The sequence below is a fragment of the Podarcis filfolensis genome, assembly GCF_964270895.1.
Source record: "Podarcis filfolensis genome assembly, chromosome: 1".
Lineage (NCBI taxonomy): Eukaryota > Metazoa > Chordata > Lepidosauria > Squamata > Lacertidae > Podarcis > Podarcis filfolensis.
In genome coordinates this window covers 108898206-109141998 of record NC_139604.1, presented here as the reverse complement: position 1 = coordinate 109141998, position 243793 = coordinate 108898206, and the positions used below count along the sequence as shown (strand labels likewise).

At 42.1% G+C, this 243793-nt stretch overlaps 1 protein-coding gene across 8 annotated transcripts; it reads left to right on the top strand.

Annotated features, from left to right (window-relative positions):
* The first annotated feature begins 697 nt into the window (after positions 1-697).
* On the top strand, positions 698-222477 carry CEP128 (centrosomal protein 128). 8 transcript variants are annotated; one of them, XM_083611522.1, is made up of 24 exons: positions 698-950; positions 6140-6286; positions 7309-7395; positions 10008-10131; positions 10631-10749; positions 10967-11058; positions 12229-12301; positions 24510-24626; positions 32679-32765; positions 34508-34582; positions 36772-36904; positions 38988-39148; positions 64927-65277; positions 68740-69390; positions 71994-72158; positions 80596-80772; positions 82463-82522; positions 84972-85164; positions 143538-143587; positions 169486-169509; positions 180665-180742; positions 184140-184253; positions 186500-186602; positions 197495-198703. In XM_083611522.1, exons 2-24 carry the CDS (start codon positions 6146-6148, stop codon positions 197599-197601), a joined length of 3282 nt encoding a protein of 1093 aa, XP_083467648.1. In that variant the 5' UTR covers positions 698-950; positions 6140-6145; the 3' UTR covers positions 197602-198703. The 8 variants fall into 8 exon arrangements, 7 of the variants coding, with proteins under 7 accessions (XP_083467648.1, XP_083467650.1, XP_083467649.1 ...); XM_083611524.1 differs by lacking the exon at positions 197495-198703 and adding an exon at positions 189602-190449 and having other exon boundaries at positions 743-950; positions 12226-12301; XM_083611523.1 differs by having other exon boundaries at positions 744-950; positions 12226-12301; positions 197522-198703.
* Positions 222478-243793: the final 21316 nt, after the last annotated feature.

The following is a 243793-nucleotide window of genomic DNA, read 5'->3' as shown; positions in this document are numbered from 1 at the left end:
GTTGCTGCACTACAGTCTTTATAGTGTTGTGAGTTTGGGGGAGAGAGATTAGGCTATATGATTCCCAAGTCCCTTCTAATTCCTGGATGCAGCAAGGCTTAAAATCTAATGGCGGATCTCACTGTTGAATTAGCCAGGCAAGAGCTATAATTCATGGGTGGTTAGTGTAAGAAAGGAAGTTGCTTTGTGCCAGAGGGCAAATGGGTGGGCCCCCTCCCCTGGCTGGTAGTGAGAAAGTCAAAGGCCAGGGCAAGTGTGTGGTGGGGCTAGAAGCAGGCAGAGAAGCCTAAGAGTGAGAGCCATTCTAGATTTTTGCTTGAACCCAAAGCTGTGGCAATGGGAGAAGAAAGCCCTTCTGGGGTATTCCTCCATCATAGGCTCAGGTCGTGTATACGTGCCAATAAACCATATATCCTAAAGTCACCACAGTCTCTGCTGTCCCTCATTCCACGAAACCAACACCCCTGGAATCTTTAACTGCTCCAGAGCTTAGGGTGGCGAGCAACAATAAAATGCTTGTTCGGAATTTGAGCGCCTGCTCCTTTAAGAAGTGGGCGCGGCCTGCCCTCGCACCGCCGCCGCCGCCGCGCGGCTACGCTGGTTTCCCTGGTCGCGGGCGTGGAGCGCTACGGGCCGTTCCCAGGAGAAACTCCGGCGCGGGGCACCATGGGAAGCGTAGTCCCTTCTTCCCTCCACTGCCGAGGCGGCCGGCGGCGCTGCGAACTACGACCCCCATGATGCCGAGCGCCGCGGGGGCCCTGGCGCCCTGAGAGGCCGCTCTTCGCCCGGTGGCAGGGCGGCTAGTTCAAGTTGCCATAGCGGCGGGGTGGGTGGAGGAGCCGGCCGGGTGCCGGGCGGTTGGAGCTGGAGGCGTCCGAGAGCCATGCCTCGGCCCTGAGACGGGACGCAGGGCGGGAGGGCTGATCCCAGGACCGAAGAACGGGAGCCCGGTGAGAGAGATCGGTCTGGGCGGGTGTGGGGTGCTGGGAAACCGGGGGTGGGATCTCCTTGGGCCGATGCGGGGTGGGATCCAGTGCCTGGCTGCCCATGGTGACAGTGGGGTGCAGGTCGAGGGGTGGCTGAAAAGTTCCAGGGGGGCCTCTCCTGTTAACGACTATTGTGCCACTTTCGAAAAGTGCATGAAAAATAAGCATTGCCTGCCATTTGAGGTGGCTCAAAAGTCAACTGAAAGTGACAGCTGCGGTTAAGTTTCTAGTCCTCTGTGTCTTCCAAGCTCGGCAAGATCCTATTCTGGGCAAAAGAAAGAAAGGGATCCCTTTTCTTAGGGCAGCTGTCTACCAGCTGCATCTGGTGCACAGGCTGAGACTCTCCCTTCCCACAGACTGTCTCACCAGAGTGGTGCATGCTCTGGTTATCTCCCGCTTGGACTACTGCAATGTGCTCTACGTGGGGCTACCTTTGAAGGTGACCTGGAAACTACAACTAATCCAGAATGCGGCAGCTAGACTTGTGACTGGGAGCGGCCGCCGAGACCACATGACATCAGTCTTGAAAGACCTACATTGGCTCCCAGTACGTTTCCGAGCACAATTCAAAGTGTTGGTGCTGACCTTTAAAGCCCTAAACGGCCTTGGTCCAGTATATCTGAAGGAGCATCTCCACCCCCATCATTCTACCCGGACACTGAGGTCCAGCACCGAGGGCCTTCTGGCGGTTCCCCTTACTGCGAGAAGCCAAGTTACAGGGAATCAGGCAGAGGGCCTTCTCGGTAGTGGCACCCTCCCTGTGGAACACCCTCCCACCACATGTCAAAGAGAACAACAACTACCAGACTTGTAGAAGACATCTGAAGGCAGCCCTGTTTAGGGAAGCTTTTAATGTTTGATGTATTACAGTATTTTAACATTTTTTTGGAAGCCGCCCAGAGTGGCTGGGGAGGCCCAGCCAGATGGGCAGGATATAAATAAATAATAATAATAATACCTGAAGAAGCGTCTCCACCTCCATCGTTCAGCCTGGACACTAAAGTCCAGCTCCGAGGGGCTGCTGGGGGTTCCCTCACTTCAAGAAGTGAGATTACAGGGAACCAGGCAGAGGGCATTTTCGGTGGTGGCATCCGCCGTGAGGAATGCCCTCCCATCAGACGTCCAGGAAATAAACAAGTATCTGACTTTTAGAAGATATCTGAAGGCAACCCTGTTTAGGGAAGTTTTTAGTGTTTGATGTTTTGTCACATTTTTAATATTATGTTGGGAGCCACCCAGAGTATCTGGGGAACCCCAGCCAGGTGGGTGGGGTATAAATAATAAATCATTGTTATTATTATATTATTAGTCATTGCAGCACAGCAGTGTGGTGCTGTTTTAACATTTTTTGCTTCTTTTGGCATGAAGTCTGTTTTCTCCCTCACCCCAGGCCTTATAGCCTTGACCCATAGGCCTGATGGAATGTGGGAACACGCCGATCTTAACTAAGTACTTTTGGGGGGGCGGCGCTGACCAGTCATCTAGTTCAGTATTTTCTGCTCTGTGGTGGCTCTCTGGGATTTCATTTTCTCCCAGCCCTGTTCAGAGATGTCAGGAATTGAACCTGGGACCTTCTGCGTGCAAAGGGGATGCCCTACTACCACTTTCACCTACAGTACTAGTAAGCCCAGTTAAGGTCTGTTTCCAGGGAGGGCTGCAATTCTGTGTGCTCATAGTTAGGAATATGCCCAACTGAAGGCAGTGGGACTTGCAGCTTGGTGCTGTGCATCTGAGGTTTAGCAACTTGAGATGACAATGGCCAATTATTTTTCTCTGGCTTGTGTTTCAAGGAGGCATAGGGATTGGGAAATAGGGATTTCAAACCTGAAGAGCAATTTAAGCGGTTTGTACAATGCACTTTTATTCAAATACACACACACACACACATTCAGCTGGTGTGAAATGTACTTTTGCAATATGATGTTGGGGTGATGCTGGGGTGGGATTGTGTAGTAGCTCTCTGTGGTGGTTGCTGTGCTTCCCTGTCACCTGTCTGTAGCACATCCTCTCCCCATATGGAAGTCTGTAATGTTTGTGAGGAACAGGTCTCTGCCCTTACAAGAAAGTTAAAAACATGAAGTGTGTAGCTAATTGCCCTTGAATTGGGGCAAGCTTTACAGCTATGGTAAGAAGGGAAAACCCTATATTTCACATGAAGTAGAATAAAATAAGGCTTGATCAACGAAATGGCAGATTTCTGATACTGGACAATCTTCCCTGTCTGTTTGAAAGGCTAAGAATAGTATTCAAGTTGTTTCATCACATCCCTTTTCAGCGGTTCCTCTGTGGCTGCATAGAAAGTTTCTACGTTGTGCTTAACATTTTTGAGCTGCTTGTAATTTAATCGCAACGTAGTGCAATATGGACTACAAACGGGTTGCCATGCTGTGGTGTTGTCAAAAACTCTGATCTCTTTTTCCTTTCTCCCTATTTTTTCAATGGTTCTGTTCTGTTCAACTACATTGACTTAATTCAGAGTGGGTTAAGCAAAAGCTAAAATGTCACAATTGTCACCAAGATCTCTTTTTGACTCAGCTTCCTTTTCCTGTTAATTTCAGGGTAGAGAAGTTGTGGCTTGTTCAACTATTTCATCACTGTTCCTCAGGCAACAGGCTAAAAAATATGTGCCGTGTTTCTGATATATGCCCTGCTTTCTTTATTCTGATATGTATGTAGCTCAGTATAGCTTGATCAGGGCAGATACTGTGTCTGCAGAATTGTGGAGCTCCTTGGAAGCTTTACCAGAGGTCCCTCAGTGAGAAGTTCAGTAATGGTTTTCCCAAAACTATAGCTTTCCTGCTTCAGTACTGATCTTCCCCTGAATTTACAAGTGTGAGGATGGTTGGGTGTGTTTTAGATGTTCACATGACAGCTTAAGATTGAAACAGCTAACCAAGGAAGCAACAGCATGTGAGCAGAGTATGCCTACAGTTCTAAGGTCTTCAGCTGATCTAAGAGCCTGATCTAAGGTGGGTCACAACAGCAGCACTACCACTATACAAACATATGTTTAACATTAAGAAAAAGGTTTCCAAGTGCATGGTTGTGCTAAAGATGGGTTCTGGAATTGAAAGGGTTCGGTGTGCAGAGGTTCTGTGATCGATTTTCATAGCTGTGTCAATCTGAAAAGTGTTTCTTAATGAGATAAGTTAGAAAACGGCTGATCAGAGCAACCAGTGTTCTTTTGCCTGGGAGGAACTTGTTCCTGTTTTTATGATGCTGTTTTACTTTTTTATTATACTGTTTTTTTTTAATGTTAGTTTTGTATACCACTCAGGGATTTAAAAAATATTAAGCAACCTAGAAATTCCTTTAAATAATTACTGCATATGTGTGCGTGTTTGGGGAATGAGGCAAGCACTGCTTTAAAAAAGACTTTCCCCCAAACTGTTCAAAACACTGTTTTTCTTAAAACAGTAGGAGCAGTAAAAAAACAACTTTAAAGTGGTTGGGTTTTTACCACCACAAGTGTGTGTTTTAAGTACAACTAATGTAGAAGACTCCTAACTCCTTGCGTACAATTTCTATCACTGTGTTGTTTTATCACTTTTTAGCAGATCTCTGAAAGATGTTGCCTTAGGTCATTCATCTTTCAACGATCTGCTAACTAAAATCAGCTTGTGAGCTTTTGAGGGCTTTTGCAAATAGTCTATGCTAAGAATGCTAAGGATCCATGGATCTATTAGGATGCAAGAGTTGCTTTTTGCAAATATTAAGCCATAAAAATGGTTTCCACTTAGTAACTTACTGAGGTATGTATAAGATTCATATAAATACATAGTAGAAAATTGACTTAATTTTGGGATGAATGTATCCCATTCAGCCAACTACTTTGTCCTTCTCTTTTCAGTGCTGCCCTTGGCAGTGACTATTAAACGAGCCTTTCTTTTCGCTCTGTAAGAAAGTGGATTCTCTTTAGAACTGAGCTTTTGCTGTTGGGATTGCTGTACTAAAAATAGCAGTTTATAGAAGCTTGAATATATGGCACAGCTGCAAGGTTGGTTGCACCAGTGAGAAAATACTCGGGACTGGCTGTGCGTCTGGCTGCACCATAATAATGTCACAGTACATGATCTTAAGGATGTGGCACAGACTGATTACATGTCAGGGCAATGGTTTTAAGTTCATCATTCATGCCAGGGCAGTTGTTTAAGTTCTGAATTTGGCAAAGCTAAAATCAAAGAAGAAGAAGCAGAAAACTGTCCCGGAGGAAAGTCTGGAAGCCGTAAGTGAGAGCTTTCCTCCTTTGCCATAAAAAATACACAATGGATAGAGTTGAATCCTACATGCTACCAGAGATTTTCAGGAACAGAGCAAAGCAATCTGATTGAGTTCATATCATGACAGATCAGAGCAGAAAATAGGATAGTACCAGAGTTCCTAACACAAATGTGTAGGGATTGATTGTTCTCTTGCTATCACCCATATGGTTACATCATTTTTATAGAGATCTACACACCTGCAGGGCGAGATAAGGAGGGGAAGTTGCTCCTTCAGATGCTCTTACCTTCAGGGCTTTGGAGAATGGTAACTGGGAAGAGATCCTTATTAGTGATGGCACAATGTCTATGGAATCTTCTTCCCAGAAAGCGTAAGCGAGGTGCCAGGGTGAAACATTTTTATCCAAAAGGGTTTTAGTGAATACTGTACAGGGTAGATGTTGACTGCTTCTTTACTGTTCTGTAAAAAGTATTCCTTTTTTACAGATGCTTATTGGTTGGGTGGATTTCATTGTCTTATGCTGTCAATTGCTTTGAAAATTGTGAAAGTAGAAAAGTGGCATGTAAACTTAAAACATAGGAACAAAGATATTGTAGGGGCCTCAGTGTGTGTGTATTATGTTTGATAGAAGGTCATACCTTGCTCCTTCTCAACTCTTTTCTTGGGTTAAAGTTTACTGTTTACTTTGTTCCATAGAATTTATTGGGAGCCAATGGAAGTCAAGCCACCCCCAATCTGCTTATCCTCATCTAGGCTTTTGTTTTTTTTTTGGTATAATGCCAGAGTATGATATTTTGGGACATTTCATATGCCTGTTATTTGTTCAGTCCTCCATACTCTACAAATGGTTCTTCTGTTTTATTTCTTACTAGGTTCTGAAAAGTACCTAATAAGTAATTGAAATAAATTCCTTTGTTGCTTTGTTTCTGAAGATACCAATGGCCGATTCATCCAGCGAATCTGACAACTTCCATCGTAGAATTGGGAGGCGTGGTCCTATAAGGGCAACCAGAGTCCGAAATCACGGTGGTGCTGAAGATGTTACAGAGAAGATCCATACTTTAGCAAGCACATTACAGGTTGCTAACAGCACTACATTTTTCAAAGCATGTTTTTATGTTTCTTGTGCAAAGAAAAGAAAGGGCTTCAGGTCCATCCACTGTGTCACATGTCTTGCGGTGCTGTATCTGTGAGAAATATTGCTAGACACTTTAAAAAGTTTGGAGCATGTTTTGGAATAAACCAGAGAAATTACTGCAGTTATTTCTGTTAGCTGTTTTAATGCCATGTTGCATTGGCACAAAATCATCTGGGCTACAGCCCAGAAGCATTGTTACCTGCTAGTAAGTTCCATTGACATCAGAAAAATATCTGAGAAAAAATATATATGCATAGAATCAGCGAGTAAGGTTATTGATACTATAGCATATTTCTGCACCAGTCCTTAGCTGACCTCTGTATATTAATAATTTTGAGATGAAGTGATGCTGTACCTAATATTCTACACATAGTGCCTTGTGAGCACTGTGACTTTCTCCCCCACTTTTTTAAAAATATGGGTGATTGTCAACGAAATCTTGTGCTAGTGTGACAGGCTTCCCCCGCTCCCCCTGCATGTTCCCTGCACCACCCCTAAGTCTGCTGTGGTGGGAACCCTAGAACAGATTTATGGGGCATGTGAAGGGAAGAAGAGGGGGAAGACTCTGCTATGCTAGGTAGCAAGGAGAAATCCTTGTGCTGATGGAATGTTCACTTTTGTTCAGTTTTGAATACACACAAACACACACATATACCATATGTATATGTGGTATCATAATGCGAACTTGTCCTTAGCCATGATTGTTGGATCAGAAACCTGCTTCAGGAATTGCATGTGCTCTTTCATCTGGAGTGCACATTATCCACATCCATCCTCAATAAGAGCTGTCTTCACGCTGTCGCCTGTGTGCATGTTTGGATATGAAGCCTCTGTTCAGCATTTTCAAACACTGAGGTGCCTGATTTGGCATTAAGCAGAGTAGGAGAAGGTTTACAGGGTGTTTGTGTTTGTGGTTGAGGTTTTTCTTTTAATGATGTTTTCTTTTCCCATGTTTATCTTAAGGATACCAATCGGAACCTGAAACATGTGGACCAGATGCTGGGCCAGTATCGAGAATACAACAATGAACAGGCAGAAGCAATTGCAAATGTGAGCTGCTGTTGGTAAAATCTAAACTCACCAGCTTATGCCCCTAAACATTTTGCTGGATGTATTTTCCTAATCACTCCCCAGTATCTTGTGATGGTGGACTGGAACTGTAGCCAACTTTGCTCTGCTTCACTCTTAGGTGTGGGTGGTGGAGAAAGGCTGTGGTCTGCCAGGCCGCGTGGCAGACTTGTTTTCTTTTTGCCGTCTTCCGTTCCAAGCCGAGAAATGCTGTTCTTTACAATGTTTCTGACAGCACATGACCTTTTCTTTCCACCTGAACCCTGCTATGCTGCAGCTAGAGCATTTCTTTCATCCCCACCTTGTGTTCAGCAAGGTTCCATCAGACTGCACAGAAAGTGTGGGAAACCTCAGGCCTTGTGAGTTTCTCCAGCTAGTCAGTGAGAGAGCCAGTGTGGTGTAGTGGTTAAGAGCGGTAGTCTCATAATCTGGTGAACCGGGTTCGCGTCTCCGCTCCTCCACATACAGCTGCTGGGTGACCTTGGGCTAGTCACACTTCTTTGAAGTCTCTCAGCCCCACTCACCTCGCAGAGTGTTTGTTGTGTGGGAGGAAGGGAAAGGAGATTGTTAGCCGTTTTGAGACTCCTTAGGGCAGTGATAAAGCGGGATATCAAATCCAAACTCCTCTTCTTCTTCTAGTCATTGGAGCTCTCCTCAGGCCGAACTGCTCACTTCCCCTGCTTCAGACCTCCAGGTGTTTTTGCCTGGCTGGAATGTATTGTTGAACTCTGAGAATGCCTCTTGCTTGTCTGCTTGGAGGAGAAAAAGGAGTGCCTGAGTGTGTGTAGAAACTAACCTTCTTTTCCCAGGGAAATTTTGAATACCGTATTTTTCGCCCCATAGGACGCACCGGCCCATAGGACGCATCAAGGTTTTTTTTGGGGGGGGGGAATAAAGGAAAAAAAAATTATTTCCCCCCCAGGCGCTTGTGGTGCCGGCAGCGGGGAGAAGCGCTCTTCTCCCCGCCGCCCGCCTTCAGACCAGGTCCGGGGACAGCGGGGAGACGCGCCGTGCCTCCCAGCTGTCCCCGGAGCTTGCGGGGCAGGCAGCGGGGAGAAGCGCTCTTCTCCCCGCCGCCCGCCTTCAGATCAGGTCCGGGGACAGCGGGGAGACGCGCTGCGCTTCCCAGCTGTCCCCGGAGCTTGCGGGGCAGGCAGCGGGGAGAAGCGCTCTTCTCCCCGCCGCCCGCCTTCAGATCAGGTCCGGGGACAGCGGGGAGACACGCTGCGCTTCCCAGCTGTCCCCGGAGCTTGCGGGGCAGGCAGCGGGGAGAAGCGCTCTTCTCCCCGCCGCCCGCCTTCAGATCAGGTCTGGGGACAGCGGGGAGACGCGCTGCGCCTCCCCACTTTCCCCGGAGCTTGCGGGGCTGGCGCCGGGCTCTCCCCGCCGTCAGCCTCCAAACCACTTCGGGAGACAGCAGGATGGCGGTGTTCCACCTCCCTCTGTCCCCTGACCTTGTGGGGCTGGCGCTGGGGCTCTCCCCTCTCACTCTCCAGGCTTCAGCGAAAGCCTGCATTCGCCCCATAGGACGCACACACATTTCCCCTTCATTTTTGGAGGGGAAAAAGTGCGTCCTATAGGGCGAAAAATACGGTATGTTGCTCTGCCTGCTTTTTCCTCTGGACCTGCCTACTGCTGGCATGTGGCCCTCAGAAGTTTGCCAAGAAGGGAATGTGGCCCTTGGGAGGAAACAGCTTCCCTATCCCTGCCATACAGGGATCCTTCCTGCCCTAATGTAATTAATTAACAATTCAATTTTTTTACCTGTCCTTCACTGTAAGGTCCCAGGGCAGGTTGCAACAATTTAAAATATATCATTAAAGTATTTTTGCCTTGTTTGCTTGTACAATGGTAACTCGGGTTAAGTACTTAATTCGTTCCAGAGGTCCGTTCTTAACCTGAAACTGTTTTTAACCTGAAGCACCACTTTAGCTAATGGCGCCTCCTGCTGCCGCTGTGCCTCTGCTGCACGATTTCTGTTCTTATCCTAAAGCAAAGTTCTTAACCTGAAGCACTATTTCTGGGTTAGCAGAGTCTGTAACCTGAAGCGTATGTAACCCGAGGTACCACTGTATTTTGTTTCTTAGAAAGAAACTCATCTCAAAAAAATGGCCTTGGTACACCAAATCACAAACCTACCTTTGTGTCTAGAACATTCCCTCCTAGCTACTGTAGATCTAATAAACATAACAACTCAACATCTTGTTGCAACCGAGTTAAAAACTAACAGTGCTGCTAATGTGAGCTCATGAAAGCAGATGAAAAGTATATGAATTACATGTCTCATTCAGCATTTGGAGCAAATTCAAATGTTCATGGGGCATATCCTTCTCTGCACAGGGGACAACTCTTCCAGATAGGACTTGAACATTTCAGAAACACCTCTCCCACGGTGATACTCTGTTATGCTAAGAATTTCAGCCAATGTGTGTTTGTTGTCATGTGTGGCCACAACTGCATGCTTTTCTTAGAAGTCATATCTATTCCTCCCCCCAACCCCACAGGTGTCAGATAGCTATCCAGCTAGTTATTGTATCGGTTCGCATACAAAGTCTCTTGCTGTCCCCACCTAATAAGTCGTCATTTTAATGCAGCTTAAAGAAACACTGGAGCAGTCCATAGGTCAACTAAGGAGCCAACGGTTATTGAGAAATTCTGGAGTAAGAAGTGCATCTCTTTCAAGCTTATATCCAAGTGACCTGGATGGTGGTGCCCCAGGTATGTTTCATTTAGCTCTGGTGTATCCAAACACTTGATTTTTAAAAATGCTGTTCAGTAACTTAATAAGCTAGTAGGCTGAACGGTCTGATCCTGAAGCAGAGGCTCCAGTACTTTGGCCACCTCATGAGAAGAGAAGACTCCCTGGAAAAGACCCTGTTGTTGGGAAAGATTGAGGGCATAAGGAGAAGGGGACGACAGTAGACGAGATGGTTGGACAGTGTTCTCGAAGCTACCAACATGAGTTTGACTAAGCTGCGGGAGGCAGTGGAAGACAGGAGTGCCTGGTGTGCTCCATGGGGTCACGAAGAGTTGGACATGACTAAACGACTAAACAAGAACAGGCTGAAAGGTGTCATGTATGCATGAGTGTGGGGAGGTGGACTGCTTCAGTTCACTTAAAATATAGTTATGTGAATCTTCTATCACAATGTAAACTGTGTTTATGCATATTTCTTAAGAAGGTTATGCTAATTTGCCTTTCTTTTATCTTGTGAAGAAGGTCGTCATTTCCAGCCTACCTCTCCCCTCAGAGATTATAGCGACACCCTGGGTACGCGGCGGCGGCGGTCTAGGTCTGCTGTCCGATTTGTTGACCGTGGAGATAATCCAGATCAGGTAGGTAGTCATCCTTAACAGAAGGTAATAAGCACCAAGCACATTTGTGCAATCCCAGTAAACCATAGTTTGGCTTACCATGACGTGTGAACCAGACCGCTGTAAAAGTAGTTTGCACATATGTCTCATGTCTATGTGTGTGTGTGTGTGCAATGGTTTTGAGGCAAAGAAACCTATCTAAATCCATGGTTTTAAACTCTGTTCTTTCCTACTGCAGCTGCACTCTTTACACCAGTCACTCAGAGATCTTAGCAGTGAACAAGTTCGTTTGGGAGATGACCTCAACAGAGAGCTTTCAAGAAGAAATCGGTATGGACAGAGTGTGACTTTGCTTGACAAAATAATGTAGAAAATAGACTTTCCACTCAGAGTACTGGCTCTCCTCCAGACTACAGATTCCTAGTAGATTTTCACTGCTTGGTGAATTCACTGAGTGGTGCTTGTTGGGTAATAACTAGTTGATTTGAGAATCCAGTTCTAGGACTCCTTTGCATGAAACATTTTTATCATGTAGGAAAAAGTGTGAACACTTATCATGTAGGAATTGCAGTTTAAGAACTCACTTTGCCATGATTACAAGGGGTTGTCAGCTTCGGCACGCAAAGAATGACAGGTACCCTATGCAGACATTGTCCTTGTGGGGAGAGCCTATACAGAGTGGGTTTGTGCCCACCTTATTAACTGAAATTCACTTTTGAATAGGGGCTTACTTTCTAATTTGGAGAAATAAAAAAAATAATAGGGGATTACTTCACTCTGTGTTGCCAGCTGTGAGTTTCTCCTTTCTCTTTACACAAAAAGTGGTAATCTAAGAAAACTCAGCAGGCAACAAAATAGAACAGAACTCTGTTTGTTTAGGGGGGTGCATATGCTATAGTGACAGGTGTTACGCAGATGTTACGTTTTATAGGCACAGTGTGGGGAGTGGGATTTGCCAACATGCCTCATGTTCCCATGTTGGATGTCACATTCAAACTGGGCTTAGTCTAGATGGCAGGAAACCTCGGAACTGCAGATCAGATTTTGCAGATCAGAATTATGCACACTTGGCTCTATGTTCATCGGCTTCTATTCAAGCAAGATGTCTGACAGGAGCACATCAGGCTTGTTGGCTCACCTGTGTGCCCCGCCCTGCTCCCCCCTAGCAAATAGACTCTCCCTATTAAGGGTAATGGTGTCTGCATAACATTAATAAATTTAGTTCTGCAATGTTTTGTTGACTTAAAAAAAAGGCAACTGTCTTTTGTTTGCTGGAAAATAAGTTCATGGCTAGTAGTACTGAATAAAGCAGTGTCCCGTTTCTTTGTTTATAACTTAGTTGTGTTGCTCTACTGGAAATTTGCTATGCGAGAGTTTCATCTAGCCAGAAGGGCTGTGTCCTGAAGTAACGACACTTTAACAGTAATGTTAAAAGAATCATTCGCACGATATATTTAGAAATGGTTTTCGTTTTGTTTTCATGCTTCCTTTTGCAAGAAGAACTGATGCAGAAACAAAAAGGATGTTGGAAGACTTGTCTGACAAACTGAACGAATCCCAAAGACAGGATACGGTGAGTGCCTTGAAAAATTGGCATTTTGTTGTGGGGTGGGATGGAGGTGGCTTCTTGTAGGGCTGCTTTGCCATACTCTGTGCAGTTTGTAAACCGTATTGCAAACGATGGCATGTTAAAGCACCCCTAGAGCCAGGCAAAGTCTGAGCTTGTTAACTTGCTTGCCCTCTTCTCTTCTGTATATAATATTAAGACTGTCAAGTTTGGATTGTCTAAACTGGGTCAGTCAAAACATTAATCTCCTGCGCAACTGGTGCTTGGCTCATGGACTGTTGAAGAAAGTGGATAATAGTAGCAGCCCTTCACGTTGGGATAACCCTTTCCAGTGTTTCAAGTTCTTCTTGTGCATTGCAAACCTTACCTTACGGTGTTGTTGTAAGTCAAGTCAGTATCATTACCCCCCATATTGCGTATTGCAGGGGGTGTGTGTTGAGCCTGAGAGGGAATTGGCTTGCCTAAAGCCAGCTAGTGGGTTTATGGCAAAAAAGAGATTCAAGCCAGGGGCTTCCTGATTCACAGCTCATCCTCTTATCCATTGGACTGCACCAGCTCTCCGTAAGACAAGAATGGGAAAACAGCATATAGATGTACTTAAGGACACGAGAGACTTTGCCTTCACTGCTAAATACTAGTACCAGAGATGACGTGTGATAAATGCACCCCTACAATAAAAACCCCACAATAAGAGGCTCTTGCAGTTTACAAGCTGGTGTGGAGGAGGTAGAAAATGCTGGGTGTTCCTTGGTCTTGAGGAAAGAAGGAAAAAAACAGAATCATAGAATTGCAGAGTTGGAAGGGACCCAAGGGTCATCTAGTCCAACCCCCCTGCAATGGTGGGAGCAGGGCTGGGGGTGGGTGGGTTGGAGTCTGGGCAGAGAAATACAGCAAGTAGCAGGCATTGGAAAAGAAGGAGCAATGGCAAATAGCCCACCAAAAGGACCACCCAGCCCTACAGCTATAAACTCATGAGAGGATACAGTGGTACCTCAGGTTACATACGCTTCAGGTTACATACGCTTCAGGTTACAGACTCCACTAACCCAGAAATAGTGCTTCAGGTTAAGAACTTCGCTTCAGGATGAGAACAGAAATTGTGCAACGGCGGCGCAGCGGCAGCCGGAGGCCCCATTAGCTAAAGTGGTGCTTCAGGTTAAGAACAGTTTCAGGTTAAGTACGGACCTCTGGCACGAATTAAGTACTTAACCTGAGGTACCACTGTATTAGTATATTTGGGAGGACCGTAGCTCACTAGCAGGGCATCTGCAGAAGGTTCCGGGTTCAGTCCCCGGCACCCACAGGGAATGTCCCCTTGTCTGAAACTCCTGAGAGCTGCTGCCAGGCCGTGTAGATAACATTGAGCTAGGTGTACATAATGGTTTGACTCCATGTAAAGCAGCTTCCTATGTTTTGAATGATGGACTCCTCCTCTCCTGTTTATTTTGTTGCTTTCTTTCTTGATGTGATGCCCTCTTGCTCAGAGGCCCATGTTTTCAGCAATAGTACTGGCGCTATTAGCACGAGAGCGGGAGCGCTTTCTAATGTCCCTGACGGCCTTAAGTTTTTCAGCTTCTCCTGGTCAGCCGCTCAAATTCAACAGAATGGACTTTCCCCCCTGAGGGACAAATGACATGTTTTACTGTAGCAGTATTAAACAATGCCCCGATGGATGCTCCTTGCTTGCAAAGGGCTCATAGGAGGAGAGACAGCGGATGAGTGGGGATTAAATTCTGCTGCCTTGGCTGCGCGATCCTGTTCCCTCCTGAGAGGAGAGCATGCAGCCAATGGAGGCTTAAACCCCAGCCTCCTACCCAACAATAAGTCTTGGATATATTTATTTGTGGTGACCCACTATACAACTCTCCTGCTGGTTATAAGCAATCTTACGCAGTGCTCAGATGTACCTCAGAAAAGAATGGTTTGACATGGGCAGCAATATGTAACATGCAACATTGCGACAACCAAACTAACAAGGACGGCTGTGGATTTGTCCTTGAAGAAGATAGCGATGACAACTTTTATCCTTAGTTAAAATATTTGGGAAAACATACTTCAGCTTTCCCTATTCTTGAGGATTTGTGGAGGACGTTTTGACAACAACATACCAACTTAATAAAAAGTGTTGTCATGGAATCAAAGCACTCTTTCATTTTCATCCCCTTGGCTTTTTATTGCACATAGAATCCGTTGCATCTGTCAAATTGTTTTACTCAGTTTGTTGCTCACACTTGAGTATTACATGTTTTTGCCTGTTTATCTTTAAATGCTGAAGGTGTTTTTTTTTCCAGAGGAAATGACTTATTACTGACAACAATCATGTCTAGAAATTTTACCACAGTCATAGGCTGTAAACAAAGACAGTGCCTAATTTAATCCTTCAAGGTGATACCTCCCTTTTGTAAAGATCTGGAAGGATATATGTTGACAGATTAAGTGGGGTGAGGTAAGAGAGTATTTTATACAGTGGTACCTCAGTTTACGAACTTAATCCGTTCCTGAAGTCCATTCTTAAACCAAATCTGTTCTTAAACCGAGGTGCGCATTCCCTAATGATGCCTCCCACCGCTGGTGCCCTTCCACCGTCTGGCTTCCGTTCGTAGACCGAAGTAAAGTTTGCAAACCGGAACACGACTTCTGGTTTTGCGGAGTTCGTAAACCGAATAGTTCGTAAACGGGACTTTTTGTAAACCGAGGTATGGAATGTTACCTCAATTGCTGCTCAGTGTCAGATAGGGGGCTATATGATGAAAAATTTACTGTGTTAAACAGAAGACAGGCTTTATTTTGGCTTCTCTGGACTATTGTCCAAAAATAAAATCTCAAAATTAATTTTTTCCAGCTCATGTGACCTACTCCTGACATCAGATGGACCGAAAGGCTATAAAAACAACCCATAACTACAACCCTAATTCATTTATTTAACCCAAATAGTAATGGCCACCCATTCTGGCCCATAGAACATTTGCGCTGTGATATCAGTATGCGCTTTTTAAAATTATGTGGATCTATGGAATAAAGATAATCAAAATGCAATCTAAAAAAAAGAAGACATTTAAAAGCTTGCTTTTCATTGTTCAGAAGCCCTAAAATCAAAACAAATCTCAGTCGGAAAGGCTGAGTTTTTGAGAGTTGCATTGAAAGACAACCCATGGAAAGCCTCAGGGTTAAACTCAACCCCCTGCATTGCAGCACAATCTGCAAATGAGAAAACATCATGGAGTGACATGTCTTCAGATTATTACTTGTGTAATGGGGGAACCGCTGTGTGTAAAATTAAATACTGACATCAAAACCTCACAACGTTATCATTCCCTGTTGGCTTTGCAAATAATAATAAAAGAGTTACATAAGTCAAAGGGAGCTGTGAAAATGTGTGTTTGCGTGTGATACAGGTGAGGCAGTAGTTGTTGGTTTGTTTGTTTTTAACAAAAAAAAGTCTTTAACTGAGCAGGCCTCAGCCTTATGGATGTCTGCTATTGGAGGTAGTAGGCCTCTGAATGCTGCTTGGTGGGGATCAGAAGTGGGTGAGTGCTGTGCTCATGTCTATCTTATGAGTTTCCTACTGAGGCATCCGGCTGGCCCTCTTACTGGTAGAGCACGTCCTTTGCATACAAAATTTCCTAAGCTTCAGTCCCTGGCATCTTCAGTTAGTGATGGGAGAGGCCTCTGTAGATAAGAGACAGAGATGGATGGACCAAATGGTCTCATTCTGTGTCAGGCAACTTCTGTGTCCCTAAATGTATCTTTTAAAAATAATCGTCTCTGCCCCCAAACCCAGCCTCTTGCCTTCCACAGATTTTTTTTTTTTATAAAAAAAATATCATTTGCAATAATTTCTAGCAGAAGGCTTATTCCATTTCCGAAGAAGATATTCAGGAAGTTTCGGAAAGTGCTGAGATGAGGGACACTTGTGCCAACTGGGAGTCTTCATTATTTCTACAAATTTACAGTACAATGCAGTATGATGTTAGCATGCAGGCAAGTACTGTCAACATAGTAATTAAAACTGATCTGGAGCTGCCAAGGCAAAAAGAACAAAGAACAATTTTGTGGCACACAGCTCTGTTTGTTTGTTTGTACTTGTTACGTTACAGTGATTAATTATTCTTGATGAAGTTGGCCGATTTTGTCTACGCATGCCAGAGGATCCATGCAGAGTGGGGGAATCACTGGCAAGCTTGTGCAGGGCGGGGGCGGGGGGCAGCCCTCAGGCTTTGCAGAAGTGCATAAAAACCTTTATTTTTGTGGAAAGAAACTAAGCAGAGGGAGGACTGAAAAGAGCCCAATGAGGATGAAACATGCTTAGCGACTACAGGATGCTGAGTGTTTGTTGGGAAGCTGGGGTGGGGAGAGCAAAAAACAGTGGAGGGGAGAATGGACTGTCCAGAAAGAGGGCCTAGGTGGCTGAAACCCCAAACACGGTCAGTCTGCGTGCCAACATTTTCTTGCAGGTCCCATTACATAGAATCATAGAAATGTAGAGTTGGAAGGGATCCTGAGGGTCATCTAGTCCAACCCCCTGCAATGTAGGAATCTCAACTAACAAAACAACAACAAATAAACCTATGGTCATGTAAAGCATCATTAATAAACACACGAGACGTAACCGGCTGTGTTCTTAAATAAATAAGGTATACTATTCATTGTATCAAATTGTAAAGTTCAACAGAAGTAACTCATAAAGCTCAACAAACGAACAAAGCAGAAGACGCAGTGGATCAGATCATTCTCTAGTCAGTTCTAGTCAAATCCTTTCACAGTAGTAGCTGCTATTATGCCATAAGATCCACTGTCTTGTAATATCACACATGTGCTTTAACTACTGATGAAGCCCAGGATGGCGAAACAAGCCCAATATTCCGGAAATCCTTGTCTAGACTCTGTGAAAGGATTTTGTGGAACTAACAACCTTTCATGTGGATTGTTTGGACTTTATGAACAGACAGGTGGAATAGACACCATTACATGGATGGACCTTATGCATGAACTGACTAGAGAATGATCTGATCCACTGGGTCTTCTGCTTTGTTCGTTTGTTGAACTTTATGAGTTACTTCTGTTGAAATTTACAATTTGATACAATGAATAGTATACCTTTTTTATTTAAGAACACAGCCGGTTACGTCTCGTGTGTTTATTGATGGAATCTCAACTAAAGCATCCATGACAGATGGCCATCCAACCTCTCCTTAAAAAGCTTCAATGCAGGAGAGGCCACCACCTCCTGAGGGAGTCCGTTCCACTGCTGAACAGCTCTTACTGTCACAAAGTTCTTCTTAGTTGGAATCTTCTTTCTTGTAACCTGATGCCATTGCCTCGAGTCCTACCCTCCAGAGCAGGAATAAACAAGCTCGCTCCCTCTTCCCTTGAGATATTCAAAGATGACTGTCATATCTCCTCTCAGTCTCCTCTTTTCCAGGCTAAACATCCCCAACTCCTTCAACCGTTCTTCATACGGCTTGCTTTTCTTTTTTCTTTACCGTTTACGGTTTGTGTGCTGTTAGAGATAAATGCAATTTATTATTATAATTAGGAAAATAGGAAGCTGTTTTATAGTGAGTCTATGACCGCTTGTCCATGTATCTCTGTATTGTCTGCAATGACTAACAGTGTTTCTCTAGGGTTTTGGGTAGGGAACATTCTTAGCCTTAGCTGGGGATTGAACCTGGGACCTTCTGCAAGCCAAGCAGATGTCCTGCAGTGGATTTCTGTATCTTTTGTTGCCATGTCTATTAAAATGGCTGCTCTCCAGGGGCGTGTGGGCTTGTTGATTATGCTGCTAAGAGCCTGTGACACTTACACATTTCTTTATCAGATGCATGAAAAGGACAGTAAGGATGTTGGATATATATAGAATGTGTGATTTGTTAAGATTACTTTGTAAACCTAAAGGGGGGGAGAACAGCTGTTAGGGCTGCTTCAAACTGTGTTGATACAAATCCTGAAAACTCATTTGAATTTTATCATGCATATATATCACCCTGAAACATGGGTGGCTTTGAAGGGTTTGCGAGAAGAAATATATGTTTCCCTGTACAAAAGCTGAGCATTTTGTTTGGAAAACTCTGGCATCTGAGGATTTGCAGTTATTAGCCCTATTTTAGTTCTTTGATCTCTGCTCCCTGCGCTCCCCACATATGAGATATCTGCATTGAATTAAAGTGCCTTAAATTAAATTGCATTGAATTAAAACAGTAGTAGATTAGTATTATCTGTTGTAATAAAAGAGCAACATTATTTGCACTTGAATTTCAAATCCATTTATTTGTCTAAGGAAACTAGGAAGGATGCCCATTCTCAGCCTTGAATTTTGCAATAATTAATAAAACTGCAATCAACTTACACAAACACTGTAACTATTTTGTTTTAGCAGAGAGCAGGTATGGGTTTTTTTTTTTTTTTTGCAGATGACGTAGTGCTGTATTTAACAAATGCTCGCAGTAACAAAGATGAAATTGATAAAGTTGTTTGGTGACATACATAAGCTTAGACAAAGCAGCAGTTATTGGATCATATGTTAAGAAAGAATTTTGCATCAACAATAACTTGTTCTAAGTGAGTCCAGTCACACAACTAGGGGTATTATTTAAGCAAAATTACGTTTTACAAGAATACCTTTCCAACTTGGATGTTGAAAAAAAAAAAGGAATTATATTATGGGATAGAATTTTAAAATAGCCTTTTTGAGGCAGACTTAATGCAGCCATAATATTTTTCCAGTTTAACTTCTAGTGCTGAGGAATTTTCATGTTTCGTTAGGTTTTAAAGGAGCAGCAAGGAGTGCAGAAAAAAGGTCTCAGTTTATTTTTCATTACAAACAAGCAAGTTGTGAAGGGACAGATGAGGAGTTTGGTGCGGTGTAAAGGGAAGGGGGTTTGGCTAGGTGTGGGGGAAGGGCAGTTGGCAAAGGGGTTGGTGGATGAGCTGACAAGTGGAATGAGCAATGGGGCATCTGCCAGTTAATAAAATTTATGAAACCAGCTTAGTAGAAAGTGGTAGTTTGAACAATTAATGAAATTATAAATCGAAGGCTTGTGCATGATCCAGCAACGTGCCCCCATATTATGAATTGAGCTTTCCCAGAAAATATGCATGTATTCCCTTTTGTGCAGGTGCGCTGATGGGATCTTTGCTTGCACATAGCAGCTTTGGAAACTTCTACAGCATTAGCTGGAGAATTGGCATCTCCACACCCTGTCCTGCTGCCAGGGATGGTTCCCACAGGTGCTTAAATGCACATGAGCAGCACCAGTTTAATAGTTGTCATTGAAACAGTGCTGATGGGTTGGGGAAGGGGGTGGAGGCGAGCTCCCTTCCCCAGACAGTCACAAGTATTGATTGTTTGGGTTGGGGATGAAGGCATCTCAGAGAGTTGACTCTCACCAGCGCTTTGCGGAACATGGCATGCCTTTGCCTTTTGGCTTCTCTCTGGGAATCTGCTTTTGCTGCTGTGGCTGAATAGTTTAACGGTGAGAATTTGGGAATGGCCATGAGGACTGTTTTGGCCTCAGCAGCTAGTCTTGGCTTCTGCTGTGTCTTTGTATAGTCCTTTGTCCAAGTGTCCTTATACTCTACCCAGATGACCTTTGGACTGTGAAGTCTAGGTACTCTGCCTGAGATTTAGGCTCTAGGCCCCTCTTGAGCTTTAAAGAGAGACTGGGACTCTGGAGCGAAGCATCAAGAAGCAGTGTGAAGACCCCTTTCGCTGTGAGCGAAACTCATAGGTGTGCAGCGTAGGCAACCAACAAAGGTGCCACCATCTTCTGATCTTGTGCTGGTCTCAGTGAAGCGTGGAATTTCAGAGATTTATAGACCTGATCCTCTATTGACAAAGGGCAGGCCATGGAGCAGGGGTGGCTAACCTGTGTCTTTCCCTCTCTGGTTGGGCTCCCCCTCCCTTCAGCCCTTTCATGTGTGTGCAGCAGGACTCTTGACACTCTCCTCACCTCCGGCAGCATCCACTTGTGCTGCTCAACAAGCTGTTCTTGAAACTCGAGGGAGCTTTGTGAACAGAGCTGGACAAACTGTAAGGACCTGTGACCTAAATACAAATGAGGAACCCTTGGCTTGCAAATGGATGCAGTGGCGCATTCTCAAGTGGGTTTTCTGATTCTACTGCCGTGTGTTTTGCAGAAGCAAAATTCCGTCTATTGTTGGATTGCATTTGCTAGAGGAGCACAAGCCCGAAAACACCTGTCTCATGTCCGACGTGTGTAGTTGTGCTTTAGCCTTGTATGCTGCCATTGCCTGCATAAGGGGCTGGTTGTGAGTTGGGGCAACTGTCTCCCCGACACTTCTAGAATACAGCCTCTGCCCCCTCCTTATTTGGTGTTTCATCCTTGGAATTCCTGTGTTGGAAGTTTACGTATTTTTATTCTTTTGACTGAAGTTCCTGTTGATTGCATACTGTGGATTGCAATTTCAGTTCTCTCAAGTTCTGTTCCATGGCTACAGCTGCTTAGACTTTTAACTGCCCTTGACTCTAGCGTGCTGTTTTTTAAGTACTTGTAATGATTGGTTTCTTTTGGAGCGTTGCTTGAAAACCTTCCATCTAATGTTGTTTGAAAAGTAATTTGGCTCCAATAAATCGGGAATTAACCTTCAGTAATCATGGATTAATCATCCATTCTTGATACTTTTTAAATGTCTTTCCCTAAAAGAGAAAGCAAGGAGTGTAGCTCAGATTGCTTTTGCAAAGAACACAGAATGCCAATGAAATAAAGGATTATATATATATAACAATGTTAGTTGTTTTTAAAAACATGGGTTCGGTTCCGAAGAACCGTGAGCAGAAGGGGGAAAAGCATTGCTGCTGTTTCGTCAGCTCTGTGATGCTGCACTGTAAAAAAAAAGTCTCCCATTTGCATGCGTTTAAACTAGGAATTGCATTATAACGTGATTAGCAAGGTGAACAAGGAAGATACAGGGTGTTCAGCATATAAACTCTAGTTGCTCATTGAAAAAGGCCTTGTGCAAAGTCTTGCATAAGAGTCTGAGCATTGGCAAGGACTTTGCTGAATTTGGGGGTCATTCCTTCCACATCCTCCTTCTTCCAGGTTGTAAACTGTTCTTCCATGAGTAGGTGGTGTTTTTGGCGAGCGAAAGGGCACTTTGAGACTCAAGCCAAGGAGATGACATTGGTGTGTTCGGTTAAATTATGAATTTAGTGCTGACCTTTTTGTTGCGGCAATTCCAACCAAGTGTAAATGGTAAAGAAGCAGTTTAAAGACGGTGGAAACTATAGTATATTTTCAGTAAGTACAGACATTTTGGAAGGAAAAACACAACCTATACTACATCTAACCTTCATAATTGTGGACGTTGGTTATGATTGTAGTGCCAACTCCAAATATGACTTAACATTTATTGTTTGCAAATCATATGGATAAATGTTGCTGCAAAATGTACTATGACGCCATGAATACAGTTCTGCAGCATGGAAACTGCAATAAAAAGCAATAACTACCATAAAGCTATAATAAGTCCCATGTTTGCATAGAATGTTCAACTCCCTGCTCACTGCTAGAGGGCAGTGTCTGCAAATAGATGAGGAAAGGAAAGAATGAAAACCGCAATCTAGGGAAGTATTATTTTCCTGTTTTCTTTCCCTGTAAAGCAAAGAAATAATTACAGCAAATAATTCTTCTGATCATATTACTGCAGTTACTGATTCATTCAGTCATATTTTTTATTATTTTAAGGCCAGAGGCTAGTCTAATTCAGTTCTTGATTTGTCATTTAGCAAAGTTACAACAACAAAAATCCTGGCAGTGGCATATGGAATTTCAGTGTGGTTTCACAAAAATCTAATTTTCACATTATGGTAAGTTGTCTCTGATCCAGTTCCACATGTGTACAACCAGTGACCCTAGATGGGGTTGCACATTTCCATCCATATCAAAAGACTCATCCTGCCATTCTAATGTGGTCCAAATGTGAGTCTTGTCATCCAGATGCACATTTGCACCTGGAATACCTGCAGGCTTGTGAAACCTGCTTCTTCCTATGAATCTCTCTTTGCTCTGTTAGGGTGGCAGTGTGATCATACTTGACCAAGGATTTGTCAACACACACACACACAATCACACACATTTTGTTTGAAGGCACATGGCGCTGCAACCTTGTTGTAAATAAGCAGGTCAGGATCTGAATGGGAGACCACCTGGGGACGCATTAAGCTTCACAAGAGAAAAATTTGTAAGAAGTATATTGCTGGATTCTAAGACTAATACAAGTTCTGCATATTTTATTTGTCATAATTATATTTGCTTTTTTGAGTTGTGAGAAATAGCTATGCAGGGCAGTGGAGCCTCACTGGTGACCAGATTTCCAGCTCATTCCAATTCTGGCTTCTGAGGCTTCTCCGGGTTATATGCTCAAGGCTGTGATCAAATGTTCCTCCTCCTTTTTTCTTTCCTTTTAAGAAGATGAAAGTTGAGATTCTCCTCACCCAAATGCTGCACATGTGCCGTGTGGGCGCAGACATGCCACACGCAGACATGATAAAGGCCTGTTCCTCTGAAGCTTTCATTTCCTGCCTTTTGTGTTCAAATATTTTGGAGGTCCCAAGTCGGAAGGTGGTTAGATTGGTCTCAACTAGGGCCAGGGCCTTTTCAGTACTGGCCCCGACTTGGTGGAACGCTCTGTCACAAGAGACTAGGGCCCTGCGGGACTTGACATCTTTCCGCAGGGCCTGCAAGACAGAGCTGTTCCGCCTCGCCTTTGGTTTGGACTCAGTCTGACCCTTATGTTTCCCTCCCCTTATGGTTTTGATCTATGGGCTACTTTTAAAATGAGGCTGCATTTTAAATTGCATTTAAACCTGTATTTTAAATTGGTCCTCCCCCCCCCATTATGTTTTCACTGTAATTTTACTGGTGTTAGCCGCCCTGAGCCCGTCTCTGGCTGGGGAGGGCAGGGTATAAATAAAATTAATTATTATTAACCTTGTACTCGCATACAAAGCACTACATGGTAACATGCCTCATGTGTGGCAGTGGTCAACTGGTCAAAAGAACCCAGTCTGTTACCGAAGAGATTTTGGGTTTTAGCAGATGCAGATTGATTGCAATGCTTTTTAAGTTCTTCGTGGCTCAGGTTACACCCCCAAGTGAATTAAGCAGCACTCTCTGTCTCAGCTCCACCCAAATGCCCTGGTCAAGGCCCTGAAATTAGGCAAGGGAGAGAAAGACTTACAGAATCATAGAAATATAGAATTGGAAGGGACCGTGAGGGGTCATCTAGCCCAACCCCTTGAAATGCATGAATCCTGCCCATAACCATCTCTGGGTGGGCTTGAACCACAAACCTTCTGGTTAACAGCCAGACGCACTGACCCACTGTGCCACAGACTCCGAAGAAAATGCTGCCTTCGGCCGGGGTCCCATGTGAATCAAACCGCACAATGAGGCTCAGTCTCCAAACTTCCCAAGGCAGCCCAAATTTGTTTGCTGCATTTATATACCGTATATACTCGAGTATAAGCCGATTTTTTCAGCACATTTTTGATGCTGAAAAAGCCCCCCTCGGCTTATACTCGAGTGAGGGTCCTTTCTGGCTGCTCCTTCCTCCTCCGCCTTAGCCGCTGTCTGTGGCGGCGGAGGAGGAATGAGTAGCCCGAAAGTAGCCTTTCGGGCTGCTTGTTCTTCCTCCGCCACTGCTGCCACCACCAGGTTTGTGGTGTGGTGAACCGGTTTATACTTGAGTCAATAAGTTTTCCCAGTTTTTTGTGGTAAAATTAGGTGCCTCGGCTTATATTTGGGTCGGCTTATATTCGAGTATATACGGTACCATCTTTCTGCCAAGGTACCTGAGGCAGTTTACATTTTAAAAAGACTAAGACAAATAAATGGCATGGAGTGCAAGGCTTGGGGAGGTGGGGACAGTCCAACTGGAGCCGGTCCTGTAGTTGTCTTTGCTTACTTGCTTTGCTTTCTTTGTCCTTCCCATGGGGCAGGTGTTTCTCTTGGCCCTGTGAAGGGAGGTGGTGTTGGAGGGCACAGACGACCTGAGTGGAGCTCCCCGCTCTCATTTTTCCTCTTCTTTACCACAGGCAGATAGGCATTTCATTGCTAACAAACGGAGGACTTCACAATTGTACTTAGGCCTTTGCATTTACTTTGCTAGAAAAACGAGCGGTATTTTTTTTAACTTTCAATACCGTGCTAACAGAAGAATTTCCCTTCTCCCCAACCCGCCTTTTTCATTGAAGGTGTCGGAACAGGTGGAGAGGAGGCTTCAGGAGATAGAACGAGAAATCCGCTCGGAAAGGCAGCTTGTTGAAAGACGTCAGGATCAGCTGGGACACATGTCTCTGCATCTGCAGGAGGTATGCAAAGCAGTCGAGTTTTTTTAAAATACGTACAGAACTGCATATCTATCTGGTCCTTGCTCCCTGTCTAGTCTGAGCTAATTATTTCAAGGAATGACTGCCATTTTTGCAGATGCATTTTGTTGTGCATCAAGCGAACTGTCAGACAGCCATACATGAAAGGGGTTCTCTTCCCTGAGGCAGCGAGTATTTAAAGCGTTTTTTGGTTCTGAGCAGGCTTTGGGGGGTTTTTTTGTGTTTCTTTTTAAACATCTTCAGTTACACCTAAGATTTAAACTGTTAAAAATGCTGTTAACAACCACCTTGTGAATACTGCTCTCTTGAAGCCTAAATATGATGTAATGAATAGCCGGTTTCCTCGTGCTGTATAATCAGCTTTGCTTGAAGCAAAATGCATCTGGCAGAGTACAAGAGTTTGTGCTGTGGAGACAAACTGAGCTATTGTTCGCTTTTTGAAAAGGCAAATTAAGGCCCTTTTGGCCCTCTCTTAGAAAAGAGTGTGTGAAATGCCTGCAAGAGTGGTAGAGAAATTACTCCACCCTAACACTTGAAAACCTCGGGGAGATAAAATGCGTACTTTGTAATTTTAGATTTAATTTAAGTGCTTGGGCGATTATTTGGATAGTCATCTCTGACTGACTTTACTCTGGTGTCTCACAGAGTCTATGAAAAGTTTAATTTCATATTTGGTTGCCTTAATACATGTGGTGACCTATGTGCTTTTTTTAAAAAAAAGGCAATTGCAGATTATACAGTGCAGTATAAGCCGGTGAGGATTAATTTAGATTGACACTTTCTGTTCTGAAAGAGTGACTCTCCTTTCGGAGGTCACATTAAAGAAGAAAAAGAGAGAAAGTAGCATACATTTTAATTTGGGTAAAGATTCATGTGCTCTTCTTGGGTCAAAGAGTTTTGAATTCTCTCTCTGTCTTTAAATTTCACGGAATGGTGGTAAAAGGTTGTGATCCATTAGAGTGGAGAGGAAATGAAGGTGTTTGAGTTCTGCACAGTAAATTCTCAAATGGGCTAGCAATTTTTTATTTTTTCCAGATGTTTGTCACTTTTTCAGGAGCTATGTGCATCTTTTGGTACCGGCAATAGCCAATTGATTTGCAACCGCGCAAGTGCGCATTGCACTGAACCCCAAAGTGACTTTAAAAATGGCAGGTGTGGCCCTAAAAGAACCCAGGGAGGGCAAAAAAGAAAATGTGAAAACAGTGTCTGGCTATCCCATGAGCCTTTGTAAATGCAATTTACAATTTGCACCGACTTCTGAGGCATGTGGAGAGTTATTGAGTTTGAGCAAGGAGGTTTGGAGGGAGCGATTCTGGTGTTTTCAGGCTTTGCCAATTGTGTTTCAATTATATGCAATTTCACTGATGAACGCGATGCCTTGGAATGTAACCTCCGTGTAAATTGGGAGTTGCCTATACAGTGGTACCTTGGGTTAAGAACTTAATTCGTTCTGGAGGTCTGTTCTTAACCTGAAACTGTTCTTAACCTGAAGCACCACTTTAGCTAATGGGGCCTCCCGCTGGTGCTGCACAATTTCTGTTCTCATTCTGAAGCAAAGTTCTTAACCTGAGGTACTATTTCTGGGTTAGCGGAGTCTGTAACCTGAAGCGTATGTAACCTGAGGTAGCACTGTACTGTTGTTTCCAAACCTCTGTATGCATTTTTTAAAAAGAACAATAGCAGGGGTCCACTGCCAACCACTGCAGCCCCCTGGCCCAGCTTCCTACTCCTGGCTGTCATTTGCCTCTGTTGGAAGGTTGCAGAGCTGATGAACCAGGGGTTGTGTTATGTTCTTACCACTTTCCCTTAACTGTGCTTATCATGAGGCTTTGGTCGAATAAAAGAAATTTGACCAACACTCAAAGCCAAGGGATGCCACTGTATAATAAAGAGTGGTTTGCCTGGCTTGCACCCCAGGGAGGTAACTTTGGTTATACTAACACAGCGGTTTGACTTCACCCTCAGAGGCGCACTCCATTGTCTCTTGCGACAGACAGAAGCCAACTAACTAACTAACTAACTAACTAACTAACTAACAGCTAGTCAACACAACTATGTATTTAGGGTAAGAATTGATTTCCTGCCATTTGAATTGATTTACATGGGATTAAATTTGCTTCTCAGAGTTTATTTATCTTTTCAGTTGCTTTCAAATCTTTACGACGCCAATGCATTTTGAGAAAAAAAAAGCCTGCAGAATCTTTGTGGCCACTAGGAGCCAGTGTTTTGCCATCCGTGAAGAGCAAGGGGGCTGAGCAAATCCCATTTCACAGTTTCAAACCTTGTTGAAATGTGCTGAATTTCTTTTCTCTTTTTAGTAGTGATGGCATAGAGGTGCACATTTTATTTATACCCCCTACGGTCCGGCCTGCAGTTAAACGTGTGATTTCTTTATGCATGTTGCATTCTGGAGTGCTAATTGTTGTAAGGGCACTCTAAAATCCTTTCCAGTTTCTCTTCCCACTCCCCAATTTTGTGATTTGGACTTTTGACATTTTTATGTTTTTCTTGAACTAATGCCTAAAGAGAGGCATTAGGGGAGGTGTGTGGAGGGGGGGGCAACTGAGCTCCTGGGTGTTGGGGTCATTTCTTGAGGAAGTGAACATAATGCGGAACTGTGTATTCTGTGCTCAGGCAAAGGGTCTAACTAGTCCAGCATTTTGTCCCCAACTGGTTCCCTGATTGGCCAACAGTAGCTATGGTGAAAATAAAGAGTGAGCTGAAGATCACCTTCCCACAACACACTGTCTGCATCCCCTAAGACAGTAGTGGGGAATCTGTTGCCCTCCAAATTTTGATGGACTTCAGCATCAGCCAGCATGTCCCAATGGTCAGCAACGATGCAAATTGCAGTTTGGCAACAGCTGAAGGGACCCCTATTCACCACCCCTAATCTAAGAGGCATTCCCCAGTTCAGGACTGTAACTGGCTTCTCCCCCTGTCCATTCTTCAGATCTTCTTGCATTGCTCTTCTAGTCTCATTGGAGAGAAGTCCTCAGTCCCCTACAGCTGGTCCTAAGGGCCAAAATGGGCTATTTATTTATTCATTCCTTTAATTTGTCAGTCACTTCATCTTGCCTAGGGCAACCCAAAGCGACTTCCAACCAAACAAATAGACAATAAGCCCCACATAGACACGTTAAAACCAAGAGGAAGGAGAAATGCATTAAAAAGATCCCACCCACAAAGGGATGCACTGCACAAATATAATCCAGAGATGGATTAAAGTGTGATAATGTAGTGCTAGACAGACAAATGGATGATGGATATGTTCAGTGCCCAGAGCCATCATTTCTGGCCCTGCCTAGCCCTGGACGTGGCACAACCCTTCTTAATGCAGCAGGAGCCTTGACCTCCTCCAGTGGTGGAGGAGAAGAGGATGCTTCTGGTGCTGTGCTGCATAGCATCTGTTCCCTCTCAGTGTCTCCTGGGCCATGGAAGTACCCTCTTGCTTCCATGAACTTGTCAGGTGGTAAGCAGTGGGGCCTGTAGACACCTGGCTTTTTGCCTCTTGTCAGTGCTGAGTGATTTTTATCAAGGAGAAGAGTTGTGCTGGCTGGGCGGATCATTGAAAATACTTGCCAGCCGGGCCCAGGGATGGTGGTGTTTCTGAGGATGCTCCTAACCGGCCTGCACAACTTAAATGTTTTAAGTAAGGCCCCCCCCCCGCAGGAACTTACATAAGATCAATGGAAACAAGACAGTCCCTGCCCACAAGTTTACAATCTAAGGGTTGCTTCCTGAAGTCACACATGTCAGTTCTTATATTGATCAGCTGGAATGGAGGGAAGGAGGAGTCAAGCAGAGCTGATCTCAGCAGGGCTGATGGAGTGGTCCTGCTTTCCCCCTCTCCCTCTGCCAGGTGGCAGTTGATGGAGGAAGGAGCTAAATGGGGCTGGTCCTCCAGGCAAGCTGATGGAATGGTCCTGCAGCCCCACCTTTCCTTCTGCTATAGCTTGACAGAATGCTGCTGCTTGGTCCTCTGTAAAAGGATCTTCCTTCTCATGGACCTTTGATGCTGTCAGAAGTGTTTTTGAGAGTCAACGTGTTGAATAACAGCTAAATTGCACTCCCGAAAATTGTTGGTGAGGCGAGTCTTCCTGCTGCAGAAATGATGCTTATTCTTCCTTGGGAAGGATTCTTTTTCACCTTCTTCTGTATATTTGGCATCCCTGGTTTTAATAGCACCATCCATCAATTTACTTGTGATTCATGTTTGGCTGATGGGTCTGCAATTTCCCAGGCTTAGGAGAAGAAAAGCTTCTTATTACATGCATGTCTTGAGGATAACCCTATTTAACAATTACTGTGCCTGTAGTACGCACCTTCTTATTTATTCTTCCATAACTTTTAATTAGAGAAATATAGCAGCAAACACAATTGCTCTTGACACCGTATGACACTGACTTTGTAATTGCTGTAGCTCTTATCTGAACTCGATTTGTCACTCCACAGCATTATCGTAGTTTACTTAGATAGTTGGCTCTTTGGGGGAAAGTGTCTGTCATTAACATTGGGGGTGTGTTTTTTTTTAATAAATAAGTTTTAAGTGTTATGCTCTTTACAACACTTAGGGTAATCATAAAGGACTGTTTTCCTCTATCCAGATGATCACTTTGAAGAAATTAAATAGAAGCCTGAACAATGGGCTGATTCCCCTCCTTGGTAAATGTGGGCTGGGATCCAAAGCGCCGCTTGAGGCATTCCCACAAGCTTGAGCACGCGTGGTAGGGTTTTCTATCACAGACTGCTTTTGAAAGTCTCCTTGGTTTCAAAAGCAGCTTGCTGTGTATGGCGGGTGTCTGCTGTTTTGAGAAACACAAATCCAAAGCCCCTCCTTCTGATCATGCAGAACCAGATGTGTGGGTCTTTGGAACACCCCCTTGGTCCAGTAGGAGGCTGGCAGTATGCTCCCTTGGTTGTTCAGCTTTGGGAACTTCTGAATAGGCAAGGCTAGGCAGTGGCCCCTAGCCGGAATTAAGATTGCCGGAAGAAATATCAACAACCTCAGATATGCAGATGACACAACATTGATGGCAGAAAGTGAGGAGGAATTAAAGAACCTTTTAATGAGGGTGAAAGAGGAGAGCGCAAAATATGGTTTGAAGCTCAACATCAAAAAAACGAAGATCATGGCCACTGGTCCCATCACCTCCTGGCAAATAGAAGGGGAAGAAATGGAGGCAGTGAGAGATTTTACTTTCTGGGGCTCCATTATCACTGCAGATGGTGACAGCAGCCACGAAATTAAAAGACGCCTGCTTCTTGGGAGAAAAGCAATGATAAACCTAGACAGCATCTTAAAAAGCAGAGACATCACCTTGCCAACAAAGGTCCGTATAGTTAAAGCTATGGTTTTCCCAGTAGTGATGTATGGAAGTGAGAGCTGGACCATAAAGAAGGCTGATCGCCGAAGAATTGATGCTTTTGAATTATGGTGCTGGAGGAGACTCTTGAGAGTCCCATGGACTGCAAGAAGATCAAACCTATCAATTCTGAAGGAAATCAGCCCTGAGTGCTCACTGGAAGGACAGATCGTGAAGCTGAGGCTCCAATATTTTGGCCACCTCATGAGAAGAGAAGACTCCCTGGAAAAGACCCTGATGTTGGGAAAGATGGAGGGCACAAGGAGAAGGGGACGACAGAGGACAAGATGGTTGGATAGTGTTCTCGAAGCTACCAGCATGAATTTGACCAAACTGCAGGAGGCAGTGGAAGACAGAAGTGCCTGACATGCTCTGGTCCATGGGGTCACGAAGAGTCGGACACAACTAAACGGCTAAACAACAACAAAGGCAGTGGCCTGGTTTGGATGTACAGATCTTGGGTTAGATCTCTGGGACCTGTGCCAGCTTTGTGCCTGCAGACTCCGACATATGCTACTGCCAGCTCTCATAGTTCAGTGGTGGAGAATCTGCTTTGCAGGCAAAAAGTCTTTGGTTCAATCCCCAATATCTCCAGGCAGGATTGGGAATGGTTTCCCGTGTGAAACCTTGGAGAGAGCTAGATGGACCAGGGGTCTGACTCGATATAAGGCGGTTTCCATTGTTTTCCTCCCTTCTCCGCACACTGCAATTAACCCAGGAAATCCACTCAATGATTGTTTCCTGTTAAATCCAAACTCAAAACCTTTGATTATTAAGTTGGGAACGAGCTAGGATCTTCAACCATAGTCTGAAGTCAGTTCTTTATTTCTGTTAGGTCACAAGTGACTGATGCGAGTATGCTATTGGCAGAGCAGTCTAGGCAAAATAGGTTTGATTTACTTGCAGGTGTGGTATGTGAGAGACTCTGCATTTTCCTTGGTTCTGAAAATTTCCTTTTGTGTGTATGTATGTGCTGTTTAGTCATATTCCTGCTTTTCGTAAAACCAATACAGTTATGGACTATTTATTTTTACTGTACCTGGAAAATAAAATGGAATGGCTTATTTGAAATACCAGTGGGGTGAGAGATTGCTTTTTTATTTCATGTTATTGCTGCTTAATGGCCTAAATATCCTTCAGTGCTGCTTTGATAAGCTGAGGTTGGCATATTGATTTCCAAGACTGAGTTAAGATGTCTTAATGATAAGATGCCTAATTCCTATTCTGTGTTAGCAAAATCTTCTGCGGTTACTTATTGCTTCTAGTTTTTCTTCGCTAGTATAGCTGACATTGTGGAGCCAGTATGCAAGGCATCTCCAAGCTGCATACATTCCTCTGTGATGTAAATTCACCAGGAAACTGCCTTAGACCAAGTAAAGATTATTTGCCTACATTGCCAGAATTGTCTTCTCTACCTAGCAATAGTACTTGGAGGGCTTAAACTTCCCCATAACTGCTACTTTCCTGTTTTAAACTGTTTAAATCTAGTTAAACCTGGGTTACTTTGAACCCTTTATTCTACTACATTTTGGTTTTCACCTGTGCTGCTTAAGAATCATGCAAGGAGCTCAGTTATTGGTTTACTATTCTGAAATGTCCTTCTGATAGGCTTAAGTTGGGCTTCTTGGGCTGGAGCCAATGAGATTGCCCTACCCTGTTGTACACATAGCCATGCTGGCAAGGGGACTTCCTAGATTTGTCTGCAATTATACAGCCTGCCTTCTGCCTGATGGCCCCATTACTTATCACTTCCAGCAATGCTGGGTAGACATATCAAGTGGAAGTGCAATGCTTTTGTCAGATAAGGTAACGGTAAAAGTAAAGAACCCCTGGACAGTTAAGTCCAGTTAAAGGCGGCTATGGGGTGTGGCACTCATCTCGCTTCAGGCCAAGGGAGCCGGCGTTTGTCCACAGACAGATTTCTGGGTTATGTGGCCAGCATGACTAAACCACTTCTGGCGCAACGGGACACCATGACAAGTGCTAGAGCGCACGGAAATGCCGTTTACCTTCCCGCTGCAGCAGTACCTATTTATCTACTTGCACTGGTGTGCTTTCGAACTGCTTGGTTAGCAGGAGCTGGAACAGAGCAATGGGAGCTCAACCCACCGGAAGGATTTAAACCACACGCGGCCGACCTTCTGATCGGCAAGCCAAAGAGGCTCATTGGTTTAGGCCACAGTGCCACCTGATGGGTGACTTCCAACTGAGTGGCAGAAGAGGGCTGTTTAACCCTTTCCATCCTAGCTATCTGTATACTGAAAATTTCTCCACACACCCCACTGTTTTTCTCCCCAAGAGGTAAAAGATAGGGGATCTTATATATCTTTTGAGAGTTAAAATAGGTGTGGGAGTTTATGATTTTGAACATACATCCAGCTTGGGAAAGGGTTAAACATTCTGTGTCTTGAAGGGAGAGTTGAGGCAGGCTGAGGCTCAGTTTGCTTATTGGGGTATGGAAGCTAATGGATTGCAAGGTATCAAGCTTAGTTGTGGACACTATGCATTCGATACATCTATTTATAGCTTTGCACGATATAATCTCACACACCAGTGTGTTCTGCTGTGTTTGTGCATGTGTAAATAATACAAATGTCAGCATATTTTATAAATTAAGGCTTTGATGGTTTTGCAAAAAAGAAACAAATTCCCATTTTCTTCCTTCAAGGCTTTAAAACAACAAGATGCTAAAGCTAATGAAGTGGAAACTGTCTTGAAGAATAAAGTACTGAAAATGGAGGGTGAAAAAAACAAAGTAAGTTGTGTTTTTTTTTTAATGTTCATGGTGTAGTATCTTCATGTTGCAATTGATGCAGTGACTTTTGCACCCATGCTTTAAAAATATGAAGCATGTTTGCTTTAACATATAATAGCAGGTATCAGCATCAAACTCTGTGCCTTTCATAGTAAGATGTCCAGCTTCTTTTCAGCAGCACATGCCCAGATTGTACTGCTCCTTCCAAGGTGACCTACATCAAGAATACTTAAGCCTGTAAAAACAGGAAGGCGTCATATTTGTTGAGGCCCACGCAGATAAATTTGGCCCTTGACAACAGTTAAAACACTCACTGCTATTAAAACTAGGGGGTAGGAGAAGAAACCAATAAAACAAATGCAATAGAAAAGCGAGAATTAAAATGCGGCAAAAGCTTGGTGAAATAAAAATGCCTTCCCCACCTGCTGAACTAACCTCCCTTCAGAGGGATTTTCACAACTGGGGAGCCACCACTCAAAAGATCCTCTATTGGGTCCTTGCCAAACATACCTTTCTTCTGAATTATTATTCTTTGAATTATTATTAGGCAGCAGTAGCTGGTGGTGCAGTGGTGCACGCTGGGTGGCATTGTTCATCTGGCTTGCCGGTTCCGAACTTGTGTGGAACTTGGTGGGGTCACTGGCTCATAATTTCCAGAGGCCTTGCATTCAGCATTGGGGACCCAGTCCTGTGGCCCTCCCTTTTGGCTGAGAATAATCAGGTCCCCTCCCTGCTTAATTTCAGGCACTTGACTAAGACGTCTCTATTTTAGCAGGCCTTATAAGGTAGTTTTCTGTTTGTATGATTCTTAATTCTGTGTTCGTGTGTGTGCATAAAACACATTTGATTCACACTGCTTAGGAATTCAAAATATTAAGCATTATAGAAATACCTTAGATAAATAAATAGGAGCCAGATTTGTTGCATCACGCCTGCACTGCACCAAGCTCCCCACCCCTTTCCCCTCTCGGTAGAAGGCAACCCCACTCAGCATTGGGAAGCAGGACCACACTGCCCCTGTTATGCTGCCAACTGCTACTGTCATGCAAGTTAACACAGGAGGAGAAGGTCCTTGAAATATCCTGGTCCTAGGATGTTTGGAGCTTTATATGTAATAACCAGGATTTTGAGTTAGGCCTGGACTCAAACCGAGTGGTGTGGTCAGGAAAGCCAAGTACCAGAAATTATTCTGGCTGCTGCATTTCGCAGCAGCTTCACTTTCCAAACCCTTTCAAGGGCTAATATAACTATAACTAAGAGGGTATTTGTTGTTCTTTCAAGAACTTGCGTTCAGTTTTGAGTTAATCACAGACATCTGCAATACCCATTCTTCATTCTGGCTTGAAATTCTGGGTGTTTCTTTTTTTTTAATGTGCCTTTGGGTTTTTGCTTTTTTTCCTTCTCAATCTGGGATTTCTGGTTATTATGAGTCAAACAACCTTTCAAAGTGCTCTGTTTTGCTACCTTGAAAGGGGAGCCCATCTAGAGTATGAGGGAGATAACACGTGCAACTCAGTTACATAACGTAGTTTTTAGGAGAGGAAGAAATGCATGTATTTGTAAACAGATCGTTTGATCTAAGGAACCATTGGGATAATAGGCATTTGACGAGCTTAGCAAAGTGTTGCATAGGAAATGAGCGTTTAGCAGACTTCTGGGTATATTAAATATTGTAGCTAAATAATTCATGACATTACTAGCAGTGGAATGATTTTTTTCTCACTCTTTCTAATCCGAATAAGCTTGAACAAGATTTGGAGCAGTCCCGGAGGAAACTGGATCAGTCGGAAAACAGCAGAGAGGTTCTTCTCCACCAGGTAACCACTTTCCTGTGTAAAAACCTGTCTCCGTTCACAGTAGGCAGTGCTCTTAAAACTTTCTATCAAATAGTGCGGTAGGAAGTTAGAAATAAGTATGATAAGAAACCAGTCACAAAAGTGCATACCAAGCTCTATTACAGAATGATAGTTTATTAATCTGGTTCTCACATGGCGCTAAGCTTAGTGCAGATGTGTAGGCCTCCGGAGAGGAGATGGTGCTTTGCTCCAGTCCAGTCATTGTGCTGCTGTGGTAAACTGTGGTTTGCCTTAGCATGTTGTCCAGACTCAAGCTCCTGGTCTAGCCCTCCCTGGAGAAACTATGAGCCGTAAACCAAAGGCAAGTCTTGGTTTCAGCTCATGATTTGTCTGCATAGAGCAGAACTGCTACTCTGGGTTAAAACGACGTGCTAAGCCAAGCTGTGGTTTTGCTTAGTGCAGCAGCAAAGGAGTCCAGCATTTGCTTATTTGTGCTAAACCATGGTTTGACTTAGCGTAACACGCAAATGAGAGCAACATGAAGCTGTTTTGCCATAGTCAGCTTAAGAAATGTAGCTGAAGCTGATTGGCTGGCTTATCTTGTGGCATGGCAGATTAACATAACGTTTTGCCTTTTGTATCCTGCTCACTCTAGTGAAAGAACACTTAGAATGTGTGTTTGTTTGGCTTTATAGCTATTTGGGGGATCTGAACCAGGTCTGCTGGGCCCAAGTTTAGCATTCTGTCTGCTGCACCACACTGGGTGGGTAGGGGAAGCTAGCACTTGAATATGTTGTATGAAAGCAGGAGGGGACAACAAGCTACATGATAGCATCAGCAGCTTGAAGGACTTACTTTATACTGTAGTTTGCCACAGCTGGAATGTGCCTAGTGTTTGCTTTCAGGGATCGCTCTGCATTTGGATCTTACTCTGTTCTAATTGACACTCTAGAAAATTAGTTCTGCAGACCGTCACGCCAAATAAGACGCTCCATAGCTGTTTTTTTTTTTTTTTTAGTTTGGTTAAAAATAAATTCTCACTTACGCATTCACAGCTGCATACCTATGGATATGATGAAATAGATTACACATTATATTTATAGTTTACTTTCTTTGCTTTTAAAGGTTGTTTAATGTTGTGATAGTATAAATTATTGGGCATATTTCAATATATTTTGAAAGAGCAGAGAAAGTAATTTACTAAAGACAGTGAAAAGAGCGATTGGATTCCTCCACCAGCAGCACCCCACCCTCCCTCCTGGAACTGCTTTACCTTCTTTTACTTTTGCACAAGCAAATTATAACTTTGCGAAAACAAATTGCCTTGAAGTGGCTAATCTCTCTGCTGGCCTCTAGCTGTATAATTTATTCAGAAGCAAAACCAGCTAGTCACATAAACCTCTTTGTGTTTCATTGAGGCTCGGTTGGTGTCCTTGGTTTTGTAACAGCCCAGTTTTGCCCCATCTTGGTGTTGCAGTGCACAAAATTACGCAAAATGCCCTCAGAGGGCAATTTGAGATTGTTACCCCCATTCCATACATGGATACCCCCATTCCATACATGGATAACCTGTGAAGGAACCTGTGTGTGCTTGGGAACCTTTTGAGTAGGCAGGGTTTCTGATTGCATGTGGAGAGGTCCCTTGCCTTATTTTTCCTATTATTAATTCAGTTAGATAACAACGTTTCTTTAAGAATGGCAAAGCAGTTTACAAAAGACGAAATAAAATGTAAAACAATTAACATTTATAAAAGAACCAAGGCTGCTTAAATCCTCCAAAACAGCACATCAGTGTAGCAGCAGTGAGATAATACTCACTGGCAAAGCAGTATAGTGACTGATAAGATCAGCTATCCCAGCAGCCTCCTTTCAACAACAGCATGAGGACCCAGGGGCCTGTGTGAAGAGGCATAACTTAAACAACCCCCCAAACTGAAAAAGCCGAAGACCAAGGCAGTTTGATAAGGAGGGAGCCAGGTGGAGATATCCTTTTGAATCTGAAGCTTCCATTTAAAACAGAGAAATCTCATGCTTGGCTCATTGCTAAGTATAGTGTATGGGTAATGGGTTATGATCACATTTTGCTTTAGGATCTTTTAAAGAATTGATAATGTCAGTGAAAATATGCCTCCACATTTTATTGAAATTGGTTTCTGGTTTGTTAAAAAAGCTGGCACTTGTCTGTGTATATGTGTGTGTGTGTGTGTTAGATTGAGGATCTTCGTTCCCAACTCCTTAGAGCAGAAGAGGAACGACTGAATCTTCACCATCAAATATCTCAGGTTGCCATGCATCGCCAGAGCCATCCAGCTGAGCAAAAGGATGACGGGAGGAGGCAAAGAGGTAACACTCTCTTTCCCATTACTATTCAGGACAGAAAAATAAGACCTTATAGTAACTACACCTTGAGGAAGACTCAGCGCTTGAAATGGCAAGTCTTGGTTTACTGAAAGCTGGAAATAATGGAGAACTGTGGGCAAAATCAAGTTGTGAACAAAAGCATATGTCTCAATGTCTGTTGCTCACAATCTCAGCACATTGAACTTCCTCCTCATCATGACCGAAATAGACAAAAGTTAATTCAGAGATTTATGTGAAAGCAGTTGTGTAAATTAAATGTGAGCCATTATCGAAGCTGCAATTTAGCAAACGCTAGGCAGTTCGTATTTCATATCTTAAATTCTTGATTTAGCAAAAGTCTTGCTAATACATTTTTTTTTGTTAGGTAGACTGGCAACCAGCTAGGATCTGATTTCTTACAGGCTGCTGAAGGATTATGAATTGGAATTTGGGCTTGTCTTGTCCGAGCTGTAGGTCCCTGCTATCGTAACGAGCATGGTAGAAGTTGCACAGAGATAGCAGAGGCAGGCAGTAGTGTGTGAAAAATATTAGGAGCTAGATCTGGAGCATTCACTAGAAGTAATTGCATCAGTAGGGTCTGGAAGCAATCCACCGAAACCTACTGTTGTGTGCTAGCCATTCATTTTCAAAGGGCTAGTAGGGGAGCACTGTGTGGCAGTAAATGGAGGTTGCAAATCAGCTGTGCTCAGTAGAGCTCAGCTTTGGTCCCATGTGATGCAGAACAAATCAATATAGGTTGATCTCTAAATGTGCCCTGCTGGTATGCTTAAAACGGCTACAAATAGCAGTTGCATCCTCAAGCCTCAATATCCCTCGTATATCCTTTCCACTGTATGAATGGAGATGCTTCTAGCCAAGGTCCAGTGTCAGGCTTTCCTTCTTGAAACGTGGATATTTCTGTTACTTGACACTGCTCTCACTCTGTCAGAGGAAACATGAGCATGGCTTACCTTCCTGACATGACAATGAATCTAATTTACCCAAGAATAATTAATAGGAAAGCCAAAGTATATATATTTTTAAAAAATATTCTTCATAGGCATTCAGAAAATGTCATAGAAAACACATACACAATACTGTATTGTTTGAATACAGAATAAGTGAAATGGACCCTTTTTCAGGTAATAGAATTTGGGAAGGGCATTTCATTTGAATATTCTTGAAGGAAAGCAGGAGGGTGAAGAAGATGCAGTTATCTTACAGAATGGGATGCATGAAAATTCTCACGACTATCAAATTGAGGCTGTTCCACATAATATTTTCTGCAGGGAAGTTCAGAAGGTGTTCAGACAAATAAAGAACAGAAAATACTTTTTTGATCATTTTTAACCCAACTCCTTTTTTTAAAGCAAAATTTGAGGGCACCCTTCCATCTTCGTCAGATGACACATTTTTGTGTTTTATCTTTGTGGTCTGCTGCCAGTGTCTATAAGCAATGCCTGCCTAGAACCCGATGGAATCCCACTTCTTTTTTGGTCAAGGTGTGAACTGCCTTAATCTTCATCCCATCCAAGAGTAATCCACAAGGCACTGGAGGCAGTAAGATAATTTATGGAGGCCTGTGCTTGCCATGTCAGTCTCCTCATAGAATTGAAAAGAAATTTAAAGTAATTTGGTATTTACTGTAACCGAGCTATCTATCTTTCTGTTTATCTAACTATCATCTTATCCTATAGTCAAAGCCACCAACACTGCTGGTCGATAAACTTTGTTTTATGGGCTGATTTGACTTGCAAGAACAAGCATAGCTTCCTCTGAGCTCGAAGTCTTTCATCCTCATTTTGACATGGCCACAGTGAGGAGTTTTGAAGTCTTTGCTTCTATTTTTGCTTAGCTTCAGTTTGGTGTGTCATCTGAACCATACAAGCTGTGGTTTACTTGTTTCCACTAAACATCGTTAAGATTAACCACGGTTCAGGGTCTGGACAATATGTGAAACTATGGTTAATCGAAACTGGAATTGGCTGTTTCTGATTTTCCTGCAGCCATGTGTGTTTTATGTATGAGTGCATTTTTTTGTTTGTTGTAATTTTTCTTATGCTAAATCATGCCACGTTTGTTCCAGTGGTTGAGAGGTCTGATCCAGAGAAACAAGAGATGGAAAAGCAGATCTGGGAATTGAGAGCACAGCTGAATCACAGTGCTGTTATGTCAGAGATAGAAGAGTTGAAGCGATGTATAGAGCGCAAGGACAAAGAGAAAGCACAGCTTGGAATACAAATAGAGGTAAACATCTCTTTAAATGATAAGCTTAGGTTCTACTACTTTTTGAGTTGCAATTTGTGGCTGAAGTGTGGCCACACAAATAGCATGTAAGCCTGTGTATGAACTGCAGGTGAAAGTTTACATAATGGAATTTCACCCCATGGCTTAACAAAGGAAAGGATTTCTATGCATGAAAACTAAAATGTCTGGGTGAAGGATAGGCTTGATCTCTTCTCCATCACATCTTATTTCTCCAGGAACATCTCACATGTCATCTGGAGGGTTGCAGTGTGTTTTTCAACTTCATCTGCCCTTTGTGAGAACTAATCTGAAGTTCTGATTTTCCTAAAGAGCTAGCAGTTGACAGCACCCCCTTCTGACTTCTCCCCCCACATGTTGGTGTGCGACGTAAATTGCCTTGCGTTGCATCAACACAAACGAAGTTGAAGCTCTTATATACTGCACTTTCCAATTCTGTAGTCAAACTAGTAGCCCATAATAATGCCAAATAAGAATGATTCTGTTTGTGAAAGGAACAGACGTATCGCAGTAGTCAGCAGATTTAGCTCATCTCTTCCTGTGCATGGAAACGGCCTAGATTTACCACACCATCAATCACATGGACATCATTCTCCCATTTTGTAGTTGCTGTAAAAGAAAGTGAATCTTTGTTGGTTGGAACCATTTGGATACATGCTGGTCCAGCCACACAGTCTAACTAAGCTTTGCTGGATACCCGATTCCGAATTAAATTGATGTTTCGTTTGGCATCAACCTTGTACCCATCAACCAAGCGAAATGGAGGAGAGGCGGCCACCAGCTGATAGCTGATATCAATGACTTGTGCATTTACTGAATCTTTTTTCCAGTTTTCTTCTAAACCTGCCATGTGCTAGTTTCATAATGTTAGCACCAGTTGTTGTAGTAATGCTGCTAAATAGGCATTGTTGTTGTTCATACAGTAAAGCGAGCAAGCAAACAAACAAACAAATAAGGGGCGGGTGTTCTGGCTCAGGCATCCAACCAGGAAAAAAGACTTTGGCAATCCCCAGTGTGTTTTGATTATGCATGATTTTGACTTTAGACATGATCCACGGAACATCTAAAATCAGCAGGAGGAATTCAAAATAGCATAGCTGTCAACTTTTACCTCTTCTTGCGAGGAATCCTATTCGGAATAAGGGAATTTCTCTTTAAAAAAAAGAAACGTTAACAGCTATGAAATAGCAATTATTATTATTATTATTATTATTGTTTATACCTTGTCCATCTGGCTAGGTTTTCCCAGCCACTCTGGATGGCTTCCAGGAAAATATAAAACAATAATAGAACGTCAAACATAAAAAATTCCCAAGATTGCTCTGTCACTGCAAGCATTTCTTTCTTTCTTTCTTTCTTTCTTTCTTTCTTTCTTTCTTTCTTTCTTTCAAGTTTTCCATGCTTTATTAAGTTTCATATATAACAAAAACAAACTTATATAAACCAAAAATGATCTTCTATAAGTAATCTTATGTAAATATACAAATCAAAATTGATACAATCTTATACAGTCTCTTTTGGTCAACGTTCTTACTAAGGTGTGATAGACTTCCCATCAATTCCTGGTGCATTAAAAATTTCTAATACCGAATGTACATATGATTATTACCTTCATCTTTTCATATTTTTGAATACATTCTTACAACGTATCGTACCAGTTTTCCTTATTTCTCTGTTATTATTTTATACAGAGGTCATTCAAATCACTTCAAGCATTTCTGCTTGCCTGGTGAATGCTTTCACCTCCTCCTCCTGCTTTGCGGTCTGGCGGCTCTTCTGACCACCCTGAGCCAATTTGGGGGAGTTGGGGTGCATGAAGGGAGCCCAGGGGTAAGAGGGGGAGAAGCCCCATTGGTTTTGACCCGGCTGCTCCTAGCGGGACAAGTTAGTTGAATTCAACCATCCGTTTCAAATTCCAAAGTGTGGGCCTCAGAAGGAGACATTTTCTTTGTTCTTATTATTTGCCCCTGGTAGCTTATTTTACAAGTATATGAGTCAAGATGAAGTACCGTGCATTGATGCTATGATATTTTCTGTGATCATAAACTTGGTAAAATACTGCTGGTGATGTGGACCTTCTCTAAAGCTAGTTAAGTTTTCTTTTTTTCTTTTTACATTGTGATTTTAAAAATACCCTTGAGCACAGCTGTTACTCTTTGAAGATCAGAATGCATTTTAATCAACTCTGAATAGCAGAAATGGGCAGCCATTAGAGCAGCACTATTTAATTTGGCATAGCAGCACGTCTGAAAGTAATCTTTAATTTCTTGTAATAATTATGTAATCAGGATTGTATTGGAAGCTGCCAGCTTGCTCCGAGGAATGTTAAGGACAAACCAGAGTTCAGCATTCCCTTTGTCAACTTTAACTCGAACAAGAACTTACGAAATAGATGGAAAAATAAGGAGGAATCCATTCTGGATGCAAAGTGCTATTTGTTGTAAATCTGGTTGATAGGTCTTTAATATTTTTTCAGAGTCATACTTTTCCTGCTTCCCCTCGTAACTCAGTGGGAGAGACACTTGTTTGCGTGCAGCAGGTCGCAGGTTCAGCCATTGGGATTGCCAGGGGTAGCTGGGAATGTCTCCTGCCTGAAATCCTGGAGAGGTCCTGCCGTTCATTGTGTAGATAATACTGAGTTAGATGGACCCAGCAGTCCAGATCTGCATAAGGCAACTTTCTGTGGGTGGAATGCAGTGTCACGTTTTCCCAACGCTGCTTCTGTTTGTGCAAGCATTGCAGATTTCCGGATGGATTGATGCCTCATCCGCTCCACTTCCCAGTGGGGGAGGAGTTGCGGTGGATCGTGTGGCCACCCACTCCCCACCGTGCCTGGGGGATCCCGGCCACATCAGAGCCCGGCCAGCCAATCGGGCTGGGGCCGTTTAAACGGAGGAGCGAGCCAGAGGACTTCCTCTTTGGCTCGCTTCCTCAATCACCCTCCCTCCCTATTTTGCAGGTTAGGCAATGGCCTTGCTATGGACTTCGGTTGGTTGCCTTGGTTGTCCGAGGGGCCTGGTAGGAATTTTTCCACTTGGCAAATTGGCACTGGCCACTTGGTTTTCGCCTACCTCGTAGCAATCGTCACAACTTTGTTAGGGTTGCGGTTGGGCATTGTTTGACCTTGTGTGGGGGAGGGGAGGTGTGGCCATCACCTGCCTCTCCACGCTTAAGGGTATTCCGTTAAAGGAACCCGGGTGTGTTGATCTAGTCTGAAGCCCGGCTGGGGGGCTAAGGCCTTGACACGACCCCGACGGGAACACCAGGGGGAGCTTGAGTTGGTTTGCATCGACAGGGCTCCCCCTACCGGTGGCTTATCCTTACTGGACTTCCTGCACAATGGGCAGGAGTCAGGTCCAAGCAATGCCTAAGCCAATACCGCTCACATTGTGTAATTTCAATAAAGTTGTGGCCAAAATTTGCCCAATAACTTAAACCTAATATCCGTGTCCTTGTGTGAGTTATTTCCAATGAGGGAGTGGCTGCGGGGTCTCGACACGCAACTTTCCTCCCTCTGTGTGTTGTTTTTGGGGTTCTCCTGAACACCCCAAGCCAATTTGGGGAGGAGAAGGAGGGAAAGCTGAATTGCACAACCCGAAGTCATTGCACATGACTTCTGCTGACAGAGCTGGTCAGGTGAACCTGTCCTATGTTTCTATGCTTAAAATGGAGTATAATATCATACTAATACTTTGTAGAGACATCACCTTGCCAACAAAGGTCTGTATAGTTAAAGCTATACTTTTCCCAGTAGTGATGTATGGAAGTGAGAGCTGGACCATAAAGAAGGCTGATCGCCGAAGAATTGATGCTTTTGAATTATGGTGCTGGAGGCGACTCTTGAGAGTCCCATGGACTGCAAGAAGATCAAACCTATCCATTCTTAAAGAAATCAGCCCTGAGTGCTCACTGGAAGGACAGATCGTGAAGCTGAGGCTCCAATACTTTGGCCACCTCATGAGAAGAGAAGACTCCCTGGAAAAGACCCTGATGTTGGGAAAGATGGAGGGCACAAGGAGAAGGGGATGACAGAGGACAAGATGGTTGGATAGTGTTCTCGAAGCTACCAGCATGAGTTTGACCAAACTGCGGGAGGCAGTGGAAGACAGGAGTGCCTGGCGTGCTCTGGTCCAGGGGGTCACGAAGAGTCGGACGCAACTAAACGACTAAACAACAACAATACTTTGTTCTCCATTTAAAAAATATATAATATCCCTTATTTTACCATAGTGACCTTTGGATATAACAAGAGTGCCAAATAAAGTAGTATGTGCAAGGGAAGCAAACTTTGCTTTTTAAGAATTTAATTCTGCAGCAGATCACTTCCTAGATGCCGAACAGTTTCCAGGAATCCAACTGTTCTGCTTAATAAAAAATATACATATTGATAGAACAAGGTTAAAAGAGCCTGCTTTTTGTATGTTTAAAATCCAGAGGCTTAGAGGTCTGTCTCACAAGAACAAATCGTATAATACACATTTTACTTCCTGCTGTTACCCTCTAAGGGAGGTGGCAGCAGCTGCAGGAGGTGAAAAGGAAATGGATTATTTCCCTCTTGATGCGACATTAAGCCGCAAAAGGCTGTGAACTTGAAAACTACAGTAGTAAAACAGCATTCCATCAGATCTGTTCTTTATAGTACTACTTCCAGCTGCAAATCTAATACGGGTCTGTGCTTTTTCCAGATGGTTTTGGACAGGCTTGTTTCAGAAGAGCAAAGTTGCCTTATGGTGATAGGGGAGGGAAGTAGCATCTATCTGCCTCTGAAGTGCATGAGCGATGCGCTTCCTTTGATTATTGTTTTGTCATTACACAGGATGTGTAATAGATTTAAAACCGAGATTCTCTGGATTCTGTGGGCTGAATCTTACACACACACCCCCACCCTTCATCCGACATGCATTCAACCACAGCCCATCATCTGCATGGAGCTTCCTGGCAGCTGCTAATGATGATTGACAGTACTCTATCATTTACATGTGAGCAGCATAACCTGCCTCCGGAGGACAAGTTTATACAGAGTGTGACCCATGTGTTCAATGTCCTGTGCAGGTGCCATTAACAAAGACTTCCTTGATAGCAATGGTTGAAAAAAACTGCGCATTGCAGGTTACAAAGGTATATTCAATAAAGTTGTGCATTTTTCGCAGACACTGGGAATACCGTATTTTTCGCCCTATAGGACGCACTTTTTCCCCTCCAAAAATGAAGGGGAAATGTGTGTGCGTCCTATGGGGCGAATACAGGCTTTCGCTGAAGCCTGGAGAGCGAGAGGGGTCGGTGGGCACCGACCCCTCTCGCTCTCCAGGCTTCAGGAGAGCCGCAGCGCCAGCCCCACAAGGTCGGGGGACAGCGGGGAGGCGGAACGCCGCCATCCCGCTGTCTCCCGATGTGGTTTGGAGGTTGAGGGCGGGGAGACGCGTGCTTCTCCCCGCCGCCAGCTCCGCAAGCTCCGGGGACAGCTGGGAGGCGCAGCACGTCTTCCCGCTGTCCCCGGACCTGGTCTGCAGGCGGGCGGCGGGGAGAAGAGCGCTTCTCCCCGCTGCCTGCCCCGCAAGCTCTGGGGACAGCCGGCCCCACAAGCGCCTGGGGGGGAAATAACTTTTTTTTCCTTTATTTCCCCCCCAAAAAACTTGGTGCGTCCTATGGGCCGGTGCGTCCTATGGGGCGAAAAATACGGTAGCTGCTGGGGTCAGTCATTTTGGCATTTTCGTGTGTATATGCCTGCCTGCATGCAAAAGGTGTGTTTGTGTGTGGGGGGGAATCTCCACTTCTGAGAGGAGGTGTGCAGGCAACGGTGCTAATAGATTTAAAGGACTCTTGCACTGTTTCCATCACTGCCCTTTTAGGGTTTCCAAATAATTTCTCCCTTCCAACAACCTTCCTTTGTTTTCTAGAATCATAGAATTGTGGAGTTGAAGGGACCCTGAGGATCATCTAGTCCAACCCCCTGTAATGCAGGAACATACAGCTGTCCCATACGGGGAGCGAACTTGCAACTTTGGTGTTATTACAGCACCACGCTCTAACCAACTGAGCTATCCAGTTTGCTTTGCTCCCACAAATTTTGCCCCTCACTTATTCTGAGCCGAAATCTTTCCTATGTTTCAGTCAGCAAATGGGGTGGATTTCTGTTCATTTTCTCATGCTGTGGAGAAAGAAATCAGAAATTATTTTCAAGAGTGGTATGATAATTTTGAAAACTCAACTGCACACCAGTGTTCATAATCGTACATTGCTTTACGAATGCAAACGTTTAATATTTTAAAATGGATGTTAGCATGGGAAATCTCATTATGTTCTGTAAATGATGGAACTGTTGACAAGATGGCTTCAGATCCCCCTTTCTCTTGTGGGAACACCTTCATAATCTTAGAATAGTTTATTCTGTACAGGTTGGGTGGGGGAGACTTTCCTATTTAAGACGAGCTGGAAAAATACTGCAGTATGGAAAAGTACATATTTCATAAAGTGGTGGGCTCCCCCGCCCCCTTGCCAGTGAAAAGCTAGGATTGGCTTGAGCTGAGCTTCCAGCGTAGAACAAAGGATTGTCTTCTGGCACTCTGATGTTCCATTATGTCATCTATGGACCATATAGGGCATGGCAGAATTACTTTATTAAGTATAATACCATAAATATTTCCGAAGGGAGTTAGGTTTCTGGAAATACCTTTTCCTAAGCAAAGTTCATGGGTTGTTCCGCCACACCCACTTCCTATGATAGAGCTAACGTTTATTTTTTGAATTCTTCAAGAATGAAAGTTAGAAGGCGAATGCTTCAAAAATGTGTGCACAGCAGAGGCATCAGGTTGAAATTCTTCACAGCTGAAAACTTCCCACCCCTCTTTCAAGCTGTGTATTTGAATTCCCTTCTACTCCAGCAGAATTATAAACGTTCAGGTGCTACAGACTTTAGCCATGATTCTCTTGTCAAGTAAATAACTGCTCCTATCAGCTTTAACACTAACAATTACTTGTTTGGGGATCACTGCCAATTCTAAAACGTCAGTTAAAATTAACCGCAGCAAGTGCAGTGTTGTGGATAGACGTTTGAAGTCAGACCAGGGGGACACTATTCAAATACCTGCTCAGCCATAAAGCATGTTGGCCCAAGGTCACCCCTTATCTCTTAAGCCTTCTACCTCACAAGGTTGTTGTGAGATAGGCTTCCCTCAGCCCCTAGATGGGAAGGCGGAATAAAAATGTAATAATATTAAATAATGATAACCAACAGGATGAATTCCCAGACCATATGGATTCAAAATAACCGGAATAAAATCCCTGTGCAGCAATTATACAGAAAGGGCAGGTATGGGGGAACCATGCACTTAATTAAGTGTTGTATTCTTTCTCTTCAAATACAACTATTGATGCCTTTTTGAGAGCTTCTAATTTTGCTTTATTCTATGAACTTCTATTGAACTATACAAAGCAACTTTGTGATACTTGTTGGCGGGAGGGGGAAGAATAGAGAGATATTTTACAATTGGCAATAAAAAAGGTAATTTAGCTTGCACTAATGTACCTTTCAAAAGTTACCTAGACCTTAAATTGGAGGACTCACTGTACATACAAAATACACTCATTCTCTTATTTTAAGCCCACGATGAACCTCATTAACCTTCATAAGCTATTTGTATTCATAAGAATTCCTAGTATTCTCTCATCAGTGGTTGTTACTGATTTAATCTGTTTCTTTTCCATCATCTTGGATTCATCTGAACAGGAAATAAGCCCGTAGTTGACTTTTGCCTAATTTGAAGAAGCTTTAGGAGTGAAATAACAAAGTGTTTAAATTAACTGAAAGAGGTAGTAATTGAAGGAGGTTGTATGACTGCATATTACTAAAAAATGGTAGATAGCCAAACCTTATGGGAGGTCAGAAAGTGGGGCCTGAGCACAACAGCCTTCTCCCCATCTGTGATTCCTAGCAACTGATATTCAGACACATACTGCTTCTAATAGCAGAGATAGAACCTAGCCATTGTGACTAGCAGCCACTGATAGCCTTATCCCACATGAATTTGTCTAATCGTCCTTTGGCGTCCTGTAGCCCATGCTGAAAAATTAATGTGGCTTGTATTGGGGGATTTTTAAATGATTTTTGTAACGTGTTCCAAAAATCCAAGAGAAGCAGAGGCAGGATTTTCCCATTTGGGCTTTTAAATTCAATCTTATGTTTTCCTGTGAATTCTTTCAAACAGAGCCGGTCGGTTGAGCCATCTGTTCATGGTCTTGGTTCATTTTGTTGTCCCGGTAATGATAGTAGGAGAAGGGAGCAAAGTGCTCCTTTCTTCCCGAGAGCCAAGATGAGCTTGAAATCTCAATGCATTCTACTATAGCATGAGAAATATAGAACCAGAAGAGAGATTTCTTCTTTGCTGATGAATATTGGTGCCTCCAACATTCCATCTTGAGGAGAACATTCTGCCCACCTCTCTCCCCTGGTGCTGAAGACAAGGTTGCAATTATACATTCTCCTAATCTGTGCGCAGGCCTGCATAGTGGGATGAAGAATCTTCCAGCTGCACTCATGGCTTTTATGCCGGACTCTCAACATGTTTTTGCCAGCCAGCACAGCTGTGTCATATTCAGCCTTTCTCTGTCTTGCAGACACCTGGTATTAAGAACATAATTTGAAAGCAGTCAAAGAGATCGTTGAATGCTGTGTGTTCACCTTTATTTTTATTTTTTTTAAATAATATTTATTAAAGTTTTAAAGGTTACAAAAAGAAAAAATAGAAAACACCATATTAAACAAAAAACAAGACAACACATCACAATAAGGAAAAAGAGGGGGAAAAAGAAAAAGAAAGAAAAAAAACAGAAAAATAAAAACAATTAAAAAACACAGTGAACCTTCCCATAACTTATCTTTCATTTGCTTGTTTCCTTGACCTCCTCACACCTCCCTTTTTTGTATTCTAGTTCAGTTAGCTATTTCAGCAAATCCTTTCCATCTTTTCCAGTTTTTGTCCTATAATTTATCTTAATATAATGTAACTTTACTTTCCCTCCTTTCACCAATTAACAGTCTGTTTTTTCTTAATCCTTTATAACATTTCTGCTAAAACCACATAACTTCAATCCAACATCCTTCTAACATTCCTTAATTTTACAATGTTCCTGTAAATAAACTTTAAATTTCTTCCAATCTTCTTCCACCGACTCTTCTCCCTGGTCTCGGATTCTACCAGTCATTTCCGCCAGTTCCATATAGTCCATCACCTTCATCTGCCATTCTTCCCGGGTGGGTAAATCTTGTGTCTTCCAGTACTTTGCAATAAGTATTCTTGCTGCTGTTGTGGCATACATAAAGAAAGTTCTATCCTTCTTTGGCACGAATTGGCCGACCATGCCCAGGAGAAAGGCCTCTGGTTTCTTCAGGAAGGTATATTTAAATACCTTTTTCATTTCATTATAAATCATCTCCCAGAATGTCTTAATCCTTGGGCACGTCCACCAAAGGTGAAAAAATGTACCTTCAGTCTCTTTACATTTCCAACATTTATTATCGGGCAAGTGATAAATTTTTGCAAGCTTGACTGGTGTCATGTACCATCTGTAGATCATTTTCATTATATTCTCTCTTAAGGCATTACATGCCGTGAACTTCATACCTGTGGTCCATAACTGTTCCCAGTCAGCCATCATAATATTATGTCCTACATCTTGTGCCCATTTAATCATAGTTGATTTCACCGTTTCATCCTGAGTGTTCCATTTCAACAGCAAGTTATACATTCTTGACAAGTTCTTAGTTTTGGGATCTAACAGTTCTGTTTCCAACTTTGATTTTTCCACTTGGAAGCCAATTTTTTTGTCCAAATTATACGCCTCCATTATTTGGTAATAATGGAGCCAGTCTCGCACTCTATTTTTTAGTTTTTCAAAACTCTGCAGTTTTAATCTATCTCCCTCTTGTTCCAAAATTTCCCAATATTTCGGCCATTTGGCCTCCATATTGAGCTTTTTCTGAGCCTTCGCTTCCATTGGTGACAACCACCTTGGGGTTTTATTTTCAAGCAAGTCCTTATATCTTATCCAGACATTAAACAGTGCTTTTCTGACATTATGGTTTTTAAACGCTTTATGTGCTTTGACCTTATCATATCACAAATATGCATGCCACCCAAATACATTGCTAAAACCTTCTAGATCCAGCACATCAGTGTTTTCAAGAAGCAGCCATTCTCTCAGCCAGCAAAAAGCGGCTGATTCATAATAAAGTTTAAAGTCTGGCAGGGCAAATCCACCTCTTTCTTTAGCATCAGTTAATATCTTAAATTTTATTCGAGGCTTCTTGCCCTGCCAGACAAATCTAGAGATATCTCTCTGCCACTTCTTGAAACAATCCATTTTATCCAAAATTTGCAATGTTTGAAACAAAAACAGCATCCTTGGCAATACATTCATTTTTATCACAGCAATTCGGCCTAGCAGTGATAGCTTCAGATTTGACCATATTTCTAAATCCTTTTTCACTTCCATCCAACATTTTTCATAGTTATCCTTAAATAAATTCACATTCTTGGCAGTCATATTAACCCCTAGGTATTTCACTTTCTTAACCAGTGTTAATCCTGTCTCCTTCTGAAACCTCTCTCTCTCAATCACTGTTAGATTTTTCTCTAAAACCTTAGTTTTCATCTTGTTCAACTTAAAACCCGCTACCTGACCAAATTCTTGAATCAGTTCCAGTACTCTTTTGGTACTAGATTCTGGCTCCTGTAATGTCAATACCAAATCATCGGCAAATGCTTTCAATTTGTACTGTTTAGCTCCGACTTGTATACCTTTGACCATTTGGTCCCTTCTAATCAGGTTTAAGAGAACCTCCAGGACCGATATAAAAAGCAATGGAGAGATTGAGCAACCTTGTCGTGTTCCTTTCTCTATCTTAAATTCTTCCATCACTACATTATTCACAATTAATTTAGCCTTTTGTTCTGAGTAAATTGCACCTATACCATTTCCAAAACCTTGACCAACCCCCATCCCCTGTAAATTCTTCTTCATAAAACTCCAAGAAATGTTGTCAAAGGCTTTCTCCGCGTCCACAAATATCAAAACTGCTTTGGTATTAATATTCACTTGTAGTTTTGCTAGAATGTTAATTATGTTCCTCGTATTGTCAGACAAGTGTCTGCCCGGGAGAAAGCCCGCTTGATCTTTATGAATTTCTTCTACTAGTACCTTTTTTAGTCTTTTAGCCAAAATATCTGCAAAAATTTTATAATCCACATTAAGCAAAGATATGGGGCGGTAGTTCTTAAGCTGTGTCTTCTCAGACTCTGTTTTCGGTATAAGTGTAATATAAGCTTCCTTCCACGACTCTGGTGCCCTTTTCCCTTCCAATATTTCATTACAGACTTCCTTTAATGGCTGTACTAACCATTCTTTCAGGGATCTATAATATCTTGAAGTCAAACCATCCGGTCCTGGAGATTTGCCTAATTGCGTGTTCTGAATGGCCCCTTCTACCTCCTGCTCCGTTATTTTGTAATTCAACATTAGCTTATTTTCTTGAGAGATTTTTTGTAGTCCATTTGTTTTCAAAAATCGGTCAATGTCCATTTCTTTCTGCGTCTCCTGTGTATATAATTTTTTAAAGTACCTCTGGAAGCACTTTCTGATCTCCACTGGATTCTGTATATTCTTTCCTTCCACTTCCAAATTCGTAATGGTATTAAGTTTTTGTCTTTTTTTCATTTGCCAAGCCAGCAGTTTCCCGCATTTATTTGCCGATTCAAATGTCTTTTGTCTCATCTGTTTAATTTTCCATTCTATTTCCTGGTTCATCATTTTCATATATTGTACTTGATATAACTTTATCTCTTTCAGGATCTCCTGCGACTTTGGTTTCACTCTCAGTTTCTTCTCTCCTTCCTTTATTTTCTCCAGAATCTTATCTTTTTTCTCATTCTGAGCTCTCTTCTTAATTGCATTCTGTTGTATCAGAAATCCTCTCATAACTGCTTTACTTGCGTCCCAGATTATTCTTTTTTCAATAGTGGTGTTCATATTTATCTCAAAATAGTCTCTCAAGGTTTTTTGGGCCTTCTTAGTCACTTCTTCATTCCTAAACAAAGTGTCATTCATCCTCCATCTAAAGGAACCAATTGGTGTTAGTTTCATTTCCATCTTCACAGCATTGTGGTCAGAGCAAGTTTTAGGGCAAATTTCCACTTTTCTAATCTTCGGAGCCAACCCTCTAGTTACCCAAATTTGGTCAATTCTTGTCCATGTCATTTTGGCCTCAGAGAAGAAAGTTCCCTCTCTTCCCAGAGGGTTCTTCATTCTCCAGATGTCAACTAAATCCATATTGTCAGTCATATCGAAAAAAGTTTTTGGTAGTCTACCATCCTTGGTGACTACCTGTCTCAGTGCCTTGTCCATATTTGTAGACACCACTCCATTCATGTCCCCCATCAAAATCATATTGTAATCCATATAGTCCATCAGAGTCTCATGTAACTTCTTGTAAAATTCCGATTTTCCCTCATTTGGTGCATAAATGCCTACTATCAAAAATTTCTCTCCTTGTGATTGAATTTCAATTGTGACAAATCTTCCTTGGTCATCTTTAAATATAAATTTCGGTGATAGGCTCTCCTTTGCATAAAGGACTACTCCTCTTTTTTTGACTTTATCTGATGAAATAAATTCTTGGCCCAATCTTTTGTTACTCAAAATCTTCCTGTGTAGCCTTATCACATGTGTTTCTTGCAGACAAATCAAGTCCAATTGTTCTTTTTTCAATAAATGAAAGACACTCCGCCTTTTTTCCGGGGAGTTCAGTCCATTAACATTCCAGCTTAGTACTTGCAGTGCCATGATGTAATTACTCTGATTTTCCTCCAACTGCATCCAATGCCTGCTCTTCTTCTGTTAGTAGTGTCGGTGTCACATTCACTAGGCGGTCCAGTCCAAAAGGTAATGTTGCAATGTCCACTATTCCTCTTTTTGGTGATCTTCTGTCCAATGCTCTTTGCTCTAATCCTCTGTCTGGTGATCTTCTGTCCGATGCTCTTGACTCTTTTCCAAGTTCCTTCTGCAGATCTTCTTCGTAGTTATTCAAAAACTTTACTTTATCTTCTACTGATCTTATTTTTATTTTCCTTCCTTTGAAACTGAAAGATAGGCCTTGGGGAAATTCCCACCTGAAGATGATTTTGTTCCTTCTCAGCAGGGCAACCAAATCTCCGTAATTGGACCTAAGGTCCAAAAGATGTTTCAGGATATCTTTAAATATTTCCACTCTTGACTGTTGTATTACCAAAGTCTTCTGGTAATGCCAACCCAAAATTCTGTCTCTCTCTTCTTTAGATCGGAGGGTAATCAAACAGTCTCTTATTCTGTTCTTCTCTTTCTTCCCTCCTCTTCCCAATCTAAAGGCCCTCACAATTTTAAATTCCTCTTGTTCCAAATCCAGCTCCCAAAATTCTGCAAGTTCCTGCGTAAGAAAGTCTATCAAACTGTCCTTCTCCAGTTCAGGTACAGCTCTGATCCTCAAATTTGTCTGTTTTTCCTTAAGCTCAATCATAGAAAGCGTCAGCTTATGGTCCTGAAGTTGCCTCTGTAGGTCTGAGACTCTCTCTGTTTCCAATTGTGTTACCTTAAATTCCACAGCAGCAACTTTTTCCTTGGCTTCCTCTGCGGTCTGTCGTGTCAAATTAGATTCCTGTATCAGTTTCTCAATGGTTTCTGTGTTAGTATTCACCTTTTGTCCCAAACTATTTATGCTTTCTGTATTTACATCAATTTTAGTAACTGCAGCATCCACTTTTGCATTTGTGGCGTCTGCTTTCTTGTTAAGTTGTTCCAATGATTCATTTATCTTACTTAATGCAAGCGCTAAAGCTTCTTCTGATGACATTCCTCTTGATTTAGATTGTGTTGGTACAGCCGCAGATAAGGCAGAAGGGCCGGATGCTGACGCTCTTCGCTGCCAAGACTTCCCAGACCTTGTTGTTTTGTCTGGGAGTGACAGATCTACTTTTTCTTTCCCATCTGCCATAACACTTAAAAAAATCCAAGGTCAGTCCCACAGTCACACAGTTTTATCTTACAAGTGGAAAATTCCCCTGATCCAGCTCTTGTAACAGTTTCAGAAACTTCCTCTAGGGGGAAACAGTTGCTATCTGTACTTGTATTAATCCAAAATAACAACTTTTAAAACACAACTCAAGCAAGAAAGTTAGTTTCAATTTTCTTTTTTTTTTATAGACTATTTATTGAAGTTTTCAAAAAATTTAAAGAAAAACAAAACACAAAAAAGAACCAAAAACAAACATATAACTTTCAGTGACATTTTTCCTTGACTTCCCCACATCTCCCCTTCTTGTATTCCAATTCAATTTTTAATTCAACAAGTTCCTATCCCCAAATTTTACCTTATTATATTTTAATCATTTTGCTTAACCAATTTTAACATAAATCTCAATCTTTATACATCAAAACTTATTCTTAATACCTTTTTCTAAAGTCAACCCCAATTCCATTTCACGATTTCCCCATTTTAATCTAGAGTAGCAAAACAAATTATTTACAAGAAAAAACAGAATATATTTGTACCGCCTTTGGATACCCAAGACCCCACTCCCCGCTTTTCCCGGTTTCAATCTCCAACCAATGTCCATCAATCCATCTGGTATCAGCCTGGTGACCTCACATCCGAGGCCCTTAAGTCTCTCTCCTTTCCTCTCTGCCGGTTTTTTTGATAGTCCTTTATGATAAACGCCAAATCTCGGAGAAGCTCTGTCCCCATAAGAGCCATACTTCTTCCTGCCAGGCCTCCATATTTAAAATTATAATCCAAATCTTGTTTTTTACTTCTTTTAAGTCCAAATGTCCCAAAAACTCCTGCTTCCACTTTAATCAGATTTGTCTTTTCCTTTATATCCATCTTTACAGGCCTTTGGCCTGCCAGGTCTCCATATTTAAAATTGTAATCCAAATCTTGTTTTTTGCTTCTTTCTTTAATCCTCTGCTGCATTATAGCTCCTCCTTCCTTTCCCTCTAAATTGTCATGTGGATCTTCTTCAAGTTTCTCAAATTTCTTTTCTTGTTCAGCTGCAGGAGTTTTTAGTTCAAAAGCACAGTCTTTTTGTTCTGGTACAAAGACTTGAGTCAAGTCCCTTCCAGTTTCCGCAGGTTTGTTTGCTTTTTCATTCAATATTGTAACATTTATAGCCAAAACAATGCTTTGTTCTTGAAGTTTTCCCAGGCTACGAAAGATCTTCTCAAGTGCAGTCTGTATTTTTCCACTTACAGCCATTCTGTAATGTCCCAGAGCCCCCTCTAGGGGAGTACTGGTTACTTAGTGTTCCTTCCAGTTATAAATCCAAAAGTCCTTTATTTTCCTTAATTTTCGACAATTTGTTACCTAAATGTAACAAATATGACCAGCCGAGGCAATAGAAACAAAGTTCTCTCTCTTTTTTTCCCTCTCAGCTTTGACAGCTAGTTTGACAGCTGTCAAAGTCTTTTAAATCTCTCCAACAGGCTCCCTCGCGGATCGCTCCCGGGTCCTGGGGGGGGGGGGTAGCAATTCCACTCTCAAAATTAACTCTTATCCTCCAGCACATTCACTTATACTGCCAAAACGTGAAATTAGTTACTTTTAACTTCTCACGAAGAAGATGTTCTTTTCAACCTTAGTTATCTAGTCCTTGCTTTAAAATGTTTACAAGAGGGGGAGACGGACTTCCTCTTTGCGCCTTCCCCGCTCGTGCCGAATCAAAAAAGGAAATTTTTAATATCCAATTTCCGTAATACTCACGGGTTGTTACTTTAAGAAAGTTAGTTTCAATTTTCGGTTACTTTTCCTCCTTTTTAAGATCAAAAGGGGACAGCTGAAAACAATGTATCTCTCTTACTCAACTAGCTGTCAGCGGATGGTCTATTCACAGTCAATGCACATTTCAAAGTACGGCAGTCTTATTGTCCTATTGGCAGCCCGTTCCCAGGTTCTGAGCGGTGAAATTTTAGCTTCCTTCCCTCTCTCTTGCAGGTATATATGGTCCAAACTTCCCCCCCTCTTCTCCTGCTTCCAAGGGGGGAGGGGTTTCACTATTTTTTAGTGTTGGAAAATTAGTCCTTTCCGATCCACTTTCCAAGACTTTAGCTTGCAGGCTCTTTGCTTTGATCTATTTACAAAAGCGGAAGGCGGACTTCCTGTTTGAGCCTCCCCGCTTCAGTACCAAATTAGGTCTTTTTTTTCCTTTAAAAACTTCCAATTTATTCTACTCACGGGTAGTTGCTTTTAGAATCAAATTGTCCACAGTATTTCATCAGTAGTTAATATTTTCGGCTGTGCGGCTTCGCTCCGTGGAAAAAGCAGTCGATTCACAGCATCGCGCCACTCACCCCACTTCGCTCCGGAGCCCCGAAATCGGGTTTCCCCGCGAGTAGGGGAGGCGCAGAAGGTGCCCGCCGAATCCCACGTTCACAGGCTTCACCCGCCTGTGATTTTTGAGGGGTCTCCGCCTTCGCCGTGACGGCCAGACCCAGTTCCCACAGAGCAAATTCCTCCTAGTCAGAGGAATTCCACCATTACCGATGGCGCTAACCCAGAAGTGCTGTGTGTTCACCTTTAAACCATGTTGTTGTTGTTGTTTAGTCGTTTAGTCGTGTCCGACTCTTCGTGACCCCATGGACCAGAGCACGCCAGGCACTCCTGTCTTCCACTGCCTCCCGCAGTTGGGTCAAACGCATGCTGGTAGCTTCTATAGTTGAGTTTAACTGTGGTTTAGAGTGACACGCGAACCAGGCCATTAAGTTTCAGCCATTGGGAGGCCAGCTCTGTCATGCCTAGCCAGTTGTTGCAGCAGTAGTGATGGTAGTTGCTTCATTGAATCATGTCACAATAGTAGTACCGCCGTGATTGTATGACTGTGGTTTTACCACAGTATTCCTATCTGCGTCTCCTACACACAGATCTTGTTAATGATAATATTTAGTAAGAGGGTGATTTTGAGGATGCGTCCTCCTTTTCTTAACCAGTGACTAAGATGTGGGTGATAGCAGTCACGAAGTTAAAAGATGCCTGCTTCTTGGGAGAAAAGCGATGACAAACTTAGACAGCATCTTAAAAAGGAGAGACATCACCTTGCCGACAAAGGTCCATATAGTTAAAGCTATGGTTTTCCCAGTAGTGATGTATGGAAGTGAGAGCTGGACCATAAAGAAGGCTGATTGCCAAAGAATTGATGCTTTTGAATTATGGTGCTGGAGGAGACTCTTGAGAGTCCCATGGACTGCAAGAAGATCAGACCTCTCCATTCTGAAGGAAATCAGCCCTGAGTGCTCACTGGAAGGACAGATCCTGAAGCTGAGGCTCCAGTACTTTGGCCACCTCATGAGAAGAGAAGACTCCCTGGAAAAGACCTTGATGTTGGGAAAGATTGAGGGCACAAGGAGAACGGGACGACAGCGGACGAGATGGTTGGACAGTGTTCTCAAAGCTACTAACATGACTTTGCCCAAACTGTGGGATGCAGTGGAAGACAGGAGTGCCTGGCGTGCTCTGGTCCATGGGGTCACGAAGAGTCGGACACGACTGAACGACTAAACAACAACAAGATGTAGATGGAGTCAGAGAAGAAAGCCCTGGAGGAGTCCTATAAATTTGCCTTTGTTCAAAACACTGATAGTTATGCCTTGAATGTTGAAACTATGACCGGGGAGACCCAAGTTCAGATTCCTCCTCAACCATGAATCTCAGTAGGTGACCACTCAGTTTAACCAGCCTCTGCAGTGTTGTGAGAATAAAATTGTATGACATAAATTTGTACATTGGGATCTGTGGTGAAAGCTGCTATTTGTGCAGGCACGTAGGAATGCCCGGAGGTGAGATTTTCATTCCATAATGTACTGTGCCTCATGGATTTTACTTCAGATTGGGTATATTTTTAGCTGCAGTCTGACAAACAGCATAATAGGGAACTATATATATTTTTAATTCGGTAATGAAAGAGTAACCGTCAAAGTTCTAGTCTCTTTTCATAATTTGAAAAGCAGTTCACAGTGCAGCAACAGTCAAATATTGTAATAAAAGTTAAAATTTCATTAGGGAAATGAGGACACAATGTAACACATTTAAATTTATTGGCTGAGTAAATCTGAAATTAGAATGTCCCAAGACAGGTTAACCACTTACTGTGTGAAATACCTACAGTATAATTTAGAATGGACTTAATAGACTTCAAATGAAGTTATAGAAGATGCTGGGGTTAATTTTAGTAACTGCATCCTCTGTACATACACTAGTCACTTGTCAGATGTAAAGGCTTATCTGGTATGTGTTTTAACTTGATTTTTGATTACTTGAATGGATATTTAGGGAAAGTACAGTAAATACATTTGGTTAGATCCAGAGAAATGGGATTGTCACTTCCTATATCATCTTGCCCATACTTTGGGATCTTTGGAGGAGACTCTTATTTGCAGTCCTGGACTGCCAGTCCATCATTGGGTGATATGTGTTATGGACTGACGTGAGACAGTGCCTTATTGAACGCCCCCTGTTTAGAAGTGTGGCTGCTGAACGAGGAAGGTCTTTGGTAGGTGCTGAAAAGACAACAGAGGCAGCGCCTAATGTTAAAGGCTAGGTGCAACCACACAAAGGCCCGTTTCCTGTATTGTAAGGAATGGACCTTCTGATAAGATGGCATCCATATGAGACCTCTTCTGCAGAGTGCAGTGATCGATTGGGTGTATAAGGGGTGAGGCAATCTTTTCAGTATCCTGGTCCCAAGCTGTATAGCACTCCAGTACCACCATCTTGAACTTAGCGTGGTAGTTCAAGACTGCATCCTTAAGTGCTAAATTATTAGTAGGCTCTCCCATGAAGGGAAAAGTTGCTGCACTCTTGCCCTGCCAGGAGGAAATAGGATGGCTGCATCTTTATTGGGGAAGCATCATATCACAGTGGTAGGGCATATGCAGCCTATCCTCTTTAGCTAAAATAGACCCTTGCCTGAGACCTTAAAGAGCCCAATCAGTTGTAGAGCAGTACCAAACCAGGTGGGCAAAGGTCTGATTTAAGACCAGGTGTTCCTATGTATTACAATATCTTTCCTTCAAAGCGGTTGCACTGTTTTGTTTCATGTCAGCTGCATTGAGCTATTAGATAAAGCGGGAGTATAAAAAGAGAGCCCTGCTGAGTCTGCCTAAAGGCCTATTTAGTCCAACATCCTGCTTCCCACAGGGGCCAACCAGATGCTTATTGGAAGCCCACAAGCAAGACATGGAGGCAACTGTCCTTTCCTGCACTGTTGTTTTCCCAGCAAATGATATTCAGGGGTATAAATGGGATAAAAATACATTTTTAAAAACTGCTATTCAGAAAATGATTACTTTTGCCTATAAAATCTATTCCAGTTATGTCAGGCTTAAGATTGTGTTGACAGTTTTGCTGTGAAAACTGCCATACATGTGTGTGGCAGCGTTGGGTTGGCATGTAAGAATCTGTTTTTCAGCCTTAAAACCTTTTAGTTTTGGAATAGAATATGAATTTTCTTAACCTTAAAATACTTTTTAACAATTTAAAACCTTTTTTGGAGTTGGAATACAAACAGCAGTAATTAGTGGATTGTGTTGCTTTTGGGGGTAACTGCAGGCACCAGATATATTTCCAACAACATTGCTGAATATTCCAGCCCTGTGGTTTGTATATTGTATGATAAGTTGTACAGAAACACAAAACCGGACTGAATTCATTTGGAAAAAAACATCCCAGGGAAGAAAAACAAAGTATTCTAAATTTTACAGCTGGAGTTATTGGATTCTAAATATGCATTTTATTGGTTAGTTGCCATCAAACACTTAAAATGATATTGAATAAATCAGAGATGGTGAAGTTGGCAGCAAACATGAGCATGCCAGTTACAGCAATAGAAGTCAATTTTAAGTATAACAGGCCCTTTGGGATGCATAAAACCTAACATAGGACAGATTTCAGCACCTATAATTATTTCTACACTGGGCTCTATGGAGCAGCACACAGAGGGCTGAAAATGAATCATGGTAGGGCTGGATTTGGTTGGGGTGAAGCACCAGGGTTGATTCCATAGGCATGCCTTGACAGATTTAGGAAGCAAGATTTAGGAAGCAAGACGTACAGGAGAGTCGGGGTCCAAGGCTAGGATAAGGCAAGGCAAAGGAGGCTGGCTGGAATGGGGCAAGGGCTGTCATGCGGTCCAGGATGATAGAAGGTTGAAAGGAAGCTGTTGAGCAGGAAGACCAAAGCGTAGGTAGGCTGGTTGACCATCAGATAATTAGAAAGCCATACAGCTAAGGCCAAAGGCTGGTTGTTGCCCTGGCAAAGATCCAGCATTTGTAGCTTTGTCAGGTCTGGAGGAGCCAATGGACTACCAGGAAGGTGGAAACCTGTTGGGACCTGTGAAGACAATTCTGCTCCTTGTTCTTCATCTACAGTCTTCAGGGTGTCACCACAGAGGGCACCACTGCACAAACCAGGAAACACCAGTCCCAGCTGATGCTGACATGCATGTTTCTTGTTATCCAGTGTGGTTTGTAAGGTATTCTATTTGTAACCCAATAGCCGCACCACACTGCGTATGTGTGTTTCCGCAGTTCCCGCACTGCCTCGAAAGCTGCCCCAGAGCCTTCCTCCAAGGCCTTCACTCCAAGCTGATATCCCTGCAACAGGAGTACTACCCTGAGGGAAGACGTGCAAGCCACAACTATGCATTCAAGCCTTGTGAGATCTATGGGCTTGAGCACATTTGGTATTCTACTATGGCCCATAGCTACCAATGCATCTGCATAGTGCCAGAAATTAATACTGAAGAAAGGTAGTTCTTCCATGATGATAAATTGCTCTGAGTATAAAGAGGAGTATAAAGAGGGGAAGTTCTACTACTGTGCTAAAAGCCCCCAAGTATAAACTTCTTACTTAATAATAAGCAAAGCAAGGAAGATTTATTTCTCCTTATTAGCTATGTTTAGTTTCAGAATTGCAAAATATATGAGTACATGTTTTGCATATATATTTTAGAGTGTAGATCAGGTCTGTCCTGCTACCAATCAGTTGTATAGTTGGTGACTAGGAAATAATTATGTACCTGTGTATTTTAAAGCAAATATTCTAATTAAAAGTTTGATCAGGGGTGGGGAGTAGAAAATATTAACTGCTGATGAAATACTGCTCAGTGTTTTTTAACATGATAATTTATCTCAATTATTTTCTCTGCTTTGCCTAAGCTTAGAATCTTGCTTCATTAACTACTACATGGAAACTACAGTGGTAGGTACAAGATCTTTTCTCATAGGCTTTGTGGAGAAATAATTACTTTTAATGACCCAGAAAGGCCGAAGATGCCATTATTTAGGATAGGGATTTTATCATCGGAAGGGAAACAATTACAGCTGTTGTAAGGAAAATAATCTAGCACTGAAGTTTGAAGGTGAGACATTTTAACAAAATTTATGGAAGGCTAAATGTAATGATTTCAGATGGTTTTTGTCTGTATCCTCTCACACTTGTCAGGTTCAGAATTTGAATCTATAGCCCTTGGAGATTATGTTTAATTAATACAAATCTTCCATTGGAATTGAACTCATCAGAGCATATAAAACATCACTTATTAGGTAGCTGAGCAAGAAAGGTTATCTATAACGCCTGAAGGTCTAAAAGAAAGAATATGATGCCTCCAACACATTAGAAAATGTCTATTTTTTTATAAAAAAACCAGTTTAAACTAACGACCGTAGTGCCAATACTCTTGTTTCCATTTGTGTATAACGTTGTTCTTTAATGGCTAGGGCTGAAATTGTTCAAGTCTCTTGCCAGCTGAAAAGCTTGAATATATTTTGCGAGAAAAGGCAAAGAACAAAACTTAGCTTAAAAAATTGTTAACTATGAATAATTTGTTGGGAAGATTCGGCAGTGGTCCTGTAGTGGTGGTGTTCCAAACCGTGTTGAACCTGACAAGGGTCTTTTCGGTGGGGAGATAAATAATGGCAGAACAATCCCCAGTGATAACTCAATATTTTGTGAGTTGGTCCTAATGAAAGGTGTTACCTGACAGTGGATTTTGAGTTTTCCCCCCTTTATGAATCAACATGGCTTGTTTTTGCTTTTTGAGTGCTTTGAGTGTTTGCCTGCCACTGCCATGCTCTGCTTTGGAGAGTGATTGGTGTGGTCTTGGCCATGCTTTCCATTAGCATGGCCCGAGAAGCTTAGCCAGCAGGCCACATGAACTCTGTGTGCCTCCTAGAGCAGAGGTTCCCAAACTGTGGTCCGTGGACCACCCATAATCTGCACACTTAATTCAGGTGGCCAGCAGCATGCCCATATTAAATATTCATGCTGATACTTAATTGAATTTTTATTGATTCTTTTTATTTCTTATATTGCATTTTATTGTATTGCAATTTGAATTTTATAGAATGCGGTTTGTAGTGCAGTAAAATGCAATAGAAGAAGAAGAAGAAACAAGCAATAAAACACAATGGAAAAATCATACAACATCTAGCAGATCGCATTGCCATTGCTGCAACAGAAAGAAAAGTCATGAAGTGGTCTGCCAAGACCGTCAGCAATTTTCAAGGGGTCCGTGGGGTGGGGTGGGGTGGAGTTTGCAAACCACTGTCCTAGTACCTTTACAGAATGGTCTGCAATATGCAGAGGGTTCTTTGGCATGTCAGACTAACCTGATCTCATTTTTTGACAGAATTACAAGCCTGGTAGATGAAGGGAACGCAGTGGATGTAGCCTACCTTGATTTCAGCAAGGCATTTGACAAGGTGCCCCATGATATTCTTGTAAAGAAACTGGTAAAATGTGGTCTTGACTATGCTACCACTCAGTGGATTTGTAACTGGCTGACTGACCGAACCCAAAGGGTGCTCATCAATGGTTCCTCTTCATCCTGGAGAAGAGTGACTAGTGGGGTGCCACAGGGTTCTGTCTTGGGCCCGGTCTTATTCAACATCTTTATCAACGACTTGGATGATGGACTCAAGGGCATCCTGATCAAATTTGCAGATGACACCAAACTGGGAGGGGTGGCTAACACCCCAGAGGACAGGACCACACTTCAAAACGACCTTGACAGATTAGAGAACTGGGCCAAAACAAACAAGATGAATTTTAACAGGGAGAAATGTAAAGTATTGCACTTGGGCAAAAAAAATGAGAGGCACAAATACAAGATGGGTGACACCTGGCTTGAGAGCAGTACATGTGAAAAGGATCTAGGAGCCTTGGTTGACCACAAACTTGACATGAGCCAACAGTGTGACGCGGCAGCTAAAAAAGCCAATGCAATTCTGGGCTGCATCAATAGGAGTATAGCATCTAGATCAAGGGAAGTAATAGTGCCACTGTATTCTGCTCTGGTCAGACCTCACCTGGAGTACTGTGTCCAATTCTGGGCACCACAGTTCAAGAAGGACACTGACAAACTGGAACGTGTCCAGAGGAGGGCAACCAAAATGGTCAAAGGCCTGGAAACGATGCCTTATGAGGAACGGCTAAGGGAGCTGGGCATGTTTAGCCTGGAGAAGAGGAGGTTAAGGGGTGATATGATAGCCATGTTCAAATATATAAAAGGATGTCACATAGAGGAGGGAGAAAGGTTGTTTTCTGCTGCTCCAGAGAAGCGGACACGGAGCAATGGTTCCAAACTACAAGAAAGAAGATTCCACCTAAACATTAGGAAGAACTTCCTGACAGTAAGAGCTTTTTGACAGTGGAATTTGCTGCCAAGGAGTGTGGTGGAGTCTCCTTCTTTGGAGGTCTTTAAGCAGAGGCTTGACAACCATATGTCAGGAGTGCTCTGATGGTGTTTCCTGCTTGGCAGGGGGTTGGACTCGATGGCCCTTGTGGTCTCTTCCAACTCTATGATTCTATGATTCTATGTGTGTGTTCCCTGACAGTAAAATAAAAATGGATGTGGAAAGAGTGGTGATATAAAAGGATTTAAAATCTACTGTTCCATAGAACAAGGACATATCATTTGGCAGGACATAATTTTTCACATTGGGTATATGTGTGCCTTCTGCTCTTCTTGTGTGTGTGTGTGTGTGTGTGTGTGTGTGTGTGCGTGTGTGCTTACTGGTCTTGTGGGACAGTGGGGACGTCTGTTTTCAAAGTTGGCTGTAAAGCTTGCTGCCATCGTTTCATGGGTGAGAACATAGGGCAGTTCAAATCCATTATTTCATTGGCAGTAGCAAGGACGTGTCTCTTGAACAGGCACATCTGTGGGGAGCTGGAAAATGGTTGCTGTTGCTCTGCTTGCATTTGAAGGCTTTTGATTCTGGAGTAACGACTCCCTCGTGAAATTACCAAACTACAGTCCAACAGAATTTTTATTTCTGTCTCCTGTGGTTTGAATTGAGGTTAAAGGGGTTTTTTTTTGTACTACATATATTAATTAGCTTACCAGTGTTGGCATGTCGTCGTCAAATTAAATTTCTGTCTTCTCTTCCTCCCAAAGGAGCCCAGGGGCCCAAAAGTTAAAACAATACATTTTGTATAATTTACCAACACTGTCTTGTCAATTGTCAGTATTTTTAGGATATTAAGACCGTTGTATTGTGTTTGTGTATTGTTTTTGGTGATTGCTGCATTTTGTACTTTGTACCTTCTTTGTGAGGCATCTTCTCCCAAAAAGTGGGATACAAATTTATTAACTGATAATTAGTCACTGTACCTGTTTTGTTTTACAAAATTATCACCGTCTGCTCCTCTCTCTCTCTCTCTCTCTCTCTCTCTCTCTCTCTCTCCCTCTCTCTCTGCAATTCGTGTCCTTGTAACTTCATTCCTCTCTCTGTCCCACCCCCCAACACATACTCTATATGTGATTCTATATGCTTGCCAACGTAGTATGACACTTTGTTCTTCTCATGATAATTGAACTCTAGTCTGCAAAAACTTAATCTGGGAATGGGGAACCTGTGACCTTCCCAGATGTTCCTGAACTCCAACTCCCTTCAGCCTAACCTGGCGTGAGCAATGGTCAGGGTTGGTATAAGGTTGTAGTCCAGCAACATCTTGAAGGCATAGATTCCCCCAGAATCTAATCCAGAATGCGTCAGCTAGACTGGTGACTGGGGGCGGCCGCCGAGACCATATAACACCGGTCTTGAAAGACCTACATTGGCTCCCAGTACGTTTCCGAACACAATTCAAAGTGTTGGTGCTGACCTTTAAAGCCCTAAACGGCCTCGGTCCAGTATACCTGAAGGAGCGTCTCCACCCCCATCATTCTGCCCAGACGCTGAGGTCCAGCGCCGAGGGCCTTCTGGCGGTTCCCTCATTGCGAGAAGCAAAGCTACAGGGAACCAGGCAGAGGGCCTTCTCGGTAGTGGCGCCTGCCCTGTGGAACGCCCTTCCAGCAGATGTCAAAGCGATAAACAACTACCTGACATTCAGAAGACATCTTAAGGCAGCCCTGTTCAGGGAAGTTTTTAACGTGTGATATTTTACTGTATTTTTTGTTTCTATGGAAGCCGCCCAGAGTGGCTGGGGAGGCCCAGCCAGATGGGCGGGGTATAAATAAATTATTATTATTATTATTATTATTATTATTATTATTATTATTATTATTATTATTATTATTATTATTATTCCCCCACCTCTGGCTTGCGCCATAAAAAAATTGCTAGTACCTCAAGTCTTGCTGCCACAGGCAAACATGGCTGCCCCTCTGGAAATTGTTAAATGTGCATGTATGTCTCTGTTCCCCAAGAAAAAAAATGTGTTAATATATTGTGATGATTTCTAGGTTTTAACCTCCGACTTGGAAAAGAGGGAGACCCAGCAGCAAAGGATGCTGAGCCAGCTGAAGGAGATACAGAGCAGCTACAAGATCTGTGAAAATGAGTGCAGAGCTGCAGAACTCCAAGTTAGTGAGCTGGCTCAGCAACTGGAAGAGTCGACTAAGGAGGCAGAGAGGTACCTAGCTGAATTCAGACAATCTGAAGTACTCAGGCTAGAGAATGAGAAGAAGAGGGAGGAGTTAAAACTGAAAGCTCAGGAAACTATTAGACATTGGAAGCTAAAGTGTAAGAAACTGGAACATGAAAGAGAGAAGCAGACTCAACTTCACAACCAGCTGATGGAGAAGAACAATCTGGTATGGGATTTTTTTCCTTTCAGTTATTTCATTTTTTCTTGAAGCCAACCGTTCTGGGAACTACTTTCCCCCAGTGAATTTTAAGACTCTTGAAAATAAGTAGGTATAATATATCACACTGTAAGAAAAAACATATTCTGTTAGTGGTGGGCTTTATGGAGGAGGAGGGAGAAGAGATGACGTTCAGTAGGCAGATATATGTAGCTTGTAATTAATACAATGGACCTTTTGATCTGATCCATCTTACTGGAACATCTTCACAAGTGAGATGGAAATAGTGTCATCCTGTTGTGGTTGGCATGACATCAACATTTTTAATAGAAAATTTGGTGCCTGATCAAATTTTTGATCTGTGTAATGTAAGCTTACAAATGATCAAATCTGGCTTTGATATGGTGACTTCTAGAAATGTAAGGCATAACAGAAATTCTAGAAATGTAAGGCAAAAAATCACCACCTGATTTTTTAGAAGAAATTTGCCCAGTTTTAGTCGTCCAAATAAATGTATTCAGTCTTTGGTCTTGGTTGCTTTAAAGCAGGGGAGGGAGGATGTTACCAGCCTTTGGGCTACATTTCATTGTGGACAGATTTTGAGGACTTGCGTCCCAGTGTTAAGTGGCACCAGAGGCAACAGTAGGCATGCCCAGAGGGACATGACCAAAGTATGTGGAGAAACAGATGTGACTTTTCCCTTTTGTACAGCAGGCTATATTCCAGCCATGTAAAAGTCAGAGGTTTCTACAACCCACCATCCAGGTTACTACAATTCAGGATATATTCCAGCCAGGCAAAAGCAACCAAAGAGGGTGTGGAGTAGAGCTGGTAAGAGGTGCAGTCTTTGGAGGAATGCATTCGCTCCCTGGGTCTGAAGATCCTCCCCCCTGCTCTACGACCATGCATGGCAGATAGCCAGCATGCTGCTGCAAGGTGTGGACAGATATGTGTACAGTACTCAAACCATTCACACTCTCTGCTCATGTAACTTGGAAACCAACTTGGTCCCTAGTCGCAGGTATATGGATGTTTGGAGATGTGTATACTCAGTTGTATCTCTGCTACACTTTGGTCCCTTCCAGAATCCAGCAGGGCTCTTCTTAAAGGTCTAATAATACCATGTTTTCAACAGTGGCAAGCCCAATGCTTCCAGGAATCCCGCAAGCCCCTTTGTGTATTTGCTTCAGGAAATGGTGATGTATGCACTGCAAGCATTTTGCCAGATAAAGTGTGGAACTTTGCTAATAGAAGTTATTTGAACTGACAGATAAGGGTTTGCTCACTCATCTGACTAATAAGGTTTTAGAGAATAAGTTGACAGTTCTCAAAGGCTTTGATTTGCTTCTTCAAAACAGTAAGAGCAAGCTTTCACAGTGGCAAAACAGCATTTCCAGGTCTTTTTCTCCTTCTCAGAACAGTGAATTCAAATGTTATAACTGGGATTGTTTGGGAATCCCCTTTTCTTGTTTCACTGTGTTTGATTAACAGTCCAAGGTGGCTGTGCTTACAGGCTAAGAGCTCTGCGATAATACTTTTCTCTTTTGTACAGCAGGCTATATTTTTTTTGAAATTTTTTTAATTTTTTTTTTTGGGGGGGGGGTGGGTAATCTGCTGAAAAGCTAGCATTTAAAATAGCAATGAACATTTCAATTAAATGTTCTTGAATGATGTCCAGAGGCAGTAGTAACGTCCGAAGGCTGAAAGAGGAAGCACAATTTTTGATGCGATAATACACGTGGGAGGAAAATTAGCAGTGTGAAAAATAGTAGATTAGTCCTTCCACCCTCAAGGTAAAAACATAAAAGGAGGATAGTTGCGGCAGATGGCCATTGGGAGACTGGAGATTCTAAGCAATAATTAAACATTTCACTGCAATTTGAAAATAAGCAACCAACATACGAGACACAGTTTTGACAGGGAAAGGCTGTTTTGTGTCCCCAAGAGGCTCAGGCCAAGTGTGACAAGTAGGTGGACTTCATTGCATCTCTGCTTTATAATTACTCAGTCACTTCTTTTGTACCCAGTCAAAGCACATTCCCTTTGCTGGGATTTAAAAGCTGCCTGTCTAAGGTACAGAGAAAGCCTGTAACCTGAAATAACTGAGAGTTCTGAGAGGGAAGGGTCTATCTAGAATAACGACAGTGATTGTAACCACAGTGGGGGGAGTCAGTTGAATTGCAGGAATGTTAAGGATTGGAGAGAAAGGCAGTGGCAGGAAAGAAGGTTGGAGAGACAGAAGTGAGCCTTTGACTTCAACCCAAGTTTAAGCAGCGGCCTGTAATGCAAGGTGTTGTGAAGGAGTGGGTTCAAGGGAGGGATAAAATATTTATGCATTTAAATGTAATATTGCTTTATCTGTTTGTCATAATATTAAAAGTGGTAAACAATAGTTAAAGGAATAAAATCAACTTTAAAAACCATCAGAACAGGTTGTATTTTGTTCTGCTATTACTCTTCCTAATGGATATTATGATCATTTACTGTTCTTTACTTTGGGTGACTTCTGACAGCAAGGCACCACATAACTCTCTCAAAATCAGTAAAGTAAGCAGTAATAAACAAGTAAATACAATTACACAAGCAAAACACCTTTTTTTTAAAAAAAAAGAAACCACACCAGATATGGGTGGTTAAAAATCTGGGCAGTTGCACTGTGTTATATGTATATATTTGCATATGTTTGTATACAAATAGGTTATCTTGAACCATAATATGAATAATGGGGAGTGGATAACTGTACAGCTTTATGTACGGTGCTTATTTTAGGGGTTTATGCCTGCCCTTCAAGTTCCAAGCATGACTTGTAAATGATATCATATAAAAGGGGAGCCATACCCCTCTTTTCATTACCAGCATACCTCTTGGATTCCATACCACTTTATAGTGTTTCTTCTCCTTTTCATAGTTTGGTTGTGACATGCTTCCATTAGTAAAGAGGTTTTCAGACAGTGGCAAAATTCAGCTGCTGCTTAAATTTATGGGAAAGGACACTGGTGTTCTTCTCTTTGTTGTGGTGGTCTTCTTTCTCCACAGTGCTGGTCTGGGCCACTTCCCCCCTATGGTATAGGGGTGGGGAGCCTCAGGCTCCAGGGCCAAATGTGGCTCCGTAGGACACTGTTCAGCCCCTGTAACTCTTTCCAGGCCACACCCCCTCTTCCAGGCCACACCCCTCATCAGCTCTATTCTGCCCTATAATGCCATTGATGGAGAAATGTGTGGGTGTGTAGAAACCTCAGACTTGTCCATGGCTGGAATATACTTGTTGTAGAAAGGTAAGAATCCCCTTTGTTACTCTACCTACTTTTACATCTGGCCCTAGTCTCCACTTACATGTGGCCCCTGCAAGGTTGCCTGTGAAGGGAATGCAGCTTTTGGGCTGATAAAAAATTGTGTCCCTCATGCTGTAGTAGAAGTCCACGTGTCTCTTGATACTTTTTTCCAGTTCTCTACTGCTCTTTTGAATTGCAGGTCCATAAGGAAAGGGATGACTTAAAAAGTCAGCTGCTTTCAGCTATGCATCAGGTGGAAAACCTTCAGAAGGAGCTGAGTGATGTTCTTGAGAAGAGGGCCAAGCAAGAAGAGGAACTTCACTGCAAAGAAGTGAAGCTCAGAGAAACCAGATCGGTTCAGATGGCTCTTGAACAAGAAATCAGGGATGTCAGAGAAACTGCAGAGAGACTAGAGGGTGAGCTGCGACAGCAGGGCCTAACGCTGAACCAGCTAAGAACTGAAAAGCAGCATTTAGAGGAAGAGCTTGCCACCATTAACACGATCCATGAAAAGGACCAGGGAAAACTGTTGGAGATGCAGGCTGTTATAAAAAACCTGAGTGCAATTCGGGCTGAACTGACCAGCCGCATGGCAGACGACGAGAAATCCAAGAAGGAGATGCGCAAGACCCTGATGGATCTCAAGAAACAGCAGGAGTCTAGCCAGGAAGAAATGGCTACAGTCAGTCAGCAGCTGAAGTTGGAGCGAGATGTCCACCAGCAGGAGCTAGCAGAGCTTCAGTCAGAGTTGCAGCGGGTGAAAACCAAACATGACCAACGTGTCCAAGAGATTATGAAGCTGTTCAGCCAAGAAAAGGAAGAAGCAGCTGGTCACATTGAAAAATTCAAGGTACCTGTAGGCTAGTCAGCTTTGCATATCTCTCCCCACCTTTTGGATAATGTACCTGGGTTTGTGTGGAGGGTAGTGGAAGTGTGAACTGTCCAATTTAAAATTGGCCATTTGCTCCTTGAACATATTCTGCATTCTTGTGAAATATGTAGTCTTGAGCTTTAAAATAAAACAAAAAAGGGGGGGGGGGGGAGAAAAGAGAGATAACCCATTCCAAATAGATGTGGTATGTTGGCCAGTATCAAAGGTTGACTTTGTTTATCCCTGGCCTTCAATGGTCTTCCTACATGCACATCTTCCTTCCTACAAGGTTTTTGTGCTCAAGGGATATAAGAGTTCCTATTTGCATCATTTATTATGCATTTTTAACTACTTTGCATCATTTGTTCTGGTTTGGCTAATCATAGAAAGAGACCAAGATCATTAAAGCCCTGCCCTTGACTTCTGGAAATTTTATCCAGCCACCCCTATTGTTTTTTATATTTCACTAGGTACTGTCTCCCCTTCCTAGAAGCTTGTTTTTTAAAAAATAAAAACAACAACCCACCAACCCCAAAAACACAGATTGAAGCTGATATTCACAGCCAAACCACATTCAATACCACATTCTCTTCTCTTGCAAAACTGTGGAATACAGACGTAGAATAGACCAGAACATACCAGTTGCAGAACAATTTAATTTTTCCAGTAGTGGTTATACTACTGGGCATAGAATGACAAACTTAAGTGACAGCCCATCCCAAATATATCTTCTACACCACCATAGCTACTTTTTCCATTTTCAATAACAACCAAAGTTATAATAGTCTCTTCAGCCTGCATCTCCTTGTTCTCTGATACTTGCTTTGTTAGTTTTCTCCATTTCACTAAAATATTTCTTCTCTGTAAAATAATATTGAGTGCACTTGTTAATGGCCAGAGGATGTTGACACCATACGTGCCGCCACATGAAACACTTTCTCTTACAGGCATTTACTTGACGTCCTTAAGACTCTGGTGCATGTAATAAAATGGTAGATTGGGTGCATAAATAAGTGAATGTGGCACTTGCTTACTCAGCGACCAGTGTGATTTTTAGGGGAACCGGAAGGGAGGTTATACATCATGGGGGAGGATAAAGACAATTCCCCTTTTCCACTGTATGGACTCCTGGATCTACCCTCTCTCTTACTTTGTAATGTAACCAAAGATCACAGTTACCTGGTTCAGGATACAGATTTGCCTTGGTGATGATGCTGGGATGCACTGAATGAATTGAATGCTGTTTCTCCTAGAGGTCCTCCTAACCACTCGAAATGCAAAATGAGGTTCTGCGTCTGCAGAATGTGCTTTAGTTTATGTCCACCTTTTGTCCAACTCCTGGATTCTAATCACAGCTCCAGGTAACCACCCACAAAGAGTGATTGTTTTAAGGTTCCAGAGAATCATGGACAAGCCCAGAGAAGCTGAAGGACATTGTTGCTTTTTCTTTGGCAGTCTAGTCCTTTGGTCCCAGAGCTATTCATGCCGGGTGCACCCTGTCCACATGGTTCCCCTGCTCCCACCCGGTATAATGCATGATCTCTTGATTTGTTTAAAGCTTTACAGGAAAAGGTAACCATGAGGAGGGGGCAGCGCATGAGTCTGGGGTTTGTGGCAACTGTTTTCTGCTCATGCTTTTAGCGCCGAACTGTAGTTTAGCATTTTGCCCAGACCTGGCCAATAGCTTGTGTGATCTCATTCTAGACATTTTTTTAAAGCAATGGCTGAGAGTGGGCATGGAGTAGGTGGCAAATACAAAGTGACATTTTTGTGCAACACAAGAACTATACTGAGGAGCAGCATGTGGTCAAATCTGTTAATGCCGTGCAAAACAATCTGGATCGCTTGCAGAGACTGGGAAGGATATATCTATTGCTAGAAGTCTCTGTTATGTAGTTTGATCCTGTAAGTTGATATTTTAGAGAACAGCATGAACAGAATTAAAACACCAGTTGTCCTGGATTATGTAAACTAACTATTGGATTAATAAATATGTGATTACTAATAGAAAACGTAATTGCCTGCCATTTTATTTATCAATAATAGAATATTAGGTTATTCCAACCCTGTTTTCCAACCTGCTAGTAAGCAAGAACTTTATTTCTTATTTACCTCTTGTTTCCGTCTGACATTTCTGCATAGCTCCATCCCTTCTCCTTCATGAGAATGGACATCCTTTGGGGTCTTATCTGCTTTCTTGTCAGTCGTATGTTAGTGTACAGAGTTACTATCAGGTTACTGTAAAGAAAAACTCTTTGGGGCTAATGTGGCAGGGGAAAATGTTGGAGAGACATGGACAGCCATATTTTCAGCAGAAGGAGAAAGACAGAAGTGTCAAAGACAGAACTTAACAGATAGAACAGTCAATACACACGTATATTATATAGCAATAAAGCTACCTGATGATAAACAGTTATGGTGCCATTTGATATGTGATGTGGATTTCAAGTAAGAGGCTTCCTTCAGATAAATCTGTATGAAACCCTCCCTCATTAAAATTGTTTCATAAAAGTTTGGCCAAGAAGTTGGGAACTTAAATAAGCATGGTCAACTTTGTTCTTTGTTTTGCTTATTCCCAACAGGCAGAGCTTGTAGAAGAAAGAAATTTGGTAAAAGCTCATCGCCGACAGGTAGAAAAGATGAAAATTGAGTGTGATAAGCTGGTGGAGGAGCTAAGCCAGAAGGAAGAAGAAAATTCAAAATTTAGGCGAAAATACCAGCTGATGAAACAAGAACTGGATGAAAAGGTAGAGTTCAGCTTCTTTAGGCTAGGCTAGGACCCACCTTTTAGCACCCAGTTCTCTGCTTTTTTGCTATATATGTCATCTCTCTCATTTTCCATCTTTTCCTTCTCTCTGTCTCTCTATGCCTGATTGTTCTGATTTAGTATTTCTTTTCCCATCTTTATTTTATTTTATTTAAAAAAAATTGTGTAAAAATGATGTGCAACAAAATGGTGGCTGTGCCCCTGGCATGATACAGTTTTGGGTCCTGATATGTTAGATGATGTCAATTTGCTGATGAGGAAAACAGCAAATATATATATAAGTAATTTTATGCATATTTTATGCATATATATAAGTAATTTTATGCATAAGTAATTTTAGCATGCCATGCAGACATTTCTCAAACATCTAGCAGCCCATGCACTTTGAGAAACAGTCTGGAGGAACCAGATTATATGATTTCATTGGCAAAGCTAAGCAGGTTAAGAGGGCCCCTGAATTTAAACTAGTCCAAGTGTCGGTACTAAGATCAATTCCCTTATAACCAATTGCTATTTGCAGGTTAGCCCTTATCATCCAGATGATGACATGCTGCATGTCACAGGCAAGGAATTTAAGCTACAAATGCAAACCTCGCCAAAGCAACTTGGAAAGCAAGAATAAATAAATGAAATCTACTCCTACCGCTTTAGAACCCAATCTAGAACACAGATGATCTGCTGTAGAACTGGAGATGCCTCAGTAATGAACTGGATGAGATCCATTAAACTGAAGCTCAATCTGGATAATACTGAGGCACTGTCAGTAGGCGATTCTCTAGACTGGATGGATGGGAGGTTGCCTGCTCTGGATGGGGTTTCACTGCCTCTTAAGGAGCTAGTACATAACTTGGGGGTGTTTATGGATTTGTTGCTGTTGCTTAAAGCTCAGGTGCCCCTGGTAGCGCAGATTGCCTTCCACCATCTTTGGCTGGTGGCCCAACTCTGCCACTATTTGGATATGTGAATGATCAAATTTAATAAATGTATATTGTTTTCTGTCCCATCACCTCACCCCACCCTGAATGTGTATGTTAGAATTTTGTTGGGAACTCTGGAGTATTTTAATATTTTCTCCTTTAATGAATTAATTTTGGGCACAGATTGTTTGTGAACTTCTGTCATTCTTGGTGGTGATCATGCTGATTTGTGGTGTCACATACAGTAATGACACTTTTGGGAGCATGCAATAGCAACACTCCCCCCCTTAAAATTATTTATACTTTTCTGATTTATACATTTCACTGATTTTACAATCATTTTGACATTTCAAAACTTGATTTCCTTCCCCCACTTTCTGTGGTTCCTTAAATTTATTTTTAATATCTTCTGCATATCCAAATTAACTTAATTTGTTCATTTATTCATCTTCTTTAAATATGCATTCTTACAAAACTGCAGGTTATTACAATAGTCCTGCCAATGTTTTTCTCTGTTTACAATTGATCTGTAAATATTCAATAAACCATTTCCATTCTTTTATAAAAAGTTTGTGATCTTGATTTCTTATTCACCATTTCTGCATATTCCACAAGTTTTTGTATCCATTCTTCCTTTGCTGAGACTTCTTCTTTCCATTTTTGGGCAAGTAACATTCTTACTGCTGCAGTCGCATACATGAATAAATTTCTATACATTTTAGGTAGTTCTATCCCTATAGTTCCCAAGAGAATAGCATCTGGGTTTTTTTACGAATGTTATTTTAAACATCCTTTTCATTTCATTATATATCATTTCCCAGTAAGCCTTAACCTTACAAGAAGACCAGCGCATATGATAAAAAATACCTTCTTTCTCTTTGCATTTCCAACACTTATTTGATTGAGATTTATACATTTTTGATAGTTTACTCAGTGCTAGATACCATCAATATATCATTTTCATATCATTTTCTCTTAAACCATAACATGCTGTAAATTTTATATCCATATTCCACAGTCGTTCCCATGCTTCCATGTCTATATAACGACCAATATCTATTGACCAATGTATCATTGAAGATTTTACTTGCTCATCCTTTGTCTCCCATTGCAATAATATTTTATACATTTTAGACAGCACTTTTACATTACATTCCAACAGGTCTCTTTGGGGCAACACTAACACTTTCTGAGCAATTATTTCCCTCTTGCTACAATGATAGCTTCAACCTCATTTGGATGTGGGGGGATAACTGGAGTTCCCCAAGTTAACCTTGAAGTGAACAAAACCTTTGCAATCCCAATTGAATCTGATCCCATGGAGGGGGAGCATATCTAAAGTTTTGCAGGAAGTACTGGAGTGATCAGAACGCCTTGAACTCTGCACACCAAACAAGCATTTAAAGAAGTCTTTCTGGCTTGCCTTTCTTTGACTTCTCTGTGCATATCAACCTTTTTCTCTAAAAGACTTCAGTTTGCTCCCTATTAAATCTGTTGTGCACTAAAAGCTTTGCCACCTTCTCTGCTGTTCATTTGTTTAGTCACCAGTTTTTCGCCTGTTCTTTGTTTTCTTCCAAGCATGTTATTCCTTGTTTTTTTGGTGTTTTCCAAGAAAGCTGTGCATTGCAGAAGATGTGCTTTGTCTGCTTGTAACACCAAACCTCTTTACTCTGCACCAGCACATTCTACTTTAAAACTTCTGGTAATGCTTTTGAACATGATTCCTTATTAAACATTCTGCAGGAGGTGGCAGGAATAGGCGACAGAATTTAACGGGCTCCAAGTATATTAGCAGGACGTGACAAATGAATAATGTGATGTTCCAGTTGAAAGCTTTGAACAAAAACATTCTGCCCTCTTTTAATAAAATGTAGGTTCATCCTGTAATTTGAAAGACTCAGAGATAGCACCCCAATAGAAGATGCTTATGGTTTTCTGTGTTCTCCAGGCCATTATACAACCAAAAGGTTGCTTAAAGCTTTGGCTTGGAAATAAAGTTGTGCCGGTGCATACCAACCATTTCCGTTCCCAAAGACTGACACGGCCAAGCTGTGTTTGGATTTGCACTTTCTGATGACAGGCATTCTGATGACTCTTCTTGCTGCATGGACATAATTAAAGAGAGAACATGAGAGCACAGATTCCATTTTTACCAAATCAAAATATTTATTTGGGTAAAAAACAAAAAGGGAAAAGAGAGAGAGCAAGAGATGATTGGATCCTTACGGTTGTATTCTTTGGATCTGATCTGAGCAGCTGCTCAGGACTAGCTCTTTTATAATGTCAAAGAAAAATCTATTAAATGAGAAAATGTCAAACGAGTGTTCACATTCTGTTTTTCATTTTGTTTGAGAGCTGTTTAACTTTACTTATTAAATGTTGTAGGGGAAAAAGTCCCTCACAAGCAATTGGGAGAAACTGAACCATTGACCCCATCCAAAATATGCAAGCGAAAGCCTTTGGGGTTTCTCCCCACATGCATAACAGGGCTGTACTTTTCTAAAACAAACAAGTCAGTCTATAAGAGCAATTGGCAAATACGATTATATGACGTACATGAAATCCCTTTGAGGTCTTCTCTTTTTCCATCCTGCAGCAACATCCGCTTCCATTATAACATTGGGCAGATTTTAGTGTTACATCAGTGTCTAAAATGCAGGAGACGATCAATTGTCACAATCCCCATTGCATCCAGTGAATATTAAAAGTGACCATCATGATGATGATCCATCGTCAATGATTTTATTTCTGTATTTGTGTGTGGAATTGAGCTATTCTCCTGTTTGGGAGAACCCAAAGGCATTGGGTTGGTCAGTATGGAAAACATGGACTGACTAGGCCTTCATTCGAATCCAGCAGGGCTCTTCTTATGCTACAATGATAAGTAATCACTTATTGTCTACTATCACTGAAGTTTTGGCTTTTACTGGGACTTCTATTGGATCACAGAAAACGTTGTAGGTTCTTTGGTGCTATTATTCTTTCTGCTGAAAAATCAAATTAAAGTAGACTTTGTGTGTGTGTGAGCACACAAAGGCCAGATGAGTTTCAACATGAAGTATTCATTAGTGGCCAAAAATATGACCAGATAATATCTTAGGCTTCAGAAGGAAAAGAATTCTAGAATTGGGAGAAACCTCATCCGTAGACAGGATGTTTGATTCCTTTCAACTTCTCTTTCTAGCTTATATTGTTACCATAAATATTATTTCAAGAACATCAAAAAGCCTTAGTAGGGTATACAGCTGTTGTTGTTGTTGTTGTTTCTTTTACCTTAACTCTATCTTTCAGCAACTTATATTCTATTAAGGAGATGCTTTAATGTTAAGTTTTGTGCTATTCCCCTTCCCCCAGTAACATAGCGACGCATACATGATTCTTCTTCTCCCGCCCCACCTTGTGTGAGGGATCTGATACCAGCTGCTGGGCAGGCCTATTGTTTGGGTCAAAGCACTTTCAAAGTCGGCAACGTGCCCTGGTTGGTGCTGGTATAGACAAACCTTTCTTTCATTTAAATAGCTGAAGATATATGTGGAATCATCTTTTCCCAGACAGTGTGAGCTGCTCTGGTCTATAGTCAAATGGCTTCCCTGATCTAGAGTGCCTAATAACAATTCCTTCAATGCACCTGTTTGTAGACTTTCTTGCTGTACCTGCCAATTACTTCCCTGCTTTCAAAATTGAAGCATTATTGGTGGTGATAGTGCTCTGTTTATTTAAAATGTATGGCCAGAATTGAGGCTTTTTTAATTTAATTACATCGAGTGTGCATTTTGCTGCAGACTTTATACAGCACAGTGCTTCAGTGCTAGGATATTGTCACTGATTTAGGAACTGAATGGACTTTATCTCCTGACCATCCATTGGACTTTAATTTCTCTTGATATGTTCTGTTTGCATGATGTGTTGGTCTATGGAATTACACTTCATGAGAATTGTATGTTGAATTGTGTTTGAAATAGAAATTACATAGTCAAAAACAGCCTGTTACTTTGTGTGTGTTGTTACCAGGGTATTGTCACCTGCACAGGAAACTGTCTTTCCATATTTTAGCTTCACACCATTTACAGTTTTCCTCTTGTAAACTAAAAGTGTCTGGGACGTAAAATATCCCAAGAAATCACTTGATTCCTGTACTTGCTTCCCCATCCCTCACATCCAATATAACCTGTTATTCCCCGCCCAAAAAAAAGTGATCAGGAAAGCAGGTTGAAATAATCATACAAAGTTTTTTTTTTGAAAGAAAGAAAAAAAAAGCGCCTGGGCAACAAAATACCCCAAGAACTCTATTAATCTTTGCCATGGGGTGCTTTGTTGTTGTTGTCCCAGCTAGTGGAAAATACTGGAGTAAAAATGGACCATGGTGTTTTTCACATGAAAAAGTGATCCAAGGAAACAGACTTAAGTGCTCATTTTCAGTCACCATACACATGACTTTGTTTTGGGACACTTACTAACCCAAGATAAGTAGCAATTTGACTTAGGATAGCAAAATGTGTAACCGAAGTGTTGTGCAACTTGATTTGTTTAGATTCATTATTACTGGGGACTTGGGGTGGGGGTGGACCTGCTCTGCAGCAGGCCAGTCTTCTTGGTTCACTGACAGATCCTTTTGCCCTTTTCTACACCCAAAAAAGGTCCCCGGGGTGGATTAGAAAGCACTACCGTCTCTGCTCTCAGGCCTACAATCTAAAAAGGCAATGTAAAAGAGAAAACCATTTAGGAGGGAGTCAGAAATAAGCAAACTCTGGTACTAATTCTTAGTTACAAGTTCTTCTAATGACCAACTAAGGTGGAAAAATTGAAGGAGAGGAGGATTCTTGCTGTTCCAGTGGGTGGCCCCGAATCCCTTGTTTTCTTTCTCTTTGTTTCTCCTTCATTGTTGACCTTGGCTATTAATTGTTTGTGCAAAATGCTTCTTTTCTTCAAGGTTCCCTATCACTGTCCCTGATCATATATTCCTGGTTCTGCGGATATGGCCGCAGGGTGGTGTTGTCCGTGTTCTTAGCTGAGGCTTATATGTTGCTGATAATGTGCTGTGACTGACTGCTGAATTACTTGGAATTGTGTCGTCCTGTGTAACTTTTGAGGGCAGAGCTTTGAGCCAATAATTTGGTTCTCCCCCCCCCCCCTTCGTCGGCAAAATTTATTATGCAGGTGCAGAAAATGCCACTGAAGAGAGACCAAAGGACAGGATTCTGAATGAGCTCCATTCCTTCCCCCATCATGTCCCAAATGGCCCTGATTATTCCCCCTTGCACTGGTGCTGCTGCTGCAGTTCTATATTTCAGGGATAGGGTTGCTTTGTTAATATTTTGCTGACGCTTTAAACTAAGCCGTCGTGTGGTTCGGGCAGTTGTCATCTCAGATGAAAGATGTCAGTTGAGAGCAAACCTCAGCAATGAAGTGTAAAATTAAATCATTTTGCTTTTGGATAAATCTTCAGATGTTAGGCAGGATTTGCTCTCTAGGTTCTGCTTATTTGCTAGATGGAAGAATTTACAAAGAAGACCAACAACTGCGACTCTCCTTGCCAACTCTGAAAGAAATAAAGGCAAACCAAGCTGCTACAATAAAGGCTCCCATCCTGTTCTCCCTGCGTGCTACTGCTTCTGACTGAGGCTGCCTAAGTGATGCTGGCTCTTTTCCAACTCATTTATTCCCTGATGTTGTGTTTTCCACTTTGGCTCAACTTTCCTTAGCACTCAAATGCCAGCTTAACTCTGATCCACTAACATAATAAATACTGTACAGTGGTTGAAGTGGAAAGGTCCTGACCTCCTGGAGGAATACACCCCTCTGCCTTTGTTGTGTATGTATGTTGGTGAGTGTGGGGTCTTTAATTAACTAGGCTGGTGTTTGCCGGTAGCATACTTGGCCTAAAATTATAGGGTTCTAGGAATCTGTTTGGCTGTAGTTGCTCACAAATAATGGATTAAGGCCTTTAGCAGAGAACATGTTGATAGCAGTGAAACCCTTGTTTTCATGTTTTCATCCATTTTCAGCAACCCAGATATTATTATTATTATTATTATTATTATTATTATTATTATTATTATTACTTCTACTGCTAGTCAAAAGGTCAGCAGTTTGAATCCACGCGATGGGGTGAGCTCCTGTTGCTCTGTCCCATCTTCTGTCAACCAGTGAACCAGTGTACCAGTGCAAGTAGATAAATAGGTACCGCTGTGGCGGGAAGGTAAACAGCATTTCTGTGCACTCTGGCACTCATCACTGTCCTCTGTGCGCCAGTAGCAGTTTAGTCATGCTGGTCACATGACCTGGAAAGTTGTCTGTGGACAAAGGCCGGCTCCCTTTGCCTGAAGCGAGATAAGCGCCACACCCCATAGTTGCCTTTGACTGGACTTAACTGCTCAGGGGTCCTTCACCTTTTTACCTTACCTTACTAGTGTAGTGTTTATAATCCGCCCTTTTCGACCAAAGGTCCAAGGGAAGAAATATACAGAGTCAAACAAAAAATTAGACAGTAAGATTAAAACTGCAGGGAGGGAATTAACAAATTCAGTGAGAAATAAATGCAATAGCAGTAATAGAAATACAGATGCCCAATTCACCTTCCTATTCTCTGAAAGCCTGGGCAAAAATGTTGAAATCTGAATCAATGTGTCTAAGTCTCATCCATCTCTCAATGCCTCCAGGTATCTTCTGTTTAGTTTATAGGTCTTAACCTTTAGCCTCTGTTAATGATGGGAGAGATCCCCCAGACTTGAGTTGACTTTCTTCTGCTTAGGCCAAGCTGTTTACTAAACAATTTAGGAAACAGGCTGACTTGATTCAGGCCAGTCTGAACCAGATCAGATCCCATTGGCTCCTTGATCTAGGGATGCAGTAGGGTCTGATCTCAAATTCTAAAATGCGGGGGGGGGGGGGAGTGTCAATAAGTGTTGAAAATCCAATGTAATATATGGGCATAAGGCTTGCTTTTCATTTTGAAATGCCATTTTCTCAGATCCATGCATACAAGGAAAGTTGTACGTATTTTCCAATGGGAATCATCACACAAGTTATTCCTACTTCTGTTTCTACGTGTCTCTGACTTGCAGTCAGGAAAGTTGCAGAAGGAGTTTGGATGCTTGAACTGTTCTTTTGGTATGCAGTTTTAAATGAAATCAATCTGACAGCTCCTTGGGGTTTGACTGTAGTGTGGACAGAGCAACTCTGCTGAACGTTTGACTTTGACTTGCTAATGTGGCAACTTAAAAATTATTCTCCCCTGCACTTTTCTCTCATACCCCTTCTTGGTCAAGTTTTTCACTACCAAATGCAATTCTAGCAAAAGGACACATCCCATCAATTGTAGGCTATTTTGGGCACAGCATGTTCAGTTATTCCTTATGACAAGTGCACAGCATTGATTTCTCTCCACCCTCCCCAGAAGCATAGATGTGCTTGTGCGTTATGGTTTCTCACTGTTTTGGAAGTTCAGATATTAACTGACAGAAGAACTTTTAGTTCATATGATGTTATTTTTTGCTTTAGAATAAAAGGACATTGGGAGAAGATGATCACTTAAGAAGGATAGAAGAAGACAGATTACATCTTCATGATCAACTGAGAAGCCTGCAAAATGAACAGGAATCCATCCTCTCTATGATAGGAAGTGAAATTGATGCAGCTTGTGAAGTCCTCGCAAGGGATTCAGTGGAGAAATTCACAGTAACTATGAGTTTTCAGTTGGCCTTAGATTTTAATCTTGTTAATTACATGGACATAACATTTTATTCATGGCTGCTTGCTAAACTTACTCTTGATGTAGATGTTTTATGAAACAGAAGATTAGGAGTTGCACTTGATAATCTTCTGCCTTAAAAAAAATGCAATTGCTATTTTAGAAATATGTCTCAATAATTCATTTGTATCTAACTTGTTGGCTGATACCATCAGCTTTATTCAGCCTAGCTCATGCAAACAGTAGAGGAGGTAGTAAAATTTAAGACTGCAGGTCAAGGATTGCATGGTTGGATGAAAAAACCCTTTACATATAAAGCTGGTACATCAAAGAAAAGCTTAGGCTGACAAGAATTCTTCCTGACATCTAATTTTCTGTATACAGGAAGCTTAATGTGTAGTTGAGCATTTGCTCATGTGATCTTCCCATCTATACTATAAACCAATACAGCCCTGGAACAGTTTTACTATCTTATCTGCTGTGTGTGTAAGCCGTGCCATTAAGAGAAGTGCATGTTTTAGGTTAGTAGTGGGTCCCTGTGACAAATGGAGCCTATTGCTCCTGACCAGTGTTGCATAACCTCTCTGACAGACTGTGGCTGTTATTATTGCTATTGTTTCTACAAGGTCCCAGGGCATGTTACAGCAATTCAGAACACAAAATGTTTCAAAAGAATAGGGTGGGACGAAATGCACATAGAAAAACATAGTTTGCTGCTCTTACAACAGTCACCTCACTGTTTTCCTTTCTAAATGATATTTGTATATTGAAATAGGATCCAATAGCCCTAGCCCATTCGTGCTGTGAGTGATTTCCTTTTTGTGTCAAGCAGTTTGTGCTCTTAAGAAAGATGATGCTTACCAACGCTAGACACACATAATGTAGCCATGCTGCTTTAGCGGATCATGAAGCGAATGCTAGTCATACTTCAGAGTAGGCTCATTTAAATTAATTGATGTGAAAAATAGGTTCAATAATTTCAGTGGGCTACTTTGAGTGGAACTTAATTGAGTGCAAATCATCAAATTTTATATTTAATGACTATTAAAAAACCAAAATAAGCATGCACACAAGCCAAAAGTATACCAGGTTTTTTATTCTTATTACACATGCACTGGGTACAACCCCCCCCCTTTCTGAAGCATGTCAGGGAAACCTCATAAAAACCTATTTATAGCAGCATGTGATTAACTTTTTCTTAACCCTTTCAGAGGTAGTTTAAAAGCTGCCCTTTCTATTTTATTTTTTTACATAATTTGAAATATTATCCATCAGGGGAACAAAAGTGACAAATCTAATCAACAACAACAAGATGGTATCACCACCATCACAATGACAATAATAAATTGCTACAAAGTCATGCACAAACAATTATATTATTATATATATAAAATAATTAAATTGTTACAAATGGTTAAATTGAGGTTTCTGTTGTTACACTTTTTGTGTAAAATAAATAAATAAGCTCTCTCTCTCCTCCTGCCTTTCCTCAGGTTACAAAAAAAGTCTCTCTTTCTGGGAGATGTCCTACTATACCCAACAATTAGGCTTGCTACAGAAATAAGTTGCTCAGATCTATTGAAAAATTACTTAGACTAAAATTGGCATTTTAATTGGCATTTTTACCTAGCCTTGTGTATTAATGTACCATTTTGTTCATTTTCAAATATGATTTAGGCAATATCACTTACACCTGGGGTACAGAATGACCCTCATCGATGGCTGGCAGAAACAAAGGTAAATACTGCTTTTTAACAATTAGGCTAAGATTTAGCTACATTTCTTAATCCCTAATGTGTTTAGGGCACATTGCACAGAATGCATCTTTCTTACATGTACACTGTGTTGGCATAAAAGACCAAACCAGTGATTGGTAACTTCTGCTATTTCTTTTCCCTTTGGTAACTTTGTAAGCAACTTTTATCATGTATCTTTTAATCGTCTTAAATTTCTCATGCACTGAAAGACGTTTTTTGCTGCTTCATGAGACAAGACCTATCCCCATAGTATATTAGGGTCACAATGAGGGGAGGAAGGTTGACCGTCTGACTTGGGCGAAATTGCATTTGTTTGCTAGCAAGATTGCCTGAATTTATTGATGGGCTAGTTTGTAATGCACATGGGCCAGGAGTGAATATTGCCATAAATACTGGAGATAAGAGTTTGAATTGGAGGACAATGGCTATAGAGGAAACCGAGTCACTATTCAGATTGTTGATGCTGAAACTCTAGGTGCAAGTATCAAGAAGACCTTTCAGAGTACATGTAGTAATTGATTCATAAATCTGCCAGTTGAGTTCTTTTTAGTTATTAGTAGGTGAGTCTTGAAATGAAGGGGCCTTTGGAAATACCGTTTGCACCCCAAAACCAAACAGCCTTAATAATTGGTTTGCAAGAAATATGGCTTTACTCACTTGCTCTTTCATCGCCTGAGTTCCTTGCATTTACAGATGAACACTCTAAAGAGCTCAAAGGCATTGACTACTGTGGGGTGAGGCCCACATGCACAGTAAAGCTTCTGAGGCCCCCTTTACTGAAGCAACTCCCTGTAGCCTCTTAGAAACTGCTCCTAAATCTCAAGGAAATTGGGGTGCTACCTCCCATTAAGCATGAGGAACTGCATCTGGTTGGGGATGGGGGTTGAGCAAAACCAGCGAATTTGAGGAAGCACTTTCATAGTCTTCAAAGTGTTCTTTAGATCCTGGACTTTGACATGCTCGCGGCATTTTAATATCGGGAGTACCTAAATGACAAATGGAAGATTAATGAAATGGCATGGCAAACAAGTGCTAGCCCTTACTGAGGTATTTACTCTCATAAACAGACTGAAGAAATTAAGGATTCAGGGTAATTTTCATGGAATTATGATCTGTACCATCTGTATTTGTGCCATTAGTGATCTACTTGCATAGATATCCACCCAGGAAACATTTATCAGTATATTGTTCATTTTTTATGCTCAGTATAGCATTGTGGTCCTTGTTCACATGCCGCAATAAGCCACAGTCTCTTTTAAACCATTGCTTAATTGTTTAAATATAAATATAAATTAGAATTATTGTTCAGTTTTTGTTTTAGTTTTAAAAAACCTGCGCATTAGGGGAGAAACGGGACAAAAGGACTTATGAATGAATATATATGAAACTTGGGTGCAACATAAATAGAATCAAATAGCATATTTTCTTCTAAATGTATTTTATCATGAAATACACATTTTGAGCTGATAACTGAATCATAAAAATCAGAGAAGTTCAAAGACTAACTACATTCCAGTCCACATATGTCTGGAAGGTGCAGATCATGTTAGTTTGTACAGTGGTACCTCGGGTTAAGAACTTAATTCGTTCTGGAGGTCCGTTCTTAACCTGAAACTGTTCTTAACCTGAGGTGCCACTTTAGCTAATGGGGCCTACTGCTGCTGCCGCGCAATTTCTGTTCTCATCCTGAAGCAAAGTTCTTAAGCCGAGGTACTATTTCTGGGTTAGCAGAGTCTGTAACCTGAAGCATCTGTAACCTGAAGCGCCTGTAACCCGAGGTACCACTGTACTGGAATTTTCAGTAATTGGTTTGGTCAGAGCTGAATGTAGTGGTCACCTTTTGATGCAGTAGTGCCAAGAGCATCGCCAAATGCAGGATGTATCCATTTACAGCATACTTCTACATACAGGAAAGAATCAAGGAAGCTGAATCTGTGTACAGATTCGCCTTGATGGATTATGGAATCTGTCAGCTTTCAGCCATTTTATTACTTTTTGAAATCTGTCCTTAGCCTCAGGACTTGACAGGAAATAGAATTTGCCAGACTTGGATAAAGCCTGTATTGGGGTTTGTAAACTGCCCTGGCAAACCTGCAGAAGGGCTGTGAATCCCACCCGGCCAATGAATACATCTCACTTGAGAAGACATGAACCAAAACTGATGAAAATTTTAATGAAGCGTGAGGGGAGGGGTGAGAGAAAAATGATGGGGTGGGAATCAGAATTGTAAAGTTGGAAGGGACGAGTTGCAACAGAGGAATCACAACTAAAGAACCCCTGACAGGGCTGGCAGGACTTTAAACTGGAAAAGCTTCTTTTAGCCTATTGCATTTTGAGTTTGGCAAAGCTTTGCCGTAGAAGCGCGGTTGAGGAAGACTGCAGTAAAGGCCCTTTCTTGTTAAGTATTATGCAAATGCATTTTCTTCTAGACAAAACTTCAGTGGTTGTGTGGAGAAGTGAAGGAGAGAGAGACCAAGGAGAAGAAACTTCGGCGTCAGCTGCTGCAGAACCGAGAGCAGTTGAAACACCTGACCCTGAGCAAAGAGTCTGAGCACCAAAACCTCCTAGGCCAATTAGAAAAGCGGGAGCAGCTCCTGGATGAAGTTTACCAAGAGAGGAAAGGTGAGCTTGACAGGCCGTATTCATTAAAAACAAAATCCTTCTTAATTTCCCAGGTCAGTTCAACCCTGATTTATCTAACAGGCAGTAAACATTCCAGTTCTGCAGTGCAGAGATACAAGTTATCAGGAACATGGAGCTGAAAATGGCAGCCCCATGTCAACTTCCTCCCTTACCGTCCATGACATATAGCACAATTTCTTTCATGTTCTGATGTCCATTACTCTGCACATTTCCTCCAAACACACATACAAACAAGCACACACTTTGACAGCCTCAGCCAATGATGTGGAGCAAGGGTGGGGGAATCAACAATGCAGTGATGTTAGAGCACAAGATATTGTTGAACTGCATGTTATGGATAGGAAGGGCTGAACTGGGTTCATGGTAATATTTATTTCCTCATACTTATATCCTCCCCTTCCTCCCTGTGGCGGCACAGAGCAGCTGCTCATATAACACAACAACAATAAAAAAAACTTACAAAACTTTAACAACAAACAAAAGGTAGCAGTGTCAGTAAGAAGGTTCGTTAAACAAAAGGTTTTTTAGTTTGTTCCTAAATGAGGCCAACCAAATATTCATTAGGGAGGGGACCACCTCCAAAAATGCTTTTCTTCATGCTGTCGCCCACCTAGCAGAAGCTTGAGTTAACAAACAGGGCATTCCTAGCAGGTCTTAATAAGGAGCTCCTGGAGATGGAGTTCTGCCTAGTACTTTGGTCCTAAGTTGTTTGGGGCTCAGAAATTCACAGACCACCACTGCAGAGATTTGAGGATTAGGGTAATTTGATCTTCCCTCACTACCCATTTTTTAAAAAATGGCATTCCATACCAGCTGCTGTTTCCAGCTCATTTTCAAGGGCGGGCCCATGTAGAGTGCATTGCAGTAATCTATGTTGGAGGCTATTAGTTCATGGGTAACTGAAGCCAAGCTGTCCTGGTCCAGGAATAGCTGATGGATGAGCTGGAGCTGGCCATTGCTGTGCTTCAACACTGAAGACATCTGAGTCTTCAGCGATAATTTACGATCAAGAGTCACCCCCAAGTTGTGAACCTGGGTTTTATGGGAGGCACTACACAATCAAGAACATGGTGTCAATTCCCAGATGTGGGAACTGCAGATCCACAGAACCTCTGTCTTGCTGGGATTCATTTTAAGATTTTTGGGCCTCTTTCTGCCCCAAACTGACACTAGATGCTGGTCCAGCACTTCAGCAGTCACTTGAAGTTGGGTGGTTCTGCTGTTGGAGAGCATTCTGGTTGATAATGCAATTTTTTCATTTTTGCTTTGTGATCTCTTAGCAAGTTGCAATTACTGCTTTGCAAAGAGCTGTGTCTCAGAATATTAAAATACCTGGGCGACATGGGGTTTTATAAAATAGACAAGAAGTGAAATAGCTACTTTTCCAGCTGCAATGTTGGAGGCATACTGTGACCTGGATTGAGGCAGATATTAGATGAGAGTAGAGGACGGCATTTTCAGAAGTTTGTTCCTTTTGAGTTCAGAACATGCTTATCACTTTTCCTTACTTTAAGAAGTTCTTCTCCCACTTGAATGACACACAAAGAGTTGTTTATCTCATTTAACCCAAAGGATATGCAGAAAACACACACATATATATGTAAATATGGTAAATGTCAGGAGATGGCCTGAAATCTCTTTATGATTCCTAATGATGTCTAATGAAGAAATTTATCTGTGAATGATATCCGTTCTCCAAAGCAAGTTAATTCCCCCTGCCCCCACCCCGAAAGCAAGCTTCGTGCTAATTAAAATGAGTTGTGATCAGCTATATATAGGGTGAAGAAGGGAGCCCCAAAATTTATTTTTCAGCTACTGTTTTGCTTTTGGGGAAATGGGCATTTAGTACAGTCAGTTCTTAGAACTGAAACAAAGCTAGGGATCTTGTTATCTAAATGCCCGATTACCCAGCATAATCTATTAACACCACCATTTTGCCTTGTTTTTCTGCACGCTTTTAAAATATAGATATGGCTTCTCATATTCTCAGTGTTGCGCTTTCTGTATTTGCATACACATTCAACAGAAATGTCCCCATGGGATCTTGTTACTTTTCTCATTGCTAACTCTTTTGTAGTTCTGCTTATTCCACCACTTTCCCTTTTATCTTCCATAACCATATGTTTCACAAGCATACTGCTTTTCCCTGGTTTTGAAGAAGAGTGAAGTCGGGTTCTTGAACAGATTGTGCATTTTTGATGTGTCTGAAGGGTGCTTCACTCTATTGCATCTTGTCAGATGTATACCAAAGAGGTTTTAAGTGAAGACACATCTTCCTTACTCATTGCATCCGCAGGTGAATAAGCAAATGTGCACATACACTTGGTAAATGGCCAAACTAGATGTTATGGTAAATGTGTAGCAGCTGCCCCAGACACCATGCATCTAGTATCTCCCATTCCTGGAAAGGTTTTATATTTGGGAGGGGGGGATGAGACAAACTAGAACTGATAAGAAAAAATAGGTTGGTCACTAACCATGACTGTCATGATTTTCGCCCATACTAGAGCAGTAAACTTGAGTTTGCTACTGTATGTACACTCAATTGTGATCTTTAGGACCATATACGCTGTGACAGTAAACATGCAGTTGCTTCAGAAACTGGCTACTGAATCTTACTTTCTCCCTCCCCTTGCCTAAAGACTAGAATAATTTATATTGTGGTAGGTGTGACATCAATATACAGGTGTCCCCCCACTTATGCACGATCAACTCATGTCTGACCGTGTACGTCCCTGGCTCTTTAGAGCCTGTCAACTTCCTTCCCTCTCGCCTCATGGTTTTAAAATTAACTTTTATATCATTGCATTTTGTACGTTTTCCATTTCTAATTACACACATTACAAAGTAACTCAAGATTTAAATAAATATAGAAAGATAGAGAATTTCTCGTTACAAATCTTCAGACAACCCTGCTATTGATGTTAATTGCTTACAGTAATCTTTCAGATATCGTATAAATTTACTCCAGTCTTTTTGGAGTTCTTGATCTTGCTGGTTTCAGATTTTTCCTGTCAGCTTCGCCAGTTCTGCAAAGTCCATCATCTTCATCTGCCACTCTTCTTTCGTTGGTACTTCTTGTTGTTTCCATTTTTGGGCTAAGAGAATTCTTGCCGCCGCTGTTGCATACATAAACAGTCTTTTATCTTCCAGCGGTTCAGTGGGGCTTTGATTAGGCTGCTCAGCCTCCCCGCCTAACAACTGATGTGTGGGGTGGTGCAGCCGCCGCTTTTCCACATGCCCTCCATCCTCCTGGCAGCCCCAAAGCTTCAATCCTAGTTGCAGATATCTTTGTATGCAGTCCTTTTGGTATGCATTAAAGAGGGAGCAGCGGAAATAGCGTTAAGAGGGTGCTCCACACTTTACGTGATTTCACTTTGGCACGCGGGAGCCCGGAACGTAACCCCCACGTAAGTGGGAGGATGCCTGTATTCATGTTTTCCAACTCCTACCACTTCCATTAAGTGATGTGGAGCAAATTCTGACTAGGGAATCTATCAGGCCTGGAGAACCTATAAGCCTCCTGCTGCTATTGGATTCCAGCTCCCAACATCCTTAACCATTGACTACACTGGCTGGGGCTGATGGGAGTTCGAGTCCAACAACATTTGGAGGGCCAAACGTTCCCCACCTCTAATTTAAGGAATTCATGTATCGCCTTCCATCAAAACAACAATGGAAAAGTTATAATTCTCATCTAGAGAGGCAGTGTTTATGCTCAGCTAAGAAGAAAAGCAATTGGGAGTGTAACTCAGAAACATGAAAAGCATTTTGGAATTGGAAACAGTCACACCCACTATCATTTAAACTCCCAGAAGAATCGCAGTTCATTTTGCAACTATGCATATCAATACAGTATTGAAAAAAATACTGGGGGGAAAATAAAATCCATTGAGGATGAGATGGTGCCAAGAACAATGAGTAGATTTGTGTGCTAGCATTTTTGGATGTTTTAATTTTATTTCTCCCTTCTGAGTCACCCAAATGTATCATTTAGCTGTCTCATTCTCACAGTGGCATCAAGATGCTTGGGTGGTTGTAATTTTTTCCCTGTTAACATTTTGTTACTAGAAAGAAATGGTAATCCAATCAGCAGTATTTGCACACATCTTTGCAAGTCTTTTAAGACTTTATGAGATCCAAATGTCACTGATTTTCTTACGCGGGAGACTGATAGTTTTCAGAGAGAGATGAAAAAAGACATGAAAGTGGAAAATAGGAACATGATTTTTAGTGAGCAACTAACTAGATCTGGAGACAGGCCTAATTTCAAAGGTTAGAATTCATGTAGTTTTGCTTAAGTGGTTGTTTTATGATTGATTTAAATCATTTATTAAATCATTGATTTAAAACATTTAAATGACTTCAACCACTGAGTCAAATAAACAGTCTTCAACATTTTCAGATTCAGACATACCTTTAAGTAGGATGCAGGAGAATGTTAGTGAAAATGGTGGTGTAAATTGCCGGTGTTTGCTTATTCCCCCATATCTGGTACGGAAATCAGTCCAGTGAATATGATTGGTATTCAGAATATGATTGTTGCTTTCAGTCTGCAAGTGATACAAAGCTGACTATGTACCTCCCGACTTTGCATTGTGTTTCCATTGCACTGGATCATAGTGCATGTGGTCTATAGAAGGGCGTGGGAACCTTCTTTCTCTTGAGGGCCACATTCCCTCAGGGTAATCTGCCAGAGGCCGTATGCTGGCAGTGGATGGGCTGAAGCCAGTGGTAGTCACTGCCAGAATCAAAATGGGGAGGGTCCGCCCATTTCCTCTCCTCTCTTTTTGCCACCTTCTCCCCTCTTTAGCCCCCTGCTTACTTGGTTGCCAAGGTTGGGGCAAACTGCTATTGGCTGAGGTTTGTACTGCTCACTTGGAGAGGGATTCCCCCCTACTCTTCTTTCCATTGCCCCATCTGTTTTGGATCCCTGGGCCCCGTTTCCCCCCTCTAGCCCCTCTCCCATCAGCACTGACTTAGTCTGAAGGAGGTTCCTCACTCCTGGTCCAGAGACGCTGGAGGTCCAACTCAGATCAAGCTTTGCAAATGATTTGATGTGTGTGGAGTGATGCAATGTTGTTGTTGTTGTGTTAAGTGTCTTCCCTGAGTCCATTCTGACTTAAGCCAGAGAGGAGGGCTTGTCCACCACTGTGTAGAATTGTTTCCTCCTAATTTAAATGCAAAAAAATAGTTTTTAAAACACATGAAATTTCAGATCCATATACCAGTACTGTTTTGACCTGCTAATTTTGCAGTCTTTATTAGTTGCCAGATTCTGTAGATAAGGCCTTCCACAATGTCACATTATGAATACTTAGTCCTAATCTTGTACATGGGAAGTTCTGTTATTTTCCTTCTATTATAAAAGTGATTGCTACTGTTCATTATTGTAGTTCTTAGCTTCTGCTAATGTATGCAGCTGCCTCATTTAAACTTCATAATTATGGAGTATCCGAAGCATTAGATGTTATATTTTTCTATACAGCATAAGCTGATGTTCATTAAAGACCATTATTTTTGCATGGATTTTGTTCTTAGTTTTTCTAAATTGCGTAAGGGAGGAGAAATATTTGTATCATCCGAGCACACTCTTTGAATCGTTAAATCTTTCATAACTGGACTGAGCATCCTTGAAGTGTAATTGACAATTAGTTTTATATTAAACTAAAACTTTTGTTTTTTAAAGAAACCTCAAGATTAAAAGAAAGCTAATCTTCTAAATTAACCAGTGTTTAAAACCAATTCTATAAAAGCAAACATCAACGAAATGTAATAAAAACAGTAAATATTCATTTGATAAGAGCAATGAAAATCCCTTGCCCTTTGATCTCCGCTAATACATTAATTGGATTACTGTAGACAGCCTTGCATACAAAAAGATTTATGTGGCATAATTTTGCTCTGTTTACCTTCTCTCTCATAAATTAAAGGAGGGAACATCTTATAGATCCTTTTTATCTGTATTGCAGATAATTTGCTTTATTGTACATATATGAATTATGCCAGTTAAAAGTTCTGTGCATCAAAATTCTCTAAAGAGGATTCTGGATGGATTAGAGAGGGGCAATTTTTGTCTGTCAGCCTCATCCCTGTGCAGATGTAACGTTCTAGATCTCTTTAACCGTGAGCAAGAATTTGCAAAGACCCACCCACAAGCTTCCTTCTTCCTGCTTTCTCGCCAGAAAACTTCCTCTTCTCTTTATAGTTTGCTTTAAACATTCTGTAGTGTTACGTTGCCATTGGTGCTAAATGTGGTTAACACTATTGGGATTCCTCATAATCAAGGCTATAATTATAGAGCACAAATCTGGTAAGCATGCATGCATCATGACTTTGCTGATGCATATGAAATGCCATAGAATACAACACCAATCCTGGCCCAACTGCACTGGCTGCCAATTAGTTTCTGGGCCCAATTCAAAGCGCTGGTTTTGACCTATAAAGCCTTAAACGGCTAAGGACTGCAACACCTCAATGACTGCCTTCCTCTGTATGAACTGACCTGGACCCAGTGATCATCATCGGAAGCCCTTTGTGTGCCCCCTCCATGAGAGGTCTGAAGTGTGGCAACACAAGAACGAGCCTTTTCTGTGGTGGCTCCCCACTTGTGGAATGCTCTCCCCAGGGAGACTTGCCTGGCGCCCTTGTTACATATCTTTGGGTACTGGGCAAAATATATTCTCTTCTCACAGACCTTTGGCTAATTAAACAATCTATGGTCTTCTTAACTGTGTTTGTGGGGGTTATTGTTTGTTACTATGTTATGTGTTTTGTGTTTTCGTATTGCAAACTGTCCTGTGGTCCTCGGATGAAGGGCAGAATAGAAGTTCAATAAATGAAAATAAGTACATAAACAGGATACAGTAAATTGTAGATAGCAGAATTGGTGTGAGAGGAGGGAAGGAAAGAAGCCGATAGCATGCCTCAGATCCTCTCGTTTTGGGCAGCAGATCAAGAGCATCACTTCTGCACCAATTCAGATCTCACACATGCATCTTCTCTCTCTCTCTCTCTCTCTCTCTCTCTCTCTCTCTCTCTCACACACACACACACACACACACACACAGAGAGAGAGAGAGAGAGAGAGAGAGAGAGAGAGAGAGAGAGAGAGACTTTCTGGATTGAAAAATACTGATTTATAAGTCAGTTTGTTATTCTTGAAGAAATTAATGCGAAACATTCAGATAATCAGAAGAATTTGCCTATGCCTGGTTTAAAACACCTGTCAGCTGCACCCATCATGGCTAGTGGTTGGGGTGATGGGAGAAATGGCCAGAGTGTTCCCTGACCTTCCAGAAGAATTTCACTCTTTTGCAAAGTCACAACCTCCCTTAGGAAAATAATTGCCATAGGTATATATGTGTGTTATTGGAATCTCTTGCAGTGGTGACTATCATGAAAAGCAATTATTGCCAAAGCATTCACCAGGAAGTGGGGAATCTTAAACTCCCCTCTGTTGCTTTTTTGTGCTTTGGGCCTGTAGCAGTATGGAAGGGAGTATCTAAGAAAGTTGCTGTTCTTTAAATTTGCAGTCAACGTAAGAAAAGGAAGAGTTTTATTTGGAGTACAATTTGCATCAGTTTTGACAAGAATATTAAGTAGTTTAAGGTTAAATCCAGAGCATATCTAATTGGGGTTGCACTCATTATTCACATATAACTTACCCAACAACACAACTCTGAGCTCTGATGAATGGTGTTCACTTAAATAGCAAATAGCGAGGAATTATTCCTGCTTCTGTAACAAATGCTATATCACACACCCATTTGCAGGATAATGCTAAGTCACTTGTGTATACTATATGTTGCAGTATGGTACACAATTAGCAGGAATAGCTGCAGACCTACTTGAATTGTTTTTTCAGAAGAATAAAAAAATGAGAAATTAAAGAATAGAAGAGAGAATGAAATGTGTATGGAAATTAACACAAGGTCACTTATCTGAAACATCCGGATATCTATGGGGAATGCAGCTTTGTTTTGTTTTTATAGTTGACATTAAAGTTATGGGTGGCTGTCTTTTAAGTAGCCTTTTCCAATCTGGTATTGCCTCATTGGTTCTTGATTGGTGAACTGTGGAGCCCAGGGGGTCTGCATAACCCACCCAGGAAGTCCGTGGCACCATTCACATAACAAAAACTACCATAGAAATATCAACGTTTTCAAAAGCAGGGAGTCCATGGCTTGGCTTTTGAAAAATGGGGTCTGCAGTACTTGGCTAATTGGGAACCATGGCTTTAGATGTTTTAGTTTAAAACAGGCATAGGCAAACTCGTCTCTCCAGATGTTTTGGGACTACAATTCCCATCATCCCCAACCACTGGCCCTGTTAGCTAGAGATCATGGGAGTTGTAGTCCCAAAACTTCTGGAGGGCGGAGTTTGCCTATGCATCTATGCCTGGTTTAAAACATCTATCAGCTGCACCCATCATGGCTAGTGGTCAGGGGTGATGGGAGCAATGGGCAGAGTGTTCCCTGACCTTCCAGATAAAAATGAATGGATAAAAGACAATTCTGTGCATGCTCAGAGTGTTCAATTCACTTGCTCTATGGCTCAGTTTCCTAAGGGCTCTGTGGTGCTTAGTTAATGGGAGCCAGCGTGCACTTCAATTAAGAGATTTGCGCTGTGTTTTGGTGTATTCTTCAGCGCCCTGCTGAGGCAGCCTCCTGCCTCACGCGGAGTACAAAATTCTCTGCCACAGGGTGTGTTGATAGCCTGCAACATGGTTTAATTTAAAAGGGAGTAGACAAATTAATGAAAGGATGAGGCTATCAGTGGCTACTGATCATGGTAACTCTATGCTACCTCCAGGATCTTACGCAGCATGCCTCTGAATACCAGTTACTGAAGAACTACAATGGACGAGGGCCATTGCCTTCATGTCTGGTTTGTGGGCTTCCTAGAGGCCAATGGTGACTCCTAACTGGTCACTGTGGGGACTTGATAGCATTTGATTTCACCCAGCAGGGCTCTTCTTAAGCTCTTAAATGCTGCTGTGTATGCATAGCGGAGAACTGAGTTGGACTTTCTGACATACCTAGACCACGCCTGCTAACTGGGCAATAGTCAATAGTTTGGGATTCGACCTCAGATTGCCTGAGCCAGCCATTGCTTCAGCCCCCCCCCCCTTTCCCCCTACCAACTCTACAAGATCACAAGTCTGGGATGTCATTGTTTTGATGACTTTTTGGTGTACTTTCCCTTGCTTCAGAGAGATTTCCAAGGTGGAAGATTTCTTTACCTTTTACTCCGGTTATCTCAAACATCTTGCCTCCCCCTTTTTTTTTACAGATAGCGTACAATGTGTTTCTGTTATCTTATTTTTAATTGAGGGAAGTTAATTTCCAACAGTAAATGAAGGTTTGAAATTCTTACATGATTCTGATAGTTTTCCAGTGCTTATCCCTTTTCCATTCTCCTCCCCCATTGCAGTTGCTTCAGTGGATACCATTATTCCTTCAAACTGTTTTTTGTTTTTCTAGAACAGAGAAATTCTGTAATCAAAGAACAAGCTGTTAGACAACATTTTTTTTTGGGGGGGGGGGTTGTGTGTGTAACTCATAGATTTATCTTTTGACACCCCCCGGGTGTGGATTAAGTATCTTTGCATATTTTTAGAGATAGAAGGATTTTCCCCCCACTGAGAATACTTAAATTATGTGTATTCTGGCAAACAATCAGCTGTGATTTGCTTCATACAAACATATGTGTGTACCTTTGATGTCTGACATAACCAGAATTGGATATCTCTATCCTCAGGCTGAAGCAGCTGCACACAAAACTTATTTTTCAAAAGCTTTTGTATAAATTGACCATTCTTCCCTCGTCTTAAACACCGTGTGGTGTTTTTGCTTTCACAAATATCTGCTGGGGATTTTGAGATAAATCAGAACCTCTCGTCTTTAGTCAGTTTTGAGAACACTATCGTAGGCTAATGGTAGACAGGCCATAAATACCGCTTGACTCATGCTCCTTTATTAAATTGATCTTGACTCTGTCGCTGGACCCCCCATTCTCCATCCCTCCATAAAAATGTCCACCTGACTTAGCCTCTTATTTCCTGCCTTTATTGCCTTTTAAGTGAAATAAGTCTGCTTTTGAGTACCTTGCTTAATGCCGTGTCCCCACCCCCCTTATATTAAACTCTTTCTCATGTGGCCCTCTATTCCTCCCCCTCCGCACTCTAGTAGCCTATTTGGGGAAGGGCCATAGCTCAAGAATAGAGCACATGACTGATGTCCTGCAAAATTGTAACCTGGAGTTGCATAGAAGTTGAGAGAATAGAAGAATCTTGCAGATTTTTTGGGAGAACAAGAGTTCCTACAGAATATAGAAAAATAAAACATGGAAACAATGTGGCACAAGGTGTTATGTCTTAAGCTCTTTCATCACGGCATCTATTCCAAACACCATTAATTGTGCTGTGCTTGTTAGTACTTGGATAGCAATGAACTCCACACCTCAAGGTGACACAAAATGTATGGTAACAAATGTATGGTAGCATATGTTAGGCAGCTTCAGCAAAACCTGTATAAAAAAGAGTGACCAACTCTCTTTCAGTTTAAATCCCCCCACAAAATTTCCTTGCACCTGGAGTTCTTACTTGGCACAGATAATGTAGAAAAGCTGCTACTGATAAGCCTGAATGAGAGGGTAATTTAGCAAAAGTGATTCAAGTGTGGGTGGAAGATTAAACTAACAGGAAAATAATGTTCTCCAGGTCCAGTTATAACCAATACTAATGTTATCTCATAACAGAATATCACAGTTTCCCATAATTTTGAGTTGTGGAGATTTTTTTTCAATAGAACTGCATTTCTCCCTAAGAAATGCTTCATCTGAATCTCCTGAGCCATCTTGAGTAAATTTGACAACCATGAGGCTGAAAGCATCCTTTGGGAATATTATACCAGGCCATTGGGATGGGTGTTCATCTGTGGTGCGTCTGAGAAACAGTTTATGAGCAGATTCAGATAGGTCGCCGTGTTGGTCTGATGCAGTTGAAATATATATAAAAATAAAGAACTTGTCCAGTAGCACCTTTGTTGTTGTTGTTTAGTCGAGTCCGACTCTTCGTGACCCCATGGACCAGAGCACGCCAGGCACTCCTGTCTTTCACTGCCTCCTGCAGTTTGGTCAAACTCATGCTGGTAGCTTCGATAACACTGTCCAACCATCTCATCCTCTGTCGTCCCCTTCTCCTTGTGCCCTCCATCTTTCCCAACATCAGGTTCTTTTCCAGGGAGTCTTCTCTTCTCATGATGTGGCCAAAGTATTGGAGCCTCAGCTTCAGGATCTGTCCTTCCAGTGAGCACTCTAAGACCAACTAAATTTGTTCTTGGTATAAGCTTTCGTTTATGAGCACTTAGCCAATATTCAAAGGAGAGAAACACGAAAGCACAGGTGTAGAAGGCACACCCATGTAATTGGATAGAATTGTTTTTGTTGGCATATGTCTGTCTTGGGAAACAATGGAAGAGTGCGCCTTTGGGGGTGAAGTCAAACTGTTGGAGAGTTACAGTGCCTGCTGCAGCTAAAGCATTGTACTGGATGGTACAGTGCATGTTCTCGTGGAAGGATACAACCCTCTTGTGGAACTCAAGTGGGTATTGTATCTTGTTGAACAGTGTGAAGAGTCCTTTTTGGCTGATGAGGTCAAAGACCTATTGATATAAGAATTAGAGGCCTCAGGTGTATACTTTGAGTATAATATGATTTTAGATGTTTTAAATGTGTTGTTTTAATTCCATTTAACCTCTTAGATTGAAAGGTCTGCTCTCGGTGTCTTTTCTAGGACCCTTTATTTTACAGCCCCTGTGCTCTCTGTCCCAGAAACAATAAGGCTAATCTATCCCTAGGAATGCTTGGGGTGGCATAAACAGATGGCTCAAATGGCTTCCAGGATGTTGTTCCAGGGCTCTCATGAATTCACACCAGGGTGTTAAGGATTTCTGATTAACTGCTGCAGCCAATCAGAAGCCGTGCCCTGGCTCCCGAACTGTTTCGGGAATCGAACAGACTCCCGGAATGGATTAAGTTCAGGAACCAAGGTTCCACTTTATTGCAATAAAAATACTGGGTTCCTATCTGGATTCTGGGCCTGCCTCTTTATTCCTTGGTTCCATGTTTTTCTTTAATTTTCCCTCGCCTCGATATTGAATCAGAGGAGTGAGGAGCAAATTCTCATGGCACTATGAAGGCGATGTACAAGGGGCACCTGCAGCTGGTGCAGTGAGAAAATGATGCCACAGATAGAACAATATGCAGGTGAAATAGACAGGGTGGGGGTGAAGAAGAAACTGAGATCATGAAGTCAAGGGAGAGAGGTAGAGGTAGCATGCAATTGTGCTTTCTTATATACGGGTCTTATGGAAGTGGCCATCCGCTGGGACTGAAAACTCAGAACAAAGAGGTGCCAGGAGATTCAAGCTATGGTCTATCACGGAGATAAGAAAAGCAATAAAGACAACAAGCATTGCGGCAAATGGGTTGTTGGATTCTATCATTAAAGCACACCTTACTTAGCTGATAATTAATATATCAAATCAGATATGCTGTTTGCAGGAGTGCCAACTTCTTACACAGCTGTATATGCTAGATAATGAAACATTCGAACGAGCACAACAAAAATAGAATGAATGGTGCATCCTATCTGAAAAAGGAGGGATTTTGACTAGCAAAGGAACACCAGTGTACACATAGCTATAATTTCATACAATTTTTGCTTTCCTTGCTTATGTTTCTTGGATAGTACAGTAGTGACTTTCTCAAATTAAAAAAAAAGGAGGCTGGACCATTAATGTAGTTATTTGCTAGGATAAGTCACTCTTTTCAAACCTCTGTGTTTTTGTTTGAGACTGATTAGATCCTTCAAAAGAGAGAGATCAATTTGGGCAGGGGTAGATTTTTTTTGGGGGGGGGGTGCTTGAAAGTGGAAGTTATCCTTCAACTGTCTCAAACCTCTCAAGTTTATCAGATATTCAAAACAAACAAACAACTCCTTAGAAACAGTATACCGGTACCTATTTGTTCTCCCCTGATTCTAGAGGGCACCCCAGAACCTTTGGAAGGTGGTAGCTCCCGTTGTCCAAAATATTTGCCCCCCCCCCCCGACAGGGCAAGTGTGCTCCCTCTCCTCAACAGATAAAATTTCCAGTGCATATACAGTGGCACCTTGGGTTAAGAACTTAATTCGTTCTGGAGGTCCGTTCTTAACCTGAGGTACCACTTTAGCTAATGGGGCCTCCCGCTCCCGCCGCACCACCACTGTGTGATTCCTGTTCTCATCCTGAAGCAAAGTTCTTCACCTGAGGTACTATTTCTGGGTTAGTGGAGTCTGTAACCCGAGGTACCACTGTACCCAAATGTCTAAAGAAAGAGAAAAGCCCACAGTGACTGAGCATTGTTCAGTGTTAGCATTTCATGAAAAGGAAAGGTTGTGTTGCATTTGTGTCTTGGGAATCTTTCAGGCAGCCTTTTTATTTTAGTGCCATGTTCAGAACTTAATCCTTTAAATCCTTTCCTATGCTGCCAGTTTTATTAATATTTGTTTCTGAAGTAGTCATATGGACAAGAAAATGAAAGCCGTTACTGCTCCGGTATTAATTAAAGCCACTTCCAAATTGGTAATAGTGTTAAGTTTTTGTCTTTTTTTCATTTGCCAAGCTAGCAGTTTCCCACATTTGTTAGCCGATTCAAATGTCCTTTGTCTCATCTGTTTGATTTTCCATTCTATTTCCTGGTTCATCATTTTCATATATTGAACTTGGTATAACTTTATTTCTCTCAGAATCTCTTGTGACTTTGGTTTCGCTCTCAATTTCCTCTCTCCCTCTTTTATTTTCTCCAAAATTTTATCTTTTTTCTCATTTTGAGTTCTCTTCTTTATTGCATTCTGTTGAATTAGAAACCCCCTCATAACCGCTTTGCTTGCGTCCCAGATTACTCTTTTTTCAATGGTAGTGTTCATATTTATCTCAAAATAGTCTCTCAAGGTTTTTTGGGCCTTCTTAGTAACCTCTGCATCTCTAAACAAGGTGTCATTCATCCTCCATCTAAAGGAACCAGTTGGTGTTAGTTTCATCTCCATTCTCACAGCATTATGGTCGGAGCAAGTTTTAGGGCATATTTCCGCTTTTCGAATCTTGGGAGCCAGTCCTCTAGTTATCCAGATTTGGTCAATTCTTGTCCATGTCATTTTGGCTTCAGAGAAGAAAGTTCCCTCTCTACCCAAGGGATTCTTTGTTCTCCAAATGTCAATCAAGTCCATATTGTCAGTCATCTCAAAAAAAGTTTTTGATAGTCTGCCATCTTTGGTGACTACCTGTCTCTGTGACTTATCCATATTTGTAGATACCACTCCATTCATATCTCCCATCATAATAATGTTGTATTCCATATAGTCCAACAATGTCTCGTGCAACTTCTTAAAAGATTCAGATTTCCCCTCATTTGGTGCATATACTCCTACTATCAGAAATTTCTCTCCTTGTGTTTGGATTTCAATTGCCACAAATCTTCCTTGGTCATCTTTAAAGATAAATTTCGGTGATAGGCTCTCTTTTGCATAAATTACTACTCCTCTCTTTTTGACCTTGTGCGATGAAATAAACTCTTGACCCAATCTTTTATTAATCAATACTTTCCTGTGTAGCCTTCTCACGTGTGTTTCCTGTAAGCAAATCAAGTCCAATTGTTCCTTTTTCAATAAATGAAAGACTTTTTTCCTTTTCTCCGGGGAGTTAAAGCCATGAATATTCCAACTTAATAATTGCAGAGACATGGTGTATTTATTTTGCTTTTCCTCCAACTGCACCCAGTAGTTATTCTTGTTCTGTCGGTGGTATCACTTTCTCTAGCTTGTCCAATCCCAAAGGTAGTGGTACTATGTCTTGTATGCCTGGTTTTAATGCTCTTGGCTCTTCTTCAGCTTCTTTTTGCAGGTCTTCTCCGTGCTCTCTCAAAAAAATTTCTTTATCTTCCACTGATCTTATTTTAAACTTTCTCCCTTTGAAGGTAAAAGATAGGCCTTGGGGGAATTCCCACCTGAAAACAGTTCTATTTCCTCTCAACAGGGCCACCAGATCTCCGTAATTAGACCTAAGATCCAAAAGGTATTTCGGGATGTCCTTAAATATCTCCACTCTTGATTCATGTATTTCCAAAGTCTTCTGGAAGTGCAGACTCAATATTTTGTCTCTCTCCTCTTTTGTTTGGAGGGTAATCAAACAGTCTCTCACCCTGTTCTTTCTCCCCCCTCTTCCAAGTCTAAAAGCGCTTACTATCTTGAAATCTTGCTTATCTGAGTCTAAGTTCCAAAAGTCTGCAAATTCCTGCGTAAGAAAATCACTCAAACTATCTTTCTCAAGTTCAGGTACAGCCCTGATCCTTAAATTTGTCTGTTTTTCTTTCAATTCAATCATAGACAGCAACGACCTGTGTTCCTCGAGTTGCCTACATATCGGTGGTATCTTTTCCTCTACAGCCAATGCTTTTTCCTTTGCTTCTTCAGCTGTCTTTCGATTCGAAGTAGATTCCTGCAGCAGTTTCTCAATAGATTCTGTATTTGAGTTCACCTTCTGCCCCAAGTTATTGATGCTTATAGTGTTTTGGTCAATTTTAGTTGTTGCTTCAGCAACTTGTTTGCTTAATTTTTCCAAAGATTCATAAATTTTTCCTAATGCTGAAGCTAGACCCTCTTCAGATGCCATTCCTTTTAGCCAAACTTGAGCAGAATCTTCCCCTAGTGGAGCAGAAGGGCCAGATGCTGATGCTCTTCGCTGCTGCAGTCAAATTTTTCCCGATCTTGTTGTTTTTTCCTGAGGCAAGTTTGCCATAACACTTTATCTAGGGATCAAGGTCAATCCCACGGCCAGAGCTTGCTTTGTAGTGGAAAATTCCCCTGGCCAGTTTAGAGTGGAAAATTCCCTGGCCAGTTGTAGCAATTTCAAAGTTCCTCTAGGGGGACACAGTAACAGTCAAAGCTTGTTACAATAAAATAACTTTCCCAACTTTCCCAAATCTCCCCTTTAACGAGGTAAGCAACAGTTTCAAGTCCGGAGAAACCCTTCAGAATCAAAGTATCTCTCTTACAGAGTTAGCTGTCAAAAAGTTGCATTGTCCATAAACAGCGCGATTCACAATACGGCAGTTCTATTGTCCCTTGACAGTCCGTTCCCAGGCATTAAGTGGTGGTCTTTGTTCCCTTTTCTCTCTTTTTTTGCAGGCAAAAAATACTCTCCCCTTTTCCCTCCCCTCTCCTGCAACTCAGGGAGGGAGTTCTCTTATATTGATGTTAGGATTTAAGTCCTTTTAAAGCGATTTTCAAGGTCTTGGCTTAGACAGTCGTTGCTTTGATCTGTTTACAAGAAATGGAAGGCGGACTTCCTGTTTACACCTTCCCGCTTCGGTGCCAAATTAGTACTTTTTTTGCCTTATTCCCCGATCTTTAAACTTGACCTACTCACGGGTAGTTGTTTGATAGCCGAATTGTCACAGGAAAAAGGTCAGCGCTCTCCGGCAACAGCTGTGCGGCTTCACTCCACCGAAGAAGCAATTGACTCTCAGCCCCGCGCCACACACCCCGTTTTGCTCCGGAGCCCGTAACCGGGCTCCTTTGCAGATTGGGGGGGCGCTGAAGGTGCCCGCTGAGTCCCACGGTCACAGGCTTTACCCGCCTGTGGTTTCAGAAGGGTCCCCGCTTCGCCGTAGCGGCAAGACCCGATTTCTGCGGAGCTAAGTCCCTCAGAGCTAGAGGGATTCCGCCATTGCCGATGGTGCCGCCTCCGGAAGTCTCAAACCACATTATCAGAGGGACATTGTTAGAAGCGTGGGAAATGAATAGAAAATTATTGGGAAAAAATACCCCCTGGTGGCTATCGCCTATTGATATATTAACTATTAAAAAAAACAACAAACAAACATGGAAGGTGAGAGATTGACTTATGAAGATCTCCTGGAAAGATCAGAAAGAGGATGGAAAATTAGACCATACGAAGAGTTAAAAAGCAAATTAACAGGTTGGTTGCAGTATCATCAAATTAACGCCTTATGGAAGGAAGACAAAAAGATTGGAATGAATGAGAAAAAATCTAAGTTCCAGGTAGAGATAATAGAAAGTAAAATTAAACTGCTATCTAAAATGTATAACCAGCTATTAGATTGGGACACCAAGGACGAAGAGGTCAAGGAGGTTATGGTAAAATGGGCAATAGACATCGGATATAATTTGGATTTTGACAAATGGACGAGGTTGTGGACTAAAGGAATGAAATTTACAGCCTGTACTACCCTTAGAGAAAATATGGAAAAGATGATGTACCGTTGGTACATCACCCCTGTGAAATTGCAAAAAATGTATAAGACTGGTCATAAAAGGTGTTGGAAGTGTAAATCCAAAGAGGGAAGTTTCTACCACATGTGGTGGAAATGTGAAGAAGTTAAAAAATTTTGGGAATCCATATACAATGAACTGAAAAAAATACTTAAATACTCTTTCGTTAAAAAGCCTGAAGCCTTCCTTCTGGGAATGATCGGAGATGAGATTAAGAAAGAAGATCATATAATGTTTCAATACGCAACTGTAGCTGCCAGGATTCTGTTAGCACAAAATTGGAAAACCCCAAATATCCCGACCGTTAAAGATTGGCAAATTAAATTATTTGAATATATGGATTTGGCAAAAATGACGCAGAACATCAGACAGCAAAAAGGTACAAAGTTTATTGACGATTGGACCAAATTCATAACATATATGGAAACAAATTCTAGAGATATAAAAATCACAGTAGGTTTAATATAACCCTTGCGATGTGCAGACGATATAAAATGAAAAACTGCAGAATGGATTTAATATTTACATAACCCAAAACCGAGATGGAGGGAAGTCAACCGTTATTTGTTGTTAATTAATGTTTGTCTTCTGGTTTGTTCATGTGTTTTGTTTTGGTTGATGTTTTTTTTTTCTTTGGTGGGTGTTGTTTATTTTTGTTTTTCTTTTTTTGTGGTTTGGTTATAGAAAATGAATAAAAAGAAGTTAAATTGCCAAAAAAAAAAAAAAGTAGAGTTGTCATTGTTAGGCACATAGGTAATCAAACAGCATCTACCAGTATACTCAATAAGTCTAGTTAGTGGGGTGGGAGAACTGGGGGGGGGGGGATGCACCTGGCAACCAATGTGCTGCTTTGGTTTCAGATAGTACATGGGTAAAGGTAAAGGGACCCCTGACTGTTAGGTCCAGTCGTGACCGACTCTGGAGTTAGGGTGCTCATCTCGCTTTATTGGCCAAGGGAGCCGGCGTACAGCTTCTGGGTCATGTGGCCAGCATGACTAAGCCGCTTCTGGCAAACCAGAGCAGCGCACGGAAACGCCGTTTACCTTCCTGCCGGAGCGGTACCTATTTATCTACTTGCACTTTGACGTGCTTTTGAACTGCTAGGTTGGCAGGAGCAGGGACCAAGCAACGGGAGCTCACCCCGTCGCGGGGATTCGAACCGCCGACCTTCTGATCGGCAAGTCCTAGGCTCTGTGGTTTAACCCACAGCGCCACCCGCGTCCCTAGTACATGGGTAGACGAGTCTAAAAAGCCCAGGACACAAATTTTCAGCACCCTCTAGCATCTATGGTTGCTCATTTGCCAGAAGTAATGTATTTAGCGTTAACTCTGGAAATCTGTACTCGATTCCGACCAAACTAAGCCTCCTAGAGCAAAATATGCATCAGTATGACCCCCCCCCATATCATAGAATTATAGCTTCCCAAGGGTCATCTACTCCATCCCTGGAAATATGATCATAAAACCCTCACCCCCCCTTTAATCAATGATATGAGACTCTGTTTGTGTCCTGGGATTTTTAGACTCATCTACCCATGCGCTATCTGAAACCAAAGCAGTGCATTGGTTGCCAGATGAGAAACATCTTGGCATTTTTTCCAGCCCTCGCACCCCAGTATAGCTCCCACTACAAGACACAACAAAGTACACTGATATCTGAATGTTTTAAAAGTTACAAAATGCCCTTTTAGATCTTCAGACTTTACAAGAATGATAAACGACTTCTTTCTTTTTCCTTCTTTGCCCTTTCGCTAGAAATAGGAAGAGGGGAAGGTCCTTAGTTTAGTGGCAGAAGAAGATTCCGGGTTCAATTGTATGTTTGTAGTGTTTCTGGAGCCATTTTGCACATTTAATTTGCAGGTGCATGCCTGGACCTTAGTTTATTCCTGTGGCATGGCTGGATCACTCCAGAAAGATGGAGATGACAGGCTGGTATTGCTGTTGGTACGAAGCCAAGGAATCACTCACTTGGAGGGTGTACAGTCTGGTTAGACTTTTTCAGTGTTAGGCCCCTAATGGCCCATGTTACCCAGTCCCAGGACTCCCCTTTACCTTCAAGCCTGCAGACTCTCTGTAACATAAGATGATCTTCCTGCTATCACAACCAATTTTCCACACTCCAGCAATGGAAGATGGACTTTGCATCTCCTCTAGTCACCAGATAACACTATACTATACAATTTGAATTCAATCAAATCTTTTACCTAGACGCTATCCAAACCTAAATCCTGGCTTTGCAGTATTCAAAACCCACCACATTTCTCTTCTGCTCTCTGCCTATCCCAGGAATCTATGTGTTTTCTTTAAGGTTTGAAGCCATTTTAATTTCTTAAGGATGGGAAGGATCCATTGCTTCTTCATGCCAGAACCTGATACTTTTAGCACCTGGGAGGAGCTTAGTCAGCCTGTAACCTCTGTCTTGGAACTGAATCTACAAGCTGACCTCATAAAGCTTGCCATACTTTCTGCACATGCTGTAGAGGCAAATGGGGCTTGTCAACCTGGGAAGGTAGTTCATCTAGGACAAGGAAAACTCTGATCCTAAACCTCCGCTGCCTTGCAGGACATCTTCGGCAGAAGAAAAGCCTAAGGAGTAAACTGCACAAATCCAGAGTGGAGTCCCTAAGACAGTTGGATGGCACCTTGCACGCCTCCTTCCGGCAACTGCGGCAGCCAAGCTGCTGCCCAATGTATTGCTCTGATTTCCTTTGTACCACATCAGTGAGACCAAGAGGGGCGTCTTGCTGTCTAGGAAGCCCAGGACCCATACATATTTCCCAGGCTTGCTCACCAGGGAGGTCACTTTGGTGCTGCTAATGCAGCAAAAACAATGTGTTTTGGCTTCACCCCAGAGGCGCATGCCATCGTCTCTTGAGACAGACTGATGCCAACAACTACTTTTGTGACATTTTGGTTGGTTCCAATAAAGGTATTGCCCAACTGTGGATTTTGAAGTTTTAAATATTTATTTTAGTTGGTTAGAACTCTGCTGAATTCTGAAACACGATTAATTTGTCACAGACGAAGCTGGCTGACTTAATTGCTTTTCACGGATGATCATGACGTGTGCTCATAAAGCAAACCAGATTATTTTCTGTGAAAGGAACAGCGAGAGCTCAAAGTTTGAGGGGTTCTGTTTGTTTGTTATTTGGTACAAAGAGTACATTTCAGTTCTTCTAGGTTAAAATTGTGAACCTTCATTCTCCCGCAAAAGAAAATTAATGATGGACAGATATTGACCTTAGTCTCTTGAAATGCTTTACTATTCTTGCATTGCAGAAGCGGTTGCTAAAATGATCACTTATAATTTTGTCTTTACTTAGGAAAAAAATTGATATCTCTTCATGTACTCCATAACCTGAATCAAAGCAGGTTTTGTTCAGAGCACTTTTTAAACATCATCTTTGTTTCTGAAAGTGTATGTAAATCTGCTGTTGGATATTTGCTGCAGGAAATATATATTAAAGACACAAGAGCTGTGTGTCCCGTTGATAGGAATTGCCTCCTGACAGAACTGTATTTACTTGTAATTTTGTGCCCAAAAAAGAATACCACTATGTTGACCGAATAATTCTGTATACAATATTCTTAAATGTATCTTTAAATGTATTGGGCTTTGCTATCTTCTGCAATGGGAATCCTTCCTTTGCTGCTAGGAAAATGTGAAAAATCCTAGAAACAAGTAAGGGAAGCCTTACTAGTCATCACATACAGCTCCCAAGTTAAAACAGTACAACGCATCATCAGAGATCTACAACCTCTCCTGGACAATGACAGTTCTCTTTCTCAAGCTCTGGGAGGAAGACCTTTCATTGCCTACAGACAGCCACCCAATCTTAAACAACTCCTAACCCACAATAATACTACAACCAGACGTAACATGGACACTGGCACCAGAGCCTGCAATAAACCCAGATGCCAACTTCGCTGCCACATACACCCGGACAACACCATTACTGGCCCCAACAACATCACACATACCATCTCGGGAGTATTTAATTGCTCATCGTCTAACATTGTATATGCCATCAAATGCCAACAGTGTCCTTTAGCTCTCTATATTGGACAAACAGGCCAAACCTTACGCCAAAGAATAAACGGACATAAATCGGACATCAAGAATCACAAGACAGAGAAACCAGTAGGAGAACACTTCAATCTCCCAGGACATTCTATACAAGATCTCAAAGTAGCTGTATTACTACAAAGGAATTTCAGAAATAGACTGGAAAGAGAAGCTGCTGAATTGCAACTCATTACCAAACTTAAAACCATGGAGAGACCTGGTCTGAACAAAGACATTGGATTCTTATCTCATTATACATGACAAAGCCATTTTTCACCTTCTCACCCCTTGCTTTTTCCTGTAAGACCTATTGCAGTCGTTAAGAGTCGTCAACAGGCTCATCACAGCTATCTGCCAATCACCCATTCCCACCACCCTCCTGAGTAATACCCCTCCCCACCTTCTCACTATATAGAAGGATCTGGCAACTTCTGTTTCAGTGTATCTGAAGAAGTGTGCATGCACACGAAAGCTCATACTAAGAACTAACTTAGTTGGTCTTTAAGGTGCTACTGGAAGGAAAAAAAAATTATTGTTTTGACTATGGCAGACCAACACGGCTACCTATCTGTAACTGCCCAATTAAAGTTAGGATGAGAGAATATCTGTGACTCACGTCTTCCTCTACCACTACTAGATTCAGAGGCACATAGTGGAGCTGATGTCAGTTGTCCCAACTGCTCATCCAGCCATGCTTTATGGCTCATAACTGTGTGAAAAGCTGGGAGTTTGTGTACGGCCAAACACAGCAAGGATGAGCAGATAAATAGGGGTGGAGTATGGGTGTGGAGAAAACACTTTTTAAAATGAATTTACTAGACAAAGGGCTTGATTTTGATACAGTGTATCAGTACGGGGAACATGTAAGGGTTGTAATACAGTTGTACCTTGGTTCCTAAATGGCTTGGCTCCTGAACAAATTGGCTCCTGAACGCCACAAACCCGGATGTAAGTGTTCCGGTTTGCAAACGTTTTTGGGAAGCCAAATGTCCGTTTCGTCTGTTGGCATTGTTTCTGGGGCCAATCAGCCAATCAGAAGCCGTGCCTTGTTTTGCGAATGTTTTGGAAGTTGAAAGGACTTCCAGAACGGATTGAGTTCGGGAACCAAGGTACTACTGTACTATGTATCTGTTGGTGACTAACAGTTGGCTGGCCTGGGGAAAACTGGGTTCTTTAAATACTGAGAAAATTGTAAAATTACACTTTTGATTGGCTTGTGGGTAGGAATTATTGAGCACTCATTGGGCAGGAAAAGTGGCCTGATGTAGGGAAGAATTCTATGCCACTCAAATAAGATTTATTATTACTATTACTATTTTATTTATTAAATTTATATACAGCCCTATACCAGCAGGTCTCACGCGGTTCAGATTGGTTGAAGGATAGGCTGGTTGGGACATAAATAGGCCTGTTCTGCTAGTGTTGAGAGAGACTGGAAGCAGAGATGAAGAAGAGGGAAAGAAGAGGGCACAGGTGAAGAAAAATATCTGAAGAAGACGGTGGAAGTCTGGATCTGAAACAGAAACAGGTAGATAAAGGCAAAGCTAAAGCTGAAGACTGGAAGTGAAGCCATTAAGGGCATTAATTTTTGAGGAGAATTCTGCAAGGAGTTTCCGGAGTTGATGTGAGTAAGAATTGTCTACAGACCTGGCTCAAAAGAAACCAGCTGGCATCAACTACGTAGTGATAAGATGAACTGGGGAAGAGGGGCTAAAGGTAATGGAGAGTTAGGTTTTAACTAGGTTTTAGTTGGGTTTTAACTAGGTTTTACCAGCCGGCTTTATGTAAACCTCTGTAACCATCAGCAACCTTATTGCATCAAATACAAGTAAATCTTCAAGAAACAGTAACAAATGGAAGTACAGGTGAAACTCGAAAAATTAGAATATTGTGGAAAATTTCATTTATTTCAGTGAAATAAATGAACTTTCCCACAATCTTTTAATTTTTTGAGTTTTACCTGTACAGCGTGCAATTCACTTTATCATACCTTTATAATTTATAAAGAATATTTTGTTACTTTTATTTAATTGTAAAAGCATGTGTGGCTGGCATACCTACTGGGATATAATTAAAGGTGTTGGTAAACAATAAAGTGGAGGCATTTGGTTGTAGTAGTAGGAAGGTGAACCAGCAGTGGTGATTAAAAACTGGTTTTCCCCCCTATAAAAAACAGGTGGACCTCACTGCAATGGGTATGAAAGAAGCAGAGCAAAAAACATACTTAAGGAAGAAAAAAGGGGGAACAAAGAGGATTACAGGGAGATAGAAGGGGAAAGGGGAAAAGTGGGTGGAGTTTAACAAGGGTGGTGCTGCAGAGAGAGCGTGCCATGGGAGAGAAAGGTGGGTTATAGAAGACTGTGGGTTAAAAGAAAAAATCAAGCTAAAATTGTAGCAAAATATGCTTTTTCACAGTTAATGTTATGATATAGATTTTTTGAGTTATTAAAAATGTAGAAGTGTTTTGAGTTGTGCACCTTGGAATATATGGTATAACTGTATTTCTTTTAGCTTTTTTGTAATACCTTCGCCTCTGCAGACTTTTTTTTTTAAAGTTATTACAAGAAATGTGTGTTATATTTTCCTGTCTCCTGCAAACAGATGGGTGGACTGGACTAATGTCCGAACTTGATATGTAGAGTTGCGTCATGAATGTGCTTCTCAGATTTTATTGGTCTATCTTAATCTGCACAAGAGGTGTCCAATTACAAAGGATCCAACAAACAGAACATTTCAAACATGTGTTTTTTATGTTCAATCCTACATATTGCAGAAGAAAGACTTGGATCTGTTTGTAGTCTCCAAAAAAAAATTCAGACGCTAAAAAACACATCACATTCCTATTCTTTTACTCACTGCCCCCAGTCTCATTCTGTAAATGACAGAGCACTGCCTGCCATTTAAATTGTACATTTATTTCACAGTTAGCTGTTTCTGTCCACCCACACCTTGTGCACAAAACTGAGTTCATTTTAATCCTGCATTCTAGTTTGGCAGCCTTATTTTTGTAACATTCACTTTTTATCAAATGGTTTTATAGCATTCGCAGTGACTGTGGCTTCCATTCCCACAAATATAGGCATAGAGTTTGTGCTAATTTTTTCAAACTAGGAAGTAAAGAATTACAAACTAATTTTTTAAAACCAAGTTTTGTTATGCGCTTTGTCTGCTTTTAAACTTAATGTTCCTGGCCATATTCTGCACTGTTCTATCCACACGGCTTAAGTTAACTTTTTCTTGCATAAAGGTAATAGTTTTCTTGGTTGTGCCTCTGGAGAAGTAGGTGGTGAAGTAGCCACTTAGTGCAAGCTATGAGAACTCTTTGACAGTGCAATGGACTCCCTCAGAAGTTGGCGGGCTCTCCTTCCTTGGAGGTTTTTAAGTGAAGGTTGGATGGCCATATGTTGTAGATGCTTTAGCTGAGATTCCTGCATTACAGAAGGTTGGACTAGATGACCCTTGGAGACCCTTCCAACTCTATAATTCTATGAGTCTATGATCTTCGGGTGTCCGCTATCAACAGAGCCCATTGCCTTTCATTTATGCAATTAGCAGCATCTGATTTTACTGTACAAGAGAGCTAGAAAAGAGGATTGCAAAACGTCACGGAGGATAAAGCTATCAGTGGCTACTAGCAACAATGGATATGTTCTGCCTCCATCGTTGAAGGCAGTATGTCTCCAAACTCCAGTTCTGGGGATTCACAAGTGGGAAAACAAACCCCTGCTATACTCAGGTCATACTTTCTGACTTCCATTAGGCATCTGGTCAGTGTTAGAAACTGACATATGAAAGCGAAGAACTAAATGGCACCTTAAACCTTGGTTACTGGTGCAACAACAGAATGTCCAGCCACACTTTTTATAACAAGAATACAAAGCTGAAAATGAATGAACTGCAGCTAAAATCTTATGTTCATTTTTCACATGGTCTAGTCCTTTCCCAGCCCACCCCCCTAATACTCTTAAGAGGGTCTCTTTTTCCAGTCTTCAGAGAGTATCTAGAAGTGGGGAGGCAGAAAAAGGTCCTCCTTTCCTTCTACTCTGCAGTTTTAATCTGAAATCTTAGGTGCAGTACTGCGCCCAGTGCTCAGAAACTGCTCACTTTAATGAAATTCCCTGTTGCAAAATGCGCCTAGAACAGTGGGAGTTTTGAACACTAAATCTGATGGGCCACTGTGAGAACAGTACATTGAACTGGGACCTTGCTGGTAAAATGCAAGTAATAAATTTAATAATAATAGCAATAAGAAGATGGGCTATTTGTATGTTTTACGTTCTAACCAGGGATCACAATTTGTTTCTCTCTAACAAGCCACAATTGTTGTTGTTGTTGTTTAGTCGTGTCCGACTCTTTGTGACCCCATGGAGCAGAGCACGCCAGGCACTCCTGTCTTCCACTGCCTCCTGCAGCTTGGTCAAACTCATGTTAGTAGCTTCGAGAAAACTGTCCAACCATCTCGTCCTCTGTCGTCCCCTTCTCCTTGTGCCCTCCTTCTTCCCCAACATCAGGGTCTTTTCCAGGAAGTCTTCTCTTCTCATGAGGTGGCCAAAGTATTGGAGCCTCAGCTTCAGGATCTGTCCTTCCAGTGAGGACTCAGGGCTGATTTCCTTAAGAATGGAGAGGTTTGATCTTCTTGCAGTCCATGGGACTTTCAAGAGTCTCCTCCAGCACCATAATTCAAAAGCATCAAAAACAAGCCACAATTGTTAGCCAATCTAAAACCATAGTTCGTTGTTGACTTGTTGATTGTGGCTTGTTCAGGAGCAACAAACTATGATCCCTCTGATTATGATGTAATGTGATTTGATAGCTTCCTGCTTTGTTTTTCCAGCTGCTGCCAGGAAGAGAGTGAAAAAGCTGGAAAGCTGATCTTATCAGTACATGCAAATGTGGCCAATGGCAGAATGCTTTAAAGCTGGCTTTCAGTAGTGTTGACATCTGATAATGGAGGAACTGTGTAAAATTCCTCAAGATTTCCTGCTTCTTGAATTCTGTAGTTAGTAGTCTGTTAACCTATTATATTTGGATTATCTCTTAATCCTTAGTTTCTGTTATAATCAGGATGCACACTGCTTAGTCAGCATTCCATGTTAGCTGCTTTCCAAGAACCCATGGAATCATTACCTTGACATTATCTCCTTGTTTCCCGAACAAAGAAATTCTAGTAAGTCTATTAAAAAAAAACTGTTTTATTGACTTGAGGCCATGACCTTATACATCACTCTGTCCTCTTTTGATCTGTTCCCCTCAGTTTACATTTGTGAGGCATTACTCAGGTGGTCACATGTTTGCTATATGCAAGAACAGACTGTAACTTCCAACTCTGTGCTTGAGACGGTTAATCCAGCACACTGACAAAATGAAATTTCCTGGTGATAGCTTCCCAAAAAATGAGGAGATGAGACAACAGGAAAAGTCTTGAGAGGATTACTCAACACTTCTACAGCATATGAACATTTCTGTATTGTTAGGAAATGAATCCTGTATTGGGAAAAGCAGTTCACAGTGATACTGATGACAATTGAAATGAAACATTGAATCTTTAGTATGCTAGCAGATAAGCTTTTGCACAGCTATTGTCAGCAGCCATCTGACAATAAAGCCATCTGACAATAAAGCCATCTGACATTCAAAGTGAATGCGGCTGCCTCTGAAAAGCGCCTTCCAAATGTTTGAAATACTTTGGTACCACCGGTTAAGTATTTATTTCGTTCCGGAGGTCCGTACTTAACCCGAAACTGTCCTTAACCTGAACCACCACTTTAGCTAATGGGGCCTCCCGCTGCTGCCGCGCCGCCGGAGCACAATTTCTGTTATTATCCTGAAGCAAAGTTCTTAACCTGAAGCACTATTTCTGGGTTAGCAGAGTCTGTAATCTGAAGCGTATGTAACCTGAAGCGTATGTAACCCGAGGTACCACTGTATGTGTAGCAGTAAATAAGATGCCAAACATAAGAGCCAGCATCTTCTTCTCACAGTGGCCAACCAGATGGCAGTAGGAATCCCACAAGCGGAAGTAGATAGAGAAGAACACTCTGTGGTTTCCAGTAGCTGGTATTCAGAAACATTACAGCATGGGTAGGCAAACTAAGGCCCGGGGGCCGGATCCAGCCCAATCGCCTTCTAAATCCGGCTCGCGGACGGTCCGGGAATTAGCATGTTTTTACATGAGTAGCATGGGTAATGTGTCCTTTTATTTAAAATGCATCTCTGGGTTATTTGTGGGGCATAGGAATTCATTCATTCTCCCCACTTCAAAATATAGTCCGGCCCCCCACCCCACAAGGTCTGAGGGACAGTGGACTGGCCCCCTGCTGAAAAAGTTTGCTGACCCCTGCATTACAGCCTCCAACCGTGGAGGCAGAACATAGCCATCATGGCTAGTAGCCACTGATGACCAACTTCTCCCTGAATTTGTCTAATCTTCTTTTAAAGCCATCCAGGTTGGCGGCCATCACTGCCTGCCATGGGAATGAATTCCATAGTTTAATTTTGTGCTACATGAAGAAGCACTTCCTTTTGTCTGTCCTGAACCCTTTGACATTTTGCTTCACTGGATGTCCCCGAGTTCTAGTGTTATGAGAGTTGGAGAAAAGCCTTTCTGTATCCACTTTCTCCATGTTATAAACTTCTGCCACATCATCATTTGTGGCTTAGGGCCCTTGTATCTATGGGACCGCCTCTCCTGGTATGCCCCGCAGAGGACCTTAAGGTCCATGAATAACCATAGTTTAGAGGTCCCGGGCCCTAAGGAAGTCAGACTATCCTCCACCAGGGCCAGGGCCTTTTCAGTGATGGCTCCGACCTGGTGGAATGCTCTGTCCCATGAGACTAGGGCCCTTCAGGATTTAACCTCTGTAAGACAGAGCTATTCTGTCTGGCCTTTAGTTTGAATTCAGCCTGATCTTTTATTTCCCTTCTCTTCCCTCCCCCTCCCCTTTTATGAAGATCACCCACTCTGAGACCCCACAGCTAATTCTCCCCTGACCTCCTTGCTGGCCCAAGTAGGACAAATTCAGCCAGCTAGCCCTGGGGATTATTTAACTGATTTTTTTATTTTTGAATTTTATTGTTATTTATGTTTTTATACTATATTTTATGCTGCTTTTATAATTAAGTGTTTTAAAGTGTTTTTAATTGGTTGTTAGCCGCCCTGAGCCCAGTTTTTGAACCAGGAAGGGCGGGGTATAAATAAATTATTATTATTATTATTATTATTAGTCTCTCACTTGTCTTTTCTCCAAACTAAAAAGACCTTGTCAGTTTTATGTTGAATGCAGTAATCTAGAGGATTCTTTTGAACTGCGGAACAGTAGAATCATCTCTCTACTGCCCTGGTGGGAACCAGATATGATATCTTATTTATGCTTTTGATATTATCCCAGGTGTTCTGTGGTTTGTGTGTGTCTTAATTTAGGGTATGGGGATTATTATTTTTTTCATAAAGGGGGATGGGAGAATGCGTTAATTAGGTCTCTGTGAATCTGTGTTGGTTGGAGAAATCCATTGTTGGTTGGAGAAAACAAGCTTGAGAAAAGGCTTAAGCTGGGTAAACCAATGGCCTGCCTTGGTATAACACAGCTTTATGTGCTTACGCACATTTTTAAGGAGAAGCCTCTGATGACGATGCTAAATTTCTGCCAGTGTTCTGTTTATTTTAGGAAGGGGTAGTTCAGACTTAGCATTTTATCTATGCACTTGTGTAAGAAACACTTCATAAACATCTCAAGGAAGTGTTGGAAGTTGCCATTATAGCTGAAATGTGTCTCTTGACAATTTCTTAGAAACCCCTTTGAGGTTTCTTGATTTAGTCCCAAAAGCGTTTTTGCACGTCATGAAATATGCCTTTGAGCTTCTCTGGCACTATTCCTGCACATGTGTGAACACTGCTATTGCAGAATAAAAAGCGGGAGAGAATTGATTTTTAATTGATGTGCTCGTTCTCCAGCCTGCTGGTTTTGCATTCATAGTGCAGAGATGGTTGTTTCGTTTTTGTTTGCATTTCCAATATTGTGTTTCACATCTGGAAATCCTTTTGACGTAGTTGGTATAATCAAATATCAGAATTTAAGATCAGAAACGTTTCTATTGTCTAGTGCAAATGTATCATCTCATGATCTCTGTGACCACAGGGGCTGTAGAGAAGGAGGGGAAGGATTCAGACCAGCTAATCACCACTGCCAGCAAATGGATATCATTATTCTCTGGCTGTCTCCACTAAGGAGGCCCTTTAACTTCTGGAACTTTACTTGCTGATCTAGACTTTCTGTACTGGATAGTGTGGGTGTTTAACTAGGCCTCCTGCAAAGCTTAAACCAAAACAATTAGCTTTTACTATAAAATTTTATAGGACAGCAGTTTACTAATCAGTTTTTTTAATAAAGTTATTTTTTTAAGATGATAATAAATAAATAAATAAATAAATAAATAAATAAATAAATAATAAGGCAGTTTGAACAGTTAACCATAAAAGCAAATGAAAAATAGCAGAAAAAACCTCCACATTCATTTAAATCTAATCTAGATGTTTTCCATTTCTCCTTGTTCAGCTTTGGATCCACTGCAGCCAGCGATGGATTTATGTATAATCTAAACAAGCTATAGCTTAGGTCCCCACTCTCTTGGGGCCCCCAAAAAAATTTAAAGGAGGGAAAAAACGATGTACATTTCCAAAATATAAGATAAAAAAACAAATAAAATAAAACCTACATGCAGCAACAGTATGTATTAATAATTATTTCACTATTAATGTACTTCTTAATTGTATTTCACTATTAATATACTTCTTCATAATTGTATTTCAGTTCAACAATTACTTTGATAAAATACATTTTTGCTATGTGCCAATGGCTTTAGATACATATTAGGTCCATAAACTGCCATATAGCATATATTCAACACACAAAAAACACCGACAATTTGTTGTTGACAAAGGACAGCTGGACATATAAAGGCGCCCATTATCTTCAATAGCTTAGGGCCTCATCAAACCTAAATCTGGCCCTGACTGCAGCCCTTTCATTCTTGGCTTTTCCCCCCTTCTGATTTCAACTTGTTCTTCCTCAGCTCTGACTCAAACATCTGTATTTACATGCATTATTTCTACTCCCCCTCTCAACCTCTTACCCGGTAAGAAGGGCACTAGAGTTCCATTTCGGTTTCTGAATTCCACAAATTGGTTGTGTTTCTTCCTTCTCCCTTTTAGATCTTTGGCTTTGTTTCCCCTTTAGGCTTCAGTTTGCTGGGTGGAACATTTAAATCTCCTGTTTGACCTTCTGATCTTCCCGGTGAGAACAGCCTCTAAAATAGAAAGCTGCAGTTCTGCAACTCCCCATAATACAAAAATGGCTGAAAATGGCTGAAAACATTCCATTCCTTCACACTCTCTTAGCCACGATTGTTTTATCGGGAGAACCTGTAGGCTTTGCGTTTTCCTTCCTCCTCAGCCCTGCACAAATTGTCTCTTTAGAGTTAATTGTGATGTGGTGACATGTCTGTTCTTAGGGTAATGCTAACTAACCATGGTTAGCTTTGTCTATGGTTTGTAAAGTAGCTTCATACCCTGGTTTCAAATCACCTTAAGTCTTAAACTCTATGGAGGTGTTGCATCGCACTGGCGGGGTGAGCTCCCGTCGTTCGGTCCCAGCTCCTGCCCACCTAGCAGTTCGAAAGCACCCTTAAGTGCAAGTAGATGAATAGGTACCGCTTTATAGTGGGAAGGTAAACGGCGTTTCCGTGTGCTGCACTGGTGCCGGCTCGCCAGAGCAGCTTCGGCACGCTGGCCACGTGACCCGGAAGTGTCTCCGGACAGCGCTGCCCCCCGGCCTCTTAAGTGAGATGGGCGCACAACCCTAGATTCGGACACGACTGGCCCGTATGGGCAGGGGTACCTTTACCTTTACCTGTTCAATAGGTCGATTATCAATTCTCCATTTGTGTCTCATTCTTTTTTTAGAGAACACCATGACTTTGGATTTGCTATAGTTAATTGTTAATTGTTCAGCATTACAATAAACAGTGAGAGATCTTAGAAGTTTTCTTAGGCCTGTGCAGGAGAAGGAAATTAGAACTGTGTCATCTGCATATAAGAGAACCGGGAGGGGTGTACCAGCCAATTTAGGGGGGTGGGCACTTTCTTTCTCCATGTTTCCTACTAAGGAGTTAATATAGAAGTTGAATAGAGTAGGCGCAAGGACGCAGCCTTGTTTAACACCTTGGGAGGTTTGGATTTCCTTGGATAAATGGCCCTGTCGGTCACACCTAACCCGGACCCGTGTGTGATTGCAGTCAGCCCTCTCACTAAGTGAAGTGGGACTCCTGTTTCAAGTGGAATGGGGTAAGCAATGGAGCAGGGATGGAGGAAGGAGGTACAGTGGAGCAGGGATGGAGGAAGGAGGTGCAGTGGGTTCACCCTGGGTGTCACCACTGGGGGGGTTTACAAAATGCCAGGCCACACTCACTGTGGGGCCTGCAGCGCACCCGAGTCATGCATCTCTCCTGGGAGTGACACGGTGGCTTGGACGCCCACAGGCTCCGCACTGCCCCAAATGGTCCGCCCGCCACTGCCCCCTCAGCTGTAGGGCGGCAGAGTAGGAGGAAGCAGGCAGACTCTTCAGAGGCCCGCGGAGTGTCCTGCCCCGGCTGGTATGAAATGCTGGTATGAATTTTCATCTGTTGTAGTATTTTAACTTCTAGTATGTTTTAATGTAAACCACTCTGAGGTTTTATTACAATCAAGCAGTGTATAATTTGTATGAAATAAATAAAATAAATATTCTTATTACTTCTTAAATTCGTATGCTGCCCTTCATCCATAGATTTCACGGAGGTTCACAACATAAAAATTCAAAATAAGAAACACTAAATACATAATGAAAATAATGTTGGGATACTGCCAGGGAGACAAAGGCCATCACTGCCTCCACGTCGACTCCGGACGTCCACCGATCTCCCGTAGATACGCAGTTTCAGCAATTAGCGACACGAGCTCCAGAAAATAGCTTCCCACATTCCTGGGCTCATGCACACTCTGTCAGCAGATATTGCACAGCAAAAGTCGCACTCAGGAGAGCATTATTTTACAAGTTTTATTCAGCGTTGATCAGAACAAAAAAAAAATGACTGCCTGCTTCAGTGTCTTCGACACCAAGAGAGAAAACGAAAGCAACAGAAAACATAAACATCCTGTGAACAGGAAATGCGCAGGCTGTGACACAAACATCCTGCTCCCTTTTAAGGTGGAACGGAAATATCCTAACAAATAAGAACAAAAGGAAACCAATAATCCCCCATCCCACAACACATTTGAAAAGGAATCGGATATTAATCAGCCAGGGCCTGGTTGAAGAGGAGCATTTTTGCTAGGCTCCTAAAGGTGTATAATGAAGGCGCCAGTTGAACCTCCCTGGGAATAGAATTCCTCAAACGGGGCCACTGCAGAAGAGTCCTGTTCTCGTGTTGCCACCTTTTGGACATCTTGTGGGGGAGGCTGGGTTGGTTTATATCAGTGGTGTCCAAACTTTTTTCAAAGAGGGCCAGATTTGATGAAGTGAAGGGCCTTGAGGTCCGACCAAAGTTGTTAACCTTTTTTAGGGTTGAAGTTGTTGAGTTTTTTGTAGGATTTTACCCCAGGAAATAAACTGCCACATGGGCCGGATTAGGCCCCCAAAATGGACTTTGGACATGCCTGGTTTATATGGAGAGAGGTGGTCCTTGAGGTATTGCGATCCTGAGCCTTAGGTCATCAACCTTTCTGGACCCATGGGCTTATTTGCCAACTGGATAATCTGTTGTGGGCACCTCTCTCTCTCTCTCTCTCTCTCTCTCTCTCTCTCTCTCTCTCTCTCTCTGTCTTTCTCACCCGACCCACCCTGCCAAAACCAAGCATATGCCACAACTTATTGTATTGGCTAAAGTAGAATGCTTTTTTCAGCAGGGGAAGGGAGAGAGGGAAAGGGACAGCAGGCACTCTGAGGGCACTTATATGCCCACAGGAGCCATGTTGAAAACCCATGATGATCCTTGAAATGGAGATGGGATGTTATTTGCTTCTCCACCTTAGATAGCAAAAGTCTGTGGGAAGGCCCTGACCAAAGTTATTGATAAAAAGCAGGAGAACTTGCTCAAGAGGGAGGAGTAAATGAGTGTATAAGCCTGTGGGCTTCTTATGCTCTCTTTAGCATGGTTCAGAATTCAGGAAACATTATGAACTGGTTTTGACATAACGCTAAACCATTGCTGTTTGGGAACTGCATTTAGTTTTAACTATAGTTTTAACAACAACAACAATACTATATCTGAACAAGCCAAGGAGATAGGAATGAAGAAGGCTAAGTTTCATTCATGTAGCACACAAGTTACTTTGGGTCACTTTTGTGAGCAAAGCGACTAACAATTATTATTATTATTAGTGTCTATGCTGGGCTTAACTTTTATGTATAGTGCATAATTGTGGTTTGTCAGATCCAGACTGTTCTGCACTGCAGATAAGACGTTGGTTGTAAAGCTGAGTAAATCTGACAAGGAATGGTAATAATCACAAATATTGACATCAAGATAGGAACTTTTCTAATTATAATGATAGATTGGGGAAAATGTTTCCTGTGTTTGATGAAAAATTATGTCTTGAACTTTTTTTATCTTGTTAGGATAGTTGAGCTTGCTCTTTAAATGTGTACAGTAGATGGAGATTTATTTGGGATTTTTGGCTGCTGTGTGTTGTAAACTTTGCCAAATTAAACTTGTGTCCACAAAGTACTAGTGGTGTGGAAATCAACCAAACTATTTGCAAACTTCCATTTAGTGTCTTATTGCAGTGGACAAGCAGAGATGTCAGTTCCGGGTACATTTTGCTTAATTACTTATTATTTTCTGGGTTGTGGCGTGGGGTGCTTTTTTTTTTGCTACTTTGTTTAAAGGCAAGTATGAATGCTTCTGTGAAAAATTAAAGGTGAGCTGTCTGATAAATTTATTTTGATTTTTTCTTTCTTTCCCTTATATTTATATTTAAGGTTTATCTTATACACATGGCATACTAATGGTGAAGGTAAATGGTTTGCCTAGTTTTTAGCTTCTTTTAGCAAAGTGCATGAATATAATCAGCATGAATGGTAACTTTCTGCTAGTAAATAAAAACACCTTGGTGAAAACAAGAATTTGAATAACATTGACATGACTTACTGTTTTCATCCTATTTCACATTTTTTGTATTTTTTACCTTGTAGGCATCATATTTATTTCTGCTGAAGTATAGAATTGTCTACCTGGGCAATGTTTTAACTACTTGTGGAAATGTTTTCCAAAAAGGCCAGCACCCTCTCATTTTAAAGAAATAGGGAGTCAATACTGTCCTGCTACATAAAGAAAATAATGGATGGTCCACTTTATGCTGTTCTCTTTTGAAATTAATCATATACATAAGATAAGAAGGTTGCATGTAATATCTAAAGGTGAATATTGTATAATATGCTGTTTAATAAATTCTTATTAAGTGTATTTTAATGACAATGTAGTATGTTTCATGGAAAATTAAGGCTGCAGCCTAAAACACACCTACTAGGGAGTAAACCTTGCCGAGCTCAGTGGGACTTATTTCTGAGTACTGGTAAGTGCGCTTAGGATTGCTCTGTAAGTGTAAAGCAATAGTTTCAGATCACTGACGATGGACTGTGGCATGTGAACAGAACCAAAAAGCCAGTAATGTGCAAAACTCCCAAGTCAGCCTAAGTGAAGCTAGGAGGATTAGAGATGAAAGACAAATGTAAAGGCAAGGAGAAACCCATTATATTTATATCATACTGATTTAAAAGTATGGTGCTACTGCCTCTCATTTTCTGCTAGCCAGCCATTTGTCAGACCTGTTTTGCAGTAGGGATATTTTGGTCATCTTTCGGTTACAGCTGCATGCTTTAATACATTATCAATGGCCATGCTTTTTTATATTCTTAACATCCTTTTGTAATGGAAAAGCTTGATTAAATATTTTGCCTTACAATATGGGAACTGTAAGTTCCAATGCTTTGTCTGGTACCAATTTCCACCCCCTTCGCTGCCAGTGTCAATCCCAAGAAAGCATATCCTGAATGTTTTAATTATAGCTTTGGGAACATAATCCCAATTCTTAGAAAAAATGGTTGAGAGCGCATTTGTTTTTCTTTATAAAGATTATTTTTTTAACAAAAGCAGCCTCAATTAATTTGGTGTGTTTTCTTTCCATTACTACAGATGCATTGGTTTAGATCTGGCAAGTAGCACAGAAACTTAATTAACATATTCAAAGTTAAATAAAGCTGTATAACTCTCCATAATTGGGAAGCTGCTATACTTCAAGGTCAGATTTTTATGTATCTCTCTTTGGATTAAATGCCTGCTGCTTTTAATTTGGACAAATGGGAATTGTGAAAACTGCCTATAAATCTCAAACACCTGCCCAGCTGGATATGTGAACAGAATTTAAGGCCTTTCTTTTAAAAAATCAGTTGTGACTTGCTTGTTCTTATTTCTACTGAAATCAGAGCCAATATTCAAATTTTAATTTCTTCTGAAAAATCCAGTTTCTCTTTCATAGTCCACTCCCCATTCCTCCTATCCTTCCTTCCTTCCTTCCTTCCTTCCTTCCTTCCTTCCTTCCTTCCTTCCTTCCTTCTGATAGAGCAGTGATATGTTTCTCCCATTATTTCCCTTGAATGAGGAAATGTTAGGCAGAAATGTGAATAAACATTTACTCTCTGTTTATGGAGTTTTGGAGGGTTTTGTTTTGTTCTCTTGGTTGCTACATGCTTGCTCTTGCATAAACCAAATTAAGTTCACAGTTACCTCGGTTTTCCTGTTGTGCTCATTTGTCTCCCTAAACAAATTGCAAATCTTTAATCTTTGTAAACATTTTTGTGTATCCTCCTTCCTAGTAGAAGGAGAGAATTAGGATTCATCCTTCTACATTCCAAACTGTTTCAACTGTGTCTTCAGAGGACACAGTTCTGGAGCTCACAATTTCACCCAGTCACCCAAGCATCCATTTAAGGTGAAGATTATTTTCTTCTATTTGATTAACTAGCACCTTGGTGGGGTGGAGGTACTTCCCTGTCTGGGGAGTCACTGCTGCCTACCAGTTGTTGTTTTGTGTTGGGGGGGGAGGGGGCAAGGTAGCAGAGTTGGAACACTGGATTGGTTCAGTTGCGGCAGAGTTGCCTGCAGAGAGTTTGCTGTTGTGATTTCCATTCTTCTTGGGCCTGTGGCTTTCTTCTTGTCTCTGTCTGGGGAGGATGCATACTAGGTAGAGTGATGTCATGGAGACATTCTGTTGTTGATCTGCCTTTATTGGTGCCTTGGATAATATAGGAGATTGTTGGCTAGTGGCAACATGATGGGTGGAAGACTGTTCCATGACCGATGGTTCCTGCAAGCATAGTGGTATGCACTGTTACATTCTGTCTTGTTTCTACTCCTATTGTTTCGCATTTGACTTTTCTGCTGGGAAAACCCTACTACAGTGTAGCATCAAAGCCATGGCACAGTGGCAACTCTGCTAGCAGGGCCAGACGACCAGGCTATAATAGAAAATGGATGGATTATAGTTCAAGTTAGTCACTTTTGCTTTTGATGCATAACTACTGTTTATGCCCCTTAAACCATTTGGAGCTGCTTTTTCTATGTGCTATAATTCCGAAGCTTTCTTTTTTTTAGTAGAAAATCTTGGATGGAATTTGCACTTCTGAAGGGGGAAAATATTTTTAGTAGAAAGTCTTTGACTTTTTTGCTAAGTCAAGTCCCTGAATGATACTGTATTTCTTCAGCAACCGCAAATGCAAACATTTCCCCGCAAAATGTGCGCAAATTAAATTGAATTAAATACATGTGTTTCAGCAGCAATTGACACAAACTTATTTTTAGTTCTATAGCCACCTGAGAAATATAACCAGCTTGCATTTCCTGCTTGAAGCATATTGAAATAATAATGCAACTAGCTTAAGAATATTAAAAGTTGATTTTCCTTATTTGGCCTCAGTGTAGAGCTTTTCTGAGACCAAAAGGCAAAGCCAAGACTAGGGCTACCAAAACACCAGTCCATGAGTGAAGGAGCTAGTCCACCAGCTCTTTCCCACTCCCATAGAGTCTTGGTTACCCTGCAGGATACCAAGCAATCGTAAGTGGAGAGAGTGCTATTGTATTCAGATTCTTCATCTGGTCTTCCCATAGGCATCTGGTTGGCCCCACTGACAAATTCATGGAGACCCCCTGACTTACTGCATCTAGAGCTATCCCACTGTAGAATTTAATTAAGCACTGCCAGGAAGCACTTCACTTCTTTCTCCTGCTCCTCTTGTTAGGGCTTGTTACTGAGAAGAACTTCACAATGCTGTTCCACCCTTGCACGCTCAAGGGTGGGGTACATAGTATCAAGAAGGGAAGGAGACGCCAACGGTGATATAATCAACTGGAGGTTAGTGAAGCAGTTGTCCGCCACTGGTGCATAATGAAAATGATATGCCATATACAGTGGTACCTCGGTTTACGAACTTAATCTGTTCCGGAAGTCCGTTCTTAAACCGAGGTGTGCTTTCCCTCATGAGGCCTCCCACCACTGGTGCCCTTCCACCTTTCGGATTCCATTCTTAGACTGAGGTAAAGTTCTCAAACCGGGACACTACTTCCTGTTGTGCGGAGTTCGTAAACCAAATCGTTTGTAAACAGAACTGTTCTTAAACTGAGGTACCACTGTAGATGCAGGAGAATCTTTGATTTGGCTATTCATCCTCAGCAAAGAATAGTTCTTCTAACCCCAAGTGAAGAAGACAAAAGCTTTCTGATAATAAGTGTTTCAGCTCCTAATTCCTAAATTCCATGTGCCGGTATATCTTGATTTTTTCAGGGCAGAGTCGCTGTCACATGATGCAGTCACCTAATGTCAATTAATCAGTTGGATGACATTGTTTGACTGATCAACTCACCACATTTGCGTTCCTAGAGAGAATTGCTGCTATGGCTCTATCAGAATTTTAGATAATAAAAGATCATGGTAATTAGACCAATGCAGGACTCCGGTGGAGTACTGGGGGGCACATGCAATTCTGTGTACAAGGATCATCCTCCACCAAGCAATAATTGATGCCTCCTGGAGAGTCAGAGAAGGGCATCGAGAAAAATGTCTTTTTCATGTAAATCTGTTTTCTTACAGGGGCTGACAGCGCCAGTTATTTGTTGCATCAAAGCAACTATCTGTTCTATATGAACACATATTCAGACTTTTAAGTAGTAACATTAGTTTTGAGAGAGAAATAGTGCCAACAAAACGATCGTACTGTAATTATATGTAGCTGGAACGGACACATATACGGGAATGACATTGCAGCCCACACAAAATTATACTCTCTGTTGGGGAACAAACATGAAACAATTGCAGAAAGCAAAATCACCCACTTTTCTTTTGGTTTATCTCCTTGTTTCCTGAAAGACAGACTGTGAGGTGTTAAGACCTCATTTCTCAGGCTGGCTGTATACCTGTCTTACAAGTCCCCATGACAGGATTTAAAAGAAAATCCCAATTACAACTGCATGGAAGAGAGAAAGTGACTCTAGAATTGGCTGATACAGCAGTTCACTGCCCATAGCTCCTTTTTGCTGAAATAGTGTATCAGTCTCTCAGCTGTCTTTTACACAATTAGTGCTACAATCCCATACATTGTTTGACCCTTATGCCAGTACTCCTTAACTGCCTGTTTGTTAGAGCCTTTACTTCAATGGAAATAGTTTCTTACTACCCTTGGGGATTGGGAATCTGAAACTCTGTGTTCCATAAGAGGAGATGCTGGGTGCTAGCCTGGTAGGAATGAGAAATGTACAGTTTTGAGAAAAGGTAGGATGAGAGGGGGAATGCACGACCCTCCTCCACCTCCAAAGAGGAATGTTGTTGGGGGAAATTCAAATATATATTGTTGCACAGCAACCAAATCTCCAAGCAGTGTGAGATTCCATTCCAGGAGCTCACCCAGGGTCCAAGTTTCCTTTTGGAAATGAGGCACAGCAGAGACTGTGATGTCTTTATGATATAAGGTTTATTTACACATATATGCAACCTGAGCCTATGATGGAGGGGTTCACAGCATTAATACCCCAAAAGGCTCTTGTTTCTCCCATAGCTTCAGCCTTGGATTCAAAACAGAAATCAAACATTATGCTCTACCTCTCTGGTTTTTCAGCCTTCAGCTTTACTTCTAGGTACATTACACACACTTTCAACTCTAAACCCTGCGTTTTGTCTTTCTCACAATCTGCAAGCTGGAGGAGGGGCCCCATCCATTTTCTGTCTGGGACAGAGCCCCCTCTCTTAATGGCTCTTCACCTTTCCTTAGTTTTCTTAATGGCCCTTCACCCAGGCAGTGACCTGAACACAGGAAGCCAGTCTGGCTTATATTTTAACACTTGCTGGGTCCAGGTGTTAGAATGGGTCTGGCACCTCCAAATTCATAACAGCCTAATACATTTTAGTTAAACCTAAACTTTACTGATTTGAGAACATGAGAGTGGGGAGGCTACAGAGCGGAAAAGTTTCAGTATTAAAAACTTAATACTTCTATCAATATGTTTTTATTCTACTCTTTTTATTCCTCCCCCTCCACACACCCCGGCCTTGTGTTAGTTTGGATATTAGTTTGCAAGCTTTTAGGACAGTTTAATATAGAGTTGTTCCTCTCCCTCATGTGAGTTGTAGGGTTTTTTTATGTGAGATCTCTCCCTGCCCCCCCTCCAGTTTTCCAGCAAGCAGCGCCTACTTTAATTATTCATTTTGCCTTCCGTCCTTTTGGCCCTTTTCCTGAACCCCCCTCTCTCTTGACTGTCTTGAACAGCGCTACAAGGCTTCTGTCCCATGAGCAGTAGCACTCTTCAAGGTGGTCAAGAACATATGGCAACATTTTGCAGCTCCTATTTTGAAAGTGAAATAGCACCCCCCCAAAAAAAAAGAGATATGTGGATACCCTACACACAGATAAGTCCATCTGTTTGTGAATTAAATTATGACAATTTTATTTTTAAAAAACTGCCTTATAGAAATCTGTGATCTTTCAGGATATTTATCGAAGATGTCCAGTCTGCCTATTTTTTAAAATCCCTTTGTTGCCTGCATTGAGCTGATAGTTCTTGTGGTCAGTTCTGTATACTACTTCCCTTGATATTTGCATGCTTATACAAATTAAGAAAAAGTGCCTGTGAAATGTGTGCAGTACAAGTTGCGTTGCTGCAGGAGATACTGTGGTGGTCTCCAATGCTGAAATTACTGATTTACTCTGTAGCAAACTTCCAGTGTTAGTAACGAACAAACTGTAGCCAGGTTGTTTCCTTGTATTGTAAACCTGAGTCATTTGTACTACCAAGAAGCACCCTTCTGGCTCTTAAATTTTGAGTGTGTATTTAGCAATGTGCAAAGGCAGCTGATAGAATTCTGAGAAACATTCAGCTCATGCTGAACCTTTACTCAGGTGAAAATGGCAAATTTGAACAGAGATAAGGAAGCAGGAAAGAAACTGAAGATTACAGAGATTTTAGGAATGTTCTTTATATGTTCCCATTTGTGGTGGAAACTAATCCAAATGTTTACCAGTGTCTGTCATGTGATTGAATGTGTGATCACATATATTTGCTTGGTAAATAATAGCCTAGCTTTGGGAACATGACAGTTAAATGCAATCCCATTCCTGGAAAGTTGAGTAGTACCTTTTCAGTGAAACAGCTCTGACTCAAGCTAGTACAAAACATTAGAGCAATCAGAGCGCATTGTGATTAAATTGTGAAGGTGGTAGGATGGAATGGTGATGACTGTTACATAGTCACACACCAGCTTTGGGAATAGCTATTATCATCATTATTCAGAATTGCTCCATAGGATATACTCCCACCATAAATCAAGTGCAACTACAACCCATCTTGTTGTGGCTCATAATGTGGTTTTTACAGTTAAAAAGTATTATTGTTCTCAAATTAAAAACATGTTTCTGCTGTGCTCAAAAGCTTTTGATGAATTACTGGAATCAGCTAATATTTAATACCTTATGCACATTGAGCAACGACTAACATATTTCATCTTCCTTTTTTTTGGTTTTGTTTTGTAAATTGGAAATGAGTATAATGTTCAAAAATAAATCAGTGCCAGTTAGTTTTAATCAGCTCTTTCTATTTCTAGAGGATTTATGTAGGAGAGAGGAAATACTTCACCGCAAGTAGCTTCCATGAAAGACATGTGCTGCCGGTATTAGATCAGAGTATTATTTTAAGAATAAGAATAGATGATTAGAATGCTTATTATTAGAATAATAATAGATTAGAAAGCATCCTAAGAAAAGAAAATATCCTGTTTAGTGCTGTGCCATGTTTTTCTTCCTCTTGCATTTGTGTCTGGAACATCTGGTACAGCTCATTGCTACAGCTCATTGCTTGTGGCCTGGAGATGGGAGCATAGGGAACTGTATTATACCATGTCAGAGTTTTTCATCCATCTAAGCCCAAGACTGTCTGCTCTGACCAGCAGTGGTTGTCTGGGCTCTCAGGTAGAAGTCTTATCCATCACTGGTTACCTGATACTTTTAATTGGACCTGTCAGCCTTCTAGAACATGTGTTCTTCCACTAAGCTGTGGCCCCTTCATGATGTTTATTGCATGCTGAAAGATGGAAATTCATGGCTATTCATGGGATGGACAGTTGTAGAAGTAAATGTAATCTCTGATTTGCCAAATGGGGTGGGTGCCATTCATCAAAAAGATGACTTTCCCTACTGCAGACAGGCAGGGTCTTCAAGGTCTTTTTATCTTCTCCAGGGGGAGATGTTGTCCTGCGCTACAGACCGACCCTACCTGCATTCTGCTGTCTTGTTTAATTCTTAAAAACATATTGACAAGAGTAGGAAAGGAAGAGCTGCAAGATATAGAGTAGATGTATTGGGGTTTAATGTAAGGTTTCTATACATTTATATAAAATACTTAAATAAAGCTTGAATTCTCTAAAAATTGGCATTTGCTCTTGTTGATTGTTTCCCCAAATCTAAGTTGCCATTGGAATCCACACACTCCAATTTTCTGTTGTACATGCAGCACATTTTGAAACTCTGGCCTCTATTATGCTCCGTGATTGTGCTCCGTGATTTGACTGTGACATGCAGAAATGATCTGTTTTTCTACTGCATCTTGCACAATGAAAGTGTCAAATTTCAGATCTCTGGATAGCCTTAATCAGTTCCCCATTTTGAGGACAAATGCACAACTGTCCAGTTCTTCCCAGTAACTGGGTTGTCTTGTGCTCTCTCTGTCTGTGTTAAATTTTAGCTTTCTGGTAGGCTAGAAATCTTTTAACTGATTTCAGGTACAGTATGATGGTGAGAAGTGCATATGTCCTGTTTTTCTGATTTTTCTAGAACATAGAGTGTTATAGGAATTCTAAGGTCTCATATATATAAATCATATGTTCATAAATTTACAAGGCAAACACATACATAAGTATATGAACCAAGTGCCTGAAATAGTACAGGAGTGCAATCCTCAACCCATTTTGACTCTTCCGATGACCTCAAATATTCTCTGCAGTGAGGATGGAAATAGGAAAGCCTCCCCATGGTCCCTTTGCTCAAATCCTGTCTTACGGGCATATTTGTGTATGAATAGGGTGAGCCTGTGACCTGGATTCCAGAACTACCAGTAAGTATTTAGCATCTCAAAAGGAATGGCCAGGCTGCCCAGGTGGAGCAATCAGTGACCATTGTCAGGTATCCTGACAAACAGGATTTCTGTGGTAGACCTCCTCCTGTGATGTATTTCTGTTGGAGACCACCTCCTTCTGTGATGTATGTATGAGGTTTTGGGGGGTGGTCTTCAGCTACAGGGTGGCCAATTTCAAAAGTCTATATAAGGGCTTGCACACCATTGTTCAGGGTTCCTCTCCTCCCTCTCTCTTCGTGGGGTGAGTTGGGGATCCTCTTGCAACAGTAAACAATAAATATCAGGCTTATTAGCTGCTTTGCTTCTCAATATTCTCTGGTTGGCCTCTGTTATTTTCTCCTTCTGATAGGGAACCTACGTAAAGACTCTATACAGGCTCTTGCATACCCCATAAGGGGAAAGGAGCAGGTATTTTTCTTATAACACAGAGTAACCATGGAGTTTCATTAATGCCTGATAATTCTATTTGAGCCTTTATGCTTATAGCGCTCTCTAGAGAAAATGTGAACACAAAAGATATATGAGTACAGCATATATGAAACACCACACTATGCAATTTGGTGTTTAAAAACTTGTTGTATTGGATAGTGAACTAACTGAATTCTCCCACCCAAGCAGAGATTGCAAATTAAAAATACAGGAAATAAATGTTTAAATAAGATGTTGAGATGTGTTCTAGATAACATAATGAGCTGAAACTGCATGAAATGAGCTTTGGGTCTGGGATTTGACACAGCTGATCATGTTCCTAGAGGGTTGGGAGGGGTGGGGGGAGAGGGTAGGAAGCCAAGCTTCTAGGTTCTAGGTAGCTGACACTAATGGCCCAATGTTTAGTGCAGGCCTTGCAGTGTGTTTAATAAAAGGTCTCTTTCCCACAACCCTTCCTGCTGCATCATTTCATTCTAATTAAAGTTGTGGGTGACAATTTGTTTCTCAAAGTCTTTGGAGTGAAACCACTGAACCATGCTGCTTGGGCCAAGCCCTTCAAGAGCCCTGGAACTTAGCCCAGGTGTGAAGTTAGAAGAACTGGACATTTGAACATTACCAAACTTTCCCCACGTTGCAAGCAACTAGAGCCCTATGTCATCAGAGCATTCTAACTAGCCATGATAAAAAGTGACGGTCACTTACTTAACAATAGTCACACAAGATTAGAATAATGTTTTAGTTATTATTATTTGTTAAGTTTATATACCACCCTTCATCTGAAGATATCAGGGCGGTTCACAAAGTAAAAATACAGGGTAGTAGCACAAAATAAATATTTAAAACAAAACAAGACCTGGGCATTAATGTTCTGTTTTTAGTCAATGTAACCTGCAGATATGATTCACAAATTAAAAGCAGTGCCATGTTCTTCCATTTTTACTGTAAAATTATAGGTAATTTTATCACCACAATGTTGTTTCAAAACACTGCAAAAATATAATTCTCAGTGGGAATGGCAAATGGACTGCATTCCAACATGAAATTTTGCTTCGCTGTTGCTTCATCGCCATCCTGCATTGATGTTATTTTCGCTTCCCCTTTATAGGACTTGAGACAGATGGTGAAAACTGCATGAAGGTGTAACAGGCATTGTGATTTCCCCCTGTATTCCTCTCTCCCCAATCAAATACCTAAGCTGTCTCAACAAATATGGCAGTCAGCATTATGAGATCAAGAACTCTGTATTATCATAAAAGCTAGTCAGATATAGTTGAATCCAAATAATACCTAAAACTCCTGTTTCCGTTCTTGCTGAAGACATATTTTTGTATCAAGCTAATTTTTCCTTCTCATGAGAATATAAAAAGAGCCCCACTAGATCAGATTAAAGGCCTGTTTAGTCCAGTATCTTGTGCCCTATAGTAGCAAACTAGATGGGAACTACAGTTTTCAGAAGCAGTTGTGGGTTTCAGCAAAATGTCTTGTAAAGTGTGCATGTCTACATGCATGTAATTACGGCATCCTTAGCTGTAGTTAACATTTATTTCATTTCTATACTGCTTAAAAGTACAAAAAGAGACCAAAATATTTTTTTAAAAAAACTAGTGTAAATACACTACATCCAAATCAACACAAACATCATAAATACAAGCAACATGAAATCTGTAAAAAACCAGCAATCATGTAAACCACATTGAATCATTTTGCACGAACTGCCAGGGCAAATTTTAGGACTGATGGTTGATGTTAGGCTGTTTGTGAAGATCAGTCTGATCAGTGTCAGATTAACTTTGATTTTTTTGTTGGTTAATAAATGACATATTACCCTTTGAACTATTTTTGGTTCTGGCAAAAGGTACCAAATGACCGAGCTTGAAATTTAAGTGACCTCTTACAAAAATATCTTATGAAATAGGTAGGGTATAGGTGCCAGCAGAGTTTGTGTAATGCTGTAACATGCTGACTGATTTTGTATTTAGTCTTTGAGTTCTCTGGCCCCTTCTCATTTTTAGCTAAAGGTCATGTTTTGTAAAGAAAAGAAGGCTTGTAAGTTGGGCTTTCGGTGACTTGATGCTCTTTGCTCAGAAAGCTGTAGACTATCTTATTTGGAGCACTCAGGAATTGACAAGTCATACTGCAAAGACCTCCCTCAGGTACGAATTCCAGTATCAACTTTTTTTTTTTTTTTGGAACTTAGTTTCTTATCACTCAGTCCTCCACTTCAATTTCTTCCAACTTGCCTGTCTGCTGAAGCATTCCTCTCAAGTTATAGTGGTTATTAAAATGTCTCTGGTCACTGGTTTTTAACTTGGCAACAGACTTCAAATGGTTCTAGCCAATGGCTAGCCTCTCAAAAGACAACCCCTGCGAAAACAATCAACTCCTGCACACTTTTTTGGGAGGGAGAAGATAAAATGAATTCCTGATGTAGCCAAGAGGAAAGGTTCTGTCAGACATGCATAAATATGGATAGGCAATAAAACATGCAGACAAAACAAAACTAGGATGTTAAGACACAAAACTTACTAAAGAATGTGGCATTCAATTTCCTGTCATGTCATTTTGTGTAAGTCGTACCATTATTCTTATATAGCATCCGTGCCCGTAAGCAGTATCAGTATCATTTTCTGAAACCAGAAATGACAAATTACCTTTTTAATCTTGTACTAGGTGAATTAAAACAAATTAACTTTTTATTTCTCTCTGGCTTTGCTCATGGAGGATTTAAATCATTTTCTGAAATGGTAATGTTGCTCCATTTGAGAGGGAACTTTTCAAAACTTGCACAAAAGACACTTTCTAGAAACTATGACATTTGACAATTCATTTAAGTTAAAACAGGCCACTCCGAGGCCTTGCTTCGAAAGCATTCCTTAGAAGTGTTCTTATTGACCTACTTTGCTGATTTACACAGACATGGAACTTCATATGAATACAATTTGGTTTGTTCAAATCGGACGTGATCTTTGGCAGCGGGCAGATTGCCTAAATCACTCTCATTTAATCTCTGTCGCATGAGGACTTGCCTCAATATGAGAGAAATTAAAGCCCGGTGGTGCAGAAAGGAACAGGAGTTGCAAAGCGAGAGGAAGAAAGTACTGTTCAGACCCTCTAATTGAACAAATTTTACACACATACCTTCTTATATAAATTCACTTGCTCATGTGCAAACACAATGATTTTCCATATAAGTTAATAGATTTACACTCCTGATTTTTTTTTAAAAAAATACATATTCCAACAGTAGGAATGTAGTTCTAAAGGCACATTTGCCCAGGAATGTTCCTTGTTTTTCCAGATGCTCTGTCATTAAGCTGGAGGGAGAGCAGGTGAAGCCCTTGTCACACTGGAACAGCAAGGCACATTGGGCTCTCAACACAATTGCCCCTGAGCACCCTCTTTGGCACTGTAGGACCCTCTCTGTGCCTTGGTACGCCAGTGAACTAAGGGCAATGAAACAAGTCAGACAACGGATGGAGCGCAAGTGGCAAAAGATGTGCTGTGAAGTCGACTGAGGATTAAAGCAGCAGAACCATGCAAACTTTGTGGCGGTTTTCTGCTTCTGTCGCTTTCTCAAGTAGCCATGGGGTGGAGCATTTTCATAACATCTACTCCAGAGAATGGGCACGGGTGGGGCTGTGGTCTAAACCACAGAGCCTAGGGCTTACCGATCAGAAGGTTGGCGGTTCGAATTCCCCGCGATGGGGTGAGCTCCGGTTGCTCAGTCCCTGCTCCTGCCAACCTAGCAGTTCGAAAGCACGTCAAAGTGCAAGTAGATAAATAGGTATCGCTCCGGCGGGAAGGTAAATGGTGTTTCCGTGCGCTGCTCTGGTTCACCAGAAGCGGCTTAGTCATGCTGGCCACATGACCCAGAAGCTGTACGCCGGCTCCCTTGGCCAGTAAAGCGAGATGAGTGCTGCAACCCTAGAGTCGTCCACGACTGGACCTAACGGTCAGGGATCTCTTTACCTTTACTCCAGAGAATGAAGTTTTAGACCCTTTGGAAGCCCACTATGAATGGTTTGCAAGGTACTTTGAGGGTAAAGCTGCTTGTCTTTGTAGCAATCTGAATGCCATTTGAGCCATTTCAAAATGGGTTCAAGCCTGGTAATATGACTGAATGGGCATTGGTCAGCCAGAATATCAGTCAGACACTGTTTCTGTTGTCTTTTTGGTACCTTCCAATTTGAACAAGCCTTTAAAGTTGATAACTTTCCTATTTTGCATCTGTATTGGAATCGTTTGTTTATTTGTTTTAAAAGAGAGAGAGCCAGTGTATTGTAGTGATTAGAGTGTTGGACTAAGACCTTGGAGACTGGAGTCACTTACTTTCAGCCTAACCCAGAGGTTTTCAACCTTTCTGAGTCCACGACTCCCTTAACCAACTACATTCTTTCTGCAGCACCCCTGCTTATTCAAGTCTCTCCCACCTTGGGCATGTCAAACCCCCTTTCTGCATGTCAAACCCCTTTTCTGCAGTGACTACCTGCTTATGGAATGCTCTTCCCAGGGAGGTTCAACTGGCACCTTAAATGATTTGCTTTTGTTCTTATTTTATTATGTATTTTTCATTATGTTTTTTTTTATCTTATCATTTTATGTTTGGAACCGCCCTGAGACCTACGGGTATAGGGTGGTATACAAATTTAATAAATACTAAAATAAAATCCAACCAATCCATTCATGTTGAAGGCTTTTTTTACCAAAGGTACGTACCTGACCAGAAATTGAAGATAACATTATAAACTGAAGGTGCCGTCTTGAACATTATGGAATGGTTGTGTAGTCATTGTACTAAACAGACAATTTCATATTGCGCAATGGGCGGCAAAAACCGTAACCACAGAGATTGGTAGTCCTAGTGGCACACTTGAAACAGTGCCCTTTATTTGAGGACATTCGGCAAAGTGCGATTTGTGGTTGCCATGATATGAGAGTTACGTGGAAACATTTTACCTTTGTTTAGACTTTACATTGGTTCTTGGAAGTATTAAATGTGGAAGCTTGGTGACCCATAGCTGGTTTTATGTCTTATTGTGATATGATCCTAGGAGATCAACTTCTCCCCACCTCCATTCCTTTACTCTTACTTAGAAAATATACATAATGAAAATTATATTAAACAACCAGGTGTCTATGGTTTGCTCAGTCTTTGTTATTTTGCAATTCATTTCTCTTGCCGTGTTCTTAGAAATACATAGAGCTGCACACACACACACATACACACACAAAATATAAAGCAGAGTAACATTTTTAGTGTGAACTTTTGGGCAGATGATGGAAACCTTTTCAAAGCTTGCTAAACCTGAGAGATTAAAGAGCAAATATAGTACGTTCTGTTCCCCCAGCTTCAGTAAATTGTTTCTTTAGGGAATCAACAGTGAATACAATTCGTTCTGTCCAAAGCTTGCAAGCCTGAATTCCATTTCTCCTTTCCTTCCCGCCCAACTTGGCGTGATTGTATGTGCTGCTGCTCCAGGCTAATGCAAGCAAAGGAACAAATGTTTGAGAAGTGTGGTTTGAAAGTGCAGTACCATGACAACTGGAGATAGTGACGGTATCGAAACAAGCTATGGGAGCTTCTGTTTGAGGCTTGAATGTGCAGCCTGAAATGTACAGGGCAGAAATTTAATCCACTTTTGGAGGTTTTTCAGGTAGGGTAGCGGCAGAAACAGCAGTAGGTCCAGGCATCTTATTCATTCACTTGATATCATTTCTGTTCATTGGTGGGAGTGCTACTGGCAGAGGAGATAATAAAACGAACTCTTTCATTCCTTACACTGATGAGCACTGGGGGGTGGGTGGAGGAAGCTAATTAAAATCTATGAAAGAGAGCAAAAAAAAAAAAAAAAACCTTTAAAGATAGACAGTGCAAGGTGGGCAGTGTTAATACAACAATTTGTTAATGGAGTAGGCAGCTGCAATCAGTATTAAAAATTACTTGAGGCTTTTTATGTTTAGCAAAAGCTACTAATTAAAGAGAGCAACGACCTGTGAGATTGGCCATGAAAACCATTAGCCATCTGAATATAACTCCAAAGAAAACATTAGCTTCGGAGGTTTCTCCCAGCTGTATCTTCCAGTCACACACTGAAAATTGTTTCACTTTATTAGTTATTTTCCCTCTCTTTCAATAACAGTTGCCTAGTCTTAATTCTTAAACGTTAAAATTAAAACTGAATTTTTAATTCTCATTAATAACAAAGGATTAAAGCCAAAGAAATAGTAATCCTCACATGTATTCATAAGCTTTATTACAGTAATGTTCTGACAGCTGTTTTAAGTTGTGTGTCTGGTTCTGAGTTTGTGAGCTAACCCCACCCAAAATGTTGTGTATAGGAGATTGCTATTGGTAGCTTGCTTGTTTGTTGACACTGTGTGGCTTCAGACATTCTAAAAAGTGCTGGAACAGGAAAAAGGGAACTTGCACGTCTCTCCCTTCTGGGAAATTATTATGCTTCAAATGTATGTGTGGGCGTGTGGAGAGGCAGGGACATATGTTGTGGAGGAAATACGTGAGCTCCCTTTTTGAACCTTAACAAAGATATGTGAAAAATTCATTTGAGCTTTCATCTATGGTGCCTGTCGGGACATGGCTCTCATGGCATGATCTTGTTAGATCACTAACAAGAAAACATAATGTTTCAGTAAGGGTGAGATTTGGATTATATTGGAGTTGTATTAATACAAATAGGAATGCTATGCTATGTTATGTAATTTCATAATAGAGTTCTTGCTAAGAGTTTTGCGAACCTGATTAGGAGAGCTTTAAACTGAATCCTGAGGGGGAGAAACATAATATTACAGACGACATGGGAACACCTGATACTGGGGATAATAGCCTCATTAATGCACTAGCAACTGAGGTGGTACTACAGAAACCTGCTAAAGGGCATGAAACTGCAAGAAGGAAGCAGCTGGAGGGAAGGAATCTTGGTTTCAGTTGTCTCTATACTAATGCACAGGGTATGGGAAACAAGCAAGACAAATTTGAGTTCTTAATGCAGGATAGCAAATATGACCCATTAGGCATTGCTGTAACTGGGTGAAATGAGACACATGACTGGAATGTATAAATTGAGGGGTATAAGTTGCTCAAAAGGACTAGATCAAACTGGAAGGGGGGAGGAGTAGCACTATATGTAAAGAACGTGTACACTTGTGAAGAGATCCATGACCAGGAAGGGTCCTAGAACAGATAATTAAATGGCCAGTCTTTGAGCACTTTGATGGTCTGTGTTCAAAGAATGTGTGGATGGGGAGCAAACACATTTGTGCTGCCATGTCCCCATTGTTCCTGCCCTCCCTACCTCAGCATCATGCTTTCAGCATTTCAGAACTTTGTGTTGAATTTGTGAAGATTGGAAGTGGGTTAGAATATTTGCATCCCTCTTTGTAGAAGAAGAGTTTGGATTTGATATCCCGCTTTATCACTACCCGAAGGAGTCTCAAAGCGGCTAACATTCTCCTTTCCCTTCCTCCCTCACAACAAACACTCTGTGAGGTGAGTGGGGCTGAGAGACTTCAAAGAAGTGTGACTAGCCCAAGGTCACCCAGCGGCTCATGTGGAGGAGCGGAGACGCGAACCTGGTTCCCCAGATTACGAGTCTACCACTCTTAACCACTACACCACGCTGGCTCTCCAAAGAGACTCTCACAGTGACCATCAAAAGCTTCACAGATATACTCAGAAATAACATGGTACCAGGTTTATTCAGGCAGTATGTTTTTTTCCTTGCTCTTGGCCTTCCCTGGTGTCACTAGCAGCTCCCACTGAGGTAGAGGAGCCAGATCTTCTGGCGGCAGTGGTGGTGTGGCATGGCCAGTGTATATAGCCATCCTTCATGTGCTCTCTGAATGTGAATAGACCTAACACATTAGTAGGGCTATCAGGAAAAAGCAGCGGTAATTTCAGACTTCCCTTTTACTTCGCTCAGTCCGTTTAGTGTCTGCTTACTGCCCTCAGCGTTTCCAACTCTACTTCTTCCCCTAGGCCCACTTGCAAGCTGTATTCTCTCCCACATCCCCTTTCAACACCAAAAGGAAAGAAACTTAACTTTGGAACCAACTTCCTCAGTCTTGACCTCAAGGAACTGATTATGGTCTGTGAAGGACCAAGTTGCTCCAAAGGGATGAATAAAAATTCTGGAGTCCATTTCTTTGAGAAGGGTGGAAAACACATTGCCTCCTATCATTTTTAGCCCTGGTCTTCAAAACAGATGTTTGCTGGGCACAGATGAATCCCTTTGTCCAGGTGGCTGCAAAGAACAAAGAGCCTTTTCTAAGGCAAGGAAATTAGAGCTGTGGGAAGGGGAGTGTGTTAATTGTACAAAACTGCTGGATTGAGCTTTAGGAAACCAGGACTGGGATTTGAGGGGAGAAAGTGTATGTTCTCTAGTCGTAACACACTTGCCAGAGAAAGGAACAATGTTTGATTTGCAGAAGGAGACCTTGCAGGGACTTAAGGTTTACGTGGGAAATGCCATATTGCTTTTCTCCTTAATTCCCTGGGAGTGGCGGGCTGTACTTATGTGGTGGAAAATTAGAGGCACTCTTCATCTGCTCAGAGAGACTATACTCCTGCTGGCTTCTAGGAATGAGTCGGGCTACCAAGCTGAAACATAATTTGTAGACCTCTGAATATGGTTTATGTTTATCAAGGGCTCAAACATCAAAAGACAAATGAAAGAATCCCCCTCTCAGGATTTTAAAGTCAGTCTCTCATAATTATATGGCCTGATTTGTGACTGGGTGAACATTTGGATATTCAAGGCCCGAATACTTCCTCTGGAACTCTCACATTGTTTGTTTTGTACACCAGAGAAGCATGTAATCCTAAGAATAATTTGTTCTTCCAACATGCTTGTAAAACCTTTTTGAGTTTTGCACATGTTCTAGCTAAACGGTTTAAATGCATGCCAAGTACTGTTTGGGTTAGATTTGTTTGAAGCACATCCCAACATTGTTTTGGTGCCACTGCCGATTGTATCTCTAGGTGTTACAATAGTACCAACTGTGCAGACCATCCACCAATTGTTATCCTGCAGTGTAAAACAGCACTTCCCAGAGTTCACTTGCTCTCACTACATTCTGTGTAGTTTTGCAACAGATCGATTATGCAGCCTGGAGCCCAGAACTGCAATTAATGCAGAATGAAAATTAGTTTTCCTAACATGGTTATAGTGAAATGGCTGTGCTTATAGCACAATTAAGAATATTTTAAGCCGTGTGTGGAACCTTTTTCAGTTCACAACCCCTCTTGGACAACCTTCTAGGCTCAATGTGATGGTGGTGGGTGGGGCCAGAGACAAAAGGGGGCGGAGCAACAGAAGTGACTCTTATCTTTGCACAGGAGGCCATGTTCCTGTTCCTGTTGTTGTTGTTGTTGCTGCTGTTGTTGTTATTTAAATTTATATGCTGTCCTTTATCAAAAGACCCAAGGGCTGTTCACAACAGAACACATTTTATGGAGCATAATAATAAAAAGCGTAATAACAGATAAAAGAATCATAATAACAACTCCCACACCAGCTTTAACAGGCCATAGATTAGTTAATGGCCAAAGGCCTGGGCAAAGTTCCACACCCTTGCCTTTTTAATTCTGTTGTGGACTGTGGGCATTTCTCAACAACAACAAAAATCCTGTACAGGAAGATATCACAGTGGGTTAACTGATCATATGTGTCTGTCTATAAGTGAAGCCTACTGAGTTGCTAAGATTGCTATAAGTAGGCATAGCAAACATTGTATATTTGTTCCAGAAGTATCTACTTCTGTGTGACACTGTCTGCTACCTCCTTCCCTCCCCACACAAAAAAGCATTTGTAGTGACATGCACCCAATAATAAGGTAGCAGAATAACTACACCCATTGTTACATCTACTTTCTGGCCTGGTCTTTGGCTGATTTTAAAAGATGGCAACTGCTATATTGTTTTCAGTGGCTTATGGTGCCATGTGGCAGGCTAACATCACTTATGGAAAATGTCCTGTGTTATGGAAGTATACAAAGGAAGAACTTGCGATTGACATCCTTTAAAAAAACAACAACTTTGCTGCAGTTTTATGCCATATGTGCAATGGCTGTTTTGCAGTGTACAAAAGCTATTCAGCTTTCCCCAGAATCCACATGTTCTCGCTACATTCTGCTCTGTGAGGAAAAAGCCTTGTGACAGAATGGTTCTGTGGACTGAAGCCCAAAACTGCAGTTATGCAGAATAGTACCTCTGAGAGTCTACTTTGTCAGCTGCAACAGAAATTCTGGCAACAAATGCCCTTTTCATTTGACAGATGGAACTGTGTAGTTGGCTTGTGAATCTATAATTGCTCGATAATTGCCTTTCGGGTAATGTGTAGGTTGCATATTATAAATACATTAAAATGGATTAAGTACAAGACATGTCTGCTGCCCAAAGTGTCAAATCTTGCTAAGAATAAACGATATAAAATATAACCAAAGGTAGGGGGGGTCGCAGGGAGGGTTACAGTGGGATTCCTCAAAGTTATGTCAGGAGTAGAAACAGAAATGTCAGACTTTCAGGAGAGTTGCTTTATTTTGCTCATATACCAAGTCTACTTTGAGCATTTTGGCATCTGGTATATGAAACCCACTTCGTTCTTCAAAGGAGCACACCCATTGCTGCCATTATGTCCGGTGAAAACTAACTTTGGGTCACCGTTCGGCTTTAAAGGGTCTTCTCTGTGACCCTTTCATGAGATGTGGACATCAGAGTTGTAACCTCATCTATGCTTTCATACCCCTTTGAGTTGCCAGTTCATCAAACTGACAGACTTGAGGAGAAAGTTTGCCTGGACTGGGAAGTAGCCGTGTAGGCCAGCTTGCCATGGAGTCTCTGCTTTTGTTATGGACCTTCAGTCTTGCAGCCTTATTTTTGGATGCCCAGAAACAAGTTTGGATTTTTAGAGTTGCAGAGGTGTTGAAATTAATGTGAGTTGTCAAAGGAATGTGCATAAATGGCAACAATAAAAATTGACAGCACGAACGGGGAAATGCATACATTGTCTGGTCAATATGTAGTGTCTCCAATTTAGGATGAAGAATTGAATTTCACCTCTGGGGTTTGTACATTACTTGATCAATGTGCTTAGCTACCAAGTGCATATTGACCAGGCAGTGTACAAACTTTCTTGTTTTTATGATCAGTTTTATCGACCTTCTCTGTGCTTTCGTGTGAACTTGACAATCACTAGTGATTGTCCACATTTCTGAATTCAGTTAACATTTAATCCCCAATTTAGAAAGGGACCAATCTTGGCATACAGTGCTACACAGACATAAATTTTCTCTGTGCAGAGATAACCTCAGAGAAGAAGAACACCCACACCCAGATTTTTATTTTTATAAGTAAAACTAGGAAGCACAGCAGCGTCTTGACTCGTTTTCTAAATAAACATTTGTGCTGCACTTCAGAAATGTTAGTATATCTTTCTCCCCTTCTTTCCTGTTCCTTCTTTCTGTCCTTCAGTTCTCCAGCCATTCAAGTTCTATTGTCAGCATTTTAAGAACAAAAGGATGAGAGCATAAAAGTTAGCCCTGCTAGATCAAACCAAAGTCCCACCTAGTACAGCATTTTGTTCCCACTAGTGGCCAGCCAAATGCCCATAGGTAGCCTGCAAGCAGGATATGAACAGCACAACACACTTCTGCTCATGTTCCCCAGCTACTGACGTTCTGAGGTGTACTGCCTCTGGTGCAGCTATTATGACTCCTAATCTTGGATAGCCTTATCCTCCATCAATTTGACTAACCGCCTTTTAAAGCTACCCAGGTTGGTGGCCATCACTCCATCTTGCCATAGCAAATTCCATAATTTCCAATGAACTGTGCGAAGATGTACTTTCTTCTGTTTGTCCCGAATTTCCCACCGTTCAGCTTCATCGGACGACGCTTGTTTTAGAATTATGAGGGAGGAAGAAAATGTGTCCACATCTACTTTCTTTTGGCTTTATTCAGGGCTCCTGTATGTTGATTGATAATGTTACGACATACTATCTTTAAAAGTGGACATAGATTTTCCCATATTGACAGCACAGGAAGAATTGAGCAGTGCAGCCATAAAATGAAAATAATTTCTTATTCATCCAGTACAAAGAGGCCTGTTTAAAACACATGTACCAGATTAACTGCTGCAAGAGGGTAAGGTCTTATCTGCTGAATTTGAGAGAGTTTGAAATACATTCCAGGTCTGTTGCCAGCTACTGCATGCTCAGCTTCCCTTCTGAAATGAATAGGTAGGTATTTTCCATTCAGGTCCTAGGGAGCAGCTGTTCCGCATCACAAAGTACGCTATCACAATTGGCACAATTTTTAGCAGCCTCAGCAATGAGGTTTATGGATACCAAATTGAACTGCTTCTTAATCGGTTTGGATCAAAGTTACAGCATATTAATGAACAACCCATTTTCTGAAAGCACAAACTGCTCCTATCTGTGTCTCTCATACGGGGCATAAAGGATAAAGGAGTCCATTCTCTAAGCTTGCTCATCTGACTCTGTTTGTGTATAGTAGGTTCACAGAAAACCGAACTTTGGAGGGTGGGTGGAAGGGGGGGGGGATAGAGCCACTCAGTGACCTGTACAGTAGCTTCCCACATAGTCAAGACTTATGATGGGATATGAAAACCTCATTGATTTAGTATTTGGGAATTTGTCTGCCGACTGTCATGTTGTTTCAGTGTCTGAGACAAACCACAAAGGGTATCCGTTCTTCTGGAATGTTGTTTTAATTCTGCCCCACAAGTTTCCTGCCATGATTTCTGATCAGAAGGAGATTGATGCCACAGTTGGGCTGACATCTTAAGTTAGCCTGTTAGCCAGTTGGTGGCAGCAGACCAAGGCAGAAGCTTAGGTGTCTTAATTATTCACAAGTTAAGTCGTAACTGAAGGCAGTCTGCTAGACAGTGGCCTGTTTTGTGCATATTGTAAGATGATTTAAAATATGATCCTGTATTTTCCACACAAGAATTGGCTGTTGATTTTGGGTGAATTTGGAAAGGGGATTTTTATATATATAAAAAAATCCAGCTGAAGCACATGTGATTTGTTTTGAATAGCCTCAGCTCAAGCAGGGGATAGTGCTTTCTTTTTATGGGTATAATAAAATAGGAGAATGTGCTGACAAATGTTTTAAGATCCTGTTCAGTGGCTGTCCTTTTCAACTCCTACCAATTTGTTGTGCCTTCCTAAATATTAATCTTGTTTGGAGGATGAAGGAACTCATGCTTACGCTCAACTCTGTCTGCAGCAGATATACAGAAATATTACCTGTGTTTAATAGTTTGTGGCTGTTAGTTCTTAGCTGGGCTGTTAGGGATTTTGATATCCAGGAAAATAGTGGAGGTGTTCCATACGTTTAAATATAGTTACAGTATGCTCATTTTGTGCTTGCAGGATGTGATGCCACTTACCCAGAGTTAAACAGCTCAAAGGAAAGAATAACAGGCTTCGGTCACTCAATATTTCATTGTCTGTGCAGGATCTTTGATAGTGGATCCTGATATTATCTCTAACCATAGTGGTCAGATGCCAAGAGGCTAGCTTACCGTATAGACTGCAATCCCTAGTGTTCATAAATGTGTTCTATATTTTTCTCCAGTGGTAGCTCCCTGCACAGTTTACTTGTATGTGCTGCCAAGCCATTTTTGCAGTAGGCTAGTTCACTTTATGATGTAGGTTAGAGGTAGAGAGTCTGTGGCCTCCTGATGTTGTTCTACTCCAACATTGCATCATCCCTGTCCATTGTTCGTGCTGGCTAGAGCTGACCTGCTCTGGTCACAAGTGAAGTTTCTAAATTTCTACATTCTGACTTGCAAGCTCTAATTTAATGAATCTTTCTTCCGTTTTCTTCCCACTGAGCAAATGGCATGGATTTCAATACTTAGTTGTGGGGGGATAGAATATAAATTTGAATATTTTTGTGATTAAATGTATGCTTATACACAGCCTCTGGGATTGGTGGATTAAAATAATCTAAATAAATAAATGACAAATATGCTTTCCTCCCTCCTGGTTAGGGGGAGACACGTTTGACAACCTATATTTAGCTTTCTACATATAATTCAACTACTTTTGAAGAAAATTATAACTTTTGTTTTTACCCCAGAATGAGGTGTTTACGTCAGCTGTGCAAATATTTTTGCAATGTCTGGAGTCCTTCATCTTTTACTTGCCCCTCCCCTCTTCCTCCCCTCCCCTGCTGCTTGATGTCTCTACAGGGCCCACTCTAGTGGCCTGCTCCACAGTATCTGATCAGCCAAGATAATCCTGCTTTGCTCTTTTTATCATGGAAAAGAGCATCTTGCAGTGGAACAATATTACTGTATATTTGGCTTTAAAGGTCCATGAGAAAGAGTACCCCCAAGCCTCCATAGAACAACACTGCTGCTCCCCCATCTTAAGTACTGTACAGGGTTGTTACATTTGCTAAGGTGGCGTGGCAAAGATGCCCAAGAAACAGGGCACCACCTGGGCCTGGTTTCTAAAGGAGTGGTTCCAGTAGTTGGGAATAATTGCAGGGAAGGAAGAACCAGTTACAATTTCTCAATCAGCGACTTGCTCAGAATCAATTGATGAGCAAGTGAGTGGCACATCTGGCTTATAATTATAAGTACCTCTAATTTGGAACTCTGTTTACTGAATTCTAGCCTCCTGTGAGATAATGAGGCTGATTTTCTGATTTCTTTTAGTTTGGGGATGGTTCAACTTTGGCAGCATTTATGTACCTGTTCATTTGCATCAATTCATAAAGCACATTGTTTCCCTTTTCTTGATGTTCTTTTTTTCCCCTTTTTTGAATATGCAGATCTACTGGAGAAGACTCTCAGGAAGGAGGAAGAAATAGGTGCTCTGCAGGTATTTTCATTTATTTGATTGCAGTAGCCTTCCAGCAGAGGAAAGGCTGCAGCTCAGTGGTATAACATACTGTCTACACATGGAAAGTGCCTGATTCAATCGCTTTAAAATGTGATGGCACAAGGATGGAGAGACCCAGCATGAGACTCTGAATAGATGGTGCCTGTCAGGAAATACAGTTCTGGGCTGAAGGACTCGTTATGTGGCAGCTTCTCATATTTTACCTTTTAACCTTTGCACATTATGTATTCATAATTATGACTATCCAGAATTGTCTCTCTCATGAACCATGCTGTGGTTTGACAATGATGGCTCAGCAGTTGGATTGTGCGGGTGTTGGTTGCTGATTGCCAGCCAATAATTAGATAATATAGCCAACCCAACCAGCTTACAGCATCTCATCCTGTGTTTTTAGAATCTGCTGTTTGTCTGATCTACACACTCTGTAGCCACAACTGAAACTCAAGCCATGTCTTCCCAAAGCCTGTGGACAGCAGATCCAGCCCATCAGCAAAAAGAGGCCTCCCCCCACACGGCCAAAGCTGTACTTAGTGTGTCTATTTTGGAAGTTCATATTTTTAAATTGGTTACTTCGTGTTGATGATACATATTCATAAGTGGAAGGTAGTAAGAACTAAATAGAGAACACTCTTCTGTAGAGAACAAGAAAAGGCAGTTTCTTTAAAGGGAAGCAGGGCTGGTGTTGTATCATGCTAGAAGGAATGTGTAAATATTTTATTGCCGAATACCCATTAGATTTATTTGGACTATGCATTGCTGGAGGAAACTGGGCATTAGCATAATGGGTATGTGTGTGTTTGCGATATTTGATATTGTTGCCATTTTTTTGTGTGCTCCAGTTCATGATTGTTCTGAATTTTCTGTTTCTTCTATAATGTAATGGCATCTTTCCATTTTGCATCACCCACATTTATAGCTACTGCCCACTCCTTTATATGTACAGTGGTACCTTGGTACTCAAATGGCTTGGCTCCAGAACAAATCGGGTCCTGGACGCTGCAAACCCGGAAGTATGTGTTCTGGTTTGCAAACATTTTTCGGAAGCCAAAGATCCGATGTGGCTTCTGCGGCTTCCGATTGTGTTCAGGAAGTTCCTGCAGCCAATCAGAAGCTGCGCCTTGGTTTTCAAATGGTTTCAGGAGTCGAATGGACTCCTGGAATGGATTAAGTTTGATAACCAAGGTACTGCTGTATAATGAAAATCTTGAACAAGATCTTAACTTGCTTTTGTAGGTATTACTGCATGCCGGCATAAATTCACTATAAAGAAATTTCAGCAGAACTTTGTTTTTCCCTGTGCAAAAGATGTGCCTGTAGCAATTTTCAATATTTGCTATTCTAGGAATCACATCTAACCCCAGCCTGTTACCTGGGGCCCACCTTATTTTGTTTTTGCTGCCCACATCCACCTCTCTCATATCCTGGTTATAGTGTAAGGTATAAGAGATGGGTAAAGGGACACGGGTGGCGTTGTGGGTTAAACCACAGAGCCTAGGGCTTGCCGATCAGAAGGTTGGCGGTTCAAATCCACACGACAGGGTGAGCTCCCGTTGTTCGGTTCCTGCTCCTGCCAACCTAGCAGTTTGAAAGCACATCAAAGTGCAAGTAGATAAATAGGTACCACTCTGGTGGGAAGGTAAATGGTGTTTCCGTGCACTGCTCTGGTTCGCCAGAAGCGGCTTAGTCATGCTGGCCACATGCTTTACGCCGGCTCCCTTGGCCAATAAAGCGAGATGAGCGCCACAGCCCCAGTCAGCCATGACTGGACCTAATGGTCAGGGGTCCCTTTACCTTTTTTATAAGAGATGGGATTGGAAGTTGCAAGTTCCCAAGTTGAATCATGTCACAGAGCCAGTGTGGTGTAGTGGTTAAGAGCGGTAGTCTTGTAATCTAGGGAACCGGGTTCACGTCTCCGCTCCTCCACATGCAGCTGCTGGGTGACCTTGGGCCAGTCACACTTCTTTGAAGTCTCTCAGCCCCACTCACCTCACAGAGTGTTTGTTGTGGGGGAGGAAGGGAAAGGAGAATGTTAGCCGCTTTGAGACTCCTTAAAGGGAGTGAAAGGCGGGATATCAAATCCAAACTCTTCTTCTTCTTCTTCTTCTTTAACTTGGTGATCTTACTTTTTTTGAGAATGCAATTTTGGGCTGTCAGAAATTTTTTTTGCTGAAGTACAGGCATATGAATTCAATTTTAGTAAACTGGTTTTAGTCTGGCAGGATTTGTTGTCTTAAAACCATGTGTATTATAAATAATTCCATTGCCCTTGACGTGCTTTCTTCCCCCCATTTTTAATTTTCTGTAGTTTGGCCTCTTCTGTAGTTTGGCTAATGCTTAGAAAGCATGTGCAATAGGGGATCAGGACTGTATTGGTTCATCTCTATGGCAGGGCTCCCGCCTCCCTGCCTGACATTCATGCAATTTCACATTTGCTAATCCCTTGAGACGACATCAGTTTGCCACGAGTCCTCAAATAGTAGCGCTAGTGTTCATGAGACTTGCCAAGGTTGACTGAATTCATCAGTACCTGCTGGTGTGCATTAATTCAGCATATCTACACATTTTTAAAAAATAAACTCCCTTGTTCATAAAAATCCTTTTCCATTCCATTTTTGTCAGCGTTGCTAAAGTTCTTAATATAGCTTTTCTTCTTATAAACAGAAGGAAAGTAAGGATTCAGTAACTTGTTTTTTGCAGTTATTATGCAAGTCTTTAACATAACATTGGCATTGATCACAAATGCAGGATTTAAGGGATACCGGATTTCTGAAGACATTCCTGCATTTAGGGGAGAGGGTAAATCTAAAAGGGAGCAAGTCTGCATTTAGTGGAGAGGGTAAATCTAAAAGGGAGCTTAAATACAATAATAGTAGAAAATATAACATTGGCATATGAAGAAGGCCCCAGCAATGGCAACACAGATTTGGAGTTTACAGAACTACATTTCCTTCCCAAATGGGGAAAACCCCCCCGAATAGATTTATCTCAGGGTTCTATAGATTAGAAAAGAGATTTATTGATCTATCTTGTTCTCCATTTCTTATTTTACAATGTACTATTCCCCCTTCCCTTAATTGCTGCATTTCATCCAAGCCTTGGCACCTGTTACAGGTGAAGCTTTGTTGTTGTTGTTTAGTCATTTAGTCGTGTCTGACTCTTTGTGACCCCATGGACCAGAGCACGCCAGGCACTCCTGTCTTCCACTGCCTCCCGCAGTTTGATCAGACTCATGTTTGTAGCTTCGAGAACACCGTCCAACCATCTCGTCCTCTGTCGTCCCCTTCTCCTTGTGCCCTCCATCTTTCCCAACATCAGGGTCTTTTCCAGGGAGTCTTCTCTTCTCATGAGGTGGCCAAAGTATTGGAGTCTCAGCTCCAGGATCTGTCCTTCCAGTGAGCACTCAGGGCTGATTTCCTGAAGAATGGATACGTTTGATCTTCTTTCCGTCTATGGGACTCTCAAGAGTCTCCTCCAGCACCATAATTCAAAAGCATCAATTCTTCGGCGATCAGCCTTCTTGATGGTCCAGCTCTCACTTCCATACATCACTACTGGGAAAACCATGGCTTTAACTATACGGACCTTTGTTGGCAAGGTGATGTCTCTGCTTTTTAAGATACTGTGTAGGTTTGCCATCGCAGGTGAAGCTATGAGCATGTAAAAATGTTTATGAATTATTATGTATGTTTATGTATGTTAGGAGCAGGTTGTCTTAGGTGCTGTGAATGTGCTTTCAGGCCAGACACTGGAAGCAACTTTGCACCTTTGCTCAGCACTGGACTGGGAGAGGTAGTCAGGTTGCTGCCATGTCCTGTACATCTTCACATCCACAGGCCAGGAAAAGCACCTGCTGTCCTGGTGAGCTTTGTGATAGAATGGAAAGCAAGGGAAATACGCCAAACTGAAGATTGTAGCTTTTGAATGAGGGGAATTAATGTTTCAGATGCCCAATTAACAGTAACGTTTTCCATGTTCCTTTGGGCAGTGCTCTCTCATACCACACATGATTGTATGAGGCTAAAACAGCTCTTTGAGACATTGGATGGAAGGGAGGAAAGAAGGAAGGGGCGGTATACAAATGCAACAATTTAAATACATTTGGGGACCAGTAGGGAAGAATAGTTCATCTCTCTGCATAGTCATAATTAGTGGCGGTTGCATCAACTTTACTTGGCTAAATATTTGCCATGGTAGAACCAATTCCTGGCCACCATCACTGAGCAGCAACTGAGGGAACGGTGGACACCACATCCTTGCTTGAGCAGAGCCAAGGAGAGGAACAGCTATCACAGGATTAAGCAACTATGTGCTTCCTGATTGGCCATCGCTGCCTAATGTAGGTGCAGACCAATGATGTCAGTGGCCCTTGGGAGATGCTATTGGCTAGTCAGCCAGGCTGGCCAGCACTAACCCAGCTGCCTCTCCTCTCCTACCTTCTCCTTAGCATAATGCTTAGGAAGGTGCCTTTTCCCAAAGTCGCTGCTCAGTAGCAGTGGCTAAATTCTGCCCCCCACATCACCAGCTGCTGAGAAAAAGTAAACTTGAACCAAATACCACAGGGAAAATATTTTTGTTCTAGGTCTGGAGACTCTCAAAAGATAAAGGTCCATTAATTATCATTTGAAACCAGAGCTAGACAAAAGTTATAGGGAAAGTGTTCTGTGAAAGTAACAATTTTACATTGTCTAAGAGGTTGACTGACTACCCTAATGGGTCTTTTTAATCTCTGCTTTCACTGATTGTAGACAGGATAAAATTAGCTTTGTGCTGTAATCTTTCAGCCTTGCCCTGCTGCCAAAGGGTAAGCAGGGTCTTCAGCCAATTAGGCTATCAGTTCTCAATTTACTGCCCTGTTACAATCTCAGGAGAACAGAGAAGTGAACCTAGTAAAACACAGTTTCACTAAAGTTTCAGTGATCATTAAGTTTTATCACTTTGTTTTACCAGAAATGTGCAACTTAATTTTAAACTCAAATTTATAGCAAAATAAAGCCTGCAAATAGGATGCTCTGAGAGTAATGTGTGTGTCTGCGGAAAATATTGAAGTTCGGCAACTGACTGGGTCTGAGCTCACTACATAAAACAAAAAAGAAATCTTCAGTAGTGCTTTAATTCATCGAGATAATAAGAACAGAGTGTCTCCATGGAAGAAAACAGACCATTCTTTATATAGAAGAATTGAAGCACAGGTTTCCCATGGTTATCTCCTTTGCCCCTCTCCACGGCTCAAGATAAAGAAGCAAATGCACAGCAAAGCCGAAAGGGCAACCTCCAAGAAAGCCACGTCCTCTTCTGCAGCCTCCCCACTTGTTTCCTGCCTCAGCCAAAGGAGAAGCTGTTCTCCTGACTTTAATTATAATTTAGTTCTTTTCATATATTGTCACATTAGAGCAGATCAGTCATGCTTGGCTCATGTGCTGAGAACACACAGAACACTTGGAAGAGTTGACTCAGTGGTGAAGTACATATTTCTTGTGCAGAAGTTTAACTCCCAGCATCTCCAGTTAAATGGTCATAGATTCATAAAATTGTAGAGTTCAAAGAGACCCTGAGGACCATCATCTATTCCAACCTCCAGAAATGCAGGAGGCTGCCCCATATGGGGATCAAACCTGCATCCTTGGCATTATCAGCACCACATTCTAACCAACCAGTAGGTGATGGGCTAGACTTCCTGCTGGAGGCCCTGGAGAGCTGCTACCAGCCAGAATTGACCGTACTGAGTTAGATTGTCTGTCTCGGTATAAGGCAGCTTTGTATGACCACGTCAGGAAATAGTTTGAGGCTCTTTGTAATGGTCTGATACTGGCAGTCGTGGCCAGTGAAGTTTGATGTTGAGTGGGAGGCCACAAAGAAACCACGGTCAGGTTACAATCCTCTTTCTAATTTCCTAGGAGTGAGTCCAATTGATTTCAGTTCATTGGATAGCACTGTCACACCATTATTGAGGTTTTTCAAAGCAGTAGGCGCCTTTGCCTCAGGTAAGCTATACGACCCTGATGCATGTAGCAAGCAATTTATAATTTTCACAGAAGCTGTCCAGCCCTATGTCTGAGGTCAGTGATCAATCTTCCACAAAATCTCAGGACTCTTCTACTTTCAGCTCAATTCTAAATGAGCTTCCTCAGAAATATGTTGTATTTGAACACATGCCGTGCATAAGATTTTGGCAAAATTGGAAATGGCTTCTTCAGCAAATCCTTGGGAATAAGACTTTGAAAAGTTTTGTTACTAGGCAAGTAGGGCCTGCTCCTGCACCCAGTAAAGGTAAAGACAAAACAGAGTTTAACTAGCAATTGAGCAGACCCATTATCTACATTTAAGAGTCTGGTCGATTTCTAGTGGCCCTATTGGCATGGCCCATGTGCCATAATGCTGCTTATTCTCTTCTTATGGGGAATCAATAAGTATATTTTTAACGGATTATATGCCATTTTAGTTCTTCATATCTTTTATAATCAATATTTTTAAAGCAGTAGGTAGGCAAGGGTGTCAAACCTAGTGCCGGCTGTGGAGGAAGTGTTCCTTTCGACCCCTGCAATCACTGCACATGAAAGACATAGCTGACAGTGGTGATGTGTATTGAGGGCCCTGATTTGGAATCAGCTCTGTATTTGTCAAGGTCTCTTTGCAAGCATTTGGGAAATGCTCATTTGTTTCCCTAGAATTCTCTCCCAGTTTGTAATAATGGTGTAGTCTTTTTTGCTTTACCTTAACTTTTTGTTGCTCCTAAAAAGCATCTCTGCTTTTCAGGTAGTCCCATCAACATTCGCTCTAATTTTGCTAATGGCAGCTTATACAGAGGCAAAAGCCCCCAAAGGCCAAACTATTGTGGCAGTAGTTTGGAAGAAACTGCATTGTTTCTTGAAGCCTTAACAAGATGCCGGGGGGGGGGGTTGTGTGTCTGTGTGTGTGTCTGTGTGTGTGTGTAGCTCTGAGTTGTCATTGGTGTCTAGCTCTTCACTGGGAAGCAGATGAAATTTTAAGGGGAGTTGAAAACCATGTGCAGAATCTCAGTTTACATTCTGAGCCGGAGAAGAACTAATAGGAAAAATGATACATTTCTATTCCAACCCAGGTAATTAGCAGTAGTGCCATCACTACTCATATTGTGCATGTTCACGGTTGCCACCGCCACTAGCAACCAGGGAAGAGAAAGGTTAGGTGAGGGCAGAGGCATACCTAGGCTCTCTTACGCCCTTGGCAAAGAGCTGTATCGGTGTCTCTGAAGCTGCAAGAGACCATGGACCAGAAACTTTGGCACTCTGCTAGTGACTCTCTATACGAACATTGGGGTTGGGTCTGCTCTGCTCACATCTCCCTCCTTAGTTGGTCTCTAAGGTCCATTGGACAATTTTTTACAGTGGTACCTCCGGTTATGAACGGAATCCGTTCTGGAGGCCCAGGTGCATCCTGAAAACTTCGTAACCAGGTCGCCAATGGAGGCTAAGGCAGTTAAAAAGTTAAATATGGAGTCCAAGTGGCCAAGATATTGGGAAATTTTGGAAAAGGAGGGGGACAAAATGAGATTGCAGAGTTTTGAGAAACTAAAAGGGAAGGTGAGAGATTGGCTGCATTATCATCAAATAAATGAAGCGTTCAAATTGGATAGCAAAATTGGCTTCCAGGTGGAAAAATCAAAATTGGAGACAGAATTGCTAGAACCCAGTACTAAGAATTTGTCAAAAATGTACAACTTGCTGCTGAAATGGAATACAGAAGATGAAACGGTTAAATCAGCTATGATTAAATGGGCTCAGGACATTGGTCATAATATTTTGTTTGCTGACTGGGAAAAGTTGTGGACCACCGGGATGAAATTTACGGCATGTAATGCCTTAAGAGAAAATATTATGAAAATGATCTATAGGTGGTACATAACCCCAGTCAAGCTTGCAAAGATTTACCATTTGCCTGACAATAAATGTTGGAAATGTAAAGAAAAGGAAGGTACATTTTTTCACCTTTGGTGGACGTGCCCAAAGATTAAGGCATTCTGGGAAATGATCTATAATGAACTTAAAAAGGTATTTAAATATACTTTCACCAAGAAACCAGAGGCCTTTCTCTTGGGTATTGTCGGCCAAGGGGTGTTAAAGAAGGATATAACTTTTTTCATGTATGCTACAACAGCAGCTAGAATACTCATCGCGAAGTACTGGAAGACGCAAGATCTACCCACACTGGAAGAATGGCAGATGAAGGTGATAGACTACATGGGTTTGGCAGAAATGACGAGCAGAATCCGAAACCAGGGAAGAGAAACAGCGCAAGAAGAGTGGAAAAAATTCAAGGACTATTTAAAGAAATATTATAAAGTTAATGAAAGTTAGAATGATGTTGGATTAGAAAGTAAATGGTTACTATTAGTAATGGTTAAGACAAGGAGAATAAGGAAGATTAGTCTAAACTTTAACTAAAATAAGGGAAGATTTGCTGAACAATTGATAAGAATTTGGAATACAGAAATGGGAGGTATGAGGAAGTCGGGGAAGGAAGGTATAAGAAATTAGGATACGAAATGGTACATGTTTTTTGTTTCGTTTTGTTTTTGTATGTCTATGTATGTCGTGTTTACATGGAAAAACTTTTGAATAAAAATATTTAAAAAAAAAAAAAAAAAAAACTTCGTAACCAGAGGCTCCCTTCTGCACATGTGTGCAGTGCAATTGAGCGCTTCTGCGCATGCGTGTGCGGCAAAACCTAGAAATATACACTTCCTGGGGTACTGTGTTTGCAACCCGAGGATTACATTACCTGAAGGTAACATAACCTGAGGGTCCACAGTATTTATTTTGACCTCCCTCCTCCATTGGTCTGTCTGTCTAAGCATGTGAATGGACATGCTGCTAGCCACTCTGAGCCAGAATGGAGAGGCATGGTTTTTGTGCCCCCTCTGGGCTAGTGGCCTTGGTATGCCCATGGGCAAGGGTAGCATTTATTCCCAGGCCAGCTTGTAGCTGTATATAGGCAATCAGTTGCTAAGCACTGCTTTTTGAGCAAATTATAATTCATATATTTTGCCACACCTAATATGAACAGAGTGAAAACTGGCTGTTTAACCTCCCTGCCTTCTTTGTAGCTATTGGCTGACTTATTGTGATGTCACAGAGAGGTAAAGAATTTTATTCTTATTGTGGGTCTATGAAGGTAAATGAAAGGTCAGTTTGGAGAAAACTTTCACAACCTGAGAGAAGCTGTATGCTGGGGTTGGATCTGCCATGTAAGCTGGGAACCTGAAGGTCTAAGTTATGGGAGAGAAGGGGACATTTTGAGACAGATGTTTGAAGAAAGGTGGAGGCAGAGTGGGAACTTTCTTTGAATCTGTGAAAAGGATAAGTAGAGGGACTGGGAACATAAGAGTTGAGAATGTTAAGAGCCGAAGAGAAATGGAAGCTGGAGGAAAAGCTTCATACAGGACACAAAAGCCCATGTGTTTTTAGGGGGAATAGAGTAGACCTGACAGAGAGCTTTGGATTTTGGAGGATTATAGGTCAGAGAATCAGAGAATCAGAGAATGAGAGCCAGTGTAGTATAGTGGTTAAGAGCGACAGACTCGTAATCTGGGGAACTGGGTTCGCGTCTCCGCTCCTCCACATGCAGCTGCTGGGTGACCTTGGGCCAGTCACACTTCTCTGAAGTCTCTCAGCCCCACTCACCTCACAGAGTGTTTGTTGTGGGGGAGGAAGGGAAAGGAGAATGTTAGCCGCTTTGAGACTCCTTCGGGTAGTGATAAAGCGGGATATCAAATCCAAACTCTTCTTCAAAATCAAAGAGCTAACTAATCACATCTTTGACCTGAAGTTTCTAGTTTGTTTTAATTAAGAATAGCGCAGGGCAGACTCACACGTTCGCCTTCTGGCATGGCACCTGCTGAAGACATGGAGGCTGCTCTGTGCAGAAAGCTATTTACACAAAGCAGCTTCTCCCATGGTTGCAATGATTTTAGCTATCTCTCTTTCAGGCACACGTGATGATGTGGTTGAAATTGCCACAGCCACGTGGGGAGCTGCGCCACACAAATGGCCAGCCATGCTACGAAGCTTATATACGATTTAGGCTTTAATGCTGCGTGTCTAGGGAGAACATCTTTTTGCTGTTCTCAGGAATATTACATATGAAACATTCAGGTCTGAAGGGGGGGAAAAAGCTGGCGAGCTTATTAGTGATGATAACATTTGCTCCAGAAAGTTCAGTCACATGCCAACTTTGGAAAAGGAAGAATGGTTGTGTTATGTCTAGTCTAGAATGTTTATATTGCGACGTGGCTTGTGAACATGTTGTATAATAAAGCTGCTGGTGTTTATCAAAAGCAAAGAAATCTGGATTTATTCTTTTGTGCTCAGCTTTTTAAGAAATATTCTTTTCATATGCTGTTGAAATTATGTGAAATCCTGCAGAGGCCAGCAGAGGGAGCTTCAGCTCCCTTCTTGATCCTTGCTCTCCTTTTTGCATGAAGAGGGACATGGCTTTTTAAATACTTGATTATTTTAAAATAGCCGCATCTTTTACTGCCCATTGTCCATTCCAGTCCCAGGCAAGGTGCAGTTTTAAGGCTTTGAAAAGGAGTCTCCCCTCCCCTTCTGCTATGGACATACACAGTTAGTACATGCAAAGCTGAACAACTTGGAATGAAAACTTGCCCAATATCACCATGCCCAAAGGAAAATATACATTGAATTTGGGTCTGACAAATCCAGTTTCATCCTTTCACTCTTGTTCCCCCTGACCCCAATTAAGTTTCTTGTTTGGGGCTCATTCAGTTTTAAGAGAATGGTTCAAAAATAGGGCACCAGAAAATAGTATTAGCCTGAGATAGTTTAGTTCAGGCATCCCCAAACTCAACCCTCCAGATGTTTTGGGAATGCAACTCCCATTATCCCTAGCTAACAGGACCAGTGGTCGGGGATGATGGGAATTGTAGTCCCAAAACATCTGGAGGGCCAAGTTTGGGGGTGCCTGGTTTAGTTGGTAGAACATGAGACTCTTAATCTCATGGTCCTCGGTTCAAGCCCCACCCTGGGCAAAAAGATTCCTGCATTGCAGGGGGTTGGACTGGATGACCCTTGTGGTCCCTTCCAACTCCACAATTCTGTGATTCTATTGTGTTTTTTTTAATGACTGTGTTACACTGAATATTTTAGAATATCTTGATTTTCTTCTTCTTTCCATCAGTGTGTTTTCCATTTGGGAAATGATTTTGGCCCGGGGCGGGGGGGGGGGACTCACAGGGTAACAAATGTTTGTGCTTTACTTAAATTCCAAGTGTCATTAAAGACTCTCGCTGAGAGTGAGATGTGCGGAGGCTGAGCTTTGAACTAGGTTCAGATGCCGAGAGTGCAGAGAAATCGGACTGTCGTGCTTTCAAATCAAGACTCTGTGCTGAGTATGTCATGCAACACTGAAGGTATCAGGATGTCACAAAGAATTATTGGATCCATTGATCTGTAGATCTGGAATGTAAGTTGGTTTGTACAGTTCTGTATTCCCAAAATTTGTGGGAGCTCACAAAAATATGTATTGTTTTAGTCAAAGGAATGGGGGTTTTTCTGGTTGTTGTTTTTGCACAAATTGTTCATAAACAGCCCTAAAATATCCAGACCCTTCTGGCGTTACTAGAGAGAGGCTGTCAGTTTTCCTGAGAAAGAGAGAGGGGGCAAAATTCCTGACAACTTTTGGTCCTCTGGCCAGCAGCTGTGGCTGGAAGATTTCCTTTCACTCCTATATGAAGTTGGTCTTTCTGCAAAGCTGTTGGTTGTAGGCAGAAGATCCTACAATATCTGTAGGGCAGAGGGAATATATATATACTTTTCAAGAGCAAAAATGTCCAAGAGGGGATACACACGTTAAACACGTGGTTCATTTTCCAGATCACAGTGGGGTATTTTGCATGTTCATACGATCTCCTGCATAATAAAAATGCTGTGTGTTAAGGTATCTAGCCCGTGAGAGATTCTAGGCTAGCCCTACCTCAGATATGTTGGTCTTGTTGTGCAGGAAGTTTTATACATGTGAAAACATGCAGACATGTAATCCCCCACCTGAAATCTGAAGCCGCACAATCTGGATCCCAACAAGACAGTATCACTTAATTATCTTGAATGTATAAATTGGCTTTAAGGACTGCTCTTGTAGTCATTAGGCAACTAGCAGTTGCATGAGTTGCTATATAAACAGATGGGTAAGAGGCAAGTCAGTAGGCATGTTAGACAGAGTAGGTGTGATTGTTATGACTTCACCACTTAGGAACTGAAATTAACATAAAAATGATTTGTTGAAGAACATACAAGTTCCTAGCAGATCTAGAGAAAAGGAACCAAACAGCACATTGTTCTAACATAGTATATTAACTATAGGACCTTCTTTATTCCCTGGGGTAAAATCTATTCCTTTAGATTCTACGTACTTTTTTGTCTGCTACAGATTAAAGTTAATAAAACCAGGAGCCTTGATATTATTTAGATACTGAATTGATTTAAAGCATTTTTACTTGATTTTTTTTCCACCCTGATTTTGGGCAGATGGGTTCTGTTCAGCTCCACAGGGTTTCCATGAGTGGCTGTTGTTCTTGTGCACATCTAGAGTGGGCCCATAGAAAGTTTACATGGGTATGAGAGTGGGTACATTAAATATGTGAAGTCTTCCATGCAGAATCTGGGTCATCGATCTTTTTGGTATCTACCCATATTGGAATCATAGAATTGTAGAGTTGAAAGGGACCCTGAGGATCATCTAGTCCAACCCTCTGCAGTGCAGCTGTCCCATACGGGGATCGAACCTGCAACCTTGGCGTTATCAGCACCAAGCTGTAACCGACTGAGCTATCCAGGCTCATCTTCCAAAAGAAATTGGCTACACTATTGGCATAGTTACATAACGTGTGGAATGTATAATCTTTTTCCAGATTATTCACTATTTCATGCAGTGGGCTTTTTGAGACCCAACCCATTTGGTTTTTCCCAAGCAACTTCATCACCACACATTTGAGGGCCAAAAATCTTTTGTTTAGCCAGTTGCTCTTGCGCGAAGCTTCTCTGTGCACTGTTTCCATATTGTCTTTCTGTTTCCATTCCATTTGAACAGTAGCATGTTAAATATTTCTTACAGGGTAATCCTCAGCATATTGACTCAGAAATAAGTCCCGTGACTACCTAGTCAGTGTGTCTTAGGACTGCAGCTTTAGATAACTCCATATGCAAAAGTCTCACTCCCTCTTAACAGTAAACTCAAGTGGTGAGTGCCAACTGAACTCTAACCAAAACAGGATTGTTGGGAAGCAAGCAAGAGGGTATCCATGCGATCAGGGGGGCCCCAAAGGAAAGAAATGGAAGGCATAAAGTAAGAATACTCCATATAGTCCAATGAGGACTGAACATGCTCAGTACGGAATGTTTAATATGGGATGGGGGAATAAAATGCCGTTCTTACGCCTCTGTTTGCAAGAGTGGTTTGCTGTCTCACTGGAACTCTGAACAGGAACACTCCTGTTAGCGGGCAACATTTTGTTCCTGGTCCCACATGCATTTATATTAAATTGAAAATGGTCTATTGATGCATGGTGACATCATTTCCTTCCCAGCTTCATTTATTGGATTGAATTGTATGCCAAAATTTTAAAAAGTGAATGTGGTTCCAATAACTTGACACAATACTGTGAGCCCACTGGAGATTAAACAGATACACATTAATGAATAATATCACACAACATAGTTGGCAACTGACATTCTAGCCTTTCTAATCTGCTAATTGCTTCTATTTTTCACGTGATAAAAACAGCCATTCTTATTAGGTTTCATTATGCAGTAATTGGAAATCCTAGGACTGTGCCTTCAATTCAGTGGCATTCTTGCATGAAAAGATACAGTATTAAAGAACACATTAGTTTCTAACTGCCTTTATCTTTCCTCCAGTCCTCCAGAAAATCTTTTCCTTTCTGCACGGGACAAAATGTAGGACAGTCCTTAAGCCTCTGAAATACGGCTTCAGCTAAGGCCTATTTCCATGATTTATTGGTTTGGTAATGAATGTATGTGGGACGCGAGTGGCACTGTGGTGTAAACCACTGAGCCTTGGGCTTGCTGATTGGAAGGTCAGCGGTTCAAATCCTCGTGATGGGTTGAGCTCCCGTTGTTTGGTCCCAGCTCCTGCCAACCTAGCAGTTCGAAAGCACGTCAAAGTGCAAGTAGATAAATAGGTACCGCTCCGGCGGAAAGTAAACAGCATTTCCGTTGCTGCTCTGGTTTCACCAGAAGCGTCTTAGTCATGCTGGCCACATGATCTGGAAAAACTGTCTGTGGACAAACGTCGGCTTCCTCGGCCAGTAAAGCGAGATGAGCGCTGCAGCCCCAGAGTCGTTCACGACTGGACTTAACTGTCAGGGGTCCTTTACCTTTTTTTAAATGAATGTATGTAGCTTAAAAGGAGCAGGGGGACATGACTGACTAAAATAATTGTTTAAAAAGTTAAAAAATAATCTCAAAGCAGTTTAAAACATCATCATTTAAAATATCAGCAGGCACCTGAATGAATTTTAACAGGGAGAAATGTAAAGTATTGCACTTGGGCAAAAAAATTGAGAGGCACAAATACAAGATGGGTGACACCTGGCTTGAGAGCAGTACATGTGAAAAGGATCTAGGAGTCTTGCTTGACCACAAACTTGACATGAGCCAACAGTGTGATGCGGCAGCTAAAAAAGCCAATGCAATTCTGGGCTGCATCAATAGGAGTATAGCATCTAGATGAAGGGAAGTAATAGTGCCACTGTATTCTGCTCTGGTCAGACCTCACCTGGAGTACTGTGTCCAGTTCTGGGCACCACAGTTCAAGAAGGACACTGACAAACTGGAACATGTCCAGAGGAGGGCAACCAAAATGGTCAAAGGCCTGGAAACGATGCCTTATGAGGAACGGCTAAGGGAGCTGGGCATGTTTAGCCTGGAGAAGAGGAGGTTAAGGGGTGATATGATAGCCATGTTCAAATATATAAAAGGATGTCACATAGAGGAGGGAGAAAGGTTGTTTTCTGCTGCTCCAGAGAAGCGGACACGGAGCAATGGATCCAAACTACAAGAAAGAAGATTCCACCTAAACATTAGGAAGAACTTCCTGACAGTAAGAGCTGTTCGACAGTGGAATTTGCTGCCAAGGAGTGTGGTGGAGTCTCCTTCTTTGGAGGTCTTTAAGCAGAGGCTTGACAACCATATGTCAGGAGTGCTCTGATGGTGTTTCCTGCTTGGCAGGGGGTTGGACTCGATGGCCCTTGTGGTCTCTTCCAACTCTATGATTCTATGATTCTATGATTCTACCTGGTATTTTAAACGGCAACGCCAGCAATGTACATTGAAAGAGTTGTTAAGTATATTGAGTTGGTAAGTGATGGCATTTATTGCAGCTAGGCCAGAATTGTGGCTTGGAAAAAGTAAGGCTTGTCTGCCCACCCAAAAGTGAGCAGTGATGGCTCCAGAAAGGGTTCCTTCAGAAAGGAAGCAACACCAGCAAAGGTCCTGTCCCTACTCACTGCAGCACGCCACCAAGTTGAATGCAGCCCCCAAAGCCATGGATGGCAGTCTAGTAGAGGCTGAAGAAACTTCCTGTTTCTCCTGCCTGTCTGGAACGGCAGATGTAAGGGGGTTTTCAGACACGAAGTAATGGGTGGTTGATGGTTCTCAAGTTGTTCAGGCCTGTACTACATTGAAGCGTCTTCCATGTAGGCATTTGTGTGAATCCCATGTGTAGAACACCTGTCATTGCTGCATGTATGCCTATGAGGAAGCCACAATTGGCCGGGCTTCCCTGCAGATGTATACTTTAATTAGAATCGTCATTCCCCAGCTACAGACTTGTGCAATCATCCCACTTGATGATCTCTTTGCGGGATTCATTCACGTTCCTATGCAGACATTCCTTTCATAAAGGAATTTAGTCATGTGCAAAGCAGCCCGGTTCCTTGACATTTTGCGCACCAAATGGTGATGCAGCCTTTCTGTTCCTGGTTATGAGGTTTGACATGACAGTGTAGTGAGAATTCCCTCTCAAAACGTGAAGGAAGAGTTTACTATCCCATTTTAAGATGACTGCTCGCTAATAGTCTGGGTGAGCAATTGATCTTTCTTCAATGGGAATTAATAGGAGATTTTTCCTCAATGGATAATCTACCATTGGGTGGGATCTGAGATCATATTGTGTGCGTACACGGAAGCGAGGAGAAGCAGTTTTCAGTTTGAACATAGCAGACAGAGTACTGTGATTTTTAGTAGCACTTGGTTAGAGTTTGACCATCCTTGGGGTGCAGTTTCTATTTTGGATTTGGGATCCAATATGGGAGAAAGTAAATCTGGTACACATGCCTGCTACTCCAAATTTAGACCACAAAACTAATTACAGTAGTACCTCTGGTTAAGAACGTAATTCTTTCCGGAGGTCAGTTCTTAAGCTGAAACTGTTCTTAACCTGAGGTACCACTTTAGCTAATGGGGTCTCCTGCTGCCGCTGTGCCACTGCCGCACGATTTCTGTTCTTATCCTGAAATAAAGTTCTTAACCCAAGGTACTACTTGCGGGTTAGCAGAGTCTGTAACCTGAAGTGTTTGTAACCCGAAGCGTTTGTAACCTGAGGTACCACTATAGAGGAAATGTGTCATTTAGTGGGAAGATCACAGGTAATTGTTAAGTTCCCCCATTTCTGTGACCCAGGGAAACAACCAGTTTGTTTGTTTTTTTTGGTCTGGAAACATCTTAGAAGGTAATGTGGAAGATCTTTGATTTAATTTGCACCTGAAATGCACAATCATTCTTATTTGTTTAGCTGTACATGACCCTCGATGCTCAGAGGCCATAGCCATAGTAAATAAAAAATATTCCTGTTTCTAAACTTGCTCAGTCTTCACAGTTGAGCTGCTGGAATTTGGAGTTAATTAACCTTTACCCTTAGTCTCCTTTGTCCTTTCATGTGTGTATATGTTTCAGCTCCTTTATATGCTGAACAGTATACAAGGCAGTTATATACTATATACTTATACACATGAATTTATCCATCTCTACAGGTATTAGGAGTGGGCAGTTCACCTGGTTTTGAAGATTCAAACTGACAGTGTGGTTTGGATCTGAGCCCTGCTTTGGTTCAATTTCTGGCGACTTCTCAATTGCCTATAATGGAAGAATCAATCACCAATAACCTTTTCTTTTTTTGCAAAAGCAAATGGAATAGGCAAGCATAATACATAATCTTTCTGAATGGGTGAAGCTTTCAGATCTTAGACAAATGGGTGCAGGGCTTCTTGAAATATTGAGGCTTCTTTTAAAATAGTGGGGGAGCAGGAAAATCCCTTTCTTGTAGTTTTATGGGTAATGTATTAAATGTATTATACATATTCATATACATTAATATATATACACATAGAATACTGCTTAGTGCAAAATATTAAGCTCTACCTGTTCAGAGCACTAAAACCCTAGTATTTCAGGGCCATGCGGGGGCTCCTTCCTTCCCTGTTTTCAGCACCAAGAAACCCCCTGAATCACCATTGCTTTACATTAAAAGGAAACAGCACAGTCGAAAAACAACCTAGATTGTCCAGAGTGATGTTATATACGTCTACAAAGAAAGGCCTGGGCACTCCTGATTTGCAATTGTATCGTGATACATCACATATTTAAAAAGTTGTCCCAATATTACAAGGTAATAAAGAGAGAATTTGGATAGCAAAGGAAATTCCTGGGGAACCAATGCAATATTTGAGAGGTTTTCCTTATCTAAGCAACTCCCACCCACCCATGGATTCAGTGAACAACTCTCTTTTTAAAAAAGTTTTAACAACACATAAAAAAAAATAGTCAAAGAATTATTACCTTAAATGTCATCATTAATTCCCATCTTTGGCCCAGTATACCTGAAGGAGTGTCTCCACCCCCCATCGATCTGCCCGGACCAGCTCCATGGGCCTTTTGGCGGTTCCCTCACTGTGAGAAGCCACGTTACAGGGAACCAGGCAGAGGGCCTTCTCGGTAGTGGCACCCACCCTGTGGAACGCCCTCCCATCAGATGTCAAAGAAATAAACAACTATCTTACTTTTAGGAGACACCTGAAGGCAGCCCTGTTTAGGGAAGCTTTTAATGTCTAATTTTTCATCGCTTTATTATTAATAATAATAATAATTCTTTTGGGAGCCACCCAGAGTGGCTGGGGAAACCAGCCAGATGGGTGGGGTATAAATAAATAAATCATCATCATCATCACCATCACACTCTTTTAGGAGAAAAATAAATTTATAATATTTAAAGAATGGGAAAAGAACGATTTATAAATGGTTTTTATATTGGTAACCATCTAAAAACAGAAGCACAAATTAAACTGCAATTAGCACAGCATAAATATGCTTAGCTTCATAGCCTTCAGGTATTACATTTAGTAACACACACACACACAGCAAGAAAGCTCAGTCAGTAGGGCATGAGACTCTTAATCTTAGGGTTGCAGGTTTGAACCCCACATTGGGGAAAAAGATTCCTGCATTGCAGGGGATGTAGTTTGAAAACAAACTAAAATTAATACAAATAAATCAGTTTTGCCCAGACTAAAAGAAAATTTAATAAAAATTATTTTACACTGGTACCTTACTGTTGATATCAAGCCTTGTCAGTCAGAGGAATTCGGCCACCCTCCAGGTGCCCGGCTTGAATCCTTGTGACTTCCTGTCTGCGACTCCCGGCAGGATCAAGGGAGGTCTCCAATCGGCGATTCTTCCCAACGTGAAAGAAGAACACACCATTCCTCCCCCTCCTCTCCCAGGGAGGGGAAAGAGACAGACAGAAATATATCTACATGTCTTTATTTCTGTCGTTCCAGCAGTACAGAGAAAACATGTCTGTACCCTCTGATACCCAGCTGCAGAGAGAGAATAACTCCACCCATGTACTTCCAGTACAGGGTCATGTGCCACTCTGAGCTAACATCCGGTGCTCAGTGCACATAATAGACTGTCCCTTGTTCCCACGGTACAGTCCCAAAACTTTTGGATTTTAACTGGCTCGAGAGTGAAGAGCTGAGACTTGGATTCAAAATGGATGCCAAGGACAGGGGGAGGGAAGAACGGAGTTCTAATTCCCCCACTGATGTTGCTACTGGAGAGGATGCGGTAGCTTTGAACGTTGTCCGATGCAACAATTGTGGACAGGCTGGGCATCGTCAGCGGAGCTGCAAGAAGCCACGCCAGCCAACAGGAGCGAAGGGCCGCTCAGCAAAGCCTGAGGCAGCAGGCAAAGGTCGTACCAAGTCTTCGGTGAAACCTGCAAAGGCCCTGATGGCGAAAGGAACCACGCCAGATGTTGGACACTCTTTTGTAATCGATACGGGCTGTAATTTTCATATGTCCCCGCACAGAGGACTCTTTTCGACGTTTAAGAAGCAAAGCTTCGCTGTGGAACAAGCCAACGGTCAGAAGCTGGAAGCGACCGGGGTTGGAACTGTGTATCTTAAGAGTCTGAACCTGACTATACACAATGTTTACTTGGTTCCTGAATTGAAGTTCAATCTGCTGAGTGTTTCGCAGATTGCAAAGAAAGGACTGAAACTGTCCTATGATGATAAGAGCTGCGAGATCTTCAAAGATGGAGAGTTATATCTTTCTGCCAGACAGAAAGGTGGACTGTATTTGTTGGACTTTGAGCAAAGTGATTACATGGAATGTAATTCTGAGTCTAACTTGATTTCTCTTGCAGGTGTGACCAAAACGAGCGCCAAGAAGGTGGCCAGGGTCGACAGAGCGTTTCAGCGGGTGTATGCTGATGTGATTGGTCCTCTAGAACCATCTAGAGGCAATGCAAGATATTATCTTGTGTGTGTGGATCATTTCTCTAACTATGTCTGGGTTTATGTGTTGAGAAAGCCACAGGAAGCCTTGGAGAGGTTTCAGGAATTTTGTGACAAGGTTAAGAGTATGCATGATGCTAACATTGATTGTCTATTCACAGATGAGAAGCAGATTTTTCTTTTACAGGATTTCCAGAGGTTCCTGCAGAAGAAGGGGATCAGACACAAGATTGCTGTTTCAGCGGAAGCGTGGAACAGGGGTGTCTGTGTACGGGTGAACAGAGAATTGCAAAAGGGGATGAATGCGCAATTGCTTAGTTCACATCTGCCACATGAGTTCTGGGCGGAGTCACTCATGTCGTTTTGTCATGCGTGGGTGAGAAAGGTTTCAAAAGAGTTGGGAAGTTCTCCTTTTGAGAAACTGTTCCAGAGAAAACCTTCTGTTGCCCATTTCAAGGTTTTTGGGTCTCATGTGAGGACAGAAGCTCCAGGTGGAGTAAAGAATGCCAGAGGCATTTTTGTGGGATATGAAAAGGGTCTCTACAGAGTAATTTTGTCTGAATCTGGTCAGGTGATTCTCACAAAATTTCTAGAGAGTGCTCCTGAAAAGGAGAGAGTGATAGCACACACATTTCCCACAGAGGACGATTCAGATGATGATGATGATTTCACAGAGTACAGTGGTACTGAGAGCGACAGTGATAGCTCAGAGAGCTCTGTTGTCACAGTCATTGAGAGGAAATCTCACACAATGGATAGACCTTCACAGGTGAAGGTTGAACCACTGTTTACTGTTGGAACTGGTTCTCCTAAGAGTCCTGAGACAGAATCAGTGAGCAGAGAGGATCAGCACCTCATACGCAGGTCTGAGAGAGTCACAAAGGGTGAACCACCCAAAAGGTACTCAGAAGAGTATGCTAACTTAGCTGTTGCATGTGTTGCTGTTGTACACAACCGAGGACAGGTTGGAGCTGTGTCTAAGTCAGAGACAAAGACACAACAGAGAGTTGCTAGCCAAGGTAATGCAGATGCACTCATTCCTTGGAAGCCAGACAACCAGAGAGGTACACTGGGGAAACCAGTGGCGGGGAGTTCCAAGGGTGGAACTGAAACAACAGGGGAGTGTTATGTGTATAACAACTGTTTGTTTTCTTCTCTGGATCACGCTTTGCTTGCCGCAACATGCATTGATTCTTTTGGGGGAGGTTGTTACGAAAAAGGAGCAATGCTGCTGAGTGCTCCAGATGGCTGGAAAGCCAAACAGGATGTTGATGTTTTGGGACTGTACCGTGGGAACAAGGGACAGTCTATTATGTGCACTGAGCACCGGATGTTAGCTCAGAGTGGCACATGACCCTGTACTGGAAGTACATGGGTGGAGTTATTCTCTCTCTGCAGCTGGGTATCAGAGGGTACAGACATGTTTTCTCTGTACTGCTGGAACGACAGAAATAAAGTCCATCCGACTTTAACAGGATCATCTGGAATATGTATCCAATGTACTGGCAAAATCATGGTGAAAGCTAAACATTCCTTCATATGTCATGGTCATGTACAGAAACATCTCTATTTCGATGAGATTATTATTGAAATTAATAAAATTACCAGTCAAAGCATACAACCAAACCCACAGTCCTTTGAAAACCTGAACTTGCATTTATATTGGTTAGCTGGTTCTCATTTAAAATATTTCTGCAATGAGCCGGCCAGCTTCCCTTTCTGTTCTTTGATATTCTTAGTTATAGGTAGGTAGCCGTGTTGATCTGCCGTAGTCGAAACATGCACATGAAAGCTCATACCAATAACAAACTTAGTTGGTCTCTAAGGTGCTACTGGAAGGAATTTTTTTATTTTTATATTCTTTTCTCTCCTCACTTCTGGATCAGGCTAAAGGCCCATCTAGTCCAACATCCTGTTCCCACAGTGGCCAATCATATGCCTATGGAAATGCATGAGAATGTAGACTTATCATTAATTTGTGAAGCGCTTTTCATATATATGTCCCAAGGGGATTTGCAGACACCCTTAAAAGCAACTGAAATGATTTTTAAAACAGCACAAGAACAACTGAATACAGGTTTGAAAACCCACACAGGAAGGAACCCCCTAAGACAGAAACCTTTTCATCTAGCTGGGTAAAACATACATACATAAATACTGAGGGAGAGAGGGAAAGAAGTGGTAAGCAATGTCCATGAAACATAAGAGGCAGTAGTAAATCTACAGAGCCAAAATGTAGAAAACATGACATCAATACAGTTTTGTGGCACATTGAATATTTAACAGATTTAATGAAGCGATTCTGCAGTCCCACTTATCTGGGAGTAAGCCCCATTGAACTCAATGGGACTTCCTTTTCAGCAGACAAATATAGGACCGCACTGTGAATCTGTTAGTTATTAAGTTGCCATAAGACTCTCACTGGATGTAGGGGTTTTACTGAATCTCCTGCACACAAAAACAAAGAGAAACTTAATGCTTCCTTCCACAATTTTGCTTCCTTTTATTAGAAACCTCCCTGCCCAAAAGGAAATACTTGGTTAACCTCTGTGTATTAAACTGGCTAAAATATGCATTTAGTGGATAATCAGGAAAGTGACCTTTTTAACTTCATCTCTCCAACCTAAATGCAAAGGTCTGGAATCATTCTAAAAAAGGTATGTGACTCAGTGGCTGAATGACTGTGGCATATTGAGTTGCATATAAACGGATACCAACCCACTTGACACGTTCCATGGTGGCCCACTCTGTAGGAAGGACATTTATGACCGGCGAGCAGTGTGTAAATCTGCCACCTGTTCTCTTTGCAATATGAAGCATGGCTCAGTTCAACACTTCCTGCCAAAGCATCCTGTGAAAGGAAGGTGAATCCACAGTAGACTTAAGGCTACTAATATTAGGTATAGAGACTTTCTTTTACACTTAATCTTTACTCCTTAATCTTTGCTTGATAAACAGATCTGACTTATCAAGGAACCAGGAGCATGAATTCTAAGAAAACTGATGCAAATTAAGGACATGTTGATGATGATAACGATAATCATCTTAAATAAATTTTACCTTTTTGAGCTTTTCTATTTGTGAATTTATTATTATTTTGTGAAACTTGCTACCTTTTATACAACACCGTGCAATACAGGTTATGTATTAGGGTTGCCATATTTCAAAAAGTAAAAACCAGGACACCCCCCTGGTTTTTTTTTAGGAAGACCCCAAAATTGTCGAGTGTTTCTGTACAAAAACGCGAAAAAACAAAGACAATTATGAGAAATGTCAGAGAAAATCTGGACGCATGGCGGCCCTAAATTGTAAATGCACATATCCAAAATGAAGTTTAAGATCTGTTCTTCTCCAGAGCCATTAGTCACTCAGGTCCTTCTTTCTTTCCAAGTGTGTGAGCTGCTTTGTATGTTGTCTTTTGAAGACCCACAAATTGGATTACCTTGGGACATATACCAGGCGGAAGGCCAAGGCACTTGAATCCAATTCACACCAAACGCTCTGCCAACGATTCCTCTTTGTCTTTGGTCATGTGATGACTCTTGCAACCACAACATACAAAGAAGTTCACAGAACGTCTATAAATGAAAGCGATCTGTGAAGGAACGTTTCTAGTTTCTCCTCCTCCTCCTCCTTTTTATGGTCATTTTTACAGTTCCAGAACAAAATTACCACGGGCCTGCTAGGCCTCCAAATGAATGTTCTGAGCTGTAGTGGGTGATGGTAAAAATGTATTAACAGAATGAATGATAAAAGGAAGATGGAGTGGAAATGTCATCCTTTCTTCACAACGGAAGTGAGTGAATTTAATGGAATGGTAGCAAACCTAAAAGGAATGAAAGAAATGCATTGCAGGGGGTTGGAATCCCTTACGACTCTACAACTCTATGGTTCTAAGTGCTCAGGTACACAGGGCACGAGGTCACTGATTTTGATTTGTGTGCTGGGGAAAAGAGAGAGATGAGATTTTAGTAACAGGAGGTAAAATTCATATCAAGTATCAAAAGCCTGCTATATTTAAGAGTAAATTGCCAAGCAATGTATTTTTTAATAGCATCTGTTGAGATTATTTTCTTTTTTTATAGCAGTATTATTAAATAGCTCCCAACCTTTTTAAGCAAAGTGGTTTCTGCTTTTGGCATGCAAACATTGAACATATGCCTGTTGTTTATAACAATAACCATTCTATATCCCTATGCAGGCATAATGTTTTATAGTGCTTGTCTTTTATCTCATTAGCTAAGTGTTGCATCTAAATTCCTAAATCCTAAATCCTGAGGTTTTTCCAGCTAGATAAATGGTTCTGCCCCATGAGTGCCTATTTTATATAGTCTTGTTTTATTTTTAATGTATCTGCTTTTTTGTGTTTAAAACTGTTTTTGTTGCATATCACCTTGAGACAATTGTATAGAAGGCAATTAATAAGTGGTTGTGATTGTTGTTCTTGTCGTCATCATCCTTAATGATCAATGATTGGCCAAGCCAAGGTGGGATTTTTCTAAAATACAGGGATCGAACCTGCAGCCATGGCGTTATCAGCACCATGCTGTAACCAGGCTCATCTTCCAAAAGAAATTGGCTATATTATTGACACAGTTACATAATGTGTGGAATGTATAATCTTTTTCCAGATTATTCACTATTTCATGCAGTGGGCTTTTTGAGACCCAACCCATTTGGTTTTTCCCAAGCAACTTCATCACCACACATTTGAGGGCCAAGGATCTTTTGTTTAGCCACTTCCTCTTGCACGAAGCTTCTCTGTGCACCGTTTCCATCTTGTCTTTCTGTTTTCCATTCCATTTGAACAGTAGCATGTTAAATATTTCTTACAGGGTAATCCTCAGCATATTGTCTCAGAAATAAGTCCCATGACTACCTAGTCAGTGTGTCTTAGGACTGCAGCTTTAGATAACTCCATATGCAAAAGTCTCCCTCCCTCTTAACAGCAGACTCACTTGGTGAGTGGCTGAACTCTAGTCAAAACAGGATTGTTGGGAAGCAAGAAAGAGGGTATCCATGCAATCACGGGGACCCCAAAGGAAAGAAATGGAAGGCATAAAGTAAGAATACTCCATATAGTCCAACGAGAACAGTAGCTATGGAATGTTTAATATGGGAATGGAGTGGGGGAATAAAATGCCATTCTTGCGCCTCTTTTTGCAAGAATGCTTTGTCATCATCATCCTTAATGGTTAATGATTTGTCAAGCCAAGGTGGGATTTTTCTAAAATAACTTTAGAATGCATGATCTACATTAACTGTGCACTATTCAAACCACAATTAAAATAGCTTCCCATTTTTCTAGTTTCTTTGTAGCTGCAAGATGATAAACAAGACTTGCCATGCCTCTCTCTAAACATATCCTCCAAGGTCCTGACTTACCGTGGGCTTTCAGGATTTCAGTTTGGGTTAAGGCAGCAAACCATTGTTAAAAGTTATTGTCAAATATAATGCTAAATTATAGTTTAGTAAACAGAAGACCTCGGTGAGCCTTTGTCTCTCAAGCTCTTTTCTCCTCCCCTTGCATGGCTGTGAGGAAGCAAACTGAAGCATCCTTTTTGTGACCATGAATTAACTGTGGTTTTTCTTTAGTCCAGCAAGCTGAGGTTAGTTTAAACTATGGTCATTTGGAACAATCCAGGATCACAAAACAGTTTGAACTTGGCTTGTTTACAATAAACCATAATTTAAACTAGCCACAGTTTGTTGTTGTTGAACATGACAACAAACTGTGGGATCAAAAATCATTGTAATTAACGCAGCAAGTTAGTTTATGATTGTATGTGAGTGCTTGTAATCTCATGACTATTCTGGAGGATGGGAGAGTATCAGACCCTACGGCTTTCCTGAGCTTTTTCATGTAGTACCACCATAGAATATTTACATTACAAGCAAAAACAAAGCAACAAACACTGACTTTGCTGTACAATGTAAAGGAGAGTCCTGTAGGGCTATCTATTGTTTTAATATATATACAGAGTATTTCGCAGGTATGTTTACGTATGCTCAAATTTCTTGAGATTCTTTTCTTTATGATTTATTTTAATGTTTTCCTTATTTTCAGGAACGAATAACAGCGCTGGAAACAGTGAGTTTCATCCATTCTCTTTATTACAAATCTATTGCAGTTCTCACACAGGAATTTATACCGGATTTTTTTTCTTCTAAGAAAATAGGTCTGGGATATTTAAAAGTAATTTTTCTAAACTATAAATCAACTCCTTAGAGGTTCTTGTTTGCCAGTTGGCTGCGATAAGCCAAATAAAATGTAAAAAGGCACAGTACATCCACATGAGGTCACTTAATATCGAAATGTGTTGGTAAAGTCAACCATATTTTATAGGTCAACTGGAAGTAAAAATTAGACAACAATTCAAATTCGTTTTTACTCGAAAATGACAAGTGTGCCTAAGTTTTAGTTTTACCAGGAATTAAATAGCATTGCCACAGGGAAGCTGAAGTCATCGAGTGAATTAAAATTTTAGAGCTTGAAGACACAACTTTGTCAACAAATGTGCTATTTACTTGTTTTGCAATTCCATCCAAGGGACAAATTATGGCATTGCTCCAGTAATCCTGCAGGGCCTTTCTGACTGCATGCGGAATGAAAAGGAACATGTATGTGTGTTTGTGTGTATTGGTCTGCGATGTTGTACTTAAGTTGGACGTAGTTATTTATTTCATTAGGGAACTTCATCAAAATAAGTCCCAGGGTGGTTTACAACATTAAGCAGACAGTACAAAAAAAAAAAAGTTAAAATAGAAAATCTACAAGTAAACAAACTAAATAAAAAATCTCAAAGACCCTCAAGACCAGTAAAACAGTAAAACAGCAGCCGTTCATAAAAATTAAATTACATTCCTCCAAACGCTTGGGTAACCAAATGTGTCTTGACACAGGAGTAATAATAATAATAATAATAATATTTTTTTATTTATACCCCACCCTCCCCAGCCAAGGCCAGGCTCAGAGCGGCTTACAAGCAATAATAAAAACAAGATGAATGATTACAACTTAAAAACAAAAATAAAATACAACATTAAAATAAAATGTAGCCTCAACGCAGGAGGAGAAGGAAATAAAAAAAAGAAAGAGAGGGAGGGAGGGAATCAAATTGGCTCCAAGCCAAAGGCCAGGCGGAACAACTCTGTCTTACAGGCCCTGCGGAAAGAAATCAGATCCTGCAGGGCCCTGGTCTCATGAGGCAGAGCGTTCCACCAGGCCGGAGCCAGAGTTGAAAAGGCCCTGGCTCTGGTTGAAGTTAATCTAACTTCCTTAGGGCTCGGGACCACTAGGGTGTTGCTATTTATGGACCTTGAGGCTCTCCGTGGGGCATACCGGGAGAGGCAGTCCCGTAGGTACGAGGGTCCTAGGCCGTGATGGGCTTTAAAGGTCAAAAGCAGCACCTTAAATCTGACCCTGTACTCTACCGGGAGCCAGTGCAGCTTGAAAAGCACTGGCTGAATATGCTCCCATGGCAGAGACCCCGTGAGGAGCCTCGCTGCAGCATTCTGCACCCGCTGGAGTTTCTGGGACAGCTTCAAGGGCAGCCCCGCGTAGAAACCCAAATACTGGAGTGGCCTCTGGGGGAAAGAATCCCATCGTCAAGGGAACATGACTGAGAAGGCCTCATCCCAGGTCAGCTGATATGGGGAGAGACACTCCATCAAGTACTTGGGTCCCAACATATTTAGAGCTTTAAATGTCAACACTAGCTCCTTATATTAGGTCTGGTAACATACAGGCAGCCAGTGCAGATCGGATTAGTGTTTTTGTTTATAGGTTTAGAACAGTTGGCAGGTTTGTCACTGGTATGCACAGCTGTGCTTCTACCACACCTCACAGCAGCCTTTGGGAATACTCTGTGAGTTTGATTGACATTTGCAAAGACTCTTGGATCCTGCAAGCATTACTTCTTTATGCTTTTAACAAATTCCTCCCTCTAGAGAACTTGCATTCTCTATGCAATCCAACTGCTAGGTGAAGGACCAGCTATTTTCCCAGTAAAATAAATTATTGAATAAAGGTCACCCTGAAGACGAGAATCACAAGTTATGGCAAGTAGTTATCCCACTTTCCTACTAAAATTATCTGGAGTAGTATACAAGAGAATAAAACCATATAACATAATAAATAAAAAGTGTAAATGCAACTAAAAGCAAGAACTGGAAACATGATGCAACCAACACTTAAAAATGAAACAAAGAAACTAACAGCAGCAAGGATAAAAATATGTTGCACCTTGAAAACTAGTAACAATAAAAACAGGCATTACATATTAAAAGTCTTTTAAAATGAACATGTCTTCAGTTTCTTGCAAAAGGAACAACATTCAAGAGTCCCAACACCATGACAGAAAAGACCATGTCTCATTCTCACTCCCCAAATATCCCAGGGTGGTATTGAGAGGCCTCTAACATTAATTTCGATTCCTAGGCAGGCCCTAAGCTGTTTAAAACTCTAAAGCCTAGAACCAGCTCTTTGAATTGAGCCACAGTTACATATATTTCACCCACGCTGTTTGTGATTACCAAATAAAAATATTATTAGACCCCAAAATGGCAATTCGCCAGTGAAGGATTATGATGGGGGGGGGGGCGGTGGTTATGAATGGCAAGAAAATCCTTACCAGAGCTTATGCTTGCTACATGACTAATGGTTCCATCTCCATCATACTGTGATACAATCACCTTCCTAAAGCCTTCCTTGCCTGAGTTAAAGAATGGCCAGGTGAGCCACATGATATACAGTTATCCAGTCGTATTTTCTTGTAGCAACTTGGGTTAATGGTCTGTTTTGCTAAAACAGATGTTCCGCACTAATGGTCTAGTGGGCATCTTTTGATAATCTGTTGTGGATGGACAGCTCAAGATAGCACTATTACTGCTTCCATCCCTTCACATATTTCTATAGGACAAGACACTGCTCCACATAAGCATTTACTGAACTTAACCACAGGTGGATTGGGAATCTGAAAGGGGGGGGGGGGCGTAAAGCATTCATTCACACATGGAAAAGAAGGCATGCATTTAATATTCTTAAAATGTATTCTAAAGACATCTGGAGTCTAGACTGAAAAGTTCAGTTATTCTGGCATGCAGGTTTCTCCTTATATTTCAGTGCCAAAAAATGCTTGTTTTAAAATTTATGGTGATTTACCCCCAACAAAAGAGTTATTTTCTAAAGGTACTGTTTGTTTTATTTTCTTGATGGCAGTTAATACTGATGCACACAACCTTTTGAACAATAGCATGAAAGTTACCCAATCTATGTACCCAGTTCTTCTGGCTGGGTTATTGGTTATGTTATTAGAACCTTAGCTCCTGGCCTCTACTCATTTTTTGAGTGTTAAGATTTCACTAGCCATCTGTTGGGAAAGGGGAGCAGGGGACTGGATCCAGCCATTCCTTGCCAGATTGGCAGAATCCAAGCTGTTTCAAGAGGACTTTAAAAGCCCAACGGGATCTGCACTCTTTATTGGAACCAAGGCTATTATTTCCTCCCCTTCATTCCATTTTCTTTTCACCTCTTTCTCTCCCACCTTTGGAAGAGGGATTTCCTGTTAGCTTACATGTTATGAATGATAAAGATAATATTAGTTTATTGATCACTATCACTAAATTTTGCGAGTCCCTTTGGCCAAACCAAGTAAGTTGCCCAAGTTGATGTTGGTAAAGGCAGTGCTTTTTTTCGGGGGGGATGCAGTGGTACTCATACCCCTAAACATATTGTGAATCTAAGTTTGGCCTCATTGAGGGGTAGTATTTAAATATGAGTAGGAAAATGAGAGTACTCCTAAACATTTTTTTAAAGAAAAAAAGCACTGGGTAAAGGTAATGGCCATTTAAGTTTTATCTGGAAGCTGACCTGAGCAAATTTAATAAGTGAAGCGCTTGTTTTTCTCTTTGTTGCAATAATTTTCATTTTCCAGAAAAGAAGAAAAATGCATACATATATATTGTATCTGACAGATAGGAAGTTAAAAATGTATATGTTCGTAATATATTTCAATAGTTAATAAAAATGTGCATAACGGATATTAAATCACAAAACATGTCTTTCTAGCAACAACTATTTACAATATATGTTCCAGTAACTAATAAACATGTTCCATTTCCTTCCTAAGTCTTGTGCTGGATATTTTCTATTGCATCTGCATATTATTATCCAGTTTCTTCATTTCTACAACATGATCTGCATACATAATTAATTAGATGCAATGAAACCCAGCTTCAATTCCATCATTTTCTTTTTCATGTCTTGCTTCAAATTTTGCAACTTCCTTACAATTTCTGTATATTCATTCCTAAATGTTCTTTTCTTTTAGATAACATTTTCAGGCATAGTTGCCCATTCTGATGGGATTAATTTTATAAGGATAGATGCAGTGGTTTTCACAGAAGGCAGCCTTTATCAGTTGGGGGGGGGCAATTGGCGTGAACATCCCAGTCACCAGAGAGAGGTGCTCCTGGGCAAGAAATATGCCAAATTACAAACAAATATTTGGGGAGGGGGTGTTGTACTAGGTACCTTTAAAGTTGATTGTGGGGAGAGATAAAAGGGACTCACTTCCCGCCCAGTGGTTTTGTTTGTGACCACTGAGTTGATGGCATTCTGTAGGTGCTGCAAGAAAAGTGTTTTGATTTGAGGAGTAGGCTGTTAACTGCACTAAAAACTTCTGTCTCATAAACCTATACAGTGGTACCTTGGTTCTCAAACGCCTTGCTACTCAAACAACTTGGAACCTAAACACTGCAAACCCAGAAGTAAGTGTTCTGGTTTGGGAACTTTTTTCAAAAGCCGAATGTGCTCCGTTTTGAGTTTTATGCTTCCGATTAGAGTTTTACGCTTCCGATTTGACTGTCACACTTCTGTTTTGAGTGTTACGCTGAGGTCTGTCTGTTTTTGCTATTTATTTTGCGTTTTTGTGGCTCTTTTTTGTTGTTTTTGTGACTGTGTGGAACCCAGTTCAACTACTGATTGATTGATTGTGTGACCGCAGTACATTGTCTATTGCTTTCATTTTATGGATCAATTAGATAGTACAATTAGATAGTACGTTAGATAGTACAATTCATGTTGAATTGCTGTTTTAGGCGTTGTTTTGAAAAGTCTGGAACAGATTAATCTGTTTTGTATTACTTTCTATGGGAAAGCGTGCCTTGGTTTTGGAATGCTTTGGTTTTGGAATGGACTTCTGAAACAGATTAAGTTTGGGAACCAAGGTACCACTGTACTTTGCCCATCCAAGCCTTCCACAGCCTAAGCTGCTTCTGGGGGTTGATGGGTAGCTTGAGAGAGGGGGATACTACATTCTGTCTGCCCTGCATGTCCCTTGGCCCTCCTCCCTTACTTCTCTGACACTTCCCAGAACAAGAGGTACTAGTACGGACTGTGCAAATATAGATCCTGAGGCTGGTGGAGGTGTGGTGCCCTGAAAACTTTCCCCTGCCCAGCCCAACTTGCACATTTCCCAGGGGCGTCTGTTTGGCAACTCTTGGAATACTGATTAGATGGATCTTCTGCATCTAACAAGGACTGGGTCCCAGTCTGTACTTGGATGGAAGAATCCAGGGGAACCCTGTGTATGACACCTTGAATTCCATCATGGGGGAAAGGTGAGGTAGAAATGTAATTTATATAATTAGACTACTCTTCCATCTCTAGCATTTGGGTATGAAAATAAATTTGTGAAGAAGGCTACTTTCTCTCCCTGAGGCCCAGTATCTTTAGTAGATTCTGGCAGGAACTTTTAATGAATTCATTTGGGCCTGAGTGTAGACGTTTTACATATATCACACAGTTCTTGATGTATAATCGAGCAGTTGCTTCAAAAAAAACACAAAACCTTTTTGGGTCACCTTTAACATTACATCTTATTCAAGCTGTAAGTAACTGCCTGTTCCAGTGCATTACTGTTGCTTTAAATTATGGGCACACTTCTTATGGATTATACCCTGGGGATTTCTTAGTTGGCCTCCAAACCTTCTCTACTTTTTAAAAATACTCACAGCCTACAGATGATCACTTGTATTTAACCAACTCAGGAGATTGGAGGCTCTTGTTTGTTGTGTGCACACTTACTATGCATTAAATATGAAACCGAGCCTTATGAACAACATAGACAAGCCCAGCTTGTTTTATATTTGTGTTTATCAAATATCAAATATCACTGTGGTTTCAAGACTAAAAATAAAATGCAGCTTCTGACTTTGATTTAGACCTGTCCCTGGGGGACAACAGCCCAGAGCTGCCTATCACTGCAAATGCATCAATATAAGGAGGATTAACTGTTCACATGCTCTTTAAACATCAAAGTGTTTATATGAAGTCATGGAAAATGAGTAATTTGTTTTATCATTCTCTCCGAGAACATAGAACACCTCTTAGAAAGTAAATAATCTTTTTATGTTAAGAAAACAAGGGAAGATTAATAGCATTCACTGCCATGATGGAGCAGGGTGCTTTTAACAAAATTACCACCAATGCTGCTTCTATTGGTACAACTGGAACCGTTGCCACTTATCAGCTTCATCAGTGTGCTGTATCAGTGCCCTTTGTTCCCTGTTAAATAATGAGCAGACAGACATGATTGCTCTCTTCAGGATTAGTTGTATGCATTATGGCACATCCTTTGCAGTTTCTGGGAAATAATTAGCGGTACTTAATTGCCCTCTGTGTCAGGTGTTCCCCCCATCCTTTTTAGCACTTTGTTCTGCATGGCTAAACCTATCTCTTTTAATAGAGAAGAGTGCTGTCATTAATGATACAAATATGGCACTTAATCCATATTAAGGAGGTTGCTGTGTGTGCCACTAAATTATTGTTGCACCACTTCCACGGGTCAGCTAAAAACATGACTTTTCCCTTCTTTTAACGTGCGCTTTTGCCCTTCAGTCCTTCTTTTCTTCTTCACGGCAAGCAAAACTCGCCCTTTTGCAGATTTGTTTCTGGACACGGTTGTATTTGTGTCCTTCATAACGAGACTGGAATTCTACTCCTGCAGCCTCTTTCAGAAATTACCATGCTGTCTTCCAGCTACCTGCTAAGCTGACGTTTGGACTCACATGCATGCTTTTGTCCGTAGAAAAAGACATGCCAGTGTTGTGGCTGGCGCTGTCATAGTTAATGCGAGGCTGCGCACTACATTTCAGCTGCTGGGATCGGTATAGCAAAGATCACTGTTCTCGCTTTTCAGCCGGCTTCAATCCTCCTGCCACGAAAGTTCCCAATTGTATATATAATGCTTTAAAAAGTTTTGAAAACCCAGGAATTGTGGACTGTGTAGGGCAGTTCAAGTGTCAGCTCTGAATTTCCCCATTGACTGCAACACAAACACAGGTTCCCACCTCAATTGCTAAGTTTGCTTAAGCAGCCTCTTTGGGAACAGAAAATCTTAACCAGAACCTGACGTTTCGATGGATTCGGTTACTTGCCAACTTTCATAATGTAAACCCTTAATGTGTCTCTGACTAGGAGGAAATGAACAACATTTAAGGGGGAGTGATTCTGTTCAAAGTTGGTAGCTCCTGAGTTTCTTTCATGTGGCAGAATGTCCCTGAAGCATATTGTCCCCTCCAAGATGACTGCTGAGCATTTGGGTTGGTTGTTCTGTTTCACACAGTTAACTTTCCCATCACTTAAAGCTGCAGTGAGAAGCTTGCTGAGAATCTGCTGTCTCTTTTCAGATACCCCTCAACCTTTTCGAGCCCTTACGAAGACCAGGGCTACAAATGGCTCTGGGAAGAAGTAGCAAACCATGCAACTCATCATAAATTAATGGAGTGGAAAATCAAGGCTTTGATGAACATAAGGCCACTATAAATGAAGCATGCAATATGAATGAGTGCAGCTTCTTTGTGGGAGAGGCACAGTGGTGGGCAATTTAATGAGGGAGAGACATGGACAGACACCTCCGAGCAGTTTTTTTTAGCTTCGGAAAGAAAAGTTAAGGAAGGGCCTTAGGAGAGATCTCTTAGTTGATCATTGCAAGATATTCAACTAGTATATTACAAGTTGTGGCCAGATTTTTTTAAAATTTGAATATACTTTTGATAGACCTAGAGATTCACAGGAGAACTGTAAATCTCAAAGTATGTATATTGATCAGATCAATGTGTGATACTTCAGTCTTTTTATGTAGTCAACAACTACTTATTACCGCTGCTTCATTTTTGCTTGAAAAGATTGGGTGGTATTTAAACAGGTTTTGCACAGAGTAGGCCTATTGCAGTTAATGGACCTAACATAGTCTAATAACAATAATAATAATAATAATAATAATAATAATAATAATAATAATAATATATTTATAAATAAAATAAAAATATAATATAAGATGTAATAGAATGCCACTCATTATTCTTGTCAACAGTGATTTCTGTGCTTGCCCTTTTCATAGTTATGTTTTACTTGGTTTGGTGGTAGGCCACACTGATAACAGGCTTCCTCAACCTCGGCCCTCCAGATGTTTTTGGCCTACAACTCCCATGATCCCTAGCTAGCAGGACCAGTGGTCAGGGATGATGGGAATTGTAGTCCCAAAACACCTGGAGGGCTGAGGTTGAGGAAGCCTGGGTAAAGCTGTTTTGAAAGTGATAGGGTGCATGTCAGAGCCGTAGCTCTGTGACAGAGCATCTCTGCCTTGTATGCAGAAGGTCTGCAGCATCCCCGGGTTGGGCTGGGAGAGACTCCTACCTGAAGCCCCGGAGAGCCACTGCCAGCCAGTGTAGACTGAGCTTGATGGACCAATGGCCTGACTCTGTACAAGGCAGCTTCCTATGTTCCCGTGTCCTACCTGGAAGAACTTATCAGCTGTTTGCACTGATTTTATTTTGGATTATCTGGTTTGCTTTTTTAGGTCAACGCTTTCGCACCCCTCTTCTGGTTGGAACTTGTTTCTGTGCATCATGTTCTGTGCGTGTTCCGTCCTGTGACTTAATTTGTTAATGTGGCTTTGGAAGTGGCAAGGAGCAGACATTCCTTTTTCATAGAGCTTTTCTGGGGTGGGGAGTGGGCTGCAAGTGTTCAGATCCATCTCAGCAAACCAGATGTTTAATGCCACATCCCTGCATCCAAGTCCCAGTGTTGCCCCAAGGATGACTTAGATTCAAAGGATTAACAAGTTACCCTACACGGTGGAGGGCTGGGGGTTTATGAGAAAAGCCAAAGCAAACTCTAGTCGGCTAGACAAGAGCATGAACTGATATCCCAGCTGAGAAATGGAGGGAGTCAGAGAAAAGCAAACTGAAAAACTTTGTTTTCGGCAGATGCACAGATCAGAAGGCTTTTGTTTCCACGCACTTGCAGTAAGGGAAATCTGATGGGGTAGTAAGAGAGAAGAAAGGAATAAACAAAGAGGCAGAGGTGTCATACAACAGAATCTGCCCCACAGGAGAAATGAGGAAAAGCACTCAAAGCAAAGGCAATGTCTTTGTGTTTTGAAAGAAAAGGTGTGTGTGTGTGTGTGTGTGTGTGTGTGTGTGTTGGTGAATGTGGAAAAAGCTTTGCAACAGAACTGATACCCACTGACACCAATATACAGGAAGGAAATAAACAAATTGAAAGTTAAATGCAAAAATTACTGATTGAGAAACAAAACTTTCCAGCATGGTGACTTCATAGATACCATGGAAATGTCAACATTTCAAAAGATGCAATGAGCCTCCAGAGCCAAAAACATGTAAAGACATAACCCAATATTTAAGTATGTTCCAGACTTAAACATATATATCATACTGTTCTGAATAGCTCACTGTGTTTAGGAAGGGTTGTAAATATTTCCACAAAAAAAGGCTGCTGTTAATGAGAAATAAATATCAAATATTGGTTTGCTGGTGATATATGCATGTCTCTTTCTTAGGTTGGGGGTTTTAAATACTATAAAATTGCAAATGCTGGACATTTGTTAGGTAATGTTAGTTACGTGGATTTGCCTTTCACAGCATACTCACTGCAACATTTTGTTTTAATTATTATGAGCAAAAAACTATTTAAGTCACAACTATCTTAGCTTGAGCAATTTGGAGTGTTACAGCATCTTGGTTTGAAGTCACAGGTATGTATGGCAGGTAGAGAACTATGCTGCAGTACTTGATGCATACTGCTGAGACAGAACAATATTTTACCTGAACTGCAAACCCATCGTTCCACAACCTAACCACTGGAATTAGTGTATCTAGGGAAAGTTTTAGTTTTCAACAATCCAGCAACAATTCATCAATCAGTTGCTGAATGAAGTATGGGAACACATAATTCTGCAAAGAATCTTCCTTGTATGATAATCTAGAAATGAGTTACCCGCCATCAGTATTTTTAAAATTGTATTGTGCTATTTGGATTTTGTGTCTGCCACCTTATATATGCTGAAAAAAGGTGGGATGATAAATAATTGTTCAAAACATGCATGGGATCTCAAATTCCTGCATCTTTTCATGAGTATCCGACGGCAGTCCCTCCATCTATTTTTGACACTGGCTGCTAACGTGTTCATATTGTTTTGATGCCATTTCCCTTGCTGTCCTCCGTGTCCCCATTGCCACTTATTTATTTATTTTTATTTAAAATGATTTATAAACCAATTAATTTTTTTAAAAAAGAATCTCTTAAGCGCTGCACAGTATATAATCCTATGGCTGTTGCGACCCACGTCGATGATGCATTCTCTCTGCATTTGATCTGTCTGGTATCAAAGACATTCACAGACAAAATCCTGAGGGTGGCCACAGCCAATTGTAGATCAAAGAGGGGAAAGACTGTGGGGGCAAAGGAGGAGGAGCAGGAAAACAGGGCTAAAAAGCAGCAGCAGCAGCCTAGGGAACAAAAGAGTTGCTTGGGGAACCACAAGATGAGCAGTCCGATTTGGCTGTGTGCTGGTGGTACTTGGGGTAAGTGATTCACAGTTACTGTAAGAACACTATTTCCACGAGTGGAATAGCTAACAATTAAGCACATGCATAGCTACTACCCAAAAATTTCCAAAGCAAGGGGCCCTTCAGCGCTAAGGATCCACTTCCAATAGTTCTTCCTTTTTTCAGTTCTCTCCTACCTTATTTACATGCATACTTCGTGTGATCGCTCCCCATCTGCTTCCTGGCCTGTTGACAACATCCACCGTCCTATGAATTTCAATGCTGGTTTATTCATATAGGTACTTCCTGGATACGGGGCTTTTGAATAATTATAAGTGTAGTAAATAAATACGACCAAGTTATATAGATATATCTTTTCTTCTGTTCTTCAGAGTACTCGAGTGGCTTTGGATCATCTGGAGTCTGTTCCTGAGAAACTGAATCTTTTAGAAGATTTCAGAGATTTTGGAGTGAGAAAGTTTTACCATCTCTTTTTTGTTAGAAACTGTTCGGCATTCCCCTGCACCAGTGGGAAATATATTGCGCTGGGGGCATAAAGTGTAAAGTCTGCTTTGACAATGGACTGTATGTGGAGCTACCCTGGTCCTGGTCTGAAAGCTCCAGCTGGTGTAAAATGCTGTAGCTTAGATGATTGATGGGAATAGACTACTGCCTGCTCTTAACTCCTGTGCTTAAAAGCTTGCATTGTATTGGTTTTCCATATACAGTGGTACCTCAGGTTAAGTACTTAATTTGTTCCAGAGGTCCGTACTTAACCTGAAACTGTTCTTAACCTGAAGCACCACTTTAGCTAATGGGGCCTCCCGCTGCTGCCACACCGCCAGAGCACGATTTCTGTTCTCATCCTGAAGCAAAGTTCTTAACCTGAAGCACTATTTCTGGGTTAGCGGAGTCTGTAACCTGAAGCGTATGTTACCTGAGGTACCACTGTACTGTAGTGCCAGGCCAAGTCAAGGTTCTTTTACGTAAGTTACAACTTAACAACTCTAGGATACCTTAAGGACTGCATCCTTATGCGCCTCCTTGATCAATGAAATACTTGGGGGAGTGACTTTTAGTGGCCTCCGTGGCTCAGATGCCCAGGCCATAACCCCCAGAGCTGTGTGTGTGGTATTGTGGGCCCAATTCTGTGGAAGCTTCCCAGCTTGGTGAAGACGTCTTTATTTCAACAGGCATTTGGACATTTTAAATTAGTTTCTCTCCTTGTATGGTTATCATTAACGGATTTTATCTGTGTTGTAACTTCATTGTACTTCATTAGAAACCGTGCTGTTAAGCAGTATATGAATGGTTGAAATGCATCAATAAATAGTATTGCTTTTTAACCCTTTATTTTATTGACATTTCATTAGATTTTGAAGTGTAGGTAAACCTGAATGGCTTGCTCTGTGAACCAGGGGAGGTTAACCTGTGGCCCTCCAGATGTTTGACCACAACTCTCATCATTCCTGATCATTGGTCAGGAATGACTGGATAGTCGAACAGCATCCATGGGGCCAACCATTCTCCAGCCCTACTGTAAATGAATTCCCTTTCTGCCCCCATCACTTTATCCAAATCAAAGAAATCCTTCCCAAGTACAGTCCTCTGCCCTGGCTTGAATCCCAGTTCATAATACAGAACTACCTGATAACGGTACAGCAATTTAAAGTTTACTCAAATTAAATAGCTGAGGATTATGTCTTCTCTTTGCCAGAGTTTTTGATCTGTTCACAGTGTTTCAATAAGCTGATTTTTTTTTTAATTGGTGTGGCGCCAGCTCTTAGTTGTGTTAATATTTGAAAAGAGGTAGATTTTGTTTGGACATGATGGCATTCAGTCTCCAAGCACTGCTTCCCAAATGATGACACACTGGATGCTTGTGGTTTCACAGCTGGCGTTACCTATTGATAAGCCTGCAAAAACTGCAAAATCAATAGGAAAGGTGTTTGAATACCAAGCTTTGTTCATTACATTGGGTAAATACGCCATTCCATGGTGGGGACCAAATTCATGCCAGATATTTAGCATGCAAAATACCAGAGCACCACTATTCCATTGTTTGCTTTTTTTAATTAACACTGTGTTTCACACATGACATAGGTCACAAGGCTCTAAACAATCAGTGTACTTAAGCAATTCAGAAGTACCACTAGAACAAATTAGTTCGCTAAGTACAGATTGATTTTTTAAAATGTCATTTCAAACAGGTGCTTAATTGCTCTGCTGAAGACCGAAACATTTCAAAGAAATGCAAGGTGATTTCCTCCATCCCCTTAGCACAGGTGTGGGAAACCGTTGGCCCTGCAGATGTCACTGAAATTCAACTCCCATCATCTCTGGCCATTGGCCGTGCTTGCTGGGATTGATACTCTGCAACTTTTGGAGTTGCCAAAGGTTCCCCACATCTGCCTTAGAAAGTAGAATCAGAGGTCTTTGATGTATTACATTGCCCAAATGTTGGCAAAAAAAGCAGGGAATAAGAGTATTCTATGAAACTGACACCAAATCAGAGCAGAACGGCTTTCTCTGTTTAACATTCTCTGGTGATTCCAGTGTTGGGTTGATTAAACACAACCACCTCTGGAAGGCCAGAGCACTGGTCCATAGATAGGTAAAGGTAAAGGGACCCCTGACCAGTAGGTCCAGTTGTGGCCGACTCTGGGGTTGTGGCGCTCATCTCACTTTATTGGCCAAAGGAGCTGGTGTACAGCTTCCGGGTCATGTGGCCAGCATGACTAAGCCGCTTCTGGCAAACCAGAGCAGCGCACAGAAACGCCGTTTACCTTCCCGCTGGAGCGGTACCTATTGATCTACTTGCACTTTGATGTGCTTTCGAACTGCTAGGTTGGCAGGAGCAGGGACCAAGCAACGGGAGCTCACCCCGTCGCGGGGATTTGAACCGCTGACCTTCTGATTGGCAAGTCCTAGGCTCTGTGGTTTAACCCACAGCGCCACTCGCGTCCCCTAGTCCATAGATGTTGTTGTTGTCGTTTAGTCGTTTAGTCGTGTCCGACTCTTTGTGACCCCATGGGCCAGAGCACACCAGGCACTCCTATCTTCCACTGCTTCCTGCAGTTTGGTCAGACTCATGTTTGTAGCTTTGAGAATGCTGTCCAACCATCTTGTCCTCTGTCGTCCCCTTCTTCTTGTGCCCTCAATCTTTCCCAACACTCTGGGTCTTTTCCAGAGAGTCTTCTCTTCTCATGAGGTGGCCAAAGTATTGGAGCCTCAGCTTCACGATCTGTCCTTCCAGTGAGCACTCAGGGCTGATTTCCTTAAGAATGGATACGTTTGATCTTCTTGCAGTCTATGGGACTCTCAAGAGTCTCCTCCAGCACCATAATTCAAAAGCATCAATTCTTCGGCGATCAGCCTTCTTTATGGTCCAGCTCTCACTTCCATACATCACTACTGGGAAAACCATGGAAAGTCCATAGATACTCACTGCCAACTCTCATTTTTGCCCAGAGAACGTTCCTATGGGTCAGCAATCTAGCCTGTACACCTCACCCCCTTGCATTTTGCCAGGGCATTGCCTGTGACCCCAGAACTGAAGACTGCCCCATTGCAGAACCAGAGAGCGAAAGTTCAAGATAAGAAGCAATTGTCCTTTTAAATAGTAGCAGTGTTGTGCTTGCTGCTATGCAGCATACAGAAGTTTCAAGGCCAGAAGGCCATCTCTTACAAATCCTACTGAAGCCACAGGTCCTCCATTAGAGCTGGGGTAATCAGCATGGTGTGTGCCAGATATAGTTGGACTACATCTCCCATCATCCTTGGCCATGGGCTGCGCTGGTCATTTCGTCTTTTTAAATAACAGATAACCATATTTTGCCCATGTTAAAAAGTTCTCTTTTATTTCAGGATTCTTACAATCAGACAGACAATATTGAAGACCGATATAGTAAATACAAGGAAATTATGGGCTCCTTACATCAGCATCTGGAAGATTCAAAGCGCAGACTTGAAGATTTCAGAGTAAGTTTACCACCACTTTCTTTAAGCCTTCCTTTGTATGTGAAGCTACTAGAGAAATACACACTAATCACTAGAGCTCTTGATAGCCCATAATCACTTACAGCAATGTGCCAATTCTATTCACTTGAAGAATATAAATACATACAATACGGCTTGCTAGGTCAAAGTAGTCTCCTAAACACCAGCACTCTGTCTCCATCACTCACCAAGGAAAACTCTAAAACTGGGTAAAAAAGGAGATTGTCGTCCCTCGTTTGTGGGTCCCAAGCATTCTATAACCTGATTTAGCCTGAGTATGGAGCTCCCTCCACAAGTTTGTCTAAGCGTAAAAAAAGGAAATAATATGTCATGCAGCACAAATAAACTCTTGTGAAGGATATTCTTCTGAAAGTCATAAACCTACTGCCTTATGAGAAAGAATATGTCCTCCATGCTGTATTATTAGTTCTTTAAATCTCCGTGATGTTGTAAATTAAAAAGCCCTTGCTGGCAGGGCAGACACTCCAGCCTCTCCCTCCACCCCATCATACTTAGAGATGGGTGAACTGAGCCTGAAAATAGGGCTGCCATATATCCGGATATTCCCAGACATTACCAGGATTTCAAAGGCAATATTGACATGGGGGGGGGGCATTTCTTGGATCTTAGGCAAGTCAAAATCACGTTTTTGGGTTTTGTCTGACAAAAGCTCAACAATTTCGGTGGTTTCCTTAAAAAGAAAAGCTCAACAATTTTGGGGTCTTCCTAAAAAATAAAAGCTCAATATAGGAACCCTACTAAAATCAATTGGTCGCTGTACAAGCTGAAGAGTTGAGAAATGAGTTTTCAAGTGTTGTTCTCCATCTTAGGATGTGCCAGTAGCAACTCAAGATCATGGGTTGTGACAATTTGGGCTATCTAGGAGCTATGTGTAAAAATGCAAGCAGACCTGAACATTTCAGGAGCAAGTAGCCCCTGGGTGGTCTCAGAACATGGGTACAGACAGTGCTGTCAGCAGCCATAATCTCAGGCTGCAATAGACAAGCACAGTCCAGAAGACCCCAGTGGTGGTTCTGCAGAGCTGCCTTGCAGTCTGAGGTCATGGGTGTTGGCAGCACCTAGGATCTCAGACTGCAGAATGCAGGCATGGTCAGACTCTTATGGCCTTGTGCTCCCTGAGATCACAGGTGCTGATAGCGCTACCAACCCAGATTCTGGGGCGTGCAGACTGCTGCCCTTTTTCAGCCAGAGATTGTGGACACTTAGAAACTTCACAGTCTCTAGCTGCAAATGGTGAAGGTGATTAAAAGCCTCAGTATAAGTAGTGCCAAGTTTGAAGGGGCTTGACCAATCAGGATATGGTACCATCATCACTAATCATCTATTCCTTCTCCCTGTTTAGACTAACCATTATGACTTGATCTATACTGGATATTAAGAACCCAGTTCAGTGCTGAGTACAGAACAGAGTTTCATTTTTGTTTAGACTTTCATGAGCACAAGAGGAACTAAACCATGGTTTGGGAACCTTTGGTACTCTGGATAATGTTGGGCTCCCAATATTTATCAACCCCAGCTAGCATGGCCAATGGTCAGGGATGATGTAAATTGTAGTCCAGTAGGATCTGGAATGCCACAGGACCATCCACTCTGCTTGATGGTTTACTTTTCTCTCATTTGTTTGCCAATAGGACACAATGATTCAGATGTATATGTTTATTTTACTCACTTGCTTGAAATAGGGCAGAAATAGCTTTTCATTGCTAACTTCTCTTGATCACCTTATCTGCCCTAAGGCCAGAAATGAACTGAAAGAGTCTACTTTTGTATTCTTTATGTTACTGTTAAAAAAACACCCATCCTTGTATGTGTGTCTCTGTGTTTTCTAGGGCTGCCCCATTCATCACCATGTGCTGCTTTGCACATTTAAGATCGGGGGGGGGGGGACAGGGACGGAACAACAAGAGTGAGATTCCCATTTATTCCACAGGTTGCAGCAAGAATGCGCAGAACTCACAGTCGCACGTACAGAGGGTGACCTCCCCCAGAATTCTAAGTGTTGACAGTGACGCAGAATCTGGGAGGAAATCAGATTTAATGCTAACTACTAGATTTACATTCTGAACAGTGAAACCAGATTTTATCAGTTTAAAAGAATTCTGCCACATTATATAACCCTGGCTCTAGGCTGCTTTTAATCTTAAAGATAAAAAGGAAATACATCAAAATCAGCTCTTTCATAGCAGGAATTTCATCCCCTTTCGCAGGATAAGAAAACAGTTGCTGACATTTCTGCTATACAGAGTACGTCTTCCAACTGGCGAACTAACACCAGCTTTATGTCCAGCTCCATGCTTTCCAATTCAGGATGTAAGTATTGATCACCCATAAGGAATCTCCATAAGACTGTTCAGGTGACCTCTTTTAGTAGATTGGCAGATATCTTGCCCCCCCCCCCATTTTTATTATTGAGACAACTGGAGCATTCTTTTTTCATGCACTGAATTTCTTTGTTTAGTTGGTCAGTATTTGGCTACTTAAAGGTCTTGCATAGCTATGATTTATTCTTGATTAGTAATAGTACTAAACACAGCAGTCTTGTTTTTGTGTGGTCTACAAATAGCATAGCATCAGCTACTGCATCTGCAAGGATTGAAGAGGGAGTCAGTGTAGCAACCTTTACATGTAATTGCACCTCTAGTCTTTCCCCGGTTCCCCAGAATGCCATGCAGTGAGGCAAAACCATCATTTTGTTTTGTAAATGTCTTTTTATTAAGCAGAAATATAGATTCTGTTCACGAGTGATTGTCGCAATGCCTTGCCCCATATACAAACACACGAAACCTTTACACAGCCATAAGTACAGCCTCTCTTTTCAGAGGTAGCAAATCTGACTAGTGGATACAGAGGATGGAAATACAACATTTGAATGCTGAGCCAGGTGGACCATTGGTTTGATCCAGCATGGCATTGCTATTACTTTTTATTCCTGAATGGGAAAGAAAGCTTATTGCTAAACAAAGTTCAAAGTCCTGGACAACAGTATGTGAGAGAGTAAGTGGTACATGAGCCTGACATTCCTCCAGCCTTTCTCCTGTAGTGCCAAACCATGGTTCAGTGTTGCATGTGAACACAGCCTGTAATTTGTGACTGTTTTATGCTCAAATGTATTCAAAATTGGAAATTCTCAGCTGGACTTTGATCATCTTTACCCCTGCATGCATATTGTGTTATAACTGTTCATAAAAACTTCAGGGTTAAGAATTAACCTTTCTAAAATTGCAATACAGTGGTACCTTGGTTCTCAAACTTAATACGTTCCGGAAGTCTGTTCCAAATCCAAAGCGTTCCAAAACCAAGGCGTGCTTTCCCATAGAAAGTAATGCAAAATGGATTAATCCGCTCCAGACTTTTAAAAACAACCCCTAAAACAGCAATTTAACATGAATTTTACTATCTAATATGACCATTGATCCATAAAATTAAAGCAATAATCAATGTACTGTACTATAAAATAAATAAAATAGTATTGTAGATGATTAAAAATTAAAAAAAATCTTACCTGCACTGATGATAGTCATTGTTTGGATGGGGGGCTTTTATCCATTTCCGCAGTCACACAGTCAATCAATCAATCAATCAGTAGCTGAACTGGGATCCACACAGTCACAAAAACAAATTAACTGAAAAAGCCTCAAAACAAAAACCGCAAAATAAATAGTGAAAACAAAAGCACCAAATATAAGCTCCAAATATCACCTCAGAACACTACAGTCGGAAACGGAGGGCTTGAATTACAATGGGGGGACACAAATTAGCAGTGCAACAGGAAACACAGGGGGACTCAAAACAGAGCACGTTCAGCTTCCGAAAAAAAGTTTGGAAACCAGAACACCTACCTCCGGTTTTGTAGCATTTGGGTTAGTAATTAAGCTGTTTGAAGGAAAGAGGGGGACATGTTTAATCTGGAGAATCTTTGCTAAAATTCATTGTTCCGTTTTAAATTAAGTTTCTATTGGCAGTGAAATGAAAACCAATTAAATTTCCCTGGTTTTTGTATTTACTTCTTGCCTATCATTGTATGCCAGTTTTTAATCTCTATAGTTACTTGTAGTATACTTTTTTATTTTCATAACCATCTATTTAAAACGTTATTGTGGGAGCTAGTCTGACTAAACTGTTTTGTAGAAAGGAAGAGGTTTATTTGACAGCGTAATTTGGGCAAGAAGGTGCTCATTAGAGACGTACTTCATAAAGCCAGCTGTATTATCAGCTGCCACTCAACTAAGTCTTTTTTTTAATAAAAAAAAACCTAATCAGCCACTGGCTGTTATCTCACCATTAATCCCAAGAAACTATTTTTACGACCACCATACTTTTCTCCAGTTTTAGATTACAAAATGATTAGCAACTGCAGATGCTTTGCATTAGTGCTGTAAATGTATCCTTTTCCTGCTTGCACAGTTTTTATCCTTTCTGTGTATTGACAAATCTTTTCCCAGAAGCCATTTTATTTCTAAAGCTTGTTGAGCCGGGACCTTGAAAATCTGCAGCCTTTTTAAAGAAAGACAGGGGCAGCAAGGCTTTCTAGTCTCCTGTTACTGATCACAGTCCTCAGTTAACCTTGGCTTTGCTGATGCACAACACATTTTATTAGTAGTTCAAAGTACTCTGCATGCATTGGCCATGTTTGGATGTAATGCTAAGCCAGAAATGTGGATTGTTAAGCCATACTGTGCATGATCTGTATACTGGTACCCAACACATTGGTGAGCCAGAAGACAGTCCACAGAGTGACTGGCTTAGTGTTACGTCCAAACCAAGGATCCTAAACATGACTTCCATTTGGTTAGCAAACATGGTTTGTGTAGGCAAAACAGCCCTGTGTTCAGACACAAGTGCTAAGCCAGCCACACTTGCGAAAAGGAGGGGGCATTGCTGACATTGAAATAAGCCTTTGTTAAACCACCTTTCCCCATGTAAACTTACCTGGACTCTGCAATCATCATCTGAGGCCCTTCTTCTGGTGCCTATTCAAGATGTTCGCAGGGTGGCAACACAAGAACAGGCCTTTTCTGCAATGGCTTTCCACTTGGGGTAATGCTCTCCCCAGGCACTAGGCAAAAATGTTCTTCAACCAGGCCTTTGGCTGATTAATATTCTACAGCCTTTTAAATGTGTTTGGGTAGTGGTGGTATTGTTTAGTTTTTGTTTTGGCTATCTATTTTGGGCTTTTATCCTGTATTTTTATCTTGTGAACCGCCCTGAGATCTTCAGATGAAGCGTGGTATTATATTACTACTACTACTACTACTACTACTACTACTACTACTACTACTAACACCAGGAAAGCTTCTTTCTTTTCAAAGGTTGTGATAACACCTACAGAAACCTATTTGTTTGAAAAACTGAGCCAGGATAAAAACTTTGGGTGAAATTCAGTGTTGCTCTCTTCTGTTCATTCTGTCTGGTGCAACCATTGTAGCATGACAGATGGGACAATCCTCCATCTCTTTACCTCCTCATCCTGTTCTGGAGGTTCTTCAGAGCCCCCCCCCCGAGCCAATTTGAGGTGGCGTATGGGAGAGGAGAAGATGGAAAGCCTGTTGGCTCAAGTGCAATTTCTTGTGCAGGGCTTCTACTGACAGGGCTTGTTAGGTGACTCCTGCCATTAGGCTATATCTGACTATGGAACAGGAAACCTGTGACTCTCCAGACGTTGTAGCACCATAACTCCCATCCTCGCTGACCACTGACCCTGTTGGTTGGGACTGATGGGAGTTGGAGCCCCAGAACATCTGGAGAACGACAGGTTTCACACCCCTGGACTAAGTCATACTTAAGAGTAGACTCAGTGAAATCAGTTGACTTAAGTTAGGTCCATTGATTTTATTTGATCTACTCTGAGTATGACTTAGTGGGATACAACGCTTAAAGTCCATAATTTTGCATTGCTATCTAAAGCATTGTTTGTTACTACAGCAAAAAAAGTTTGAAATGTAACATAAAAAAAAAAATTAGTCCCCATTTATTTCCTTAAACTCTTTTGTTTTTTTACCGCATCACCTATGGGCCAAGGTAACAGATTCCGTAGGTTAATACTGTACCGCATTAAAAGGATTTCCTTTTAATATGCTTTAAGTATATTGCTTTTTGATTTTTATCATGTACCTTCTGGCTCGTGTATTACCAGAAAGGTAAACAGGATTTGCTATTCCATCTGGCCTCTTTACTATTCATAATTCTACTTGCTATCTGCTGGTAATGAAAGCTGTGCTTCATATTAGCAGCTTTTGCTCACAATCCTTTTGAACTACAACTTTCTACTTTGATAACAGGTAGTTCTAAAATTATTTTCTTTAGAAGAATAAAGAAATACAAGAGAGAGAGAAGAGGAAGGGAGGGAAACCAACAGCGCATAAGATTCTGAAGGCAGGGGGAATGTCTCCAGCCCATCTGCTAGTTTATAAGGTCACTTATAGGGTGGAGAGAGCAGGCCCTCTATGCACAAACTACTTCCTAGTCCTTTTCCTGTGAGGCTATCTTGAGGTTGTGCTATGTGCCTGAATGCCACTGCCATGTGGCCAGAGCCAGTCACATGGACCCTCCTTTCCAATAGAAGTCATATATTTAATTTTAATGTAGAAAACCCAGAGTCACCATCTGCATATGGATAGCAGTCAATGGATTGCCTGACAAGACAGAAGTACTGTTTCTGAGGGGACGGAGTGGACAGTTATGGGGAACGTCCTGGTCCTGAATAGAGTAACTGTGCCCCTGAAGGGCCAGGTATGCAGCCTGGGAGCCATTTTGGACTCACAGACGTCCATGGAGGTGCAGATTAATTCTGTGTCCAGGGTGACTGTCTACTAGCTCCATCTGGTGCGCAGGCTGAAACCTTACCTGCCCTCATGCTGTCTAGCCAGAGTGGCACATGCCTTGGTTATCTCCCGCTTGGACTACTGCAATGCACTCTGTGTGGGACTACTGGCCTTCTGGCAGTTCCCTCACCGTGAGAAGTGAGATTACAGGGAACCAGGCAGAAGGCCTTCTTGGTAGTGGCGCCCGCCTTGTGGAACACCCTCCCATCAGATGTCAAGGAGATAAGTAACTATACAACCTTTAGAAGACTTCTGAAGGCAGCTCTGTACAGGGAAGTTTTTTTAATGTTTGAGTTTTTTTGTATTTTACTATTTTGATGGAAGCTGCCCAGAGTGGCTGGGGCAACCAAGTCAGATAGGCAGCATATAAATGATAGAATTATTGTTCATTATCATTATCACCATCATCACCATCATCAAACAATACATTGTTTATTTCTGCATTTCATTTATGAATCACTTCCCATGAGGAATCCTCAAGGTTTTTGAATGTAATAAAAACTTACACAAACACAGTTTAAAACAACTAAATATGTAGGGATAGTTTAAACTAACAAAATCAAATGCATAAAATAAAATAAATTCAAATCCAATACAGATAACTAAAGATCTCCATTTAGAAGCCTTGTTGAAAGAGGGATGTCTTTAGCAGGCCCGAAAAAGGCACCTATTGAATATATAATAGGAGGGAGTTCCAAGCGATAGATGCCACAACACTAAAGGCCTGATTCCAACCTTGGCAGAATGGAGCTCCTGATAAGATCATAGAATCATAGAATCATAGAATCATAGAGTTGGAAGAGACCACAAGGGCCATCGAGTCCAACCCCCTGCCAAGCAGGAAACACCATCAGAGCACTCCTGACATATGGTTGTCAAGCCTCTGCTTAAAGACCTCCAAAGAAGGAGACTCCACCACACTCCTTGGCAGCAAATTCTACTGTCAAACAGCTCTTACTGTCAGGAAGTTCTTCCTAATGTTTAGGTGAAATCTTCTTTCTTGTAGTTTGGATCCATTGCTCCGTGTCCGCTTCTCTGGAGCAGCAGAAAACAACCTTTCTCCCTCCTCTATGTGACATCCTTTTATATATTTGAACATGGCTATCATATCACCCCTTAACCTCCTCTTCTCCAGGCTAAACATGCCCAGCTCCCTTAGCCGTTCCTCATAAGGCATCGTTTCCAGGCCTTTGACCATTTTGGTTGCCCTCCTCTGGACACGTTCCAGTTTGGTACGTGCAGGATGCCCTCTTTTGGGTGTGTAGGGGTAGAGGCAAGCTATGAGGATGAGAGTGAAATGTAGGGGGTGATTCTATAAAATTCTATAAAATCTCCATATACAAACCCAGAAACAGCTTCACAGTAAGAAAAACACATAATGGGAAGGGACCAATATAAATATATCAACGCAATTAATTGATAATTCATTTCCAGGTGTTAGCTGGAACAGAGTGATACGTCCCAAGTGGCCACTGGCAGAGCTCTCTCTTCTGGCGGTGGAGAACTGCCCTTGCTTGCAGATCGCCTTCTAATCTAGAACAATTTACCTACCAGCTCCAATAGACTGTAGGATGGTTCAGGCATTCAGTAACACTGAACTATGGTTTGGCACTATGAGTTTGAGTCATTTTGGAGCTGTTGTCTCTTCCCCTCAGGTGTGTTGATACCCTTCTTCCTCTCCTGCTATAAGGTAAACTGCCATTTTACCAAAGCTGAGAACTGTAGTTTGTGCTTGCCTGGCTAAGCAAAGTTGCAACCAAAGGATGAAACTAGTTAATGCTTTCTAATTCTGATCAAGCGGGCCCTTTTTTGCTGCAATAAATCTGTTAATTTTTAAAGTGTCGAAAGGAACTTGTTTTGCATACATCAGCTTTAAAACAAACAAAAGGAAGTGCTTCACATAGTTCAGAATTAACCTGTGGAATTCATTAACATAAAGTGTTCAGAAAGAATTAGATAAATAAGGTAGGTGTGATGAATGAAGGATCCATGCTGACAGCCATAAGTACAGTCTCCCTTTTCAGAGGTAGTAAATCTGACTGTTGCTCTTACTTTTTATTATGCAATGGGGGGGGGGGACTTTTTTCCCATCTGCAAAGTGAGCGTTCCCAAATCTCTGGATCTTGCATGTGCCCAGATCAATCTATTATACCAGTTCTGCATTCTCCCTTTTGATTTTACCACAGTCCCATCACCTCTGTCATTATTTCCAATAAGACAAGTTTGTGCACTAGTACCTCAGTTGTCAAACCTAATCCATTCCGGGAGACCGTTCAACTTCTGAAACGTTTGAAAACGAGACACAATGGGCGGTCTGCAAAGTCAGTGGAGAAAATTGAAAAAAAACTCAGCGGAAGCCATTCGACTTCCGAGGCGCATTCGAAAACAGAAGCATTTATTTCTGGGTTTTGAGCATTTGAAAACCGAGACGCTCGACAACCAAGGTACCACTGTACTTGAAGTAGTATTGAACAGTCTCTTTAGTGGACACCCTTTTCAATGTTATTTTTCTTACCTGGCTGCTAAGACTTCACAGATTGTTGAGGCAACAGCCATAAAAATCCATGGCTCATCCACATATACAGTTTAAGCAGAGATACAGCTGACTGGTTCATTACATATGTGGGAGATAAGCTTTCAGTATTTTACAGATCAGTCTAAACAATAAAAGCAAGATGAGAGAAACATCCCTATGCAGTGTATTTTATAGGATATAGTTTATATCTGTAAAAGGCCCACCCACCCCCTCCCTGGGTTTCTTCTTCCAGACCTTGGCCCAGGGCTCAGACATCTTAACTAGCTTCTCATTTGATTAAAAAAAAAAAGGTGCCTGCAAGGTCACCTTGGCTTTTGCATTCTTCATTGCTGCTTGACAAAATGATAGCATCATATAAGTTCATGACCGTGCCTCCGAGCTCTGGCAATCAGTATGACATTGCTCTTGTTTTTATTACATTGTTTATCTACATGTTACTCTGAGACAGCCAACACCATTGCAGTAGGTCCTATTTAATTGGATAATAAGGATTCCAAAATACAGTTTAACATCTCTCTCATAGTGACAGCAAATGAAAATTTGAGAATTGGTGGAAGTTTTACCAGTGTCTCTGAATTAGCATTTCTTTCTACTTTCATCAACCTGAGTTTTGAATGGGAAAGAAGGATCCTAGGAAATCCATTGTGATTATGTTTAGCAACATTTCGTAGAAACACAGAATTGTAGAGTTGGAAGAGTCCCTGAGGATCATCTAGTCCAACCGACTGCAATGCAGGAATAGACAGCTGTTCCATATGGGGATCAGACCTTGGCATTATCAGCACCACGCTGTAGCCCAGAGCTTTCCAAACTTTTCTTGTTGGTGACACACTTTTTTAGACGTGCATCATTTCGTGACACAGTAATGTCATGTTTTAGTAGCAAACTGGAGGTTAAAATAACCCCTTTCCAGCCCCAGGAGGAGAGTGGGGAGCATTCGCGTGACACACCTACACACTGCAGTCAACTTACTAATATGTTGCGACACACAGTTTGAAAAGCTCTGCTCTAGCCAGCTGAGCTATCCAGGCAAAACTTTCTTTCCTATTCAGTCCGAACACAACAGTGCTTTTTGCAACTCTTGACAGATCCAAGCCCAGTTGGTCTTCAAGAATTAGTTCTTTCATACCTTACATAGCATTATGTGTGGCTTGTCCACTGCCTGTTTTCCCAGTTAACGTGATAAGAAATGAACAGGAAATACATGTCTGTAAACGTGTGGCAGATTAGCACCAAAAAGCAGCTCGCCTATGAAGAAAAAAGCCAAGTAAAGGGGGGTGCCAAGTAGAGGAGTATAAAATTATGCTTAGTGTGGAGAAGGTAAATAGACAGAAGAGATTTCCCCCTCTCTCACGTGTAATACTGGGTCCATCCAGTGAAAGTGAATGGGAAGAAATTCCAGATAGATGAAAGAAAGTACTTCTTCCCACAGTTCATAGTTAGTCTATGGAATTCTACAAGACGTAGCGATGCCCGCCCAGCTGGGCAGCTTTAAAAGAAGATTAGGCACACTCATCAGTGGCTACATTCTGCTTCCCCTGTCAGAGATATGATGCTTCTCAATAGCAGCCGCTGGGAATCACAAGTGAGGAGAATGCTATTGTACTCAGGGCCTCCTTCCAGGCTTCCCACAAGCATCTGGTTGGCCATTGTGAGAATAGGATGCTGGTTGAGATGGGCCTTTGGTCTGATCCAGCAGGGCTCTTAAGTCAGGATTAGCTCCTTGGGTCCTATCTGCCACATGCTGAAGCGACTTACCTGAAATGCATTGCATGAATTTTCCAGGAGACAAATGGTTGACAAGTAGCAAACTTGTTTGGCCCATACAGGGTGAATTGGATCTTATTCTCTCTTTCTGCAATAGATCAAATTGCATTTATATAGCTGGTCTCCCTCCCCACACCTTGGCACTGAGCAGTTGATTTCCAATACCCAATCACAGCTGAAGTGGGATTCCAGCTCCTCAGGAGCAATTATCCGTCAATCTGTAGCACTTTACGCCTCATTAGGAAAGCCCAAATTAAGCCTCCTTACACACTGGCCTACCTGTATCCCATAGGAATATGAAGACCCATACCCTATAGCTGTTCTCACTTGAGGTGAGGGAGCGGGGAGCTAGAATCACTTGGAGAGAAAAAATCAGTGAATCTGTGTGAGCTAGGTGAAAACCTTCAAGGGGCTGGGCTATAGGCAGCAATGTAGTGAAGGTCGATAGCTGGGAACTGTGAGCCAGGACTGGAAGAGGAATCAGTCTCAGAGGGCAAGCCAAGAGTCAGAACCAAAGAACAAGACCAGAAATGCAAGTCATACTAGCTCTGGTAGATGTTGTTGCTCAAGCAAGTCTCAGCCACAGAGATAAGTACTTTCCATACCTTTCTGACCAGGAAGAGCAAGCTTGGATGTGGGGAGCCAGGCCAGATCTGGAAGGTTCTTCCTTGGGAGGCTAGAGTTATGGGGTTCGCCACATGGGACAGCAGTCAGCAGTTACTGACAACCAATACTCTTCAGTACTACCTTACATGTGGCTGGGCTTGCACAGCTGCAGCCAAGCCAATGTGATTCCTGGTAGGACATTTTGCAGAATGTTTCCTATGCCAGTGACCCTTTGAAGCAGCCAAGCTGGTCTAAGTATGAAGCACTCACGTTTTCCACAGACGCAGCAACACGAGTCCCCGGAAAGCTTGATGTTATAGTTAAAACTAGTGAATGTCACCACAGTTAGGGACTCTTCTTAGCTTCTCCTTGTATCAGGCTCAGGCAACACCCAAGGGTAAATCATTTTGTGAGAACTGTAACCTGGCTCACTGACTCTGAACATTTCAGGAGCTTCTCTGAACCACTCCTTTCCTGTGACAAGCCTTATTCTCCAGAGCAGGAAGCAATGGCAGGAAGATGTCATTTCTTTGAGGTGCTGGTGGTAGCAGTGCTTTCATTTCCATGTCCTTTCATCTCCCCACCCCCACTCCCACCCCGGGTCACAGTCTAAAGGGCACAGAGCAGTCTAAGCAGTCACTCAGCAGCACAGCCAGTTCTCCACCCGTACAATGACCACACTCCTCTGCCTTGCTTCTGCTGGGAGCAATCTAGATGCCTCTCAAACATTCTTCCTGGACATGATGACACCAGCAGGCTCACAGAGATACACAAATCTGCTTAAGAGGTCTACATTTAATCCTTCAACTAACCCAGGCCTGTACTGCTGTCTCATTAAAAATCAAATTTAAGATTTGAGTTTTGCCCTTAATTCTGTGGGGACGGGATTGCATTCCAAATTGCAGTATCAGTTGCCTTGTCTCCAAAGTTCTCACGTGCAGAAGTCTCCTCACAGGATGATATTGCTAGTAGTAGAAGGTGTGGAGGCGATCCCTTATTTTCACTGCAGCCCCCATGCAGAAATCTGCTCTGAAAGGTTGGGGAATCCTCCAGAACAGCATGGGAAGTGATGATGGATGTCAGCAAAAGTGGAAGCCTTGGCAGGATTGGAGTGCCTTCCTTGTGTGGAAGGAGCCCTTCCGTTTGTGGAAGAGCAACTATCTAAAAGAGAGACAAACCATTATCTCTTAGAGAAAAAGCATTAAATCACCTGTTTTCCATCTTCGGTTCACCTGATGCCAGTAAACAATCTAACCACTGTATTTTGCACCAACCAAAGCTTTCAAACAGTTTTCAGAGACAATCCCACCTACTTTGCATTGAATCATTCCAAATGTAGGGTTACCACTCTATGGGTATCTGGACAGGCCCTCTCTGTTTAGAACAGGCTGTTTTTTTCTAGATCCTCCCTCCCCCATGTCGAGTCTTTCAGCAAATAGGTGATTGCTTTCCCCCTCTCCTTTCTTCTGCAGCACTTACCAAAAGTACATTTCCTTCAGATTCAAATGCAACTAAAAAAGGTGCTATCAGCATGACGGTCAATGGAACAAAACTGCGAACACAAGAAGAGAGGTACTAAAGCAACTTCGGAATGTGCAGATACACTGTTGGAAACTCAGCTCTGCAGCACTTTTTTCCCAGTTCTGACTGCAGCTGTATTTACCAAAGCAGTGCAGATTCCTTGGTCCAACAGATGCCAAATAGTGACTGAGAACAACGTCTCAATTGTGGGTCTAAAACGAAGCAAGTGAAACCTGAATGTAAAATGCCAAAGAATCTTGTGGTTTGAAGTGCTGTCCCCATTGCTTTGTTTCAGTCCATCCCAAACCAGCCACCTTTGCCTTTCGTGAGTTTTGTTACATACCTTAATATGTTTTAAGTTCAAAGATGCAATGGATTTTTGGTTGAACAATATATAGATAAAACATAAACACAATCAGGTAATCGTTAATAGAAATTGCTTGGTGTGTAAATAAGATGTTTTATAACATAATTTAGAGCTGTACAGGCATAATAGCATTTTACAACAAAGGTGCCTCAATTGATGCATTATGCAATGATTACATTATTGTGCTTAATAATAGAAATCATTTATATCTGAAACAATGACCTGAATTTCCTCCACTTTGAGGAGAATTAAGATTACATGCTGCATTTCATTCTGTTTGGGACTACTATGTTTGTTGATCCAAGATCAAGGGAGAGCGCAGCCTAACCTAAATTTCCCCAGAACTGGAGGAAATTCAGTTAACCACTTGTTATGAACCACTTCTGTAATTAAGCATAATAATAATTTTGTTTCCTAAACCTAAAATCTCCAATAATGTAATGAAATATTTTATATCCGACATGGCAGAAGAGAACCAGAGTCACAATATCTAATTTTGTGCTACAAATGTACAATGTCTTCCTGGAATTGAATAAACAGGTTGAGAATGAACCTTTGGCAGAGGAGGTTGGTTTATATGAGTACCCAACCTTCTTTTTTTCCTTCTTTTAATAAAAAGCAATTTCTAATAGTCACATCCTTCCCAATACCTCTTTATTAAGTTTTTTTGAAATGTCACCTTAACTCTGAAAATTACAGTGTACAATAATTTAGACATATATTGTGGTCTCTATTGATGAAATCAGATATTCCCTTTCTTGATGTTTCTAATAAAACTTCCCCTTCCCCTTTACCTGCCTCTGTGATTCTTGGTTTATTGCCCATATCTTGGTTCTGATCTGTGAAATGCACTTGGTTTTAATGTTCAAGTCTGAGTCCTTGTAAAAGTGCCTTGAGAGCCAGCACAGTAGCCTAGCGAGAGATTGTTCTAAAGATATGGACTGTATTACAGTTGTCTCACTAATGCCAGTGTTTTCTTTAGATAAGCAGCCCACTGTTCAAGGACTTGGTTACATTACTAGCAATGATGCCAGCTTTCATTAGTGGCAATTATTGGGTTGTTGTGTGTCAAACCAGGAGTATTACTTTTAAACTTCGCTGTATGTGGATGGTTATAATGCATGGATGTATACCTGCTGTCATGAAAAGAGGCTCTTGTAATGACCTATATCTCTAGGTCATAGAATTGTAGAACTCAAAGGGACCACAAATATCATCTAGTCCAAACCCCTGCAATGCAAGAATCTTACCCAATGTGTGTTGTGGGGGTGGGTGAGGGGTGGCTGTAGCTCAGTAGGGCTTTGCATTTAGAAGTCTCAGGTTCAGTCCCTGGCATCTCCAGGTAGGGCTGGGAATATCACCTGAAACTCTGGAGAGTTGCTGTCTGTCAGTGTAGACCATACAGAGCTAGATTGACCAGTGGTAGAACACAGCTTCCTATGTTCCCTACATTTGCTTGTAGAATAAGATTCCCATTCATCAAGCTGAGGATTAACAAACTGGGCTTTTAAGTTTTATCTGCTAAATGCCTCTTCCTTCATTTTGAAACAGGGGTTACAAAAAGGGATCGGCTGATAAATCTAAACATCTCTTCTCCCCCCTCTCTCAACACACACACACACATACACACACACACACACACAGAGAGAGAGAGAGAGAGTTTTATTCATGCACCCGTGCATGGGGATGTGTCAGTCTCCCAAGCCTTTATGTGAACAGTGTGACTGTCTGTACTGACAGAGCCTTTGTGTGCGCAGCTGTGTGTGCAAAGGCTACAGGGCAGGCTACTTTATGCACCCCTGCTCCCATGTTCAGTAAGACAGGAACATGAACACCTGAAGAAGCCCATTGTCCATAGGTGCTGATTCCTAGGGGCTGAGTATTTTTCTTGTTCTGGCACCACTGGGCATCCTGCTCTGCTCACACACAGTAGGGAGTGTTTACTGTATTACAGCAGCTGCAAAACTACCCAGGACATTTCAAGATGGATTCATTCTTTGTCTGCCAAACCCTGGTCTCAGAAGCCTCCTGAAATTTGGATACCAATTTCAGCTTCTGTCAAGAAGGCTGATGAATGGAGCGCATGTAGGTAAAAGTTTACCTTCAGTCACATGCAAGCCAAGAGGAATACCTCAGAGATGAGCTTTGGAGAAAGACACACACACACCAAGCCTATCACATAAGCCATAAGAAGAACACAGCTACAAGCACTGCATATTAATGCTCTCACAAGTTCTCTTTCAGTGGTACTTCATGGGTAACTTTTCCACAACCCAGCAAAAGACTCCAAATATTCTCCAACCAAGTAATATGTACAAAAACACATATACTAGGAAAGACTTACATAACATCAGGAGATTCACCTATCCTTTGTTAAAACACATTGCTTAGTATTACATGAGACTTAAGAACCCGCAGAGTCATAGAATTGTAGCTGGAAGGGACCATGAGGGTCATGTAGTCCACCCCCCTGCAATGTTGGACTCTTTTGCTCAAAAGTGAGCTGAGAATGTCCCCAACCATATAACGGAAGCAACAAAAGTGAGGAGAAAAGTAGATACGTATCTTACTAAAACAAGGAGAAAAATACAAAGTTTGAGAAACATAATATGTAAACAGAATGATCACAACAAAGTGCAGTTCTGATGGAATAAAATTCTTATCACTTATTCAAAGATGTGGAGATGGACAGTTTTTAAATAGTAAAAACGGCCATATTTTAATTTGCATAGGTTTCAACACATTGGGGGTTATGGGTTTGTTTTGTTTTTATGATGTATTTTGTGTTCTTATTTTATGTTGTAAACTGCCCAGAGATCTTTGAATGAAGGGCTGTATACAAATTAAATACATACATACATACTGTATTTTTCCGTCTATAAGATGCCCCCATGTATAAGACGCCCCCTATTTTTGCGGCAACAACCAATCGCAAGTCCACCCTTGGCACTATCCGTGTATAAGACGCCCCCCTAATTTTTGACATTACAGTGGTACCTCGGGTTAAGTACTTAATTCATTCCGGAGGTCCGTTCTTAACCTGAAACTGTTCTTAACCTGAAGCACCACTTTAGCTAATGGGGCCTCCTGCTGCCGCTGCGCTGCCGGAGCACGATTTCTGTTCTCATCCTGAAGCAAAGTTCTTAACCCGAGGTACTATTTCTGGGTTAGCAGAGTCTGTAACCTGAAGCGTATTTAACCCGAGGTACCACTGTATTAGCACCGGAATTGCCAGCACACAGTATTTAATCCTCAAACGTTCTGCTGCTGCACTCTTGTTTTCTCTTTGAAGTCCTCGGCTGATTCTGATCGGGGATGCTGTGCTTGTGAAGGTCGCAAAGAATACAGCCCCTCTGCTTTCTCTCATATGGGCAATGAGATCAGTTTCCGAGGCTGATTTGCCATGGAGCTTGTTAAAACAACCACCCAGCAATTTCTGGTCGTGTCTTTGCAAGTGGATCTTGAAACTTCTTGTTATTTCCTAAAATAAAAAGCCACATTGTCAAAAGACTTAGCGTTAGATCATGTGCTGATTAATTTTGAAGATCATCCCACGGGTGGACGTTAAGTATGTTGTTTGTTCCGATCTGCTGAGTGCTACAATTGTTTCCCCAGCCTTAAGCAGACTAGAGCGGAGGGCAAATGGAGCAACAATTTGAAAATAAAGTTGTACTGAACGAAGGATTGACAGAAGGAGGGCCTCCCCATCACCACCATCCCAATAGCCCTTTTCATAAATAGCAAAATCATTTTGAAGAAATACTCAAAGAATGCAGTGCTGGCTCCAGGGATTTTCCGGGGTGGGTGGGAACATGGACAAGGTGTTCCGATCGAGTTCTCCTCTCCAAGGGCTCACTGCCCACACACTCTTCCTTTTGCTTTGTGCCCAGTCTGCACAAATGCCCAGAGAGAGAGAGAGAGAGAGAGAGAGAGAGAGAGAGAGAGAGAGAGAGCACTAAGGAAGCAGAGGTTGCTGTTCCAACTCCTCAGGAAGAAGAGGAACTGAGCCAGGAAAATGTGCCCTCCACCCCACTGAAGTGTGGGTCTCAGCAGGTGCCCATCCCTGACATTGGCCTTGAAACAATAACCATGGGTGCTGTGCATGGCCTTAGACATTTCAGTATCTCCAAGAGACACCTGTATGTGTAGAACTATTTCAAGCCTGTAACCTTCACCCTGCAGGTAGGGATTTCATGTTTTGAATGCTTCCCATATCATGGGCTCCTTTGGGATGAAAACATAATAATAATAATAATAATGATGATGATTATTATTATTTATTTATTATTATTTATCCCCGCCCATCTGGCTGCCCATCAGGGCTGCCTTCAGATGTCTTCTAAAAGTCTGGTAGTTGTTGTTCTCTTTGACATCTGGTGGGAGGGCGTTCCACAGGGCGGGTGCTACTACCAAGAAGGCCCTCTGCCTGGTTCACCGTAACCTGGCTTCTCGCAGTGAGGGAACCACCAGAAGGCCCTCGGCGCTGGACCTCAGTGTCCGGGCAGAACGATGGGGGTGGAGACGCTCCTTCAGGTATACTGGACCGAGGCCGTTTAGGGCTTTAAAGGTCAGCACCAACACTTTGAATTGTGCTCGGAAACGTACTGAAACTAAAGAGCATAACAAAGAAATGGTATGTGCCCAGCAGTGCTATAGGACTACTTTGCTCCATGTTGTACAGACGTTCCACCACTTACGCAGGGGTTACATTCTGGGGCCCCATGTGCATAAGCAAAAATTGCATTATTGAGGAGCACCTTCTAAGCACACCCTTAAACCCCCACCTCTGCTGCTGTCTCTCCAACCCAGACCAAAAATACTGTATCCAAAAATATCCACAACTAGAATTGAAGCTCTGGGGGCCACCTGGAGGCTGGGTTACACAGAAGCGCATTCAAATCTGAAATAGCTCACCCTAGGATCATGCACTCTGTGATATTGCTGAAACTCTTAATTTTCTGTTCCTTACCTAGAAAGGAGTGTAGTGAACTATCTCATAGGTTAGGTGAGAGAATGAACACCTTAATAATTATGAAGCATTTTGTAAAATAAAAGCCTTCTTTATAGATGCTGAGCGGTACTGGATATAACTTTAAAAGGGACACCGTTTTTTTTCCTTCCTGGAACTGAAACACCTGCAAAAGAAACTGAGTCAAACAGGCATATTTAAAGCACCAGATTTTAAAATTATTGCATTCAATCTGGCCACTCCATTTGCAAAATCCAGTACTAAACACATTTGTTCAAGAACTGCTATAACCTGTCAAGATTTTGCAGTGGGAACGTAGTTTGACTAATATTTCTCAAGCAACGATTGTATCAGGGTGTAAAATCAAAGCATTTTTGAAGTCTTTGTTTCATTCTCCTTCCTCTCAGGATGCATTTTCAGGAACACGGCATGACCTCCTCCCACAAAGAGATTGATCCCCCCCTTAGTCTGGCTGCACAGATATTGGTGATGATTTGAACTATGTTAGTTTTGGGAAAAGATCTGTAAAACCATCAAAACATACACTATCTCTCTGTTCCAGATTCCAACACAGCTCTATGAGGGCGACTTTGTGGAATCCATATGGCAATATAGAGGTTTTAGTCAGAAAACATAAAAAGACAGAACCCCGGTTCTCACACTGACCCAGTGCTGTTAGCAGCGCAGTGAACGAGCCACACGTACCTCTTCCCTTCCCCCATAAAAAGAGCCTATAGGATGAACAAGGCCTGCGCATGATGTTTTAAAAAGGATGTGGAATCGGCCAAACTAGGCCTATGCACCACCAGCTGTTCATGCAGAAACCCCAGTTCACGTTGCAGTCTATCATGGTGCAGAAAAGGGGCATGCACTATTCTTCCTTTGAGACTCTTGCACAACCACCACAGCAGAATGAATGTATCAGCTGGAACACGGTGTTCCCTCACAAGTTTCGCAATTCCATTGCTCATAAACGGCTAAGAGCTCATACCAGAAAACTTCAGCCATCATAATTTTATGGATGTAGCATACATCACATGATTCCCTCTTTTAAGTGTTTCATGTTGTTGACTGGGTAGCATGCTGGTTCCTTGGGGGGGGGAGACCTATTGCGTTGCTGTTTTTATTATTATTATTATTTATTTTGTGGTTTTATATCTTGATTTTAGGGACACGGGTGGCGCTGTGGGTTAAACCACAGAGCCTAGGGCTTGCCAATCAGAAGGTCGGCAGTTCGAATCCCTGCGACGGGGTGAGCTCCCGTTGCTCGGTCCCTGCTCCTGCCAACCTAGCAGTTTGAAAGCACGTCCAAGTGCAAGTAGATAAATAGGTACCGCTCCAGCGGGAAGGTAAACGGTGTTTCCGTGTGCTGCTCTGGTTCGCCAGAAGTGACTTAGTCATGCTGGCCACATGACCTGGAAGATGTACGCCAGCTGCCTCGGCCAATAAAGCGAGATGAGCGCTGCAACCCCAGAGTCATCCACGACTGGACCTAATGGTCAGGGTTCCCCTTTAGCTTTACCTATCTTGATTTTATTCTGTGAACCACCCTGTGAGACCCCCGAGTATAGGGTGGTATATAAATTCTGATGATGTTGTTGATGATGATGATGATGTCCGTCCTGGGACAAACAGACTTTGACCTATTAGTTCCATAACTAGATGGGAAATGACAGTTGACTACATCACAGAATTGTTGAGGAGAGTAACAAGACTGATTTTTAAAATGTTGTCAATCAGATAAATCGGGGGGGCGGACGGCGGACCTAATAGCTGCATTAGGGATATATAGGGTGGAATTCAATGTCATACGATTCTGACCATTCTGTCAGCACACGCGTTACTACTTGCTAAAGTGAACAATTTCCCCTTTCCCTCCCCCATTTTGTTTCCCCCCCTGCAAATACTCCAGAGTGGATTTGGGGGAGGCACAGGGGCAAAAGATGAGGGGAAGCCCCCTTGCACTATTACGAAGTCCTGGCTGTGGCTTCTGCTAGTGCACCAGGTTAATCTTAAGTGCACTTGGTGAAATTTGGGCCTCTCTATAAACCTCCTGCTCCATATCGCAAGCTGCCTATGTTACTCCCCTCCACTCGGAAAGTAGTTTACTACAGGCAACTGTTTCTGAAAAATACAAGTAAGTCCAAAGTCCCCCTGGTTGTGTTGAACTTGTTTTGTATTTCTTTTTGGTCCTGGCCGTTATTACTGAAAGCCTAAATGCTGCTAAAGCAGTATGACCATATTTATGCATTTGCACATATGGAGTGGTAGAATTCTTAGGATTTTAAACACTGCTAATAGAAACGTCAGGATGGTTCACGGTCAGGCATTTACGTTCTCCATATACCGAATGGCCTGCACCCACCAGTGCTCTCAAATCAAGTTAGCTGCAATAGTGTGCAGATGGATGGAGCAGCCCAGCAAACAAATCAAATGCTTCTTCAAGTGGAAACAGCTTCACGAAAGTTATCCGGCTGACTCTGGCTTCTGATTCATAGGTAGGCGAGTGGGTGATATATTGTGATATGTCAGTTGTGCTTGTCTGCTCCTAGATGGACCTGCCACATAGGGTGGCTTTGAGAGGCTTTGAAGTTGGCTTGGAAGCAATTAGCTGACTTGCCATTAGGCAAATTGCATTTTTCTACGGCAATGGGTAGAAACCTCTGATTTTAACCACTTGGCACTTGGTGTATTGTACTCTCACTTGCCAGTTTAAATTTACCACAGCAGTTTATAGTACTCCACTTGGATAGTTCAGTCGACGGAGCGTGAGACTCTTAATTTCAGAGTCCTAGAGTGGTGGGTTTGAGCCCCACGCTGGAGAAAAAGATTCCTGCATTGCAGGGGGTTGGACTAGATGACCCTTGTGGTCCCTTCCAACTCTATGATACTACGACTTTCTATGACTTTAATGAGGTAGGTAAACAGAAAATGGTCCACCTAGCCCAGTACAGTGGTACCTCGGGTTACAGACGCTTCAGGTTACAGACGCTTCAGGTTACAGACTCCGCTAACCCAGAAATAGTACCTTGGGTTAAGAACTTTGCTTCAGGATGAGAACAGAAATTGCGCGGCAGCAGCGAAGCGGCAGCGGGAGGCCCCATTAGCTAAAGTGGTACCTCAGGTTAAGAACGGACTTCCAGAACAAATTAAGTTCTTAACCCGAGGTACCACTGTATTGTCTATAACCAACTGGCAGTAGCTCTCCAGAAATGGATCTTTCCCAGACCTATTCTACCTACTATTAAGCCATGGCCTCCTCTGAAAATTCTCCTTAGTTTTGGTTTCAGCACTGCTGCCAGGTGTGAGGGGGCTACTCATCCCACCCTGAGTATCCCACTGCTTTCTCCATCTCCCTCCACCCCCCAGGCAGTCCCAATTTCCCCTCTTTCCTCGGTGGTTCCTCTGCTCTGCTCTCCACCCCCACAGAGGCAGATCTAGGGCAACGCGACCAGTTCCCTTGCCCTGGGCACCAAACCAAGGAGGTGTCACAGGACATCACAACTATGATATAGTGCATACGCCAGACAGAAGGCAAGAGGTGGGGGAATGCTGAATTTTTGCCTCGCACTGGGCGCCGCTGAAATTTGAAAGACCCAAGTCCTCCTTTGCTTACCAGGCAGCGGGGTGGGGGGTCCCTTGTCACTTCCTTTCCTCATCAAAAAGTATACATTTTACAAGGGGTGAGCATACTGTGAAGCAAAGCACCACCAAAGATGGCTTTTGCAGCCTGCCACCATCTTCTTTTCCTCAGACTGCCTCTGGTCCTCACACAGAAGCAATGTGCAGAAACGATGGGGGACTGTGACTGAAACAACCTCAGCCTTCACATGTGAAACATTTTATTCACCTCAGAAAATGGGATTTTGTGTTGGCTGGCATTAGCCCCGGTTTACATATGCTGGGGGACATGAGTGGTGCCGTGGTCTAAACCACCGAGCCTCTTGCGTTTACCAGTTGTAAGGTTGGCGGTTTGAATCTACGTATGGGGTGAGCTCCCATTGCTCTGTCCCAGCTCCTGCCAACCTAGCAGTTCGAAAGCATGCCAGTGCAAGTAGAGAAATAGGTACCACTGTGGCAAGGGACGAAGGTGGCGGTGTGGGTTAAACCACAGAGCCTAGGACTTGCCGATCAGAAGGTCGGCGGTTCAAATCCCCACGACAGGGTGAGCTCCCGTTGCTCGGTCCCTGCTCCTGCCAACCTAGCAGTTTGAAAGCACTTCAAAGTGCAAGTAGATAAATAGGTACCACTCCGGCGGGAAGGTAAACAGTGTTTCCGTGCGCTGCTCTGGTTCGCCAGAAGTGGCTTAGTCATGCTGGCCACATGACCCGGAAGCTGTATGCTGGCTCCCTCGGCCAATAAAGTGAGATGAGCGCCGCAACCCCAGAGTCGGCCACGACTGGACCTAATGGTCAGGGGTCCCTTTACCTTTACCATTGTGGCAAGAAGGTAAACAGTGTTTCCATGCACTCTGGTTTCTGTCATGGTGTTCCTTTGTGCCAAAAGCGGTTTAGTCATGCTGACCACTTGACCTGGAAAGCTGTCTGTGGACAAACGCCAGCTCCCTCAACCTGAAGCGAGAAGAGCACCGCACCCCATAGCCAAGTTTGACTGGACTTAACCATCCAGGGGTCCTTTTCCTTTTCCTTTACATATGCTATGCTGAGTATTAATGTCAGGCCTGTTTGCTGCTCTACCACTATCCTTGTTATAGATGCTGCTGCTATTATTATTATTATTATTATTATTATTATTATTATTATTATTATTAAATATATATTCTTCTCTACAGTAAAATGCTATGTATTCCCAAGAAAATGTGTTTAGCATCACAGTAACAAAAGCATTTTGCCCTTTTATTACTGGAATCGTAATGGTGCTAGGATTTCAGTAACTCTTGAAATGTGAAACTGCATATGCCCAGAGTATTTCATTTTTTAAAAATTAATCAAGATGGGCAACTGTTGTTGTTTGTGTTTTGCCCTAACATATTAGTTAGTTAGTTAGTTAGTTAGTTAGTTAGTTAGTTAGTTAGTTAATATATCCCCCTTCATCCGAAGCTCACAGGGTGGTTCACAACAAAAAAAATACAAAATTAGTTGTGCAGCATGGAGTGGTGGGAAGCGAGAAGAGAAGAGAAAAGTTAATTGATTGATTTTACTGCATTAGCCTTGTGGCCATAGCATGATATACATAGAAATAACAACATAAAATGGGGGTGGGGAGGTAAAGGTAGATATCGTCCTGGGCAAATACTTAAAGGGAGAGAGAAAAAAAAGAGATAACAGAAGCAACAGAGGATTTAAAACATTGAGTTAAAAGTTAATAAAGTTAAAAGAGTTAAAAGTTAAAGAGAAAAGTTAATAATGTGCTTCACACATGTTCATCTAAAAGACCATTAAGTCCAGGATCTAGGCTGCATGCACACCACACATTAAAAGCACATGACTTCAGCCCAAGCATCCTGGGAACTGTAGTTTGCTAAGGGTGCTGAAAATTATAGCTTTTTTGAGGGGGATTCTTTGTGGGAAATGGTGTGCTTTAATTGTGTGATGTATACACAGCCTAACTACTTCTCTGTATCACTGGGAACAAAAACAGACTTAAAATAGCCCTTTCCACTGCTTGCTGCCTGTTTATTCGCAGAGGGTTTTTTTTAGTGTACAGGAGCATTTTAAAATGTAATCACACACACACACACACTTTGATGCTGCAATCCACAGTACCGCCTCTTTTTGCTGCATGTGTAGACCAGGCCTATTTCTGTCTACAATCTGTTTTTTTGGTGCGGGGAGGAGGGAGGCTGTTTGCTTGCTGTGGGGCATCCTGTTCACTCAATCTCAATTTCCATGAGATTAAAAATAGTAGCTTCAAATAAAACACACTGTACATTTAAATAGAAAGTAAACAAAAGTCAGGCAACGCTGGGAAATTCTGCCTTAATTCATGCTGCTATTATGTGTTCCTGAAATAGTTTCTATCTTTAGAGGTGCCCTTAAGGAATTGTGAAGAAACCTGGCATTATTTACAGTGAATGTCACACTTTCTATTCTGTTGCTTGAGCACCACTTTAACCCCCTCCATCCTGTGTTCTCTGGCACAGCTCTTCCAAACATTTGCCTGCACGTAGCCCCATTGAAGTGAGATACTTTGTGAGGGAATGTTTTCAAGGCGAAGGCCTTGTATTTGTACACGCTGAGAAAGGCAACACTCGTAGTCAGGGGGTGTTGTTACACGTCAGATCCAAAGCGTAGAACACATTAACTGATGGGACTACTCCCCCCCCCTTTAACACTGTATTTGCTAATTAAAACCACTTTCTAATGAGGTTTTCTCCAGACTTGTTAAATACCATCTAGACTCCGTGAGGCAAATCTGGTCTTGTTTGTCCATCAATGGCCTTGCAATGTGGCAGACTCATTGTGGAATACTTTCCCACTAGATCCAGGCTTTAAGATAAAATTCTCCTGGGCTAGATCCAGGCTTTAGGATAAAATTCTCGTTAATTAAATCGCCGCCCCAGACATATTAAGCTTCCTTCTGCTAATGTTCCTGACAGTTATTAAATGCAACAAATCTGATGTTGAAAAACCCTACAAGCATTGGGCATGATCCAGCACAAAACAAGCACATTTTTTTAACTGCCCTTGGTTGGAAGGCAAGAGAGCTAAGCATGTGCTTAACTCTCACTGAAAACAGGAGGATCCTAAGTAATCTACTCAGTGTAGGTTTCAATGGGTTCAAAGGGATTTAGACCTGAGACTAACAGTGTGTTTACATGTGCTTACCTAAGCCAAAGGAAGGAAGGAAGGAAGGAAGGAAGGAAGGAAGGAAGGAAGGAAGGAGAGAGAATGGGTGTTCTTCACAGTGTTTAAAAATATAATATTCATGAGTATGTTTAAATTAAACATTGGATAAAGGTTTAGCTTTAACAGTATACATTAGCTAGCAGTAATACGGTCTTGTGTTCCTCTGAGAGAAAACCGTTTGCCACTATAAATAGCAATCTTCTTTTCAACGTCTTTTTATGGCTTTATATATATATAAAGTTTATGGCTTTATATATAAGTTTGCTTTTAATAAACAGTTACTGTATTCAAATATTCAGGGAGCCACGTGGAGTCATTAATGGAATTGTTGTCATTTGACTGACTAAAACTCAGCACATTTCTCTTCCTCGACGGACTGGGAAGGGGAAATTCTGGGTTTTAACTAGTGAAGTCTGCTAGCCAAGATAGCGAAATGAAACTCCCGTGCAAGGGGTTCTACAGCTTCTGCCTCTGAGTCGGGACTTCCTTCTGCCACAGACTCTCCCAGCTCACTCAGCCCTGTTACCTCCTCAGCTTCCAAACCTCCTCTTCCCAGTCTGACCACACATCATTGTCCCACCACCACTCCACGGGCTCTGAGCCTTCTTTCTTTGGTGGCTCCTCAGCTGGTTCCTCCCACCATATCTCTGCATCCAACCGGTTCATGACCTCCGCATGGGAAACCAGGTTTCAGCTGTCTTTGCCTGTTTCTTTCCCTCCTATAAATAACATGGTTAACGGACAGGGTCAATAAAGTGAGTCTTTTAACTGCCTGCCTGTGACTAATCCTTTAAGATCTTGCAAGGTAAGCAAAACCATCATTATTCACTTGTTCTTAAGGAAAATGTAAGGAAACGAACAATGACAACCAAGGGGCTAAACAGATGAAAGCAGCAAGGGGTGCAGATGAGGTGCAGGTTTTCATTGCTATTATCATTTATAATTATTTTATTTTGCAGTATTCTCTTTGCTACTGCACAGAATATAGGAAAGAGAGTGTAATAGAAAGAATAAAATGCCCCCCCCTTTAAAGAACATTTGACCCTCGCTACAGGAGCTCATTCCTAATCCCTTCAAGAGTTTCTAGGGGATTCAACATTTTACTCATCTTTTATGGAGCATTTAACTGTCTTCCAGACAAGCTGTAACAAAAGGTCCCGGCCATCGGGTCTCCTGGCTCCTCTCTTAGTAAAGTCTGGGATTTAGCCTGGAGGTCTTGGCCACCCTCCAGTTTGTGTTATTACACATATCCTGCCGCCTCTCGGCAATTCCTGAAGGATATGGGATTTTCTCCTCGTTTCCTGCCCCAAACTCTGCTTGAGTGTCTCCAGACTGTTAAACAGCTCCTGTATTGGGAGGGTGGAGAGCAGATTTTTTTTTTTCTGGGAAGAAGACACCAAGCGCAAGGGTCAAGGAGGAGATGGGAAAGTTGCCTGTCATGGGAAGCTACCAACACTGCTGTGGAGAACAGCTGCCAGCTAGAGCGCTGGACTCTGAAGCTCACTCCTCCTTGCTTTTCTGGCACTGCTACCCGAGATCAATGTCCAGTCATAGAATCGTAGAATTGTAGAGTTGGAAGGTAGCATGAGGCCATCCAACCCCCTACAATGCAGGAATCTTTTGCCCAAAGTGGGGCTCAAACCCATGACTTTGAGATCAAGAGTCTTGTGCTCTGTCAACAGAGCTATCCCCAGCTGCCAAAGAAGAAGAGCACAATGTTTCTTCTTGTTTTAAAACCAGGCAACCTTTCACTTGTGAGGTGATCGTGAGGACCACAACCTCACCTCTCAGTACAGGGGAAGACCATTTTGTGCACGTTCAAAGCATGTGCCATTTCCGGACCTGGAAGGGGGTGGAATGGGGCAGGCTTATGCACACTCCACTGATGTGCGTGGTGACCTGGAATGCAACCCCCCCCCCACAAATTGGGGGTTGCCTGTGTATGTCTTGTGCTTGTACTGTTTGGAATTTTCCATTCCACCTTTAGTTACAGACACGGAACTGTTACATGTCACATGTCTGTTTACATTCCAGCACTGTTTGCTGGTGTAAGCGGAACTTCCGCTGTGTTGTTTGCCGTCTCTTCCAAGAGAGTCAAAAGCCAAAGAGAGGCGAATGTTTCTTTGTCCTGATTTATGTTTAATAAATCCGTACTATATAGTATGTCTCCACATGCCTCAAGCCTCTTTCATTGCACAGTATGCTCTGCTAAGCAAAGTGTGCCCATATCAGCAGACTTGGGTCACTGATATATGTCGCACCAGAGGTCCAGGGATCTTTGCAGCGTGTCGGCTGGAAGGAGGCGATCCAGCTGGGGGCTAGCCAGTGGGCCGTTTGACCCCCGGATGCTGACATGTACAGCAGTTATGCTGAAGGAGGGTGGGGCTAAATTGTTGCTACCTAGCCTCTGCTCATGTGAGAAGGGGGAGCATAAATTAGCACTGAGCAGCAGAGAGCCAAAATGGGCTCTCTCGGAACGACAAAGTCTGCACCTCTCTGACTCATCCATAATGGCTCTAATCCCCATAAGCAATGGTTAATAGGAGGAAAGGCTGACTTGGAAAATGGGGGGCACCACACGTCTACATGTAATTGAAGCTGAACCAAGCACTCTCATGGGACCCTGGGGTTCAAACTATGGGTTAGGAGCTGCTTTGCATCACTCTGCCTAGTCCATCTACCTCAACTGTCACCAGATCTCCAGGACCTCATGTGGAGGTCCTTGCAGAGGTGGAGCTAGCTGCTCCAGCACCTGGAGTGGCCCGCGGGGTGGGGCTAGCAACTCACAGGGGTGCGCCGGCAGCAGCGTGCGTCCCAGGGGGTGCACCACCAGCGAAGAGCATCCCAGGGGGACACTACCCGTGGAGATGTCACCCCCCTCAGGGATGGCCTCGGTCCAGTATACCTGAAGGAGCATCTCCACCTCCATAGTTCTGCCCGGACACTGAGGTCCAGCGCCGAGGGCCTTCTGGCAGTTCCCTCACTATGAGAAGCCAAGTTACAGGGAACCAGGCAGAGGGCCTTCTCGGTAGTGGCGCCCACCCTGTGAAACGCCCTCTCATCAGATGTCAAAGAGAAAAATAACTACCAAACTTTTAGAAGACATCTGAAGGCAGCCCTGTTTAGGGAAGCTTTTAATGTTTAGTAGGTTATTGTATTTTAGTGTTTTGTTGGAAGCCGCCCAGAGTGGCTGTGGAAACCCAGCCAGATGGGCGGGGTATAAATAATAAATTATTATTATTTTTATGGCACCCAGGGAGGACCGCCCCCACCTTTCTCCGCTTCTGGGTCCTTGCCACTTAGCTATGGTTCCTTTCTTTAAAGCAGGTCACCAAGATGGCACCTATGGGTCTCATAATGCCTTCCATTACCTCCAATGGTGCCCATGGGAGTTTTCAAAAAGGCACAGTGCAAAAGAGTCTCTTTACGTTTTGTACTCGGTGATTGTTTGCATTTTCTCAGGGTCTGCTACACTGAGCCCCTTAAACATGCCCACATTTCATTGGATGTCAGAATCTCACCCCTTCCCCTCTGCTCTGTTGATAGGGATGTCTGATGGCAGGGGCATGGCTGCACCATGTTGAGGTCCTGTCTCTTTTCCCTTCTCTTTCAGATGCGGAAGCCACTTGGTGTTGTGATGCACCACCTGCAGCAGCCATGTTATGACTGGCACCCACGGCCCTTTCTCATAATTCCAAAGGTGTGCCTCCTGGCTTGAGACCACAATACAAGGGAAGAGAAGGGAAGCAGCAAATAAAATTCCAAGCATGAACAAAGTGCCGGAAGAGGCAACAGGACGGAAGAGCAGACCCAAAATGCAAGGCCGCAGTACTGATGAGCAAGTGACCGTGTTTTTGTCCAGAGACATACAGGAGGTCCAGGCCAATTGTATCGGTGTGAAAGCATTTCTGGAAAGCAAAACTCACAGACGAACGATGCGGCCAATTTGTCAGAAAAATAATGTGAGTGTGTGGCAAAAGGAAAGAAAGCTGAAAACTACAGGCGCCTATTAATGAGGGACTCAGACAACAAACAACACATAGGAAATGCTTGTCACCAATAAAGGACCGGTTTGGCACAGTCGCTGGGTAGGGCTTATATTAAGGTGTGCATAAACCCTTTGGAGATTGAAGGTTCTGGGTAAATCAGAGATTATAATTATATTGCTGCAAGTCCACACATTGTACTATATTTGTGTGATATGAGCAGATAATTATGCACAGAAGTACATGGTGAACTCATTTGTGGTGTGTGTGTGTGTGTGTGTGTGTGTGTGTGTGTGTGTTGTTTTTCATAAGATAAGAACCCTTACATGATCATAGGTTTGTTGTAATGGTTTTCCCCGAGGTAAGTATTCAGTGAGTTCTCTCTGAGTAGGGACATGTTTTTAAATGTCTTTTCCCCTCAAAGAAGGGGGCGGGGTGGGGGGAGAAAAGAAAAGAAAAGAAAAGAAGAAAACTGAAACATCCAAGCAAGCTATCATTTTCCAAATCTTCCCATTGCCACTGAAGGTCAGATTTCAAGTACAAATCCATTTTTGTTGTGTGTGTTTTTGTTTTATATAATTTATGTTGGCTGGCATTTTAAAATTGCAGTGGAGCAGTGAAAAGTCTGAGCTCAAAGATATTATCTGCCTTTGCCAGATTTTTAAGGGGACGGGAAGAAAAATGTCAAAGTCTTTTGCAGAGGGCTGAGATGTATATACGTGGTTAAGAGCTATAGGCATTTGTCAGTTCCATAATTGCTCTTTACGTTCATCTCGTTCCCATCTCATTCTCGTCATCAACTAAAATATTTTCTCATTTCCCTCTACAATTTCCAATAAACATTGCAAATGTTTTTTTAATTGAATCGGACTGGGGGGGGGGGCAGTAAGTCCTTCTATGGCCAGTGTTTGAATCTAAATCCTGAGTTCCATTAGGAAATCTAATGACTTTACTTGATAGATAGACCTAATTTATGAGGAGATAGAAAGAAATAATTGGGAGAATATGTTATATATGGTCCTTGAGAAAAGTCACCTAAAGAGTCATTAGGGGCATACAGTAGAAGCTGTTATTAGGATGCTAGTTTTTTTTTAACGGATAACTAATTTTTAAATGCTAAATCATGGCTAACCTTGGATTGCAACCTATTCTCAAGGGTAATTAATGATTCCAGCAGAGGCCAAATCAAATGGGAGGGGGGGGGAGAGTCAACACACAACCCAGTCCAATTTAGGTTTTTTTTTTCTAGTTGCAAAGTGTCTAATTGCTGGCACTAAAATTACAATGCCAACATGGAACAGCCTCCTTTGGGAGGTTGTGGACTCTCCTTCCTTGGAGGTTTTTAAGCAGAGGTTGGATGGCCATCAGTCATGGGTGCATTAGCTGAGATTCCTGCCTTTCAGGGGATGGGAATAGAGGACCCTCTAGATCCCTTCCAACTCTATGATTCTATGATTCATGCACTAGCCATAATACTGATTGTTCATTCAAGCATTCTGGATGGTGGGTCATAGGTCACCCTATGACAGAACATAAATAGTTAAGTGGGTGCAGGTTGTCCTTAAAGGCACAGCGCAAGGTTAATTCAACCGTGCTTGAGCCACGGCTCAGGAGGGGGAAGAAAAACGCTTCAAAGCCATGAGTCCAGTGATTGGTCGCAGCTGTCAGGAAATATCAGCCTCATTTGCTCTCAATCTCCTTAGCTATTTCAGGAAAAAAAATCTGAAGAATTTTAAATATTTGTTATATAAAATAATAGGGAAGTGGAGCATGCCAGGCCCTACCCTGTATCAAATACCTCGCATAATTTTGCCTCCTGGCCTGGCAGGGAGCCTCCTTGCACACCCGTCATGTGAGTCTCAGACCTTCAAGGCTTTGGGATAAGTCGCCGTTGGAGCCATAACTCACTGTTCCTATTGCTTTAAACCTGATTAATGACTCGGAAGTTGGCTTGATTAGAGGCGCTTCTGGTATCAGCTGGAAATTAATTAGTGTAATGGCTTTCAAGGAACCTTGCACTGTCCTCTCCTCTCTGCAGGTGGGACGCTGGGATGGTGGAGGCAGAGTAGGGGTGGGGGTGGGGACCCCACTCCTGGATGGTGTTTGGCGTTCTGATGGCCTCTTGCAGCCAGAGGCACAGTGTGTGTGCAGAAAGAGAGAGTAGGAGGAAAGTAGTGGAGCATGCTGAAATCTCCTATTGACACTTCATGGCAATATCAAGGCATGGATAATAGTGGCTGAGACGAGCCAAGCTGGCTTTGGTCTTCATCCTCTTTTCCAGCTGCAAGGATGTTCTCCCTCCAGAATGCTTTTCTGTTTTTCATGAAAAAGGAGAAATGGAACAGCCAGAGCCTACCCCTTTGTGACAGCAAATACCTCCCAGGGTGGGTATAGAATTGGAAGGGGCTGCAACTGCCACCTAGGCTCTGTGAATGCAGGAAATTCATTGCCCCAGGGTATCTGGTAGATGACCATCCAGCCTCTGCTGGAACTCCTGTTAATGAAGGGGAGCCCACCGCCATCCCAGACGGCTGGCTCCACTGTTGATCAGCTAGTAAGATCAGGGAGTTCTTCCTAATGTTTAGTATCACTTCTTTTAATTTGAACAAACCTCGGTTTTTGAATGTCTCAGCTGCTGAACGTTTTGGAAGCCAAACACCGAAAACCCGGAAGTGAATGCTTCCATTTTTGAACGCATCTCGGAAGTTGAACGGCTTCCGCTGCGTTTTTTTCTTTTTTTCTCCATTGACTTTGCTGACAGCCCTTTGATTTTCGATTTTCGAACGTTTCAGAAGTCGAACAGACTTCCGGAATGGATTACGTTCAAAAACCAAGGTTCCACTGTGTTGCTGTAGGTCAGATGTAGGGAATCTTTTTGGCTTCAGGGGTCAGATCCTTATCAGGATGGGATTTGTGGGCCAAAATTGACAGGTGGGTGGGGCCACCCATCTGTCAACTGTATGTCATCATTTTGACATGGCAGCACTTGAATGACAGGTGGGTGGGACGGCAAGACTTTCCGTTCAAGCCCAATGTCTGAAGTTTTAAACGAGGAACACGGTGTAAAGGTATTTGATAGTCTGCCTTAAAGCTGCAAAGTGCCCTCTGAAGCAAACATCTCCCCAATCTTTAAAGGTGGAAGATGCTGCTTCAAAGGGCATTTTTGCCAAGCACTTTAGGAGGCGATTCACTGCCTGTGCTCCTTTCTTTCTCCCTCCCATGTCACTTGACGAGGGAGAACTCACAAAAGCCTCTTAAAGCCTCGTCCTGCTCCAGTCTTAAATGGGAGGAGAGACACACAACTCTTTGCAAGTCTCTCCCCCCTTTAACACAGGCATAAGACTGAGGATTTAGGAGATAAGGGAGGAGACTGGCAAGGCTTCTAAGTCCCCAAACTCATGCCAATCTTTAATCTTTGCTCATCAACAGCTGAGTGGAGATTAAAGTCTGCTGCCTAGGTTGCACGATCCTGTCCCCTGCTAGAAACAGGATTGCACACCAATGTAGGGTTAAACGCTGCCACTCGGCACTGACTTCACCAGTGATGTCAGCTGATGGGCAGGTGAGTGTGATTTGGCGGAAACAGCCTGGTGGACCCAGTTGGACCCACCCTGGTGGACCATGATTGGCCTGTAGGCCAGTGGTTCCCCACCCCAGGTGTAGGTACTACATTCTGGAGCAACAGAAAACCATCTTGCTCAGTCATCTGCATGACAGCCATTCAGATATTTGAAGATGGCTATCATATCACCGATCACTGCAGATGGTGACAGCAGCCACAAAATTAAAAGACGTCTGCTTCTTGGGAGAAAAGCAATGACAAACCTAAACAGCATCTTAAAAAGCAGAGACATCACCTTGCCAACAAAGGTCTGCATAGTTAAAGCTATGGTTTTCCCAGTAGTGATGTATGGAAGTAAGAGCTGGACCATAAAGAAGGCTGATCGCCAAGAATTGATGCTTTTGAATTATGGTGCTTGAGAGTCCCATGGACTGCAAGAAGAACAAACCTATCCATTCTTAAGGAAATCAGCCCAGAGTGTTCACTGGAAGGACAGATCCTGAAGCTGAGACTCCAATACTTTGGCCACCGCATGAGAAGAGAAGACTTCCTGGAAAAGACCCTGATGTTGAGAAAGATGGAGGGCACAAGGAGAAGGGGACGACAGAGGACGAGATGGTTGGATGGCGTTCTCGAAGCTACCAGCATGAGTTTGACCAAACTGCGGGAGGGAGTGGAAGACAGGAGTGCCTGGCGTGCTCTGGTCCATGGGGTCACGAAGAGTCAGACGTGACTAAACGACTAAACAACAACAACATCATATCACCTCTTAATAGTCTCTTTTCCAGGCTAAAGATATCCAGCACATTCAGTCATTCCTTATAGGACTTGGTCTCCAGGCCCACTTTGTCACCCTTCTCTGGGCAGGCTCCAGTTTGCTGATATCCTTCTCAAACTGAGCTGGAAATGGTACTCCAGGTATTGATGATGCAATCCAGAGTAGCATTAGCCCTTTGAGCTGCCACATGACACTGCTGGCCTCTGTTTAGCTTGTGGTCTGCTAAAAACACCAAACTCATTTATATATACACCATACATACGGCTGTCAAGCCAAGTGTCACCCACCCTGTATTTATGTATCAGATTATCCTGCTCAAATGCATAAATTTGCATTTATATCTGTTGAAATTTGTTTTGTTAGTTTTGGCCCAGTTCTCCATGTGTCAAGATCACATGGAACCTCGTTTCTGTCTTCTAAACTATTAGCTAGCCCACCTGGTTTGGTGCCATCTGTAAATTTCATAAGCACCCCCACGAATGCTTCATTCAAGTCATGTTAAACAGCACTGGGCACAGGATAGAACCCTGCAGTATCCCAGCTGATGTTGCTCTCCAGGTTGAGAAGGAGCCATTGATAGCGCACTTGGTTTCCATCCATCAACCAGCAGCAAATAGCTTACAAAAACTAGAGCAACAACAAAGAAAAATAACAAAGCTATTGGAACCTCAACATTTTCCATCCTTAAACTATTGTCAGCACTTCTGGTCTAATATTCTTCTCTCTTCCAAATAAAAACAAAACAAAAGATATCCACTGCTGCAGAAGCATTTCTTCTGAATAAACTCTTTCCCATAACCATTTAAAATCTGTCAGTTTATTCATTAACATTATATGCCAGCATTTATGCAGTCAGTCTTCCAGTATAGATAACTGTTTTGGTTTTTAACATTTCAGTAAGAGCATTCTTGCAGCAAAAAAGAATCCTCCTAAAGTCAAATTTTCTTTCATTATGTTGGTTGTGAAATACCCCAGAATAAGTCTCCTCTCCTCTGCCTACAGTCCCCCCTCCCTCTTTTTTCCTGTCACCTTCAGTGGATGATTTTCTTTCCCTCTCTTGCAACCACCTGTTTGTTATTTGCAAACAGATTTTTTTCTGGAAGCAAATAACATGAAAATGAGTGCTAAGCCTGCAGTATATTCTGCTATTATTTCCAGAAGCTGATTTTACATCATATGAAACCTCAAATATATTTCAGAAATTTACAGTTAGGAAAATGTTGTGGAAATGGAAAAAAATTGTGTGTGAATGCAGCCAAAGAACACAAGTCAGGTGTGTGGGTGTGGGTGTGCGTTTTCGTGTGCAAATAGCAATGCTGGTACTTTGTAGCTGGTGTCTGAGTGCCCTGGCCCTCACTGTTAGAGATCTTGCAGGGGGTTCATAATGCGTCTGTGCTCAGAGCAAGTAGAGACAAACTCTATCCCAGAGGATCTTTGCATTATACAACGCCTCTCTCCAACCCAACATGACGGCCATTGCATGTCCCAAAACATCTGGAGGGCCGAGCTGTAGTTTTGGGACTACAGCTCCCATTATCCCTGGCTAACAAGACCAGTGGTCAGGGATGATGGTAATTGTAGTCCCAAAACATCTGGAGGGCCGAGTTTGCCTATGCCTGCACTAATCTAAGCTATTCTATTTCAAAACCCACCTTGCAACTTCCTCATATGAGATTTAAAAGACTCTCCTAAGTCTCATGGAACCAAAGGGTTAGAAGGAATATTTAATACTGCTACATATGGGGAACATATGTTTGTGCACTGAACATTTCTAAGAACTGTTGTTTTAGCACCCCTGAGGACTTTGGTTTTTTCCATCTAACAAACTAGGACATGGAGGTAGGAAGAATTCTGCCAGCTGTCATCTGGGCTCAGAAAGCAGGTGCCTGTTGCTCCAGAAGGTAGCAGAAACCACACAAAAGAAATAAGGTGAGAACCCCCCAAAAGATGGGATTAAAATTAGCAGTAGAATACATGTGGCAAGCAGAAATGATCTTGTGTCAATCAGTTGCGGAATGGTTGCTATTAAATGAAGAACTGAGGAACATCTGCAAACTCTTTCCAGTCAGAATATATTGCCCATATATAGGCAAAGAGGGGCAACATGTGGAACCTCCTCACTTGGCTCCACAACATATGGAAAGCGTAAATTCTTCATCATTATTTTGACTTTTATGGGGCAAACACAATATTATTTTTTGCTGGATGCTGCTGGTGTATCACCAGCTGACCAACCTCAACTGAACTTCTTTAGGGACTGTTGGATCTGAAATTGGGAGAACAGAAGAAAAGCACTGCTGGATCAGTCCCGAGTCCCACTTGGTCCAGCATCGTGTTCTCACAGTGGCCAGCCAAATCTTTGCAGACATTTTGGCAAAAAGACTGAAAAGAGTTTTGGTGGGGGAGATTCATAAAGACCAAGCGGGCTTTCTTCCAGGAAGACATTTGTCAGATAATGTGAGAAATATAATAGACATTATGGAGTTATTGGAAGTTAATATCAATACTAAGGCAGTATTAATATTTGTGGATGCGGAGAAAGCCTTTGACAACATTTCTTGGAGTTTTATGAAAAAGAATCTCCAAGGGATGGGGGTAGGCCAAGGTTTTGAAAATGGTATAAGTGCAATTTATTCTGAGCAAAAAGCAAAACTGATTGTAAATAATGTGGTTACTGAAGAATTTGCTATTGAAAAAGGGACACGACAGGGATGCCCAATATCCCCACTACTTTTCATATCTGTCCTGGAGGTTCTATTAAATATGATTAGAGAGGATCAGCTGGTTAAAGGGATTCAGGTCGGAGCTAAACAGTACAAACTGAGAGCATTTGCAGATGACTTAGTTTTAACTTTACAAGAGCCAGACACTAGTACGAAAAGAGTTTTAGAACTAATACAAGTATTTGGTCAAGTAGCAGGTTTTAAGTTGAACAAACAGAAAACGAAAGTACTGGATAAAAATCTAACAGTTGTTGAAAGGGAAAAGTTCCAGAGTGAAACTGGTTTAATGATAGCAAAGAAGGTGAAATACCTGGGGATTAATTTGACATCTAAGAATGTGAATCTATTTAAAGATAACTATGAGAAATGCTGGACAGAAATTAAGAAAGACCTAGAAGTATGGTCAAATTTGAGACTTTCCTTGTTAGGCCGTATTGCTGTTATTAAGATGAATGTCCTGCCTAGAATGTTGTTTTTGTTTCAAACATTGCAGATTTTAGACAAAATGGATTGTTTCAAGAAGTGGCAAAAAGACATATCTAGATTTGTCTGGCAGGGCAAAAAGCCCAGAATAAAGTTTAAGATATTAACTGATGCAAAAGAAAGAGGGGGGTTTGCCCTGCCGGACTTAAAGCTGTACTATGAATCAGCGGCGTTTTGCTGGCTGAAAAGTTGGCTGCTTCTTGAAAACACAGACATTTTGGATTTGGAAGGGTTTAACAACAGATTTGGCTGGCATGCATACATATGGTATGACAAGGTAAAAATCCATCAAGGTTTTAAGAACCATATTGTTAGGAAAGCATTGTATAAGGTTTGGACTCGATACAAAGATTTGCTGGAAAACAAAACCCCCAGGTGGTTGTCACCAATGGAAGCTAAGGAAGTGAAAAAACTTAATATGGAATCCAAATGGCCAAAGTATTGGGAAATTATAGAACATGAGGAGGGGAAAGTGAAATTGCAGAGTTATGAGAAGTTGAAGTCTAAAGTAAGAGACTGGCTACATTACCACCAGATAAATGAAGTTTTCAAACAGGACAGGAAAATTGGCTTCCAGGTGGAGAGGTCAAAATTAGAAACAGAGCTTTTGGAACCCAATACTAAGAATTTGTCAAGAATGTATAACTTGCTGTTGAAATGGAATACACAGGATGAGATGGTTAAATCAGCTATGATTAAATGGGCACAAGACATTGGCCATGACATTATGCTTGCTGACTGGGAACAGTTATGGACTACCGGTATAAAGTTTACGGCATGTAATGCCTTAAGAGAGAACATCATGAAAATGATCTATAGGTGGTACATGACCCCAGTCAAGCTTGCAAAAATTTATCACATGCCCGATAATAAATGTTGGAAATGTAAGGAAACTGAAGGTACTTTCTACCACCTTTGGTGGACGTGCCCAAGGATCAAGGTTTTCTGGGAAATGATTTATAATGAAATGAAAAAGGTGCTTAAATGCACGTTCGTGAAGAAACCAGAAGCCTTCCTCCTGGGTATGGTAGGCCAATTGGTGTCAAGGAAAGACAGGACGTTTTTTATGTACACTACAACAGCAGCAAGAGTATTATTAGCAAAGTATTGGAAGACACAAGAACTACCCACACTGGAAGAATGGCAGACTAAGGTAATAGACTATATGGGACTGGCTGAGATGACCGGCAGAATCCGTGACCAAGGGAAAGAGACGGTGGAAGAAGATTGGAAGAAGTTTAAAATCTATCTTAAGAACTGTTGTAAAATTAATGAATGCTAAAATGTTTTGGGTAATGCAAAACAGAATTGCAGCGACTAGCAATTGGATATGAGAAACAAGATCTAAAGAAAGTCTTATATGGAAATTAGGGGATGCTGAAAAGATTGATAACAGGGATGCAGAAAGGGGAGGTATGGGGAAGTCGCCGAAAGAAGGTCAAGGAAAAAATGTTAAGAAAGTATACGTGTTTATATGTTTGTTTGTCTATGTATTGTCTTGTATTGTCTTTTATTATGTGTTTAAAATCTAATAAAAATTTTATAAAAAAAAAAAATGAAATTGGGAGAACAGAAGAAAAGCACTGCTGGATCAGTCCCGAGTCCCACTTGGTCCAGCATCGTGTTCTCACAGTGGCCAGCCAAATGCCTATGGGAAGCTCACAAACAGGACCTGAGTGCAAGAGCACTCTCCCCACCCGTGTTCCCCACTAGCTGGTATATCATCTCTGATACTGAAGATAGTGCACAGCCATCATGGCAAGTAGCCATCAACAGCCATCCTCTAGAATATGGTCTAATCCCCTTTTAAAGCTATCCAAGTTGGTGGCCATCACTACATTGTGTGATCTAGAATTCAGTAGTTTATGCCCTCTGTGAAGAATTACTTGTGTTTGTCTGTTCTGAATCTTCTAAGAGTCAGCTTCATTGAATTACCCCCATTCTAGTATTATGTGAAAGACAGAAAAACTTCTTTCTGTCTACTTTCTCCATATTGTGGATACCATGTTTACTCAAATCTAATGCTCACCTTTTTTTGGCCAAATTACGTTGCGAAAATTAAGGTGCGCATTAGATGACACATTTACATTCGCCAGCAAATACTTTTTTGGTTTCAAAGTTCTGAAAATTGAGGTGCGCATTAGATTTGGTGGCACATTAGAGTCGAGTAAATACAGTAGTTTTATGCCCTTCTGTCACATCCCCTGCTTACCTGTTTTTTTTTCCTAAATTAAAATACCCCAAATGCTGTAATCGTTCCTCATAGGGAGGTTGTTCCAGCTTCCCGGTCATCAGTTGCCCTTTCCTGAATCTTTTTTATCTCTACGATATCATTTTTGAGTGAAGCAACCAGGACTGTACACAGTTTCACAAGTGCTTTTGCGCCATATGTTCGTATAACGGCAAATTTGACAATTTTATTTTCAATCCCTTTCCTAATGGCCATTTGTCTGCCACTTCATGTTTGCATGCTTCTCAGTCTTGTCTAAAATAGACAGTTTCTCCATCTCCCACGCTGAGGTTATCAGCTGAGTATCTCACTATTCCAATTCTTATTACACTCACAAGAAATAAGTCTCCTTGATTTCCACAAAACTTACTTTCAAGTGTCCTTAGGATCATTTCTCCCAATGTGCTGAGATAACTACACCTAACTCTTTATTATTCATTCCCGTTGAAAAATGTGAATTGGTTGTGTGCATAGTCTTCTTCAGCACAGTGCAGACTCTCCCTGCTCCCTCTCATTCTACACAACCCATTTCTGTACATGCTAACTAAGATGTAAATCCCATTGACTTAAATTGAGCTTATTCCCAAGCAAGTGTGTGCATAGGACTTAAGCCCTAGACTAGGAGAAATTGTTCACAGGCCTGTATTAAGGGGCCCTGCAAAGGATTTGTATATAACCTTGTAAATAAATCAATTAAATTAGCAGTGCCTGTGTGGAGTCTGAAATTAATAGCCAAGATGCATGAAACACAATGGGGTGAGGTAGAAGACAGTCCTTCCAATGATTAAGAGACTCTCGATTTAAAATTCCAAAAAAATTAGCAACTCTATATATTTATACAACTCTGTTTTAAAGGAAGTGAAAGCTATGATTCCCCCAACCTCTGAAAAAGCCATTCTGTCATTTTTAACTAACAAAATGTCTTGAACAGAGCATCCACTTAGTGGTGGTAAATCAAGTGCAGTCAAGCCTTCCATGTTATAAAACAGGCTGTGATACTTGGATGGTTACTACTGGGGAAATTATTAGTTATGAAAGGCTATTACTTATTGCACCGTGGCTTGTAGCTCTGGAACAGAGCCTGCCTCTCCTGGCCCTTTTAAGTGGCCAGCTTATTTGTCTTTCCAACACAATTTACCTATTAGGCCAGGATAATCAAATTACATGTGGGTTCTAAAATTTAATTCTTTGACACAGGCCGACATTCTAATTAGGACTTTGAAAAAAATAATAATAATGACCACCCTTACCAGCCCAAAAGAAGGGTTGCTAACTTCCTTAGGAAGCAGCCAGTTAATAACATCCCCAAAGGCTATTCTGTTAATGCATTTTTTAATCAAAATCTCCATAGCCATATGTGCTGGCAAAAACAGCTGCAAGATCCATTTAGTTTAAGAAAATAACACCAAGTGCTTGAAAGTAGCTTTTGAAGCTACTTCTAGATGTGAGCCTGAGCCAGGGGACAATAATTCTTGTGATTCCAACCATAAACCCCTTTCTCCCTTTTCCATCTCCCTCTTCCTTTCAGTCACAATGCCTTGAAACCTCAGCCAGTTACCTGAATGTTTTAGAGCTCTTATGACCAGATAACTAACAATAGAGGAAACTCCCCCCAGCTGGCTTGGAAATTGACTTGAAAAGTTGGGTCAGGAAATAAGAATTTCAGTGGCAACACTTCATAATGTGATTGGTGTTTTATTTGGTTGTTTTCATACTACAACAGCTCCTGGGTGACCATTCCTTGCATAGGCATGTGGCTGGGCTAGAATATCCAGCTTATGGGAATAGCCTTGTATTTCAATGAGATACCTAGCAAAGCAGGGGGAAGTGAGGAGAAGGGGTGGAAATAAGCAGATGTGTAAAGATGCAGCTGTTGGAGAGAGAGAGAGAGAATTGGGAGCTGGTTGAAGTTCTTGACACCGCCAAAATTGTTCAGCTTTTATTGGGAACAAACCCAAATTGTTGAGAAACCCAATTTCTCGGAGAAACAGCTTTTGGAGCTGTTTCTCCTGCATTTTCCATCGCATTGCCATACATCTGGGTTTTCCCTTTTTGCTGATTCAGCAATATTCCCCCCGGAACCCATTTTTACACCCAGAAACCAGGACATGTCAGGAATTTTTCTGACGTATGGCAAGCCTGAATCCAACTCAGCTCTACTAAATCACACAGGACAGATGATCATCCAAGCAACAGTGTTCCTCTCCTGAGGATTGGATGAGACGCTGCTGGGTCGGCTCTTAAGAATGGGGGGAAATTAGAAATTGAGAAAAGCCGGAATTGATAGATTTGCCTATCCTTAGATTTGAAGTATGGTTGGATGGGGGGGGGGATATTTCTGGGGTGATGGAATGTTTTGGGCAGGGAGAGAGAAGGAGAGGGTAAGTCTGTTGGACAGACCAGAACAGAAGGGAGGGCAAGTGACCAATTGGTATGGGCTGACGATTTTGAGGGGGGCTAATTTGAGCCCCCCTGGTAGATGCAAAGGGGGACTTTTTGGTAAAGTTTATTGAAATGGGGGCCTACGTTTCCCATATGGCCTGGGCCTGTTACCAAAATGTGGCCTGCATTTCCCATTTGCATGGTCCTGTTGTTGGAGGGTGGAATGTGGGGAAGGCCAGATGGGGTTTGCCAGTTAAAGGTGTTATGTACTGAAGTTCTCACTCTGGGCCAGAAGTGGGATACTGTAGATAGTTATGCAAATAAGGGATCGAAAGTGACGTTCAGTGATTGGATAGTTACAGAAAGTTGTTACAGTTACATTGTACTGGAGCTCTATATAAGCAGGCTGACTGAGCTCTTCAGTTCAGTTCTGTTCTGGCCTCTGAATAAACAAGAGCTGTTTGAAGAATCGCTGTGTCGTCTGATATGTTTACCCACAACTTAACAAAAGGAAAGCTGCTTCAGTTGGGTCTCGGGACCATGATGGAGGAGGGATGTGGTTTTGTCAAAAACATTAAAGAAAAATGGATTCATTATTATCCCAGAAGCCTTTGCACTCTTGCTTAAGCATTCTTGTTGTGCATCTTTTGTGTTCCTGAATCTTGTAAGAGCCTTGCTGTGTAAATTGCCTTCCTAATAATTACTTTATCACTATTGCCTATGTCTCCTAGTAGAACATTAAACAAAGCATGATATGATGGGTTAGATTTATTCTATTCTTTGAACTTGATTCAACCTCATGATTTCTGTCCCTGCCCTTTTTGCCTTTAAGCTCAGTGATCTTTCCATCAAGTCATCACTTTAGAGTCAAACGCAAGGTCAGTATTTTTGCCCACATACCCCATGAAGCACATTCCTAAATTCGGGAAATTCAGAGGAAACCTAATGGATTAGCTAGTAAAGATAGCATCAGTATTTTCTGCTTATGATATAAATAAATGAAAACGAGACAGGATATTTTTGAGAGTTAATAGAATTCAAAGCAGTTCATGGTTAAGTTGGCCCAAAGGCAACTGAGGGTCAAAAGGAGGAAGTCAACCATGAAACTAAAAGTCAAGTAATTTGTTTTGCAATGGAAAGGAACTCTGTTGTTTGGGAGATGTTGGGAAATAAACATTTTTCCCCAGATTGTAGCTGGAAGTGTAATTAATAACATTTTTGAAATATGCTCATTTTTGAAATATGGGCGCTGGGGCATCACAAATGGCCCGTACCTTGTCCCCAGTCGGGTGGACCCCTTCTGCATCCACCATAAATCCCAGAAAGTCCACCTGAGGCACTCCTAGTAAACATTTTTCCCGCTTCACCTTGAGACCCGCCATCTGGTAACGGTGCAGAACGGTGTGGAGGCGGTCCTCAAACTCCTCTGGTGTGGGCCCGGCAATCAACACATCATCAAAGAAGGGGGTGACACCAGGAATCCCTTTAAGGAGAGAGTCCATTAGATTCTGGAATATGCCTGGTGCCACGCTGACACCGAATTGAGGGCCTGTTTATGGTACATTTGTAGTCTGCGCAGATGCGGACCGAACCATTAGGCTTGACGGGTGTGACGATTGGGGTTTCCCAGGGGGCATTAGGCACCGGCTCCAGCACTCCTTGCTCCACGAGTCGATCCAATTGCTCGTCTATACGGGGTTTCAGGGTGAACGGGACCCGGCGGGTCTTGAGCCTGACCGGTCGTACTGCGGGGTCAAGCTGTAGAGCAATGGGGGGGGCCCGTATACTGTCCCAATTTCCCATCGAAAACCCCCGGAAATTCCTTGGATATGGCGTCCACGTCCACTTGTAAGCTGGTGTGGTTCACCCCGGTGACGGCTAGCCCCAGTGGTCCAAACCATGCCAATCCCAGTAAGCTAATGTAGGGGCCCTTGACCACAAGCAAGTCCAGTTGCTGCGTCCGCCCTCGGTATTGCACCCTGAAGGTCCCCACCCCCATTGTGGGGACCTTACGTTTCTGGAAGTCCCGGAGGGTGAATGGGGCCGGCCTGAGTTTGGGTCCCCCAGTAGGACACAGTTTCCTTAAGGTCCTTGCCGAGATTATGGATAGAGTTGAACCTGTGTCAAGCTCCATGCGGCATGGGGCCCCCTCTATCTGTGCCTCTACATGAATTTTCTCTATGTTGGGGTGGGGCAACTGGTATACCTGGAAGTCCGTGAGCTCCGTCAAGTTGCCTTGGTGCGTTGGGCCCCGGGACCTGGGGCTCTTGGATTGGTCATCTGATGCCTGGCGTTGGGTGGGCCGAGCCTGACACACTCGGGCGATGTGTCCCAATTTTCTGCACTGCCTGAACTCTGCGTTGCGGAAACGGCAGGTCCTCCTCTCGTGACTTTCTCCACAGCTTGCACAGTTCCCTCCTTCTCGTCGAGGCAGCTGTGGTATGTGGGCTGCTTGAGTGCGCTGCTGTACTTGGTGCACCTCCTCCCTGTTGGATCCTGAGTCGTCGGTGAGGTCTTCGTCCGCAGACGCTGAAGAATATTGCCCTCTTCTTGGCGTCTTCTTCATCGGTGACCCCTTTGGCTTCTAGGAGGAAGATGAAACGGGAGGCGTACGCTTTCCAGTCTCCAGATGCTGGGTTGAACGGCGAGAAGCTGCTGTCAGTTGCCATTCTGAGTTCCTTGTGTCCCGGAGCTGAAGCCTGGATACATGGTGCGAGGCAGCGGTGCGGCAGGTGGCGGTGCTGCGGTGCTGTGTGTGGCAATCAGCTCAGCGGGATCCCACCTTCGTCGCCAGTGAAATATACTCAGAGTCGCAAAGTGATTTCATGCTCTTTATTCAGCTCATAGTGGTGAGGAGGAATGAATGTCCCCTCAAAGTATCTGCTTTATATACATTATTTACACAATGGGCTGCACATGATTGGCTAATTCCGGAATTCTACTGTAAGCCAATCAGGTTGTGGATTCACTTCTATCTGGAGCATGATTGGGTGGTTCCTGCCAACCAATCATACTGCTGCATTGTTCTAGGACCAATCAGACTGCTGCATTCTGAATCCTATTGTTCTAGTACCAATCAGACTGCTGCCTTTTGGATCCTATTGTTCTAGGACCAATCAGACTGCTGCAGTTTGGATCCTATTCAACTCAGTACATAACAATTTTGTTAAAAAGAGCAGAACTTAGTTCTTTTCTTTGTTAACTGTCCCATACTACCTCATTAAGATTGGTTTTAATAGCGGGAATTCATATAATTAATGAGGTTCTCTTGCCAGAACCTCTCCGGCTCTTGGGTCAGGACAACCCTTTACTGCAGCATTGTGGTATCTTCTAGGACAGCTCAGATACATCATTCTGTGTAAGACTTTAAAGAAATGCAAACTCTTAAGATAGCTTTGAAATATTTTTTTGCTTATTAGGATGACCACTGTTGTGGTTTTTGTCAATGTTCTGTGCTCTCACGCCATATCTTGTTTATTTCAAAATATCAAACAATATTTATATATAAACTAGTTTTTATAATTTTTTCTGATTTAAATATGCTTTCTCAGGGTAAATCCTCAGAAGTGGACAGACATCTACACTTCCTTCCTGGGAGATCTTATACTGCCTAGTAAGCCGATAACTCAGTGTTATCTGAATACTAGACTATGAGGATCTTGGGGATGTGGGTGGAACTGTTACAAGTTTATAATCTAGGTCTAGGGTCTAGGAGTTGAATTATCTTGTGTTACAAGATTTTATATAGAAAGAAACACATACAAAAGTAGCTCTGCACTCCTTAATAAATATGGCTTGGCATTTACAGTTTTCTTCTGTTTCTGATGAATTGTCAATCTATGCCTGTTTTACATGAAATCCATGCTTTTAAGTGTTTGAACACCACCCCAAAGGAAGGTTTTCACATCAGGGCAAGTGCTGTAATGCCCTGTGCCCCTCTTTTAACATACCCATTTCCCGTCCTTGTTGCTGTTCTCTGAACTCATTCCAATTTGTCAATATCCTTCTTAAGGTGTGGTGCCCAGAACTGGACTCAGTACTCTAAATGCAGTTGGATTCGTGCATAATTAAGGGCGGCCCCATATGCAGTACACTGCAATAGTCTAACCTATGTCTCCCAAGATGTAAGTGTGGGACCCCCCCCAAAAATGCCTGCTTTTGTGACTGCCAATCTAACCACCCCCTCTGATGGGCACTCAAGCAAGGCTTCCATAGCTGATCTTAATACTTAACACACACACCCTGATCATTCATCCTGAGCCCCCTAGCTGTCTGCTCTATTGGAGGACAGAACTGTGTGTGCTACACAGCCTGTTCTGCACCCCTTAAGCTAGCCTGCTGCCTCAGGTGTGGTGAAGAACTGCCTTGTTGCTTGTTGAAGTAAGGGTCAAGTTAGTTTCTGTGCGCGGAATGGAAGGGGTCACCATCTTGTCCTTTGACCACAGTTAGCAAAATGTCTTGGAGACGGCCCTGTGCGCCCTCACCTCCAGCCTACAGTGGACACATTCAGGCTTTGGTTTACTACCTCATCTGCTCTTTCTTAGAACGAGGCCTCAGGAAGACCCCTGGCAATGAATTTCAAGACTGAAAAATATAAGCCACGAAATATGGTTGAAGCAACGAGATGCTCTTAGTTAGCAATGCTTCACTACCTCTTCCAACTGATTAGATGAATACACATTCTAAAAGACCCCTGTCCAAATAAAGAGTTGGGAAAATCTACCTAAAGCATACAACCTGCTATGTTTCCAGTGAAAATACAGGAAAGAGAAATTCAATGGCGGCACTGTCACCTTGTCAAACAGACCTTGTTCCCTTTTTGCTTCTGATACTGCACAAGTCGAACAATTTATTATGAGAGACAGACTTGATGTTCCTTTTCACTCAGCCATATCTTCAGCCTCAGGCATTGATCAAAACCAAGGCAGCTGTCCTTGGAACAGAATAACTGAACAATTTAAAGCAGGCAATACAAAAAGCAATTAAAAGAGCAAAATGGAATTCCATTCTCGTCTTTGGCACCGGTGCACTAAATGACCTTCGGATATTATCTCTTGAAAGCAAGCGAAGTGAGTAGCCGCTCTCCACAGCCCTAGTGAGCCAGTGGCACCTACACTTTCCCCTCATGGCGACCATACTTACCAGGGACAGCTGGCACCCAGATGCCCTCTTCCAAGTTTTCTGCGAAAGTAAGAGAATACCAGAGGGTGTGGGAGGAGATTCCTTGCTCTGCTGAGTGTGAAAGATAAAAAATATTCACCTCCCCAAAGTCCTTTGGAATGTCCAGAAAATTATGGAGCAAATAATTCTTCCACTTTGAACTTGGCTTTGATGAAGCAGCAGCAGTGTGGGGGCACTTGTGGCATTTCCTCCTCCTTTTTCAGAAAGTTTCAAGCAGATGAAAAGACCCTCTCCTCCTAGAGTCTTCTGCATAGGCAAAAGTTGTAAGGAAGTAGAGGAGGAATCAGTGGCAACGATCAATAATGACTGGCTAATAAGTGAAGTCAAAATGTACAGGCTATTGGTGAGTACTGAGGGGCTTAGGCAGAGTTATGACTGAAACAATATCCAGCCAGTAGCAGAATGAGGCAGGAGTTTCAGCCAGAACTGCAATCTTTTTTTGTTTCAATAATCATTGGCCCATGTGGGGCAGCATGATTGCTTCAAGCAATGGTGTATTTAATGAAAGTGGTCGTCGATATGTCACAAGACTTAATCCCATGCAGTCAGATTCTAGTCCAGATTCTGCACTGGATCAAACCTGAACTGGACAGAGAGGTGCCATGGTCACAGCAAAGCAAGCCATCAGGATGGATGCCAGAAGAGGAATGCTAGAGCATAGGTGCTAGGCAACCAGCTCAACCAAAACAAAGGTTGTGATCCATGGAGGCCTAGAGTCAACAACTAAGTACTGCTTAGACAGTGTCGACATATTATCGCCTCCCATGCAATATCACAGGGCCAGTGTCAGCACTGCAACAACAATCTAAAACACCGGCCCTCCTCTGCTTTTTTCACCAAGATGAATACTGATTGCATCATAGTGCAGAGCCTCACACTACTACAGATGTGGGGAACTTCAGACCCGAATGCATCCCTTGGGACTCTCCCCAGGCCACATCTCCACTGACCCTACTCTGTGACCTCCCTGGCTACTTTTGCCTGCCTGGGAAGCACCCGTGAACTATGACAGCGCCTCTTGGATGGAGGATGGAGAGGCATGTGTGTGTGTCAGGTATGCGTGCAGAAGCCAGGCCCTGTGACCAATAGGACTTTGCAGGACTGGGGCCTTCCTAAGTTTGTTCTGAAGAGGCAAGGCGCCTCCTCACAGGTGAGGCTGATTGGTAACTCACAGCACCTGGTGGCAAGAGCTGGGAAGGGATATAAGGTCAGCATTTCCCTTCAGGTCTTTCCCACAACAACACGCTTCCTGCATTGCTGCGTTTGGCTTCTTGCTTTCTGATCCTTGAACCTCGGTTTCTTGACTCCCTGCTTCTTGACCCTCGGACCCCTGACTTCGTGACTCCTTGCTTCCTGACCCTCGGACCCTTGGCTTCTTGACTCCTGGTTCTCTGACCCTCAGACTCTTGGCTTCCTAACTCCTGGCTTCTGGACCCCCATTCCTGCTCCCACCCCGCCTTCTTACCCCTGGTCCTGACGTCCCCTGCCGGGACTTCGATTGCCCATGAACCGGACCATGACAGCATGTTTTGCTAGAATGTAGCCTACTGTCCAAAGGTAAGAGTCGTCACATCTGTTGCTCCATCACATTTGCTTCTGATCCTGCCCACGACTGGCATGCTTCCCCAAGAAGATGCCCCACAGAGCAATGCAGACCTTGAAGTGAAAAGGTTTCCCCACCCCTGTACCACCACAATGCCAAATACCTGACCCTAGGCTCTTACTGACAAGCCAACCTGTAACAATATCAGAGGATGTCAGTACAGCATGGGATTGACCTAGAGCAAATAAATAAGATCTGCTAGGGAAGTCATGTGCATCTCTGGGCATTATCGTTTGCCATCCCTGGGAACTTTGAAGCTGGTCTTTTCCAGATGTGCTGTCAGTTCATTGAAGCTACTTTTTCCATACTGCTGGAATATAGTCCTTTTCTGTTTTTACTGTGCTCCACATTACTATCGAAAACACATTTCCCTCTCCACACAGTTTATGTCTGAACAGATATGGTGGCCTAGAGACTTTTCTAAGATGGGTGACCTAGTTTGGGTAACAGCTGTGCTTTGGGGATTTCTTACAACATATTGCTGACGGTGTTTCAGATTAAGTATTCACAGCTGAGAGTTCATTTGGGCTACCGTAATTGTTTTAATTATTGCATTCAGGCTTAGGAGTTATGTGGGGTCACATTGTTGAGGAACACATTTGAGGACCACAGTAAACGTTAGGTTTCTCCAATGATCTTGAATCTGATACAAGAAAGGAGATGTTCCTAAACATCAGGAACAACTTTCTGGTAGTATGAGCTATGAGCTGTTCGACAGTGGAACAAACTCCCTTGGGAGATTGTGGACTCTCCTTCCTTGGAGGTTGTTAAGCAGAGGTTGGATGGCCATCTGTCATGGATGCTTTAGTTGTGATTCCTGCATTGCAGGGGGTTGGACTAGATGACCCTTGGTTCTCTTCCAACTCCATGATTCTCTGAACCTCTGACTGAAGAACTGATTGACAAGCTTATCTGAATCATCTCATTACTGGAAGACATGGTATTCCTTCTTTCTAACCAGACCCATATTAGTCCTGTCAGGGAAAAAGGCAGGATATAAATAAATAAATATATAATAACAAACAGCTTTTGTTTTGCTCATTAGTAGTACTATGGGTCAGCCTTCAACATGACGGGAAATGGCATTAACCATTTCCTCTCATTCCCTTCCTCCATTTTCCCTGGTTTGTTGCCTAGACTGGTTATAGGCCCAGCATTACATTTGCTGACAGCTAGCGTTCTCAAGATGGCCCACTGCCTACCCTGCTGCTGATCCAAAATGCCAGATGAAATCACCTGGACTCGGAACTCCACCTAATACTGGAGCCCAGACGGTTGTAGCTGGCACCCACCATTTTAAGTCTTCCAAAATTATAATTTGTCAGAGGTAATATGTTTCTGAATACCAGTTGCTGGAAACTACAGGAAGCAAGAGTGTTGTTGAGCTCTGGCCCTGCTTGCAGGCTTCCCACTGGCACCTGGGCTGCTTCCAACATATATAAAAACATAACAAAACATTAAGCATTCAAAAAAACCCTTCCCTATACAGGATTGCCTTCAGATGGTTCAGGGGTTGGATAACTCCATACTCTCCAACATTTCTCCGATGAAAATAGGAACATCCTAAGGAAAAGAGGGACATTCCGGGATCAAATCAGAAACCAGGATGGCTTCTCTAAATCAGGGACATCCCAGGAAAATAAGGACACTTGGAGGGTCTGGAACAGCATGCTGGACGGGATAGGCTTTTCCTATAATTCGTTAGATCTCTTGCCTATCCTTCACCATAAGATTCCAAGGAGAGTTGCAGCAATTCAAAAATACAACATTAAAATCAGTTACATGAATTGGCAGTCGTAAGAGTCCTAGAAACAATTAACTCAGGTGTCAAAGCCCAGGGTAAAGAGGTACGTCTTTGACAGATGACACACATGGTGAAGATGAGGCACCAATGGGCATTGCTCCAGAGTTGGCAGCAGTGCTTGCTGGCTAAACCACGTTGCTGTAGCTGCTGCTGCCTGACACCACCAAGATAAGGAAAGGTCACCACTGCCATGGAGGAGCCCATCTGGGAGAGGAGCCCAAAGTCGCCACCAAGCCTTGTGCCTGCCCTGGTTGCTTACCTGAAGGGTGATTTTATCATCACAAGACTGTGACTAGATCAAGATCATCCACTAATTTATGGTTAAAACAGCAGCTTGAACCTAGGTCTCCCCGGTAGAAGACCAACCCTCCGTCCATTATGCCATGGTGACTCTTGCAGAGAGGTTGACCTGAAAAGGAATAGAGATCTGCCGAAACTTCCACTGCACCAGTTCCATGCCAGCAGGAAGTAAGAGAAGGGCCTTTTCTTCTAGTAGGAGTGCAGTGATGTAGCACAGCAATGTCAGGCCCCACCGTTCCCTCTCCAATGCAAACAGGAGCAACTTGATCTGCACAATGTTTTGAATGAGAATAATTTGCGATTACTACTTAGTTCTGCTGTGGCACTGACTTCATGTTGCAGTGCTGCCTAACTTTCCCCTGCTGGCTATGAAATCAACTCACAGCTGCCCCAGGAAAACAGTGCCAAGAACCAACAGATACAATTCTCTCAAATGTCTGAATTCCATAGGAGGCTAGGCACCGGCAGATTACCCAGGCAAGCCCATGGGAGGCTTGGATTCACATGTGCTGCATATGTGCTGGAACAGTGTTGCCACCTTTACCAGGGCTTGCAGTGGCCTGTGCTTATTTGCATGCATGCATTCAAAATCACATTTTTATTGTTGCAAAGGCAGGATTCAAAGAAAGGTCAAGGTGTTGGCAATATATATCTCAATACGGCTGAGTTGCAAGCAGCCAAATAGTAAGTCTACATTGGAATGTGTTATAAGCCCACGGTCTGAACGGGCTGGCCTCTTTATTCCCTGCGCTCAGAGCTAAGCACAGAATGGGAAAATAAATAGAAGCTGAGCCATCCCTTTACTCCTAATGTGACTCACTTTACTTGTGGATTGAAATACATTTAGCTAGCAATAAATAACAGTTTTACAATAATAAAGTTTCACTTTCATATGCTTCCATACTTTCTGAGTCCAGCCAGCAGTGGAAGCTGGAAAAGGCCAATATTCTGGGAGTGAAGATTTTCCTGACCTCTCTAGAATTAGGCAGGATGACAAGTCTCTTGGCATCCCTGTCAGTTTTGCTGGTTTGGACGAGAACCCAAGCTCTGGGATGATGGGATTGCAATGCACATCCAAAAGCCTTTCGCCTGTTGCTAACTAACCATTATGAAATCAAATGTGCACTGAAATGTATTTTATTTGAATGGTAAAGGAAATTCATCACGGTCCAAGAGCAACAGATTATAAATTTACCCACTGACCCTACCAAGACATAGATTGATCACAAAAGTTGGGTCCAGCTGTACATTCCTGCATTAAGGCACAGTGAATTAACTGTGCACTCACCTATAAACATAAGCCAGCCTCCCCTCCCCTCTTTTTCCTTGACGAAGAACAGGAATGGGGGACTTGTGACCCTTTGGATGTTGTTGGACTCCAGTTCCCATTAGCCCCAGCCAAGATGGCCCATGTTTAGGGATTATGGGTGCTGTAGTCCAACAATGTGGGATGCGGGTGGCGCTGCGAGTTAAACCACAGAGCCTAGGACTTACTGATCAGAAGGTCGGTGGTTCGAATCCCTGCGACGGGGTGAGCTCCTGTTGTTCGGTCCCTGCTCCTGCCAACCTAGCAGTTCAAAAGCACGTCAAGTGCAAGTAGATCAATAGGTACCGCTCCGGTGGGAAGGTAAACGGCGTTTCCGTGCACTGCTCTGGTTCGCCAGAAGCTGCTTAGTCATGCTGGCCACATGACCTGGAAGCTGTACGCTGCCTCCCTCGGCCAATAAAGCGAGATGAGCGCCGCAACCCCAGAGTTGGTCACGATTGGACCTAATGGTCAGGGGTCCCTTTACCTTTACCTTTAGTCCAACAACAACTGGAGGGCCACAGATTCCCCACGCCTAACCTAGAAGAAATCCCTGCTGCCAAGGAACCGTATAGAACCATGGTGATAATACCAGCACATAGGAACATAGGAAGCTGCCTTATACCGAATCAGACCATTGGTCCATCTAGCTCAGCATTGCCCGCATTGACTGGCAGTGGCTCTCCAGGGTTTCAGGCAGCATTCTCTTCCTGCCGTACCTGGAGATGCCAGGGATTGAACCTGTGACCTTCTGCATGCAAAGGAGATGCTCTATCATGGAGCTTTGAATGGAACCTGAATTTCTGTCTCTTACCCCACCCCCGCTGGAGATATTTGGTGGCATGGCCCTTACAAATTCTCAGCCCACAAACAGGGCGGAGGATTTTGAGAGGCTATTTGCGCAAGGCTCATATTATTCTGTTGCACAAATAGATGCTCCAGAACTTGGAAACATTTATGTGAGCCAGGCCACATTCACACCACATATTTAAAGCACTTTAAACAGCCGTGGCTTCCCCCAAAGGATCCTGGGAGCTGTAGTTTGTTAAGGGTGTTGAGTGTTGTTAGGAAACCCCTATTCTAGGGTTGCCATATGTCCAGAATTTCCCGGACACAGTGCAGTCGGACATACTGCGGGTGGAAATTGACAAAATGTCCAGGAAAAACCTGACGTATGATAACCTATGTCGGCTGTTATGTACTGAGTTGACTAGGATCCAAAATGCAGCAGTCTGATTGGTCCGCAGGAGCCACCCAATCCAGCTCCAGGTGGAAGTGAATTACAACCTGATTGGTCTACAGCAGAATCCCGGAATTAGCCAATCACGTGCAGACCATTGTGTAAGTAATGTATATAAAGCAGATATTGTGGGGGAACTTCCATTTCTCCTCACCACTAAGCTGAATAAAGAGCATGAAATCCACTCTCGACTCCAAGTATATTTCATCTGCAGTGTCATTTTTGCCAATTTTTAACAATCAAGCCCTCTTCAAAGGGAACTCAGCTTTGTAGCTCCATAGCTCCATGAGGGGAATAGGAGCCTCTTAGCAACTCTCAGCACCCTTAACCCCCAGAATTCTTTGGGCGAAGCCATGACGGCTTAAAGAGGTTCACAGCACTCTAAAAGTATGGTGTGAATGTGGCACCAGTGTAATATTATGATTAAAGTACAGAATTAGGTCTAGGGACTTGTGAATTTGGGCCTGTCTCGATCTCTCACCCTGCCTGACTTACCTAAGAGGGTCGTTGTGAGGATAAAACGGGGTGCAGATGCGAGTTCCTTAAAGTAATGGCAAGTAAGAGATGGAATAAATATTTATTACATAAATGTCTATCCTATTTTCTGTAACAGATAGGTAGCCGTGTTGGTCTGCCATAGTCAAAACAAAAAAAAATTTTCTTCCAGTAGCACCTTAAAGCACACAAAAGCTCATACCAAGAACTAACTTAGTTGGTCTTTAAGGTGCTACTGGAAGAATTTTTTTTTTTTTTGTTTTGACTATTTTCTGTAGCTAGTACACTCAAGACGGCTCACAAAACAGAAAGGGGCTATAAAATGGTAAAATAATAAATAAATTGCAGCAGTTGAAACATTCAATAGAAGACACAAAAGTTAATTAAAAGCATGCTGCAATAAAATATTTGTGCTGGAGAGAGGCAGTTTTGGAATGAAACTACGATATCACCAACTGTTGAGTCGTCGTCAGTTAGTTAGGAACTTGATTGATGAGGTGATTTGCTTTAAACAGGGCTTGAAATACTTTATTAGGTTTCGGACCAAGAATGTTGCAGAGGTTACAAATAGTTTCATTCCAAAAAGTGTAGATGTGGAAAATTGACAGTAGCAAAAAGAAAAAAAAATGAGGGGGGGGGGGAGAAGGTAGGGAAGGTGAGAGACGGAAGAAAATGAAAAAGCCTTTGTGATCCCTTAAAAAAAAAATCTTAATACAAATTTTGCAACCTGAGATTATTGTGTCCAGGGTCTGGCTGTCACTGACATTTCCTCATGGTGCAGGAAAGGTGGCGACTAAACCTGATCCTAAACATGCCTGCTCAAAAGTCAAACCCAGTGTGTTCAGGTCTGTAAAACGTGGGATTTCAGATTTAGTCCTTCTCACAACCAGCTGCCGAGGGGGTAGAACTACTTTCTCAGCCTCCCATGCCCCTCCAGTGAGGGTTCCCATGAGATGCTTACCCATAGAAAACAAGCACATTAGCCTACAACCTTTCTCCCCCGACGTCTAAATTTCTATGTGCAGGGTGGCTTTTGTACATCACCTGCAGTCTGCAGAAGTCCATACAGTACACAAGTTTACTGTTTGTTCTCATCCTTAAGGTGCTTTGGTTAAGTCTTGGTTGTTTTGGCTGCAAGGAACAGGCTCACACATTTACCCTTCTGGAATGTTGAATATTTTAGCTTTTTCAGATGCCTTCAATGCTGCTGACCACAAGGTGGCATTGACCCATCTTAGCAGACCACTGGAAACGAAAGGGAGCTGCTTATGCAACCAGCTCTACTCCTGTCTTCATGAGCAACCCTGGAGATTTAAGTAGTGCAAAAGTGACAGCTGTTGGAATAGGGATACATGACTGCTCCTTTAATGTGCATGCTAAGTGGGTGTCTTTTCTTTAGGGATGATTGTAATGGATTAACTGACTCTTGGTGGATCTGTAGTTCACTCCCATTCCACCTTGTAGTACTTTTGGTGGCAGGTAGTACTGTCAGGTCAGAAGCTGCATGGGTGTCTATTTATTGAACATTCGTCCAGATTTGCTTGAACAATGCTAATACGCAGATTGGACTGTGTCGACTCTTCACTGAGCATTTGTTCTGATTTGTTTTTGAGGCAGTTAAACTGCAATGAGCATTTGCCCTGCATTTGTGCAGATCTGCTTGTTTATACATCTTCCTGTTAACCATTCACACACCCCATACTTTACATTGCTTTTTGGGTCATTTTCTCAACCTCAAAAAATTCCTTTTTTTAAAAAAAAGCAATAAGTGGAATTGCTGCAGTTGGGCATCAGAGTGCTTTAGTCCACTTTAATTGTGCAAATCTCATGTTTGAATCCCTCATGCAAAACAGCCAGTCAGGAGGAACACCAGGCCTTTTTTAACAACACTGCAACCACAGAGGCGTCTGTTGTGGCATCAAATGAGAGCTCCACTTATTGCAGAAAGTGGTAGGAGCATGGGAGTGATGGGTACAGCGGAACATTGGAAGCTGCCTTATATCAAGGATTGGCTACAATGTCTGGCAGTGACTTCCTATGGCTTCAGCCGACAGTCTTTCCAACAGCCCTAACCAGGGATATTGGGGATTGAAACTAGAATCCTTTGCATGCAGAGCCTGGGGGTCTTTCTCTGGCCAAGGCGCTTTCAGAGAGTGAAGCAAGGTAGTAAGACTGTTAGAGCTGACAGCAAGTTCTCTGGGTGGTGTGATCTGGCAGCCTTACGTACAAGAAGTAGGGCAAAGGTAGAGTGAAGAAAACATGCCAAATGACAAGGGCATTTTATGCAACAGTGAATGTGCGGATGAGCGGTCACTTGACCTGAGCATGCAAAGTGCTGGCTTGCTTTGGGAACGAGCCGTGATAATCAGCCTGATGATCTGTGCCACTCACAAGTGTTAGGTGTGATGAATCAGTTTCCCCAAGAACCAGGTATACTCTTACACACTTCAAATGTGATAGACAGGAGTAAATGTAGGAAGTGTCGCTATACCGAACAATTCTTACAACAAGCTTCCCTTACCTGCACATTTGATTACCTCCTTTGCGTATTGCCTGAAGTGAAAAACTCTGGAGAGAAGGTAGAATCTGCACATATGTATTGTGTTTGTTGTACAAACATATTACATTGTGTCATTAATTTGCACACCTGTAATGGTTCCTGGCATGAACTGGATCTTGTATTATTTATATATATATATTTTACCAGTGCTTTTTTTCTGGGGGGATGCAGGGGTATGCATACCCCCAAACATTTTGTTGAATCGAAGTTTGGGGCAGTATTTCAATATGAGTAAGAAAATGAGAGTACCCCTAAACATTTTTTTTAGAAAAAAGCACTGTTTTATTACTCTCCATTTTTCCCAGAAAACTGAAACTCGACAGCTCAGTTTGAATTAACCTGATGTGCTAGCAGATCTGTTTTCAAAATGTTCATGAGTTATTTTTGTGAGGGAAAGTAAAAAAAAGGAGGAATATATATGAGCAGAAAGGCATATATACACGACTTGAAAAGTGCTAAAATATAAGCACAAGGAAATAGGAAAGACGGAGAGCTGATCTGGTGAAAAAACCTGCCATGACAAATATCATACCTGTTTCCACCTAGAATGAAGCAAGGCGATACCTGTTGCTTTAAAAAACATGAGAACATTTGGAATGAAAGAAATCTCTTCAACTCCAAGCAAGCCTCAGAAAATAGCAACACAGCACTATCATTCATTCTGTGAACTAATGATATGTGAACAGAGCCTCCTGGCTTTTTGTTACAGTTCAAAGGACATGAAGTTGTGACATGCCTCCCATTCTTCTTCTCCTCCTCCACCCCCCTCCCACGCTCCCCCTGCAGCGATTCTGAGTCACGCTTTATGGAAGTGACAGGTGAATGAAATTTTACAAACCCAGGGCTTTCCTCTGATAAAACTCCAAACCCTCCAGTTCTTTGAATATCCCAGAGCTGAGCGCTCTGCTCTGAATCCCATCCAGTTAATATTAAAATCTATAGTACCTAGAAACCAGTGCAAAGGTTTAGAGGAGCAACAGAGATAAGATAAAAAAGCTTCTGCTTGTGTAGAAACCTGTTCACCTCCCTGGCACTTTGCTTATATAATGAACAGCTGGTGCAAAAGATGACTGCCTGCCACCAGTGTGGTGTGTCAAGTGAGGTTCTTTCCATTTGTTCTCCATTCTCTTTTCACGTGGTAGCCTAATGCACTCTGGTTTTCGAGAATCCTGGTGCAGCCCTGGAAGCAATCAAAATATATCTAATCGGCAACAATCAACAAATGTGTGTGTTTGTGTGTACATGCATGGATATTTTAAAAGCAACAGCCTCCCAAACCTTTGTGAAATAGGAAGCTTGGCAGTTGTTACCCTTCTCGCTCCTGCAGCACGGTTACGTGTCAAGCTGCACCTGCCAAAAATCTCCCCTCTGCTGTCCAGTTGGTAAAGGAGCCCTTGTCTCTATTACATCCGATCACCCTTCGTCCCAGTTACATTGGCACCCTGGTCCATCACTTGATATTCAAGCGTGGTCTACACAGGCAGTAGAATAAGATGGTAAGAAACCTGTGATGTCAGAGTGGATTGGACCACTTTAGGCTGCTGCTGGGATACCTTTATTAAAAAAACAACACACACATTCCTTCACTTTTTAAAAAACAAACAAACACCCTGAACAACCTGAAACTAAAACACTAACATGCAAGGTGAGAAAGGTTCTAGCATTGCCTGCTTTCTGCAAGCTTTGTTACATCATGGAAGTAAAATACCTGCCGTCTTCAGTGGTACAATACACACTGCCACATTAGCATGTTGAACCGAGGGTTAATAGTCCCGTTGTATCCAGTGAGACAAGGAAGTATGCTAAAGTGTCCCTATTTCCCAGGGACAGTCTTGGATTTTCAGAAGCCGTCTCCATTTCTGATTTGATCCCGGAAAGTCCTGCTTTTCCTTAGGACATCCCTATTTTCATTGGCGAAATCTTGGAGGGTATGGAGTTATGTGAACCCTGAGCCAAGGAGATAAGTAACTATACAACCTTTAGAAGACACCTGAAGGCAACTTTTTAAATGTTTAATGTTTTATTATGTTTATATATATATGTTGGAAGCCTCCCAGAGTGGCTGGGGCAACACAGTCAGATGGGTGGGGTGTAAATAATAAAATTATTATTATGGAATAGGGCATCCCTATTTTCATTGGAGATAGGTTGGAGGGTATGTAAAGATTGCTGCTTAAGTTAGGCACACACTTGCCCAATAAATGAAATACTTCTCAAACGACAACGAGGGCCAGTGTTGCCACCACAGTGTTAATTGAAGACAGCGCATATTCTCGCAAGGGCTGACTAATGGCCATATATATTATAGAGGCCTGTGTCATGTTTGCAATTAGTTGGGTACTTGCATGGATCTGGAACCCTGATCCTCACAGACAATTAGGGAAAGCTTGTCTTCTGTTAATGAGGATAGCCACTTGGTGAGAAGGCCTGCTCTGTCCGTTGGGCTTGTGTGAGCTTACACTCTGCACTGACACCTGTACAAATCATGGTCAGAGTCCCAGCCAGACTCAGTACCTAAGTAACACCAGAGGATGTGCAGTCATTAAGGGCTGGGCCAGCAGGAATGGTCCCCCTCCATATGTGCAGAATATGTGTAGAGGAATAACCATTGAACAACCCTCTTGTCACCTTCTGGATTGGCCAAACCAATTGTCTATCATGAAGAGATAATGCCCATCAAGTTCCTCCTCCCTCCACAGCCAACCCAGTCGGCAAATGAATAGCTTCTTCAGGTCCCATCTTTGACTTTTCATATTTATAAGATGACAAAATGCAAACAAGGTTAGGAAGTCTCTTCTTTTAATTGTTGCATAGAAGCGGTAATTTTAGTAAGTGTGGTCCCAATATGCACCAGCCGCCACAGCCGGTTACATAAGAATAATGTAAAAGGGGGGGTCAAAAGGGTGCACATGCTCAGCACATGCTGAGGGCATACTCAGAACATTCTCTTCTTTATTGCTTTTTATTTCAAAAGTTCAAAGGCCAAGTGCTGGCATTTGATCCGGTGATTCTAGGTTCAAATGAAGCCTGGACGTGGTTGTCTCATAAAATATCGAGCGCAGCCAATGTGAGCTGAAATGAGAATTTGCCAACTTTTTTTTTTTTTTGCAGGAGCTTCCAACAGGGAAAGAGGAGGGGGGGGGCAGAGGGAGAGAGCGCTAATATTTAATCATTACTGTGGATGTTTGTGAAGAAAGAAGAGTTACATCACCTGCTTGCTGATTCCAGATGCTTAAAAAAGCCTTTGCCCTCACAGCTGAATGTTGTCCAAAAGTTAAAATAAGATTAACGGTGTGGCGAGTTCTAGGGGGACATGCCCTGTGGGGCAGGCACTAAATATGGCTCCCTCTGCCCTACATAGTGGCTGTGAGTTGGCCAGGGCTCTGGGCAAAGGTTACAGAGCTTGCATTCCATGGCAAACTCAGTGCTAGACCACGTGCCAAAGATTAAGCTGGGATTTGGGAGCTCGAGA

What these genes read in the sequence shown, in the direction of transcription:
- CEP128 (XM_083611520.1), top strand. Translation starts at nt 6,146, where the DNA reads ATGGCCGATTCATCCAGCGAATCTGACAACTTCCATCGTAGAATTGGG. An exon ending in TGACGGGAGGAGGCAAAGAG is followed by an intron (nt 36,905 to 38,987) that starts GTAACACTCTCT and finishes CGTTTGTTCCAG; the next exon opens with TGGTTGAGAGGTCTGATCCA. An exon ending in GTCACATTGAAAAATTCAAG is followed by an intron (nt 69,391 to 71,993) that starts GTACCTGTAGGC and finishes TATTCCCAACAG; the next exon opens with GCAGAGCTTGTAGAAGAAAG.